This window comes from Silurus aristotelis, assembly GCF_946808225.1.
Source record: "Silurus aristotelis genome assembly, chromosome: 19".
NCBI classification, from domain to species: domain Eukaryota; kingdom Metazoa; phylum Chordata; class Actinopteri; order Siluriformes; family Siluridae; genus Silurus; species Silurus aristotelis.
The window spans coordinates 13,664,536-13,952,893 of record NC_139592.1 but is presented as its reverse complement, the minus strand read 5'-3'; the positions used below and the strand labels follow the sequence as shown (position 1 = coordinate 13,952,893).

Below are 288,358 nucleotides of genomic sequence, written 5' to 3'. Positions count from 1 at the left end.
GGTATGTTAATTATTAAGCACCTGATACATGCAATCTCTCCTGCAATTTTCATTTCTGACTGCTTCTGTCCGCATGTGCTGAAAACAGGGGAGGATGATGAATCATGTAAAGTGGCTTGGAAATATTTCTTTAATCATATATAGTTCGATATTTTATTTTAAAAAAATAAGTGTGCGTGAACAATTCAGAAACGTCTTATTTCATGTAATGATTTCTATTAAAACTATATCAAGAACATGCAGAAATCTTTTACATCTTTAAAAGTGAACACGTAACATGATCTCTGCCAAAGATGTGAAATTTGATAATTAATTAAACAGCAATGAAAACCACTTGGGGAAAATTTGCAAACAGATCTTAGTATATCAACAGATAAATGTTATGGTCCAGGATACATATTCTCAGGAGAAAGGCATTTGTAAATTAGACATTCTTTGCTATTCAGCACGAAGGTTAACAGTCACTCCGGGGGGAAAAAAATAAAAAGTTGCGCCCTGCACCACATGGTGTGAACGATGAAAATGCTGAGACTAAGATCGTGTTTGGAAGTCTTTTAAATGTGAAGGAAGGAATGTGCTATGTTGCCTCAAGGTCTCTCTTTGTGAAGGTTGTGACGAGAGTTTTCCTCGCTGCGCTCCCGGCAATACTCTTCGTACACTCCGAAAACACGAGTGCAACGCTTTCATCTCAATCAACAAAGCCCCCGTGCAGTATATGAGAACACTGGCTTTTTGTTCTGTGCACCTGATTCTGTGTCAATCAGACACTCTTTTAGAACATGATTTAGTTCAGCCAGTATCTATGCATTTTGTTGCTATGCCTGCCTTAACTTATTGTAAAAGTAAGGTCTCCAGAAAGCATTTCGCTTTTACTGGTTGACATGACAAGATAACTAGTTCTATAAAAGCTAGTTTTAACAGCTCTTAGACTTAAAACATTTTGATACAGATCCTCCAGCCTCAGTCTAGATTTTTCAAAATAACAAGCCATGAAACAATAGCTTAACGATGCATGCCTGCTTCTCACACATGCTCTCTCTCTCTCCCTCTCTCTCTCTCTCACACACACACACACACACACACACACAAAGTTCTCTCTTACAATCTCCCTACAGTCTCTCACTCATAAACACACCCTTCAAACAGTCTCTCTCCCTCTTACATAATCTCTCACACAGTTTCTTCCCACAAGACTTCAGATTCCTCAATAAAATCTTGGAATGATACTCATGCGCACGCACACGCACCCCTTCATTGGCATTTTTTGTACAAATAATTGCTGCTAAATCAAATATCAAGCTCTGTGTAGTGGCCTGCACTGCATTGTTACGATCCTTGTGTTGTACTGAATGTTGTTTTTCTTGTGTATTGGTCTTTTTTTGTTTTTTTATCTAGGTTTATGTTTTATGTAGCACCTTGCTTCTACAGGAATGTTTTTCAGTTCACTGTACTATTTATGGGTGAAATGACTTGACCTACAGCCACTCACTTGTGCACAACCTTACACACGCATACACACACAAAGTCTTTCCTGCTCAAGTAAACGCGCTTTTTGTTACTTTTTTATATACACACACACACGCACATTCTTTCACACACACCCAAAGCATACTGCAATTCATACACCTATCTAGTAATGTGTTACACCTTCACTGGCCCTGAGAAAGGGTCGGATTCTCATGGGCATGAACCGTACAAGATGTGGAAATGACTGCATTCTGCAGTTGCTGAAAACTGGCTGGCTCTAAAGAGCCCCTTTCACCTTACCCCACAGATGCTCCGGTTTACATCCGAGGACTTGCAGGCAACTTGAAGCAATGAAACCTGGTAATGATGTGTGTCTTGTCAAAGGGTGCATTATCATGCTGGAAGTGTCCATTCAATTGCAGATTAACTACAGCCATAAAGGGGAAAGCCTGTTCTGCAGTGATGTTTAGATGCACAGTGCCACTCAGATGAGTGTCTCTGCCACTAAAGTGTACCAGGGAAGCATCGCTAACAATGGCGTAATGTATTCTCGACTGTAGAAACTGATACTGGTTTTCGAGTCTATATTTTTTTTAGGACGTTTTATTGTTCTTTCTTCAAAACAGCAGCACCCAGCAGAGACTTCACCTGCTGTAGGCTATTAAAAATAAAGGGACACACTTCGGATGTTGCGTGTCAAGATTTCGAACATGCATAAGGGTTTTTGGGTCTACAGAATTGCTAGCCACTGGTTGTTTTTAGCAGTGTGCACCATTCTGGGTCAACACAAACTTGCTGTGCATGAAATGTCAGGGACAACAGACTGAAGAAGCATCAACAAATCCACTGAGTTTCCCCAGTTCAATGCTTAACTTAATGGGTTTCATTTTAATGCCTGATTTACACCACACCTGACAGCAGACATACACTATTCAGACAAAACTATTGTGGACACCTGGCCATAAACCACCCCCTTTTTTTTTTTTTTTTTTTTTTTTTTAAAAACATCCTATTTCACATTAATCCCCACTTGCTATTAATAAAAAACTTGTTCTGGGAAGATGTTCCACTAGATTTTGGAGTGTGGTTGCAGATGTTTGTGCTCATTCAGCCACTAGGGTAAGTAATTTACTACTCAGGCAAGAAAGCCTAAGTGACGTTGTCAGTATTCTAATTCATCTCCAAGGTGTTCAATAAGGTTAAGGTCAGAGCTTTATAGCAGGCCACTCAAAATCTTCCACTTCCATGCATTTAAACCATATCTTCATGGAGCTTGCAGTGTAAACAAGGGCATTATCATGCTAGAACAGGTTTGAGCCTTCTAGCTTAAGTGAAGGGAAAAATTTCATTCTACTGCATCCAAAAACATCCTAACCTACTATTGTCCATATGGTGCAAGATATGTTGGAAGTTACAGTTTGTATAAAATATACTGTTTCCCCATTAGACAACCATGCTTCAATATTTTATATGAAAAGGAAAAACTGCAATTGCTCAGGTGAGCTGAGGATTATAAAAGGCATGCTAAACCTTTTTCAGCAGAAACACAAAATAAATCACTTCATATTTTGCATGCGTCAAACAGAACTGCGAGCAACAAGTGTCTGATTCAGATTCCAGCTGAGACAAGACAAACACTGCATTCTGTCTATTGTGTGAATCAAGCAGAGAGGTGTTCTTGCCTAAACTGTTTACATGTGAATGTTTTTGACACATGCGTCCCCCTCGCCATTTATGTTAAAATGTACACTCAAAACAGTATGAAAAAAAACATTGTCAGAAAATGAATGTAAAAAATTATTCTCCTGGTGTTTCTGCTATTGTGATGTCCAAACTGAGTCGGTGTGTACAAAAGGAATCTGACTAAAAAAAAAATAATAATTATAATAATTTAAACACTTTCTGTGAAAAAGAGGACTGAATTAATGGCTTTATTCATGTCATTGGAGTGGAGGATCGACCTTGCTTCTGCTGACCTCTGCCTCTTATGGCTGGTTGAGAGCGGGGAGAAAAAATATATATATCTGTCTCAGTGACCTCTGCTTACTCAGCTCTGTCCTGTCTGTCTGATCTCGTCATGCCAAAAAGCAGCTTTGATACATTTTCTTTGGTAAAAAGAGCGGTTCTCAAAAGCATATTTCTGAAAGTGCATTATATAATAAAAAAAAGAAAAACATTGTATTGAAACAAGTGTGTGTGTGTGTGTGTGTGTGTGTGTGTGTGTGTGTGTGTGTGTGTGTGTGTAAGCATGTGTGTTCATAAACAAACAGGGGCCTTTGCACCGTAGAAACAGATCTTGGATAAAACCTTATGAGCTCTGAGATTAATGCTGATCTGGTAATGATTCGGCAAATAAAGCACCGATTAAACCCGCGTGAGAAACCTGCTGTGGAGTCATGGGGATTTCGGTGCTCGGAATTGGCACAGAGAGCAGTCAGAAATAAATTAGAAGCTGCACATCCTCTCGTGTAACCTTGAGAAGGTCTATGTGGAGACTCGGTGTTCCGCTGCCTGAGCTTTACACACAATCCACCCCAGGCAGCACCAGTTGAGCACAGAGCAACCCAATAGAGCAGCAGAGCAACAGGGAGTCAAACCGTCACATCCCATATCCCCGTGCCGTCTGCCAGGGAAGAAACGAGCCATAAAAAGACATGAAATTACATGGTGGGGAATACTTTGCCTCTTTACAGAAGAGAGGTCCACTCATAAATTTGGCGCTCATACAGGCTGACAAGAACACGATACAGAAAGATGCTGACTTACTTCGTCATTAAAAAAAAAAGAAAAAAAGGGAGAAAAAAAAAAAAAAAAAAAGCCAACGGATGCTCAGGGAGTTCTGTTTGACAACTCTATCAAGACTGCAATGTTATTGCGATGCGGATAATGAAGGACTCTGAAGAAAAAGGGCGCTATTTTCAATTTAAACTCTGCCAAATCGTGATCGCACAAGGGAAAAAATTAAGTCTGCAAACATATTTTCAAATCTGATTATTAAGATGTGCTAGACCACTCAGAAAAGCTCTTAGTGCTCGGAGAAATCCCAAATGTGAGTGTGTGTGTGTGCAAGCCTCCGAATTTGATGCCAGGCTCCATAGTAATTGGTAGAGAAGAGCGTAGGGTGGTACAGGCCCTCTGAGAGGCAGAATAGAACATTCACTAGAATGCAGATGAACAAGACAAAGAACAATGAGTGAAGGGACAGACAGAGAGAGAGGGGAGAGAGAGGGTGGAGCAGGGAAGAGACTAAGAGAGAGGGGACAGTGTAAGAATGAGCAAAAAAAATAAGGCAGAGGAGAGAGAGAGAGAGAGAGAGAGAGAGAGAGAGAGTGTGTGTGTGTGTGTGTGTGTGTGTGTGTGTGTGTGTGTGTGTGTGTGTGTGTGTGTGTGTGTGTGAATGAATGAGTAATAGTAAAAGTAGGGAGGAGAAAGCGCTAGAGACTGAAAGAGGAACAGTGGCTTCAACACAGCTCGGGAAGGCATCTGACTTTAGAAAGTGTTGTTATTTTTGAATGCTTTGTCCTTGCAAAGCTCCGCCAGAATTCATCGTGCTATAACATTCCAATGCTTTTACCCTTTCAGCTAAAACGCTTAATGTAAAAGGATAAACGCCAGAGCAGTCCCTTTTTATATGTAACGCAATGGACAGGTCACATATACTGTATGCATTTTCTAAGAGATTACCCGATATCGGTTACACAATGCACACACAAAAAATTACAAGATTGCAATCTTCGACACATCTAATTCAATTAAACATAAAAAAAAATAAAACCAGTTTACAACGTACTAAAACATTTCAACTTAGAAATGCGGTATATTTAGGCTGAGTGCTGTATGCAAACCTGAGACAAAAAAAGAACAAATACAAACAAATACTTTATGCCTAGATTCTGGTAAAATCCGGGATTATGATCTCAAATGGGAGAGACGGTTGGATGAGAATATGAGGCTGAATTTGAATAGGAAGCTGACTACAGGAGAAGTTGCTGAACTTCTTGTAGGGGGAAGTTCAGAATCAACTCATAAGGGTTTGCAAACAACACTGCACAGCAGTTTTACCATTAATCCGTTAAAAAAATAAAATAAACCAGTAATATTAATAATAATAATAATAATAATAATAATAATAATATATATTTTTCTTTAAATGACAGTTCAACAAAAAATGTGCATAAACCATCTAAACAGTTTTTACTCCATCCAGGCACCAAGACAAAATATACTAAAAATGTAAATATTTATTTTTAAAAAAAAAACAAAAAAAAAAAACAAAGGAACTGTATAAAACGACGAAGACCAAGTCATCTTCAAAAAAAAAAAAAAAAAAAGAAAAAAAAAAAATCAATAAACGCCTACAGACGCCATGCATTTTAATGCGGACCCTCCATATACATTGGGAAAATGTCGGTCATGTACATGAGCATTTGTGCATAAAAAAAAGGGGGCACATCCCGCAGTTATCGTTCATTATTATCCTTCAAAAAAATTACCAAAAAACAATAAATACCGGCTACCACATGTATCATAAGGACACAATTCTCTCTAAAAAATAAAACGTGCATATTATCAATATTAGTGTCGGAGAATGATAATTGCTATGTTTGAATTCTTATAATTTTTACTAATCAGCGTGACTTTTTTTTATAATAACCGTACAGGATAAGCACGCTGAGCGAATGCCTCCAAATGCATGCATGTTTTACAGTTAGGCAGAACATCATAAAATAATAAGCTAATGCATAGAACAGAGTAAATTTCATCACTTACATGCCCTTCTGCTCGTTATATTATAAAATATATTCTTGGGACAGCTTTCGATTTGTTTGTCGGAGCCCCCTTTTCCCCCGTGCCTTTCGCCTGCGCTAATATTTCAATGAAATATCCGGCTGGAGCGCGCGAGAGCCGCCGCGGCACCGACACTCAGGCAGGCGCGCAGTCGGGCAGGCAGCGCGAGCGAGCGAGCGAGCGAGGGGGCGGGGCTACTGTCCAGCACGTCATGCATGCTATGGAGTTTTACAGTGTGATACAAACACCATGTTTTACATCCATTTTACCTACTTTTCATTCATGTGTGACTGCCACAGACAGGAAAACTATTCACTCCAACCTAACTATATTATTAACAATATAATAATAATGCGCCGTATTTTAGTTCACACTGCACAACTGTTTGCAGTAGGTTCCACATTAATGCTACAAGATGGGAACGGTTTTATTTACGGATTATTCAATACAATGCAATTCCCAAAACGAATATACTCATAGCATGATTGCGTTTCTGTCCTTAGAGCTTCGCAAAAGTACACAACTGGGCATACACAGTGATGAAGCAGGGAGCATCTCGGGTCCCAGATTGATCCTGAACTTTTGATCCTGGGATGAATCCCTGTGTGGATTTTCCCATGTTGTCTTTTTATGTCTGCGGTGCTTAACTTTGGTTTTTCCGGATTCTTCTCTCTGACTGAAACCGGATCAGTAGACCGACGACACTAAATTGCCCCCTTTTGTGAATAGTGCCCTGGCGTCTTATTCAGGGTCATGTATCCCTGCTTTATCTTCAACTATTTATTTTTTCCCCACAGGGATAGGCACTGCGTTTGGCACAACCCAGACCAAGAACAAATGATTACTAAAGACAAATGATGAACAAACTGAGCAGCTGAAAGATTTCATTAATCAAAATGAAAATCTTGACTCAATTTACAAATAAATAATCAGACATATAATAAAGCGCATACAGTAACAACTTAAATTATTGAGTGTTCTACAGAACAGTGTAAAAGTGTATAGCATTATCACTACAACTCTAATGCTATTCTTTGAATTACATCAAGACTAAAGAAATAATACCAGATACCTATTACACTTGACTCATGAGACTCAAGAATAATTTACACTTAATTCATGAGAGTAATCACTTGTAATTTTAATATTTTTTAATAAATTCTCAATCTGTAGTGTCAAACTAAGCTTTTAGACTGTCAAATTCATTACAGGAGCTATGGTCCCAATTCTGTTTCCTTGACTTAGACTCAACTTGAGTAGCTTCATAGAGAATTTGACTTCAGACTTTGCTCAGTTATGAGATGACTATGTATCTATTTGGACTTCTTCAAACCTGAGTCTACATTTAGACTTCATGATACCTCAATTGTCTACATACAACATTGCATGTGCGCACACACAGTTAAATACACAGACATACCCTTCATGTGTGTAGTTTGTGACCTGCACTGTAGGCGCGCGCACACACACACACACACACACACACACACACACACACACACACACACACACACACACACACACACACACACACACACACACACACACAGCAAGTAAAGAACTGCTTGTAAAACCTGCCACCTACAGGCAACTTGGAACAATGCAGCTTTCCAAGAATAATCCAATAGTGTAGAATATGCAAAAATCTACAAAGCTAATTATTAGACTAGATTTCTTTTTCAGTCTTTAAAGATTTTTTCATAAATTTGTCATGAAGCATCATAGATAGATAGAGAGAGCTTCAAAATGATTCTATAAAACAGTGAACTATGATAATGGCTTGACCATCATTCTGAAAGTAGCCACTGCTTCTTTAAAGACTATACTATATACCAGAAGTACAGACTGTCTAGAGTTACCAATGTACTTACTACTGCTGTCTTACTAGATTAATAATGACTTATGTAGGCTATCTCTAACAGCAACCATAAGTTGTAAATGTAATTACCTCCTATGCAGCTTTGCAACCCTGCAAACCTACAGGCTTCTTCTGGGAAACATTAAAAATTGGCAGGCTTCGTTAAAAAGAACATGCTTTTTCAATTCTGAATAAATGCCAACATACAGATTAAAATGTCAAATGTACACATGCAAGACTAAACTTGGAATAAAAAAAAAAGTTTTGAACATAAACTCCCCTGACAACTCAGATTGGAAAGTTAAAAATGAGTAGAAGTGATCAACTATAAACTTCATTTTTTAATAACCTCGGTTCCATCCCGCCTTTAGCTCATTCTTTACAAAACGAGACAGCATGACAAAGAAATCAGCCTCTTTTGCAGATGCATTAACTGGAAAGAGAAGCCAGAAATGAAAATGAACAACCCCCCTCCGTCTTTAATTCTCTGCATTCCCCACCCCCCCAAACTGGAGTCTGCAGGAAGGATGCTGCTCATTTCCTCCTTTATTGAATTGACACACACATCCTGCAATGCCAACCAGCCAGCCTTGATGAGTGCATCCTCCACTCCTTTATTCTTGCGTTTCCATATTTTCAGACATTTTTGCCAGTTTCCTTGCATGTTTGCATTTCGTTAACTTAGCTTGCTTTCTCTTCCACCCGATTTGCCCAACTGAGAATTCCCAGAACATCTAATATTATTTCAACACACATTTCTTTCTTGGATACTAACCTAATCACTCATTGTCATATATGGAAAACACAACTTAGATTGTCTTCTTAAATTCTGCATAATCAATATATTACATTTTTTCAGAAATACAAACAGAAACAGCTTTTGAAAGACGGGATTAAAATAAAATGATTTTATTTAAAAACTATTTTTTTATGTAATTTAAAAGAAAATTTTGTAGTATTAAAAAAAATTTGGAGCACTACAGATGTATGTGCATGAGTCAGATACAGAATTAAGCTGATATCATTGGCCCCTTGCTGGCTAACCAAACAACTGAAACTTCTTTGTCAGGTTTAAAATTTGGGCAACAATGGTATTCATGCATGAGGAGGTTTCCAGCTATGTTAAAATTCCTGGTACTCCTTGTTCCTAAAGGAACCTGTGCCTTCATGTACACAATTTGATAAACAATAGGAAAACGGGTCTTGAGATGAAGGGGAAGTGAAAGGATGCCTTTTCCCAGTAGACAAGTCAAACCATATCTACGAACAGATCCGAATTTCTTAATGGAAAGCCAAATAGCGCGGTTATAAACCACGTGCACACTTGCACAAATTGAATTGACAGTGTTTTAAAACCTGCAGAGTTCAAGACGGTTTAAACCAAGGACACATTTAAACTAAATAATATGCAAGCATTTTATTTTTTTTTATTCTGTGCATAATTTTAGATTGTTCTATGTGAAAATCACCAAAAACCAGCCGCTTCGGAAAGAACACAGCCAGGCACATTGCACAAATAACCATTCCACTGGCAAAGTTACTAAGAGACCCAGTTGCCCATTGTTACAATTAAGCATTAATGGAAGCACTTGAACTGCATCTGAATGGTTTTATGCACTGCTGTCTTATGATGGCTGATTGGTTTTCCAGTGGCTGATAAAATGAAATATATTGATTACCCACCCTATACCCAGTTTCAGTGTATGCTAGAGAATTCAGCAAATTATTAATAATGAAAAACGAATTCAAATAAATTAATTTACCACTGCCTAATACTATAATTTAAATCTTTAAATGAAGCTGGTTCAAACTCATGTATAGTGTTGGGTACTTGCAAAAATGCTTTGACATACTGCAATAAATTGACACTGCACCAGTATTCCCCGTACCTCAGCTAATTAGCCTGCTGCTCTGGGAGCTGGTTAATTAAAAAAGAGCTAACCCTAATTCTCTCTACTAAAGTATTTGCCTCCAAACACACACATTTCACCACCTACACTACACAGTTGATTGACAGATTTAGCAGATGTACACCAATAGGTGTTTGAAAATATGTTCCAACCAGAAGCAACTACACATAAATGCAGAGTCGAGAGCAGTAATTAAAGCTCTGCTGTGCAAAGCGTAAGCCTCAGCAGTGTCAAAGTGAGTCAGTTATATGTGCCCTTTTATAGACGGCCTAATGCAAGGCCAAAAGTGCAATCATTACAGGAAGCAAACTTAACAATGCAAAAATGATTTCAGACTCTTTCAGACTATAATTATTATAATTTTTTTTTTTTTTTAATGCTGAGGATGCTCTATCTAAAGACATCCATGGCTACACATTACTCCTCTGACTTTAACTGGCCTGGAAAATGTTAAAAGTATCATTCAATTGTATCCTGGTCTGCCTGGGTGTGACCAGTAAACATAAAACAATTTATAGTTCGTGTTGAGATCCGACATCTTGCATATGACCCGAATTTCTTTCTAAATGCTCATAATTTGTATTAGTGGCTGCTTCTTAACTTGGGAATAAATATACAGTGGGGAAAATAAGTATTTGAACACCCTGCTATTTTGCAAGTTCTCCCACTTAGAAATCATGGAGGGGTCTGAAATTGTCATCGTAGGTGCATGTCCGCTGTGAGAGACATAATCTAAAAAAAAAATCCAGAAATCACAATGTATGATTTTTAAACTATTTATTTGTATGATACAGCTGCAAATAAGTATTTGAACACCTGTCTATCAGCTAGAATTCCGTCCCCCTTAAAGATCTGTTAGTCTGCCTTTAAAATGTCCACCTCCACTACATTTACTATCCTAAATTAGATGCACCTGTTTGAGGTCGTTAGCTGCATAAAGACACCTGTCCACCCCATACAATCAGTAAGAATCCAACTACTAACATGGCCAAGACCAAAGAGCTGTCCAAAGACACTAGAGACAAAATTGTACACCTCCACAAGGCTGGAAAGGGCTACGGGGAAATTGCCAAGCAGCTTGGTGAAAAAAGGTCCACTGTTGGAGCAATCATTAGAAAATGGAAGAAGCTAAACATGACTGTCAATCGCCCTCGGACTGGGGCTCCATGCAAGATCTCACCTCGTGGGGTCTCAATGATCCTAAGGAAGGTGAGAAATCAGCCCAGAACTACACGGGAGGAGCTGGTCAATGACCTGAAAAGAGCTGGGACCACCATTTCCAAGGTTACTGTTGGTAATACACTAAGACGTTCCCCTGCTTAAACCAGCACATGTCCAGGCACGTCTTAAGTTTGCCAATGGCCATTTGGATGATCCAGAGGAGTCATGGGAGAAAGTCATGTGGTCAGATGAGACCAAAATAGAACTTTTGGGTCATAATTCCACTAAACGTGTTTGGACGAAGAAGAATGATGAATACCATCTCAAGAACACCATCCCTACTGTGAAGCATGGGGGTGGTAGCATCATGCTTTGGGGGGTGTTTTTCTGCACATGGGACAGGGCGACTGCACTGTATTAAGAAGAGGATGACCGGGGCCATGTATTGCGAGATTTTGGGGAACAACCTCCTTCCCTCAGTTAGAGCATTGAAGATGGGTCGTGGCTGGGTCTTCCAACATGACAAAGACCCGAAGCACACAGCAAGGATAACCAAGAAGTGGCTCTGTAAGAAGCATATCAAGGTTCTGGTGTGGCCTAGCCAGTCTCCAGACCTAAACCCAATAGAGAATCTTTGGAGGGAGCTCAAACTCTATGTTTCTCAGCGACAGGCCAGAAACCTGACTGATCTAGAGAAGATCTGTGTGGAGGAGTGGGCCAAAATCCCTCCTGCAGCTCAATTCACAAGCCATACCCTACTTTTTCATTTCCATTAACTTTTTCGACTTTTCTTAGGTTGCTATTTGACAGAAATAATCCAATGTTTCACTGATGTACTCCCTGTTCTAGAAGTTGCAAAGGGCAGAAGGCTCACTGCCCCACTTTGCTTCCATAGAGGCTCACTAAGAGAGACACATTGCAGTAAGATTCATGCTGCCTCTTGCATTATGTACATTTCAATTAGAGAAGAAAGAGTGGACAGGACAAAGTGGCAAATTGGACTAATCTTTAAAATACTACGCAGTTGCAAAGATCGTGTTTCATAGAAAGAAAGAAAGAAAAAAAAAAGAATATATATATATATATATATACACACACACATACATACACACACAATATATATGGTAATTAGATCAAAGACATTTTCAGAAAAAAGAAACTGTAAGTGCAGTTGATGCATAATGCATATATTTTGAAGAGATAAGGGGTGGGAAAGTAGGATTATAAATTAGATAATATGAAGTGTATGTATATTTTATATATTTATTTATATATATATATATATATATATATATATATATATATATATATATATATATATATATATATATATATGTGTGTGTGTGTGTGTGTGTGTGTGTGTTCGTTCGTTCAGTTTTAGGCCTTTTGTGCCTCCCCCCCCCCATCATATGTACAATGGTACAGTATTACAATAAGACTGGAAACAAACGGAAACTGAACAAAGGTAAGTGTGCTCATAACAAGCAACTGAACTGCACACTGGATGACCATTACCACTGACTCCCAACTGCTCATTACACTGTTACTCAACACATTAACTGGATAGTAGATTATATAGTGATGACAAGTGTGATACTTTTTCGACTTATGTCTAAGCAATTATTAAAACTGCCCTACTGTAATGCATGCAAAAGCTTAATGTCCCTTTTGCACTTACAGGACTGTATTAAAAATAAAAATTTCACAACATCTTTCACAACTTGTTCGCCTCTTACCATTAATACAGAATACAAAAATATCCCAAAATACATTCACAAAATCTAATGCAAGAAGAAATGTATGTAAGCGACTGGATTTCAGAGATGATTATATATGGCCATCTGACAAGAGGTTTCCTTCCTCAAAACAAAATAGCTTAGGTACTAAAGAAATTATTTTGCTTATGTCCAGTAGCACCATAAACACCTGACCTGCCCATGAACATCCACAGTAAATGCATCAGCCAGAGAAATCTCATGAGTGTGGAATAATGATCGGTGTATAATGTGTCCTGTACCTGCTCATTGTTGTTAATGCACTGCAGTTTCATCTGTTTCAGGTAGGTGGTGGTCAAAGGCATGTTGTAGTCGATGAGGTCTGGGACGAGAGAGGCAGGCCGGTCATTTTCTGAGGGGGGAGAAAAATAAAATACCAGCGTTGACTCTCAGTATGAACCAATAGAACAACACCGTGCTCCTAATTTTCAGGTACATTGACAAATCTCTGATTAAAGAATTAATGATGCCCTTTATCAACGTATACTGTCCAGGATCATGTTGTGTGACCACTAGAGGACACTAAACGAAGCCCTTCATGCAACGTTCATGCATACACATGGTCCAGTCTCTTTGTCCCTTTAACAAGGCTTCATTTGCAATGCCAAAATTATAATAATGCACACGCAACTGTATGCATATGCAAATTGAGCCCTGCCCCCCCATCACCAATTATCAGCAGCTTAAAAAAAAAAAACCCCGAATACAATAAGATCTGGACAATTTAGAAGGTGGTACCAGTAACAATGAAGACGGAACACACGTGTGTAGGCGTGTCTTTATTGAGGCAGAAAGTGTTACCATTTATGAAAGTGTGACATGGTCCTTGAGTAAAATTATGAGTGACCGCTGATTAAGCAGGATTGTGTATTAATACTAATTAGCAACTGAGAATTCCAAATATTTTTCACTAAAATTTTCTAAAAACGTCACATGATCATTAAAAAAAAAAACTAGAATTTAAACATTTAAATTTGAGTGAAATAAACCATCATTTACTAAAAATCACATATACAAGATACACACGAAAGTACAAACTCAAACACTTTAATAGTGTGTATATTCGCCAATACTGAGCCTCTTGCCTAACATTTTCATTGTATACAGATTTCCTTCTAGACACATTGTTCAGGTCAATGTTGCAGCATTTATTTTATGATATTAGTTATAATATCGACTTTGCAATATTAAAATATTTTTAATGACTGCGCTTTAAAAAGAGTTGAAAGAACTGACATCAACCGCAGCTTCTTAGTTGATTTTTTTTTTTTTTTTTTTTTTTTTAAAGCCTGTGTGCACAGTAATTAATCACATTTAATAATTTAGAGCTGAACTTTTGCGTGGGTAGCTGGAGCTGAATAGAGGGGGTGGAGAGGGGAGTAACAGATCCCCATGGGGTAGGAAGCCAATTAGCACTCGCTTTATGATCGACACCCAATGTTGTCCTCATGCTGCCACATGGGGCTGTGACAGATCAAGCCTGGAGGTGTTCCATGAGTGTGTGCGTGTGCGTGTGTGTGTGTGTGTGTGTGTGTATGTGTGTGTGTGTATCTCACACCCAGGAGTGGGTCTGGTGATGGTTGGGCTATAATGGTTCTTTTTTTCCTTTCAGTGTCCATGACAGGATCTCTCCATCCGGCTCCTCCCCCACTGGACTCCTTCATTCTTTGCTTTCCCCTTACCAAATCTTCCTGTTCCCCATTTTATCTCCTTCTAACAGAAATCTGCTGCCCTGGGAAGGTGATTTTTTAGTAAAAAGGACTATTATTGGGCTAATTGCGCATGCAGGGAGGACAAGACACTCCATTGATCAGAGCTTAATGAATGTCTTTTGCAAATGTGTGTGATGTGATGGAGGGGTCTAGCTGTTGGGAATGCGTTAAGTTCAGGAATTAAGGTGGGGGGTGGACAGTAAGCAAGTGCCAAAGGGGTGTGGGGTGGGAGGTTGGGGGTTTTCTCTGGGACTGCAATTCCCTTTACTGCCAGTCATCTCTGCAGAACCTGGACCTACAGTATGTGGATGTGTGGACATTATAGCACTGAGAGTTATAGTATATCGGGTTTTCAAATATGCTCAATGTTGTCATGAAGCCCGCATTTGCACCTGGTTGTTTCATACGTTTTATGTCTGGAAGATTTTAGTTTTAATCACATGAATTTACAGTACACTTGTCAAACACTTCTCCAGGATGCCAGATCCTCAGTCCTCTGTTAATCAAATCAGGGCTCTCCACTTAAACCCATATTTTGTTTGTTGTGCAGTTTTCTTTTTAGCTGTATGATTTTACATACCGTTTTTAATAATAAAAGGTGCCATCTTTTGAAAACTAAGATTTCGTTCACCCTGCATATATCATGTAACTATTATCCACCTCTGAAAATAGTTTGGATGTTTAAATAGATGTATTTGCACTTAATTTTCATAGTTGTACCTTTTACTTATATGTAAATAATTTCAATCCTGAAAGGCAAAACGCATAGTCAGAGATGTCAACCTTTGAGTCTGCTCTCACTAACTAAACAAAAAACAAAACAAATTTTGTTTTAAACAAAACAAAATTAGATTATTGTATCTAATTATCTAATAAAATACACCATCATATTAGGTGTATACATACCTTCCTTTGAACTAAAATCACTAAATAAAAAAATAAAAAACCCTAACATCTTTAAGATACTAAACTCTTAATTTGAAGCATTAAAATTAAGTTGAAAACATCTAAAATAGGATTGAAATCGCTGTCATTTTTCACATTCTCTGTATTTATGCCATAGTTTAATGTTAGTGTGAAGATTTTTAGTAACTATTGGGTGCCATACCCTTGCACTCGGCTCCACTTGGGCTGATGTGCATCCTCTTCTGACACTCTCCACAGCCCATCAGGAATCGGGTCACTGCTTCTCTAGGCAGAAACGCATACGTCTCTGCTATCTGAGATACACACAAACACAGAGATTATATTTATAACTGCATGCCAATTTTACACACATTTCATCATCACTGTACATTTGTGCTATGTTAATATCATGATGTTCGTTTCAAACGCTTCTGTTGAGGGAAGAGCCGAAACCTATAGAAAATGATCTTACCACATATACACAAGACCAGCAGCAAGCCGAGCCTCACACACTTCATGTGCCATTCTGCATCACTGTTAGTCATGTCTTATTCTAGTTGCTTATGCAGACCAACAGTGAGCACATGGCAACCAATAATCTATAGCGGCGTAGAAGAGTGTGGGGATTTTTAGGTGTGTGTGTTAAAAAGTGGAAGGTGCAACAGTGAAATGTCAGCTGCAGCCCTTGGTGACAGAGTCGCTGTCAATCAACGGCAAAATAGCAAGGTATCAGGGTGCGTGCACACACACACACACACACACACACACACACTCACACACACACACACACACACACACACCATGAACAAAGGTAGTTTATCAGTGGAGAGACAGCATCCAATCTAAATTTAAATTTCATTAATTCAGGGAAAAGGCAAATGAAGTGCTAATCAGGTTCCCAAATCAGTGAGCAGCAGTGACTGAGACTGTGCTGGAGGGGTCTGACTTGTATTAAAATGAAGAGACACCACTAACCCCCCTGAAAAGAAGGGGGGTATTTTTCCACTCCAAAGCAAGCTGAAATTTTATTTGTACTTAACCAAAGTAAAGTCTGCTATTCGCTCAGGTCCATAAGTATTAAGACAGCAACATACTTTTGCACACCAGCAAGATGCATTTGAAACAAAGCAATCGAGATATGAAAAGTGTAGACTTTCAATATAAAAATCAATGGAATTTGCAGTCATCTTTTAGGACAATTACAGTTCAAGTAATTTGACATCTGTGTTTCGTCCATGGTCATTTTTTTCAGCCACTGATTTCTTTCCAGCTTTCTCAAACCCAATTATTTCATCTCCTCCCTGCAGCCCCACAGAAAAAGAAAGAAAACAACGCCCACAATGAAATCCACATTCACCCACAAGCCTCAGAAAAACAAACATTGTGGCGACCGTGGCACTGCAGCAGCAGGCCAGTGTATATGTGCTACAAATGTGAGGGGCTGTTATATAAAATCCACAAAGCCCTGCATCTACACCCCAGAGTACTCTTCTGCGCTCCTGAATGGAGAGGAAAAAAAAAAAAAGTCCCTGCTGGATATTAGTCCCAGCAGCCGAACAGCAATTTCTCCTTCTAGTGTTACTCTGACACACTGCTCTATACAATAACAGAGAAAGTGGAATAATGCCGCAGAGATGGACTGCTCAGCAGGTAGGCTCGATGTCAAGAGCCCCAGGCCAGAACAGGCTCTGGATCGTTGCCATGCCATACAGCCAGCAGGCCTGAGTGGAACACAGCCAGCTGTTTGTGTAAGAGTTAAAAAAACACAGATCTCCATCAATTATACATTAGAGAAAACAAAAACAAACAAGACTATATTTGTACATCTGTTAGAACGCTGTTGATGCAGCGCACAAAGGTGTTGAAGAGGTGTTGATGAGGCCACTCCGTCACGGTTTACACGCAGCTCTTTATTTGTCCATTAGAGGGCAGTGTCACAGGAGGGTATAGAGGGATATGGGCGAAGCTCATCAACTTGAGTTGTGAGAAAAGTGAGAAAATCTTCTAATAAATGGTGTGATCTGTGAGTAAAGGTTACAATATAACCGAATAGAAACACTAATCACATGAAATAAGTTTTTGTAAAGCTTAGATTAAATATCCACTATACAACAGTGCAGCAGAAAGCATCAGCTATAAAACTGATGCTGGGTTTTTTTCCTTTTTCATTCAAAGAAATATCCATGACAAAGAAAAAGATTCTCTCAACAAGGGACAAAGGAGAAAAGGTGGCCAATCAAGAGAAGCAGATGTGGCTCTGGAGTTTAGGCATTCAATCAAGTTAGTCAAAAAAAGAATATGCAGAAGAATGAGATAATCCACAGGAAAGTAGCAATAAATAGGAATGGGGGGGGGGGGGGGGGTTATTTCTTAAGTAAAGTAAAAGAATAAATAATAATAAATAAAAAAAATAAAAAAAATAAAAACAAGAAAGAGAGAACGGGATATAGGCACAGACAGAGAGCAACAGAAAGAATGAAGGGTGTTTACCGCTTTGTAGGTTTTCTTCTGTCCAGCATGTTTGGGTGCTTTGGCTGGGTCAGAGCTGATCTCCACATGCATGGCGTAAATGATGTCGTAGAAATCCTCCACCACTGCAACTCTCTTTAAAGATGAGATCTCCTGTCCGGCAGCACTGTCCACACACTGCAACACAGTGAGAGATTAACTTAAACACTAACATTTACAGAAGGACATACAGACATTTAACAGCATTTCGCATTTAATAATTTCATTGTTGTCCAAAAGACATCAGTTTCAGTTTTCATCACTCTATCACAAGTCATGTACATGATCAAATACTGTAGGTTCAATGCGTAATTGTAAAACAATGCATTAAAGTTCCAGGATTCCAGGTTTAATCCTAAACTTGGGTTTTGCATTTTCTTTCTGTTTATACAGTATCATTGTAGTGCGTCTGTGTATGGTGCCCTGTCATGAACTGAGATACCATTCAGAGAGAATTGTGCCCCACTGAACCAAGTGTTGACTCATTTCCATTTCTGAATATGGGAGAATATGGGAGTTATTTTAGACAGCAACTTATCTTTTAAAAATCACATCAATCAAGTTACAAAAACAGCCTTCTTTCACCTTAGAAATATTTCTAAGCTAAGAAATATGTTATCTATATCTGATGCAGAGAAGCTCGTCCATGCGTTTATGACCTCTAGAATAGACTACTGTAATGCATTACTAGGTGGATGTCCTGCATCATTAATAAACAAGCTTCAGTTAGTTCAGAATGCAGCAGCAAGAGTTCTTACTAGGTCAAGAAAATACGATCATATAACCCCAATCTTATCGTCCCTACACTGGCTTCCTATTAAGTTTCGAATAGACTACAAACTACTGCTACTCACTTATAAAGCACTAAATGGTTTGGCTCCCATGTATCTATCCAGTCTCTTAACACGCTACAATCCGTCACGCTCCCTGAGATCTCAAAACTCTGGGCTTCTAGTAGTTCCTAGAATAGCAAAGTCCACTAAAGGCGGTAGAGCATTTTCACATTTAGCTCCTAAACTCTGGAATAGTCTTCCTGACAGTGTTCGGGGTTCAGATACACTCTCCCAGTTTAAGTGCAGATTAAAAACATATCTTTTTAGCAAAGCCTACACATAACACACATCACACACATCACATCACAACCTTGTGCTCCAGAATATATGATCACATGCACATTATCAACTTGTGCTGTTAATATCATGAACAGCAGCTACGCTAATTCCTCTCCACTGCTTCTCTTTCTCTCCCCATCCCGAGGCATCCTGAGGTTTGGCCAGCTCCAGTCACGTCCCACCTCGTGAAGATTATGGACCTATGGATGATCATGGAGAAGTAGATGCCGAGTGTTTAAAGGCCCTGGCATGGAGAAGCTGATGCTGGATCTATGATGATCACAAATTGTTCTGTATTGTTGAAAGATTTATGACCAAACTTTTGATGTCACCCATATGAGGATGGGTTCCCCTTTGAGTCTGGTTCCTCTCAAGGTTTCTTCCTCATATCATCTAAGGGAGTTTTTCCTTGCCACTGTCGCCACGGCTTGCTCATCAGGGACAAACGCACACCATTCACCTTCACTGTTGTTTTCTGTAAAGCTGCTTTGAGACAATGTCTGTTGTGAAAAGCGCTATACAAATAAACTTGACTTGACTTGACTTGAATATCATAATATTCTCCATATCTAGCCTGTATAAGCCTCTGATATTCCCTGATTCTCAGCTCTAATTAGGCCCTCTGTCTTTTAGTCACAATTGTCCTGATACAGAATTTCAATCAATTCTAACTTTTCCTGGATTGCTTCTACAATCTTCTTGGCATACAGGCAGGTATATACAGGCACCAAACATAATTACTGGACCCTATGGGAAAAGATGAGCAAATGATTCAGCTAACTCTGGCTGAAATCGAGAGAAATCTAAACATTACTGGATTTTAAATGTGTCACTTATTAGCACCCCTGCACTTAGTAATTTGTGCAACCTTAGTCAACACCATTTAAAAATTACCAGGTCTTTAGATTGTCTGTGTATTCTAACAGGTTCCTAATGAATTTGGAGCAGAAACCGAAACTTCTCAGATCCATAATCATACTTAACAGTAGAAAATATTATAATGCAAATATTGTACCATAAACCATTGAACGTAGTTCCAGACAAAAACAGAGTGAGGCATACATTTCCAGTCAGCGTTCCATTTATTCTTAAAAGTGTTCAATAGGGTTGAGGACATAGCTCTATAGAAAGCCACTCTCTATTTTCCACTGCAACCCAAGCAAACCATATCTTTATGGAACATGTTTAGTGCACAGGGAAATTATCATGCTACTCAGCTGAACTTCAAAAGTAAAAGTTGGTTACATTAGATAATCAGAATGTTTCCATCTGTACAGATTGAATTCAACGGTGGTATCGAGAAGTTGAGAGACTAGCGCTGTCCACAAGAAAAGTACCTCATTTATCTTTTATTTATCTGTTTACACAGTATCACCTTTAAAATAGTCCCCTTGAACAGCAGTACAGCGCTCTCAGCGTTCTCGCTGCTTCTGGAATGTGTCCTGAAAGTCTTGTTTTCAAAGCATGAAGCACCTTCTGCGTTTCGCGCTGGATCTCCGCAATGGTGCCAAAATGGCGACCTTTAAGTTGGATCTTCATCTTCGGTAAAAGGGGAAGGCCCCCAAAAGCCAAATCTGGTGAGTAGGATGGGTGCGGAAGTGAAATCTCGTGAATCTTCATGCACAAGTTGCCGAAGGGTTTCAACATCTTAGGGAGTTACGGTTGTTAAATATGTTCCTGATCTCATCAAATTCCAGTGATGTTTTTCCACTCTTGAAGCACGCGTGCCACTCAAAACAAATCATTGAACAAATCATTGCGGCATTGCTGTATGTCGAATGTCTCTGTGGCAGACGTGGTAACGCACGTGGTCAGAAAAAAAAACAGTTAGCCACATTAGTTTAGAAACATTTTGATACCACCTCGTATTTAATGTGACATTAATTAGCCATAGCCAAGTATTTTTCTATTACCGCATCAATGTTTACCAAGGGTGCCAAGAATTATGGAACAATGTTTTGTGTTCCGTTTCTACCAGATGTCATATAAGGACTTCAAATCAGGTCTAGAGTGTAAGACAGTTGTATTGTATTGTACAGTTTGTATTGGATGCTCCTGTGCAGCTGAGTGGTTAAGCTTTTCACACAGCAAGAAAGCGAGATGCATCTGACAGAGTTCCAAATGCCTGCAATTCATCAGGGAGAAAATAAAGTGGATCCTTCAACCCAACATCTTTATTCTAGGTGTTTAACAGATGCTTAAAATATTTCACATGATTAGTGATGTCCTTCATTATTAAATCATAATTACATCAAGCATCTAGTTAGCCATCATGCAGAGCTGCTTTGATCTGGTGGCTCTGCTGCACTCTCAATGACACACGCAGAAAGAAAAAAAATCTGTTAATATTTGTGGCATAGCAATTAGAGAAACCAATTAGACGTAATAATTAGGCATTCATGATATAGGTAGGTTTCGGTAGAATACACACTGTTATTGTCGCCAAGAAATGTCCCATTATGGATTTCCGTACTGCCAATGAACAAATTACATTATTTAACCTAGATAGCAAGTTAAAAAAAAAAATGAAAAATTAATTAGGGCTGAAACAATTCCTTGAGCAATTCGAATACAAAAAAAATCAGAGGCACACTGTTTACATCGATGCTTCGTTTAGTCAATTTAACTACACACGAAGCATTGTGTTTCCCCCTGGACCATTATTAGTGTCGCACCACCTGCTAAACTCGAGGGCTCTGTACAGGAACACAGGAGACTTTGCAGAATGAAAAATGGAGGAATGGGGAGAAAACAGCGAGGGAAGGGAAGAATCATATGGAAGCTTGTTTCCACCACTTAAAAAAAAATTAAATAAAGGTTTGCCCAATTCCGACTATATACCTCACAATTCAAACTTCATTCCTGACAATTTCAAGTTTGTTTGTTTTTTCCTCGCAGTTACAAGTTTTTTTTAGTTGTTGTTTGTTTTTTTGCCAATCGGCCAGCGTCGCCCCCTCTTCAGTGCCAGAAGGCTTTACACATTGAAAATTAAATAGGCTATAATCAATAGAATTGCATGGTATCAAAACAAGCCTCCGATCCCCGAAGAGAACTCTGTCTGTCCAGCAATCAGCTTTGGAGGAGACAGAATAAGACAGATGAAGCCTCAATCATGCACCAAAGCTTCAAACTTCAGGCCGACAACATGGTTACAGCGGCAAGTACCAGAATTATATTTGATGTTTAAAAAGTCGCAATTGTGAGAAATAAAGTGAGACTTAAGTTAAATAAACTCAGAGTTGCAAGAAAAAAACTTGGAATTACTTGAAAATAATTAGGAATTGGCCAAAATTTTTATTTTGTTTGGCAGAAACGGGCTTCCATTTAATTCAAGCCAAAGAAAACGACAAAGTTTCCAAAGTTTGGGATAATTTCAAATTAGGTTTTTTTTATTTATATATTTGTATTTTTATGTAATAAGGCAATTAAATTAAATGCACTAACTTTCCACAGATATTCTTGTATGCAATTTCAGCAATAAAATGTTAATTTTTCTTAAAACAAAACACTTTCATTTTAAGAGACCAGTCTTATTTTCTCTTGTATATTTAGTATTGCCATTTAATAAAGAAAAAGTAATTCTTATTCGATTACTTGACTAATCGTTGCAATAATCAGTGGAATACACGATTACTAAAATAACCGATAGCTACACAGAACCTACTATAGTATTCAATAAAATAAAACACATTTTAATAAAGATTTCTACTAAAACCAGAGCAGATGATGACTGAACACAAGGATGCAAGTATACAGTTATACAGAAGCTTCCATGCACTTCCATGCTTAATCCTGCTGACATCATGAGGCTAGTGACACACAAACACACAGCCAGTTCAGAGTGTCACCAGGCCACAAGCACACAGCCTTACTCTTATGCACACTCATTTATTTCCTCCTGTATCTTATCTACTCCACATGAGCAGTCCTATCACCCAACACCCCAGCGTCCTTCACACGTGCGCCCATCCCTGTTCCTTGCTTCTACTCCTCCCATCTCCCCTTTCTGACCTTTCTGACACCCTTTGCCTTTGTCCACTTATTCTGTGCCGAATGATACCAACATGATGGTGGATGGTGTTGACAATGATTTTGTTGTGTGTAATTACTACTTCATTGGTTTAAAGAATATGCATTTAGGCAAGCTGACAGCCAGAAGGCACATTTATTTCTGCAAGAAAGAAAGGCTACATGCTTTGTAATGTCAAGACAGACACAATTCAGATGCTTGGAGGTACAGAATCTTTGCTAGCTAGATTCAGTCTTCTGCAGAAAACCTCTTACCACAATGTAATGTCTTAAACCTATTAATACACAAGCCGTGGGAAGAAAATACCTCATATATTAGAGCTGCAGAACTCTGGCCGTGGATGGTCCAGTCTTTGCTGTTCTAAGCCAAGTGATTCACCAGATTACTTTACAGGTGTGTATGTAGGATAAACTTAATTGGAAAACTCGACCAAGCATGCTTACTACTGGCATCCAATGTGCGATATTACCTCTAGGAAATAGGGCATGGATGCCAGACACCGTGTGAGTGTGTGCGTGTGTGTTTTTTAGACGTATGCCACTGGAGCAAGATGCTGCCCTACCCCCTTTTCTCCTAATGGTTGCAGGGCACATCAGCAGTATGGGATGTTAGTGTGCATGACAGCAGTAGGGCTTCCACACAAACCAATGTGAGACAGGAGGAGGGGAGGTGTGGAAGAGTACTTTCCTGCTCAGCAGACCGACCACACACACACACACACACACACACACACACACACACACACACACGGGCTACACCTCAAGGCAGAGCAGATCGGACATTTGCCCCACACCCCTCCCGAAAATGCCAACATGGGGGTCAAAGTCAGTGCACCCAAGAGAAGGCAAAGCCAGGCTGTCCTGCCATGTGCCAGACACACCAACATACTCACTTCCAATTAGCATTTCTATTGTGCCACAAAATCATGGCAGTATGCGAATGGCATTCTGGCAAGGTTATGGCACTTGGTGTATGCATGAATAAAATATGGGCGACAATGCCACCCTTCAGAGTTGACCTTGCTCCTTTCCTCTTTTACACACAAACGCACACTTGGATTAGCAAATCTCACAAAAAGAAGAAAGCGTAGCTGCAAAATAATTTAAAGGATTGACAAAGCAAGAGGAACAGTAGTTTTCTGTTGAAAAAGACTGTTACAGTCCAGCGGAATTCATCTCCCTTTGCCGGCCAGTCATGCATTCATTGCTCCTCTTGTATCTAAATAACCCCTTTAGCTTGCCTTCTCTACCTCCCCCACTCTTTTCTCTTCCTCCCTCCAGTCCTGCTCTCCACCTCCAGGCCTCTGCTCTGTCCAATGGCACAGAATAATTGCAGCCTTTCCTTTCCTTTCATACTCTTCGTCTCGGTGCTCTCTCTCTCTCAGCTTCCACTCCTCTGTCCCGGACCAAACAGCCTTGTTGCTAGGAGACAGGTCAGGTTAGTGCAGTAGCAGCCTCACCTCTCTCTGAAAGAAGTGATGGAAACATGGCAGAGAAGTGGAGTGGGCCACAAAAGCCCTTCAAACATTCAAGACCATGACTGCTATGAGAAACGAACCAACCTACACACACTTGCAAATATGCGTTCGCTCATTGCAGACAGACAAACAATGGGAAACTCAAAACCAGGTCCTCAATCACATTAAAAGATCAGAATCCCAGAGATAAACAGAGGTTGGTCATTTAATTTCTTAGATTTCATTAAAAATCTTTTATATGAAAGATGTCTGTACTAAGCTGAACTAGAGATCTGCATCCTATATAAAGATGCAGAGAAAGATCTGCCCACATGCTCCCACAGGTCCTGAGAAAAAGTTGTTAATTGGTGACATACACATTATATATATGAAAATTGTAGAGTCACACTGAAGGCATCAAGGGCTATTTGACCAAGAAGGAGAGTGATGGGGTGCTGCGCCAGATGACCTGGCCTCCACAGTCCCCGGACCTGAACCCAATCGAGATGGTTTAGGGGTGAGCTGGACCGCAGAGTGAAGGCAAAAGGGCCAACAAGTGCCAAGCATCTCTCGGGGAACTCCTTCAAGACTGTTGGAAGACCATTTCAGGTGACTACCTCTTGAAGTTCATCAAGAGAATGCCAAGAGTGTGCAAAGCAGTAATCAAAGCAAAAGGTGGCTACTTTGAAGAACCTAGAATATGACATTTTTCAGTTGTTTCACACTTTTTTGTTATGTATATAATTCCATATATAATTCCACATGTGTTAATTCATAGTTTTGATGCCTTCAGTGTGAATCTACAATTTTCATAGTCATGAAAATAAAGAAAACTCTTTGAATGAGAAGGTGTGTCCAAACTTTTGGTCTGTACTGTATGTATGTATGTATGTATGTATGTATGTATGTATGTATATATATATATATATATATATATATATATATATATATATATATACAGTGAGGAAAATAAGTATTTGAACACCCTGCTATTTTGCAAGTTCTCCCACTTAGAAATCATGGAGGGGTCTGAAATTGTCATCGTAGGTGCATGTCCACTGTGAGAGACATAATCTAAAAAAAAAATCCAGAAATCACAATATATGATTTTTAAACTATTTATTTGTATGATACAGCTGCAAATAAGTATTTGAACACCTGTCTATCAGCTAGAATTCCGTCCCCCTTAAAGATCTGTTAGTCTGCCTTTAAAATGTCCACCTCCACTACATTTATTATCCTAAATTAGATGCACCTGTTTGAGGTCGTTAGCTGCATAAACCGCCACCCCATACAATCAGTATGAATCCAACTACTAACATGGCCAAGACCAAAGAGCTGTCCAAAGACACTAGAGACAAAATTGTAAACCTCCACAAGGCTGGAGAGGGCTACGGGAAATTGCCAAGCAGCTTGGTGAAAAAAGGTCCACTGTTGGAGCAATCATTAGAAAATGGAAGAAGCTAAACATGACTGTCAATCTCCCTCGGACTGGGGCTCCATGCAAGATCTCAACTCGTGGGGTCTCAATGATCCTAAGGAAGGTGAGAAATCAGCCCAGAACTACACGGGAGGAGCTGGTCAATGACCTGAAAAGAGCTGGGACCACCGTTTCCAAGGTTACTGTTGGTAATACACTAAGACGTCATGGTTTGAAATCATGCATGGCACGGAAGGTTCCCCTGCTTAAACCAGCACATGTCCAGGCACGTCTTAAGTTTGCCAATGACCATTTGGATGATCCAGAGGAGTCATGGGAGAAAGTCATGTGGTCAGATGAGACCAAAATGGAACTTTTGGGTCATAATTCCACTAAACGTGTTTGGAGGAAGAAGAATGATGAGTACCATCCCAAGAACACCATCCCTACTGTGAAGCATGGGGGTGGTAGCATCATGCTTTGGGGGTGTTTTTTTGCACATGGGACAGGGCAACTGCACTGTATTAAGGAGAGGATGACCGGGGCCATGTATTGCGAGATTTTGGGGAACAACCTCCTTCCCTCAGTTAGAGCATTGAAAATGTGTCGAGGCTGGGTCTTCCAACATGACAATGACCCGAAGCACACAGCCAGGATAACCAAGGAGTGGCTCTGTAAGAAGCATATCAAGGTTCTGGCGTGGCCTAGCCAGTCTCCAGACCTAAACCCAATAGAGAATCTTTGGAGGGAGCTCAAACTCCGTGTTTCTCAGCGACAGGCCAGAAACCTGACTGATCTAGAGAAGATCTGTGTGGAGGAGTGGGCCAAAATCCCTCCTGCAGTGTGTGCAAACCTGGTGAAAAACTACAGGAAACATTTGACCTCTGTAATTACAAACAAAGGCTACTGTACCAAATATTAACATTGACTTTCTCAGGTGTTCAAATACTTATTTGCAGCTGTATCATACAAATAAATAGTTAAAAAATCATACATTGTGATTTCTGGATTTTATTTTTTAGATTATGTCTCTCACAGTGGACATGCACCTACGATGACAATTTCAGACCCCTCCATGATTTCTAAGTGGAAGAACTTGCTGAATAGCAGGGTGTTCAAATACTTATTTTCCTCACAGTATATATCTCAACATAGAACCTTTAAGAGTTGCCCCAAAGAAGAAACAACCTGCAAATGGCACTTCTAATTCAGAATTTTTTTCCGCTAATAGTACATAGCTAAAAATCTATAGTTCTATACATTAAGATCAATGGCCTCTCTGAAACTCAGGCAGGCCATGACCACGACCGACAAGCTGCACACCCCTTTCAATATTGCAGACTTTTTTGACAGAAAAAAAATAGTTTTTATAACTCATGACTATCTTTTTCCCACCTTTAATATAATATGACCGCTAACAAAATTTGAGGGGGGGAAAAAAAAAATTAAAATTAAAATAATTCACCCACTGCTTAATACCACAGTTTTATATATATTTTTTTTGTTTACCTGTAATTAATTTGTGCAAAAATACATTTAATGCAAAAATAATAATAATAATAATAATAATAATAATAAAATAAAAACCTTTGATTCAATTTAGATTTGGGCTGCTACTGGGTGATTTCCAAACATTGATGATCTTCTGAGGCCATTTTCTGTTCCATTTGTGCCTTTGGTTGTTATTGTGTTAGGATTCTTTTAACATTTCAACTGTTTAATATAGGCCTGCAGCTTTCGTGCCAACAAAGATTATGCAGCTACCCATGATTCCCTCTAACAGTACCAGACTAGACCCCCATAGCATGATGCTGCCACTACCATGCTTCAGCCGGGATACAATGTTTTGTCAACGACAAGCAGTCTTGTTTTTAGGCCAAACATTTTCTAACGTGGCCCCATCAGACCATTAACCATTACAGCAAGATTTTGCATGCATGTTGTTTATCATAAGAAAGGGCTTCTATCTAGCCACCCAACCCCATTTCCCAGACACAGAAGAAGAATACAAGACATTGTTGTCATGTACATGGAGTGACCAACTGCATTAATGTTGCTGTAGATCTCTTGGCAACCTCACTGATAAGACTCATATTGGCCTTTTCAGGGACGTCCTGTTCTTGATAATGTCACTGTGGTACCCTGGGTTCCTTGTTGATGATGGCCTTAATGGTGTTTCATAGACCATCTAATGGACACAAAATGTTTTTGTAACCCTTTTCTAGCTGATTCTTTTTGATAATTAAGACACAGACAATTATGTTCTATGCTTTGTGTATCATGGCAAAAGCAATTGGATAAAACCAATGAACGGTCAAAAAAAATTCTATAAAAACAGCTGATCTTCAGTTGGGATTAATTAGAATCACTTTGTTAATATGTCAGGTGAATGATAATACTTTTAAACATGAATTAACATGCTCTACTAAATAAGGGCGTATTTTTCTTCATGTATGTAATATGAATTTTAACATGATTGCATAGACATTTTATATTCACTGTTTAACATACCTTAAATAATGGTAAATAAATAAATTAACAAATACAATTAAAACAAACGAATAAAAACTAATTTTTAAAAAAGTATTTCACATCTATAGACAAATAATATATCTCTGGAGATAGACAGGCCTTTTAGCACAGTTATTGGAAAGTGACAAAGAATAATGAAATAGCTAAAAGTAGTAAATATAAATATGGTGTAGTTTCCTTCCACCCTCATGATAATTACCCAGGGTTCTTAGTATCTCAACAGGGTTCTGAATAGTATTCAGAAAACCATATGACTTCAACTTACATGTGTCTTCTCCTATGCAATGAACATATTTGGTTCTAGCCTGATCAAATCAGCTCATCAATAACTTTTTGTCCAAATGATTTTTCCAAAATGCAATACATGTCTTCATATCACAAGCACTCCAAATAAAAAAATTATAATATCCGCTGTCAATTGTCAATAACTGCTAAGTAATAATAGGAAGGCGCTTTTCCACCTTCCCCTTGAGGATACACAACAGGTGCTAACTAGGGTTCAGGTTTGGAGAAATACTTGGTCACTCAATCACTTTCACCCTCATCAAGGTAGTCGTCATCTTGGTGGTGTGTTTGGGGTTATGTTGGAAAACTGACAAGTTTCTGAAGGGAGGACATCATGTTGTGCTTCAGAATGTCACAGTTCACATTGGTATCCATGTTTCCCTCAATGAATGAGCACTCATGCAGCACCAGACTATGATGCTACCAACACCACCACCATGCTTGACCGTAGGACGGACACAATTTTTTTGCTACTCCTCACCAGGGCATTGCCACATATGCTGGAGAGCATTAAAGCCAAACAAGTTTATCTTAGTCTCATTAGACCACAGGACATGGTTCCAGTAATTCATGCTCTTGGACAGCACTCATGCATCTGTTTTTTTGAAGCCAGCTTCTGCACCTGACAGACAGCAAGAGGACTCAACTTCTCTGATCGGATCTTAGGCCTGCTGTGAGTGAAACCAGTCTTGTAAAACCTCTGTATGATCATGGCCATTGTACTGTAACTAAGTTTTAGGGTGTTGCTGATCTTCGCTTAGGCCATCTTTGTGAAGAGCAACAATTCTAATTCTCTAATTCTCTGAGGTTCCATGTTAAACATCCAGTGGTCAATATGAGAGAATTGTACTCAAATCACCAAATTTAAACTGCTCTAATACAAGATACACAAAATTGTTTGGTCCTGTCAAGAAGACAAACACGTGAATATGATGAAAAGGACATGTGGCTTTGCATGGTTAATCAAACTACAGCTATCATCACTTAGGGTGTACCGTAATTTCCGGACTATAAAGTGCACCCATATATAAGCCGCACCCACTGAATTTTACAAATATTTTTATTTTTAACATAAATCAGCCGCACCTGTCTATAAGCCGCAGGTGTCTACACTAATGTACTTTACACAGGCTTTAACAAAAGACACGTTACACACGGTGTAACAGGTAAAATATGTTGCGCTTCCTTTAGGAGCATAGCGGTATTTTGGGAATAGCATGCCACTGCATTCTTCCGGTATTACTGCGTGTGTGTAAGACTGAGGAATATGTCCTTATTATTTTCTGGTGCTCATTTCTAAGTTTCTTTGACTAACCCTTAACGCTGTTGCCAAGAAAAATAAAAAAGCACGAGTTTTGGAAATGTCTGTGCTTATATGATTTCTGTTGCAACTGGAGTTAGTGAGCTCTCCCTTGACCCAGACTCAACGCGTTACAACGTCTTGTATCTAAACAGTAGCCCACCAAGAAAGTCATTGTTCACGGTCTTCCTCCTTCCTTTCACAACTATTTCTCTCGAGAGTTTATCTTTTGGCATCGTCGTGCGTTTAAAAATCAGTTTGTTTGTTTTTTAAGTTTTTTCTCCCGATGCCGTGCAGCTCAGAACACGTGAGGTGCGTTTTTTCGTTTCCGTTTGGTAATTTAATTGGTCTAATGTTATGGGGTTCAGTTTTTTGGCTTGAAGTTTGTGAAACCGGGAAAAACCCAGGAAAAATTAATAAATTAGCCACTTCGTTGTTTAAGCCGCGGGGTTCAAAACGTGGGAAAAAAGTAGCGGCTTATAGTTCGAAAAATACGGTACTTACTTTTGTTGACAGCTATTTTGAGGACACTAAATACTGCTATACAAGCTGCACATTGACTAATATATATCCAAGTTTCATTTCTATACTATTGTTCCTTGAAAAGATATACTAAAATAGTTGCTGAATGTGAGGGGTGTACTCACTTTTGTGAGATACTGTACCTGATTAGGTAAGATAAGAATGCTTAATCCGAAATCCAAATTCACCAACCTTTCCAATGGCCCACCAAAACCAGTAGAATATTAACTAGGTTTTGAGGAAACACTAAACAGTATTAAAACACTTAAAATATAAATACTGATCCACCTGCTTTAACTTCTGCATAAAAACCCTTAAAGAATAAAACCATTTAGTATACATTAAAGGAGTTTTCTTTTCAACTTTTTTGTCTTGTAATGTGCCAGCAGTTCAGTCTGAATGGCATCTAAATTCACATCTGAACACGTGCTGGCATTTTTGGAAAAAACAAACACACACAAATACACTTGCAGATGATATGAATTCATTAATCTCAAGGAAGCCAATCTGGAATGTCACCCCCACTGAGAGAGAATGTATAGATGAGTCAAGCTGAGCTCAGTGCTAAGATGTATTGAAACTATGAATCACTATAATAGCTATATATCTATAGCAGATATATAGAATATTTGGCAGATGAGTCCTACAGTCAGTCAATTAATATTTTGTAATGGCATGGTGCATGCAGTTGTAGTCTGTGTCTCTTTATGTGTAAAAGACTTCAAGCTGTAGCCTACTCCAAATCAAGAGTGTACACAAACTACAGCACCCTCCAAGTGATTGCTGTCCCACACACAGGAGCACTGCAGTGCATATGTGGAGAACAGGGAGTTACTGCGGCGTATGACAGGAAGATAACGCACACTGTGAGCCTTGAGCCAATTAAAGTACTGTTAATTTCTTCTCCAAAGGAGCAGCCGTGCCACAGACCCTGCTCACCATGGCAACCGTAGGAGTGAGGGGAAGACAGCGGCACCATCCGCTCTGCACACAGGCCAGCGAGCGTGGCCACGGTATAGCGGGGGTGTATGTGCAAGTCGGCAGGCTCAGGTTGGAACATGGGCAACATAAAGAGCAGAAAAAAAAAATTTAAAAAATGCACCGCAGAGCAAAAGTCTAAGGAGCCCATACGGTCAACTCTTAAAACAGGCCAGTTTTACAGACCAGAATACACAATTCACTTGCTTCGTTTAAGGATCACTCGTCAATACAGCGTATTAACCTTGCTTTTGCTACCAGATAGGCTGGTTTGAGTATTTCTAAATTTCATTTACAACAGTCCCCATAGTTTACGCAGAATGGTGCGAAAGAAACAGAATAAGCAATAATTCTGCAAGTGGAAATACCTTGTAGATAAAAGTGAAAATTTGGGTTGAGTTTGGTTTAAGATCAGCTTGATCTGCCAGGAAGGATACAACAATTCCATTCCAACTAAGCCCCACCAGACTCCACCTGTTTAGATCTTCATTTTTAATGGACCATCAGGTGTGGCCCTTGGTTGGAATGAAAACTTGTGGAAACCGTTGTTTGTGGAACACCAGCCTTTGTGAAAAAGACTGGACACCCCTGGGCTACGGCTATCAGGATCACTAAAACTGAAGACTATGTGATTAGAAAAAAGAAATCTGATCAGTTTTTATTTAATTTGGATGTGGAACCTGATGTGGCTCCCCTTTAACTGGCAGAAAAACCAAATTTGTGGTTTTTCTTATATATTTAAATCTAAGCACAAGTCACACACAAATTCCTTTTACTTTTAGCTGCTTAGTTGTGTTTCGTTTATGCTTAGAAAAATGCATTCATTTGCATATATTTTATACCTGTTTTAGAGTTGTTACATTTATGATTTTGCAGATGGCCTTATCCAGAGCGACTTACAATTATCATACAATCATACAATTATTCATATAACTAAGCAGTTGAGGGTTAATGGTCTTGCTCAAAGGCCCTGCAGCAGCAGCCTAGTGCTGGTGGAACTTGAAGTCACAACCTTTTGATCAGAAGTTTAACATCTTAACCACTGATCTTTCCCTTTCTTTTTACCTTTATAATAGTTAGAAAGAAAGAAAAATTATATATAATATTTATATTAATTCTATTTTTATATTTTTTATATATTTTAAAAATAAACCTCAAAAGAATATACAAACAGTGCCAAGGCAACCACTACAGAGCCTTTCTATCCCTCTGCATCAGACCAAATACCATTTTTACCATCATTATAGAATATCATGAGATTAAACAGGACAACTCTATCACAAAGCGTTCTGTATGATATATAATAATGGTGAAAAAAAAAACACTACATATAGCCAGACGTTGCAGTCCAGAGAAGATGGTAAAAAGAAATACTTTTTCAACAAAAACAAACAATTATTCTGCAATTATTATTATTGCATGCAATGATTCTTCTCTTACATCCCTGTTTATTAATATTCATCTTGCTTTAACATATTGGTCACATGGGAACAATAAAGTATGGCCATTTACTTTTCTTGATATATAAACACTAAAGAAACAAAATTTCAGATAGCACAAAGAACAGAAGAACACAAAAAGAAATAATGCATTGGGTTTCAAAGCAAAGTTGCATTGATGTCTCAATTCATTAGGAAGTTTTGTTGCAGTGATCCCTGTCTAGTGATTGCCATGAAACTAAAGCCATTTAATAGTGCAAAAGTGCAAATGTACTCATAGCCAAAACATTTTTATAATTAATAATAATAATGTGTCCTTGTATTATGTTGGGTCCTTAATGAGCCTTTATTTTCTCTCAGGAGGCTTTCACTGCTCAAATGAATCGCACACAAGACTAATAGAGCTCATCTGGTGCCAGGTTGGGGACCTTTTTATTTCTCTTCTCAAATGCTGACTAATGAAACAAATCCATTCTGGCCTGTCACCAAGTCTCTCTCGCGCTCTCTGTGTTGACAGTAAGTATCAAGGATGGTGGGATTACAGCGCCTCTAATTAGTACTGTATTACATTATTATTGAAAGCTCGGACACTCACCTGTTCCATAACATATACTCAATGGAGTCTACTAGTCAAAGGTTTTTTTTTTTTTTTGCATTCTGTTTTTAATATGATAAAAAAATGTTTATCATTATTAAAAAGGTATGTTATCAGCCAGTGCCTGAAGAAAAACTCGTATGTGCTTTTGAACATCCAAGTCCACATTAGTTCCTATCTGCTATTACAGTAACTGTCACTTTTCTGGGAAGAAATTCCACTGGACTTTGAAGTGAGCTTGTAAAGATACAAGATACAAGGGTGTTAGTAAAGTCTGATACTGATATTGAGTTCCAATTAATCTCAAAGTTGGTCAGCAGGGTTGAGGTAAGAGGTCTATAGCAGGTCACTTGAGAGCATTGACGCCAACATCTGTAAACCATGTCTTCATAGATCTGGCTTTGTGCACAGAGACATTGCCATGCTGGAACAAGTTTGAATAGCACAGGTCAAGTGATGGGTAAATTAAATGCTACCACATCCAAAGATATGATCAATAATAGTGTGCCTCCACATTTGTGGTAACAGTTTTGGGCAGAACCACATATTGCTGGAAAACTTAGGTGGATTCTTGTTTGAGACTGGTTCCTCCCAAAGTTGTTTCTTCTTTCTTCTCAGGGAGTTTTTCCTCACCACCATTTCCATTGGCTCGCTAAGTAAAGATAAACTAAGGTATTCGTTTATGAACTTATTTTCATAAACAATTTCTGTAAAGCTGCTTTGGGGCAATGTCTACTGTTAAGCATAAGAGAAGAAAATTTAATAGAATATTATAAATCTAACTAGCAAATGTGTCTGTATGTTGATTTACCTAAAGCTAATACATTTAAAAAGGAAAGAGAAACTACTTTTTTTGTGGTCATGTTTAAATTTGACTTTGCTTGTTTAGTTGTTTGAGTCCTTTAGTAGGATTTTTTTTTTCCTAGTTCCTAGAAGGTCAGAAATGACGTGTTACTATTTGATCGCAACCTAGAAAGTGTTCAATCTTGAATTGAGTAATTTAAGATTATATCTTGACCTCAATTCTTTGTTTTACAATACTCAAGAATCAAAAATGCATTTTAACCATAAAGAGGCCAATGAAGATCTGCGCCAAAGATTTTGACGGTCCACGACACAATTGCACTGTTTCCATGCATTCATTTGAAGAATTACAAAAAATATTATCTCTCAGTTAATCTCATGAATGAATCAGTCATTTTTTTTTAGCCATATCCTGTTTTCTTTTATCATTATGTTCTATGATGATGGTGTTCTCACTCTTTACCCAACCCCTCTCTAACTGAGGTGAAGAAACACACTTTCAACCGCTCTTCCCATATGATGGAAAATTGTCAGCTGTGGAATTGTCCGTGCTCTCCAAGCCCACCTTTGCATTAAAACAACCCTACTAATTGGATTTTTTTCTTTATTTAATGCTGTGTTACTGAATGTTACTGCTTGATGCTGAATAACACATTCTGCTTTTCCTCTTATTCTTATTGTACTTTTTGTTTTTCTCATTCTAGATCTCTTTCCCTCTCTCTCTCTGAAACACAGAAGTCCCAGTAACACATTTACTGCCAGTCCATCTAATCTACAGCTGCTCAACCAGCAGAGGGGCGCCAAAGCACGTGTGTGTGTGCGCGAGAGAGAGAGCGAGAGAGAGAGAGAGAGAGAAAGTAAGATGACAGTATACAGTAGTCCAGTCTAAATTTGTTCAAGTCCGAGAAATGAGGTGGCAGTATAAGGTGATTGTTCTGCAAAAGCAAAAAAATAAAAACAATTACAAAACAAAAATACTTTGGGTAGCCAATTGATTCTGATTGAACATCTGTACCAGTATGATCCTCCATGCCTACTTAGATCAAAAGGTGCAGGATATTTGTTGGTACCTCAAATAATGAAGACTACAGCAGGGGGCAGATCTTTCTCTTATAAAAGCCCCACAGTTATGAAACAGCCTTCCAACCAGTGTTCGGGACTCAGACACAGTCTCAGTGTTCAAGTCGAGGTTGAAAACATTTATATAGTCAAGCCTTTGATCAGTAGATTTTTTCTTAGGTAAAGGCACAGATCTGGAGGGATCATGGATATAGAGTGTTTGGTGAACTGGGATATTTGTATGCTGTCGTCCCCTCACTTTCACACGTTCACTCAGGTTTGTTGACAGTGGTGTAGTGGGTCGTCTCTTATCCCAGAGATCCCTCATGTCTGTGTTACCTTCTGGTTCTCCCTTTTAGCTATGCTGCCATAGCGAGTCTTGCCTAAGTCCAAACTGCACCATTACATTAACTTTCATACAACAATAAAGACACAATAATCCATATCCATATCTCTCTCTCTATAGTTAAACATGCTCCTGAGGTTCCAGTGACCACTGTTCCTGACTCTCCTCCCTCCGTGGATTCTCATCATCGCCTTGGGTGGTTCCATGAAATTCCAGAGTAAGAACGGCCGTTTTGAGGATGGATTGGACTGTAGGTAAAATCAACAGACTGCTTCATTGATTCAGGTCTACTTTTCGCTTCTGATCAACATCACTGTACCCCGCAACATCGTATATCTGCTATAAATAGACATTCGTGCAACCCAGATGAGAATGGGTTCCCTCTTGAGTCTGGTTCCTCTCAATGTTTCTCTTATGCCATCTCGGGGAGGTTTTTTCTTGCCACAGTTGCCACCGGCTCGCTCATCAGGGACAAACTTACTTATAAAGAACATTCACTTTTAATCACCACATTGCTCAAAGCTGCTTTGAGACAATGTTCATTGTTAAAAGAGCTATACAAATAAAAAATTAATTTACTTCTGTTATATACCATCAGAAACCAAAAATCTGACGTTTTATTATATGCTGCTAATGGTCTGACTAGATCATGCAAGCATTGCCATTATGTTTCATAGGTTTATTTAATATTTTATATATTTTTTCATGGTTTCATCTTTTTTTCATGATAAATGTTTTGCTCAACTAAAATAGAATACTAAGACGCATTCAGAAAATGCCTATTATTCCTGTATCGAAAATATATTGCATCATGACACTGCCATATCAAATTTAAATCTTGTGTGTTGCTACACCCCTGTAATCTTGCCAGAATTTTGGCTCATCGCTCATTTTTTATTCTCATTAACTTACCAAGACTGCCTTCCTGCAGCTTTGCTGTGTTGTTAAGACTACACCCTTTCCTCAACAGCAAAGACACAAACACTAATTCACGCCTTCACAAATTCCCATCTTGACTGCTAAACCATTTATTTATTTTCTCAATAAAAACCTTGATAAATTACAAACACACCCAGAATCCTTATTCATAGCAGTACAAATCAACTTAAATTACATCCGTTCTACATAAGCTGCACTCGTTTTCTGTCTTTGTATGTATTGAATACAAAATTCTTATAATTACCTTTAAGGTCATCCATAGTCTTGAGGCTTAGTGGACTGCTGACCTTCTTCAGAGCCTATATTCCTGCTTAAATGATTTTTGTGGAGGTCTTTTAGATTTGTATAAAGGAAGTGGTAGGGTGTTAAGCAGTTTACCACCTAAAAGCTGAAACTTCCTCAAAGTCTCAATGAAACACTAAGCTAAACTAAAAAATAAATGAATTAATAAAAAAAAAAAAAAAAAGCTTTTCATTCTTTACCTGTTCCTCTGTATTTACATTCTCATGCTGAAATGTATAGTACTTTACTGTGTGGTTTATTGCCTGCTTATTTACTATGTAATTTGATTTTGGTTTAGAATACCGTCCATCCTCCAGCATAGTGGTTATGGAATTTCTTTTGTTTGCCATTTTTTTTACCTCAGTATGTTACAGCTATTTATTCTGATTAATGTATGCTTTAGTGTCTCTGATTTTCACACTTCTGTCGGTCCTTAGCTTAATTTTCCTAATAACGTTTCTTTGTTTACTCAAATCTGCTAATAATAGAAGTCTAAGGTCAATGATGCTTGAATGATGAGTTAGTGACAGGTTACGCTTAATTTACAAAATTATACAGATTTGGAATATGTTAAAAAATGTACGATGATTTTAGAATTGATGAATTCAATACAATTATATTGACAAACATTTACTTCACAAACAGCTGCCCTTAGACTTCTGGTGTGGTGTGGGTGTGTGCGCGCGTGTGTGTGCGCGCGTGCGAGTTTGATATTCGAGCCTGCGTAACACCTTTGTGCAAACGACTTTGGGGGTGGGGGTATATGCAGGTAAACAGGTATTTCACCTTAAGTGAAAAAAGGGAAAAGAGAAAATGACATTTTAATGTCTTAATATGTCTTTCAGAATATCTTAAAATGTGGAACAATACTGTTGACAAAGTGTTGTTAAAAGTTAATGCTATCCAACAACACAACCAAATATACATGCAAAAATAAAAAATAAAATACATCCACCAACACAATAGACACAGGGAGCCTTAGACATGGGGGATAAAGACTTCTACTACAACCAGACCAGATGACCACCCCTCCCCCCAAAAAAACACACAAACACCACCTGACACTCTCACCAAGCATGTTATTTAAGGATCGTTTACCAGTTTACCGAATTGCGGTATTTTTTTGGTGTGTGAGGGGTTATTGAGGTACATTAGTTAGTAGGCTAGTTAAGCATTAGCATGAGTTAACAAATGTAAAAAGGTTCAGTTACATAAAATTACATATTTACAAAAAAGTTTTGAACAATACAAATTGCATTTTTTTTACTGACTGAATAACACTATTCATAAAGCCTAACGAGTAGTTTTTGATTACTTTGTTTTTTGTGTTGTGGTGCTTTCCATTACCACATTTTCAGAGCATTATGGACTTCGAAGTCTTGAGATTTGAGATGAGATTTAAGGCAGAATGATTAAGTGATATATGTTTGTCAGTGTTTCAAAATACTAGTTTTCTTATCAGACCAAAGAATTAAATAAAAAATAATAATAATAAAAAAAAGTTAAAAGGTATAAGAAAACTATTTCTAACCAGCCCTTCTGCTATTATCTGAACTGATGAGCTGCCTTTAGCTAAATAATTCACATGCATACATGTGAATGGATAAAATGCAATAGAGGATCTGTAACAGAAGCTGAGTGATGACGTTTTACATTATTTGGTTCTAGAACAACAATGTTCGACAACTATGCTACACTTTCAATCATTTGGTTTGCACTGCTGAAATACCGTGTTGGGTCTCCATGTGGCCTGAAGTCAGCTAGTTGATAACATTGTGTGTGTGTGTGTGTGTGTGTGTGTGTGTGTGTGTGTGGGTACAGTATATTCTAACACACACACACACGCACACACGCACACACGCACACAGTAAGCTCTTCTTTCCGTCCTGAATACAGTAGAATAAATGTATAGTATATTGCTTTTACCACCCATAAGGCTTAATATACTGAAGTCTCGTTTCTCTCTCTATTCTAAAGCCTCTAATGCATTTTCTTTCATATGCGTTTTATACATACAATATTAAGATTAATTTCACTAAACAACTCTAATAGAAAAATGTGTAGAGAGAGAGAGTAAATAAATAACTACATGGAGATACGTTATGAAGCTATTATTAGTATCCACAGAGTCACGGGTGTCAACTTCAACGTGACTGTTTCCTGCCTGGGCTGGGCTGGGCTTCTCTCGCTTTCAAAATTTCTTTTTTTTTTTTCCTTTGGTCATTTATTTCTCACTCGTTCACTTTCCCAGAGTCTACACACACACAGTCTTTAAAAATACGTTCAAATCTCCCTACATGTGAAACTGAGCTGTAGCCAATTGGCATCCCCAATTACACACACAAACAAAGAGCAGCCAACATCTCTGCACTGTGGTCTTGTGATGAAGGCCACTAAAGGACTGTCCATTGAAGCCTTCTTGGACCCACCTGTGTGCATAGCTCATATTTCAAACATGGTACTGACTTGGTGTTCACAGCTACTCTAGATGATTTGTCATCTATTAAAAAAAAGTCAGAAAAATATATGAAGAAATTATTATCAGGTGAAACACCAAACATCCCCATTATAATTACAGTATCACAAAGCTGAGAAACCGCTATGGACTTGTGAGATATAATGACACAGGTCGATCATTATTTCATTATTGTAGTCATCATCGTTGGGCGCTCACACCCATCTCTGTCTCTCTCGCTCAGCCTCTCTCTCACACATACAGACCCTTAACACAAAAAGAGATCTGCCAAGCCCTACTGTTTTAACCTTAAACTCCCAGCCCCTCAAAAAGTATTTTACAATTTTATTAACAGCTGCTATCTTCACTTTGGATTCTTGGTTTCCTAATTTTACATCCTTAAAACTTTTCAAAACACTCCAACTAAGAATTTGGGGGTGTTCTGCATTTGGACAAAGCCGTTTGAATTCAGTTGTACAAGTTTCCATACTTCTGCATACATTTAATGACTATTAAGACAAAGTAGAAAAAAAAAGAAAGAGACACACAATAAAACAAATGAATGAAAGAAAATAGAGAAAAACTGGACAACAGTACATATCTGCTGGAAAAAGAATGTGACCCTGAATTAGCACAAGTTAATTAAAGGGGTAACTGAAGTCAGGGTATTCAATCAAAGGGAATGGCAATCAGGCTTAAATTGATCGTTTCCCTCCAATGTTTCAAGAATCTTTCCTATCAAAGTCTGTTTTTATGGAAGTGTGCCATGCCTTAATCAAATGAGATTCTTGAGAACCTCAGGGAAAAAATCATCATTGCTCACTCGGCAGGAAAATTGTAGCTTGGCCTCCAACAATCCATTGTGATGCAAATTGAACTATTTTAGCACAGTACAGTTCAGTACTTGTGTTACTCACCCAGGGGGTAGTTGTCCAGCAAAAAATTAAAATAAATTTCACTCCAGGGCTGCACCAAATACGGAATCACACACAGCACCTCATGGTGTGTACCATCGAGTGTACCATCAGGCAAACTGAACAAATATAATGTACATGGCAGAAGAGCACAGAAGATGCCACTAATCTCCAAAAAGAACATTGCTGGCAATCTGAAGTTTGCTCAAGAGCACATGGATAAGCCAGAAGCCTACTTAAAATGTTCTGTTGACAGATAGAACTTTTTGGCTTAAGTAAAAATAACAAAAATTAAACGCTGCAGTCAAACCTAAAATCAACATCCCAACCATTAAGCATGGGAGTGGCAGCATCATGATTTAGGCTGCTTTCTGCCACAGGTTCATGTCTGCTTGCCATTCTTTACGACCATATAAATTTTGGATTGTACCAGCAAACTCTACAGAAGTATGCCAGCGTATCTGTTTATTAACTGGAACTATAAGAAGAGAGACAATTTGCCTAAGCACATTAGCAAGTCAGAAAAGCCTGTCGATTCCAGATCAGCTAATAGGAATTTTGTGAAACCTTGGAAAAAAAGCAAATTATACAAGGAATCCCACCAAGTTAAAAGGGGAAATCGTTTTTTTTTTTTTTAAGGTGAAATTGATCAAAACCGCTCCATCCAACAGGCAGGATTTTTCCCCAGTTACCCGAACATCAGCATTTGGTTAAAGTTATTGCTGATCAGTGAAAGTAAAATCAGTTACTTAAAGCAAAGTTTCATATAAATAAATAAATTATAAATTTAATGTTGGATACTTTGTTCAATATATCTTTTTTAAAACGGCAGCGTCTAGAAGTCATTTGTTTAACTGGGTTTTCTTTATCTACATACAACAATTAGATCTGACCACGTGTTAACAAAATTCTAAATACATTTGGTTCAACACACATTCAGGCAGCCTTGAATATTCACAATTAGAAATTCAAGGAGGTTCAATATAATGCCTGAATTATGCACACATCCAGTTCTATATAGTGGAAGAGCTAATGCCACAACACACAAAAATATAAGAAAATAAAAGTACATAATTTGGATTTTAAAATCAACAATTTTTTTCTAAGGCTCTTCTGGACCAGGGCAGTGATATTACACTATGTCCTAATTTCCATTTAGTATTAAAAAAAAAAAAAAAAAAAAAAAAAAAAGGGGGTTTTATTTTAGGTACTGCATGTATGCAAAAAAGTAGTAAAGTGTAAAGTTTAGGAAAATAAGTCCACAATAGATCAGTAGATGTTCTAGTTTTTGTAACTTAGTTGCTATTTTGCTGACAACTAGCCTTTTTTATGATTTGGACATGACATTTGACAGCTTAGCAGCACCTCTACTGAGGTCACTTGGATGCCCACGTAGGTAAGGGCATTTAGATCAATAAAAAGCATTATAACCTTACTATATACACAGCACCACACAATCCAAAATGACCCTGAACTGTCAATCAAGCAGCAAAGAGGTTTGCCTGCTGTATGTGTGTAACAGCAGTAACAAGCAGTGACAAGCCTGTCCCTTTGTGTGGTAGAATCTACCATTCATCAGCCCTACCATCAGACAAAAATAAAACCTTTCAGCTCTCTCCAAGGGGCCTAATTGAAGTCAATTGGAGAGTGAAGAAAGGAAGGGGTGAAAAGAGACAGAGAAAACCGGAGCATGTGAGAAAAGAGTGAATGGTTTCTGAATAAGATGGGTGAATCTGGGGCAGCCTTTTCATCATCTGGGGTACAGCGAGAGCAAAATAAAAATCTATATTTTGTGCTAAAGTAACAGTGATGAATCTCTGTTTGAACTGTCCATAGTTTCCCCTCTTGTGCTGGTCTGACCCTCTTACACACTTAGACTCACACACACCCCTGCATAATGGCTTGAAGAGAGGAGTCAAATATCTTCCCAGCAGGTGTGTTTGGGTTTTTTTTTTGTTTTTTTTTTGTCTGTGCCAAAACTTTGTTTATTAACCCAGTCATCATTTTGATTAGCCAACACCTTATTTTCTGAAACACTAAATATTTCTTAAGTGTATTATTTGGAAAAAAAATCATAAAGTCACCTTGCATTAGTATGAATATGACTACATACAATATACAGTATCAGAATGAGCTTTATGGACTATTCTCACCTGCAGAGTTTGGTCCCAACACGCATACACAGCATGCATTTGATGCAGTAAAGCAAGATCTTCGGAAAACCCTGATTAGTTGGAGCAGGTGGAAGAGATTAAGGCTGCTACTAAACTTTGCAAGAAGGTAGCGTTTGTGTGTGCGCGCGCGTGTGAGTGAGAGTGTTGAAACAGCACGGTAGATCAAGGTTAGTTGCACGCGCGCACTTTATTATTAGGATTGATAGAATTCCATAGTATAAAACATAAAATTAGAACGATAGATAATTTGTATACTGATTCGGATAAAGATTTTCAATAAAGCGGCAGTGAACTAAATACCTAAAGGGTATATAACAGTAGGTGGTCTATTTTATAGAAATGGCAATGCGCATCGATTATACTATTTATACATTTGCATTGTAGAAATCGGCATTGCCACGTGCTGGAATCCAACTCCAGGAGCCTTCCATTGTCCTGCACGTTGTAGGGTTGCCTGCACACCTGAACCCACCTAATCAGCCAATTAGCAGCATTTCCAGGGTGTGCACGAGCAGGAATGGCCCTAAAATGCAAAGCCCAAATGACCACGACCACGACCACAACCTGTACGATCGGAATGCATCATTCAGGATATGCGATTTTAATCTCAAAATGAGAAGAAGGTCTCGCTTTCTCTCAATGCAACTATGTGCAACGTGTATTTAATTTAAGTCTTCTCACTTGACGCATCACCGATTGCACAACACGGATTGTTTTGCTGACACTTGTATTTTTTTTAAACCGGTTCATCTTCTGAACCTGGTGGGTCAGGAGAAGATTAATTACTTAAGTGTGCATACACACACACAAAAAAAAGTCAGTCTGTGATTGTGATTACTGTCCAAAGGCGCGCGTGTGCCAATCAAACGTGTCTGCGCACGAACTACAACGACCAGATTTGCATAAGCAAATGCTCCAGGCTGTTACGCACACAGCCATAAGGCAAGATAAGAGAGAGGGGGAGAAATAGAGGAGAGGAAGAAAAAAAAGAAAGAAAGACATACTCGTAAACCACTAACCGTTGCCTTTATGGGGACGTAGAGCACGGGCCGGTCGGGTTTTCCATTTCGGTCTCTCTGGCTATCGCCGTTCTCGACTTGGAAGCCTTTGGTTTTAACCCAGAACTTAAATTTGGCGTTGATGTGGCTGCCATCCGCGTCCGAGTCCTCGGTCAGAGACAGCGCCTGGAGGATTCGGTCGTATTTGCGCCGGGTCACGGTCTTTGTCTTGGCCGAGTCACCGTAAGTGCGGAGGCACCAGTCCTGAAATTCTCCGAACATATCAGTTTCGGACGGTACCGGGCTCCTTTTCGATGAATTCGCGTTGTGCTTCCTGCCTGACATCCCTCCTGATGTGTGTGTGTGTGTGTGTGTGGGGGGGGGGGTCTCTCTCACGATCTGTCCAATACTCGTCTTCTTGCTCCCCCGGGTCGTTAGGATGGGACTTCGAAAATGAGCTGTGTCCAAATCTATATTACGCGCCTTAGTTTATCTGCCCGTGGGTGGAAAAACATCGAGGTAGTGCACTCGGACCTGCAGCGGATAGGTGTATCCCGTTTAAACAATGAACCGAGAGTGTGTGTGCGCGTGAGTGAGTGTAAGCGTGTGTGTCCGTCCTCGCACCTGTTTGCTGAGCCGTTTCTCCTCTTGTCCCACAGGGGGAAAAAAGGAACCAGATATCAGTGCTGGGTTCTCCTTGGAGGAGCAGAAAGAAGGGGGGGGCTGCTTTTCTACCGGTCCAACCCCCTAAAAAAAACCCACACCGTCTATAGGTATTACTGCACCCCCACTGTATTCTGTAGCCCAGATCCTGAGTAGATAATTACCTGGACGCTCGGATGGGTGCAACTGGGACAATCCGAGAATAAAAAAATGAACAAGATGTTAGCTGTCAAAGTCTTTGTACGGCAAAAACCGTTCGACGGTGAACTAACGCGAGTAGCATGGACACCCTCTTCCTCCTGAGCTGAGCTCCACCTGAAATCGCTCACCACCTGTTAGAATGAGCCGCAAACGTCCCGAATAAACGTAAGAACGAAACGCACGACGGAATCGGAAGCGCGCGCGTCCCCGATAATCGTGATTATCTAAAATAATGAGAGTAATAATTATAATAAATCACATGCACGCTGTTCAGTGCCAATGCAGTGAAATGAACCGCAGCGGAAAAAGGTCCCGGAGCGCGTCTGCCACTGACGGGACCTGGTGCGCGCGCCGAGGCGATTCTCCCAATCCAGGAAGTGCTCGAGACACCCCCCAAAACACGACACAAAGCAGATGCATGCACCCTCCCGCCTTTACACGTCGCCCTGTCGCCCTTTTTCACTTCTTACTTTTCAAATGTTCATCTCATTAGTCGGGTTTTTAAACCCGGACTCAGGCGTCGCTGGGGGTCTGGGAGGATGAGCTGGTGGGCCGGTGCTTATGGAAATGCAATACGAGATCGTGTTTGAAATGTCCACATCAAATGTATGTTTTCATCTGGTAAACTATGTTCTTAACATTAAGCTGCAAGTCGACATGCAGTGTGTAAGCCATTAAATGTGGAAAATAATAACAGGCCCTAATGGCACTCATTCACAAGAACAGTGCAGTCTCAATCCTTAATCTAATATATCAAAAAAGCCAGTAGATGCCATTTTTTCTTTTCGATTAGTTAAGGTATAAGAGCTAATTCACACATTCTTACCTGTTCCCCATGTCACGCATTCTTCTCTACACATATTCTTACCTGTTCCCCAAGTCACATGTTCTTCTCCACACACATTCATACCTCTTCCCCCAAGTCATATGTTCTTCTCTACACACATTCATACCTCTTCCCCAAGTCACATGTTCTTCTCCACACACATTCATACCTCTTCCCCAAGTCACATGTTCTTCTCCACACACATTCATACCTCTTTCCCAAGTCACATGTTCTTCTCCACACACATTCATACCTCTTCCCCAAGTCACATGTTCTTCTCCACACACATTCATACCTCTTCCCCAAGTCACATGTTCTTCTCCACACACATTCATACCTCTTCCCCAAGTCACATGTTCTCCACACACATTCATACCTCTTCCCCAAGTCATATGTTCTTCTCTACACACATTCATACCTCTTCCCCAAGTCACATGTTCTTCTCCACACACATTCATACCTCTTCCCCAAGTCACATGTTCTTCTCCACACACATTCATACCTCTTCCCCAAGTCATATGTTCTTCTCTACACACATTCACGTTTCCCAGATCAGGTCACAAAAGCAAAGCACATCCTATTGTTGATGACTGTTGGATGTTACATTTGGGTTTGCACTGTTCTTTTTTTTTATTCCTTAGCTAATCAGAAAACACAATTTTAAACTAAATGCTGAAGAAGAAGGAGTTGATTTTCCTTTGTTATAGCAGGTTCAAGCTAGAATGTGATGTTTTAATGAAGGGTGAATTTTAAAGGAAGAGCTTCGATTTCACATGTATTTCCAAAAACAAAAAAAGGATGAAGACCAGTGCAAATGACAATAACAGCATTGTTGTCATATGCATTGTTAAGATAATTAATGGACACTAGCTGTGTTGTACACTGCCCTGTAGAGAGTCTCTCGAATAAAACATTAAGAGCATATGCTAGGTGATCTAAAATGTGGTGGCCATATAAGATCCAATGTCTACTGGGATTCTTTTGCTATATGTGTATTGCTGGAGGAAGATCCCAGTCAGGCAGAACTGGCAAACACCTAGGAAACACCTAAAAACACATCAGGTTACATCATGTTTGCAAGAAATGTGAATTCAACATCGTTAGAGTAAAAGTAGGAAAGGATAAAAAGAAGAAATTCAGTGTTATTGTTGGTTGTAAAGAGTGAGGCCGGGGTAGATTTGTTTGGAAATGTAGTTTTCATGAAAATCTTGGCATTTCGGAAAAGCATGAATATCCCACCCATTCTCTGCATGTATACTATTGTAAATCTTAATTATTCAACTTCGCAATACTTGCACTGACTGCAGAATTTGCTGTCAAGTTTAAATTGTTTGTGTACAGCATGCAAAAAAACTCTTTTTTTAAAGGTCCCTTCAATCTGTATCAAAAACACATCCACATGTTAGTTCACTTGGTAAGATACTAAGATTACCATCATGAACATTTTGTGAAACCCAAAGGTTTTATATTAGTGGCATTCATTTGCAAAACAACAGTTTGCCATCAATTCATCTATTAATCTCTGACAAAAAAAGTGCAGACATATAAACATAGGACTTCCTGATTTGTCTGCTTTTAGCCATAAGCCATTGGACATAAATGAAGAAAATGTACTTATATATATATAATTTTACTATTTGCTTTACATCCGGCATGGAGTAGTAGTTTAAATATACAGGAGATAATCAGTGACTGTGGTTCATTGTTTACTACAGGATTTGCTCAACTAAGGACTTATTTATAATTACTATAGTTTTCATTGTTTTTTTTAATAATTTTTCTGGGACTGTTCTCAATTCACTGTCACGCAATGTTCTTGTCACCTCACTTCCTTTACCCTGTATTTTACTTTTCTGTAATTATTCTGTAGATTTTTACCTGATTTTAGTTGTTGGTAAATTACTGAATTACTTTATATTTACATAGAAGTGAGTCAAAATGACTTCTGCTTTTTTTGTGTTTCCTTTGTGTACCTGACCTTTTATGGAGTTTTGTTGGCATCACTAAACACTAATTAGCTGTGTTGCATAAACACAAATGTGAAAAAATATTAGCATTAAAAACTTTTGTAAACCAAATTGTAATTTGGAATACGCTAGAATTCCCACACAGGTTTTCTAAAAAGAAAGTTGAAAAATGAGTCCCATTATTGTGAGCAATGCTGTTAAAAGCAGACTGGCCTTATGTGGTCAAACTAAACAAATTAAACATTTTAATTTAGCTTTTTTCTTTTTTTCAGGACAAGACAACATTGTTCTATTTCTAAGCAAATCCTTTACTTAATATCATTCTGTTATGAACAGATATTTAGGAAACCATTTGCTGAAAAATCCCAAACAAAATAAACTATAAAGAATAGTACTGCAATGCATCTTTATCTGGTACTTTTTTCTATTTTTTTATCCAAAATGTCTTTCTTCCCTTTTCTCTAAATTTCACATATGTAGCAAAAAAGGAAACAGTATTTCTGTGGGACTGCAGTCTTACAAAATGAAAAGAAAAAAAAGTTGCAAAAATGTTTTTTTGTTGTTTTTTTGTGTGGTGTTTGAAGTATATATTTGGTGCAACTTGTATGCCTAGATATTTGTAACCTGGAGAAATGAACTAAAATACTTATAAATTAATACATATTCATAAGAATAATCCTGGATATATGGGGATTTATAGAGCATCAAATAAATCTGGGGATTTCAAGAGAATATTCCATTATGGGGAAAGTACTGTGTTTTGTCATGTTTTTTAAAATATTTTTTTATGACGTTAAAATTGATAGCGAACATGTACATTGTATAAGTGCCTTCCTAAGTCCTTTTCCTAAACCCCTGCCATTTATTTTAAATATATACTCCGCCTTTTTCTCAAAAGAGTTAACACTAGATTTTGAAAGCAGGACTGTGGTGATATGGGCTAGGCCCATTCGTTTCAATGTAGGAAACTAAAGAGACATCAAATACACACTTTCTGGCAACCATTTGGAGAAGGCCCAAATGTGGGTAGGATTATCAAGTGTCCACAAATGTTTGGCCATATATAGAGTATAAGACATTTTTCTAGACAAAAACTGCTCTACGATATAAAGCAAACAAAAGTGTTTTAAAAGTGGTGATAGCAGAATTCTATAAGCTTGAAGTAATAAGATGATCTGATTTCCCATTTGGGACAGTTCTAATAAACTTTCTTTGTGTCTTCTTTTCCTCCAAAATGTGTCATCCTTTTTCAACAAAACCGCCTGACTTTGGGACTGTATCAAAATAGCCTCTGACTTAAGGAAGTGAAAGTGGGTTTCAAAACTGCTGTTTCTCTCCCTACCTCTTTTTCCCCTTTTTGTGCTGCTGTCCCAATACACAATCGGTCAGTCATCTGCGGTTAGCACACTTATCCCTGTTCTCTAACATATATGTCACCCTGTCTGTTGAAATCACAACTGCCCATTTGGCTTGCACCCTTTCTGCAGGTTTTGGAAGCTAGGGTTATTTTCACAATTGAAAAACTCATTTTTTCCAAGTCCAAGTATGAGTTCTGATGTATGTACAAATATGTGATAAATGACATTACTAGGCCTTTACATTGTTTACATATATATAAACTGCAGACGTATGTTTTTTTTTTTTAAAGTTATGTTTAATGGCTATATTGTTTGTAATTGCTATATTGAAGGATTATACAACCCACAGCTTAAAAAGCTCTTAAAAATTCTTTGTAGTAGAAAATGAGTACTTTGTAAATCAAGCCAGCATATATAAGATTCAGCTCAGCAGATATGAAGCTTTAGATCCAACAATAAAACCAGAAAGACAGAGCCAGTAAGTGTCTTTATGTTCCTCTTCGAAAAAATAATAAAAATTGGTGTATGAGACTTTGGGTAGTTTTATCTATCTGTTGATCTGTTGAAATGTGCGATGACACTGTTTATGAGAGGTTGCTTGGGGGCGGTAGGTACGGAGTGCTCCTATGTGTGTGTGGGTAGGTAGGTAGTCTGTTCCTGTCTACTCCAATTACAAACCAGGGTGAAATTCCACAGACAGTTTAGCTTGGTCAGCAAACAAGTGGCTGTTTACTATTTGCATAAATCACCCAGCTTGTACGCTTACTAACAAACAGCATTTATGTGCATGCAAACAGGATGTAAGTGAAAGTCCCATTTTAACATCAAGTACTGCTAATGCCAAAACAGTAGACAGACTTGTGACGCCGAATACACAGCCTCAGTGTATGTCTGAAGTTCAGTCATCAGGCGGTAATGGGAAAAAATTGGATTTGCCCCTAATTATTTGTGTTTACACAAACTATCAGTCTGGAGTCACTGCTGAGATTAGATGATGAAACAGTTTAGATATACAGTAGTGTAATTATATGTTGTCATTGCAGTATCCACAGTATTGAACTTGCTATTTTATGTCATGTTGAGTCCCTGGGTTATGACAAATTGGCAATGACTATTCAGTTAAAAAAAGCTTGTGCAGAAACTTTATTTAATCATAATTTATAGTTGCTTATGAAACTAAATACAATTACTTGTTATAGACCACCTGATGTTTGTGACCAATGCGACCAATTTTCTAAACAAGCACATAAAACACAAAAAAGAAGGGGCAAAAAAAGAGCTTCAATTAATGATTTGGCTCAACATGATGGCAAAGTTTAATCCAATGGATATGCCATTAACTATATATTGTTGCATTATAGAAAGTGCAAATATAGGGCAGCTACAGACCTTTCAAACAATAAGCAGCCAAACACCCATCGATCCCTAACATTGCACCTCATTATTGTTCTGTCCTAAGACTCCACGCTGCTATAATAGCCATTTAATGATCCTCAATCCGTCTTCTACAATCAAGATGGCGCCCAGAGCCACCGAGGACCTGGAATGAATTGAAATGTATTAATTTATTTATTTATTATTGCATTGTATGGTGGAAACTACAGAACAAGAGCGTGATAACTGTGGCAGATTTGTAAGCTTGATTTCGACAATTTTTCTATTCTGTGGAATCATTCAATCATTGATGTTGTATGTTGAAAAAAAACTATCAACATTTACTACTATTTTAAAGGAAAATAAAAATAATTAGGTTTAATTAGTATTGTAATATACAGAGATGAGGAAGCTGGAATAAATACATATATACTATTAATATTATTTATTAGTAATTTTTGTTCTTTCACTTTTTATTTATCCTTGCAGTTTCATACTGTTTCAGTCTTCATCCTAACCTCAATACAAACTATAAGATCAAAGGTTTGTGGACACTTGACCCTCAGTTCCAAATTTGTGTTTTCCCCAACCTGTTGCTAACACTGCATTAAGCATGTATTTAGTAGCTTTGCATTATGCTTGAACTTAGAACTCTAGCCCAAACATGATCATCATGACAATGGCCCTGAGCACAAAACAGGATTCATTAAGGCATAATGTGTGTACTATGTTTTGGAAGATTTCACATGGACTACACAGAACCCAGAGGATGATAGTACAGCAGAATACTGCCTACAGTTTTCACCTTATAACACTAGGGTTTGGAACCAGGCTTGTTTTACCATCTATGAGGTTTCTATGTTCTTGCTGTTGTTGAACAGATTTTTGCAGACATTCCAGAACCATGCAGATAGCAGGAGTAGACATCTTTTAAAATAATTTCTGATTTCTTTGTGAATGAGTGTGTGAGCATGGCACTGTGATAAACTGGTATTCTATCAGCAGTCAGTTCTCCTGCCAAGTGTTGCCTGAACTAACACTAGATCCTTTGTAACCAGTGACCCTGAAATTACTGAAAATATATGAATAAATGATTGAATGAAAATTTGTCCACATGAAGGCAAGGACCCAGTATGTTAATGTGCTGGGCAATTTGTGCTATTTTTGTGTATTTTGTGTATATAATTTCTAATAATTTAATAGGCATTGTTAAGTTGGAGATTCTGACAGTTCACCAGCATTGAGTAGTTGGAATGTAATTAAGCAGTATGAGATTGACAGAATTCAATAAGCATTATGTAGTCTCAGTGATTGTAGCAGACCCTCAGCATTGTGAAGTCAGACATTCTGGGAGATAAACAGACATGAATGAGTCAGAAATTCTGGGAGATCATTAGCTTTGTGAAGTCTAAGATTCTGTGAGTTTATGAGCAGAGATTCTTGGCATTCAACAGACATTATGAACTAAGTGATTCCAGGAGTTCAGTAGATAACGTCGAACTCCAATTTCAAAAAGGTTGGGATAAAATGTGTTCGTTAGATTTGGTATTTATTCTCAATAGAACATAGAAAACATAACTGTTTAAACTGAGGAAATGAGCAGTTTAAGAACAAAAAAAGGTAATTTAGAATTTGATATCTGCAACACGTCTTAAAAAAGTTGGTGCGGGGCACAAAAGTCTGGAAAAACTAAGTGTTATTAAAATTAAACATTTGCAATAACGTTAAGGTTAACTAATATGGTTAATTGACATCAAGTCAGTAAGATGAATAAGTATAAATAGTGTCTTAGAGAGGCAGAGTTTAAAAGAAGTTTAAAAAAGATGGTCAAAGCTTCTGTAACGGTTTCCAGGTCAAGCAAATTAAGAATAATTTTTACTTAACATAAAATTGCAAAAGATTTGAATATCTCATTTACAATACATGATTTCAAAGTGACAATAAATTTGGAGAAATCTCTATGAACAAGGGACAAAATCAATATTGGATGCCCGTGATCTTGGGGCCCTCAGGTAGCACTGTATTTAAATCAGTCATTGATCACTGCATGGGCTCATTAACACCATATATATCCACATGACTGTGAAAATGCAGGTTAAATTTCTATCATGCAAAAAAAAAGGCATGCATGAATATGATCCAGAATTGCTGCCATACTCTCTGGGGGACAGCTTATTTAAAATGTACTGAGGCAAATTTGAAAACTGTACAGTGGTCAGACGAATTGAAATTGTAATATAATTTTGGAAACCATGGACACCATGTCCTTTGGATTAAAGAGGAGAGGGACCATCGACCATTATTATCAGCACTCAGTTCAAAAAGCAGCATCTCTGATGGTATGGGAGTGTATTGGTGCCTGTGGAATGGGCAGCTTGCACATTTGTAGGACATGACTTGACTTAATATGACTTTGTAATAGAAGAGTCCAGGTGCTGAACTGGCCTGCCTGCAATCTAGACCTTTCACTATTTAAAAACATTTTTCACACCATGAACCGAAAAATACAACAAAAGACACCCAGAACTGTTAAGCAGCTGGAATCCTGTACCAAACAACATTCCTCTCCCAAAACTTAAGCAACTGGACTCCTCAATTCCCAGATGTATATGAACAGAAGACGTGATGCTACACAGTGTCAACTTTTTTGAGACCTGTTGCAGCCAAAATCAAATAAAAAAGGACTAAATTCTTTCCTTAAAATTCTCAGTTTAAACATTTTATGTTTTATGTTCTACTGTGAATAGAGTATTGGTTTATGAGATTTGCAAATCATTGCATTCTATTTCTATTCACATTTTACACAGTGTCCCAACTTTTTTCGAATTGTGGTTGTACAATGAAATCTATTGAAATTTCAGTGGTCATAATGAAGTCAGAGATTTGGTACTTTTTTAAATTGCTTTTAATGTTTTGAAACAAAGCCAAATGAATTCATTTTGAAGAGAGTCCCACTGTCTTATTATAATCTCACAAGTCTGAATAACCATCCATAACAAAAACAAAGATAAATTAAAATAGTGTTATTAAATATTTTTGGCCACGTGTATATTAATATAAATACATTTTTATATAAACAGATCAGAATGGCTTGGTTTAAAATTTTTTTATCATTTTTCCTTCTGACATACTAATAATATTTAACTGAATAATTTTGCTTTTTGATGTGGCATGGTGGAGGTTGCAAATAAAATCCAATACCAGCTGTGCGTTGCACCTCTGTCCCTCTGAGAAATTAGAGATTCAGGAATTTCAATTGACATTATGAAGTCACAGATTCAGTGACTTCAGAGTCCAGAGACTTCAGAGTTCAGAGCTTCTCTATACATAAAGAGTTCGAAATACATAAAGAATCCATAGATTCTAAGAGTTCAAAGGCCATTAAAAAAAATATTTATATATATATATATATATATATATATATATATATATATATATATATATATATATATATATATATATATATAATTTAATTAGCATTGTGAAGTTAGATTCTGTTATTTTGCACCATTTTCCTGTGTTTTTATATATATATATATATATATATATATATATATATATATATATATATATATTATTTTACTTGCTTCTTTTGTACCCACATACTTTAAACTTATCCTTTATGTTCATATAAAAAAAAAAAATGAAATATAGGATATAAGCCTACCTATTACTTTATACAAGCCACTCTAGAGAAAAAAAACGATTTGGCTTAGACACCAGCTGAGACACAGACCAAAACAAAGAGAGTACCCTGGATGAGAGGAAACACAGAGGGAAACGCTCGGTTGTGTGAACACTCAGGTTAAGGAAGGACCAAAAAGACCACCTCTGCTTGCAAATATACAGTTAATTAAATACAAGCTAGATAACAGAGTGAGAGTTTAAAATGTTTCCAAAATAATATTAGACTGATTATACTAGCAGTCCTGCTAATACAACAGAAATATACCCATTTTTTGGAGAGGTTTAAATCTCAGAACAACTACTTCTTCTTTTGCCTGGTCCTATTAGGGGTCCCCACAGCAGATCCTTTGTCTCCATACTACTCTGTCCTTTACATCTGCTTTGTTCACACCAAAGGTTCAAGTCTCATAACATGACATGACAGGAATGTAGTAAACCCTGATAGAATGCTCTAAAGTTTTCTAAAAGCCTGTGATAACCAACTAGTCCTGTTGTTCACTACTAATTTAAACCTGTGCCTGGCACAAATTGTCCCTAAATGCTAATACATTTGACACTGTGACCTATAAGAGACATACACATTTCTTTAATCAATGGGTACCTGGAAAGCATAGTGAGCAGCTATCAAAATAAAATCACATTTTACACACCAGGTAGGACCTGTCATACTGTCAGGACCTGTTTCTGCAACCATTCTTCAGATTCTGCATCTGCTATCCAGAAGTCCTTCTTGACCACCACTACAGAGAGCATTCTCTCTGGAATAGGAACTATAGTGCTGAGGATTGGTTAGGGTGGTTAGGTCCACTAAACAGGTCACCAGCACAGCTCAGTCTGCAGGACATCTACACCAGGCAGTGCAGGACCAGAGCAGAAAAGATCTTGAAACGTCTCATGTTCTTTTACAATGTTCTGCCATGGTCAGAGGAACGCCTCCACAGCTACATAGCCAGGAATGAGAGGCTAAATTTTCCTCAAGCCATCAGAAGCTTGACCTAATGTCCACCAACTTCCTTCACCTCCTCTTCACATGACATTAATACATGCACAAACACACAGACAGAAAAAAGAAAGAGGAAAAGAGAGAGAAATTGATCATACATGTCTTTCTATATTGCCTGTATATTCTATTTACTCTTCTTGATATGCACAGTTTGCTTTTTCATGCAAAAGCACATGTGAAAAATAAGCCTTAAATCTAGATGTATGAGGTTTCATAATCTCCCTTTCACATTCTACTTTGACAACATGCAGCACAGTGTCTCCATTTTATTTACAGTAAATGGTGTTTTTAATTGTATTTTCCATAAAAAATATCACTTGTCAGTCACTGCTAATTAAAAATACGATGTTTTTGATACAGCCTCTTGACATGAACAAATATATTAAATCAACAAAGCAGACACAAGCACGCACGCAGGCACGCACGCACAATAGCAATGAAAATACATTGCGTTTTAACCTGCTAAATCCATCTGTCTTAGTGAATTATTGTTTGATTTAACCTTTCACCCTGAAGCCAACAAGTTATGGCCTGGGGTCAGTCTGGCATTTGCCATCCCTCTAGCTGCCAATAGAAATGTGTGTGTGTGTGTGTGTGTGTGTGTGTGTGTGTGTGTGTGTGTGTGTGTGTTGGGGGGTGTTGTTGGGGCTTTGAAACCTTTTCGAGTTATTATCAGCTCCCATTCAGACGGCCTTGTGAAGGAGATATGACACAATGGTGGCTCTAGAGAGGACCAGATTGGTCCAATAACACCCCCCACACACACCCAAATTGTGGAATTCATAAAAATAAAAAAAAAGCCTGGCAATTTTTGTCACCTCCTATCACGACTTAGAACACAAAAATGAAAACATAAGGTGTACTGAAATTGTTTCAGTTAAAGAACATTTACTGCATGCAACCAAATCTGACAGGAAAACACTTTGGGGTCTGTTCTAAATATTCTAAAATGCATAAACTAGCATTTCTTATTGTGTCCCAATAGTGGAGACAAAAAAAACGTTGTTTTTAAGAAAGGCAGCTTTAAAATCTAAGTGTAGAAAAGATGTTCTACCTAGCATCATTTATTAAATCTATTCCTCATTGCTTTAGCTGTTAGTGACCTGTTGTTTTGCACGTTATTATTCTTGTTGTCTCTAGGCAAATCCGGCCTTTCCAGCTACGATACGATCACTTCTGTTCACCAGTCAACCTAAATTTCCTCTAAAGCTGGTGAGCTCCTCTATAAATCTTTGTTTATTTTTTTTTTTAATTAATGTTACTAGCTTTCTCTATGTGCTATACAGTATATTAGCAAGAGTTCAGGATTGAAGCAGCAGTACAAATTATATTTTACTTTTCTTTACTTGTGTGATACTGTTACTGATACCGTCATGCATTCCTTGCAATTTAAAATGCAAATGTTTACATCAAAAGTGTACAAAATACTAATATATTTATAATATATAATAATATATTGTTTATATAATAAATGAACAACATAATTAAAATAGTTTAAATAATGACAGATTTCTGTTTTTGAAACTGTAGTATTTGTCAAATGGTTACAAAACAAAAATAAATAAATAAAGTATAAAGTAGCCTCTAAATTGTGGGTTAGCAGAACCTTTGTTTGTTTGTTTACTAATTTATATAGAAGAAATAAATGAAACTGGTTTTAAACTTTTTTTTATATGTTTAGAACATTTGCTACAATGTTAATAACACTGTACATCAACTAATTTTATAATCCTAATAGTGCTTTCTACTATTGTGATATACACCTATTATGCATAAGATTATGACCACCTGCCTAAAATTGTGTTGGTCCCCCAATCGCTGCCAAAACAGTCCTGACCTGTCGAGCATTATTAGCAGTAACTTCAGCAATTTGAGCTACAGCAATTTAACCTACCGTCTGTTGGATCGGACCACAAGGGCCAGCCTTCCCTCCCCACAAGCATCATTGAATATCATAGATATGGATAGATATTGACCACTGCAGACCCTAAAAGAGCTGCAGTTTTGAAGATGCTCTGACTCAGCTGTCTAGCGAACACAATTTGGGCCCTTGTCAAACTCACTCAAATCCTTACGCTTGCCCATTTTTTCTGCTTCTAACACATTAACTTTAAGGACAAAATGTTCACTTGCTTACTGTCACTCATGGAAATCTCTTATCAGATTCTGGAGGTAGTCAACTGGAATGGTTTTTAATTCACAGTTCTCCCTTGTCAATGGTTACTTTGGGACATTTCTGCCTTCCTAATGTGCTTTAGACTATCAGTTGTCTTGTGCAGAGGAAAGGTTGAGTACAAAGTCAATAGCCTTGGTAAAGGGAATCCAACTACTGTACAAAGCCATATTATGGCAAGAAACGCTTAGTTCATTACAGAGAAAATACAATCTATAATTACTTTAGAAATTCAGGTCGGTCAATCCGAAAAACCACAAGAACTTTAAATGTACACCGAAGTACATTTAACCATCAAATGCTATAAAAACTATTCCAGGTCCCTCCCACTACCACAATGCCAAGAGAACATCGGAAAACTATTATTATTATAGGTCACATTTGCTAACATATTTTTGCATGGTCTATCTAAAAAATCTCTCTTCCAAATTAAAAAATCATTAAAATACCATAGTGTGTTGTACCCATTAGTACCCAAATTAGTACCCAAATTCATATGTATTCAGTTTAAATGGCAAACCAATTTGCTCCAATCCTAATGGTTGTTTTAGATCATCTGCAGAGAGTGTGCTCTATTTCTCTGCCTGATCTTTGCAGCCTGCCCACCACATTTGTTCACTGGGCCTCTTAAAACGTTCTCTTCCTCTTTCACAATCCTTTACTTTCTCCACACTACAAAGAACATTTCTTCTATCCTGCTTTACTTTCCTGTGCTTTCTGTGTAACCCTTGTGCCCTTGATACATTATAACTCATTATCACTATCCCTCTAATACACCTGACTCAAGAACTTATTTCCAACTCCTACACCCTGACAAAACTGAGTGAGAAAATTACTTCATTACAATATTTTAAAGTACAATATACAGGAAGCATTAAAAAAACACGTAGTGTAGGGGATGTAGCGCACTATAAGGCAATTTCTGAATTGAGAGTAAGAAGCCTTTACAAGTCAGTTTAACATATACAGGTTGGATCGATCTATCTATCTATCTATCTATCTATCTATCTATCTATCTATCTATCTATCTATCTATCTATCTATCTATCTATCTATCTATCTATCTATCTATCTATCTATCTACTATCTATCTATCTAAACCACACTATACTATACTATACTATACTATACTATACTATACTATACTATACTATACTATACTATACTATACTAAATGGACTATTAGCATAAAGTTGGAGGCACACAATTTTACAGAATGTCTCCGGTTTAGCATTTAATTTTCCCCTCACTCAAACAAGGAGACCCAACCTGTTTCAGCATGCCAATGCCCCTATGCACAAAGTGAGTTCCATGAAGATATGGTTTACATGGGTTGGAGTGGAAGCTCTTGAGTGGTCTGCTATTGGAGCTCTGACCTCAACCCTACTGTATACCTTTGAGATTAATTAGAATGCTGACTGCACCCCAGGCCTCCTCACCCTACATCAGTACCTGACTTCACTGACACCCTTGTGGCTGAATGAACACAAATCTTCACAAGCACACTCCAAAATCTTGTGGAACATCTTCCCAAACAAAGTGAAGGTTGTTATAACAACAAATGGGGACTAAATGTTAAATGGGATGTTCAAGAACCATATAAAAACCTATTGTCAGGTGTCCACAAACTTGTTCAACGTGACCTTGTTGAATGCTAATGATGTGGTCGTTGCTGCCCCCTAGTGAGCACAATTCTCCATTACAGCTGGAAGTCTAAAAACTAAGGTGAGGTTATGATCTTTGTATTATGCACTGGGTGTCTTATTCCTGATTATACACCATGATCAGACTTCTAAAACGAAATAGTTTTGGAAGAGCCTAAGCATATACTGCACCTAGTAAAGAGATCACACTGAACTCATGACATCCAACACATTCTCTAAAGCCAAATAAAAGAATGTTGTTAAATTGTGCCACTCAGTGTCCAATACAGTACTATCAATAGCTGACTTAATGGAAGAGAGCAACAGAGAAAGGCAGAATGGTGAATGGGTGGATGACAGGAAGAGAGCAGGGGAAGGTCTGTTACACCAGCCCAGGAGAGCCATTGGGACAGACATAGTTGCTAGGGCAACATAAGAGGCTGGTGCTTCTTTGGTAAGTGGTAGCTAAGTAACAGGAAAAAACAACAGATGAGGAGTAGTGCGGTATCAGCATACCAGCAAAATATTATGGGGTTAAGAAAGATACATGCGAAATGCCTTTAGACAGAGACAGAGATGCACCTTAAAGCAATCTGTACTTAGATGTAGAGTCAGACAAATCAAGAAAGCATGAAAAATTTAAAAGTATAATATTGGTGTGCATGAAGATAAAAGATCTGAAATAGCTATGTTAGTAATTGCGTTTAATATGACCAATTGTTGGCTAACAATTTCATGTTAAATACCATGACCCTGGTTGTCCATTTTGCGATTTTTTTTACAGCAATCTTAAGTTTTCCTTTTTTGGAAAAAAACCTTGACAATCCTACTGTATATAAAACTTTTCTGAAAAGTTTTCTTTTTAGAAATTGTTCTACATCCAGCTCAAGTCAAGTGAGTCACTACATCAAATGCAAATGCACAGCTTTTGCACAGCTGTGTGAGATGACGGCAGGACAATAAATTCACAGAACAATGAATAAACAGGACCCTCAAATACAGAACATGAGCTGTAAACTGTAGGCCATCTGATAGTGCAGCAACAACGCATACAGCATTTTATACTGTCTGATGCAGCTTTGGTGTGCAGAAAATCTCTAATTATATTTGTGCTATATACATTCCCAGCAAAACAAGTGAGCTTTGCTTTATCCTTGGTGAACTGTAATTGTTCCAAGCAGAGCCCCATAACACCATAACACCAACTCTGTGAGGTTTGGCAAACAATTGTAAGAACAGCCTGCATTAGTAGGGTTCATACGTTTCTGGGCACTCGGTTAGGAAAACCTGCACATCTACTTATTCATCCAATTGTGTGGCAGTAGTGTATTACATAGAACATTATGCAGATACCGATCAGCAGGCCCTGGGAATATTTACATCAACTATAAGAATGGGCAATGTGAATTCAGTAATTTTGACTGTGGCATGATTTTTGGTGCATGCCAGGTTGGGTTGAGTATTTCTACTGCTGATTTTCCATTTTCATGTCTCCAGAGTTGTCAGCATAACTGCTGCGTTTTAAGCTGCGATAAAAAAAAAAAAACAGCGAGTAGCAGATCTGTAGACAGAAATGCAGATTTGAGGAATAAAGAATTTTGATAATTAACATGAATGGGCCACAACAGCAGAAAACCACGACGGATTCCACCTTTGTCAGCCAAGAACAGAAAGCTGATGCTGCAGTGAGTACTGGCTCACCAAAAGACCAAAACTGGCCAGTTTACTGGAAAACTGCAGTTCGGTCTGTTAAATTTCCAGTTCTGATGAAGCACACAGATGGTACGTTCAGAATTTGCCAGCATGAATCAATCATGCCTATTTGTCTTGTGTCAACAGTCCAAGCCGGTGGAGGTGGTGTAATGGTGTGGGAAATGTTTTTTGGCACACAATGGGGTGAACTCAATAGAACATCTATGGGATATATCGAACCCAGCCATTAGGGTTGCACAAACCAGTGCACTCTTAGTGCCGGTCCCAAGCCCAGATAAATAGGGAGGGTTGTGTTAGGAAGGGAATCCAGTATAAAATCAAATATGTGGATCACGAACTGGATTTTTATACCAGATTGGATTGCCACAGGTATTGTTAGCCAAAAGGGTGCCAGTGGAAATTGGGCTACTGTTGGCCAAAGGAGGAGAAGGAGAGGAGGAAGATTTCTACAGAGACAGCAGGGAAAGGAGAAGTGTAGGTGAGTGGAGGTTGGGGTTGGTACTTTAAATGTTGTTACTATAACTGGTAAAGGGAGAGAGGTGGCTGATATGATGGAGCAGAGAAAGGTAGATACAGCAGGGTAAATAAGTATTTGACACATCAGCATTATTATCAGTAAGGGGATTTCTAAGTGGGCTATTGACACAAAATTGCCACCAGATGTAGCCACCAGATGTAGCATTTTGATGGGAATGGTTAGGGGCACATTTCCAGAATGCTGGATGTTCCTGTGAGCACTGTGGGGGCCATTATCCGGAAATGGAAAGAGCATCAGTTCACCATAAACCGGCCACGATCAGGTGCTCCACGTAAGATCCCTGTCTGAGGAGTCCAAAGAATAATCAGGAGAGTTCGCCAAGAACCACTCGGGCAGAACTTCAGGAAGACCTTGCATCAGCAGGTACTAAGAAAACTGATATTCCTGGTGTACCTAGGAATAAAAGATTGGTGACTGGGGCAGATTTAAATGGCCATGTAGGTAAAGGGAACAGAGGTGATGAGAAGGTGATGGGTAGGTATGGCCTTAAGGAGAGGAATGTGAAAGGGCAGATGGTGGTAGATTTTGCTAAAAGGATGGAAATGGCAATGGTGAACATTTATTTTAAGAAGAAGGAGGATCATAGGGTGACCTAGAAGATTGGAGGAATGTGCACACAGGTGAACTATGTTCTATGTAGGAGATGCACCCTGTGAGACTGTAGGGTATTGGCAGGGGATAGTGTAGATAGACAGCATCAGACGGTGGTCTGTAGGATGGTTTTAGAGGTGAAGAAAAAGCGGAGTGAAGACTGAAAGAAGAATAAGATGGTGAAAACTGAAAGAGGAAGACTGTAGTGTGAGATTCAGGGAAGAGGTCAGACAGGGGCTCGGTGGTAGTAAAGAGGTGCTGGATGATTGGGCAACTACTGCAGAAGTGATAAGGGAGACAGCTAGAAAAGAACTTGTGACATCTGGAAATAGAAAGGAAGACAAAGAGACCTGGTGGTGGAATGAGGAAGTGCAGGAAAGCATAAGGAGAAAGAGGTTGGCAAAACAGAATTGGGATCGACAGAGTGATGAGAAAAGTAGGCAGGAGTACAAGAAGCAGGTGAAGAGGGATGTGGCGAAAGGCATATGCACTGTATGTGAAGTTGGAAGTAATTGTACCGATTGGCCAGGCAGCATGCTACAGTAACTTCTAGTCTAACTTTAAGGAAATGAGTAAGCACTTGGCCTCACTACAGAAAATATTTATTGGCACTGTGCTAAACAAAATTTGGAATGTGAAGCAGTTCTGCTCCACTTCACTGGATTCCAATAGAATGAATTCCATACTTACGTAACTGAATACGAGATTGTGGAGTTTTCTTTTTTTTTTCTCTTTACAAATGTCGTCATGTTTTAAATCATTACTGTACTTGAGATTTTCCCCTATAGGGAATTTTTATATAAGTCACTAGGGGTGTAAAGTTACACAAAATTCACGGTTCGGTACGTACCTCGGTTTTTAAGTCACGGTTCAGTTCAAGTTCATTACGGTTTGAGGGGAAAAAGGTAAAACATCAAATTGCTTGTCGGTTTTTTATTAATGCAGTTTATTATTATTAATAAGCAAGATATAAAATAATATTCTATAATATATATAAAAAAAGAATAAATCAGATTAATGTAATACACTTTTTTATTGATTTAATTGAGTAAGTGTGTGTGTGTGTGTGTGTGTGTGTGTGTGTGTGTGTGTGTGTTTACATTGAATATATAATTTTAACTGTTCTATTTATTTCAGCATACTTTAACACATATTTTCATTACTTCCACTCTTTATTCATTCACTGTGTGGAATATGTGGATATGTGAAATTGTCTGGATTTTATTTTCCTTAAAAATAGATTATTGAAGCTGGACATACAACTCTAAAGAATCCATCGTGCTAACCAGGAAGTGGTTAACCAGGAAGTGATTAGTGGCACAGGTAGCTAGCACTATGGATTCTTTAACGTTTTCATGCATGGACAAAACAAATCTTATTTCCGGTACAAATTGAGTAGCCACAGTGATTACTTTAGTTTCTTTTTTTATACCTCTGGCATTGTTGTGTATGTTTTTAAGTTTATTAATAATTTAAGAGTGCACTCAAAGTGCATGTTCCACATGTAAAAAGGATTGCAAAAAAAGCCTGTACAGAAAGATTTTGGTACAAATACGTGTACACCCCTAGTAGTCACCAAAAAAAAGGATATACAGTGTATTTCGATACATATCTACACCTACAATGTACATGTAGATGTACACCTACAGACATGCTATTAAGTAATTAATAAATGTAGAATTAAATTGCATGTGAGAGACACATAAATAAAAAAGGAATGCTTTTAAATAATTAGAATAAGATCCGCAACTTTTCTCCCATCTCAGTTTTTCTCCTATCTTAACATCAGTTACATACAACTGATTCTCTCCTACAATACACTTGTTCTGCACTCAAGTACCTCTTTTATGTACATGTTTTGGAAACCCCACATGCCCTGCTTCTGTCAGAACTGTGAACAGTGGCCCTTTTTTTTTCTCCAAAAACACCTCACTCTCTGTGCCTGTGCTGTTGAGATTAGGGCCGATCTGACTGGAGTGAAATACCACAGGAAGTGGCTTTATTCACTTCCAACATCATGAATGTGGTCTGACACTGGAGGAAACACAAGCAAGAAGCCATCAATTATCCCTCTGCGAATGAGATGATTGGCTTTGTATGTGTTTGGAATTAGAAAACTGAGTGGTTGATAGATAAGGCACATACCTTCAGGTGAGAAATGCAAGAGGGAAAGAAAAAGTGGTAGAAGCTAGCAGAGAGATAAATAGTTAGGAGAGAGGCATTTTAAAATGAGCAGCACAGACATATAAGCAAAAGAGAAAGGCTGAACTCTTATCCTGCTTCTGCTTCCTGTTTAAAACTACACACTTGAGACAGAAGGAAGGCAGAAATTATGTGGGTGCATATGTGTGTGTGTTGGGGAGGACTTTTCTACAAGCTGGGCCCCTATCATCCTACACAACAGAGAACCTGATGAACTCTGCAGAGGCCTTTTTTTTGTCTGAAAACACTTTTGTCACTTTTCCCCAGCATAATAACAAGGTCGATAGCTATGGCTTACCAAGCCAAAATGATTTTATTATCAATCGCAAATATGGCAGTATTATTTACTAACAGCATGGCCTGTTGTGCGCTCCAACATCATTATCGTAAATCTGTCTCTGCAAAAAAAAAAAGAACAAGAACATATCAGTCATTACCCTGTGAAAGAGCAATTGCAGAAGTGATGATAACACAATGCCTAAAGGTTTACCTGTAACATTTATGGGATCCTGTTAAAAAATAAATAAAAAGAATAATACATTTAATATATATATATATATATATATATATATATATATATATATATATATATATATATATATATATATATATATATATATATACAGTGAGGAAAATAAGTATTTGAACACCCTGCTATTTTGCAAGTTCTCCCATGGGGGGTCTGAAATTGTCATCGTAGGTGCATGTCCACTGTGTGAGACATAATCTAAAAAAAAAAAAATCCAGAAATCACAATGTATGATTTTTGTATCTATTTATTTGTATGATACAGCTGCAAATAAGTATTTGAACACCTGAGAAAGTCAATGTTAATATTTGGGACAGTAGCCTTTGTTTCCAATTACAGAGGTTAAACGTTTCCTGTAGTTTTTCACCAGGTTTGCACACACTGCAGGAGGGATTTTGGCCCACTCCTCCACACAGATCTTCTCTAGATCAGTCAGGTTTCTGACTGAGTTTGAGCTCCCTCCAAAGAGTCTCTATTGAGTTTAGGTCTGGAGACTGGCTAGGCCACACCAGAATCTTGATATGCTTCTTACAGAGCCACTCCTTGGTTATCCTGGCTGTGTGCTTCGGGTCATTGTCATGTTGGAAGACCCAGCCTCGTACTATCTTCAATGCTCTAACTGAGGGAAGGAGGTTGTTCCCCAAAATCTCGCAATACATGGCCCCGGTCATCCTCTCCTTAATACAGTGCAGTCGCCCTGTCCCATGTGCAGAAAAACACCCCCAAAGCATGATGCTACCACCCCCATGCTTCACAGTAGAGATGGTGCTCTTGGGATGGTACTCATCATTCTTCTTCCTCCAAACACGTTTAGTGGAATTATGACCCAAAAGTTCTATTTTGGTTTCTTCTGACCACAAGACTTTCTCCCATGACTCCTCTGGATCATCCAAATGGTCATTGGCAAACTTAAGACGTGCCTGGACATGTGCTGGTTTAAGCAGGGGAACCTTCCGTGCCATGCATGATTTCAAACCATGATGTCTTAGTGTATTACCAACAGTAACCTTGGAAACGGTGGTCCCAGCTCTTTTCAGGTCATTGACCAGCTCCTCCCGTGCAGTTCTGGGCTGATTTCTCACCTTCCTTAGGATCAGTGAGACCCCACAAGGTGAGATCTTGCATGGAGCCCCAGTCCGAGGGAGATTGACAGTCATGTTTAGCTTCTTCCATTTTCTAATGATTGCTCCAACAGTGGACCTTTTTTCACCAAGCTGCTTGGCAATTTCCCTGTAGCCCTTTCCAGCCTTGTGAAGGTGTACAATTTTGTCTCTAGTGTCTTTGGACAGCTCTTTGGTCTTGGCCATGTTAGTAGTTGGATTCTTACTGATTGTATGGGGTGGACAGGTGTCTTTATGCTGCTAACGACCTCAAACAGGTGCATCTAATTTAGGATAATAAATGTAGTGGAGGTGGACATTTTAAAGGCAGACTAACAGGTCTTTGAGGGTCAGAATTCTAGCTGATAGACAGGTGTTCAAATACTTATTTGCAGCTGTATCATACAAATAAATAGTTAAAAAATCATATATTGTGATTTCTGGATTTTTTTTTTAAGATTGTCTCTCACAGTGGACATGCACCTACGATGACAATTTCAGACCCCTCCATGATTTCTAAGTGGGAGAACTTGCAAAATAGCAGGGTGTTCAAATACTTATTTTCCTCACTGTGTGTATTATATATATATATATATATATATATATATATATATATATATATATATATATATATATATATATATATATATACAGTGGGTACGGAAAGTATTCAGACCCCCTTAAATTTTTCACTCTTTGTTATATTGCAGCCCTTTGCTAAAATTATTTAGGTTCATTCTTCTTCCTTATGAATGTACACATAGCACCCCATACTGACAGAAAAACACAGAATTGTTGACATTGTTGCAGATTTATTAAAAAAGAAAAACTGAAATATAACATGGTCCTAAGTATTCAGACCCTTTGCTCAGTATTTAGTAGAAGCCCCCTTTTGATCTAATACAGCCAGGAGTCTTTTTGGGAAAGTTGCAACAAGTCTTTTACACCTGGCTTTGGGGATCCTCTGCCATTCCTCTGCAGATCCTCTCCAGTTCTGTCAGGTTGGATAGTAAACGTTGGTGGACAGCCATTTTTAGGTCTCTCCAGAGATGCTCAATTGGGTTTAAGTCAGGGCTCTGGCTGGGCCATTCAAGAACAGTCACGGAGTTGTTGTGAAGCCACTCCTTCATTATTTTAGCTGTGTGCTTAGGGTCATTGTCTTGTTGGAAGGTAAACCTTCGGCCCAGTCTGAGGTCCAGAGCACTCTGGAGAAGGTTTTTGTCCAGGATATCCCTGTACTTGGCCGCATTCATCTTTCCCTCGATTGCAACCAGTCGTCCTGTTCCTGCAGCTGAAAAACACCCCCACAGCATGATGCTGCCACCACGATGCTTAACTGTTTGGACTGTATTGGACAGGTGATGAGCAGTGCCTGGTTTTCTCCACACATACCGCTTAGAATTAAGGCCAAAAAGTTATATTTTGGTCTCATTAGACCAGAGAATCTTATTTCTCACCATCTTGGAGTCCTTCAGGTGTTTTTTAGCAAACTCCATGCGGGCTTTCATGTGTCTTACACTGAGGAGAGGCTTCCGTCGGGCCACTCTGCCATAAAGCCCCGACTGGTGGAGGGCTGCAGTGATGGTTGACTTTCTACAACTTTCTCCCATCTCCTGACTGCATCTCTGGAGATCAGCCACAGTGATCTTTGGGTTCTTCTTTACCTCTCTCATCAAGGCTCTTCTCCCCCGATAGCTCAGTTTGGCCGGACGGCCAGCTCTAGGAAGGGTTCTGGTCATCCCAAACGTCTTCCATTTGAGGATTATGGAGGCCAGAGTGCTCTTAGGAACCTTAAGTGCAGCAGAAATCTTTTTGTAACCTTGGCCAGATCTGTGCCTTGCCATAATTCTGTCTCTGAGCTCTTCAGGCAGTTCCTTTGACCTCATGATCCTCATTTGCTCTGACATGCATTGTGATCTGGAAGGTCTTATATAGACAGGTGTGTGGCTTTCCTAATCAAGTCCAATCAGTATAATCAAACACAGCTGGACTCAAATGAAGGTGTAGAACCATCTCAAGAATGATCAGAAGAAATGGAAAGCACCTGAGTTAAATATATGAGTGTCACAGCAAAGGGTCTGAATACTTAGGACCATATGATATTTCAGTTTTTCTTTTTTAATAAATCTGCAACAATGTCAACAATTCTGTGTTTTTCTGTCAACATGGGGAGCTGTGTGTACATTCATGAGGAAGAAGAATGAACTTAAATGATTTTAGCAAATGGCTGCAATATAACAAAGAGTGAAAAATTTAAGGGGGTCTGAATACTTTCCGTACCCACTGTATATATATATATATATATATATATATATATATATATATATATATATATATATATATATATATATATATATATATATAAATAAATACATTATATAAATATATTGAGTTTTTTTGCTTGAGTTAAACTTCACAATCTGGTACACCCAGTTGTCCAAAATTGGATCTTCAGACCATGTGTATGGAATATCGACTTGGTTCAGCTCAATTCAATCACAAAGCCACAGAGCAGAACATATATATATATTTTACTTTAATTTTAGACATGTGCTCCCTAATAAAGATACTGCTTTTACTATAATATTTAGTTAAAAGATACTACAAGCTCATTACTCGTAGGTATAGGATTATGGTCATTTGCTTTTTAGTAGTTTCAATGACATTCTCTGCCTGTCTCTATTTTATCCATACACCAACTAAAGCATGAAAGGTCAGCCAAAGAGCGCTAGGTGTGGCTCTAATACAGTGTCGTAAATCTTCAAACCTAATCCCTCTTATATTGGGTAAAATTATATCAATCAGTATTAGCTTAACTCATATGAAAAAAGGCTTGAGTGCACAAGTATTCTATAAACTCTTCAGCTTAAGGAAAGACAATTTAAATGTATAATGTTTCTTTTTGAAATTGTGTATAAACTTGCAATAAACTTGCAGTTCAGCACATTTTGCTATTACTGATGTCTGACTTCAAGTCAGTTCACCTAAATCGAACTTTGCACGGATTTTTGGATTCGAATAAAATTTTTTCTGCAAAGCAACACCATGTGTAGCCTATTTTGCATTCACTAAGACTGTGGACCTAATGGCCTGGCTTCATTTTGGAGTTATCTGCATGCCGATCTGCTCTGTGTCTTTGTGATTGAATTGAGCTGAACCAAGTCGATATTCCATACACATGGTCTGAAGATCCAATTTTGGACAACTGGGTGTACCAGATTGTCAAGTTTAACTCAAGCAAAAAAACTCAACAGTCAATCCCATAAACCACTGTGACATCAAGATAGTACAAGGATGATTACAACAATAATCAACAATAATCAGCTGAAGGTACAGCCTTTCAGTTTTAGTTCTGAAGATATATGCATCCAAGAAAAACAGAAATTTATTTTAGATTTTTAGGAAACCAAAGGCAACTGGCTGCTCAGACAGAATATATATATATATATCTTTTTTTTTATATATATATATATATATATATCTTTATTAATTTGTGCTCCACTATAATATTTGCGCTCCAGTATAAAAATAACTGTACATGACTAAACATGGTTTTATACTGCAGTCTTCAACAAAGCAAAAACTTGGTGGGTCGAAACTTGAATCCAATTTATAACCGCAGAGTTCAGAATAACTACATAAACTGAATCAAGCTTGCCATAATTGGCAGCTTCTCGAAAATCACTTCGTTAACACAGTGAAATTAGGAGATTTAATTTAATTAATAAAGACATAAATCAGTGTTCCTTGAGTCGAGATTCGACTTGCATCGGCTCAATTATCGGACTACAGTGTCAAGAGTATCACTCGTAAACATACCCATATAGATGTTTTTCGTGCTTTAATACAAATGATACCACTAATCCTTTTAATAAAAACCCTCCCAGATTCGACACAGGCATGTTAGAGCAGAGAGAAATAATATGGAAGAAACCATTGCACTATTTGATCCCCTTAATATCTGTGATTAATCTATTCATGTTTCTGTCTGCTAACTGATTTGTCTTGTGCTTTAAATCAGTAAAATTACCTTCAGGGTCAGAAGAGTTAAAGGAGACGCCTCACACCTCATCAGTCTCTGCTGTCTCTTAGTGTGAGTTCAGTAGGCAGAGGAACTTGAGTCTGATTGAAGACTTCTCGATGCCTTTCCTTGACAAACTGCAGGCCTGCACCTGCTGCTCTCCAGCCCAGTCACAACCTCAGAGACGAAACAATAGACAACTGTCTTGCTTCATGTGTTACTACATACATGAAGAACAGGTCAGGCTTATAATCTGATAAAAAAAAATATATATATATGTTAGCCATCTTGTTCCAGGATATTTTATTTCATAAAATAATTAATTCAATAATGGTTTAAACTGAAAAGGGGGAAAAAAAAGTAATTGTTATGAATAGCTTTCTAAGTACATCAAAAAAGGTCCTGTTGGGTCAATTGGAGCAGTTAAAAAGAATTACGTGTGACCCAAACAGTGAGGACAATGGTGATAGGAAGCACCAAGAGCCATAAACACCACTGACATCTTTGACACAGAATATAAAGTGTATAAAAAGAAAAGCCTCAAAACCTTATAGAAAATGGTGGTTCAGGTAAAGAGGGATGGCATCATTAATTCTGCTACAATACCAGAATATATTTTTGCGTATATTTTTCGCCTCTGCCGAAAGTTTGACATAAGATAAATAACAGAATTACACTTTACATACATATAATCATACAGATATTGAAATAAAAATATTTGGAAAAATCGATTTTTTTGTAGATTGTCTGAATTTGGGATGCCATTCTCTCCAGAGGTAGCATAATACAAATAAATACCATGTGCCTATATATTAAACTGAATAAAATCACTTGTTGCATAGGGCCAAAAATTAGATTGACCTACACGTGCACTGTGTACGCATACAGCTGCAATTTTACACATTTATCCGGGGACTCCCCAGATGCATGTGACAGAATTCTTAGTAATCGATGTGTATGTGTGTGTGGTCTCTACTCAAATCCCGTGGAAATTATACTTCCCCTTTTTACTCTCTAATGTAACGGTAAATTCTTTCTCTGTTTTCAACTATTTCCTTTTCATACAGTATGCAGGCAACCATGCATGCACACATACCACATACTACTTTATGTTACGGGGAGCTTATTACCTCGCCTGACAATTAAATTGCCTTCGGGTAGACAACAAAACATGTGATGAAGCCATCCAATAAAAGTCCTCAAAAACAGATTGCAGACAAATCACAAGTCCTACTGGGAAAAGGGTGGATTAAAGAAACATGGGACAAAAGGAAAAAAGGGCACAGCGCCTTCTTTTCTTGCTGTCACTGGCTCCTGATCTCTCACATGTGATCCTGCAATTTGTTCAGTAGAACAAGCCGTGACATGCAGAGTAAGAGACGGGGGAGAGAGAGAGAGAGATAGAGGGAAAGAAAAGGTGATGAGAGACTCGAGAGCTCAAGACAAGTGATGCAAGTTTAAAATGTCAGCAAAGAAAGACAAATTGATATTATTTATACTTTTTTTTTTTACTACGGAAACAAGTAGCATTATCGATAAGCTGAAAGCACTCAACACTGCTGAAACACTGGTACCTGTGGGGATATTTCAGGTTAAAGAGCCTGGCCGAAGCCGCTTTTAGCACAAAAATAAACACATATAATCTTTTTTTTTTTTTACATTTTGTTAAAATATTCCTAGATATTCACTTTAAAAAAATAAACGTACCAAAATGCACTTTTCCTCTGTCCTGGAGTGTTTTGTTTACCCAGCAAAGTGCATATGGTGTAACTTTTCATTAGCTGTTACTGTAATGGTCTAAAATTTTGCCTTCAATTAACTTTCCAGGTCAAATATACAAAACATGTCCCCATGATATTACCACTAAGTGACAGAGAAAAAAAAAACCCAGTTGTCTTTTATTTCTGAGAGCTTTGTTTATATGGGTTGAAAAAAGGACTAAAGATATATTGGTCCACAACTTGTTTTATTCCATAAGTAGATTGCATGGTATAAAAGACAACAAACAAGTGAATCAAACAGATCAAAGTGCATCTAAAGTTTACCTCTGCATAGAAACATCAGTCATACAATAATCTCACACACACACACACACACACACACACACACACACACACACACACACACACACACACTCATGCCTTTACACACATTAAATCATTTTCTATGATTCGCCAAACACTGTATCATGTCATCATTAGTGTAGTCACGTGTGAACGAATACTGATCCTCAGCTGAAGCAGTCCATATTGGCTTTAGCTCTTTCCATTTCGTGAAGGAAGTTGTAGAACTGGGGTAGAGTGAGTTCTGAAAGAGCAAAGCAAAAAAAAGTATAAAATTGTCCAGATCTGGCAATAAAAATAAAAATAATACATTTATAGTAATAATTATATTAATAATAATAAAGATTTAACTTGATTAAAACAACCAGGATCATAAGCAGTCATGAAACTGAATGCTGGACGTTATTTTATATTTGCTACATACATGGTAACACTAAATCTAGTTAAGAAAAAAATCAGATCAATAAGATCAATATGATGATTTCAAAAAAATGAATAAAAAAAATCTTACCTATATAGACATTTTCTGTTGTGTTGCCCTTCCGGAGCACCAGCTTCAGCTGCAGAGATTTACAAAAGTGACAAAGTGTTACTCGGGGGAAACAGGTTTAATAAAGTCTGCTTGCAAGTGAATGCACTGACACAGATAAATCTGTTAGCAAGCTGAAATTATGCTCATCAACGGTCTCAGGCTTTGTGGTATTAAAGCGAAGTGTTAAAAAGCAAGCCCTTCGGCTATCATTCGTGTGCGTGTCAGCTTTGTGTGGGGGTGCAGGGATATTTATGTGGGCAGGCTGAAGAGTGACTTACAGGTGAAAGACTGTAATGAAGTCAAGAGCAACAACAAAGCAGCCTGTGCTGTGATCAATCACATAAAAACCATTTGTAATATGTGCGTGTCTTCAGGGCTGGGAGAGATAGAAGGCCATTCGAATAGGGGTGGCAATAATAGCTAGAACTCTTTTTTTTTTTTTTTTTTTTTTTTGTCCTTTACGCTGCGCAAACCCTTTTCTTCTTCTGCCATTGATACGGGAGAAAGGCCTAATTTTTCTTTAACCCATTAATGACCCTATATTTAAGTGGTCAGCAGAGAATTACTTACAGCGAAAACTTTTCGATGCGTTGGATTTTGAATAAAGTTTGATTAATTACCTGCAGGAAAATGTGTCCAGCCTTCTGTAGTTCACTCGTTCCAACGGTAACTACAAACAGAGGTATAGGTTTTATAATTGCTGTCATGAACCACATAAACAGCTCAGTATTTGTACAAACCCATTTCCAAAAAATTGGGACATTGTGTAAAATGTAAATAAAAAAGAGAATGCGAGAAATTTTTTATTAAGGAAAAGTAGCATTTCAAGGAAAAAAGAAGGTAATTTTTTATTCGATGGCTGCAACACATAAAAAAAAAATAATAATAACAATAATAATAATAAAAAGTTTGGACAGGGCAACAAAAGTCAGGTCTTATTGAGACAGAGTCTCTCAGAAGTGAAGATAGCTTCACCAATCTTCACAAAGACTGTATCTAAAAATTATAGACCAATTTCTGAATAATGTTCAACATAAATTTGCAAAAGTTGAGTATCTTAGCATGTACAGTACATAATATCATCAAAATTTCCAAAGAATCTGGCGAAAGCTCTGTGCACAAGGGAGAAAATCAATATTAGGTGCTGAACTGGCCTGTCTGCAGTCTAGACATTTCACCATTTAAAAACATTTGGCATATCATGAAGCGAAAAAAGCAACAAAGAATACCCAGAACCGTTAAGCAGCTAGAATCCTGTGTCAGACACATACGAGACAATATTTCTCTACCAAAAATTTTGCAACAGGTCTCCTCAGTTCCCAGGTGCATACAGGCAGAAGAAACATGGCCCTGTCCCAACTTTTTTGAGACCTGTTGCAACCTTTAAATTTAAAATGACCTTATTTTTTTCCCTTAAAATAGTATTTATTCTCAGTTTAAACATTCAGTGGGTTTTTTTGTTTTGTTGTTAATAGAATATGGATTTATGATATTTGCAAAACACTGCATTCATTATTTAGAGTTTACAACTTTTTTGAAATTGGAAAAAATGTCGGCGTATAGAGAAATGAATAAATGCAAAGATTCCGAATTGAAATTCTTGCATTTGATCCCGGAATCTATAATTACTCACCGCCAAATTTCCATTCCATATCCACCAGCTGGTTGACCATCAGTGTCTGTGCAACAGCGAGTCTGGACAACATTGGGTAGTGAATTCTCCACTAAAGAAATGAGACATGCATAACACTAAAATTGCACTTTATACTTGGCTTTAAAGAATAGTAATTGTACAGTAATAGAAATATAATAGTAGTAGTAGTTTATCAATATATGCCATATACTGGGAAAGCAAAAAAAATAATTTCTTAGTGGTGCCATTTATAGATGCAATCTATATGCAATGTTTCTTTGTAAATGAATTACCTGTTCTGAGAAGTGACTGGCCTTGTCTTCGGTCAACCCTAAACAGTGACATGAATCAGAGATTAGAACGATTTTGTCTGCTGTGCTTTGTATAACCAACCAGGAATTAAAATGGACCCAAATTTCCCATTTGGTTTACTGAAGGTACAAAGGGGTACAAACAACCACCTGCAATTATAGCTGCAAGGTTTCTGGAAAAGGTCTCTAGCAGATGTCACACATCTGGATCCTAAGGAGACTTCTGGTCATTAGTAATTGTTAGTTATTTGAGTGTGGTCTCAGCTTTATTAGTTTATTATTAGTATTCTTAGGGTTGTCTTGTTGGAAGGTGAAGCTCCACATTCCGTTCACAGGTGAAAGAAATTTTACTGTAAGGTTGCCATGTTTTTGGCTCCATTCTTCTTGCTCTCAGCTCCACAACATGCTTTACTTCAGAGTGCTGGTGTTACATCAAAACATTGCCAGAGGTCCAAGGTAAATTCTGTTCAGAGGAGATGCTACACATCTGTCAGGTTTTAATGCTTCAAAATGTGTGAAAAGTTCAAAGGGAGCGAATTCTCATGTAAAGCATGTTTTATGTGAACTAAAAACCACAGATGAATGTGGGGTTTTTTACGTTAGGAATGTTTCTCTTTTAAACTGTTTCTCATAGCGTAGAGAGTCAAGAGTGAATTGCGTTAGCGCTTAATGAGTCAGGCGACAGTTCTTGACTGCTAAATTTGTGAAAGTTTAACACAGTCACTCATTGTTTTATAACTCCATCAATGAATTAAAATAAGAAAATATGTCGACCATTTTTTTTTTTTATAACCAGATTAAGTCATAAGGTCACAGATTACTAAATTTTACTGAGTTAAAAATGTGTATTAACTACTGATAAAAAAAAAAAAAAAAAGTCATACCGAGTGAAAGCAGGTCCTCGTTTACCTGCTCAGCTGTCAGGTTGTTCTTCATGGCACCTGAGAGAAACACAGATTTTGATCATTTATTTGGCAGACACCAGAGAAAACCCCTTAAACAGAATATCAGCTGATCATGCAAAGCTACTTTACGATTTTAATCTCCTCTAAGATCCAAAGTAGACAAATATAATTACAAAAGGCATTTGGATCTTTTACTGAATATGGACCAATACAGAATTCTTACAGCATCCTAGTCCCAGTAAAGACTTTTTTTTATGTAATTAGTAAACACTGACTGGTTCCTGCCTATGACGTTGAGTCCAGATTATATACCGAAGCAACCCATTTAAGAAACCAGGTAACGGTGGGAGGTTTTTCCGGCAGGCTATGAATGAAAAACCAATTAAAAAAACAGCTTCAATTTCTAAATCTGGTTTTTACCGCAGCAGTGAAAAACTACAAAGGCGATGGCGATTTATTTGTCTTATACGTCTTTGCTGTAATGACATCTTCCAAAGCTGCGGCACATACGGTTGTGATTTCCAAACTCATTACCTCAGTACTCAAACCCTGTTTTATATTCGTTTTTTATTTGTATTACTTTGGTCCATTTCACAGTTTTCTACAGGTTTGTTTTGTTTTCCTGAGGCGAATCACAGATCTTTGCTTCGGCACCGAGTGTCGAGTAAAACATTGTATTTATCTAATCAAGGCAGTTAAACTGTACAATACAGGTATTACTCTGCATTCCATCTGGTCCCTATCAACAGAAACGGTTTCAATAAAATATTGAAATGACACTGTACTATGGGGTAATATATTACAGGTATGACAATACAAGGTGGTACAAAAATGTGCCAACTGTTGCTATTCTGACCACATGTGTTTCCACGTCTGTGATTTCATTATGGACAGCAAGTTAGAACAAAGTGCATACGTGAAATTCTGCTTAAAGCTGGGCAAATCCGGACGAGAGACGTATGACATGACGTACGTTTGACTAACAGCGATTCTCCACAGATAATTCAGGGCAGCAGTCCCCAATGTTTTGCACAGCATTTTCACGGAACGGCATTCAAGGTGTGGCGGATAAATACAACAAAATAAAATGATACGACAGGTATTTTCTAAATATAATAAACGTGAATCCACTGTGTTGATTTTTGTTCATTTTGCTAGCTTGGGGGTTTCAATTTAGCGGTAATGTATTATGTGTTAGCGGCTGGAGCAGCTCCTTTAAGAAGGTAGTGGATGGGGGTAAGACATGTGACTGAAGCATCATGACAAGCATCACGAGTGAGTGATAGACAGATGTGATGGAGAGAATCCGGTCATTTTTTCAAAATAATTGATTCCTGTTCACAGAATCAGATAATAAATAAAAACGGAAATAATGTAAGTTATGTATTCATTCTGTGCGGCCCGGTACCAATTCACCCACGGACCGGTGCTGATCCACTGATTCAGCTCAACACCCTGAAAATTTTGAGACCATTCGGCAACTTGTGCATGCTGATCGTTCAAAAACAATCCACATGATATCACCCACCCTACTCGTCAGATTTGGCCCCTACAGACACCCTGTTCCTGAATGATGAAGATCTGGCTTAACGTCAGTGCGGAGATCCAGCGCGAATCGCAGAAGGAGCTTGACACACTTCAGTAGTGTCCAGAATTTTGGGAGAGCTGTATTACTGGGCAGGTGGATTATTTTAAAGGTTTTAGTGTGTAAATGTAGATAAATAAAGTCCTTTCTTGTAAACAGAGCTAGTCTCAAAACCTTTGGATACCACCTCATGCTACCAAATATCTCTCTCCAAAAGTATGCACCAAACATCACAACCATCACACACACACCAACCAGGCATAAAATTAGGACCTTATAAGATTATGACCGTGAGTAAATAATGCTGATTATCTCTTTATCATGGCACCTGTTAGTGGGAGGGCTATATTAGGCAACAAGTGAGCATTTTTATCCTTCAAGTCGACGTGTTATAAGCAGGAAAAAGTGTGATGGCTAGATGACTGGGTCAGAGCATCTCCATAAGCGCAGCTTTAGTGGGCTGTTCCTGGTGTGGTCAAAGGAAGGAACAGCGGTGCACCAGCGAGGAGGTGATGAGCAGAGATAAGAAGTAATGAAGTACAAATACTTTGTTACTGTGCTTAAGTAGATGTTTCTGGTATCAGTCCTTTATTTGACCATTTCTTTTTTTTACTTTCGATCATTAAATTTTCTACACAAATATCTTTACTTTCAACTTCTTTTTAGTGCTTTTTCCCAGTGAGAACAATATAAACAATACAATACAATGCGTCTGTGGACGGTTACATGATTATAAATGTGTTACTGTCGATACAATCAAATAAAAACGCTTACTGAGCGCAAAGCCGATTTCCATATGTCTCGTTTAAAAGTTTTTTTTTTAACGCGGCTTTAATTTAAAACGCTTCAGTGAGCTTTTAATCCCACCGGAGTTCACCACACCATTACCCCACATTTAAACACATGAAGATGTGGGAAATCAGACAGACGGTGCAATACAGAACAGCCAGAAGCTTGCTAAAGTTCTGTTACATAGAAGACGCAAGCACGGCAAGCTTTATGAAATCGTGATCAGCTCTGGGGAATAAATGGATGCTTTCATTTTGTCTGTTTAACCAATCAAATTGAGCACAGTTTTATACAGCTTCTATCAGCAAATAAAAAACACACTGACCACTTTTCTGGTAGTGGCAGTGCCTGATCATACCAATCTATAGCTATGTGTAGTCCGGATAATTCATCTATTTTGTCTGGCAAATCAAAGAAATTGATTGAATTAGATTTGAAAATGCCAGGTTCATGGTTTTCAACATGCAACATATTTGTATTTATGATGCAGATCATACCGGCCAAGAAGTGCAAAACACATTAACAAATCAGAAAACAAATGAACAAATTAGAAAACACTAAGAAATCCGAAAACAAAATAACGAATGCAAAAACACAACAAATGCAAAAAAAAATAAAAAATGACAAATCCGAAAACAAAATAAATGCAAAAACAAATAAACAAATGCAAAAACAAAATAAAAAATCTGAAAACACAACGTCATTTCAGACAAACCGGAAAAGGTTTGATTAATATATTTAAAATGTTATAACTTTGTTTCTTGTACATCTGTAAAGTTCTCAGTTTAATTTAAACTTTTTTTTGAATTTCGATTTGTGCACCTTTAAATATAAGAAAATAACAGAAGTAAACATAAGCAAGCAGGGAGAAAATGGAATTAATTCAAAGCTACTTTGAGGAAGGACATTCATATGCAGTGATTTTGGAGATGCTGCAGTATATCCTGACATAAACATTAGTTTGTACACTTTTACACATACGTTCCAACTTTCTCCTGCCACAGACTGTTGTACTTCCTGTATATCTTGAATGACAGGTGTCTTGTCCAAAGATCGGTAAGTGTTCCATCCGCAAACTATACCAACCTTTTCCGGTTTGTCTGAATTGTCGTTGTGTTTCCGGATTTGTTATTGTGTATTCTAATTGGTTAATGTGTCTTGCACTTCTCGCCCACCCTGAGATCATGTGACCCACTCAACTCTAAACTAAAAAGTTAATAGTCTTGCGTTGTCTGCAGCAACAACCTCAACTCTTCATCTGTCCATCAATAAAACTATGCTTTGCTGAAAGAGCGCAAAGTAAACAAAACATAAAGAAACACCTGCAGAAATACCTCGAGCTTCTTACTTTTCTGTGTGTGCAGATTTTCGAGATGATGAGTTTCGAGATGTAATGACGATGCTTTCAGACATTTCAATATGGATGAATGAATTTTGGAAATAATTGAAAGTGTAATTTTCAGATCACACTGGATTCATGTGGACAGAACCTGGCACAGAAGTAGAATGCAGATAAAGTTCATTTGTCAGGAAACAAGTCGGGAGTGCGTATTGGGATTACCATGTGGAAGCAGCAGAATGCTCTTCATTAGGGCTCTGAGTGGACCTGCACCCATTCCATTCTCGCCTGCAAATTCACTCAGCTGGGCCAGAAACCGCTCCCCCTGAAGCGCGCACACGCACACGCACACAACAACACAACCATCTGCATTTAATCTCACACGATGCAGAAACTCCACAATGCACTGAAATCTATTGTGTACAGGAAAGGGTTTCCTCACCTCTTTAGGCTCCAACAGAAACTGGTACAATAAATCAGTCAGGCTCAGAAATTGCTGTAGACAGCAGAAAACAAAGTAATTAATTGGGACCCAATGTGACTTACACACACACACACACACACACACACACACACACATATTACAAATTCAAATGTATCTTTAACTAACAAAATACATTTTCCTAAATCCTGCAGTGTCTTAAAGGTTTTAAAACAAACGTTAGAAGTAGGAATCTGTAGGCACTGTGACAAAACAATAAGATGATGTGCATGAGAGGCTGAAAACTGATTATGCTAATTATAAAGTATAAAAAGTTAATAATAATAATTACAAATAATATGTACTTTTTCTGTTTTCTCTGAATGCATGTGATTTTTCCCGACAGACACTGAAACACAATTTATACCAGGTTGCTCTTAGAACAGCGCAGGGCAGAAGCAGGGTCGACTTTTTTTGTTTATATTTGGAACAAAACTCCTTCCAATGACCCATGAATATGATTAAGCAATAATGCATGAGTGTGAGTGTGGTTTAAGCAAAGGCCGTTAACGATGCCATTAAAGCCACAGTTACACTACACTCAGTGCCCAAACCTATAAAAGGCTAATCTAATTTGATTCGTGGGTTGAAAATAAATGAGAAAAAAAAAAAGTACACGGAAGTAAATGTTCTCACTGCCATAATAATAAAAAGCTGCAGAATGCTTTCTTTCATAAATTAAAAAAATTATATTCTATGCAAAACAGCAATTTCCTTATCTTTGTGTCACTGCCTCGATGTACCTGCATTTACATTAAATAATTTTTTTTTTTAAGTCAAATTATTTTACATTCTCTACATTTATATTCACTATATTTCATTTCTATTTACATTTGTGCATCTTAAAAAAAATGCTATTTATTAATGTAGAAACAAAGAGATGTATCAATGGCATTTCTCCAAGTTCGGTGAACTCTGACCTGCGTTTCAAGAGAAAAATGATATACGTTACGGCGTGACCTCTCAGGAAATAAAAGATGACAGCAACACACTAACATGTTTGGTGGCTGTTTAACATATCTATTAATTGTGTTGTGCATTCATTGCTTGTAAATGAAGTAAAAACTAAAAATGTTTGTTGTAAAAATAAACTGAAGTGCTTTGGGACCTTGGTGAAAATGATTCTCCTTGAACAACAAAAAGCATTGGGTTTTATTCTTCCCATTGAGTTATGATGATGATTTTGGTGTAAATGGTGGGAAGGAGAGATGATCTGTGATCAGCACAATGCAGCAGAATTGGGGTTACTGGTTGGTTTGAATGAATGGGCAGTGTTAGTTATAAATATGGTTCTGATGTGAACTGACCAGAACATTTTAATTTCATATACTAGAATCTCTGCTGTGTCCTGCATGTATTCTTGCAAGAGGAATTCCATACAGCATATACAGTATGTCTTGAATAACAAACAATTCAGTGCTGCTCGGCTATTTACTAAAGTCGTCGTGGTGTGTTTTGGTGAATAAACACGTTGGATAGACAATATACAACAGGCTGCCTCGATATTATTAAAATAAATCGAATTAATAATTTATATATTCCGCAATGAAGGCAATCATGGGAACGTATACAACAGTACAGCCGAATGCTACCAGCTTAGCCTGCAGCTAAACATATCCGGCCAAAATGATACTTCCGTTTCATGTGTTAGATTCCTCATCCTTACCTGCTCACTGAATTTATTCAAGGTCTGAAAATCACTGCTCACACTGTCAGGCACGGAGTCTTTCGTAAAATGCAACTGCACCATGATCTCTGTCGAGCTCCAACCGAGTCTCCTGTCAATTAGCTTCACGTCTACTTCCGCATTTCAGCTTACACACTAGCGTCAGGTTCGCTTCAGCACTTTCGACCCTGCTGCACGTGTGCAGCGGCAAAAAAAAAGAACGATTAAGAAATATAACTTTATCCCAATACGGTCCAAGTTATGCAAAAAAAAAAATACACGTTATTAAATAATTAATTTCGATGTTAATAACTTCAAACGTTGCCGTTTATTTTTTTTTCCATTAGAATAGAAACTATGCAAAACACTTATCTAAAAAAATTAGATATGGTTTGATGGGGATTAATGTGTAGGTAAGAGATTGTATCTTTGTGTAGTGGGAATATTTTGTGAACTCGAGCCATATTTGTGCTTCCAGGGGGGAAAAAAAGTTTCTGTGTATATGTTATAGAGTGCTGATTCAGCCATAAAATAGCGCTGTGTGGTGTATTGGTTGAATATTATCATGTTATTAATAATATAAGAGAAGAGCTACTGAGAAGTTAAAAGAAATAGAAGATATGCAAATGTGTAAAAGGTTATTTGGGTGTCGAGAGCTACAGAAAGTTTAAGAACATCCCCTGATCCGGACAGGTGCGCTTTTACAGGAAAAGAAAGAGCCGCTTGGAAAGGGCTTCAATCCTATAAGGTAAATGAAGTTTTCGTTTCGCGTCGGTGTGATTCGGGGGGAAAAGGTCACGCCTGAGCAGTTCGGCCGCCAGCGAGCAAGAGACGAGAACAGATTTACATATACGCCCCAAGGGTTTAAATGCGTGGATGAGCTCGAGGTGAAGTGTGACTCGCTGCTACGGCTTTGGCAAAACCTCGGGAGAAAAGGGATCTCGCCAGTATCGTGTTTGTCCCGCGCCTGGAACACGAGCACTCCTGCAACAGGTAAGTTTAATTCCTCTTCTGCATCGAGCTGCTCGGAGCGCGCGCTCGTTCGCCGAGTTCAACGGCACGCGCTCAGACCTCACACTTCCACAAGGTACCTTCTTAACTGCATGTTACAACAACAAAAAAAGTTTTATATTAATATGATAAGCATGCACCAGACATTTCCTAAGAACGATTATGTAAGTGGCATGCATGGAAACTGGAATTTACTACCAGGGTTTTTTTTTTTTTTTTTCCTCTCCAGATTTTGAGTGCAATTTGTTCATCCGTCTTAACAACACCTTTGTAAAGTTTTCGGGCAAAAAAAAAAAGTTTTTTCTCAATTTCTTGATGTTTCTTTTTAATGTCACGTGTATATCTATATATGCGTGCATGCCGATCACACACGACAAACACGTTTTTGTCCAAGTTAATCATGTCGGTAACCGGTTGGGTCAAATTTAAAAAAGTTTAAGGATAGATTTAGGTTTTTTTGTTAGATAAACAGTGCAATCATTATTGCATAGAATTTTTTTCCTCTGGAGCACGCACCAAGCGCGTGCTGTAGGGTTGCAGATATAAATACGCGTTTTGTTGCTTTCGAGTTGCGTATGGATTTTTTTGTTCTTTTTTTTTTGGTGGATAAGTTTGCACTGGGTTTATGTGTGCGATTCGGTTACGAGCAAAGTACAAGCAAGGCACTTGTTTAAACAGATCAAACAAATAAGTAATCAGATATTGTAATCAGAATAGATAGATAGATAGATAGATAGATAGATAGATAGATAGATAGAAAGAAAGAAAGAAAGAAAGAAAGAAAGAAAGAAAGAAACTGATGAATGCTCAGGGCAGACGAATGTTCTGCCCTGAGCATTCATCAGTTTCTATCTATCTCGCGTTGCACGGAGAGTGGCTCGCGCTAATTGGCGTTCTCGGCGACGGCGCGCGCGGAATTCCCACAGGCCCTCGAGCACGAGTGACCCTTCCGACTGACTTTACTGGTTTCTCTGGTGCATACATGCATGCAAATGTATTTCCAAATCGAGCAGATCGTCAGGTCCTACCCGTTTGAATCAGTCCGTGATAACAGCCAGAGATTTGATCCTATGTTATAAGTATGTTATTATAATATATATATATTTTTTCGCACATTGTTTATTCATACAAACCGTGACGTCTGTATGCTAATTTCGACTTCGCACGTCCTCAGCGCTGGACCACCGAGCCCTTCTCCAGGGGAAAGTTGCTACAGCATGATTGGAAAAGTCGCCCGCGAGATGACCATGGCCATGCTGTGATTTGCATATTCAATGGACTGTCGTGGTGCATTTGCATATAAGATTTTAGAATAGATAAAAAAAAAATATATATATTTTTAATGCGAATGAAGCAGTGGTAAGGAGTTTGCAAAGGTAACGTTTTGGGATAAAAATATATTATATAAAAAAAGAACAGAATTATAATATAATAATTATAAAGTCCAATGGTGGGACAAAGATTAGTGATCTGTGATTGGTTACTGGGAACAATGGACATGGTCATTTAGAAATAAATAAGTCATTAATTAGTCATTGGAAAGACATTAGAATTTAGGAATAACTGTGGTCAGTGATTGGTCATTTAGGAGCAATGGTGAGCAGTGATTGGTTATTGAGGAATAAGAAGGTCAGTGATTGGTCATTTGGGATTGATAGTGTTCATGATTCGTCCTTTAGGAATAATGTCAGTGATTGGTCATCTAACATCACTAACGTAACGTTAAATTAAATACATATTTAATAATGTTTATATTGTGCAGAATGAGAATTCTACAGACTACTAGAACCTAGAGTGCTACACGTTCTTCATCATGTTCTCCATCCTGTTCTCATTCTAGATGTGATTAAAAAACATTAGTTTATATAATCAAATACATGAGTAAATTGAAAACATGATGTTTTGTACTTGACTTTCAGTAGTTCCTTTGGGCAGGCAGGGACTGGATTAAATATCATGTAATTGAGAAGAAATTACGGAATGTACTTTTGAAGCATGTTCGGTATCTTCCTGCTTTTCAAAGGTTTCAGCTCTAACGAGGTGTTACAGCTGATTTTAAACAGTTTTATGTCTACAAAGACGATTTTTGTATACGTTCAGAAGCTTTACTTGAGATTATGTGGTACGCAACGAATGAAATGTAATAATGGCGTACTTAAAGTGAACGATGAAGGAATGTGATTGTTCTGATCCGCAACAGAATATGAACTGTCATATGGAAAACATTGGATCTTTCCTTTTAATTTTCTATTACTTATATATTTCTCTCGTTTTCTCTCTCTATGCTTCTTTCTCATGTTTCGTGCGCTTGCGCACACACACACACACACACACACACACACACACACACACACACACACACACACACACACACACACACACTGCGTTTACAGAACCCCTGCCCTCCCAATAGGTTTAGTCCATAATCTCCTTGCTCAGGCTTTTACCTTTGATGTAGCCTTTTTTTTGTATTCTCACATTCAATCTGATTCATTCATTTATTCACCTTTACAGACACTCCCTTGGTGTGGCCTGCAGTATATATATATATATGTGTGTGTGTGTGTGTGTGTGTGTGTGTGTGTGTGTGTGTGTGTGTGTGGGTGGGTGGGTGGGTGGGTGGTTGTCTGTAGCCTGTAGTGCATGTGTGTGTGTTTATGGAGCCACATAAAGAAGTCTTAAACATCATAATTTAGGATTTAGAGGAATGTAATGAGGTACATCTGCTCAAGCTGTGTGTATATGTGTGTGTGTGTGATTGTGTTTAAATGAACACAAATGATTAGTGTGTACATTGCTTTTCTATACAGGATGCACCTGGACACCATGGATTGAAAGTTGCAATTGCGTATAGGGGTTTTGTCCTCCTCATCAACATTATTATTAATAATACAGTATTTACAGCGAATAAATCATTCACCAAGACAAGTATGCAGTTACCAGAACGGGGAATGTGTGTCTCAAGCTGCCAATAAGAGTTGTTAGTGTGTTTGCGTTTGAACGAAAAGGCATTTTAAAAGAATGTATGATGACAAGAGAAACGCGAGTTTAAGTTTCATACACTGATGTATGACTTTTTTTTTTTTTTAGCAAATTTTTGTCTAGCATCTTCGCATCATCTTTACCATTAAAGATCGTTTTTTTCCCCCCTGACAATTTCAACACGGGAGCTACTTATGCTGTCAGAATAGCTGAAGTTTTCAACCACAAGCCAATCTTTTTGTCCTATTGTACTAACCTGAGACATGAACCTACAGTTCTGTCACATACCTGATGTTATGCCATACCGGGGTGGTGGAGCCATCATTCCATTTGTTTGGATGGGATTGCAGGCTTTGTTTTCTTTCCAAAGTGGTTTGATTGTTATTCAGTAACACCACCCAAACTCATTTGTGAGGCTGAAATGTTTGTCTAAACAACTGTTCATGCTGTCAATTGTTATTCATGTCCTTGGTTGGTAGAAACGTCTGTCTGCAAGCTAACCTGCATGAATGATGCATGTTTTAAGATGGTATCTTTATGTAGTGTTTGTCTTATTTATAAATAAGTCACAGTAAACTAAGGATAGCCTCACCTAGGCAAATTATTACCATTAACATTCCTAGAGGAGACATGCATCATTAAGGGTCAATGAGCTAAGTGACCTCTACATACCTGTGGAAAATCCTGAGGTTACTCAGTTATGGGCTTGGTGCTTCTCTATAATTAGTCTTTTTTAATACGCGATTGCAGACGTGTTTTGTACATTGGTGTCAAATGAAATTCCCTTTTTTATTTCTCACGTGTAAGTGGGGTTAAGTCAATGGGGTTTGTGACTCTCGCTCTCTCGTGCGTTTGTCAATTGAAATTCTTCCTCTTTTCTTTTTTGAGCCCCTGTTGTACTTTGTAGTCACAAATCTGATATGAAGTTTCATGCTACAAATTCTTCTCTTGTTATATTATTATTTTATTGACACGTACTTGTTTTTTTATTAAAGCTCAGCACACAAGAAAACTACAAAACGACCCAAACAGCGATGCCGTCCAACAAGTATTCCTCAGCTATCATGGCGGAAAGTGACAAGATGACAGCCACGGTAAGAGTTTGTGACCCTCAGCTGTAGCACATAACTAAATCACATGCGAACATACACACGCTATTTTGCATGCTGACAGTAATTTCGAGTTTCTGTTGCATGTCTGTGCAGCAATGACAGTATGAGGTAAAGTTATATATTCAGTGGCATTAAGCCATTATATCAACCTGAGACAGTCAGTCAGACAGACAGACAGACAGACAGACAGGGCAACGGAGGTTAACTACGAGGCACTTTACTATAATACTATGCTCTTGGAGAAGCGAATGTGTGGTATCAGCACAAAAAAATCCCCTGTAGGTATTTGGTATTCAGGAGCACTCAATCACACACACACACTCCTAATTTCTGACATCCAGCACCATTCTTAATGTGTTGAAAAGCTGATGGGTAAGGAAGAGGGACAGAGAGACGCTTTGCATGTGTGTGTTTTTGTGTGTGTGAGGTTCTGGCACAGCAGAGAAGCTTTAATTTGGAGATTTAAGGTTTATAAGACAAGTGCTACCAGTACTGCTAGTTTATACCAACTGACTTGACACGAGTGTTCAGGAATAACAGACTGAGCCAAACCAAACACAAGGGATTATGGTGCTACAAGCGCTAGTCACGATGAAACCGCTCAATCTATGGATATAAGTGGTGAAACGGTACACGTATTTGTACCGAAATTTTTCAGTTCAGGGCTTTCGGTCCGATACACATGAGGTACACAATCCATTTTTACGAGCGGAACATAGTTACAATTCGAGTTCCCTAAGGAACGTATTAAGTGTATTAATTTATTTAGTCTTCGCCTCTCACTTTCAGTGCATTATTTTATTAATAAACCTAAAAACATACACAACAATGCCAGGGGTATAAAAAAGAAATTAGAGGTGGACCAGTGTCATTTTGGCTACTCACTCTGTCCTGGAAATAAGATTTATTTTGCGCATGCATGAGAATGCCGAAGATTTAATAGTGCTAGCGTTAGTCGCTAACCAGGAAGTGGCTAGCGGCTAATGCTATCGTTATGGATTCTTTATGTCCAGCTTTAAGATTTTCTTTTAAAAGGAGAAAATCCTGACAATTCCACATATCGAGGGAATGAATGAATGAAGGATGGATGGAATCAAGACATTTGTTAAAGTCTGCTGAAATAAATAAACATATCTTTAAAAAATTAACTATTAGATGTAAAACACACCCACATACACTTACATACACATCTGTATTACCCAAATGGGTAGAAATGTAAACTAATTAATTGAAATCTTTTAATGTATTAAATTTGATTAAATCAATAAAATGTGTGGTAATTTATTTAATTAACTGTGTTAATAAAAAAAAAACACGACAAAATTGACCATTTTGCATTTCTTTCCCCTAACCGTACCGAAATTAAACCAAACCATAACTTAAAAACCAAGGCACATACCTAACTGTGAATTTTGCCTACTGCCTAATGGATAAGGTTATATCGAGTGGTCTTAAATAGGGTACTAAAATGTTATGCTATTAAACATTTTCCATGTTAAGTCAAATAGGGTAGCTAATATAATTTGCACAAGAAAAAATAAGAATAATGTAATTCAGAATATTAGTGAAGATGTTTTTCTTACAATATGAGATGTTCCGTGGGCTTCATAACATTTAGTGGATTTGCCTTTTTTTTTTTTTTACTGGACTTTACGTAGTGTCTCCATCAAATAATTCTACCACCTTCGTGCTTCACAGTTGGGATTGTGTTCCTTGGTTTAAACCTTTTTTTTATTCACATCATATAGTACTCATCATTAAGGGCATTATTTAATTATGACTATGGTCATATACATATTATTATTATTATTATTATAAGGCTAGGTCTGTTTCCTAGTGCAAACTTTTGTCATTCCATTGTTGGTGTACAGGCTTCTTCTCCCCTACTCTGTAACACTCACTAATGGTGGATAGACATATTTGTCACATGATGCCTCCAACTCTTTCACCAGTTCTTTGTCTTAGGGTTCGTTTGACTCTTTCAGACTAAAATACATCCCTGTGAGTTCATTTAAAAGTTGTTGTATCTTCATTTGAAATATGGATGAATTGTGAAAAAAAAAATCTGAATATGTTTAACCTAGGTGTTTGCAAACATTTGGCCTCAAATATACATTCACTACTTCCTGCTGTGGAGATGTTGACTAGTCGGGACTGTGGAAAAATATTTAATACCGAATGAAATCTATTTTTCACTTAACTGCACAAGAAAATTGGAATAGTCTTTAGGTTTGTTATGCCTTAATGAATCAGTAACAATATGATAGCACTGTGCCTGAAATAAACATTTTGTGTAATCTTTGCTCTGTGGTATTATGGGTTCCACCTAAACATTGTATTTGGGGCAAATTCAGATCAGCACTTAGATTTTCAGACACTACCGAGGCCAGAATCTAACAAGGTGGAAAACAACTCCCACACCATTGTAGACACTTTATCCTCTATCCATCATTAAAATATAAGGAGTATGCATGTAATAAGATATGCAGAAGTAGTGTTTTCCCCCCATTTTAATATACAAATCTATTTGCTTTTATTCACACAGTAGCTTGAAAAAAAGCTATAGCTTACATTTTAATTTTTCTTAACTGAAACATGATTTTAAGTATTTTTTGCTGGTCAAATATAGGCGTATAAAGTCCCACTTTTTTAAATATTTTTATTAATGGTTTACTATTAAACGTTTGTAGTTTTACTGAACCTCCTTTAAAATGGATAGAGCCTACTGTTCTTTAACTCTCATACTGCTATAGCTAATCATTAGACTGATTAATTCTCCCAACCATAATGCTTGGATTTTACCATATTGATGTAGACAACAGACATGAACAGCATTTTGAGGTCGAAGTTTCACACTTTGAAGCAGACGCTTACTGGTCCAATCTATGTGGTCTTCAGGGTTGTTGGTTTATTCTTACTATTGGGAGTTTAAACTCCAGCATATTCCTTCTGTGCATCGAAGGGAAGCTAGGCTCTTTGTGCATATTAATGAATGCTCATTACATTCAGGTCAGTGAGTGGTCCAACCATGCATGGCCGTTTGAGTGTAGCTGTGGGCAACAGACACACTTCGAATGAATGGAACAGCTGTGAATGTATAAGACGCTAGGATCCAAACCTTTTGCGTCCACCAGCATGAACTGTTTTCATTTAATAAATGACCAAAAAAATGCCACCGAAGAAGAACTTTATTCTTAGAGTGTGGAGAATATAATTCCCGATGTTACCCAATTGGCTGTGCTCTCTCAGAATTCTGTCAACAGCACTGATACTAGCCAGTATGTGGAAGGGGGCACGTAGTCTTTTTCTTTAAGTGTGTTTTGTTGCCATTTGAAGAAGAGTAATCAGCATTTTGCAAAGATGTAGTTTGCTGGCTGCTCATTTCTGGAGCAACTGAATTTTAGCCTTCAACCCTAAACCCCCCCCCCACACACACACACACATAAATACAGTAAAATTATTAAAAAAAAAAAGTTTTAGACCAGATTGTATCAATCTTTATTAATACAGTAAATTGCGAAATTATCGGCACATTTTCTGACCATAATAAGAAATCATCATATATCCAATCTAAAATAATCAATATTCTTTTACTAAAATAGCGTATTTTTTCCCACGTTTTGAACCCCGCGGCTTAAACAATGAAGCGGCTTATTTATGAATTTTTCCTGGGTTTTTCCCGGTTTCACAAACTTCAAGCCAAAAAACTGAGCGACATAACATTAGACCAATGAAATTTCCGAACGGAAACGAAAAAAAACGCACCTCTCTGTGTTCTGAGCTGCACGGCATCGGGAGAAAACACGTTTTTTTTTAAACGCACGACGATGCCAAAAGACAAACTCCAGAAAGAAATAGTTGTAAAAGGAAGGAGGAAGACAGTGAACAATGACTTTCTTGGTAGGCTACTGTTTAGATACAAGCTGTTGTAGCGCGTTGAGTCTGGGTCAATGGAGAGCTCACTAACTCCAGTTGCAACAGAAATCATATAAGCACAGACAGGTTTCCAAAACTCGTGCGTTTTTTTTTTTTTTACTTGGCAACAGCGTTACCGGTTAGTCAAAGAAACTTAGAAATGAGCATCAGAAAATAATAAGGACATATTCCTCGGTCTTGCACACATGCAGTAATAGCGGAAAAATGCGGCGGCAGGCTATTCCCAAAATGCTGCTCTGCTCTTAAAGGAGGCACAACATATTTCACCCGTTACACCGTGTAACAGACACTGTCTTTCATTAAAGCCTGTGTAAAGTTCATTAGTTTCAGTGTAGACACCTGCGGCTTATAGACATGTGCGGCGTATTTATGTTTAAAATAAAAATCTTTGTCAAATTCAGTGGGTGCGGCTTATATTTGGGTGCGCTTAATAGTCCGGAAATTACGGTATATGATTTTGCTGTGCACAATGTTTTTTAAACCAGACTTACTATACAGTATTATACATTATACAGTATATACTGTTAGTTCTCACTTAGTTACTAAATAATATGTGGTAATTACTGAATAATATAACAAGGTAAATTTACATTATGTTATATGTAACAAGTTTGGATATACTTTGATAGAATTATGTATGGTCTTATAATAGAGCATTATTTATATTTTTGCAACATATATAGTGCCATTAAAGAGGCCTAAGTGGTCACTAGTGCAGACAAGCTTGCTACAGGTTTTTCTTTCCCCCTGTAGCTTGTGTTTTTTTTTTCTCATCACACATATGCACTATACAATTGACCCCTATCAAATGTATTACTCTATAATGAAAAGATAAATGGTGTGTATGTATATTTCTGTGGCAGGGGGGCTGCAAACAATCAAGGAATGCTGTGAATTGTAAGGGAGTGTCACTTGGTTTCAAGTTGATGCCCTGTAGCGCTCTTTCTTTCTCTCTTACTCTTTCTCTCTCTCTTTCCTTCTGGCCTTTTTTTTTTTTTTTGTTTTGTTTTTTGTTTTTTTTTGTTTTTTTACCCTAAGGGGCCCAGTCCAGTCACAGAGGAAGAAAGTGTATGAAGACCTCCTAAAGACCTCTTTAAGCCTGTTAACCCCACCTTCACAACCTCCCCTTCAAACAGGCCTAAATCTTCAGTCACACAGATTTTGGAAAGAACTCCTAACTGCTACACACAAACACCTGCACATGTTAAATTGATTTTGCTCGTCTGCTAGTTCACTTCCAGACCTCATGTGCATCAACAATTCGATTTTTTTAATCACAGTGTAAACTATGTGTTATATTTGTGGAACTGCAACTAAACAATAATCTTTAATCCACAATTCATGGGACTGTTGTAGGAGGTTTATACACATGTACAGCTAACTAATTACTTCCTTTTGAACTTCTGCTCATGTTGCCTCACGAATCAGTGTGACACTCAGAGGAAAGCGTCATCTTCCCCTTTTCTGCATACTTAAGCAAACTGACACGCGTGATTAGTTAAAATAGCAATTAAAAGGTAGTGAGAGTGTGCAGTTGCTCACACACAGACTGTAACCATACGCTTACACTTGTGTCCTCACAGGAACTTGTGCTTTACTGGTGTAGCTCGATATGATGTTTTTCTTTTGTGATTTTTACAAGCAAATAATCGGAAAAAAAAAAGTGTGGTTCAACACCAAAGTACAATGCAGTTGGTTCATTTTTGTACAGAAAATATGAAAGAATATAAATAATACTTTTTTTGTCTACTTGTAAACATAAACATTGTACAAGTTAGATATACAAGTTATAAAACATTCAACAGCTCTTAGTTTAGAAAGTGTTTTCCAATTATACAATATGAGATTATTTACAGTCGGCTCTCTTCTGCCTTTGAGTTTTTGTTTTAGGACCTCAATCTGTCCACATGGCATGAGGAGCCATCAGTCTGTCTGAATTGTGTGATCCAGTGGCATGTGGATTTAGGGAGTGGACTTTGTTGCTGGGTGTGTGTGTGTGTGTGTGTGTGTGTGGTTACAGGGTTAACGGGTGCATAGTGGGGAGAGAGGGGGCATTTACCCACACAGCAGAGCTTTCATGTAGAGTGAGGGAGAGCAGTGGGAGTAAGAAAGGAGGGGCTTTCTTTTTAAGTCTCTTCTTTCATTAATTGCTCTAATGGGAAATATCCAACTGTACCCTCTCTCTGGCTTCCTTGCTGACTTACTCACCCCAACACACTCACCGTCCATCTGTTGCTTTCTCCCTGCCTGCCTCTCTGTCTGGTTTGTGTTTGTGTGACTTGAAATATGAGTCATCATACAGTTCACCATGGATGTGTATTTTGTGTTGAAACTATTTTTATGATGCTTATGATACTATATTTATGATTTAGCCAAGAAAAAAAAAAAAGAAAGAAAATGTTTTACAGTGGTAACAAAATAGATTATTCTAGTAATCAAGCTTTTTTTTAAAAAAAATTTCTGAATATAAAATTAGTTTTATTTAAAACTCTCATTTAGATTTTTTTATTTATCGTTTTATTCAAGAGATATGTTGCAAGACTTATCAGCGTAGCAGATTTTAATTGTGCAGCTGAATACTGCAAAAGAGTGCACACACAAAACAGCACACGGCTTTTTGCTCCCGCTTCTGCTTTTTTTCTTCTTCAAAACTTTAAGGGGGTGCCATAATACTCATTTAATGACATTTTTTTAAATTCTAAATTTAAAAAAGGGCTGCAACTAATGATTATTTTGATAATCGATTAATCAAATTTTTTAATACTTTTTTTTTTCAGTTAATCGGTTAAAAAAATTAAACAATTTTTTTCAATTATATGTTTTGCTTATTATAATTATAGAAAACCCTAAATTGGTATTTATGTATAAAATGTGTATTATTATGTTTTCACATTTTAAAGCTTATAGTGGCTGCTTGGCTGCTTGAGGAGTGCATGGGGGATTTCTTCTTTAAACAAATTCACTCATGTTGGGTTGTTTCTTTCTTAAAAAAAAGAAAAAAAGCATTTGAATATGCAAGGTGTAGTTTAAATCAACAAAAATAGTTTTTAATAATATTTGCAGATGGCAGCCATGCTTAAAAAAATTATATAAAATATAACATTTTGTTCAGTTGTGAAGATATAAGCATTAAGAATAAATAATTAATAAAATTGTGTATAATAATTAAAGTACATCATACTAATATTATATATATATATATATATATATATATATATATATATATATATATATATATATATATATATATATATATATATATATATATATATATACACACAGTAGATACAATATAGAACACAGTTAACTGGTGTAGACAAATGCTATAAAAAGAGAATGGAACAGAGAAGCACAGCAAGCTAACAAGCTTGATTTTGAAAAAAAGGAAAAAATATATATTGGTGTACAAATACATAATCATTCGCTAAAAAACCACAACAGTGACTAAAAATGTAATCGTTTACTGCTGCTGTTATTTGCTGCTTTTAGATTTAGTGTTTGTTCGCACCGTTTCAATAGAATCCATCCCTATGTTGCGAGGGAGCTGATTGTGCAACCTGATGCAAGTCACACAAAAACAGATCCAGTGCGACTGTCCCGAAGTTACGAATAAACAGTTTACACAATAGCACTTCATTAAACTGTACCATTTTCACATGATTAGGATTATACAGTTTTTGCTTACCGTGCTGATGTTTCGCCTTCATCCATGACACCAGCGTGTTTTCTCGTGCATCACTGTGATCCTTCCATGCCACACAAGCTTTGCATAACTTGCAGGTTACAGTCTTCTTTGTTGCGTTAAATATAAAATACCCTGGATGACATGGAACTGGATGACTTTTTTGCCGTTTGACCTGTACTCTCCGCCATTTCAAAAGCAGACGTGTTATATTGCCGTCATGCTAACACATAACTTGAGCAGCCCAACTAACCGATAAGGGCATTCGTTGACAACAAATTTCATTATCGTTTACTTTTCGATATTTTGTTGTTTAGTTATTTAGTTAGTTATTTAGCGGAAAATAAATCAGCCATTTAACAAATTTGAAAGAACAGAGTTTATATACATTTATACCGTATATATATATATATATATATATATATATATATATATATATATATATATATATATATATTTATATATATATATATATATATAAAGTGGTGTGAAAAAGTGTTAAGATGCTGTTGCATGACCTTAAAAAGGCGGTTCATGCTCGAAAACCCTCCAATGTGGCTGAATTTCAATGATTCTGCATAGATGAGTGACCAAAATTCCTCCACAGTGCTGTAACAGACGCATTGCAAGTTATAGCAAACGCTTCATTGCAGTTGTTTCTGCTAAGGGTGGCCCGACCAGTTTTTAGGTTTAGGGGGCAAACACTTTTTCACACAGGGCCATGTAGTTTTAGATTTTGTTTTCCCTCAATAATAAAACCCTTGATTTAAAAACTGCATGTAGTGTTCCCTTGTGTAATCTTTTACTAATATTTAAATTAGTTTGATGATCTGAAACATCAAAAGTGTGACAAACATGCAAAAAAATAAGAAACCAGGAACACTTTTTCACAACACTGCATGTATAAAAATATATATAGTAAAGCTTTAGAGGTTAATATGTGCATTCTTCTGCATTGGAAATCCAGAGGACAGAATGCCATAGTATTTTCTCAAGTTGTTTATACAGTCTAGACTGTCTGATTTCATTTACATTCCAAGAGAGTAATTAGGCATTCCTGCTCATTCTACCATTACCAGCATGATATCATATACACAGTGCTTGTAAGTTTTCTGGCACTGCAACCAATGAATGAACATGGACAGTCTGTCTTAGCACAGTTATGTGTTGAAAAGCTCACTTTCAGAACGTGTGTGTACGTGCATGGGAATTGGCAGGATGTGTAAACCCATGTGGCACAGCTGTTGTGTGAATGATGTCTGTCATTCCTGTAGAAGAACTTTACAGAAACGCAGCAGCAGCCCGTCAGTTATTTAGGAATAGGGCTATCCTTTCCTAAAGGGGACATTTGCATAAACACACACGAGTGACAGCACTTAATACTTCCCTTCAATGAGTCTCTACTATTGTTTTATGTGATGCCAGTGCGCTTTGCTTGATGTATCTGTTTGCCAAAATGAAACTTTCATAACCATGCTCAAGTACTCCCCCCACCCGAGAACAAGAGTATTGGAACAAAAGCTGAAGTTCTGATCTGTCGTCTCATTAATTAACTCAAAACCAAATATCTTCAGCTTATTTCAAAAAGCTAAATACATGGTGTTGCTGTTCTAAAATCTTGGAGGATACTGTAGATATTAATGCACATTAATGCGTTCAGGCTACCTTCTCAGATCTGTGGAAACAGCATGCACTTAAGATATGTTTGCACACACAGCCACTAATGCACAAAGATAGACAACCTTTAATCTCTTTCCACATCGCCTGATCCACACTCATTCTAGTTCTTAATGACTTTTCATCGAGTCTTAACACAGCCAGTGCTGGCAGCTCTTCTCACCTTAAAAAATTCCTTTTGAGCATCTTCTGTTTTCTTTTACTTATAGTATTCTATAGGTGAAACAGGTCCAGCTAGATAGTTATACTATGTTTCTTATCACATTCTCCAACCCTTTGCTAAAGCAACATAATTATTTTGATTAATAGCTGCAGTCCAACGAAAATGTCTTGCATACTTATTTTCATTTTTTCTTTTGTCAATTTATTTAGACTTTATTAGAATTCCCCTGTTATTAAACAATGGGCTTGTCTCTGTTGATGGATGAATGGAGTACTGTGGTAACAGATCCCAGAGGCCATAAAAATGAGTCTAATGTAATTTAGAAAAATCTTGTTCATATATTAATATACATTATTTTGATAAAATGATTTAAACATCTGACTTTTTCACATCTGGTTAACAGGAAATGGGGACTAAATATGGAATCCGATATTCAACAAGACATACAAGTCTTTGTGATCAGGTTTCCAGAAATGTGTGTTATTTTAGTATATTCCATGTTGTTTATAACCAGAGACTAGCATTTCCACTAGCATCCTGAACATTGATTTTTAACATGCTGAATTAACTGTGATTCTCCAGTAAAATCAGTACCTGAGATTGTTCTAGAAAAAAAGGCTTATGTATCGTGCTGACTGAAAGCACTTGGAGCACTGTGTGTGGATGCAGTGGGCAGATATCATGCCTAGCTTATACAAACAGCATGTATTTTAAATAGCCTGTGTGAATAAAATCTATCGACAGCATCGTTTGGGATGCCTCAGCTGCAAACAACTCCAATTCTTCTTGTTACTATTTTGTTTGTCTTAAATACCCTTAAAATCGAGTTCAAACATGAAGGAAAATATAGAAGACAATTTGTTTCAAAGAGTTGACCTTGCTGTGACCTTGGATCAATTTTTTGGGGGGGATCCGAACAGTTTATCTACTGGTTACAATGGTAATTCCATACAAATCCTGTAAACATTTTACCTTCTCTTGAAGTATCAGGCTAAAAAGTGATGGACTGCAATAAAGTATTTGTACGTGGTTAATGTACTTAAGTACATTTTTTTTAAGTATCAAACGTTTTAATGTTGAATATTCACATTTAACAGCAGGAATCCTGGTTCTTATACAAGAAGTAAAATCTGCTGACAGAAGCAAATCTCCTAATATACCACTAACTATTTCAGTTTTATGTATTTAGCTTTAGACAATAATAGCGAGCTAACAAAAGACTTAGTTAGAAAGTCTTAGGCACCTGAAAGATCATTAAAGGTTTTTACCACATTTCGCTGTCAACAAGGAATTGCTATAAATTTGAATGACGTTTATGTGCTGGCCCTATCTTACTGCTTGACAATGTGCTGAGTGACTTGATTAAAGTGTTTTATTACAGGTAGGTGAATGGAGAACTGGGCATGCCATGCCACTGAAATACTGTTTTATTAGGAACTTTACTGTATTCTAAGAAACACTGTTTTTGTTGTTAATGAAAGATCAGTTTGTATAATGACAAAGCCCAAATAATAGACAGATTATATCATTCACTTGCATGAGCTGACTGCTAATACTTTTCTGATCATTATTTTCTTCACAAGTGAAACTTATTGGCTTGAAACTCATAAAGCTTATAATGTAATTAACATTGCGCATTAGTGGAAAAGGAAAATATTTTACCAGCTCCATCTGTTTTTTTCTTTCTTTTGCACTCCACCCCTGTCTCCTGACTGTCCCAACTCCGCTAACCCTTTTCCGTGTTCATGGAATAAAGGTGCATTGTTTTTTTTTCTGAATAGGTGAATATATAAAATACATTTTTAAAATCAAACACAATATACTTTGTCAGCATTATGGTTTCAACACACTTCAAAATTCGTTGTGTAAAAGAAGAGAAAGTCTAAATCCAAAATCCTGGTGATTGCTAAAGTTGAATGTTGCTAGTCATTGTGAAAAGGGGTGTAACAGCTTCCCTTGATTTGCAAAATAGCACGACTTCTGGGATAAAGAAAAGAAAGATATGGAAGATGATGGAAGTTTGACATGTGTGGGGTTAAGTGTATATTATACTTGAGCAGCACATGATCTGGCAGCACATCAATAAAAACAGACCCAATTGAAGTACACTGTTTTGTGTCATTGCCTCATGAAAAACACTTCCTGTACAGTAAAACCCCGTTGGACGAGCATAATTTGTTCTTTAAAATTGCTCGTAGGTCCATTTGCTCGTACGTTCGAACAAATTTTCCGCATAGGAATTAATGTAAAAGCGATTTAATCTGTCCATTCAATCGCTTATTTCTGCACTTAAAAAGTATTTGTAGCCTATTTTAACATACAAACACACCGCAAATTACCGTAATGTAAACATAATATAACACTGACCTATGTGATTGTGTGGTTGATTGCGAGTGTGAGATGCGCACCACGCTCATAACCTTCTTGGTTTCAGTGGTAATTCTATTTACTTTCGTTTTCACATCACCATCACTGATTTGCTTGAGAGACATTTTTCAAGATTTCTACTGAAATAAAAATATAACACTCAAAAAAGTTACGTTTTTGTCGCACTGAACAACGAGAGCATCATTAACTAAGCAACCGATGCTTCCCTCCGCCGAAAACGGGGAACCGGCAGCATGGGTTTGCTCGTGCTTTCGAAATTTGCTCGTGAAATATGGTACAATTTTACGAGCAAGGTTGCTCGTATCTCCGTTTTCTCGTACTATTAGTCGCTCGTACAACAGGGTTTTACTGTATAAGAAATAGGAGCGTTTTCCCACAGCAGCTGAAATCTAGATAACCAAAAGAAAGGTTGTTTGTCCATGTATTTGTTTAGTATTTTTCTGGATTTAAAATAAAGACTGAACTTTATTTGTGGATTTAAATGACCTGATTAGAACCTGATTCGTATTTGAAGGATGGGCTCTAATATTGAATGGTGACGTGTAGAGAGAGAGCTTAATCCACTGCTTACACAAGGTTTTTAATGCTTCTTTATATTCTTAGGATTGTCCATGTCCCCAAATCAGATTATACGACCACAGGATTTTAATGTGGTTCAAATACAGAGATTGCTATGGTCATTGTCAAAGTGTGTTTCCTCACAAGTGCAATCAAACATAACCAGAAATCCCTTATTATATTATAAATCCCTTTAGTTATAGAATTATCTTTTATTCTATTATCACATTGAATGTTTGGTGCCTAGTTGACTTGTTTTTTTGTATTATAGAGAACTTAGATATTTTAAAAAGTAAATCCATTGCTAGTTAACAGATAGTAAAAATAAAAATGTAACTTGCAGCTTATTAAGGTACATTTGACATCTGCACTAAGAGAATATTCTTCTCCCATGGCAAATGAAACTCTGAATTTATGTTCTGACCATCTGCACGCCTCACAGTCGCTGCTATGTTTGCACGCGCATGCCTACATCCCATTCTTCCATTGCAGCAGGTTAGCTGGTTTCCTGGTTGCCAGGAGCCTTCCTTCTGTCTTTTTTTAAATCCCAGCATAACAAATCCATTCTCCCAATTTCATTTAGAGGAGTCTGTCATATTCTGAAGTTGTCTGTCATATTCAGTTGTTGATGTTCAGACCTGCCCTTGCTTTTATCTTGTCTGAATGAGGCTGAATGCTGGTGCAGTGTTGCAAGACCACACACTTGCTGAAACGTAGTTTAACTGCATATTCATGCAGACTGTTTAAGCCCATTTACACCTGGCAATGTCATGTATCTTATATTTCAATTATATGTTGGTAAGATTTTACCCACTTGCATAAAATGTTAAATGAAATTGTTCAAATTATATATATATATATCAGTACTTTCACACTTGATTCTTAAGTACATTCGAAAGTGAGTACTTACGTACTTTTACTCAAGCAAAAATGGTAAAGGATTGCTTTTATTTTAAATAATTATAGTAAATATAATAATATACATTTTATTCAAGCACAGGAATGGTATACTTCATCCACCAGAGGGAATATGATTACATGTGCATTATATTGATAACACCCCGCTTGCACTTGGTCATTTTATACTTGCTGGGTATCAGGATTATATCTGGAGGAGATACCACTCCACATCTTGTACACCCAAAGAGCTGGTTTATGTGACAGATATCAGACTGAAAGAAGTCAAATATATTCCACAGCTTGGTGGTTGCTGCCTTCTATTTACCTGGTTTCATCCTGAAATTGTTTTCTTTTCCATATGTTTTTTCTGTGTAGCATACATATAGGTGGATGGTAGGTCCCCTGGTGGTCTAGTGGTTAAGATGCAGCGCTCCCACCGCTGCGACCCGGGTTCGATTCCCGGTCAGGGAACCATCCCCAGCCACTCTTAGTGCCGGTCCCAAGCCCGGATAAATTGGGGAGGGTTGCGTTAGGAAGGGCATCCAGCGTAAAACATGTGCCAAATCAAACGTGCGGAGGATCAGCTGTGGCGACCCCTAACGGGAGAAGCCGAAAAGAAAGTTTTATACATATAGGTGGATTGTTTGTTCTTAGGTGTGAATAGGTGTTGAAATGTGTGTGTGTGTGTGTGGTGCCATGTAATTGGCTGGCATTCAATCAAGGGTGTATTTCCGCCTCACACCCAGTGTTTTCCCGGGTTCATGCTCAGTCATCTGTTGCTTAAAAATATAGGTTTACTGTAGGCATGTGCTAGTGAGTACATGATATACGTGTATATTACAGTCCATGCAGGAGCATGTAAAATATGCAATATAAAGAATTCCCAAGCATATTTCTTTAAGCAGATGCCATAACTCTGCACAAGAAATGAAAAATAATCACAGACTTGGTGGACAGAACTGGAATGTTTGGTTTCGATGCCGGTGGCATACAGTAAAGTGAAATTGAGTAACGGTTGCTATATGTGATTAGTCCTGATTGGGAAACAGTCCTGATAGAAGGTGTTCCCTATTTGTGTGTACGTACAGGTATTTAAAAACAGTCTAAAAATCTAAAAATTTGTCTTTTATTTGACCTAAACACAGTTTTAAAATGAACCTTCCAAGATGTTCTTTCAAGAGCCAGTGACTTGCAGGTGAGGTAAACATAAGGTAGAGTGAGTCATTTTAACCCAAACTCTCTCGGTTTCTCTCTGAATTCTTTTTTTTTCAGGCTGCTGTAAATGGTGACATGTCCACAGTTGAGGGTTTGTCAGAGAATGACAGCGGACTGGAGATGACTAATGAGAACAGCCCCTTAACTGGGGCGGAACCACCCTCACCGTTTAGCCCCAAACAGAATGGGGGTGCAGCATCACCTGCAGGTAAATGCACAGATACCAAATCACTCCTAGTTATGTATAAGGAAATGCGTATTGCATAACACAGACACAAACATGCATACCTCTGATTACACACCTGATTGACACACATCTTTAGGCAATAACATGCATTGGTCTGTCTAGTTTCCAAAACCCACCGAGAAGAAAAAGTATAACAAATACAACACTGCTTTTATTTGTTAGAATACATTTTATCATTTTTTTTATTGTCATCTCTCTCTCGCTTTCTCTTTCTCTCTCTCTCTCTCTCTCTCTCTCTCTCTCTCTCTCTCTCTCTCTCTCTCTCTCTTCTGTCTCTTTTTCTTTCTTTCTTTCTTTCTTTCTTTCTTTTCTTTCTCACTCAGATGAGAGTGTGAACAGCCTGACGAGGAAGAGATCTCGGAAGCGTTCTGAAACAGATTACGAGAGTGCCTGGGACTCATGCAGTGAGGTCTGTGCTCATTTCACCACTCTGAGAATTTCAGAAACATAGAGATTCACTGCGATGTGTTGGTTTTGTGTGCGTTTGTGTTTGTGTTTTCTCTTCATTAATACATTAAGCAGAAGGAACACATAATGGACATCTAATTACAATCCAAATTAACGGAACTCATGTATACTTGTTTATTGCTATGGGTTTAAATGGTTTTCTGATTTCTTTCTTTCTTTCTTTCTTTCTTTTTTTTTTTGGCATTTATGTTATAATAATAATTCGGCTGCCAAACTGATTGTTGGGAACCCTGGTAGGAGAAGGAATGTAAAAAATGCGCTTGGGGAACAAACGTTAGCTCTTATGCAATGCACTGGATGGCTATGTGTTGCTGTTCCGCTATCCCTGTCTGTTTTCCGCTACCCCTGTCAGTGTGTATGCTGCAGATACTGAACAAGAAAGATAGAGTAGCCAAACAGGTTCCCACTGCAGATTGGTCATGGGTAGGAAATTGTTTCCTTAAAAAAAAAAGAAAAAAAAGAAAAAGTCAGTTAATCAGATAAAGTCAGCACTGTGAGATGGCATGTATGGGCATGTTAGTGTTCTGGTAAAAAATTGTATAGTAGCAATGAATTATGTCATTGCAGGAAAAGGCTGATCTGGGTTCAGGCTGTGGTTCTGGTCTTAGACAGAGGCCTCGTCCCAGGACCATCTTCCAGGCTGGACTTACAGCTCAGGCGAAACCCCACAACAGAGAGAGGGGCCGCGTCAAGCAGGAGCCAAGCATTCTGGTAATGTGAGCACACAGACAAACGCAAAATTTCACACGCAGTATCTACATCGTATCATCACAGATATATACAGTAGGACAAGATGTTGTGCAGGACAGTGGAACAAAAAGTTGCTGAATGTGAATATGTGAAAAGTTCACGCCACAAATGCGGTGTACAAACACACAGGCCCAGCAAAAGTACATGATGATAAACAGAAAAGTATAAATATCGACACACGCTACACTACACATTTAATAGAAAGAACATAAGAGCTATCTGTGAGTATGAGAAACAGCTGAGTCCTTTGTTAAAAGTCAGTAGGTGTTTTACCTTTTACCAGTATTTGTTTTCTGATTTTGTATCAGAAGCTGGTGAGGTATACAACTATTGAAAGCTGCTGTACACAAGCGATCCCAGGAACGTGTCTCATGGACATTCCACAACATTAATATGTAACCGCAAGTGGTTATAAAGTTACATTTTGTTTAATGTTTTAATTCAATTATAACTGTCAGGTACTTCTTTCATACTGCTATGCTTAGCCTCTATGAAACCCATTGTTATAGGGTTCTGCATCAAACTTTTAAGGGGTTTCATTTGAAGAGACATGTCGAAGAGCCCCTTAGAATTACACGCTAGAGTTTCTGAAAAGTCGGGAAGCAATAGAGTAAAAATATATGACTGTGGTCAATGTAAATTCAACTCACTGAAATGAATGACTTCTGCAGATTTCATTGCCAAAGTGAATTCAGAGTTGGTACATTGGCTTTGCCTGGTCTGGAAAATATCACCGTAATCATTGAGTAGATAAAGAAGGCACATGTTCTCTATCAGAAGATCACTGCAAAAGAAAAAGGCTCTCCAGTTTGCTACAGTCTTCCTGTCAGCTTTTTTTTTTAAACATCTCTCATTAGATCTAATAGGGCCTTTGCCACGTTGTTTTGAGCCAGTCTTTTCTTTGCTAGCTTTCATACAATTTTCCATGTCAGCTTCTAAGCATCATCTTTCTAGAAAACCTATAAGAAAGACTGATCTCGGTTGCTGAATGTTAGAGCCTTTCGGTTGTACCCTTCTTTTTTACCTCATGTTCAATCAACTGTTTCTAAAAGCAACAATAGCAGGTTAAAAAGCAAATATTACCAAAGCCATGCGAGCTGGCACTGGCTGAGGCACTATTATGACAAACCACACTCGACACAGCACTGAACATCTCAAATTCTCTTTTAAAGCCCTTTCTCTGATGCTTTGTGGTGTTGTTTATGCTGAATCCCAGACCGAGCTGTGTTGTAAATCACACTTGACTTGGTCACACAAAGTGTGAGCAGTGAACAAGTGCTCGGATTTGGAGCAGTTTAGTCACATGTGTAGAGAAAATACTTTAATTAAAGTGGGTAAATAAAATCTAGTGTATAATTTATTTATTTATTTTTTTTAATTATCAAGACATGCATTTATATTTGATTTCTGCTCGGATCTTTTATGTTTTAGTTTTTTTTTTTTATTTTATTCATGACATACATAATTCTTTTGTAGATATTCGTACTGAATAACAGTGGACTCTATAATAACACATTTTTACTTTAACTTAATTTAATTCGAAGTATTTTAAGTATCTTTCTTTACTACATTTCAGAAAACAAACACACCGGCCCTCATTACTGAACACGTCAATTAGCCACACTCATAAGCACACAGGTCTTGTGAGAGATTGTGCATAGTAATGGTACTCTTACTGCATGATGAACTGGAGAATGGAACAAACAGTAGCATAAATTATTAAAATATAGTTGTAGTATACAAATATGGAGTACAAATATATGTGTACTTTTACCTAAATAAAAACGTATAACCAGGGTACTGTTGAAATGTTGGAGTACTTTTACATCTTCTACAAAAGGAAAGTCTGGTTCTGGCACCTGCACTTCCTAGTGCAGGTGCTTGTTTATTGCAGTATGAAGCCTAACCTGTGTTTGACTCTGAAACAGGAAGAAATGTCACTATGATGATGAAAAATAGTTATTCATAATGGCAGCTTACTTTTGAACAAAGATCTTTGGGTGCCCCTTAAGTAGCCTTCATGTTTTTGGAATGCTCCATTTTAAATCTCCATTTCCGTTACACTAGTTCGGTCCCACATCTATGATTTTTTTTATCTGCTACCCATCCATTTTCATGTTTGCTTTTTACTGCTTTAAGCCATTTGCCCACATAGGGGTTCTCCAGGCTCCTTTCCTTTCACCTGCAGACATGTTAGTATTGACCCCTATCTGCTATGAGGATATTTTAAAGAAACACTGCACAGCATTTTACAACCCAATTCCTATCTAATAGTGTATGCACAATTTCCCCAGGCAATAAAATGGATACTGGATTTAAAAACAAAAAACTAGACCTAGTATCCATAAATGTACAAACTATTTTGCAAGTGTTATCAAATAATAGGTTAAGTTTATTATGTTTTGTTTGTGCTTTAAACTGTCATGTCATACCTGGCAACAAATTCCTTGTATGCTAACTTACACTTAAAATGATTCTGATTCTGCAGAATGTACTGTAGGTCTGGGAGCAGATGCTGATATTTTTTATAAACTCAAAAAGAACTGAGCACATTAAACTAGAGGTCGACTGGTAGTGGATTTTACCGTTACCAATAGCTAGGTTGGATTGTACTTGCCGACAACCGAGTGTTTTTTAAATGGATACTGGATTTTAAATATATAAATATATATAAAACACTCCATGTAAAATAGTACTGAACTTTATTAGAAAAATTAAATAAAATAGAAATTATTTCATGAAAATGTGGTAATTATATATTTAATCAATTATATATATATATATATATATATATATATATATATATATATATATATATATATATATATATATATATATAATATTGCCCTCTCTATGAACTGTGAGCTTTTTGTGGAGCATGCAGTATCAAGTAAAAACAAACAGCACGATTCACCTCTAGAGGCCGCTCTTGTAATGACAGCAGACCTTCTCAGCCATTACCGCAAAGGACGGGAGCCGGAAAAACTATTGGTATGGATATTTGCCGATAGCCAAAGTTCCAGCAATCAATTATCGGTGCCGATTGATTAACAAAACTGATGAATCGGTCGACCTCTACAATAAACACATATTTACACATTAAACTAAACACAGTGTAAAAATAACACTGTTAGTATAGTTATACTATGGTGACTATTATATATATATATATATATATATATATATATATATATATATATATATATATATATATATATATATATATAAGTGTCTATTAAACGTAAGTGTTTTTCAAACTAACTAAATAACTCTCGCTACTTGTCTTGTGTGTGTAGGTTCCTAGTCTTTCTGAAGGCCCCCAGCTAGAGCTGATGGAGCAGGACTCTAAAGACTCAGCTCAAAGCAGTGCTACATCCACCTCCACTACTGACACCGGCAGCCAGCCTGAATACAATGTACACACTTCCACACCCACACGCAAGCAGCCATGCGCATGTCTTCTTGTCCTGTCTTGTCCCTCTTTCTTCCTTTTACACAAGTGATGTTTGTCCACCTGCTTTTTAAAAGTAACAACAGACCAGCTTATAGAATAGCCCTCTATTTAAGTACAGTCAGACGCCTTTGTCTCATGGTCTAACCTGAGGGTTCAACTTTACAAAGCCCATTAGCTACATCTTTATAGAGCTTATTGACAGCACACTCAAAGAGACCGTTAGCTCTTGAATTCTGCCATTATGAGCCAGAGATATTTTAACAGAGTCTTTATTGACTGTAGCTGTATGTGCAGATGAACATTATAACACACACACAGAACTAACAAAAACTTAAGAGGGCACAGTCACTAAATTGATAATGTATGGCATGCTCAGACAAGTTGTAGATGCTGTCTTCTTATCTGTCATGCTAACAAGGCTGACCTTATTACATCTTCCAATAGATTTGCTTTCATGCTTATAAGATAAGATATACCTTTATTTGGAGAATGCAACAAATGGCATTTTTTTATATAGAATGGGAAATTGTTTGTATGTCACATAAATTAAATTAAAGTGAAACTGCTAGTTCATTATAGGCAAATGTCTAAAATGGTGGTCCTTAGTGTAGTTTTACGTAAAAGTCTAGATTAACAGGACTGCTATAAGCTAGATACGTTTGTTTGTTGTCCTGTTTTCTAACAGCATTGACACGTGTGTGTTTGTAGCAAGCCCTTATACATTTCTCGAACTGGTACATATGCACATAAACATATAACTAAAGCTTATAACATGACTAATAAGTGTTATAAAAATGATCAAATATTTGTAAAAGGTAACTTATGGCACTTATGGTACTTTGTTAGTCTGGGACAGTTGTGCAAGTTCTTATGTAATCATCCCCCCTCGTAGGACAATAAGGGCTTTGGAATTGGAGAGCTGGTATGGGGCAAAATTAAAGGTTTCTCCTGGTGGCCTGGTATGGTGGTGACCTGGCGAGCGACTGGGAAGAGACAGGCATCGCATGGCATGCGCTGGTTACAGTGGTTTGGTGATGGCAAATTCTCTGAGGTGAGTAACTCTGGAAAAGACATTATGAACCATTACAGCAAAGTTGAACATCTTCACTTAACAGCGAAGGACTTTTTTTTATTAGGTTGATGAGTGATATTTTTATGGGGGAATGATGTGTGGGGTATGTGTGTGTGTGTGTGTGTGTGTTTGTGTGTGTGTGTGTGTGTGTTTTGCTTGTAGGTGTCTGCTGACAAACTGGATTCCATCACAGCCTTTTCCAAGTTTTTTAATTTGTCCTCTTACACCAAGCTGGCTTCCTACCGCAGAGCTATATTCCAAGCCCTCGAGGTAAGACGGGATTCGGTGGATAAATGCTGACGATCATTTTGAGAAACGCATGGCGCACAAAGGTTTCTGTAATGTAGCCTTGTTAATAAATTAATGAACCAGCGCATGCTGTGTTCATTTTAAGAAAGGTCAGAGATACAACATCTGCATTCGGTTTGTCCAGCTGATTATGTGTGTAGATTTAAAGGACCGAAAGATAAGAGTCCAAGTAAGCATTTGTCTGAAAGCTTTGTGGAATTCCCCGACAGCTCCCTTAATTACCTTCCTCTAGTGAATAAGATGTTCTACCAAACAACACAAAGGTCAGCAAGTCCAGGCACGTTTGAGAACCAGAACTCGGCATGTCTGCACTCCCTTGCTTGTTCTTTCTACAGATTACCACCTTTTCTGTGATGTACTATAGATAATTTGTCTCCGTTTTGTCAACCATAAAGTTTGACAAATGTTTAAAGCTTTTTAAAAACACTCTCAGCTATTTAATCGCAGTTTATTAGCTTTAAAATAGTGTCTTTGAGTAACCCTGTTAATCCACTTTCTCAATTTAAACAGAAAATGTTATTTACTATTAGAACTATTTCTTCTGTGCCAAACCTATTAAGTTTTTAATGAATGCAGTGGTGAAGATTTGATAATGCAGTAAGTCAGGCTGACATGGCTTATTGTTTTGTTAGCAGAAAAAATAACATTATTTCCACAAAAGTACCGCGTAAAGAAATGCACAAAAACCATTCACGTTTGAAGTCTTACAGGTAAAACAGGCTTTCAGAATTGGCAGGCGCAATGATTCACATGCAAGTTAAGATTCTTAAGGTTCACCTGCCAAAATAAAAAAAAGAACTACAAATGATAATATTAAAAAAATACTAACTTGAGAAACAAATATAACTATATATATATTCTAATGACTAGTTATATGATTATATATATAACTAACTGGATAAGGACATCAAACCAGTTGCGGATAAAACAAAGATAGTTAACTATCTATGATAAATAGTAGGACAATATATATATATATTTTTTTTTTGCTCTGGTTGCCAGAGAAATATTTCCAACGAGATTTATATGACTAATTGCTCACTTTTTTCTTATGATGAATTAATACTTAAGGGTTCACTGAATAGTTGAAGTACCAATATGTCATCAGTATATTATATGCTTTGCTAGTTATTTTTAGGACAAATGTTGCTCAACACTTGACACAACATATACCGCAATTTATCGCGGAATTGCATTTGCCACATAACTAATTCTTTTATCTGGTATACCGAAAAACTTATTGGGAATTGTTTGTATGGAGTTTTATGTTGAAACAAGAAAGTATGATAAAAATATAATTATTAATTATAAAATGAAGTAAAATGTTAATACAGTACAGTACTGTATTTATAAAATAGCATTTTGGGGTGGCGTCCATTTATTACTGTTTTTTGTTTATCGGGGTGGTTACGTTCCAAAACCACCACGATAAATGGGGGATTACTGTAGTATGTTTGTAGCAATGTAGTTAATGCTCTGTGATGAGTGCCAACAAGAAAAAAGAAAAAGCATCATTGCATTTTTTTGGTTTTGACATACTGCCTACATATGAATGACACTGCATCATTAAGCTGGATCAGGCTGTTTAAATAGCAATTTTAGCATCACTATGTCTATGTCTTATTTTAACATGTATCTGGCTTCACTGTTCTACATTCCTTATTTGACCTTCTTGTTTGAACCTAAAGAGTGAACTATCGATAAACATAATTTCGTCAAAACTCTCATTCTTTCTTCTCTATACACATTCTGTATAGATGGCTAGCATCCGTGCTGAGAAGACGTTTCCTCTGTGTGAATCGGATAATCCAGAGGACCAGGTGAAACCCATGCTGGACTGGGCTCACAGCGGCTTCCTGCCCAAAGGAAAGGAGGGCCTCAAACCCAAAGAAAACTCCCGTGAGTATGAGTTAACTGGAACGCACTTAGTGGGTCATTAAACTCACAGGCTGTCAAGCCACCAAAAGTTCTTCATAATTAATAATTCACCAACTTAGAGCTGATAAAGTCCTCTAGTTAATCTCTTCATCTTTCTTGTGAAGTTATAGAGTTCACAGCCAACCACACACATACTCACACACAGATATAGAGTTTTTTCTACTTTGCGCCAGCAGCTGTGCAAATCCTTATGAATGTGAAGAAGGAAACTCAAACAAGAGCAAAAATCACGTGTTTATTTAGTGCTTTTAACACAGATGACTCACAGCTGAAATATGACATTCCTCACATTCAAAGTCTGCAGGCTTTCTCTGTGTTATGAATTACCTTAAATGCACTTGTGGTTTGTTTAGCGCACTTGCTAATTGCGATTCAGGGCAAAAACGTGGAATAGTGCTCACTCGAATACCCACCCGCATTCTCTTAATTATTTCACTCTCTTGAGGAAATTCTCTTTGTGAGAGAGTTTACATTCTGATAAAGAATGAGTTTACATTCTGAGAGAATTTCCAATTTCATTCATAACTTGAATGACATCACTGACATTTTACTAGTAGAGACAAAATGAGTTCCTCTGAGGTACCAAAACACCCACAAAAAAAGAGTTTGACATTTCAGTGCGGTCTTTAGCCTCGGAGGCAGGTTACGTTAGAGGCTGTGCTTAATTTGCTAAATCCCACACTGGAAAATTCGAAAGTATGGCTTTCGACAGCTTACATCTACAGAGTACCCCATTTGATTCTATGATGATGATGCTGATGTGACATAGTGGCGTTGCACTCAGGCATGTGTCCCACCACATACCTGGTTTTCCCAGTATAGGCTTGAGATCTGTGATCCTGACCAGTTTAAAGAGGTTACTAAAGATGAACAAACAGTTAATTAAAATGAGTATGATTAGATCTTCAGTTAGACTCCACCCTCGTGCTAAAAAGCTATTTGGAAGGTATCAAAGCACAAAGATAAGCACTTGAAACATAATAGATGCTATTGAAACTAAAACCAGGTTCTATATTTGGAAGACTATCAAGCCCTGGGAACCTTTTTAGGATATGACATCATGGACTGTATGGAATCTACAGTTGTATTGTGGTTGACTTTGATGAAATCCTAAACTCCTGCATCACCACCACAGACCAGTGCAGTAACTGTGATAGTCCTGCTGCTGAACTATTCATTTTGTTATTTAATTTTTTTTCTTCCTCACGTGTAAATATGATTCAGCCTCCATCTCTCTGCTCAGCTGAGGAGAGCACGCCCACTCTTTTTCATCATCAAACCATGCCTCCAAACAGAAATGTCAGTGATCCAAACAAAGCTGTTACCTCTGGCTGTTACAAGGCTGTTCCATTTTGTCAAAGATTGCGGAAAACTAAACTAGTCTGTTTAGTCTGTATTCACAATTGCAGTTTCTAGAAAGCTGAAGAAACTTCAGTGAGGCAACCACTGTGAATGCTCTAGCCTGCCTGTACTCTTTCTATGCAATATATATGTTTATTTGTTTGTTTTTTCTTCTTGGAAATTAGTTTTGTTATAAACAGCTTATTTCTAGCAACTCATGAGGCACATGTAGATATAATGTAGATATATATTATATATATATGGCTCGAAAAAGTTGAAGGGTTATTAATGTTTTCATAATTTTCTGAGTTTGCCTCCCAGATTATTGAAAATCTGCCCCTTTAGAGTGAAGGTGAAGTGTGTTATTGTGACGTGAAACATCTCTTACAAGTTTCATGAGGTTTTGAGTGTCTGCCATGTGTGTGTGTGTGTGTGTGTGTGTGTGTGTGTGTGAGAGAGAGAGAGAGAGAGAGAGAGAGAGAGAGAGAGAGAGAGAGAGAGAGAGAGAGAGAGAGAGTGTGTGTTTGTTGAATAACATGGTGGTTTGTCTTTCACAGCTGAGTGCTGTTTGTTCCCAGCAGCTCCAGAGAGCACAACGCTGCAGGCCAAACTTCTGGAGTCCAATCCGCCAGAGCTTGCTCCGTCTGCTAAGAGGGCCAGACTCAGCATGTGCAAGGCCAAATCAGCCAGTGAGGACATCTACAGCAGAGGTCAGAGGTCCTATGTAGCATGGTAGTCAGTAACCTTAAATATATGCTGTTTAGTAGACTTTTATTTATTCTTTTTATATGCTGTGTATCTCTAATTAGAAAAAAAAAATCATTTTTAACATTTGTGTTTGTTCTGGTCATTTTCCCACAGTAAAATGGATTTCATTGATGTGAAACTAACAGGATCCTTATGTGGATCGTTTGTCAGTGTATTTGATCTAGTGCTTCTTTCCCATTTCAGAACAAATGGTTCATGAAGTCTTGAAAAATCACAGAAGTATAGAAGGTATGATTTTGTCAACTGTCCATTTTCCTTCTTACTTCACCACATGCTGATCTTGATTTTTAGATCATGTTTTCCCCCCTTACCATTTCTGTCTCTCTCACATACACACAGAGTTCTGCCTGTCTTGTGGCAAGACAAGAGCAGCAACCTTCCACCCACTGTTTGAAGGAGGCCTGTGTCAAGCATGCAAGGTAAAATTCCATCAGACTTATTTGCACATCCTCACATTTACATTAAGTGACAGCACTATATCTAGGCATGAACAAATGAAAGGGATTGTAATTACTGCCACTTGTTATAACAAAGAAACGGCTATAAAATTGAGTCAGAGCATTAGGATATATTACACAGTTATTTACAGTCATTGTGTGCTAATTAATCGGCATCATCCTCGTCTCATTTATGACCCTTTGCAAGTCGTACATACTGGTTGTCATCATTTTAATACATGTTTGATTGTTTTGGTTTGTTTTTTTGCATGTGTTTTAGGATGTATATTTAGAGATCTCCTACATGTATGATGACGATGGCTATCAGTCGTACTGTACGGTATGCTGTGGAGGCCGGGAAGTGCTACTTTGTGGGAACGCCAACTGCTGCAGGTTCAGCATTTTACACTTTCACACATACACGAATATACACACACACACACACATATTTAAATACCATATGTAACACTCATGAGAGTCAGAATGTTACACGGGAGTAAATGTTAATACATACAGGCGAAAGTTGGACTTTCAGAGTCAGAAATTAACCACGACTTATTGATATAGATGTCAACATATTTTTCTTTTTTTTTTTTGGCTCTTGCATAGCCTCTTGCTTACAAAAACATAATAAATGTTCATTCTTTTCTTTCAAGCACTTATTTCACTGGTTCTATTTAGCATGAGGACTGGCAGAATAATGAGAAAAGTTGACAGAACTCTAATTTACAACAGAGTAATTTAAAAAATTAACTACCAGCTCTTGTTAGTTGCACGGATGGCATGGAAGTTATAGATTTATAGCCCTACTATGCACATGTACTTATTATCCTTCTCCATCCACCCTTCATTCTCATTAATAACTTGAGTATATGTCTATTTTGACTTTCTTCAATGTTTTTGTGTATACACATCTCATTTCCTTTTTTTTCATACAGCTACAGATATTAGGCTTTTTGTGTGCCTTGCTCAGTGTCTTACTCTAATATCCTGTTTTTTATTATTCTCACCTTTCTTTCCCTCCCTCCTTCTTTCTCCTCAGGTGTTTCTGTGTGGACTGTTTGGACCTGCTGGTTGGTGCAGGAGCATCAAACAGTGCACGTGATTTAGACCCGTGGCTGTGTTATATGTGTCAGCCGTTGCAGCCGTATGGCGTGCTGAAGAGACGCCATGACTGGAGCCTTAAACTGCAGGAGTTCTTTGTAAATGACAAAGGACAGGAGTTTGTGAGTTTCTGGTTCATTAAAAAATAATAATTTATATACAGTATATTTCCAAAAGTATTGGGTCACCTGACTTTTCTAGCTATATGTGGTTCTTTTCCGAACTGTTACCACAAAGCTGGAGGCGCCTCAATTGTATCGGACGTATTTAGATGCGCTTTAATAAAATGTAGCATTCAATTGAACTTGGAATCCCAAATCCCTGTTTCAGCATGGCAATGCCCCTGTGCACAAAGTGAGCTCCATGAAGATCTGGTTTACAGGCTTTGGAGAGGAAGATTTCGAGTGGCCTGCTATAGAGCTCTGATCTCATCCCTACTGAACACCTTTGGGATGAATCGGAACGCTGACTGCACCCCAGCTCTCCTCACCCTACATCAGACCTGCCTTTCGTAACACTCTTGTAGCTGATGAACACAAATATCCATAAGCACACTCCAAAATCTAGTTGAACAGCTTCCCAGAAGAGTGGAGGGAATTTTAAGAGCAAATTGGGACTAAATGTGCAATGCAATTCACAAAAATCACATACCGTGCTTATGACCAGGTGACCCAATACTTTTGGAAATGTAGTGTATACACAATATATAGCACTCTCTATATGTTAGCAACTTTTTCAACTTAAAGGCCTTAAAAGGTTTATTTTTTATTTTTTTGTTATTTTGTCCCTTAAGGAAAGCCCAAAAATTTACCCAGCAGTTCCAGCAGAGCAAAGGCGTCCAATTCGAGTTCTGTCACTGTTTGATGGCATTGCTACAGGTAAGTGACCTAAACATATCTGATTTTAATTTGTTGTAAAGGAATCCTTCAGGTTCCTTAACCTGATGTCTACACACTGTGCCTGTAACATAAGTACAATTACATCAAACAATACAATTTCTTAATACATTTCTTTCTATATACTGACACTCAATTAAAGAAACTACACAAATATGTGTTTTACATAAATGTTTTAACATACAACTTAGCTGTCAAGGAAAAACACTATGCTGCATCTGAAACCACTCCCGATCTCCTACTGTATATAGAGCACTATATCAAGTGGCAGTAATTTTAAGAGAGGGGTCTGAATTCTGAGTGAACATCTTAATTTTCGACATTGCTCAATGCTCACTTGTTTGTATCCACAGCGCACTCTGATTTTATCAGATACATCCCTAATAAAATATTTCTTATACTGCAGTGCAAAATTGCACAAAAGCAAAATCTTCTTTTCAGAAAAACCAAAATTAACCAATAGCAAGACAGAGTATATTTTATTGTGTTGTGTACAGTTGCATTCAGCTAAGAGGAAAACCTGTTCAAATGTTCTGCATATAATGTATGTCCCTTTAGATGTTTATTCTTGTCGATTTTTATTTAGTTTTTAAATAAATATGACCAACAGGGTTTTTTTATATACAGTAAAACCTTGTTGTACGAGCAACCTGTAGTACGAGCAAACGGAGATACGAGCGACCTTGCTCGCAAAATTTTACCATATTTCACGAACAAATTTCGAAGGCACGAGCAAACCCACGCTGCCGGTTCCCCGTTTTCGGCGTAGGGTCGCATCAGTCGCTTAGATGATGACGTATCACTCGGTCGCTCTCGTTGTTCAGTGTAGCAAAAACTTTACTTTTTTTAGTTTTATATTTTTATTTCACTAGAAATCTTTGTTTGTTAAAATAGGCTACAAACACATTTTTAAGTGCAGAAATAAGCGATCGGATGAGATCTCGGAACGGATGAAATCACTTTTACATTCATTCTAATGGGAAAAATCAGTTCGAACGTACGAGCAAATGGACCTACGAGCAATTTTCAAGAACGAGTTATGCTCGTCCAACGGGGTTTTACTGTATATATTTTTTTTTTACAAATATTGAATGTGTTTTTACATCATAAACCTAATAATAAATCAATATGACAAAAATAAACTACAATACACTCGAGGTGTTATTACAGCATAAGTGTTTTATGGAGTAATTGTCCGTGACAGCCGTTCCTCTTTGATGCTGGATGTTTACTTTAGTGTCACTCACTCATTTTTCTTCCCTTCTTCCCATATTGCAAACTCAGCTGCCATGCACTATATAGGGATTAGTGAATGAGCGAAGGAGTGATCAGTTTCAGAAGCAGCATCGTTTTCATAGGAAAACTGTTAGTAATTACAGCTTTGATAAGACATTCTTTAATTTCTGTCTCATCTTAAACCTTCAGTGTTAGAGCAAAGTGGTTGTTGCTTTCCCTAAAAACTCTTTCAAATATTTTTTTGGTTTTTTTTGGCAAAGATATGGTAAAAAAAATTTTATAAGATGAAGGATTCTTTAAAAAATTTGCTTCGGTCAGATTACAGATCATTTCATTTCAGGAAATGGTATAAAGCAGTATTTGTTTCTTGGCCTGTGGCTTGTAGGCTATCTGGTGCTGAAGGATTTGGGCTTTAAGATTGATGCATACATTGCCTCAGAGGTGTGCGAGGACTCCATATCCGTGGGAGTCGTCCGACATGAAGGAAAAATCCAATATGTGAACGATGTTCGAAATATCACCCGGAAAAATGTAAGTTGAGAACTCAAGATCCCTTTGGCAATGTTCTCAAGTCAGTCTCACAGACACCTCTAGTTTAGAATGTTAACTGCAGTCATGCTGTCTCTTTGTCTCTCGTACACACACACACACACACACACACACACACACACACACACACACACACACACACACACACACACACCTGGTCTAAACCTGTTATTTGCTTTGTTGTGAGTTGCATGTCCCAACAGCTTTTGATAACAGCAATCAGTCCACCGGAGAGGAGTCTGGCTTTTGTAGTCCCTCCTCCCCTTCACTTCCTGCTTGTTTGGCTTTCAGTTTCTGCCTCCTCCTTTCTCTTGTCCACTATCACAGACATATACACACACACACACACACACACACACACACACACACACTCACACTGCTCGCTGGAGCCCAAAGCATTCCCAAATCCCTCCTTTACACATTCACTCATTCACTCTACCATCCACCCTTTCATCCATTCATTGATCCCTCGCTCAGTCACCAATTCACCCCATTGTCATTCCGCTGAGCCTCAATTGAGGTGGGAGGGAACAGAGGGAGGAATAAAAAGGATAGCAAAGAGAAAGGGAAGGCAGGAGCCTGGAGCTGGATGGGGGGAGGCATGAAAAGAGGCTGAATAGAATCCAGCTGCAAATGCTCACACACACACACACACACACACACACACACACACACACACACACACACACACACACACACACACACACACACAGAAACACACACAGATTTGATATAAGAGATCTCTTACAGACAGTGTGGTTTGTATCTGCCTGTGTGTTTCCTAATCTCTGTTTATCCACACGCTCAGGATTCATCTGTGTCTTTCATGCCACAGTGACCTCTAATCAGTCAATCAGTTACTCATTTGTTTTATGTTGCTTGTCAGTGCAAGACTCAATGTTTAAAATGCTAAGATTTGTGAATGATACAGCTTTTAATACACAATGGGTTTGAATGGCTATTGTGGTTAGGCTTTGCTTTTTTATGTTGAATTCATAACTTTTTATACCGAAAACCAGGTAGAACATCAGCATTTCCCCCCCACAGAAGAAACTGAGAGTTGACACACACACACACACACACACACACACACACACACACACACACACACACACACACACACACACACACAGAAACACACACAGATGAGATATAAGAGATCTCTTACAGACAGTGTTTACGTGCTGTTTTTGCACATCGTTTTGACTGCTGCTATTGCTGTTTTGCACAAACCCTTTTGTTTACATTTTGTTTAATGACAAGGTAAACTGTACTCAGTTCTCTTTTACACACTGCACTGTTTAATATACAGTAGGTTTACTGGCACCGCTATTTTGTTTTGTGTATTTGTCCTACACTGCTTGTGTTGTCTTGCACTGTCTTGTGTTGTCTTTGCACCAGGTTGCACACGATGCACTTTATGTGGCGAGGACACTTACTAGTCCTTAGCTCTGTGTTTTCTGTTATGTAGCTTTATGTTGTTTAATGTAGTGCCTGGAGGAACGCTGTTTCATTTCACTGTGTACTGCGTCAGCTCTATATGGTTGAAATGACAATGAAAGCTTCTTGACTTAACTTGAACATTGTGGTGCTGTTTTTCACACAGATGGCAGAATGGGGACCGTTCGACTTGGTGATTGGTGGAAGCCCGTGTAATGACCTGTCGATTGTCAATCCAGCTAGAAAGGGGCTTTATGGTGAGACATCTAGCTAACCAGCTGTCTGTCTGTCAAACAAAGAAAAAAGTATCTAAGAAGTAACCTAAGTGGTAAAAACTATCAAATGTATAGCAGATGTTATAAAGTCTTTTAGCACATTCATTATCTATTTATTGATCGTTTGATCAATCTGTCTGCATGTTTGTCTGTTTACCTATCTATCTGTCGCTGTCAGTCTGTCTATTTATAGGTCAATATGTCTAACTATTTGCCTGCCTGTTAGATCTTTCAAGCATATTATTTGCATCCTTGGTCATAAAGCTCAGGTTAGACATAGCAAGAAAACCTTATGTTTCTGACATATCATTTTTAAAGTCTTCACTTTGTCCTGTTCGACAGAAGGGACTGGCCGTCTGTTCTTCGAGTTTTATCGTCTGCTGAGTGAAGCAAAGCCAAAAGAGGGAGAAGACCGACCCTTCTTCTGGATGTTTGAGAACGTAGTCGCGATGGGTGTCAACGACAAACGAGACATTTCGCGCTTCCTCGAGGTTTTTTGCTTTCTCCTAAATGTTTTTACGAAATGATTTTTTAAAGTCAAAAGGATCTTTTATAATACACCTTTTCATTTGGCACATTTCTAAACTATTGATTCAGAAGGGAATGTTAATGTTTACATTCAGGGTCTGTCGTTTTATCTATGCATTTGTGTATTTGACATGATGTATGTTCTTTCTTTTATGTCCATTAATCCAGTGTAATCCAGTAATGATCGATGCTATTGAAGTGTCAGCTGCTCACCGAGCTCGATATTTCTGGGGCAACCTGCCAGGAATGAATAGGTAATATTCATTTGTGATTTTTTTTTACTTATTTACCTGAAGCACTTAATGACTGTTAAAGATAAGATGAGATGCACCTTTATTCGTCCCACAGTGGAGAAATTCCTGTTACAGCAGCAAAGAAAAATGTGCAAATATAAAGCAGAGTACAACAACATAGTACAAATATATACAATACAGTGTATAAATACAAATGAAAAGAAACAAACAATATAGTAATTAAACTTTCAAACAAATTGCACCAGGTAATATTGCACAGTTTAAAATAATGTTATTGCAAAGTTGTTATTGGAAAAAATACAAGTGATTGTTATTGCACAGTTTAAAAAACAATATAAACAGTGTGCATTATGGTGACTGGTTCACTGGGAGCAGCTCTGATTGTACAGTCTAATAGCAGCAGGGTGAAAAGACCTTTGGTATTGCTCCTTCAGACACTTGGGATGTAACAGTCTGTTACTGAAGGAGTGAACAGGGAGTGAGAGTCGTTCTCCAGCAATGATTATAGCTTAGCTACCATCGTCCTTTCTCTCACTTCCTGTACAGTGTAGAGGGGAATCTCCAGGACTGAGCTGGCCTTTCTGATCTGCTTGTCCAGTCTTTTCCTAACTGTAATAAAGATGCTGCTCCACCCGCAGACCACTCCATAGAAGATGGCTGAGGCCAAGTTTAAAAAGGTCTGCACTCCGAAAGACCTTAGCCTCCTCAGCAAAAAAGAGTCTGCTCTGTCCTTTCTTGTAAAGCATTCTTAGGAACCGGACATAATTTCACATATTCACTACTGATTTCTGATTTTCGTCTACTGTATTTAGGGATACACTTGTTCAAAACTCTTGAAAAAAGTTAATTAGCAGCATACCAGAATAGACCATGTCTTGCAGTTAAATATTACAGATCTGATCTAACTGCAATACATGGTCTATTCTGGTATTCTGAAAATTCACTTTTTGTTAATAAAAGAAAATAAAATAAAATTAAGGTTACGCATGTAACTACAAGTCTACAAAAAAGAAAAAGGCCTGCCAGGGTGGTATTGTATTGCCTTATTCTTATTTTAATTTCAGACCACCAGAGCAGTTTCCTCCGGCATTAGTTGAGTCAAACAAATCATGCAACTGCCTTACATAACTGATATTAGGAATTACTCAAATAAGTTTCTTTTCGGCTTCTCCCGTTAGGGGTCGCCACAGCGGATCCTCCGCACGTTTGATTTGGCACATGTTTTACGCTGGATGCCCTTCCTAACGCAACCCTCCCCAATTTATCCGGGCTTGGGACCGGCACTAAGAGTGGCTGGGGATGGTACCCTGACCGGGAATCGAACCCGGGTCGCAGCGGTGGGAGCGCTGCATCTTAACCACTAGACCACCAGGGGACCTATTAGGAATTAGGAATTAGGGATTAGGAATTACTCAAATATTATCATCAATTCTTTTTGAAGACAAAAATAAGTCAGGGTGTTGCTATCTTAGGAGTAATAATCAATGCAAGTCTTGATCCTCTTTTGCGTTAAGGTTGAGTATCTTTCAAAATTACCACAAAGCACATGGGTTGCAATAAAGAAACATTTAGTCTGTAAAATCTGTCAAGGTTAGAAGAAGATAAACTCAATGCCACCACATTACAAATGTCTACAAATGACACATGCAACCCAAGATTTCCCATAGAGCATCAAATGCCATTATGAAGTATGCTTGTGCAGTCACATCCTTTAATGAATGAACTCCTTTATGCTGCTCCCCAAGGCACATTTACAGCTGGCTAGTGCGCTGCCAGTTGGCAGTTACTTCCACACATTGCTGGACACGAAGCGTCCTGGGCACATTTTCCTCTAAAACATCTGATAAGTTTAGTGATATTTTGTGGCATCCTTATCTGTGGTAGAAATCCTGGGTTTGGCAACAGAATGACAGTTTCCTTGTCTGCCTTTAGTGATCGTAAATGAAAATATCTGCAGTTTCCATTAGTTTATATGCCAATTTGTAGATCCTGTAGATAAGGACTTATTTAGAAAATTTTAAATTAGGTGTCCACTTCTAGTGATAAGCTCATATGCAAATACTGGCATAGACACGTTTAGTGTAGACCCAGAACCATAAACTCACATATAGTGTGAGATAAAGGTATATAACCATTGTTTCTACCTCCCAGGAAAATGTTAAACTTGCCTGCATATAACTGGCATACTTACCTGCTGATGATTTTCCAATATGTTGTGGTTTTCAAAGGCCATACATATAATTTTAAAACAGGTGGTTTGATAAGTGATCTGTTTATCTGGGAGACTGGTGTCTGGTTTAAGTGCCTTCTAACATCAAGTCGAGCCATGGTCTTGGTTATAGATTTAGAAGTTAAACAGCCCTATACTTAGATTATGTGTCTATCATCCTGGCCATAAAGCCTCTCTCTTTGCCCTGTCAAAGGAATCACAATGGGCAGGTGTTCAATGAAATTGTTAATTCCCACATATAGGCTTGCTACAAGACAACACATCTGCTGTCTGATTGAGTTAGTTTAGAAGTTACACATCTGACTCTCACAGTATTATGAGTTAAAATTAAATAATGAATATGACAAAAAAAAAAACTGGCCGGATATGTGCACCATTGCATGTTTTTGTTCTGGGGAATAGGGATATAAGTCTCTGATCAGTTACCACAGTTGATAGCGATATTGCTCTACTTAAGAATGAGAACCGCCAGTAATGAAGGAGAAGAATCATTGCGGTTTTTAGTGCTTGATTTGAGACTCGGCGCATCAGTAAAACAAATGTTTAGTGATTACAAATTATTTTGGATTGTTTTTTGTTTTTTTTAACATCTGAGTAAAGAAAGGACATCGTGAATAAATGTGTGTTGCATTGAAGTTTTTAATTTCAACTTATATTAATTATTCATTATTATTAATTATAATATTATTATTATTTTTTTTGTAAAAATGGTCACTGCTCACTGCGTTAATAAAATTCAAAATTCTGTTTTGCGTTAATTAATTCGGTAATTGTGACAGCCCTAGTACATCCACATTGGGACAAAAAGTAAGAGCTATTGGCTGCTCAGCTGTTCTGTGGAAAGGTGTGCGTTATTTCCTCTTTATTCTATTTACAAGTACACATATGCAATGTCTAGTGTTGATTTTAAGTGTGGGATTTGCATTTGGAATCTATTGCTGTTAACTGTTAATATAAAGTCCAAGAAGCTGTCACTGCCAGTGATGCAAACCCTACATTAGGTTGAAAAAATAAAAACCTATTACCGCAAAGAGAAATCGCATGCATCATGACACTTCAAAAGCTTGCTCACTAACCTCATCACTTGCAATCTTAAAATTCTGTCAGTCATCAACTTTATTGGAACTTAGCAGAACAAAGAACTTGCACTCAAACACCCAAGAGGTTGGAAAAACTTGCTCTAAATTTGTGTAGTTGGTATGATTTTAAGTTTGCATACTTGTCCATGCTGATACAAAGGGAAGGTCAGTGATTAAGACTTCTGATCGTATAGTTGGGAATTCAAATCCCAGTACCATCATTGCTGGGCCCAAGACCCTGGCACTCAACTGGTTCGTTGTATGAATCAAGATAATTGTAAGTGGCTCAGGATAAGGGCATCTGCCACATGTAAATGTATGAAGTAACTAATCATCCCCAGATACCATCAGTTATGGCAAAAATGTATAAGGCAAGATATAAGTGTTGCCATCCCCTGCAGTGCACTTCAATACATTCATTAACAGTTCAGATTTTAACAGTAACAAGATTAAAAAAGATAAAAAAAAAGGAGGAGGAGGAGGATGAGATTGATTAAGCAGTGACCTTTTTTTAGCATGGGGTCTTGAGTTTGATATTAGTCCTAGGCAGGGAAAAACTAAAGTAAGTATACGGAAAACACAAATTCAGTGTTCAATCTTGAACAAAAGAAGGAGAATATTTATAGAAATAGGCACACAGAGCCTTTTTACACTGTTGTAGATGCTGCTAAAGACACAGGCCTGCTTAAAACAAAAACATTTTTAACACTAAAACATCTTTTTCCACAGACAGCATAGATAAAGTGGCATTGTACTGTAAAGCTTACTGTAAGAAACTCCTCTGTTGTAGGCCTCTGTGTGCCTCTGGCATGGATAAGCTAGAACTACAGGACTGCCTGGAGCATGGCCGCCTTGCTAAGGTAACCTCCTCCATTTATTACAGCCAGAGACCCACACTGGCTTCTATTATGATTTGCTGCACTATTCACCAGCCTAGAAACTAGTACATTGATGTGTAACTTAATGAGCTTTGGTATTTTGTAAAACCGTGATGTAACACTCTTATCACCTCGTGTCTCAAGTTTGGAAAGGTGCGGACCATCACAACACGCTCCAACTCCATCAAGCAGGGTAAAGACCAGCATTTTCCTGTCATCATGAATGGTAAAGAAGACATTCTGTGGTGCACAGAGCTTGAGAGGTGAGCACCATTTTAGATAGCGCTTTATATTACATATTATATCACAAGGTTTATATTATTTATATTAAATATAAAGTATTTTGCTTTTCTAATTCATTATTTAGTATAGATAATACTTGACTGATATTTTAAATAATTGATACTTGTTCACAGGCTACAGTTATGCATGATTCCTTGTGAGCACTCTTTTTCCTGCTTAGCACAAGCCTAATTGTTATATAAAATGACATCTTGCACTTAGCAGACGAGTTTGTGTAAGAAGTTTTAGAAACAGGAGAGTTTTAAGGGCAAAAAACAGACAGTTTTCTTGAAATACCTTATCTGAACCATGTCTTGAGGTGAATTAACTGTTGTATAAGTGGAATAAGTGACTCCAGTTTGTCGAATTATTACAAAAAGAATGCAAACCCGGTATGTAACCACTAGGCTTTACCACCTCGGGTGTGCATGATATTTCTAATAATTCAATGGACTGGATTCAATTATTTCCTAGTTTACAAACTCAAACATACAAAATCACGCAATGATACAAAGGTTTGAGAAGTTGTGAATTTACCTTTAATAATAATTTATGTAATATAGAAAATGAAATAGTATTTTCTTCTTTAGGATTTTCGGCTTTCCTGTCCACTACACAGACGTGTCCAACATGGGGCGGGGAGCCAGACAGAAACTGCTGGGTCGCTCATGGAGTGTTCCAGTCATCCGCCATCTATTTGCACCTCTGAAGGATTACTTTGCCTGTGAATAACAGCCAAAGGGTCCATTTCAATCAGGCCAAGTTACACAGGCATAATACCTGCAGCAACAAAGCACCAAAAGTCTTTACAAGACACAGGGGAACATGTGAGGTTTAGTTTGTTTTTGCCTCATTTGAGACCTGGGCATGGTTTTGTCCAGCAGATGATGCTGTTGCTTTTAGCCAACAAGTCTAATGTTAGGTTTTTATGGGCCTACAGTACTTATAGTAGGCATTAACTGAGGGTTACACATCTTCAAACGCATAACATTTCACACAAAAATACTTGATTTTCAGAGATCTTGTTTCACTTAATGATGTTTTCACTACCTTGATAGCCAGAAATGGTTGAAAGATTTATCTTGATAGACAAAGCTGACATTCTGGTGAAGATTTAACATTATATCCCACTAAAACACACACTAAAAACCCGTGTTTTCTGTCAGGTATGTGGCATTAAAATCTCTATTACAATAGTTTACTTAAAAAAGAGTTGTCAGGGAAGTCTTTTAGCAGTTTAATCTTTAGTTTCTAGTGGAACTTTGTAGTAAGATTTAACATCCCTTAACTTTTTGTTGCTTCTCAGTGAATTGTAAATGTGATTATTTGCCAGAATGTCAGAGTTGTTTACAGGTTATTTTAGAGTGTGAGGTATTTAAGCATAAAAAAAGGTCAGTCATGCCAAAGATCAAAACACACAGACTGAGTCTTAATTTCAAGTCACAGCATGATTCCTTACAGTTTGAATTCCCCAAAAGGGAAAGTTGTTGTTTTTTTAGAATATTTTGTTCATTGTTGTTGTTTGTGTAGTGACTGTGGATTGTTTGACCTTTGTCGAACATTTCTAATGCATTCCTTGTTCTATAAGTCTTTTTACACAAAGAAATACTTGAAACGAGTGCATTGGTGCAAATTCTAAGCTGTGAGCCCACACAATTTATATTTGCAAACATTTTTCTACAAAGAACTGCAGATCATAAGAGCTTTCAATACAATTAATCTGGGAAAAAAATCTTTAGAAGGTAAAGCATTGTAAAACAAGCCAAATGTACAATTTCTATGTAGACAGTTTATTTGATATGTTAGATTTTTAAATATATTACCAGTAATAAAAAAAGAAAACAGATTCAGGGCTTCACATTCAGGGCTTTTAAAAAAAAAAATGCATCAAAATACAGTAATTACTAATAACACACAGGGTACTGTTCTTATATGTTTACATTCCTAACTGTTTTTTAGGGTCTTCACATAGACCTTCACTGGAACTGTATTATGAAAGCGCCTCCCTGAAAGATGAGGACTGATTTTAGTACCTGAGGTTCTTTACTGCTGTTTCTTGTTGTTGGGTGCTCTATCATAAAAGGTTGCATTTTTGTACTCCTTCCTTTATACATTCCTTTTTTTTATTATTATAATAATTTTCAAATATATTTTTTTAAACTTATGGTGCCTTTTGAAGTACAATTCATCTTGGAGCCTTTTTGATTACTTTGAAACAGAAAGTGATACAATATTAGATATGCCTGCTTCAGAACGACTACTGTCCACAATTTAAGCTAGACATTATTGTTAACCTTTTCAAGACAGTATGCAGAAATATCTTTGTTTTAGTATATCATGTAAAATAGAAGTTTTCTATCACTTTCATTTGCATTATAAAATGACAACTACAAACTTCTATTAGCCCAAAATGTAGGTCTTTGTAAAAACAAAATAGCACAAAGTACTGCCTATTTTTCACATTGTTTAGACTTTATATTGTAGTGTTTTAATATTTGTTTAAAAACCTAACATTTTATATAGTAGTTCTTTTAAACGTGTTGCATAAATGTTTGTCATTTACTTGCTGTTTGGTAAAATGAAAACATATTAGCACTGAAAACTTATACATTAACAGTACATTTTATACAAAGTCCATTTTGGAGAATTTTTGATAAGTACTCCATGACTTTATTTTTATACTTTTGTACTCATTTGTATGCTTTTGTATACTTTTTTTTTTATTATTCATAACTATGTAACAAAGTGTTGTTAGTGAAATTGACACCAATAAAGAAGATGACCTTTACTGTACTACACAAAATGTGCTGAATGTTTACACTGACATTTCTTTATTTGGTGAAGGTGGTGCCGAAACCCATCTACGCATGGAACTGTTAAAGGAGCCGAGTTCTGAACGGCTACATCGACTAAACAAATTATGACAAAGAGAATGTTTTTAGATATGCCTACATATTATGCTTGGATGAAGAAAGGTGAGGTCTGCAGCACAAAACTGCATTGGATAGGTAATTCTGTGGACAATGTAGGCAAAGTTCAGATTAAAATCATATGCAGTGTAAAGGTTTCACCAGGTCCAGATCATTTACAAAGGATAGTAATATAGGTGGAATGTTGGCTCATGTTACATAATACCTCATAGAGTCAATACCCCAAATGTAAAACTGATTTTCACCATATCCGTAGGCTAGAAATGTGTTTGACATGCCACAGTAGAAACCCCTGTTAATATGTGACCTCTTTATAGGTGTGTATTGTTGTTACACTTTAAATCAGAAAGACACAACATGTCTACACATGTTTCACTGCCATAGCCTTTTTATTGATTTGCTCTATATATACTTACATATTTATCTGCACTTGTCAATTTGCCCAATTGTTACTATTTGCAAATCTGGGTGCGAGCTTCAATTAAAGTTCCGAACAAAACAAAATGGCAAAATAGTGATCTCTGTGATCTGACCTGATATGCTTTTCTGCTGTTGCAGAACATCCACCTTAGGTTTAATGTATTCTAAGATGCTTTTCTGCTCTCCATAGTTGTGAAGTTTGCTTACTATAGATGTCCTGTTAGGTTAGACCAGTATGTTCATGTGTGTAGTTTCTAATAAATTGGACAAACCATGAACAAATTTAAGAGTATTAAATATGTATTATTGTCATGTGATTGTTCCATGCGTATATCTGTGAGCAGATTAGCACAAGTGTTTGAGTATTAAATTCTAGTTTCATATGTATTCATATATAACATGTATAATAATAATAACTAAATAAAAATGCTCTCGTATTATAGCTAGTCATGAATTAGCAAATCATAAAGGTTTAAATCAGGTGCCCAGACTTTTCCCTAAAAAGGGCCAACTTGATTGAGGGTCATGGGCTGAAAGTAATTTTGCATTATCTAAAGCTGTATTATATAATGAAAGCTGCCATGGTTTCTCTTATGATCCCTCTTAATGTTTTTACAATAATATTCGAAATAAATAAAATTTGAAATTGTACTTATAGTTAAATTTTTAGTTCAACAAAACGTACAATATCAACATAGAAACAATGCGATTTATAGTTGAAAAGACTTTAAATGCCTAATACAGTTTTACAAATTGAGCTCAAATTCACTTCTCTTAATTTTTTACTCTATTATACTCTACTTTTCATTTCAACTTACATTTTTTTTGCAGTTTAAAAATAAAACAATGTTATTTCAAATTGTAAATTCTAAATAGAGACCATTATTCGTTTTCCCCTTTACATATACAGCATGGTGGCAAGTCACCAAGTGGTCTACCTTTGGGCCCTAGTTGGGCCCTAGTTTGAGCATCTGACTTTTCATAATAAAAAGTACCCTGTCTTTACTCAGTGTTTACTAGTTAATTGTAGTTCTCCATTATTATTCAGCATAGTCTACTAAACTAGAATTTAGATAAGGAACCAATCATTGGGTTTCACGTATACTGATGCCTTTGGTTTCTTTAAGATGTTTAATGGATTTACGATGTGGTTCTAAACTCTTACGTGAAAATTACATTAAAAAGTAAATTTTGTGCAAAAATAGAAAAGCACACACTTTGTTGGTTTTTGTCATGGCCTGGCCTAACCTAACTTATACGTATTACAAGTCTGCATGAAATATAATGCAATTATATTATTACGATGTAATGATTAGAACTGGCTGCAAACGTCTATAATTGTCTAAAACTTTTATCGGTTCCGTTTTGGTGCAGTGTGCACGCCATTGTACGATTCGGCTTGTTTTAACGTAGCCTTTCGTTCAACGCTAGTTTTCCTATTCGCGTTGAATACTGACCAATCGAATTCCGCGCGCGCCCTGGGGGGAGGAGCCACGCTGAATCGTAACAATTAACGAAGTTCTCGAGGGGGCGCGTGCGGGTGAGTTGTGAAAACTTTCTTTTAAAATATATCTATATATATAAAAAAAATTAAATAAAAAACATTTCGGTTATTTGCATGCAGTCGGTTCTTATATTTACTTGTTCCGGACAACTAGAGGCATTGCAACTTCGCAACTGAGTAACTTCGTGTTGAGTTTTTCGAGTAAAACCCAATTCTACACAATTTCTGGTAGCTAAACCGGGAGGACATTTTAGAACTCGTTTGGTTGTGATCTGTTTGTTAGCATCAAATGAACCCTTACAAACAAACAGGACTTATTTAGCACACAGTTATAATCAGTTTTCCCTCCATTTGTTCCGGAAGAATTTATGACCAAATGATTTTGTTTTAGTTTCTTTGCCTGCTATTGTTTATAAGCATTCGAATGGCCTCATTTTGACTAGAATAACAACGGCGTAAATCAGTGTTTGTCTGTATTAGTTTTGCTTACCTACAGTTTTGATGGTTTAAATTTGATATTTTGTCTAGTCCTGCACCATTAGGATTATTTCCGAGCCAATTCGGGTTAAGTTTTAATCCTAGTAATACTGCAGTGAACCTGATTGGGGGGAAAAACTAGTCCATTTTGGAACCGAAGAAAGAGAGAATTCATGGAAAGACACGCACACAAGGCATGTTAAACAAATGTTACTCCGTATTAAGAAATGTTTAAAGCCGAATCATATGGCAGCAGTAGGGTTTTATCACCATATCCGATACATTGCAAAACAATCAGTTTGGTTATATTTATGCACTGTACATATGCTTACATATATATCACATGCTGTTAATATGCTACATATTTATCTGCACTATTTGCACGATTGCTACTTTTTGCACTTCTGGTAGATGCCAAACTGCATTTCGTTGCTGCGTACGTGTACAATGCAATGACAATAAAGTTGTATTTATCTATCTTATGTGGGGGGAAAAGTGAATGCATATTTTGTAAACTGGTGAACATGCCAGAATAGAACACCAGTGTTATGTCAGGGCACCATCCATAAACACATTGGCAATTTTAACAAACTCGTTCTCATCTGTTTTAAAAATGAACCCTGAGCAAAACCATGCATATACAACGGAAGAACACCTACACCTTGCACTGCGAAACTTAATTTTCATGTCTATGAGGATATATTAAACATTCAATACATATGACTGAAATTACCATCGCTTCGCGTTTTTTCTTTATTTTTTGTATTTTTTTAATATTGTTACTGTACTGCAAATATGTTGTCCTTTCACTCGGATTTAAGCCGGAGTTCATAAAAATAACATTCACCATTTAACATTTTGCAGATTACATTATAATAAAAAAAAAACCTTTTACAGTTTGTTACATTGTCAGTGTCCTTGTTTTCTTTTTTGCTTAATGAGTAGTTTTTGTTCGAAGCCCACCTTAATATATTAACAATACCTAATGCATTATGTCTGTTATAGGAAGTCACCTGGAATTTCCCTCAGGTTATGAAAAGATGGTGACGAGTGTGCCGTTCGATTCGGATGCCAAATCCAGTGAATCTGAGCTGCTGGCTTGGCTCAATCACACTTTGCAGTCTGGATTTAACACTGTGGAGCAAACATGCTCAGGTATTTAGCTTAAGGTTTCCACATACCCACACCATGTAATGCATATTACTTAGAGACAAGTTAGGGATTTTGAAAAAAAAAATTTAACAACGTAATTTAATAGTCAGTGATGTTCAGTTTTGGTTTGGTTGAATGTGGAACAAAACAAAAAAATACTGTATATGTGAAACAATATTTATTAAAAATTTTTTTGCACATTACACTTTTGCTAAAATGGTCGGATCCTTGGGATTCTCAAAAGCATTGGAGTTGGTTGATGTTTTTGAAATTCTAATATTAGCAAAAATCTATGGCAGAATAACGTATAATAATCATTATAATTATACTATCTTACAGTGGACTTAATCTAAATACAATACATAGCTGAAAAGTTACCTGACCATCATATATGTGCTTGTTGAACATCCTGTTATAGTCTCATTTATGTTGTAATTATAACCTCGAATCATCTGGGAAGGTATACTACAGTTTGGCTGTGTGTACTTATTTACGCACAAGAGGATTTGTGTAGTCAGGTGCTCATATTGGAACAGAAGCCCTTGGGTGGAATCTGAAAGGTGTTTTGTGGGGTTGAGGTCAGAGATCTGTTCAGGCACCTTTAATGTTTCTGTATAAAACTTGGCAAACTAAATCTTAATGAACTTTGTCATGCTGAAACAGGTTTGGGCATATGGGATTGATGGTCACACGTTTCCAAACATTTGACATTATAGTGTATAAAAGTGCTAAGCCAATAACTGCTCATTATTTTACAGAATATGCAATAGAGATGACAAGATTTAAAGCACAGACACATGGTGGATCTGAATTGTCTTTTATAATTACTCCACACTTTCAATGTGGTATTTGTGGTAAACCTGCTGTCTGGTCATATGAGGTTATCTTTTTTTCTTTTGTTTTAATGATAGTCTTGTTCTTTGACTGAGATTTGCGTGTTTGTGTCCAGGTGCTGCCTATTGTCAGTTAATGGACCTGCTGTACCCTGGCTCCATTGACTTACAAAATGTAAAGTTTAAAGTAGAGGATGAAATGGATATGACTAACAACTACAAGCTGCTTGAACGTGCCTTCTCTAAGAGTTCTTTGACTAAAGTAAGTTTCAGTAACATTTGATATCATATCATCATGCAGTACCTGTCCCACGTGAAAAGACAGGACAAATGCAGGCTGTGTTTACAGAGAGGGTGTAACTGTACCTAATATATTTTGGATCTCTTGCTATGATATTGGGGACTAAAATTTGGCTGTAAATGCAGGACAGGAAAGAAGCATTTGTTTCAAGTAGTGGTCAGTTTTACTTTTTGACAACTTTATGTAAGTGAATTCTAACTGGTGAATTTGTACGCCAAACCTATAGCAAAAAAAATAATTTTACACGTTGCTTTATACAAATGATAACAAAAAAAAAAAGTTGCCATTCCATTGCTTTTTTTTCCCCTCCATGTAGGCCTTAATGATGTTATCTTTATTGTACATACATTCATAAGTTTTGGAACACCTACATTTTTCCAGTTTATACTAAAACGTATGCAGTTAAAGGTCTGTATTCTCTGAAATGGAAATTAACGCAAAGAACAAATAAGCAACTGGCGATAGAAAAAATATTATGGAAAAATGTTAACATAATTGAAGCCACTTTTTGCGGATAACAGCCAGACACCCTCGTGGGAAAGTTCTTTCCAACACTGCTGTAGATGTTCTTTCCAAATCAGCTCAGTTTAAGGGTGGAGACTTCGCTGGCCATTCCAGTGGTAGTATTTTAGGGTAAGGGTGCCACTCACTCTGTGCTATTTGAAAATTCTGGATCCAGCATTAGCGACATTTTTAAGCCCCAGACCATCGCGATTCTTCCGGTGTCTCACAACGAGGATACATTCTTTCACCTATTCAGTGGCATACAGAAACCCTGCATGATAACCCAAATATTTAAAATTTTCATTCATTGGTTTATAACTAATTCTACCAGTAGTCCGTAATCTGCTGGCAGCGCTTCATGGCCTAGCAAACCTCATTTTTTTATTTTTCCATGTAAAATCACTTTTTTACTGCTGCTTGATGTCTTAAACCTGCAGCTTGAAGTCTTCTCTTCACAGTTCAGAACTGAGACTTGCTTGTTTTAATCAGTGATAAGCTGTGCTTGAATCTTGCTTGTCAACAGTAATTGTTAATCTCTGTCAATGAGGTGGAAAGTGTTTTTTATTTACATTTGTTTTATTTATTAAATTTATTTATTTATTTTTGCACAGCAATGATTTAACAAAACTGCTGTGATCCCATTGTGTATGTAAGGAAATCATGTTTGTATGCAATGCTCATCGATATTACAGTAAAAGAAAGAATAAAATGTTATATATAAATCCAAACCTTTATTCAGATCACAGTTTATCACCAGTTTAGTCAATACATTTTTTTTTATTATTTTTGCTGTTATCATCAGGCTGGATTTTCCAGTGAAGTGTTTTTTGGTCATCATCCTTTTTATTTGCAGTATTTTTCTGTGTTTATTTCATAGAAACTGGTTCATTTTCATACTGTCATATAAAAAGCCATTTTTCCTCTCTGCACAGTTTTAATCACATGCCAAATCCATTTTTCCTATAGACACTGGATATTGAAAAGTTGGTCAATGATGTTAAATCAGAGGTGCTGAATCTACTGAGGTGGTTCAAAGTGTTTTTTGAGCACAATTTTGCGGGATATACCTACAACCCTGTAAAGGCTCGAGGTGGACGGATTCTGGAACCCTATCTTCCGAAGAAACCAAGGGCTCTAGTGCGGCTGGATTTTTGTGAGATTGTGCATTTTCTATCTATTTTCCATTGGCATTATACAAGATCTCAGATTACATAAAACATCTGTTCATTTCTCATGCTTATTTTTTTTTTTATTGCAGCAACGGTTCCTAAAAGGATTAGTGAAAATGCTGACACAAAAGTGAAGGGAAGAGATTCAGAGTCTTTTGACTTCAGCCAGGCTGTGCTTTTTTTTATCAGGAAATACTGTCCCTCTGTCTCAGCCAGCATGGACTCGTCTATCGGTTGTAGCAAAGCCAAACATGTCCTGGGACAGAAATACAGAAAAAACATTGCAGCATTCTGTAACCAGACCCCTTACTGCCTGTATATGTTCCATGAAGGAGAGAACGTCTATGTGGTCTTGATTGGCTATTTTGACCAGACTGTTGGAGAAGCCAAAGTGAGGTTGCTTGATTTTATTCAGGAGACACATGCAAACTTATTAAACAGTGCTGTGAAGACTCTTCAAACGTTGAATATTCCTCTGGCTAACCTTACAGCATTCTATTCTAATGCACCCAATCTTGCAGAGCTGATTTCAGGTCTGAAAGCTTTCAATCCTGGCACTGTTTCTCTTTGTAGCCTTACTGGAATGGCTGAGCAAGCATGTCACAGTGGCATTATGGCAATGGAGCAGTCATCACAGATCCAAGAACTGATCACAGAAGTCCACCAGCACTTCCTGTCTCTACCTGACTTTTTGAAGGAACAGCTTAATAATATGGGAGACTTCCGGTTTACTCCTTATTTGACATCTGATTGTCTCATGCTCAGAACAACACTTTACAAAATGGCCATAGCATGGTCAGACTTAGTGCATTACTTTAATTCTGAAAGTGACAGCAGCAGTTTAAATGGGCAAATGTGTTGCCTCCTCAATAATAAAACGTTAAGACTGACTTTCCATTTTCTGAGCCATGCCCTGAAGCCTCTTTGCAAATTTCAGGAGAGCTTGGACTCTGGTAAAGATGTGAGAACATTGTTCCAAGATGCCTTTAGTTTAATTTATGATTACATATCCAGCTTCCTCACTCCTAAAGCTGTGGAACGCTACTTAAGGAAAGGTAACTTGGGCTCACCAATGAAGAACATGGTGGAACATCTACCAAGAGACAAGCTGGATGTTGGTGAAGAGGTAGTGGAATATCTTCGTCAAAATGATTCAGAATTAACTGGCTCAGTAGATCTCTTTTACAAGAGTGTCCTTTCGTTCTACATGGCAGTCAGTTCCAGTATTGTTGAGAGTTTACCTATTCCTGATAATGCTCTGAGAAATATTGCTGCCCTCTTAAGCCCAGAAGGCAAGATGGAAATCACTGGAAAGGCCGTAACCGATTTGGGTGTCCAATTTGGTATTTGTTCGTTTGGAGAAGGCACCAGCTTGTTAACCGATGATTTTCTTGAATATCAGTTTGCTGAGCAGGAAGATGAACTTGTCGGTCCTGCTGTTCAGTCACTGGAACAGTACTGGATGACAGAGCTGAGGATTTTGGGAAAGACATCTCTCTTTCGAAAGCTGATCCTTAGCTTGTTGGCCTTGCCCAAGACCCTGAGAATGGAAGACATTTTTGCACAAGTGAGTAACTAGTGAAAAACAAAAGCATTACTTCATCTTAGTTCATTCTGTTGCTATCAATATTTGAAAGAAAGGCATGAAACCATAGTACCAAATTCAAACTAGATACATATGCTCTGTTTTGTTATTTCATTTATTAATTGCTGAATGCTTAAATTCAGGTTCCATTGTCAGTAGATTTGTGCACCTATCATTTCAAATTCGGTAAGGTACACTATATGGACAAAATTATTGCGACACCTGACTTCCCAGCTGTATGTGGTTCTTTCCCAAATTTTTACCGCAAAGCTGAAGGCATGCAATTGTCTTTGGATGAAGCAGCATGAAATTTTCTCGTAACTTGACCTAGGAGACCAAAAACTGTTCCAACATGATAATGCCCCTGTGCACAAAGCAAACTCGATGAAGAGATGCATTGCATGGGTTTGAGAGAAAGATCGCTTACTATAGAGCTCTGACCTCAACCCTATTGAACACCTTTGGACTAAACTGGAACACTGACTGCACCCCAATCCTTTTTACCTCACCTACATTAGTACCTGACTATACTAACACCCCTGTGTCTGAATGAGCACAAATCTCCACAAGCACACTCCAGAATTTAGTGGAACATCTTCCAGGACAGTGGAGGAAATTTTAAGAGCAAATTGGGACTAAATGTAGAATTTGATGCTCAAAAAGCAAATACCATACTTATAACCAGGTGTCCACAAACCTTTGCCAGTACAGTGTGTATCTGGTTTTCAAAACTAAAGGGTATTACCTGTGTCTGTATGTTTTTGCTGATTTCAGGTGTTTGAGAGTGTTGATCACTGCATTAATGGCAGCGTGGAAGAGAGAATAATGGAAATCTCTTTCGGCAAAGACATGGTGCGCGACGAAGATGATTATGATGATGATGTCACAGACAACAGTTCCTACATAAGTGCCCCATCACAACCCCTCAGTCCAGAGACTCTGAGTAGTTCAACATCGGGTAATTATTGCTTCCTTAAATGAATGGCTGGGGGTCGTGTGATAATGGCTTAGACCAGGATTAAGCAGTTACTGAAGATAAATGACTGAAACGCACACCTGCATCATTTCAGCATAACGCTTTTGTGCCACTTTCATCAAAAACTGAAAAAATATAAAAAAATATAAATATTTTTATATATTTTTATATATATATATTTTTTTATTAAAAAAAAAAAAAAAACATTAGCTTAATTTCTTTGTACCGATCACCTGAAACCCATTTTGATTCTCAGATGTCATTGATCTGACTGAAGAGGAAGAGATATTTATGGAGACAAATGCCAGTGCCTCTGCTCCAGACAAGAAGAGAATGGAAATCCCAGGTTAATAAACGGATTATTTTCAGAATAATTTCTCAGTGATGCATATGCATGTTATGTTATATGCAGGTGGTAACACATTTTGTTTTAATTTTTCCGAATCAACAGTTGTAGATGAGGACACAGATGATGATGATATATGGAGTGATGTGTTATATCCAGAGGTAACAATTTTTATACTCTTCTCTACAATGTTAAATACACTGTTGAATACATAGTGTTAACTGTGCATATTAATGTCATGCAAATTCATATTTCTAGATTTATTTTTTCTTCCCAGAAAATAAAAGACCATGTTTCCTCAACACCTTATAAAGAAAGAGAGTATGCATGCCAGGTAAACTCCTAAAATCTAATTATTGTCAGCCATTGCTTTAGGTTGTGAAGTCTGAAACGTTGAAATTACTTAAGAAATGTAATCTACTTATTTCAAGTCACTGTATTAATTGCAATTTAATGTAATTTTACAAACCACAAACAAATGAAGCACAAAAACCCAGGTATATGTTTAGTGGAAATAAGCTTAAAATCTCTACAGGCATACAGATGGTCCCCGGGTTACGATGGTTCGACTTACGATTTTTCGATCTTACGATGACTAGAGTGATACTGTAAAAATCAATTGAATTGCTTCCTTGATAAAAGGCAGATGACAATTAGGATAACTGTATGATTTCTCTTGGTCTCAGTAGTTGGTTTTAAAAGCCTGCAATTTTGACAGTATTAGCATCTATTTATATACACTGTATACCTTCACAACTCCTCCAAAGAGGGTTGTGTGTAGAATATGAGTGCTCTTTTACTACCAAGCAGACCATTGAAGTACTCTGTTTAAAAAATAAATTTAGTGGTAAAAATGGTGCCAAACAGTACCTTTTCCTGGCCCTGGTTGGAAAGATACTATTGTCTTATGTACCCAAAAGGTGCATGCAAGTTTGCCACCTAACCAGTTGCTGGTACCATTTTTGATCACGTCTACAATACTATATAAAACACTTTTATTAAAGGGTTCCTCAAGGCTTTATTTGGTACTTAAACCTCGAGGGGACATTCTTTTTTTGTATGGTTGTACAAAGACTAAGGTCTAAGGTAGCCTTAAAGGAACAAACCCAAGATTGTTCTCCTTAAAACTTTGTGCTGTTATGTCTTTGCCTTTGTCTGCCCCATAGGATGGAAAGCCTTTTGCAGCAGGAGAGATGGTATGGGGACGGGTGTGGGGTTCTGCACTGTCTCCTGGCCTGGTGCTCAGATGGACTGATAGGAAACCCAGAAATTACCGTAGAAAGGTGGTGTGGTTTGGTGACGGCATGGTCACTAAGGTAAAATTGCAAATAGTCCAACTAACTCTATGTTAAGTGTTTATGCCTTTCAGGAATTACACTCTTTCCTTTCCATGACTACAGGTTAATTTAGATGGTCTACAGCCGTACACTGCATTTGCACAGTGTTTCTGCTCTAATTCCTTTGCCACGGTGACAACATACAAGGATGCCATCTTTCATTCTTTGCAGGTCAGTTTCAACAATGGTCTATATGCAGCACACACCATTTTTAAATATATACAGTAAGGAAAATAAGTATTTGAACACCCTGCTATTTTGCAAGTTCTTCCACTTAGAAATCATGGAGGGGTCTGAAATTGTCATCGTAGGTGCATGTTCACTGTGAGAGACATAATCTAAAAAAATAAATAAATCCAGAAATCAAAATGTATAATTTTTTTAACTGTTTATTTGTATGATACAGCTGCAAATAAGTATTTGAACACCTGAGAAAGTCAATGTTAATATTTGGTACAGTAGCCTTTGTTTGCAATTACAGAGGTCAAACGTTTCCTGTAGTTTTTCACCAGGTTTGCACACACTGCAGGAGGGATTTTGGCCCACTCCTCCACACAGATCTTCTCTAGATCAGTCAGGTTTCTGGCCTGTTGCTGAGAAACACGGAGTTTGAGCTCCCTCCAAAGATTCTCTATTGGGTTTAGGTCTGGAGACTGGCTAGGCCACGCCAGAACCTTGATATGCTTCTTACAGAGCCACTTCTTGGTTATTCTGGCTGTGAAGCTTCATGTCATTGTCATGTTAGAAGACCCATCTTCAATGCTCTAACTGGGGGAAGGAGGTTGTTCCCCAAAATCTTGCAATACATGGCCCCAGTCATCCTCTCCTTAATACAGTGCAGTCGCCCTGTCCCACGTGCAGAAAAACACCCCCAAAGCATTATGCTACCACCCCCATGCTTCACAGTAGGGATGGTGTTCTTGGGATGGTACTCATCATTCTTCTTCCTCCAAACACGTTTAGTGGAATTATTACCCAAAAGTTTTATTTTGGTCTCATCTGACCACATGACTTTCTTACATGACTCCTCTGGATCATCCAAATGGTCATTGGCAAACTTAAGACGTGCCTGGACATGTGCTGGTTTAAGCAGGGGAACCTTCCGTGCCATGCATGATTTCAAACCATGACGTCTTAGTGTATTACCAACAGTAACCTTGGAAACGGTGGTCCTAGCTTTTTTCAGGTCATTGACCAGCTCCTCCTGTGTAGTTCTGGGCTGATTTCTTACCTTCCTTAGGATCATTGAGACCCCACGAGGTGAGATCTTGCATGAAACCCCAGTCCGAGGGCGATTGACAGTCATGTTTAGCTTCTTCCATTTTCTAATGATTGCTCCAACAGTGGACCTTTTTTCGCCAAGCTGCTTAGCAATTTCCCCGTAGCCCTTTCCAGCCTTGTGGAGGTGTACAATTTTGTCTCTAGTGTCTTTGGACAGCTCTTTGGTCTTGGCCATGTTAGTAGTTGGATTCTTACTGATTGTATGGGGTGGACAGGTGTCTTTATGCAGCTAACGACCTCAAACAGGTGCATCTAATTTAGGATAATAAATGTAGTGGAGGTGGACATTTTAAAGGCAGACTAACAGGTCTTTGAGGGTCAAAATTCTAGCTGATAGACAGGTGTTCAAATACTTATTTGCAGCTGTATCATGCAAATAAATAGTTTAAAAATCATATATTGTGATTTCTGGATTGTTTTTTTTAGATTATGTCTCTCACAGTGGACATGCACCTACAATGACAATTTCAGACCCCTCCATGATTTCTAAGTGGGAGAATTTGCAAAATAGCAGGGTGTTCAAATACTTATTTTCCTCACTGTATATATGCTCATGTTGATGAGTAGGCACTTTAGTGGGCCTAGAGCAGCACACTCTCAGGCTCAAGAGCTACAGGAGAGCACTTTCACTAGTATGTGAAACCAAGAAGCACAGTGAGGCACAACAGAAGTGTCACTCTATACTTTTGGTAGTTATGTTGGCTATAGTTGATCGTTAAATTAAATGTTGAGAGAAAGAATGTAATTTCTTCTTGTGTGGTTCATCTTGTTCTCGTGTGCCTGCAGACTGCTGCTGAGCGTGCTGAAAAAGTATTTTCTATAAACTCTGACTCTAAGGATGACCTGCTTAGGCAAATGTTGGACTGGGCCTTCGGAGGCTTTACACCATCTGGACCAAATGGACTCAGACCACGATCAAAAGAAGATGGTATATACGTTCGTTTAAAACCGACTTCCTGAAGTTGCATTATGGAAGACCATCAAGATGGTTAAAGGATGGTCACAAACTGATCTGTTGTATCCATTGTGCTTATTTTCAGAATTCCCTAAAAAGTTCAACTGGAGGTTCCCAAATAGGAATCAACTGATTGTCAGTGAGAGGCAAAAAGATCAAGAAAAACGTAATATATACAACTTAAAAGAAGTGTCTGTGTGCTTGAAGAGACTCTCTCTGGACCTGCATAATGGCCGATTTCACCTAAAAGATGGAAACTTGAATGACCAGCTTTTATGTCCAAAACCAAAACAGTCCTCCTTACAGAATGAAAAGAGCTTCTCTTTTTCGACTAGACGACCCACTCCAAAAAAACAGAAATGCTTTTCCAAAAATAAAGATCAAAACAACGATTGTAGCTCAGTTGTTCATGGAAAGCAAGACAACAACAGGTGTATGTATACCTTTCCTTTTGTGTACAAATTTTCACCAGGTGATTGTCATTTAAGTTTGTAAAAATGACCTTTTACTCTTTCTTCTTTTTTTTTTTTTTTTTTTTTAGATCAAATGGTACATGACGTTTTGGTCAAAGGGAAGAATATTGAAGGTGGGAAATAATTGTTAAAAAATGATTCTCGTATGATTATTTTAATCATGGTTTGATATTGTAACTTAATTCTTTTTTTGCAATTTTAAGATTTCTGCTTATCGTGTGGAAATTCATGCATCGAGATCTTCCATCCACTGTTTGAGGGGAGTCTATGCTTGAAATGCAAGGTAGTGTTGTAAACTGTTATTAGCAGATCTTACTTATACAAACAACCAGCCTCAGATGAGGCAACAGAATAGGCAACAAATTTTACTACTGACCATGTGCTATTTCTTCTTCTTCTTCTTCTTCTTCTTCTTCTTCTTCTTCTTCTTCTTTCGACTTCTCCCATTAGGGGTCGCCACAGCGGATCATCTGTCTCCATACCCCCCCTGTCCTCTACATCTGCCTCTTTCAACCCAACTTACCTGCATGTCTTCCCTCACCACATCCATAAACCTCCTCCTTGGCCTTCCTCTTTTCCTCCTTCCTGGTGGCTCCATCCTCAGCATTCTCTTACCGATATACCCCATGTCCCTCCTCTGCACATGTCCAAACCATCTCAATCTCGCCATCCTCACCGTGTCTCCAAAACGTCCTACATGCGCTGTCCCTCTAATCAACTCATTTCTAATCCTGTCCATCCTCGTCACTCCCAACGAGAACCTTAACATATTCAGCTCTGCTTCCTCCAGCTCCACCTCCTGTCTTTTACTCAATGCCACTGTCTCTAATCCATACAACATTGCAGGTCTCACCACAGTCCTATAAACTTTTCCTTTCACTCTTGCAGATATTCTTCTATCACAAATCATTCCTGTCACTCTTCTCCACCCTGCCTGCACTCTTTTCTTCACTTCTCTAACACACTCTCCATTGCTTTCACTGTTGATCCCAGGTACCTAAACTCATCCAGCTTCTCCACCCCTTCTCCCTGTAACCGCACCACTCCACTGCCCTCCCTCCCATTTACACACATGCACTCTTAGCATGTCTTAGTCCTACAGACTTTCATTCCCCTTCTCTCTAGCACATATCTCCACTTCTTTTGACTCTTCTCAAACAGCTCTCTTCTCTCACCACAAATAACAATATCGTCCACAAACATCATAGTCCAGGGAGACTCCTGTCTGACCTCGTCCATCAACCTGTCAATCACCACTGCAAACAGAAAAGGGCTCAGAGCCTATCCTTGATGTGGTCCAATCTTCACCTTAAACTAGTCTGTCATTAATACTGCACACTTCACTGCTGTCACACTGTCCTCATATATGTCCGGCACCACCCTCACATACACCTGACTTCCTCGTACAATACCACAACTTCTTTCTTGGCACTCTGTCGTACGCTTTCTTTAAATCCACAAACACACAATGCAACTACTTCTGACCTTTTCTATACTTCTCCATAAACATTCTCAAAGCAAATAATGCGTCTGTGGTGCTCTTCCTCGGACATGTGCTATTTAATCTTTGGTAAATAAAACCATACAACTGAAGTGTCTATATTGACCGTAGGGTTACATATTTTTATTGATTTTTGTATCCTTCTTGTAATTTACATTTACACATATTTACACCTGTGTGTTGTGTAGGATAATTTAACAGAGACTTTGTATCGGTATGATGATGATGGATATCAGTCATACTGCACTGTCTGCTGTGCTGGTCTGGAAGTAATTCTGTGTGGACATGACAGCTGCTGTCGGTAAGTAAGTAAAGGTTGAAAAATTAGGTCAATAATGAAGCAGCATCATCATGGTTGCAGCAAAAGAGTTTATGCAATAACTGCCCAGTCCTTCCTGATTCAACTATTACCAAGGTGCTGCATCAGACCTGGGCAAACTACGGCCTGCGGGCCACATCCGGCCCTTTGTATGTCCTTGTCCGGCCCGCGTGAGGCCAATCATAAATTACAGGGATGCACCGAAGATTTTCGGCCGAAATACCTAAATCACCGAAACAACACGGCAGAAACACAATTGTAATGACGCAATAAAAAGCGCAGCAGCACACGGTTATCTGGATAAGAGCAACATGTCTGCGGTGTGCGGATAGCGATTTGCAAAACATGCAATGCTGAAATTTCAAGAGGGGGTGTATCTGCAAAGAGTTTCTCCACATCGGGGTTTAATTTATCACCTGAAATCCAAACATCCCGATTGCCATTCTAAATATGAGAAGAACGCGGCGCAGAAAAGTAAAGTCAATCCGAGCATGCGCACTCCGTCTGTAGAGGACGTTTTTGAAAAGGCAGGAAAGTTTTCCAGTGATGGTGCCAAGGCAAAAGGCATAACACAAAAAAATGATGGATTTCATTGACTTTTGAATTGATTTTTTATTTCGGTGCATTCCTAAAATATTATCGTTGGTGTGGCCCTCTGACACAATTCAGGTTTCCCATGTGGCCCCTTGTAAAAATTAATTGCCCACCCCAGTGCTGCATGAAACATTGTGTTGTTATGCATCTGTTTACGGTGACGTAGACTAAAGCCTGAATTATATGTAGCTTTAAAGGTGTAGGAGATGGAATTTTCACTGTATACCTTGCACACTCCTGAAATGTACAGCGTTGGTCATGCAATAATTCTGTTTAGCCGGTCACATGGCAACAGTGAAAAAAATCGTGCAGATACATTACCCTCACATGAGTTCTTCGAGAAAGAACAGAAAAACAGAAAAAGTTTTGCCCCGTTATTGGAAGTTTGCAACTTATACCCTGATGAATACACTGCTACATTTGGCTGGAGCTATGGGAGCATAATAACTGTAGAATGCTTAGAAGTTCTTAGAAGTTTTAATTGTCAATTCTTTTATTTAGGTTATTTTATTTTATTTGTACTTGTTTTGTCTTGTCTCCTGTGTGCAGGTCTTTTTGTAAGGACTGTTTGGAGATCCTGATTGGTAAAGGCACATTTAATCAACTAAAAGACTTGGACCCATGGATCTGCTACTTATGCGCACCAGAGAAAAGCTCCGGGGCTTTGAGACCCAGACATGACTGGAGTATTCGTGTCCAGGAATTCTTCGTGAATAACAGTGCCATGGAATTTGTACGTGCTTTCTTATTGTTTTCCAGATCATTTTTATAATGGAAGTTTATCAGCAGTACTGCTTCGATTATATAAAAGAAGATTCATATAATCATATAAAACAAATTCACAAGAAGCAATGTCATACGTTTGTCATAGATTGTAGTTTTAAAAATGTTGTTTTACCCGCACTCATAAAAATAAAAGATACACAGAAGTCTTTTGTATTTAGCTTGTTTTTCACTCAGGAACCATTTACACAATCTGGCAGAATCCAGATTCGTGTCCTAGTCACTGCCTAGGGTATAATAAATACATGGCTATTCTGTGACCTAAGAACATCAGGCTCAATACTTTGTTTTATGATGGACCAATAAATACAAACTATTTCAGGTATAGAAATAAAAGGATAACGAAATCCATAAAGCAAAGAGTTATATCTGCATTGTGGTATTCTAAAGCTTTGTGAATTTTAGGGGAAAAAATGGTTCTCTTGCCGTGGTGTTAATTTTCCGCCATTCACAGTGAAGTATTGGGTATCGCAGGTTTCTAGAGAAGTGTTGACCCTGTTGAACTTTGAAAGAAAAACCACCTTCTTAAAACCATTGATTCTGTCCTTACTCCCAGGAGCCGCATCGTGTATACCCATCGATCCCTGCCAACCTGCGACGTCCAATCAGAGTCCTTTCCTTATTTGATGGAATAGGTACAGGTAAGTCGCAGAAGGTGTTTTTAGATTAGAAGCATGTATGTTCATTCATAGATTTTTCCACCAGAGGGAGCTGTAGGCACTAAAGTAAGGAGTATTTTCACACTGGGAATGTCTGTCTGCATTACATTTGGGAATTTTTACGTGTATTAGGACCAGCACCATGTAGGTTTAGTAATGCTTATTGTCTTCAACTGTGTGTCCTCCATACGTGACGCGTTAAATTTGTGTGTGTACATTTTAGGATACCTGGTACTGAAGGATCTGGGCTTTAAAGTGGAAAAATATGTTGCATCAGAAATCGATGATGAGTCCATCACGGTATCAACAGTGAACCACAATGGAAAAATCATCCAAGTGGACGATGTCCGTGTAATTACTAAGGCTCATGTATGTATACACATTTTTATTTTCCACTGTTTTCAATCAGTCCGTTTCGGTATCAGGAAAACAACCCCAATAGTCTATTTCAGACTGTCACTCTTTTATATTGTGTATTTCAGATTGAGAAATGGGGTCCATTTGACCTTCTTATTGGTGGCAGCCCATGCAACGACTTGTCGATAGTAAATCCTGCCAGGAAAGGCTTGTTTGGTATGGCATTCTGCTTCGTTACTCTGATTATATCTACTTCAGCATTAATGTATTCATTTAAATGTACAGTGGAACCTCGATACTCGCGACCTTAACACTCATGACCTCGATAGTCTGCGACTTTTCATTCAGAACCGGACTAAAGAGTAACTCGCGAAAAATCTGATAGTTCGCGAGAAGCCGCGAGTGACTTTCAAAACAGTTTCTACTAATAAATTACAAATTGTTTGAAAAACTATTATTGTATTATTCATTTAAAGTAGTAAATAAAACATTTATGAAAAGTAATTCACAATTTTTGAGTTTACAGTACAATTCCACTTGAAAAAGGAACCATCAAAAGGACAAATAAAAAAAAAGGAGTCTCACCATTTTTTGTTACGCGTGAGGGATCATAGAACGTAAATCCTCCACACCACCACGCGAGTATCGAGGTTGCACTGTATTGTTAAAAAAAAAAAAAAGGTTATTTCAGAAAACTCTTGCAGAAGGCTTTTTTAAATGTATTTATTTATTTTTTAAATGAGCTTCATAATCTTTTCTCTAATCTCAAATCTCTCCTGATTGCAGAGGGCACAGGACGACTCTTCTTTGAATACTACCGGCTGCTGAACATTATGAAGCCCAAGGATGAAGACCCTCGACCATTCTTCTGGCTTTTTGAAAACGTTGTATTCATGAACACCAAGGACAAAGTTAATATCTGTCGTTTCCTTGAAGTAAGAATTTGCCGAATGATATGCTATTGCAATGTGTTTAGTGTTGCCCTGCGTATTACTGCCACGTTCAGATTGATGCTAAAAGTTCTTTTTTAAATCCCTTCCCAAACCTGCCGACTTACTTTTACTAAGGAACCAGAAGCCAGAGTGGTATGGTTTAATTCTGCTGGTGTAAATGTTTCATGAATGCATATTAACCTATTTGGCTGATTTGTTCCACTCCACATGGAAAACACACGGTTAGTTCATGGTTACTTTTCACAAGTGTTTCCTACATAAAAACAGTGCATATTATAGCAGTTTATTTACTGTGCTCTTATTTAACTGACTGTACCTGAGAGCAACCACGACTTTGAACTTCTGAAGTAAACCACTTCTACTTTATATATTTTGAGCAATGTGGCAAGAGTGCATTAGGAGTTCATTTAGTCAAGTCAAGTCAAGTCAAGTTTATTTGTATAGCGCTTTTCACAACAGACATTGTCTCAAAGCAGCTTTACAGAAAACAACAGTGAAGGTGAATGGTGTGCGTTTGTCCCTGATGAGCAGCCGTGGCGACAGTGGCAAGGAAAAACTCCCTTAGATGATATGAGGAAGAAACCTTGAGAGGAACCAGACTCAAAGGGGAACCCATCCTCATATGGGTGACATCAAAAGTTTGGTCATAAATCTTTCAACAATACAGAACAATTTGTGATCATCATAGATCCAGCATCAGCTTCTCCATGCCAGGGCCTTTAAACACTCGGCATCTACTTCTCCATGATCATCCATAGGTCCATAATCTTCACGAGGTGGGACGTGACTGGAGCTGGCCAAACCTCAGGAAGCCTCGGGATGGGGAGAGAAAGAGAAGCAGTGGAGAGGAATTAGCGTAGCTGCTGTTCATGATATTAACAGCACAAGTTGATAATGTGCATGTGATCAGATGTTCTGGAGCACAAGGTTGTGATGTGATGTGTGTGATGTGTGTTATGTGTAGGCTTTGCTAAAAAGATATGTTTTTAATCTGCACTTAAACTGGGAGAGTGTATCTGAACCCCGAACACTGTCAGGAAGACTATTCCAGAGTTTAGGAGCTAAATGTGAAAATGCTCTACCGCCTTTAGTGGACTTTGCTATTCTAGGAACTACTAGAAGCCCAGAGTTTTGAGATCTCAGGGAGCGTGACGGATTGTAGCGTGTTAAGAGACTGGATAGATACATGGGAGCCAAACCATTTAGTGCTTTATAAGTGAGTAGCAGTAGTTTGTAGTCTATTCGAAACTTAATAGGAAGCCAATGTAGGGACGATAAGATTGGGGTTATATGATCGTATTTTCTTGACCTAGTAAGAACTCTTGCTGCTGCATTCTGAACTAACTGAAGCTTGTTTATTAATGATGCAGGACATCCACCTAGTAATGCATTACAGTAGTCTATTCTAGAGGTCATAAACGCATGGACGAGCTTCTCTGCATCAGATATAGATAACATATTTCTTAGCTTAGAAATATTTCTAAGGTGAAAGAAGGCTGTTTTTGTAACTTGATTGATGTAATTTTTAAAAGATAAGTTGCTGTCTAAAATAACTCCCAGGTCTTTTACCGTTGAACTAGTAGTTACAGAACAACCGTCTAAATGCAGGCTGAGATGCTGGAGCTTCTGTGTACTATTTTTTGGGCCGATGAGCAAAATCTCCGTTTTATCAGGATTTAATAGCAGAAAGTTATGGGTCATCCAATCTCTTATTTCTTCAACACACTCAGTTATGCGAGCTAATTGAGCTGTATCGCCTGGTTTGGATGAAATATATAGCTGGGTATCATCAGCATAACAATGGAAGCTAATTCCATGCCTTCTAATAATATTTCCTAATGGAAGCATGTATATTGTAAAAAGCAGGGGTCCCAGAACTGACCCTTGTGGCACGCCATAATTTACTAGCATTATCCTGGATAGCTCTCCATTTAAATCTACGAAATGGTAACGATTGGACAGGTAGGATTTAAACCAGCTTAATGCCTGTCCCTGAATACCGATGTAATTCTGTAAGCGATCGAGGAGAAGATCATGATCTATAGTGTCGAACGCAGCACTAAGATCTAGTAAAACTAATAGGGAGATGTAGCCTTGGTCTGAAGCTAAAAACAGGTCGTTAGTGATTTTAACTAGAGCAGTTTCTGTGCTATGATGGGGCCTAAAACCTGACTGAAACTCTTCAAAGATATTGTTCTCCTGCAAGTGGTTACATAGCTGTGCAGCGACAATCTTTTCTAAAATCTTAGACATAAATGGGAGATTTGAAATTGGTCTGTAATTCGATAGCGTGTTTGGATCCAGATTAGGTTTTTTAATGAGGGGCTTAATAACTGCTAACTTGAGGGATTTAGGGACATGACCTAACGATAGTGAGGAGTTAATAATATTTAAAAGAGGCTCACCAGCTGTATATAACACTTCCTTCAGTAGTTTAGTGGGAATTGGATCTAACTGACATGTTGTTGATTTAGCTTTCATAATAGCATCATACAGCTCTTCCTGTCCTGTACATGTAAAACAGTGTAGTTGTGGGGTTGTAAGTACGATTGTGTCGGGAGATGCTGTCAGAGGTTGAACTGCCACAATTGTTTTTCGAATGTTATCTATTTTTTCAGTGAAGAAATTCATAAAGTCTTCACTACTAAACTGTGATGGAACACATTTTTCAGATCCCTGATTTGTTGTTAATTTAGCGACTGTACTGAAAAGGAACCTGGGATTGTTTTTGTTATTTTCTATGAGTTTGCTCAGGTGTTTAGCTCTAGCAGCTTTTAGCGCCTGTCTGTAGCTAAGCATACTGTCTTTATACGCAATTCTAAATACCTCCAATTTAGTTTTCCTCCATTTTCTCTCCAGATTACGTGTTGTTCTCTTTAGGGCATGCGTATGACTATTATACCAAGGTGCAGGTGCTTGTTCTCGAACCTTTTTTAACCGGATGGGGGCAACAGTGTCTAAAGTGCTAGTGAGGATAAGGTCTATGTTGTTCGCCATCTCATCAAGATGATCAGCATTTATGGGTTTAATGTGAAACTGAGATAAATCAGGCAGGTTATTTATGAATCTGTCCTTAGTGGTTGGAATAATAGTCCTACCAAGTCGATACCGTGGTGAAACACGGTTAATCTGCTCTACCGGTAGTGTGTACAGTAGGAGATAATGGTCTGTGATGTCATCACTCTGGGGTAAAATATCTATATCAGTGACGTCTGCTCCGTAGGATATTATTAAGTCTAGTGTGTGGTTAAAACGGTGGGTTGGTCTGGTGACGTTTTGTTTAACTCCAAAAGAGTTTAGTAAATCGACAAATGATAATCCTAGGGCATCGTTTTCATCATCTACATGAATATTAAAATCTCCAACAAGCAGCACTTTATCAAAGCTGATCAGGAGGTCTGAGAGAAAACAAGCAAACTCATGAAGAAAATCAGCGTAGGGTCCTGGGGGTCTGTACACGGTGACCAGAGCGAGTTTTCTATGCATCTCTGAAAGTGCAATTTTAAGAACGAGCACTTCAAATGATTTAAAGCTGAATCCTAATTTCTGACTAACATTAAGAGAAGCACTATAAATGGTTCCTACACCCCCCCCACGACCAGTCTGACGGGGCTCATGCTTATAAACATATCCTGACGGTGTCGACTCGTTTAGACCCATATAATCACCTGGTTTAATCCAGGTCTCAGTGAGACAGAGTGCATCGAGATTATTATCTGTGATCATCTCATTTACAATCAGTGCTTTGGGTGCAAGTGATCTAATGTTTAAAAGACCGAACTTTAGAACTTTGTTGTGTTTGTTTATCTGGCATTTTTCAGTTTTAACTGCAATAAGATTATTTCTGGATCTTGTGTATGTAATTCTTGGTTTTACTACACGAGGAATAGATACGGTTTCTATAAACTGGGCTGTGTGTGAACTTGTAACTATTTGGTCTGTAGTATGCGTGTTCTTATAGTTGAAGATTTCTTGATGTCTTACCAGTCAGATGGTGTGTAGTATCCTAGAGATGTTATCTGATAGCACTGCTGCTCCAACTCTGCTGGGGTGCAGGCCATCAGGGCGGAAGAACCTAGGACGCTCCCAGAAACAGTTCCAGTTATTAACAAAGAGAAGTTTATGTTCTCGACACCATGACTGTAACCATTCATTTAGAGCTAAAAGTCTACTAAACTTCTCAGCCCCTCGCTGGTAAGTGGGAAGAGGTCCTGACACAATGATCCTCGTTGTGGGTGATGTGCTGCGTACCGTCTCCACCAGGATCCTGAAGTCCCTCTTTAAGATCTCCGTTTGCCGCAGAATGGTGTCGTTTGATCCGGCATGGAGAACAACCGCTCCGAAGTTCTCGTTCAGGATCGCGGGTACCTGCGCAGCGACATCCAGAACACGAGCACCAGGAAAACAGCGAGTGTGCACCTTACCTTTAGCTCGGGTAGCGCGGACATGCCGGACGATGGAATCTCCGAGAATAACAGTGTCGCGTTCCGTCTCGCGGAGGGGGACGAAGCGGTTCTCGGTCGAGATCTCGAAGGCCGGTGGTGGAGGTGGAGACGTCCTCGATCGGGGCTTGGCTTGTCTCTTCCGCCGCGGTCGCATCCAGGGTCCATGTTGCACCGGTGCCGGAGTTGTAGGTGCGCTGGGCCTGGGCATAGAAGCACGCGGAGTTGATGTGCTGGGAGCGTTAGGTTCAACCTGGGAGTTTACCTGGGATGAGTGCGCGTCCGCCCGGGATGTTTCCAGCGCCGCTTTCCGCTCTCGCAGCCGGTCATGCTTTACATGCAGCTCGCGAATCTGTTTCTCCAATGCCTCCATCTCCAACGCCACCGTTTGCAACTCGAACGAGTCCTCACCTGTGCTCGAATGCAGACAAACAACCGGCATAGTGCTTATCGTCACGAACAGATTTATTATAGAGATGTGAGTGAGAGAAAATAAATATAAACAACACTAGTTATAGTCGAGTTAACTAACTACAGGCACAAGTCAGGAAGACAAAAACAATTAAGGATTATTAAAAGAGGAAAAACGGATAGATAGATAGCAAAGTTTGTTTGAAAGACGCCGAGAGATACAAACACGTAACTCGCGGCAAACAAGTCAAACACCATTTAGCCATAAGACATTGGTAGTTTTAGCTATGAGGCAATTAGAAGAGTTTGTAGGGGTCTTATTTTAATTTTTTTTTGTTCTGCTCACATTTCTCAGTAATCTAAAATCAAGGGTACTACCTAGGATCACCTAGGTTCTGGTCTACTTTGTGGCTACTGCTGAAAATGTTTGTGCATTATTTGCCCCCATTATTCTCTTTTGTACCTTGCATTTAATGTCATTGAGGAAATTTCTTTAAATGTTTTGTTTTGTGATTTTGTTTGTGTGTGGTTCTCTTCACAGTGTAACCCAGTCCTTGTGGATGCTGTTAAAGTGAGCCCAGCCCACAGAGCACGCTATTTCTGGGGGAATCTCCCGGGCATGAACAGGTATACATTTTTTTCACTACACAACTGGTTTGCAAACTTTATAGAGACAGCGGTTTAGAGCTGCTGGTATCTTTATTATTTTAGTAATCGAGTACTCTACTGATTATTCCATTGATTGATCGAGTAATCGATTAGAAGTACTTTTTCTTTATTAAAGAGCAATACTCTTTTTAAAAAAAAAAGGGGGGGGGGGAGGACGGGTCTCTTAAAACGAACGTCATTTGTTTTTATTTTTTCAGAAAAAGACATTTTTATTGCTGAAATTGCATACATGAATATCAGTGTAAACTAAACCTAATCAGTGCATTTAATTGCCTTATAAATAATAATAATAATTTAATAATAATAAAAAATTTCTAATATTTAAAAAAAAAAAAAAAAAAAAAAAACCACTATATCAGAAAAAGTAGAGAATTAAGTAATAGAATGGTGTTCAGGACCCAGACACCTTTATAGCATTATGATATTTATAAGCATGTTATGGAAACACTCTAGATGTTTTAAAACTAGACATTATTCATTGTATCTGTAGCATAATAGAGAGAACCACGAGTCAGAAATCTCGAACGCTTCCCTATACTAAAAAAAGAACAGAAATCCCACATACATAAATAGCAACATACAATAGCTGGCCTTTTAACTTTTATTTTATTTTATTTTTGTGTGTGTGTGTGTGTGTGTGTGTGTGTGTGTGTGTGTGTGTGTGTGTGTGTACAGATAAATGTTAATGGCAGTTACACACAGCACAATAGTGCAGATGGATCTTCAAACACTGGTATATTCCTTTAACTCAGTAAAAGAAGTATGTTTTGTTAACTGTTGTCCTATTCTTATCCAGACCAATCGTAGCATCACAGAAGGACAAACTGAGCCTCCAGGAATGCCTCGAAACTGGCCGCACTGCTAAGGTTCACTTTTTTTGTATTTTAGTACATAGCATTAAAAAATCAATCTGAGAATGTAACACAATGTAGCGTGGTAAATAAACGGTTAGAAGTGGAGCTAAGAGTTAGTGTAAACTCATTCTGTTAGATTCTCTAAGCAATTTTTAAATATTAAAGTTTAATATAATATAGTATGACTTTTTTATTTTTTATTTTATTTAAGTATGACGTTTTTGGGTTAATTGAGCAAAAAGCGGATGTGTGATATCTCTAATGTTGCTTGCTAAAGCTCGACTAACTTCCATGTGTGCAATTATTTGTAGTACGTCAAAGTGAGGACCATCACCACACGCTCAAACTCCACCAAGCAGGGAAACAATGACCAGCATTTCCCTGTCTCCATGAACGGAAAGGATGATGGTTTATGGATCACAGAACTAGAAAAGTTTGTCGCTTTTTGTATTCCAACGTATGTTGTACTATATGTAATTCTTAATATTAAACCCATCTCTTCTCCTCCTTCTTGTATTCGTCAGGATTTTTGGATTTCCAAAGCATTACACAGATGTGAAGAACATGGGTCGCCTGCAGAGACAGAAGGTGTTGGGTAAATCTTGGAGCGTCCCTGTGATCAGGCATCTCTTTGCTCCACTGAAGGATTACTTTGCCTGTGACCCCCTAAAATGAGGATTATTTTTAAATGACCTTTTTCTACCTCTTAAAACTTATCCTCACAACTCTTTCAATTAACGTTGCTTGGTTTATTGCTTTAAGTTTTCTTTTAATACTTTCATTGTGCTGACTTGTATGGTAAATTAATGCTTGTTATATACATTTCAGTTGTATCTGCTGTAACAGTTAATAAAATATTTACTATATTCTCATTGCCAGACCGGCTTTGATTTCTATATTCATATACACACTCGGTCATGAGATGTTTTTATTATATTACAGTTGGGTATTTGCACTTATTATAGGTACATGATCGCACAATAGAGTGAAATGATGCAAAACTCCTGGGTCATTAAATTGTTCCCAATGGGATTTAAGCTGTTTTACCTTAAGCACAGCAAGATGCCTCTGTAGGCCTTCATCACTTATCATTGATCAGTAAACACTAGTAAGCTGTGTTTTTTTTCCTTTCTCCCATTCCATAGCAAACTTATGAAACATACTTTAGTGATACTTTCAATCTTCGACACAAGTAAAACTGGTGGTTAAACCAATAACATGCATGACGTCCAAAGTGATGTGCTTGTTCAACATACGCATTTAGTTCCCCCTTTTTCTTGTATAACAACCTTTGCTTTTCTGGGAAAGCTTTCCACAAGATTTCCTTTTGTGTATGTGATTATGGGGTTTCGTTCATTCAACTACAGTCAGCGATTTGCACTTCTTTCACTCCTTTCAGATAAATGATCTCCAGACTCCTCTGTTCAATCATGAGCTCAGTTTTCTGTTTTCACATACAGGGGTTCTCCATGTTTTAATCCTCCAGGTTCTCAGGTAGAACCCTGGACCTCTACTGTGTCCCCTGGACCAGGATTAAATCATTCGTAAATGTTGAATGGAAAGATGAACATCTGGAATTAATACACTTTTATTTTGCCCTCAATACACCAACAGGTCACAGCAATTGACCCCCTCTTACAGCATTACAACCGATGACCCCAGACTCAGTAGTTCAAGTCATGGCTTTTCTTTTTTTTTTGTTAGTTATTATTGCCATATACGATGCTCCTCTGCTTCTTCTTCTGTGTCTAGAGCAGACTTTTATTGTGTATAAAGGAAGCTGAGGGTTTGGGCGGCCACCGTAAAAGAAAAAAAAAATTCCTGTCCCCTAGTTGCTCTTTTCCTCTCTGTATCTCGCAACTCGCGCCACCTTCATCTAAACGTATTTGGTAAGAGACTTATTTATTTATTGAAATACTTCATTAATGTCACCGTATAAACCTTCAGAATCGGAGACTTGTCAGTATTTTGCTAATGGCGTTAAGCTAGCCTTTTTAGCCAAGAAATACCCGTGAGCACAATTACACACATTAGTAGTGAAAATGTGTGTAGAGGTGAAATATATTTAGTTTAAAAACAAACCGGTGTAACCGTGTAAAATAATGTGGTTTATTATTTGCATTAGCTGACCCCTTTTTGTTAGCTGGTTTAGCAATGTTGGCCTGTATCCTGTCTCAGCAAAATGTCCTCCATTACTGCGCATTTATATAAAATACCTACACATTTAGATTTTATTTCGTCTCATCTGTTACTGTATTCATAACGAAAATGTAGTGAAGTAGAAGTAATCTATTTGGATAGTATAAATCGGCTTGTTAGACATTTCTCCCAGCATCTTATATTTATAAATGCCCATTGCGTTTTGTGTGTATGTGTGTGTGTATGTATGTATATATATATATATATATATATATATATATATATATATATATATATATATATATATATATAATTATAACATTACACACACACCTTTTTCTCAATCATGAATTTGTGGGTGTGTAAGAGTGAAGTAAGCTTTCGCAGGAAGTGACGTAATTTTTTGACCAGTCCTGATTTTATAGCACTTAGGGATTTTAGATAAGAATCTAAACTTTTCACGTCTAACATAATTAATAACAATATAATCTAGTTTTTACACTACAGTGGTTTCCTGACTTAACTTTTTACACTATATACACACAGTGTCCTGTATAATCTGACAGGCCCCGGATGGGGGGTCTATAGGAGCAGGCAGAATGAACGGGCCTTGTTGAGTCATTAAAGGTTAAACAGTCGATTTATGTATTTCTACATATATAGATATATAAATATATGTATTATTTTACAGATTACCTCAAAGAAATACGGGTAAAAAAAAAATACAAAAGTTATTGGCTGATTGAACCCGTGTGGAAAAGTGTTTTCCGGTTTAGAATGCTTGCTCGTGTTTGGATGCGCGTCCTGTCAATCAATTATACAGGCTTTTTACAGGCCAGTGTGGCTCCTGGGGGCGGAGCTTCACCAACACGCTGAAGTTAGGTTTTTAGACCTGGTCTTTAAACATAAACACATAAATCAAATACATAAATAAAAATTAAATTAAAAAAAATGCAACAATTGAGAGTTGAGGAAATGTGTGTGTGGTGAATTAAAAAAAAAATTATGATTTAAAGCATGAGTATCACTAATCATAGAAAAAGTAAATCAAGACTAGACTGGTGCTGTTGAATTGCAAAATCGGATTCATTTGAAGGTGTTGATTTGTTTTCTATAATTGCAGCTCTGTCTTATTGTTTTCTATGAATAAAAAGTTTTCACAGGTTTATATGCATGCACTGGTTCTAATACTTAGTTTTTTGAGCTTCAATCTCACTCTGATGCTTTGATGATTCAACACAGGGTTGAACTTTGGCTAGTTTAGAGGCATTCATTGGAATCCTGTTCTTGTTTACAGGAAGAAAACCTATGAATCACCTATTCTTGTTGTATTAACAATGTCCTCCTGGTCAATTCAGTCAACCTAGCAGCTAACGTGTTTACTGCTCATTCCGCAGTAGTTTTTCCGATCTACTTGAATAGGCAGAGACCCATAGGCCTGAAACAGATCAGAGGAGAAAATCTGAACCAGAGGAGAAAATCTGAAAACCCCCCAAGTCTCCCACATCACTCCTTCATTCATACTTACAAAGATGACATGTACCTTGTGTACAAACGGTCCTCAGGAAAAATGTGAAGAGGAGGAGTTGAACTGCATCTTACTGCCATAGAGATAACCTTATAAAACATTATCACATCTGGACAATATCTTTAATAGAGTATAATATTACTGACAAGTATCAAAAACGTACTCAGACTCGACTGGAAATACTGGTATCTATGCATTTCTTGTAACTGTGGTAGCAGTGATGGTCCAGCCAGACATGGTTTGCTAATCGTTAAGTCAAGTGGCTTTTTTTTTTTTTGTTTAATCGTCATTCTTCTGTAAAATGACAATTTTTCGAGGACCCTGGCGCAACGTTAGAGCTGGTAAAGTGGTACAGTACATAAGATTACATACAGAGCAATTGCTTAACAAGGTACGATGAGTGCAGGACATATATGCACTACAATAAATACACAAAACAGTAGGCGGTTGGTTGCGAAAGCTGTTGCATAGTGGACGGCGAAATGACGATTAGACGATTGATGAGCCTGTGAGAGGAGTGGTGGTGGTGGTGCCCTGGATGCTTTGGTACCTTCTGTCAGATATCAATATAGTGAAGGGTTCATGAATGGAGTAAAAGATAAGATATACCTTTATTCATCCCACAGTGGGGACATTTCTGTGTTACAGCAGCAAAGCCAAAAAGAAAAGTAGAAACATCATACAGTAAATAGTATATACACAACACAATGTATAAATACAAAAGAAGAAGAAAAAGAGACCACAAGTAAACATATTGCACATAGGTAATATTGGTTTGAAATTGTTACTGCACATGTTGCAAAAGAGTTTGTCTGCAATGCTGTTGAGTTTGTGAATGCAGGGCTTAGTATATGAGGTGGTTGGTTCTCACAATTTATTGTAGAGTCTTGCGGTGAGACTCTGTGCATTTCCTGTACTACACAGTGATCGAGCTGGCCAGGATGTCGTTGTGACTCTGTAGAAGGTGGTGTGGATGGGAGGGGGAAGATTGGCTTTCTTTAGTCAAAAACATTTTGTAATATGGCTGAGATGGTGGCCTCTATCTGCACAGTTGCTATTTTTAGCAGACTATGACTTTAGTAATGCTGGGACTTGGCATACAGCCACCATATTAAATGTATTGCACTGCTTGATTTGAAGCAGTTTTCTGCCTCTTCTATAATCCAACTCTCTTGAAATTCTGAGTTTGCAGTTCAGTTGATGTTTCTATATATGACAGAACCCATGAAAGGCTGCATTGTAGGTTAGTGGTTGGGGTGCATTTTTCCAAAAGAGTATCACATTAAACACAATTATTCAGCTTGTTCAAATAATCACTTTCAGTTGGTGCTGCACAATTATCTGTACGCCTGCTTGTGCGATTACATGACAGCAAACGTTGCGATTTAATGATGTGTGGACACGTACTGTCTGAGAACAGTTTGCGGATTTTCAGTGGCGCTAACAAAAATAAAACGTCCAGATGTGTGCAGCGCAGAGGCCAGGTGAAGCAGACAGACACTGAACTGGTAGACAAAAAAATTATAATACGCTACCTCCGTTATATGCCGATGTTTTAGCTTTAAGATGACCAAACCTGAGCAAAGAGAGAAACTGTGCTGGAACCGTGCAGATCTGGAAGAAAGAGACGACAGCGCGATGGGTCGACAGACAGAGCTTTTGCCCCACTGCTTTTTTTTTCCTCGTATATTTACTGTATAACCTGAAAAATGCTTTTCACCCCACAAGTTTTCAATCGGATTATGGTCCGGGGAATTGGGCATAACGTTAATCTTGTTCGTCTGGAATCAAGATGCTGCTCATTTATTGGTGTGTTTGGGGTCGTTGTCTTGTTAAAACACACATTTCAAGGGCATTTCCTCCTCGGTATAAGGCAACAAGACCTCTTTAAGCATTTAAATGTACTTAAACTGATCCACGATCCCTGGAAAGCGATAAATAGGTCAAAACACTGTAGTATGACAATTGGGGGTCGTCTAACAAACTGTCTGTGGCCCCTAGCCCCAAAAAAACAATCTTGCTTTCATCAGTCCACAAAATATTGCGCCATTTTCTCTCATTTTCCCCATTTCTTGCCGATAGCTTGGCTTTACAGGTAACTTCCGTCGATTAACCTGGAGCTGATCAATGGCTGAGTCTTTGCCATTTTGGCAATTCGAACGGTAGTTTTCCGTGTCCTTCCACGGCTTTCTGGTTTTGGTTGCCATTTTAAAGCATTTAATATCATTCGAGCTGAGCAGGCTTTCATTTTCTGGACTTCGTTATATGTTTTCCCCTCTCAGATCAACTTTATAATCAGAGTACGACCCATTTTCCTCCGATTCTCAGAGAGAAATGTGCAGTACAACATTCCAAACTTCATCTTTCAACAAGGGGACACTGGTTTGACACCAGTTTCTTCACAGAATAATTGACCTCTCTAATTAAACTCCACACTGCTTTTATTTTGAACACGTTTGATGATTCATTTACACACAGTCAGCCACATGCATGTAATTACTGTTGGGTCTGTGGGTTTTCTATTACTCTACTACACCTACTAGTAAAATATTTACCATGTAGAAATATCATTTCTACCAAAAACAGTGATCTGAATGTGATGTTGGACTGCTATTAATTTGCAAACAAACCATATTTATGCGGGACACACACCCACTTGCGGCTATTTTGAAAACCTTTCTAGTTTTACAAATACACATTTCAGCATTATTACTAATCTGTGTGCAATCTGGCTTTTAGATGACTTGAGTTCTTGCTACAGATCTCATAATGTATCAACTGATCATTTTGCTCAGGCTAGAGACTTGGTTTATTCACATAAATTGTATTTATTTATTTTTTTTTTTTTAACTATAAGTCACCTGTAGTGTGAAATATTAAGCCTCAGTTTGTAGCCATTTTTGTTTGTTTTTACACAGACAATGAATATGATTCAGAAACAAGGAGTATTTTAACTTAATATTTTCTTTCCGCTTTGATCATAAAACCAGTAGAATGAATCAGAATTGTGCCCAGCAGGATCTTTTACACCCATCATTTTTTGTCTTTGTGCAGTTATAGAAAATCAATTAATATCTGACCAATTAGATTTGAACATTTAAATTCAGTGTTGTTCATGTCTATTCTTTATTATCGTTGCTGCTCCCCCCAATAATTATTATTATACATTTTTTTTTAGATATCCGAGTGCAACAATGCAGACAATTAAATGTGTAGTAGTTGGTGATGGTGCTGTGGGTAAAACCTGCCTCTTGATTTCATACACCACAAACAAGTTCCCTTCGGAGTACGTACCAACAGTAAGTATATGAACTTTTTACCTCTTTGAATATTATTATTAGAAAGTATTGTTATTGCCCATGGTTAATAATCTCAGAATGCTACAGAAATCGGCTGTTTGCTTTGTTTTTATTTCCAGGTGTTTGATAACTATGCTGTGACCGTAATGATTGGCGGTGAACCGTACACTCTCGGATTATTTGACACTGCAGGTATGGTGTTTCTACGGACCTTCGTCCACACACTTCTGCTTTTCAGAGGAGGGAGGGGGTGGTACTGAGATGCTCCTTAGAGATGCACAGCTACCAAAAAGCTCAGCTTCCTGCACCAGTCGATTAAGGGCAACACTTTACATAAAAATAGCGCACATAAGAAATAATGAAACTCCATGTTCACAGGAATAAAAAGGTGGAAACTGGACATAGGCTAATGTGCGCATGTCACAACGTCATTAACATGTAAACACCATATCGGATCAGATAACGTCTCATGTAAACAGTCCATCGAATCTTATAAATGGATAAACACACACACACATATATATATATATATGGTCAGCACACCCACTTGCACATTTTTTCTGCTTCTAACACATCAACTTTGAGGAAAACAAAATGTTCACTTGCTGCATAATATAGCCCACCCACTAACAGGTGCCATGATGAAGAGATAATCAGTGTTTTTCACTTCATAATGTTAAAATGCCATAATGCCTGTTCAGTGTAGTGATCACATTATTTATATCTTTCATGAAAGTGATAGTAAAGGTTAAAAGCAGAATGTTACGGTTGTACGGAGCAAAATAAATAGTAAATTTGTACCTCTAAATCGAGCTGTTCTCTCCGTCCAGGTCAGGAAGATTACGATCGGTTGCGACCCCTGAGCTACCCCCAAACTGATGTCTTCTTAGTTTGTTTCTCTGTGGTTTCACCATCATCCTTTGAAAATGTCAAGGAAAAGGTATGTTCCCCTACAGCAACAAAATACAAGCCTAATATTTTAAATGTATATATTTTGCTTTTAATAATAGTTGAACCTGAAGTGTTTGCTTTTCCTTGTTTTGCATGAAGTGGGTGCCTGAGATTACCCATCACTGTCCAAAGACCCCGTTCCTGTTGGTCGGGACACAGATTGACTTACGAGACGATCCCTCAACCACCGAGAAGCTTGCCAAGAACAAGCAGAAGCCCATCACTCCAGAGACAGCGGAGAAACTCGCCAGAGATTTAAAAGCGGTGAAATACGTGGAATGTTCTGCTCTAACACAAGTGAGTCTGCTAAACACACAGTTCTAACAGGTGCAGCACACGCAGTGTAGGAAGAGGACACTGGTGGCAAGGAAACAGCTTTGTGCACAAACCGATCTTTCAGGGTTTGGCATTCAGCCTGGTAAAGCAGCGCTTGTGACGAAAAACAGAAACAAGCAAATCTAATAGAAGCGAATCAAAGCAAAAATCAACAGGGCACACAGCAGTTCAGCTTTGGTTCCTCCGCTGTAGTGACACAGGGCTGAGCCTCAGATGATGTCACTGCTTTTATGTTTTGAATTACAAACAACACAAAATTGGGCATGAGAAACATTGACGTGTTAATGCTCAACAAAAATTGTATTTGAGAGAAAATTCTTCTGCATGCTGAAAATTAGGTTCCTCAAAGAACCTTTAAATTTTTTTTTTCCTAATTAATGAATACGTCAAAGTGTCCCTATAGATGCTGCTTTTGTGCTTTTAAATGCATCTTTATGGATGCTTGGGGCGGAAGATTTCACTAAAGTCACAATTCTCAAAAGGCATTAGGTTATATATTTTTTACTTACTTTTTTTTTTTTATAAAATAAAAGTTTAATATTGCATCAGCAGTTTCATAAAAAATATATACAGATTTTATTTGAGAGAAAAAAGTCACATTATTGTCATTTATCCGGAGATACACTCTCAGAAAAGCCTTATGATGATACTTTGTGCTACAACAAAATCCTATAACTGTACTGCAAGCTTTATTCAGATCTTTCTCAGTTCAGGTTTGCTTACACAAGTCATTTCCTCGTCTCTCTTTGTAGAAAGGGCTAAAGAACGTATTCGACGAGGCCATACTCGCTGCACTGGAGCCTCCAGAGCCCAAGAAGAAGCCTAAATGTGTTCTTTTATGAGCTCAACTTCACCTTAGGTCCTTTCAGCCAGAAACCATCCATGACAACGGATCCATCTACAACTGAATCCGCTTCACGTTCAGGAAAGGACTTAACTTATAGCAACTATTATGCTTGTGTTTTGGTTTTTTCCTTATTTTGCCTTGAATCGTTCTGCCATCCGAATTAAGCGAATAGAATAAGCGTACGGTAAGAGTAAGGAAATGTCAGCAAGGTTATCATAATTTGTATTATATTTTATTAGTTTTTTTTTTTCCAGATAGGATTAAAAAGTCACTGCTAAGGCTAAAGAAGACGTTTTAAATTCAGTTTATTTATTCATTCTTAATATTGACAACATTAACCTGTTTAGTTCGATAAAATAGATAAAACACACAAATCGTAATAGAAAAGAATGAATTTCAGCTGTTAAAGTGGTGTTATTTTGTACAAATTAACTAGTCATTTATCTGTAAAATAATAGATTTTCTTAGGACTCCAGGAAGCCTGGACAGTGTTACTGTATACGATTACATAGAGGTTGAGCTGATCTATAGGAGCATCCTGAACTATTGGCTCGAACTCCCTCAAGTTCAAGGAAGGAAAAATAAATAAATAAATAAAATAAAATAAAATAAAAAAGGTGAACCAAAGCAGGGTTTGTTCAACCGCTAAATATCAAGCTCAATATTATAAGCCACTGGGACAGATTTTCCCCACAGTCTTGTTAAAATTCAGCTTTCAGCTGAAAAAAATATATAACAATTTGATGCAACTCTTCATTCCAATTTTCTATGTCCAAAAAAAATAAAATGAATAAAACTTTACACATCAGGATGAATGATGTTGCCAGATTATACATGAGCGCTTTGCTGAGTAGGTTGTACTTTTTCATCTTTTATATTTATTTTAAACAGTCCTGAATTTAATATGATATAACAAGCACCAGTAATTGTCCCAAATATCCGACTTCGACGTGTTTTCCGTGCTCGGGTGCGATAAAATAGTTTATCATAATTGTGTGTGAAGTTGGTCTTTTGCCATTCAGATTCAGCCTCGGTTGATGATTTTTGTTTTTGTTTTATATTTTTATATGGAATGTTTCGTTAAAGAAAATGATCACGTGAATATTACCTCAAAATAAACATTTCCAATGTTTAACAAATGCCTGAAGGAAGTGATTCTTACTGTGCTAAATGTACCACCATCAATTCACATTTATTAACATTCTTGTATTTCTGTACAAGTAATAATTGTAAAATTTATTTTAAGATTTTATTAACACTAAAATAAAAAAATTTTTAAACACAAAACATACATAAACACAAATAGGGACTAGGACAACTCATACTATGTACACAGTCTTTTTGCAGGTTCCAGGTTCTCTTGTGCTGGACATGTGTCTCTCTTTAGTGCAGTTTTATTGCTCCTATCTTCAAGAATGTTCTTTTCTGTTTCCACACAACCCTACAAACAGTACAGAAGTCAATTCACAGGTAATATTCTGGTTGTATAGCAGTGTTCTGGGTGCACACAGTGTAGAAATGTAATGTAGTAAGTCTATATAATTGAATATGAATCTTAACTGTGAATCAGACTTTCAGCAACAGATGCTCTCTAGGTGGATTATAAGGACTAAAAAAAAATCTGCCTTTGTAAGAACACTAGTATAGGACTAGAATAGTTTAGCACAAAAAGACAAAAAAAAAAAAAAAAGATTGTTTCTCCTGATACGCCAGTGTGTTTCAGTCAGATGAGTGGATGTAAAGTACACCAAACCTGTTCCAGCATGCTAATGAGTCTATGCATGAAGCGAGCACCATTAAATTATGCTTTACATGGATTGGAGAGGAAGATTACCACAACCACACTCCGATATCTAGTGGAACATCTTCCCAGAACAGTGAAGCTTATAAATCAGTCAGGTATCAAAGTAAATGAATACATTTCTGCAGGCCTTTCTAGTGTTATATAAACCCGCAAATGTCTTAAAAACAATAACTACTAACCTTGTTCTTTTGCACTGCATGTTTCGCGGTCCATCTTTGTGCTTTCTCCAAATATGCGGCTTTGTTGTATTTCAATTCTGAGGACTGAAAGAAATACTTTTGAAAACAACAACAAAAAAAAAAAGTACAAGGAGGGAAACCAGTGAGTGGGGATCAGAATGTCAGAATGACTCACGATATCTGCCATTAACGGGTCGTCTGGGTTCGGTTCCGCCATCAGAAGCTGTACTGAGCTCAGCACTGTGGAGATGTTCAGTGAGGGCCTCCATGCTCCCTATGAAAGTGGTTTCAGCACAATATAACTGTATACCCCAGTTTTTAAATACATATACAGTGGGTACGGAAAGTATTCAAGACCCCCTTAAATTTTTCACTAATATTGCAGCCATTTTCTAAAATCATTTAAGTTCATTTCTTTTCCTCATTAATGTACACATAGCACCCCACAGAATTGTTGACATTTTTGGAGATTTATTAAAAAAGAAAAACAAATATCACATGGTCCTAAGTATTCAGACCCTTTGCTGTGACACTCATTTAACTCAGGTGCTATCCATTTCTTCTGATTAGAATTGTGGCAAGGCACAGATCTGGCCAAGGTTACAAAAATAATTTCTGCTGCACTTAACGTTCCTAAAAGAGCACAGTGGCCTCCATAATATTCAAATGGAAGACGTTTGGGACGAACAGAACCCTTCCTAGAGCTGGCCGTCCGGCCAAACTGAGCTATTAGGGGAGAAGAGCCTTGGTGACAGAGGTAAAGAAGAACCCAAAGATCACTGTGGCTGAGCTCCAGAGATGCAGTCAGGAGATGGGAGAAAGTTGTAGAAAGTCAACCATCACTGCAGCCCGCCACCAGTCGGGGCTTTATAGCAGAGTGGCCCGACGGAAGCCTCTCCTCAGAGCAAGACACATGAAAGCCCGCATGGAATTTGCTAAAAAACACCTGAAGGACTCCAAGATGGTGAGAAATAAGATTCTCTGGTCTGATGAGACCAAGATAGAACTTTTTGGCCTTAATTCTAAGCGGTATGTGTGGAGAAAACCAGGCACTGCTCATCACCTGTCCAATACAGTCCCAACAGTGAAGCATGGTGGTGGCAGCATCATGCTGTGATGGTGTTTATCAGCTGCAGGGACAGGACGACTGGTTGCAATCGAGGGAAAGATGAATGTGGCCACGTACAGGGATATCCTGGACAAAAACCTTCTCCAGAGTGCTCTGGACCTCAGACTGAGCCGAAGGTTTACCTTTCAACAAGACAATGACCCTAAGCACACAGCTAAAATAACGAAGGAGTGGCTTCACAACAACTCCATGACTGTTCTTGAATGGCCCAGCCAGAGCCCTGACTTAAACCCAATTGAGCATCTCTGGAGAGACCTAAAAATGGCTGTCCACCAACGTTTACTATCCAACCTGACAGAACTGGAGAGGATCCCCAAATCCAGCTGTGAAAAACTTGTTGCATCTTTCCCAAAAAGACTCCTGGCTGTATCAGATCAAAAGGGGGCTTCTACTAAATACTGAGCAAAGGGTCTGAATACTTAGGACTATGTGATATCAGTTTTTCTTTTTTAATAAATCTGCAACAATGTCAACAATTCTGTGTTTTTCTGTCAATAAGGGGTGCTTTGTGTACATTATTAAGGAAGAAAAATAAACTTAAATTATTTTAGCAAATGGCTGCAATATAACAAAGAGTGAAAAATTTAAGGGTGTCTGAATACTTTCCGTACCCACTTTACTTCTATTATTACTCTCTTCCCTGATTTCAAGTCATTTTAGCAGGCATCACATTGCACCAATCTTCCCCCTTTTAACACTTCAACAAAAACACGAGGTAGTGTTTATATTCGATGTTTGTAATACTACTGTGCACGTAAAACATCAAACTAAATTTTAAAAAAGGTGCATCCTACAAGCAGAGGGTGTGGCTTGTAAGGAAATCTCTCCGAAAGTAATGACTAGCACAACTAAGATCATTTGTAAGAAAATCATCAGATGTCATGATTCATCATAGGACTCACAAAATTTTCTTCATGTATTTTATGTATTTTTTTTAACTGCTTACCTTCGGTGGCATTTTCAATACATCAAGACAAATCCGGCCTGCGTTATCAATGTTGGGATGGTAGATGGGAGTCAGGAAGCGCATTTTGGGAGGTTCAAATGGATACCTTGAAACAATAAGGTAGAAAACTGTGAATAAGCAATACATTGAAATATACACTAAACGAGTATTTGGACACCTGACTTTCCATTCATGTGGTTCTTCCCCAAACTATTACCACACAGTATAAAAATGTCTTTGGATATATCATGAAATATATTTCCCACATTTGAACTAGGAGACATAATCCTGTTCCAGCATGATGATGTCTCTGGGCACAAAGATTTTGGTTACATGGGATGGAGTGAAAGATCTTGAGTAGCCTGTTATAGAGCTCTGACCTTAACCCTGTTAAATCTACCACCTTTGGGATGAATTGAAATGCTGGCTGCACCCCAGGCCTCATCAGCCTACATCGCTACCTCACTTTTACGAACACACCTGTGGTTGAATGAGCACATGTTTCCACAAGAACACTCCAAAATGTAGTGGAACATCTTTCCAGAAGAGTGGAAGTTATTGAAACAGCAAATGGGACTAATTGTGGAATGGTGTGTTTAAAAAAAAATTATCATAGGAGCATGCATCAACAAACTTTCACAAACAAAACATCACCTGTCAGGAATCTTTATTTCCAGTGTAAACAGGCCACCATCATATGGAGTATTGACACCACCAACAATTTCTGCACAACAGAGAGGATTTGGTGAAATCAGCCACAGATGCACTGCGTAGTTATAGAATCATTTTTAAAGCAATTCATAAATACAAGAGTTACTGTGTGTCTGCAGTGCTCCAATCTGTCCTGTGTTTATTTTTGTTTTTCAGCACTTGAATAGATGAAGGAAAACTGAAGCGTATTTCAGTAATCAAAGTTGCAGTGTTTAATTTTCCATCCTCTAAACCTACACTCAACAACGGAGAGGATTCTGTGACAGCTTTTGCCACCTGTTTGTGTTTTTAGTCAAATCATTTAACCTGATTACAGTTTGACAGTAATTCTGAAAAGGCCTGATTAATGGTTGAACATCATAGAGATTAAGAAACTTCAAAAACCCATAAAGGCTGTATTTTATATCTGTTGACAGCAGCATGTCCTATAAAAATTGCACTTCCAGGACCTTTTCTAATTACAATCATGCTCACAAATGCTGGCTTTGGGGTATGACTGACTGGTCAAACTAGAGACGAGCTGTAGAGAAAACAGACGGACTAGAGACGAGCTGTAGAGCAGTAAACAAACTAGAGACAAGCTGTAGAGCAGTAAACAAACTAGAGACAAGCTGTAGAGCAGTAAATGGACTAGAGACAAACAGTAAACGGACTTGAGACGAGCTGTAGAGCAGTAAACAAACTAGAGACAAGCTGTAGAGCAGTAAATGGACTAGAGACAAACAGTAAACGGACTTGAGACGAGCTGTAGAGCAGTAAACGGACTAGAGACGAGCTGTAGAGCAGCAAACGGACTAGAGACAAACAGTAAACGGACTAGAGACGAGCTGTAGAGCAGTAAACGGACTAGAGACGAGCTGTAGAGCAGCAAACGGACTAGAGACAAGCAGTAAATGGACTAGAGACGAGCTGTAGAGCAGCAAACGGACTAGAGACAAGCAGTAAACGGACTAGAGACGAGCTGTAGAGCAGTAAACGGACTAGAGACGAGCTGTAGAGCAGCAAACGGACTAGAGACAAGCAGTAAACGGACTAGAGACGAGCTGTAGAGCAGCAAACGGACTAGAGACAAGCAGTAAATGGACTAGAGACGAGCTGTAGAGCAGCAAATGGACTAGAGACGAGCTGTAGAGCAGCAGGTAAAATACAGGCACTACTTGTGAGGTCAGTGAGATGTGCTGAGTACTGACGGGCCTGCAGCTCCTCCACTCTCTCGTCCACTTGCCAGCAGGAAACTCCAGGCGGTGGCTCGGTACTGAGCATCTGCAGCTCACGTTTCAGGCGACTGTTCCTCTGCATTTCGGCTTACTCCACAAATGTCTGCGTGTTCAGAAAATAATGCAACAGAACGCAACAACTGTATTTATCGTAATCGTTAACTTTAGCTTTATGGAGTTTAGGACGACACTGGGGTGTAACTGTTGAGGTCTCCAAACTTAGCAAACATTCATGACAGCCACCGTGTCCAATACTAGCTCTATATCTTTCTTTATTAAAAAAAAAATTCATTATTTACAGCATACTATATAAATCGAGTACCTCCCAAACTAAAATAAATATGTATATATAAACCCACTGTAACTTACCGGAATCAATGAACTGTTTTGCTTTTCGTTACTTTGATTCTCCCGGCTGAAATTTAATACGTCACGCGCATGCGCACCCGCGTTCCCGCGCCCAATGCAGGAGCTCATGGGAATTGTAGTACATTACCGCCTCGCCCTCTGAAGAAATGAAGCATACGCACACTGCTTCAAAGTGGGAAAAATAAAACTTAAGGGCATAGTTTTTTTTCTTCAAATATGCAAATACAAAAGGAATTGCGATTTTATTTGAGTTTTGGCAGGCTACACACACGATGTGAAAAAAGTGAAAAAGCAGTTTGCAATTTAAACTTGACATAGTCAAAACGTTTAAGACAAAGTAAACACAGTTTCAAATGAACTTTGCTTTTCCATTTGAAATTTGCCAGTCACTGTGTGTTTGAAAAGCGAAACATGTAAATGGTAATGCAAGATTTGCAATTGCGTTTGGATTATGCCACGATTGATGTGTCCTCTTATGGAATACGCAGCTGCAAATACGATTTACAATTTATTTTGTCCCAAATATACTTCCATACTGCATAGCGGAGATGAGAAATCAAATCCTTCTGAATCACTCAGTGAAAGGATCTGAATCTAAGGCACTTGAGTCAGTAGGGATGCTGCCTGCTTTTGCCATGGAAGTTCATTAGAGGTCAATCAACGGCTCCTTAGAATTCACAGAATCCACAGAATTTTCGCGCATGACGTGAAATGAAACAACGTTCCTCCAGAACCCTGGTGCTACATAGACAACATAAAGCTACATTACAGAAAACACAGTGCTAAGGACTAGTAAGTGTCCTCGCCACATATAGTGCATCATGTGCAACCTGGTACAAAGACAACACAAGACAGTGTTGTTCTTAGCTGTTGTTATGATAAAAATAAAATTAAAGACATTGTTGCAACAAATTTGCAGGGGAAAAAAATATAAATGACTGGAATGATCAATGCCAGATGTTTATTTTAATGGCAAATACATATACACAACACCTCGCCAGCACTTCCGGATGGTAAGAGGAGTGTTGGCTAATATAAGAGGCAAATGATTATTAAAAGTCTATTATTTACATTTGCAATCCCTGGAACTGCATATCATACAGACATGAACATCCCAACTTCATCACTGTTCTATAGCATGGTAAATTTATTGAAAGTTGTCACCACTAACAATCAACATAGTAAATATTCTCCATAGACTGAACATGCAGTTACTGAAATGGACGCGCACAAAGTCAACTGCAATAATGTTATTTATTATTTGCATGCGACTTAACATAACAGTGACGAATATTTTTGGTGTAATGTTCAATAAAGCAGATTACAGGACACTACACCCAGTCTTGTACAAGTAAAACAGCTGCAGTTTGTGTCATAGTGATAGGGATTCATATTCATAGGATAGGCTGTCATTGTGATAGTCTTTCCACTAGAGGGGGGCTGTCTGAATCCTTTGAACCCACCGAATCCTTGGACACATGGATCTCATACACACACACACACACACACACACACACACACACACACACACAAACACACACACAAACACACACACACACACACACACACACACACACTGGCAATAAAGTGAGACTTTATTGAACTAGCGGGGTCGCCACAGCGGATCATCTGCCTCCATACCCCCCTGTCCTCTACATTTGCCACTTTCAAACCAACTACCTGCCTGTTTTCCCTCACCACCTCCATAAACCTCCTCCTTGGCCTTCCTCTTCCTCTCTTCCTGGCAGCTCCATCCTCTGCATGTGACCAAACCATCTCAATTGCACCCATCTGACCTTGTGTCTAAGAAGTCCTACATGCGCAGCCCCTCAAATAAACTAATTTCTAATCCTGTCCATCCTCATCACTCCCAATAAAAATCTCAACATCTTCAACTCTGAATATGAGAAAAGTAGACAACTTTTTAAAAACGCCCGAATGGAGCTAAAGCATGTTGATTTAGGGCTGAAAAACTATTTTGTGCAGCAGGGGAAGGGCTTTGGCTAGGAGAGGGGCTTTGGGGTAGGACTGTTACAGACTGATCATTGTTCAATGGTTGTAGGCTGCCACCCAATCAGAATGTAGAAACCATGCTGGGATTGTTTTGTGTTATTTTCCCCTCGGTTAGAACGATTAAATTAAACACTGATTGGTTGCGCAAGGCACACATTTGGGTGGACTAAGCCCACCCCTGCCCACTGCTGCTGCCAGCCCTGCTGGAAAGTCTGCAAGAATTTTAATGTGTAAAGATGTGTAATGATTTTGTGAAGTCATTCTTGAGTGGTCAACCTGAGGTTATTGTGAGTTCAGAGATTCATGTTTAGTTCTAGTTTATTAGCATTGTTACATTAGAGAACCTCGGAGTCCAATCTTCATGGTAAGGTAAAAGGTCAGAGATTACAGGTATTATGATGAAAGAATATCTGTGTTTTTAGAGAATCTGAGACTTCAGTGTGTATTAAATAGTGAGGGGATTCTGAGAGCCAAACATACTGGAAGTTGATTAGGCATTGGGAGAGAGTGTGTTAAAAGTTTATAAACGATGTAAAGTCAGACAATTTGGGAAGTTAAAGACTATAGATTGAATGTATATACTCTATACTCTCCTATACTCTAAATGTCACAGGAGCAGAGTGAGAGAAAGGATGTGATTTATTCACTGAGGAAATCCTGTGCTGTAGGAGGTAAACCATTTGAGAGACACTCCCAGTCTTCTAGTCAAACAACAAGCAAATAGTGAGCCACAGTGTCAGAAGTATCATCTAGTAAAATGAGTCTCATGCTTTCAATCAAGTAAACAAAGCTTTGGCTATGACAAGCCATATATGTTCATTTTTTATAATTAATTAGTTATACTGATTGGCTGTTTTGGCTCTACAGAAATATCCAATATGCTTTTTGCTTAGGAGAAATTGTATTGCTGGAATTTAGAGTCCTGGAACGAAAAATAAACTTTCGTATGAGTCCTCGGTCATTCACACGTTTGTGTGGACTGGTAAAGGGATTTATGGCCTCAGAAGAAGAGACCGTCAAAAATTCAATTCCCCCTTATTACGCGCAACGCAGTTGTTTCATACAAACTCGGAAGATGTGCGGAATACCGTGTTGTGGCAAATCAAGTAATTGGTTAAAAGCGTTTACATAGAGGAATTTTTATTTTGTTCAGTTTACAGAAAGGTTTATTAAACCCCTCTCGAAACGATTACAATTTCATTTGTTTTAGGCGTTTTTATTCCGAAATAAGGTGTGCAGTCAGATAGAGCTGTTTCTGATTTATTTTGCAGCGGTGCCATAAATTGCTTGAAATGCTATGAACTTGTCTGTTCTTTCCTCCATTCTGACATCTGCAAAACCACAGGACTGCAGCGCTTCCATGTAGGCTTCGGGTCGCCAGTTCTCATCAGGAAACACTTTCTTAGACGCAAATCTAGCAATACGATCCAGTCTGAGGGTCGCCACCATGAGCCCACCTGATGGAGTCAAAACAATGAAATATTAATGTTCTCACAATGACAAACACCCAAAAAAGAAAGAATTCATCCTTATTCCAGTATATCGTAAATAACCTGGTTTCATCGCTCGATGTATCTCCGAGGCAGCTGCCTTCAGGTCAGGCCAGAAGTAGTAGCAATTGCAGTGGAACACTTTGTCCACACTGCTGTCTTCTAAAGGCATTGCTGCAACATCACAGCAGTACAGAGTCACTTTCCCCCTGGCTATGTGCTCCTGTATCCTCTCTGTGGCCATGTTGTGCATGTACTTGGAGTAATCCACCCCAAGCAGCTTTCCCTCAGGTCCTGTGAGAAGCTGGACTGCTACCTGCAAACCCAGGCCTGGCCCATGCCCAAGCTCCAACACGGTCTCATTAGGCTGGATGTCACACAACTTCACTGCATTCTCCTCCAGGATCTGGTTATGCTTCTTAAGGAACTTGCTAATTAGCCACCCAGAGATGGACTGAGTGGGTCGGCCCAGCTGTTGGCCCAGTTTTCTGGATAGCATTCTTCAAACTGCATTGTCAGGGAATAAAGTGTTATGCTCAAGTTGCAGAATTTTCCAAAAGCTTATTTATAAACTATCCATAGAAAATATTGGAGGTTTGGATTTAATTAAATCAGCTTTTCTGTGTTTTTTAAGTTAAGGCTAGAAAACAATCATCTTCTCCATACATGGTTCTTGTTCAGACTGTAATCTCTCTGCTGCTCAAATAAGTGAATGTGCAAATGTTCAAAGTGCTTTGCTTGCACAGTGGATGGACAGTTTTGCCATGCTGATTTTTTTTTTGTAAACTACTGCAGGACATTGCAGCTACTCATTCTTTTCCAGAGCATGTCTCAAAAGACCAAACACATCACCATTCAACTAAAGACAATGTGTGTTGACACTTAAGGGAGGGTTTATGAACTGGAATATGTTGAAATTTCAGACAAATCCAGCTTGTTTACAGACATTTGACACAACTTTTACTAATCTCAAGCACACAGCTACACAATCTAAAAAATACATAGTGCTTTGATTAGTTTATATTTGATTAAAATATATATATATATATCTCAAAAATTACATTTTATATAATTTATTAATTATATTTATATAGTTATATACTTATTTTTTACTACTTATTGTTTACTAACTTCTACATATACTCATATTCTCTTAAAAGGAGAAATTCCTGACAATTTCATATATTGAGGGAGTGAATGAATTAAGGATGGAAGTAATAGACATTTGTTAAAGTCTGCTGAAATAAATAGAACAGTTAAGCAGAACATATCTTTAGAAAATTACATATTCAATGTAAAACACACACACACACACACACACACACACACACACACACACACACACACACACACACACACACACACACACACACACACACACACACACACACACACACACATACACACACACATTTACATATACATCTGTATTACCCAAATGGGGTCTAACAAATATAAACTATTAAATAGATTTTTTCCATTTCTTTATTTTTATTTAATCAATTAGTGCCAATTTAATTGATTACTCTATTTATCCAATATAATAAGTGTATTGCATGAATTTAACTTACTGTATTTTTCGGACTATAAGCCGCTACTTTTTCCCCCACGTTTTGAAACCCACGGCTTAAACAACGAAGCGGCTAATTTAAGAATTTTTCCTGGGTTTTTCCCGGTTTCACAAACTTCAAGCCAAAAACTGAGCGACAACATTAGACCAATGAAATTCCCGAAAGGAAACGAAAAAACGCACCTCACCTTTTTTCTGAGCTGCACGGCATCGGGAGAAAAAACTTCCATCGGGAAGTTACACCATGTGTAACGTGTCTTTCCTTAAAGCCTGTGTAAAGTACATTAGTGTAGACGGCTTATAGACAGGTGCAGCTTATTTATGTTAAAAATAAAAATATTTGTAAAATTCAGTGGGTGCGGCTTATAGTCCAAAAATTACGGTATTCTATTTTATTTTTTATGAAATATTATAAAATAGTATTTGATGTATTATTTAACCAGGCAGGTTTTTATATAAAAAGTTTTTCAAAATGTAAACTGTTGATGTTCTCAAGTGTTAATAATAATAAACTGCGTTAATAAAAATACAAGCAATACAAGCAACATTATGCATATATATATATATATATATATATATATATATATATATATATATATATATATATATATATATATATATATATATATATATATATATAAAGGCTTCCTTAATTAGCTTCATTGGTTTGAGCGTACCAGGTTTTGACTTCTTGATTCTGATTTTTTTTTTTTTTTTATAAATGAGATTCTTATTCTAATATGATGTTTATTTAATAACAATTTACACTTGTTTGGCGAACATTCCACTTTAAAAAAAATTGTTTATGTAACAATGTTTTTTTTTTAAGTCTCTCTCTCTCTCTCTCTCTCTCTCTCTCTCTCTCTCTCTCTCTCTCTCTCTATATATATATATATATATAGAGAGAGAGAGAGAGAGAGAGAGAGAGAGAGAGAGAGAGAGAGAGAGAGATATGGATATTAATCTTTGTTTTGGAGACAATGTGAGGAAGGCGAGATTGAGATGGTTTGTACATGTGCAGAGGAGGGACATGGGGTATATCGGTAGGAGAATGCTGAGGATGGAGACACCAGGAAGGAGGAAAAGAGGAAGACCAAGGAGGAGGTTTATGGATGTGGTGAGGGAAGTCATGCAGGTAGATGGGTTAAAAGAGGCAGATGTAGAGGACAGGGGGGTATGGAGACACATGATCTGCTGAGGTGACCCCTAATGGGAGCAGCCGACAAATGAAGAAGTCGAAGAAGAAGCTTTTGATTTTTTTTTTATGTTAAAACAATCCCTGTTTTTTTGTCCTTTGCTGTAATTTTCTTCTCATCTGTCAGTTATATTTTGATCTTCCATAGAAGTTTGTCTTACTTGTTCATATGCACAAATAAAGGTGAACACTGTGTCAACCGAATACCTACTTTTCCAACCTGACAACATGCGTCATTACAAGGATTTCGTCCCAGGAGTGTGTATACGCTTTTATGTAATAACAAGAGTAAACGGGTTGAAGTGAGGAAGTGCATTACAGAAGCTCCAGCACGCGCTCGTTTTGAACTTCACTGCTGAACCGCGTGTATATTTTCCGCGCAATACTCGACAATATACTTTACCAAGTCACGCCAAATGTTTTGTCATTTCCATGTGCTTTTAGTAAATGAAAGGCTATCCACACACACGAAAAGTGCACTGCAGGACTCACGTTTCTTAAGGAAGGTTTTTTGCATTCTTCGGACACGAATATGGTCCATGCGCCGACCGCGGGGTGAAAGTTCACTGCCCGTGGAGTGTGTGAAGGGAGAGGGTTTGTGACTGAGGGCTTCCACCGACGACGGAAAGGAAGTGACGGTAGATCCGATATCTGTGATACAGAGAAATCTGTGACTAAAGGTCGCGATGTGATAAATTTCCTCACGGGAACGCGCAGGTTTTTCAGAGAACCGGCGAGAACGCGGAGAAACATGATTCGATACTCAGATATTAAGGATGATGCTACTTGGTGTATTAGTTCATATTTTAATCTTTTGTCATTTTTTGCAACTATTGTGGTTGTATATATTTATATATTGAATGTATTGTTAAAATACAGTGGCTGGCTGTGCATTTCACACCCAGGCCTTCAGTGGTGTCCTAACTGAATCAATCCACCTCTTAATACAATCATTATGATTATACCATCAATATTATACAGAAACACATTATAACAGAGAGCTGATATCCCAAAAAAGTACGTCTTGAAGTGAATCTGCAAACGGATCAATTTTCTCTGTCAGTGATCAAAAAACAGCTATTAAATCGACACAAGAATATTGGAGTTGAAGTTTACTACAGGTGCAGTTCATGAGCTCTGACTAGTACTCTCTCTCTCTGACCATCCAATCAAAGGATGTAAAAATTAAAACATGGTTGGACGCCTTCTAGAGGGCCTCAGAGTGGCCAACTTGCAATCTGATTGGTTAAAGCAACAGCATGGAGTTTATGCTTAAAGAAGCCCTGTGTAGGATTACATCAGATACCTTTGACCCCGGCAAACACGTGATGTGATGGCTGAAATCTGATTGCAGCAGCAGACTCTAAAGAAATGCCACGAAATGAACAGAATAGATAATTTAATACATAATAAATACTTTTATACATATTCATGAACAAAATATATTAAAACGTAATTCGGCGATTCTAATTATCTATATTAAAATGCAATTCAGCGATTTTGAGTTTAGGCTAGTAGAGAAGGCTTTGCTGGCCCTGACTGCCCACCACTGCTCTTTTTATACACAATCATGTTACTGACCTGGTGCCAAATAACCTAATTAGTTGCAAAATGTTCTTCCAGCTTTTTTGTTTTGTTTTTAAATAACAAATTTCAAGCCTTTTGTTGCCCCTTTCCAACTTTTCTGAGAAATGTTGCAGCTATTAAATTCAAAATTACCTTATTTTTCTTTAAAAATGGTACATTTCCTCAATTTAAAAATCGTATATGTACTTTATGTTCATTTGTGAATAAAATATGGACAATGTCCCATTTTTTTTATTGGGCTGTATCACCACATATAAAACATCATATTAAAAGAGTTAAAACACAAGCGTAAGAATATGCTGTGAAGGCTTCAGGTCCTCTCCATTAGAAGACTTTAGTTATCAACTATATACTAGACTTGAAAACCCACTCAAAGATTTGTTAAAGTACCTTTAGAAGTTTCCAGAGGCAACTCTATGATTTTAGGAGTTTTAATGTTTAGGTATGGTGCATAAAAATCAAACATTTTTGAATGTCAATAAAGATGGACCCTTTGCTTCTTTCACACTAAAAGCAAAACATTAATAATTGGTTTTGATTCACCAAAGCAAATTACAGATTTAAGTACAAAATATAAGGCAAATGAAATAATTATTCTCCTTTTTGGTAACATCTCAGGCAATATTCTCAGTCTTGTTTCCTTTCCATAATATTTCACATTTTTAATTTACACACCAGGACAAATACAGATAATTTATAAATTAGTAAACAAGATAAGCGTGATACATAAATATTCATCATTACATCATAATCATACGACCTGAACATTTTTCATAAATTCTCAATTTGAACTATATCAGCTATTTTGTACATTATGCTTCAGCTGAGGGAAAGATTTCCACGCTACTCTTTGTAACCCGTATTCCATAATGTCCAGCCCAGTACTGTGTGTCTCTCCCTCCATGTTTAAAACAGATGAATCGAACACCAGGTCCGTAGTCCTTAAATGCATGAGTCATCTAAACAACAAAAAGCAAACAAAAAACAATAATATAATTATTATATAATACAAAAGTTTACAGGTTAGATAAAAAGGCACAATGACAAAAAATTAAGTCTTAAATGTCTTTTTAAGAACTAATGTAGACCTTTACACCTTTGCAAGTAGTTGACTTTAATTCTTATTCCAAACTTGTTCAGGGACCCTGTTCACTGATACTTACTCAGTGTCTTTATTTGTAAGGTCAGAAAACATAGATTTTAAAAGTTTAATGTTATTGCAGCTGTCTGGAAACATTTTTCCTTTCCCCTTTTAACAAAGGATCAAGAAGAACTGTATAGCAATAATGCATGCATCAGTAAACCATTTTAAGAACCAATGCGGGACTGAGTTAGCATTACTGCTACATTCTACTGACAATTAATGCCTGCCGCCAAGATTATGAACACTGTCAGGGAAGAAGATGCTTAAAGAAGAGCAAATCATTTGACAGATAAGCTCACAGGCATGCCTACGAGGTTAGTATCACTCTGTTTAAATAGTGAGAAAGAAAAGTCTTATATTTTGTAGTTAAACCTGTGATATATCATTTCTAATTTGACATGACATTAATTTTATTATACATACACTATATGATCAACAATATGCACATACATGACCATCAAACTAATATGTACATCCAACTTTACTGCAGCTAGTTTGGAGCCAAGTATTGTATTTTGTATCAGAATGTCTGACATACATTTTCATATATTTTTGTCCATGACTATGTATACATTTATTCCCAATAGTCCATTCTCTTCATTTCACATTGTTTTTCTTGAGCAGAGTTTCTATCCAATTAGATTAGATTAGTCACATTGCTGTCAAGCCTGTGGAAATGAACAACACAGTCACTTGGTAGCTTTCAATCCATGTGGCTTGTAGCTGTTGCTTGTAACAATCAAGATCGCAACTTTCTTGCTCCAAAGCCCCTTAGCTGGGGTCCAGTCACGTTTGGCATTTGATTGGATGGTCCAAGAGTGCACTAATCAGATCATGCAAACCACATCTGTAGCAAACTGCACAAGCTCAAAAATATTAATGTGGATTTAATAGCTGTTTTGTTCAGCCACAACGGCTGGCAGAGGAGAAGAAATTGATTTGGTCGCAAATATACTTACAAGGAAATTTGCAAGACAAATTTTTTATCATGTTTTCAATTCTAGATGAAAACCTGGGGTCATTTTATGAGGTTAATATCCCACTGCTTGGGATGATGTATGCGGAAAGTGCAGCTGGGGTTGCAGTGACAGGACACTTGTTGAATTGTGTTAATTGGGTTTCTTGCTTTAGAGATGGCAAGCATTCTCGCTGCAGGAGACACCTGTCTGTGATGCAGCGCTCCGAAGTGGATTATCTCAGGTAGGACACCACTAAAGTCCTAGGTTTGAAATGCATTGCCCACTTCTCTGGTCATATAGTGTAGATTTATTTAAATACATTTTACTTGTTTTTTTTTTGTTTACTTTTGTTACTCATAGAAAATAACAAAAACAACCCCAGGTTCCTTTTCAGTACTGTAGCTAAACTAACTACAAATCAGGGCTCTGAAAATTGTGTTCCATCACAGTTTAGTAGTGAAGACTTTATGAATTTCTTCACTGAAAAAATAGATAACATTAGAAAAACAGTTGTGGCAGTTCAACCTCTGACACCATCTACTGAGACAGTGTTACCTTCAACTCCACAAATCCACTGTTTTACATGTATAGGACAGGAAGAGCTGTATAATGTTATTGCCAAAGCTAAATCGACAACATGTCAGTTAGATCCAATTCCTACTAAATTACTGAAGGAAGTGTTATATACAACTGGTGAACCTCTTCTGAATATTATTAACTCTTCACTATCGTTAGGACATGTCCCTAAATCCCTCAAGTTAGCAGTTATTAAGCCCCTCATTAAAAAAAACCTAATCTGGATCCAAACACGCTATCGAATTACAGACCAATTTCAAATCTCCCATTTATGTCTAAGATTTTAGAAAAGATTGTCGCTGCCCAGTTATGTTCCTACCTGCAAGAGAACAATATCTTTGAAGAATTTCAGTCAGGTTTTAGGCCCCATCATAGCACAGAAACTGCCCTAGTTAAAATCACTAATGACCTGTTTTTAGCTTCAGACCAAGGCTTCATCTCGTTGTTGGTTCTACTAGATCTTAGTGCTGCATTCGACACTATAGACCATGATCTCCTCCTAGATCGCTTACAAAATTACATCGGCATTCAGGGACAGGCATTAAGCTGGTTTAAATCCTACCTGTCCGATCTAAATGGAGAGCTATCCAGGCTAATGCAAGTAAATTATGGCGTGCCGCAAGGTTCAGTTCTAGGACCCCTGCTCTTCACAATATACATGCTTCCGTTAGGAAATATTATTAGAAGGCATGGAATTAGCTTCCATTGTTATGCTGATGATACTCAGCTATATATCTCATCTAAACCAGGCGATACAGCTCAATTAACTCGCATAACTGAGTGTGTTAAGGAAATAAGAGATTGGATGACCCATAACTTTCTACTTTTAAATTCTGATAAGACTGAGATTTTGCTCATCTGCCCAAAAACTAGTATACAGAAGCTCCAGCATCTCAACCTGCATTTAGACGGATGTTCTGTAACCACTAGTTCAACGGTAAAAGACCTGGGAGTTATTTTAGACAGCAACTTGTCTTTCAAATATCATAACAACCAAGTTACAAAAACAGCCTTTTTTCACCTTAGAAATATTTCTAAGTTTAGAAACATGTTGCCTATATCCGATGCAGAGAAGCTCGTCCATGCGTTTATGACCTCCAGAATAGACTACTGTAATGCATTACTAGGTGGATGTCCTGCATCATTAATAAACAAGCTTTTGTTAGTCCAGAATGCAGCAGCCAGAGTTCTCACAAGGTCAAGAAAATATGATCACATAACCCCAATCCTATCGTCCCTACATTGGCTTCCTGTTAAGTTTTGAATCGACTACAAACTATTACTTCTCACTTATAAAGCACTAAATGGTTTGGCTCCTATGTATCTATCCAGTCTTTTAACACGCTACAATCCGCCATGCTCCCTGAGATCTCAAAACTCTGGGCTTCTAGTAGTTCCTAGAATAGCAAAGTCCACTAAAGGTGGTAGAGCATTTTCACATTTAGCTCCTAAACTCTGGAATAGTCTTCCTGACAGTGTTCGGGGCTCAGACACACTCACCCAGTTTAAGTGCAGATTAAAAACATATCTTTTTAGCAAAGCCTACACATAACACACATCACATATCATAACCTTGTGCTCCAGAACATCTGATCACATGCACATTATCAACTTGTGCTGTTAATATCATGAACAGCAGCTATGCTAATTCCTCTCCACTGCTTCTCTTTCTCTCCCCATCCCGAGACACCCTGAGGTTTGGCCAGCTCCAGTCACCTCCCACCTCGTGATGATTACGGACCTTTGAAGAAGTAGATGCTGAACTCGCAAACATCCCGAACCATCTAGAGACGTACCAGTGCCATTTGGATCCCGCTACATGTGTGGAGTTTGACATTGGACCTCCTGGAGTGTTTAAAGGCTCTGGCATGGAGAAGCTGATGCTGGATCTGTGATGATCACAAATGCTGAGCTTATAAAACTAGAAGCTACTAACCATATAGACTGTATAAGACTGCAGAAAGAACATCACTTATAATCTTCAGTAATCATGTTAGTTCTCACTCTCCAGTGTTCTGTATTGTTGAAAGATTTATGATCAAACTCTTGATGTCACCCAAATAAAGATGGGTTCCCCTTTTGAGTCTGGTTCCTCTCAAGGTTTCTTCCTCATAACATCTAAGGGGGTTTTTCCTTGCCACAGTCGCCACGGCTGCTCATCAGGGACAAATTCACACCATTCACCTTAACTGTTGATTTGTGTAAAGCTGCTTTGAGACAATGTCTGTTGTGAAAAGCGCTATACAAATAAACTTGACTTGACTTTTGAAGTACATAAAGCCTAACTGAAACTTCTACAACCATACGTTAAAATCATATTCTTTAGCAGTTTTAAGTAGTTACGAAATCAAAATCAAATCCTGTTTTCAAGTCCTATCAGTCTGAATCCAATAGCCAAATGTTCTTTTGTCAATGTAGACTGAATTTACAACTTTCCACTTTCAACAACTTGTGTTCATGCCACAAAGACTCATGCTGTTCAGAAAGGGGAATACAAGAAAGTTTTTGCTATAAATGTGTTTTTGGTAACTGTATGTTGACACTTTACCTGTATCACCTGTAACATACAGAAATACACAATAAAGAATGAAGTCTGTAATAAGGTATAATTAGATTAATAAAGAGTTTTCAATAAGCCAGGCATACTGATGCATCATCAAAGCTGTCAGCAGCTATGTAGTCCCTAAGAGATTAGGCTATATAGTCCTAGAATCTTTGATCAAATTAGACATAAATATTTTCAGTTGAAATTTTTGTTCTTTCACATTAGACATTTTCAAAATTTACTCACCTTCTCCCACTTCTGATCATTCCATTGTGGAAAAGTCACTCGTTCCGGTTGAAATAACTGGATTATCTGCTTCTTGTGATCAAGTAACTCAACATGAATTTCATACAAACTGCCACAGTCCCATCGTGGCGCATACCTGGGCAAAAACAACAACAACAACAAAAAAAGGATTTATAAAAATAGAAGTACAGTAAGAGTAGTTTCACACACTACTTAGCACAGAAAGCAGAGAGGAACGATGATCATTCACTCACCAGTCTGTAATTACAATATCCGGCTGAATTTCATCCATAAACGCAGGACTGTATCCTTCTTTCTCAAGGTCTATCAGCTGGCTTTTTATGCATCGCCTGATAAATAAATCATAGCTGATTACTGTTCATAGATTGCAGATCTCTACTGCATAATGGCTGCTCGTTTCTTTCATTTTCAGCAAGAATCTAGAATATAAATGCGATTGGAATTTTACCTATAAGAAGTAACAAAGCATTTTGTTACAGTTTCATCCGGATGAGGCGAGTACAAACGGTCTACCGTCCACCGATCGCCTCCATCTTCCAAGATGGTCCAGCCAGAAAAATTATCTAGATGAAAGAACATTTCTGACATTACTAGTAGTAAAGTTATCATAACTGACCAACTCACAACAGAATACTGCAAACTACATGTGCCTTTGCCTGTACCTAGACACCGTGTGATACCTTGAAAAATAAAGTACCCCATGTGTCACATGCTTTTGTGTTAAAGCAGAATGATTCTGCTGTTCACCAATTCTTCGGAATGCAGATCACTATGTACTATATAAATGTTACATACTGTATGTACTTTTTGTCTGTATTTGGATTTCAATATCTGAGCAAATGTAACTCTATAAAATGTTTATTTAGTAGTAGACTTTTAGTAACATTCCATTTCGTATAAAGAATATATCGATTTATTTTTTTCCCCAAACCCCAACCTTTTTAAATTAACAAATGTATATAACATTAATTAGCACATCGTTTTCAACAATACAAGACATATCCGATCTGTTCAAAAACCAACTGTCTAATCATTTTCTCACCATCTGCATTGGGGTTTTTCAGCAGATTCTGACGCTTCTTGCATAGAATATAGAAGGCTTGCCAATCTCTTGGGATTCTTTGCATATTAAGAGGTTTGAATCCTTCCCTACGGCATCGCTCTTTCCACAACGCAGTGCTGTCCACCACTGACTTCCACTCGTTACACACCAGACGACACACACAAATCACCTGCTGGGCCGGGAGGTTCAGGAGAATTTCCTCAATAATATTAAGAGGAAGATCTGGGCACTGTGGTCAACAAGGGACATAAGATTACATTTCAGATGAACAGAGCCCAGCCATACTGTTCCTCCAGAAAATATTCACTCACCCATGATTCTCATTTGATTCTGAAAATGATAGATCAAATTAGTCCTGCAGTCATGAGGACAAAGGTACAAAGAAGGGTTAAAATGTTTAGAGAGATCTGAAACTAGTATAACTGGAAACTAGTTCACAGCGTTTTCAGCAAGAGGAACTGGAACTCTTGTTGTCATCGAGACCAACATGGATGGATCCAAACACAGCATGAAAATGAAAATTTTGGAACAATGAAATGGCAGCCCTGGGCGAATGTTTGGAACCAAGGGAATTTCGGCATCATCACCATTTACCATGGACGTCATTATTGTCTGACAACTATGAGGAAACGGGTGCGCCCTAAAAAAGAAGTCTCCAGGTGGTGTTCAAACTGCCCGCACACTAGAGAATATCGAGGGTGTTCGAGCTGCCATCGTGAGGAGTGCCATTCGACAGCAAGCCTCATCGCTGTGTAATTCGCTTTGCACATCGCTTACACTATCACTATTCTTAAAGCTTTTATAGCGAATGCTCATTGCGCACTACTTGTTTATAAATAATGGCAAGCGGTTCTAAAAGAGGTCTCGCATTGCCGACGCCCCAGGTCACCAACTCCTAGTTTAAAAATTTCCAAATACCCCACGCCACTCAGCAAACGTTTAAAGAGAACCGGTTGCAGTCAGTCAGATAAGCCTGCGTGCAAAATTTCCCTACATGGACATAAGCCAAAGCACTGGCTTAATACAATACAATACTATGAGTAATTATACTACAGTGGAACCCGGTTATGTCGCCGACAGTAGCGAAGCAGTAATATCCAGTGGTGCACTCCGGGAGTGCAGTCCACGAAGTTCTGTGAAAGCAGTGACAGTTCATGTACAGAATCCACGGATCTGCGCTATGGAAAGCGCAGCGCTGGGCAGCAACGAATAAACGTGGTGCAGACAGCGTGAACACGAAAAACAGCAGGATCGGGGTAATCCGGGGGGCCGTTGAGAGAATGCGGAGTCCGAGAAGAAGGGTACGTAGCGGGATACGTATACGCGATTACACAGACCACCATGAACCAAAACATACGATCATGCACAAAAAATAACGGACCGCGAGTGTGTGGATGTGAGGGGCTTTAATAGGAGATGGGATGAGTGAGTGAATGAGAGTCAGGTGTGTGTGATCAGCATGACTGCGAGGAGCGCATGGGAGAAGAAGCAGGGTGCTTCGTGGAATGCCGCCGCCGAAGGGGGCGTGGCAGGGGCATTCCTGACATAACTGACGTTAAGTGGCAAATTTGTCCCCCCTTGTGCTCGAGATATTAGGGTCCGGCGACATGAAAAAATAAAATAATTAAAAATAAATAAAAAAAAATAAAAAATCTACATAACCGATTAAAAAATGCTAAGACAAAGCGAGAATTTGCCGGTTCCACTTCAAAAACGTTGACTTAATAGGGTTGGCGAGTTAACCGAGGTCGAGATAAGTGGGTTCCACTGTATTATACTTCTTTGAAGCACTTTGTGTTTTGGAATGGCTGAGCCAAACCCCAGAATTTATCTGACTGCAAATTCTAAAAAAATGCTGTTCACCAACATTCTCACCAACAAAGACACATGAAAGAAAAATCACATCTGTTGAACTTTACTCTCAGTATTGACTTGGGGAGAAATAAGTAAAGACTTCTGAAACCTTCAAATAATCCTGAGAACATCTTAATATTTTTCCCTAGTTAGTTTGTTTTATTTCTGCAAAGGAACCCGTTTCAATCCTGTTTCCGATCATCTTACAGCACAGTAAAATTGACAAAAACATTCTGGATGATACTTTTCTGATGACAGTCATAACCTAGTCATAATCAGATAAAGGTCATAATCCAATGTGGAAAAAAATACTTAACAACTTACTACTAGAGGGCATGAATAAGGAGCCTCTATTCTCTGTAGTGACGCCTGAGACTTCATCTTGAGGTCCTGGTCTTGTGCTTATAGTCCTGGGTCGCAATGTTACAGCACAACTTCTGACTTATAGCCGAGTCTGATCCTGCAAGTAGACTTATAATAAAAGGCACAGATTTGGACTTTAAATACATTTTCTAAAACACTTTGTTATGACCCAGTCTAGGTTTGGGTTGCACAGAGTGATTAAAAACACAGGGTGGTGGATGTAAGATGAATATCTTAAATATATGGTATTCTGATAGGTAAAGAAATGGAGCAAAAAATAAAATAATTTACAAATAGGGAGAGCATAAAACAGGAGTTATATAATTGAAATATGGGGGAAAAAACCCACACCAACACAAATGTCAGCCACCAGCCTGCTACTGGTGAACAGAATACTAATATATACATATTTTTCAAGAGCAGTGAGTAATAGTCAGTCAAATGTATTACCACAAAATCCGAGTTTAAAAAAATGGCCATAAGTCAAAACCAGTATCACAATGACAAAACAATGCAACGGAGTTACGTCGCGAAATTGTAAATCGTATTGCGACTACAGATCCGACCGATTTTACACGATCGCTTAATTGTGACGTCATCGATCAGAGATGGGCGGGGCTTCAGCACTCTAGTCTGAAGGAAGACATGAACAAGAAAATAGAATGACACCGGAACGGACATAAAGACCTACAAATAACACATACAATCCAAAACAAACGGATTATAAGACCTTTCCTTGCAAAACTGAAAGGCATTGGTTAGCAACGCCACACTTTTATATATTGCAGGACTTATTAAAAAAAAAAAATAATTCGATATTAAAGCAAAATGTATATATCAGAAGAAAAAACTTTTTTTTTTTTTGTAATAACACTTTGGAGGGACGAAGAATTTGGAATTAGTTAAAATGGTTATTTATAACAATTGTGCAAGGGGTACACGGGATGTCCATAAAATATATGGACACACCATCCTAATTATTGAGCTCAGGTTTCAGACCTGGAGTATAAACCAAAACACACACATATGCACACAGATATATTATCTTCATAAACAAACATTAGCAGTATAATGGGTTGTAATTACAAGAGCTCTACATATATAGCACTGTCATAGGATGTCACTTTTTGCTCATATCGAGACTGGTTTTTATTACTGTGGGAGAAAGCATTAAGGAAGCAGCTCTACACAAACAATAAGAGTCACCGAGTGCTAATGCACGCCATTGCACTGCTCTCAACAAAGAATATATATATTTTTTTTATTACATATACGTAAAGTACCCAATAGCACTCACATTCTCTTACTGAAGGCTTTCGCACTCTTCAGACTTTAAAAACTTACACGTAAATTACCCCGATAATGAACTGCACCAAACTGCTTTACTGAAGTGCCTCCGGTCCGCGTCACAGAGGAGGCGGGGCTTGTAGACAGCACACGCTGCATTTTTATTAGTAGTGCTGCTGTAGAAGTGTGTTTATACTTCATTATAATAATACAATAAAATAAAATATATGTTCAAATCTGAGTCGGATTATTGTTTTTAAGTCATGCTTAACAGTCTAAACTTCGAACTATTTTTTTTTTTGTCAAATGTTGATTCAAATATGCTGCTTGGTTTGGCCACACACACACACACACACACACACACACACACACACACACACACAATATATATATATATATATATATATATATATATATATATATATATATATATATATATATATATATATATATATATATATATATATATATATATATATATATATATATATATATATATATATATATGCATACAGTGTTGTGCTCGTTACTAAAAAATAGTAACTAGTTACAGTTACTCGTTACTTCATTCAAAAAGTAACTCCGTTACTTTGTTGATTACTTACACCAAAAAGTAATGCGTTACTGTTAAAAGTAACTTTTTAGTTACTTTTTTAAAGAACGTTCTTTGATGTTGCCATTAATGCCCTTTTATGTGTTATGATCTATACAAACACAAAACTGACTTAAACACAAAGTAATTTTGAAACACTATTTTATTAAAGTCAGACCAAAACAAACTGAATATATCACAAGGATTTCTGAAATAAACAACAAAACAAGCTGAATAATATATTCACAATCAAACACTAAAGTGGCTTCTGCTGTTGTGTTGAGCTCTTAAACATGTTCCTTTTACAGCTGAAGTATGAAAACAGAACACTGGGTTAGTTTCTAGCTTCTAGCTCCGTCGAGGCATGGAATTTCTGATTTGCCCACAGTGCGTCTTCTTCGTGTATACAGAGAAAAGTTTTAAAAGTTTAAAAAGTTTTAAAAGTTACTGCCCAACACTGTATATATATATATATATATATATATATATATATATATATATATATATATATATATATATATATATATATATATATATATATACAGTGTTGGGCAGTAACGCGTTAATAGTTACCGGTAACGCGTTTCCTTTTTCAGTAACTACTACTGTAACGCGTTACTTTTAAAAATAAAGCATATATATATATATATATATATATATATATATATATATATATATATATATATATATATATATATATAAATCACAAAATATCACAATATCACAAAAGAGTTTTTTTCACATTTCAACAACCATTTTAGTAATTCTTCTCAATTGACAATTCTATAGGAATAACATTTATATATATTACAGTTATATAGATATATTTTACAGTAGTCAGTGTGCAGCAGTACAGATTTACTGTCCTCTGAAAATAACTCAACATACAGCCATTATTGTCAAAATTATGCAACAAAAGTAAATACACCCTAATTGAACCTGTCAAAAATGGTCCAAAGTGTCAATATTTTGTGTAAGCACCACTGTTATTTAGCACTGCCTTTATCCTCCTGGGCATGGAATTCACCAGAGCTGCACAGGTTGTTGCTGGGATCCTCTTCCACTCCTCCATAATGACATCACAGAGCTGCTGGATGTAGCTAAGATACAAATTTATTGATACTCCTCACCAGGATGTCGCCACAAATGCTGAACACCATCTGAGCCGAACAATTTTATTTTAGTCTCATGATACCCCAGGACATGGTTCCAGTAATTTATGCTCTAAAACAGGTTGTCTTCAGCAAACTGTTTGTTGGCTTTCTTGTAAACCAGCTTTAGAAGAAGCTTCCTTCTGGGACGACGGCCATGCAAACAGACTTCTTGCAGTGTGCACTGACAAGCAGACCTTCTGCTTCTGCAACCTCTAAAGCAATGCTGCAGCACTCATGCGGCTGTTTTTGTAAAGCAGCTTCTGCACCTGACACGCAGCACAAGGCCTTACATTTTTGATCCACCATTGTGAGACCTGCTCCGAGTGAAACCCGACTTGGAAAACCTTTGTATCGCCACTGTACAGTAACTCAGTTTCAGGATGTTACTAATCTTCTTAGAGCCTTAGCCATCTTTGTGGAGAGCAACAATTCTAATTCTGAAATCCTCAGAGAGTTCTTTGCCATTAGGTGCCATGTTGCCAACATCCAGTGGTCAGTATGAGAGAATTGTACTGCAAGCACCCAAATCCACCAAAGATACACACATTTGTATGGTCCTGTCAGGTAGACAAAAACATGAACATGATGAATAGGACATGTGGCTTTGCATGGTTAAGCAAAGTACAGCTGTTATTACTTACTTTTGTTGCCAGCTATTTTAACAATAGAGCAGAGTAAATCTGCACATTGACTACAAAATATCCAAGTTTCATTTCTACATTAATTTCTATATTATTGTCCCTTAAGATTTTGCACTCGTTTGCACTATTGCAAGGTCACTTTATTGCATTGCAATAATAAAGTAATGTAGTATTGCGTTATTTATTTGCATTATTGCAATGTCACTTTAACTCTGGACAGGCACAGCAAAGTGTCACTTTAATACCAGCACATGGACACGTTAATGACAATTACACTGGGACATTCTCTCATCAGACTCAGAAGGTAGGCACCTGGAATAGTTTTCACTTTACAGTTCTGCTTTGTCAGGTGTTCATCTTTGACAATTCTTGCCTTCTTAATGTGCTCTAGACTATCAGTTTTCTTGTGCAGAGAAGAGTGTGAGTACAGAGTTAATATAATTATTAATGCTACTACAACTACTTTACAAATTCATATTATGGCAAGGAACACTTAGTTAAATAAAAAAGAAAAGATAGATAAATCCACCATAACATAAAGAACAAAGGTCCAAACAAAGTACAGTTGCCAAGACCACCACACGGCATGATAAAACAGGACCGCCAAGATGATCCAGCAGCAACTCTGTGATGTCATTATGGAGGAGTGGAAAAGGATCCCAGCAACAACCTGTGCAGCTCTGGTGAATTCCATGCCCAGAAGGATTAAGGCAGTGCTGGATAACAGTGGTGCTCAAACAAAATATTGACACTTTGGACACAGTTTTCACATGTTCATGTAGAGTGTAAGAAAAAGATGTACTCACTTTGTTGGCAGCTATTTTGACAATAAAGGCTGTATGTTGAAGGATTTTCAACGGACAACAAATCTGTACTATACAAGCTGTACATTGACTACTCTAAAGTATATCCAAGTTTAATTTGTATTGTATTGTCCCTTTAGAAGATATGCTAAAATGGTTGCTGGAATGTGAGATACTGTATCTTATAATTATTACATACGATCTGAAATTATTACCTTCAATTACACATATGTACTTTTTATACACTATCCTTAAGCTGAAGGACAAATTTCCACACTACTGTTTGTAACCCGTATTCCATAATGTCCAGCCCAGAACTGTGTGTCTCTCCCTCCATGTTTAAAACGAATGAATCGAACACCAGGTCCATAGTCCATAAATGTATTAGTCATCTAAAAAAAACAAAAAGTAATAGAAAGTGATATTGGACAACAGTTAAATAAAATAGTTTCAATTAAAATAAAACAACCAATAAGAGTGAATAAGTGTGAAGCTACCGTAATTTCTGGACTATTAAAATTCACCCACTGAATTTTACAAATATTTTTATTTTGAACATAAATACGCCGCACCTGTCTATAAGCTGCAGGTGTCTACACTGAAACTAATGAACTTTACACAGGCTTTAACGAAAGATAATGTCTGTTACACGGTGTAACGGGTGAAATATGTTGTGGCTCCTTTAAGAGCAGAGCGCCATTTTGGGAATAGCCTGCCGCTGCATTTATCAAATACCAAGATATAAAAAAAATATAAAAAGATAAAAAAAATCAAAAAGGACGAGTTTTGGAAACCTGTCTGTGCTTATATGATTTCTGTTGCAACTGGAGTTAGCGAGCTCTCCCATGACCCAGACTCAACGCGTTACAACGGCTTGTAACTATATCTAAACAATAGCCTACTAAGAAAGTCATTGTTTACTGTCTTTCTCCTTCCTTTCACAACTATTTCTCTCGAGAGTTTATCTTTTAGCATCGTCATGCATTTAAAAATCACCTGAAGCCGTGCAGCTCAGAACACAGGTGAGGTGCGTTTTTTCGTTTCCGTTTGGAAATTTCATTGGTCTAATGTTTTGGTGCTCAGTTTTTTGGCTTGAAAATTCATAAATTAGTCGCTTCGTTGTTTAAGCCGCGGGGTTCAAAGTGTGGGAAAAATACAGTATATACAATCAGATAGAATCAATAAAAGTACTTAACAGCTTGTTCAAAAATAAGACAGAAATAAATAAAAAAAAAATAGTTTTTTGAAGCATTGTTGAATATGATATGATCAGGGATGGACAGTATTTATGATCCATGCATTTCAAATACATATCTCAAATATAAAATAGGATTTTGTCATTTGTATTTGATAGGGTTGATATAAATGGCTTCATATTTTCTATCAAGATACTTTAGTTTAGTATTTTTGGAATTTAAAAATAATGCCATCATAAAAATGCAGCCTCTGATTGGTGCCCACTCAGTATTTTGCCCAGACTTGTTGAGATCAGAACAGAAAATTTATCCATATGGAAGAAAGTGGTCAAGGTAAGAAATATGCAGGCTGGCAGTTTTCAAATAGGTTTTAAATGATTAATAAATAAATATTTGATTGCCAAGTATTGTACCCTGATTGAAGTCGCTGTTTAGTAGGGTCATGATTTTGCATACAATTGCATGAATGACTGCCTCACGAATAATATCATATATTTATGATTAATGCCATCTAGAAACTAGTTGCTATGAATACAAGTGCCATCAGTTGCCTTTTTATAAATGACTTGTATGTCATTGAGTCAGTGTTGCTGATGTAAAGTAGCCCTTTCCAAACACTAAGTAACTAAATAAGGACTCAATTATGAGTCGTTCGCAAACTGTTAACCATTAAACTGTTGGCTAATTTAAAACTAACCTTCATTTGGGAGATCACAGGGAATATGCATGTGAATATTTGATCTATTAACTGGTTGCATATGTAAGACTCTAAAAAAAGACAAAAAAAACCTGTTGCTATCAAACATTGTTTACATAATCAACTGAGTCAGTGTAATAGTGAAGGAACTGATTAAATAGGTCAATTGGTGGAAGGTTTGCCAAAAGATTTAATGCTTCCTTGCTAAAGTATTTAGTAATATTTTTTTAAATACAGCAGTTTATTCTAATACACTTAAATTTAAAGTATTTTATTTTAAAATATGATGATTTAAGTAAATGTCTATAGACCTTTTCAATATACCAGACACACTGACGTATCATCAGCATCTAATCACTATGAGATTAGCGCAAATCTTCAATAAATATAAATGTGACTAACATTCATCCATTTCTGATCATTCCATTGTGGAAATGTCACTTGGTCGGGACAAAAGAACTGGACTGTCTTCTTCTTTTGAGTGAGCAACTCAACATGAATTTCATACAAACTGCCACAGTCCCAGCGTGGAGCATACCTGGGTACATAAGGCACAATAAAGATTTTGACAAAAACAGTTAAAAGAATCAGAAGGTGTTTTTAAACACTATTTATGACAGAAATAACAAAGGAAACTGAACAAGTACTTACCAGTCTGATATTACAATATTGGGCTGTATTTCATCCATAAACGCAGGACTGTAACCTTCCTTCTTAAGGTCTATCAGCTGGCTCTTTATGCATTTGCTGAAAATTAATCATACTGTAGCATTTACTGAATTATGAATCGATTATTATTGCTCACAGATAGCAGGATTCTACGTGTTAATGGTTGCACAGCCCATGCATTTTTATTTAAAACTGTCATAGTTAGTTTTGGGCCACCTATTATTTTTGCATATCAACAGTTTAAAATGATAAGATACAAAGGGGGCTAGACATGCAGTAAGGATGTTCAGTGTGAAAATGTTTGATTGCAAAATGAATTTTACCTGTAAGATGTAACGAAGCATTTTGTTACAGTTTCATCTGGATGAGGTGTGAATATTCGATCTACCTTCCATCGATCACCTCCATTATGTAAGATGTTCCAGCCAGTGAATTCCTCTAGAGGAAAGAACATTTCTGACATTACTTATAATAGTTATCATAACAAACCTACTAACTAAAGCAGACTGACTCTGATCTGTTAACTGAACAATGTATAATGACCGTCATTTAGCCCAGTTTAATTGTTTTTGTTTTTTGCTCACCATCTGCATTGGGATTTTTCAACAGATTCCGGCGCATCTTACATAAAAAATAGAACATTTGCCAATTTCTTGGGACACTGTTGTTATTGAGAGGCTTCAATCCTTTCCTACGGCATCGCTCCCTCCAAAACGCAGTGCTGTCCACCACTGACTTCCACTCGTTACACACCAGACGACACACACAAATCACCTGTTGGGCCGGGAGGTTTAGGAGAATTTCCTCAATAGCATTAAGAGGAAGATGCGGGCACTGTGTTTAAACAAAGAACAGAACATTACATTTCAGAGAAACAAAGATCAGCCATACAGCTCATCCAGAAAATATTTACTACCCATTTTGCTGTGACTGTAAAGCTTTAAATTGGTTTTCAAAAAGAGGAACTGGAAATCTTGATGCCATCATGGCCAACATGTAAGCATGCAAAAAATGTTCCTACATGGCCATGAGCTAAAGCACAGAGCAAAAATAGACGTATAAAAAAGGTTTTCCGAAAGCCCAGACTTAAATCCAGCTGAAAATTTCTGTACTTAGCCGAAACTAGCCGTAAACAAAATTCTCCATCTAATTTGGAAAACTGTGCTGAGAAATGGGAGGAAATGCAAAAATCAAAAGAGAGATATGTGAGATAAAAAAAAAAAACACCTGCTGCTGTAAAAACAATTATGGGTACAACTTCCTTCTGAGGTAGTAGCAGCACTGACTGACTTGCGCCGACAGCAATATGTGTGCCGTTGTTTTTTTTTTAGGTGGGAATATGTTAAAGTGACATTAAAAAGCTCAGGAAACATGTGCTGTTAGCGGTTGCACTTATAACCAGACGAAGCTTAACTAGTGGCTTAAAGCATAGCACTTTATACACAAACCTAAAGTTAGCATGGATTGTCAGAGTGCTTAACATGTCTGTCTTGCTCTGCCTGACTGCATTATAGAAGAAATAATAGTTTTTTTGACTATTTATTTTCTTGCCTCCCTAGGATTGTAGCTTTTAGATGTAAAACACTAGTTAGCGCTCAGATTACGCTTCTACTACTAGCCTAATACTAATAGAAATACTAATTATATAATACAGTCATCTTTAAAAAATACGGGGTCCGGCCGGGCTCAGCCCGAAGGAGCGACGTGGGGCTGCCTTCCCGTGGGCTCACCACCTGCAGGAGGGACCGTAAGGGGCCGGTGCGAAGAGGATCGGGCAGCAGTCGAAGGCGGGGGCCTCGACAACCCGATCCCTGGACACGGAAGCTAGCTCTAGGGACGTGGAATGTCACCTCACTGGCGGGGAAGGAGTCTGAGATTGTGCGTGAGGTTGAAAGGTTCCGACTAGAGATAGTCGGGATCACCTCTACGCATGGCTTGGGCTTTGGAACCACACTCCTCGAGAGAGGATGGACTCTTCACCACTCTGGAGTTGCCCATGGTGAAAGGCGGCGGGCTGGTGTGGGTTTGCTTATAGCCCCCCAGCTCAGCCGCCATGTGTTGGAGTTTACCGCAGTTAATGAGAGGGTCGTTTCCCTGCGCCTACGGGTCGGGGATAGGTCTCTCACTGTCGTGTGTGCCTACGGGCCAAACGGCAGTGTAGAGTACCCAGCCTTCTTGGGGTCTCTGGGAGGGGTGCTGGAAAGTGCTCCGACTCCGTCGTTCTACTGGGAGACTTCAATGCCCACGTGGGCAGCGACAGTGACACCTGGAGGGGCGTGATTGGGAGGAACGGCCCCCCTGATCTGAACCCGAGCGGTGTTCAGTTATTGGACTTCTGTGCTAGTTACAGTTTGTCCATAACGAACACCATGTTCAAGCATAAGGGTGTCCATCAGTACACGTGGCACCAGGACAACCTAGGCCGTAGGTCGATGATCGACTTTGTGGTCGTTTTATCTGACCTGCGGCCGTATGTCTTGGACACTCGGGTAAAGAGAGGGGCGGAGCTGTCAACTGATCACCACCTGGTGGTGAGTTGGATCCGATGGCGGGGGAGGAAGCTGGACAGACTTGGCAGACCCAAGCGTACTGTGAGGGTCTGCTGGGAACGTTTGGCCGAGTCTCCTGTCAGAGAGATCTTCAACCGGATCCCGAGGGAGGCTGGAGATATTGAGTCCGAGTGGACCATGTTCTTCACCTCCATTGTCGAAGCGGCCGCTCGGAGCTGTGGCTGTAAGGTCTCCGGTGCCTGTCGATCCCCGAACCCGGTGGTGGACACCGGAAGTAAGGGGTGCCGTCAAGCTGAAGAAGGAGTCCTATCGGGCCTGGTTGGCTTGTGGGACTCCTGAGGCAGCCGACGGGTACCGGCAGGCCAAGCGAACTGCAGCCCGGGTGATTGTGGAGGCAAAAACTCGGGCCCGGGAGGAGTTCGGTGAGGCCATGGAGAAGGACTATCGGCTGGCCTCGAAGAGATTCTGGCAAACTGTCCAGCGCCTCAGGAGAAGGGAGCAGTGCCCTACCAATGCTGTTTACAGTAGAGGTGGGGAGCTGTTGACCTCACCTGGGGAGGTCATTGGACGGTGGAAGGAATACTTCGAGGATCTCCTCAATTCCGCCGTCACGTCTTCCTTCGAGGAAGCAGAGGCTAAGGGCTCAGAGGTGGACTCGTCCATCACCCAAGCTGAAGTCACCGAGGTAGTCAAGAAACTCCTTGGTGGCAAGGCACCGGGGGTGGATAAGATCCGCCCTGAGTACCTCAAGTCTCTGGATGTTGTGGGGCTGTCTTGGCTGACACGCCTCTGCAGCATCGTGTGGCGGTCGGGGACAGTGCCTCTGGGATGGCAGACCGGGGTGGTGGTCCCTCTTTTTAAGAAGGGGGACCGGAGGGTGTGTTCCAACTATAGGGGGATCACACTTCTCAGCCTCCCTGGAAAAGTCTATGCCAGGGTACTGGAGAGGAGAATACGGCCGATAGTAGAACCTCGGATTCAGGAGGAACAGTGTGGTTTTCGTCCAGGCCGTGGAACACTGGACCAGCTCTATACCCTCTACAGGGTGCTGGAGGGTTCATGGGAGTTTGCCCAACCAGTCCACATGTGTTTTGTGGATTTGGAAAAGGCATTCGACTGTGTCCCTCGCGGCGGCCTGTGGAGGGTGCGCCGGGAGTATGGGGTCCGGGGTCCTTTACTAAGGGCTGTCCGGTCCCTGTACGACCGAAGCAGGAGCTTGGTTCGCATTGCCGGCAGTAAGTCAGACTTGTTCCCGGTGCATGTTGGACTCCGGCAGGGCTGCCCTTTGTCACCGGTTCTGTTCATAATTTTTATGGACAGAATTTTTAGGTGCAGCCAGGGGCCGGAGGGTGTCCGGTTTGGTGACAACGCGATTTCGTCTCTGCTCTTTGCAGATGATGTTGTCGTGTTGGCTTCATCAAACCAAGACCTTCTGCAGTCACTGGGACGGTTTGCAGCCGAGTGTGAAGCGGCTGGGATGAGAATCAGCACCTCCAAATCCGAGGCCATGGTCCTCAGTCGGAAAAGGGTGGCTTGCCCACTTCAGGTTGGTGGAGAGTTCCTGCCTCAAGTGGAGGAGTTTAAGTATCTTGGAGTTTTGTTCACAAGTGAGGGAAGGATGGAACGGGAGTTTGACAGACGGATCGGTGCAGCTTCTGCAGTAATGCGGTCGATGTACCGGTCTGTCGTGGTAAAGAAAGAGCTGAGCCGCAAGGCGAAACTCTCGATTTACAGGTCAATCTACGTTCCTACTCTCACCTATGGTCATGACCGAAAGGACAAGATCCCGGATACAGGCGGCCGAAATTAGCTTTCTCCGCAGGGTGGCTGGGCGATTCCTTAGAGATAGGGTGAGAAGCTCGGTCACTCAGGAGGAGCTCAGAGTAGAGCCGCTGCTCCTCCACATCGAGAGGGGTCAGCTGAGGTGGCTCGGGCATCTGTTCCGGATGCCTCCTGGACGCCTTCCTGGGAAGGTGTTCCGGGCACGTCCCACTGGGAGGAGACCCCGGGGAAGACCTAGGACACGCTGGAGAGACTATGTCTCCCGGCTGGCCTGGGAACGCCGCGGTGTCCCCCCGGAAGAGCTGGAAGAAGTGTCTAGGGAGAGGGAAGTCTGGGCATCTCTGCTTAGACTACTGCCCCCGCGACCCGGCCCCGGATAAGCGGGAGAAGATAAAAAATAATAAAAAATGACCAAGTTAGGTACAATGAGACTAATTGTGTTTATGTACTGCAATACACTTGATGGCACTGAGGTGTGATACGGATAAGGCTGGCACAAGGTTTCAAGGGGTTAGGGGTAGCAGTGTCATTTTAGATGTTATAACATGCAGGTAAATACAAGCACAATGTAAATACTTATTTACACGATGCACAGTGCATTGCATTTAAGGATTAGTTGAAATGTTAAAACATAGTTGTTAAACACACTTTATTTAAAGTGGGTCATCATCATTTTTACTTAATTTGCTGCTCTTCCACATGATTGCAGCTGCGTGACTACATGTGCGCCCTGGACCTGTGATACACACTGACATTGACACTTAAACCATTTATGGTGTGACACATTCAGGGTTTCTACATCCGCTTTTAACTACATTATTGAACAGCACATGACCAACTCTATTGCTAGGTATTGGTAAGCCTCTGAGCTTTTCACATTGCTCATTGCTTTACTGTTACAAGCAACTCAATCAACAAAGTAGCTGAAAATGCTACTGTACATTATTTTCCTAAATCGTCCTCCCATTCCTCTATTTACTATGAATAAAGCAGCCCTTCATTTTTTGTACTTTTTAAATCATTCTAAGGACATCTATATAATATAGTTTGCTTTAGTTCACATTATGTACTTGTATGGACTTTGATATGTAACAAAGAAAAAGAGAAATAATCACTATGGGGTAAACAGCACTGAAAGCACTGGATCAGTGATCACTATCATAATTTAGTCACAATGAAAAAATAATAGCCTAATGTGAAAAAAGGTCATAACTCACAACTCGCTTGCATGCTGAAGAAGCCATTCTTCTTTGTTTTGGCACCTTAGAAGTCATCTTGAGGTGTTTGTCCTGGATCTCAATGTTATACAGTAGCAAGTCTGCATATAAATGTATATATGCTATATGTAACGAATACAGAGTAGATCAATTGGAGAATTAGGAAAAACAGTTCCTTAGCAATTAGTAAAGTTAATCAGTTTAATTTATTTTAAACTAAAACATAAAGTTAATAGCTTTTGACATAACATTATTTTTTATGGTTAAGTAGTCAGTGTCATTATTTCCAGGCTTGCTTTGACAAATCGGAACTGTCAGAAATCCATGTCCTAATTTCCATTGGGTTTTTCCCAGTCAGTAAAAGGGTGGAGAACGGTTTAATTCAAATATATATATATATATATATATATATATATATATATATATATATATATATATATATATATATATATATATATATACACAGTACAGACCAAAAGTTTATATATATTATATATACAGTACAGACCAAAAGTTTGGACACACCTGCTCATTCAAAGAGTTCTCTTTATTTTCATGACTATGAAAATTGTAGATTCACACTGAAGGCATCAAAACTATGAATTAACACATGTGGAATTATATACATAACAAAAAAGTGAACTGAAAATATGTCATATTGTAGGTTCTTCAAAGTAGGCATCAAGAGAATGCCAAGAGTGTGCAAAGCAGTAATCTAAGCAAAAGGTGGCTACTTTTGCTTAGATTACTATGTATATGTATATATACTATATATACATATACAATAGATATAATATATATATATATATATATATATATATATATATATATATATATATATATATATATATATATATATATATATATATATATATATAAAAAACCATTTTTTAAAAATCTCTACAATTTAATCTGGTTTTCAGCGTTGGAGCCTGTATGTGTAAGCTGTAAGCTTAAACTCAGTAACATTCATGTGGCATGCTATTATACTCATGTCTGTCATGCACTATTCATTTTACAATTTAGATTTGAAAGCTAGATTTTAAAAAAACATGCAAAGGTAATTACATAGCAGGTGTAAAAGATAAAATGGAAAAAACCTTTTCTGACCCAATTTTCAGAGATAGTCAAAGAAATAGAATCAATGTTTAAATTATTGAACTCTTGTCTAATTTTGGACTAAAAATGGCAAAAACCCAGCAAACACAGTACGTTTCTCCTAACATTAGCATATAGTTTCCATTATTTTTTATTTGTTTGTTTGTTAAAAGTGGTATAAAGTATATGAGTATATTTCCATCATTACTGTACATATGTCATTTTTTGTCTACTTTCTAGTTTTACTGTGTAGAAAAGATTTACTCTCTACTCAACTTCATTTATGATTCAATATATGTACTTTTTATGCCAATATATTTGAATTATGATGATGTCATTACGGCTCAACAGTCCTCTACCCACATCTGCTACCAGTGAGCGACCTTTTAGCACCTCGTTTACAGTCCAAAAAGAGCTAGAATACGTTCCAAAAAATGTAAGAACCCTCTTTTAAGAGTGAGAGGTGCATTAAATTACAGTCATACGGTGGCCGAGAAGTGCAAAACACTTTAACAAATCCGAAAACAAATTAACAAATCCAAAAACAAATTACCAAATCCAAAAACAAAACAACAAATCCAAAAACAAATTACCAAATCCAAAAACAAATTACCAAATCCAAAAACAAATTAACAAACCCAAAAAAAAATTAACAAACCCAAAAACAAATTAACAAATCCATAAACAAATTAACAAATCCAAAAACAAAACAACAAATCCGAAAACAAATTAACAAATTAAAAAACAAAACAACAAATCCAAAAACACACTAACAAATCCGAAAAAAAAATTAACAAATTAGAAAACACTAACAAATCCAAAAACAAAATAACAAATCCGAAAACAAATTAACAAATTCAAAAACAAATTAACAAATCCGAAAACAAATTAACAAATTCAAAAACACATTAACAAATCCGAAAAACACAACAAGCCAGACAAACCGGAAAAGGTAGGTATAGTTTGCGAATGGAAACTTACAGATCATTGGACAAGACACCTGTCAGTCAAGATATACAGGTGAGTGACAGGTATCTCGTCCAATGAGCTGTAAGTTTCCATTCGCAAACTATACCTACCTTTTCCGGTTTGTCTGGCTTGTCGTTGTGTTTTTTGGATTTGTTAATGTGTTTTTGAATTTGTTAATTTGTTTTCGGATTTGTTCATTTGTTTTTGGATTTGTTATTTTGTTTTTGGATTTGTTAGTGTTTTCTAATTTGTTAATTTGTTTTCGGATTTGTTAATGTGTTTTTGGATTTGTTGTTTTGTTTTTGAATTTGTTAATTTGTTTTCGGATTTGTTGATTTGTTTTTGAATTTGTTAATTTGTTTTTGGATTTGTTAATTTGTTTTTGGATTTGTTAATGTGTTTTGAACTTCTCGGCCACCGTACAGTCAGCTTCAAATATTTGTTTTTACTTTATCTAAAATGATTTACTTTCATTTTATTTGTCCATTGAACACTGATGATACTTTCATTTGTTAATTTTATATGTTAATTAAAGATACCTTTTTTGAAAGATTGCTTTACTACATTTGTTTGTTTGTTTTTCATCTGTTTTTTTTTTCATTCTTTCATGTTGAAAAGGCTGTTGTGTTGATCAGGGTTTAAGCAGTGTTGAAGTGTACAATTTGATTTGAATTTTAGTATAATAAACCTGTTTTTGGCTTTTCACTAACATGTGTATTGGTGTTGAGGACTAGTGCATCTTTGAGCCTATGCTCAATGAGTAAACGTACTCAAGCACTGTTAAAGTCCATTTTTAATAAAGTCCAAAGTTCCATTTTGGAATTGGTGACTTTTAATGAAGTAAGTTTTGCAGTAAGGCCAAGTATATAGACAAAAGTATTGTGACACCTGACCCTTCCTGCCATATGTGGTTCTTTTCCAAACTGTTACCATAAAGCTGAAGGCACACAATTATTTAGGACGCATGTCTTTGGATGCTTTAGCATTAAATTTTGCATTCACTTGAACTAATAGACCCAAAACTGTTCCAGCATGACGATATCCCTGTGTACAAAGTGAGCTCCATGAAGATCTGGTTTGCATAGTTTGGAGAGGAAGATCTCGAGTGGCCTGCTATAGAGCTCTGATCTCAACACTAGTGAACACGTTTGGGATGAATTGGAACGCTGACTGCACCAGAGTAGTAGAGAGTGGAGCAAATTGGGACTAATGTGGAATGCGGTGCTCAAAAAACCCATACTACATATTATGACCAAATAATAACGTTCTACGATTGTTCATTTTTATAACCAAAAACTACCCTTCTCGATACAAAAACGCCACGTGTTTTACTTATAGGTGAGTCACATAGTCGGTTAAGTCGCCTTTATGAAAATAGCCGATAATTTGGGGGAATACCTTTTTTTTTATCCTTCTCTATTAGCTTTGTGAATAGTTTGTCCTGGTTGCCAAGTTTTGATAAATGTGACGGTTTATCTAAATAAATAAACAAGGAAATCAGCTGTATATGCTAGCAGTGATAGTAATACTGTATATAGCCTACAGTACACTCCAGCATAAAATTGTCTTTACTGCCATGAAGCGTTTTGGTTATATAAACATAGCTAAAAGTGCAACACCACAGAAGTAATGAAATCATGAATAAAGTAATAAAACTGGCAGGTACTTACATGGGTGCAGTAAGGTCCAAATATGGTGAAAAACAACTGATGAGAAAGTGAATGTATGAAAGATAAATCCACAAGGTGGCGCTCGTGTCAAAGCCCCAGCGAAAGACACAAACACACACACACACACACACACACACACACACACACACACACACCAGAAACACACAGATATATACATTATATATATATATATATATATATATATATATATATATATATATATATATATATATATATATATATATATATATATATATATATACAGTGGGTATGGAAAGTATTCAGACCCCCTTAAATTTTTCACTTTTTGTTATATTGCAGCCATTTGCTAAAATAATTTAAGTTCATTTATTTTCCTCATGAATGTACACATAGCACCCCATACTGACAGAAAAACACAGAATTGTTGACCTTTTTGCAGATTTATTAAAAAAGAAAAACTGAAATATCACATGGTCCTAAGTATTCAGACCCTTTGCTGTGACACTCATATATTTAACTCAGGTGCTCTCCATTTCTTCAGATCATCCTTGAGATGGTTCTACACCTTCATTTGAGTCCAGAAATTTTTGATTATACTGATTGGACTTGATTAGGAAAGCCACACACCTGTTTATATAAGACCTTACAGATCACAATGCATGTCAGAGCAAATGAGAATCATTAAGGTCAAAGGAACTGCCTGAAGAGCTCAGAGACAGAATTGTGGCAAGGCACAGATCTGGCCAAGGTTCCAAAAAATTTTTTGCTGCACTTAAGGTTCCTAAGAGCACAGTGGCCTCCATAATCCTCAAATGGAAGACGTTTGGGACGACCAGAACCATTCCTAGAGCTGGCCGACCGGCCAAACTGAGCTATCGGGGGAGAAGAGCCTTGGTGAGAGAGGTAAAGAAGAACCCAAAGATCACTGTGGCTGAGCTCCAGAGATGCAGTCGGGAGATGGGAGAAAGTTGTAGAAAGTCAACCATCACTGCAGCCCTTCACCAGTGGGGCTTTATAGCAGAGTGGCCCGACGGAAGCCTCTCCTCAGTGCAGGACACATAAAAACCCGCATGGAGTTCTCCAAGATGGTGAGAAATAAGATTCTCTGGTCTGATGAGACCAAGATAGAACTTTTTGGCCTTAATTCTAAGCGGTATGTGTGGAGAAAACCAGGCACTGCTCATCACCTGTCCAGTACAGTCTCAACAATGAAGCATGGTGGTGGCAGCATCATGCTGTGGGGGTGTTTTTCAGCTGCAGGGACAGGACGACTGGTTGCAATCAAGGGAAAGATGAATGCGGCCAAGCACAGGGATATCCTGGACGAAAACCTTCTCCAGAGTGCTTTGGACCTCAGACTGGGCTGAAGGTTTACCTTCCAACAAGACAATGACCCTAAGCACACAGCTAAAATAACGATGGAGTGGCTTCACAACAACTCTGTGACTGTGTGAAAAATTTAAGGGGGTCTGAATACTTTCCGTACCCAATGTATATATATAAAACAGCGAAATCACAGTGAAATCTATTTCTTCAAATATCCCCACAATGTTAGGAAGCTCATGGTCAGCCATGATACAGAGGGTTAAGAACCTTGTTTAATCCAGTTTTAACCCAGAGCCTTAACCACTGCACATTTACATTTAGACATAAATTATTACATGTAAAAATTTAAAAATTATTTCTATGTAGTTTAGCCTAGGTTTGAAAGAGGCAGATGTAGAGGAAAGAGTGATATGGAGATGGATGATCCGCAGTGGCGACTCTTAACAGGAGCATCCAAAAGAAGATTATACATGTAATTTTCCCTGTCATCAATTACATTTTCAACACTATATATTAGTGAAAATTGAGAAAATTGGTGAAAATAAATTAACATTTATTGTGCATAATATTTATAACATATTCTCTGAGGTATTTCATAAATATTCACTATTTAAGACACTTAAAAGAACTTTCATTGCAACTGCACTGTGTGTCTGCTAAAACATGTACAAAAAAAAAAAAAAAGTAATGAAACCTAATCAAATTAAATGAAGTAACTACTTAGTTTTAGTGCAACTTATACTTGCGTCTACTAAAACAACTACATGAATATATATATATTAAAACTACAAAATGTAAAAAAACGAGTTAACACTTCAGTGAACATGTTTAAACTGTTACACCTCTCATTTTCATTACATCACTGCTGGTACTGCACTCTGTGTTCCCTGGTGTTGGCTCTGTAAAGCATTCCCATTGGGGATTTGTTTCCCGTCCAGCTGTTTTTCAGAATGATAAACAACTGGTATGTTAATTCGATTTTTCAGTCACATACATACAGTGGAACCTCAATACTCGTGACCTCGACATGTGTGACCTCAATGGTTGGTGACTTTTCATTTGGACCCAGACTAAATATTAACCCGTGAAAAATCTGATAGTTCGCCAGAACTATTTTATTATTGTATTATTCATTTAAAGTAGTAAATAAAACATTTATGACAAATAATTCACAATTTTTGTTGAGTTTACAGTACAGTACATGTACATTTCCCTTTGAAAAAGAAACAATCAAAAGGATTTTTGCCATTTTTTGTTACTTTTGTTTCTTGTTTTTTTCCGGCCGCTCCTGTTAGGGGTCGCCACAGCGGATCATTCGTCTCCATACCACTCTGTCCTCTTTTACACCAACTACCTGCATGTCTGCCCTCACCACATCCATAAACCTCCTCCTTGGCCTTTCTTACTTTAAAATATTGAAGCTCTCAACAAACCATGAAGCCATAGTTGCCCCTTCTACAATCATCTTCCAACATTGCAGGAGGGCCCGGGTCTGATATTAAGTCACAAGACTCACAATGGTGCACACAACAAGCACATTAGTGAAATATTTATCTTGTATTAATATAATATGAAGTATAAAAAAACAGTTTGTTGAATATCACACACATAAATTTTTATGTTTTATGAGTTTTATGAGTTGGAATTGGTTTTGACTGAACACAAAAAATAAACCTACTGTATGTACTAAATTTGTAATTTATTTATTAGCAATTTGCCCTTTCATCAATTACAATTTACACACCATAAATGTCCCGAAGTATGTGGACACCTAATATAATAAAGAAGTATTTCCACACTACTGTTTGTAACCCCGTATTCCATCCGTATATGTCCAGCCCAAAACTGTGTGTCTCTCCCTCAATGTTTAAAAAGAATTAATCGATCACCAGGTCCGTAGTCCTTAAAGGTATGAGTCATCTAAAAAAGAATTATTTATATGCAGGTTAAACAAAAAAACATGAAGCATGTACACCTATACACCTATGACAACATTTATTCCTTTCTTGTTCAGAAACCTTTGATAATAGTACTGTCTCCCTGTCATTGATTTGTAAGGTTGGTTAACTAGGGCTGAAACAGGCAAAAAATAGTGTTATTTCTACAACAATACCCATCAGAATTATTGCAGAAGGTGTTAGGTCTGTACAACACAAGACAATGTCAAAAGACCACACAATGTTGGTCCAAGGTGCATAACAAGCAAAATAGGTGAGTCACATTGAATTATTAAAATGTTGATCTCATAAATATGAATAGAATTAATTATTGATCAACTGGTTAAAGGAATAATTGACAATTTGTAAGCCTTAGTTTACAATGATGTTTGTTTACACATTTATGTTCTAAATTTCTGCTGCAATATCCAGAATTTGGTGTCAATATAATAAACACTTCTATACCCATCTTATACTGAATATTACCAGCCTGATACAGCACCATGTCACCAACTTGTCTTAAACTGGTTAGATGAACATGACAATGATTTAAATGTACTTCAGTGTCCTCCCTAGGTACCTGATGCAATCTGGTAGCTATGTAAACACTGTGACATTTAAACATTCAGTTTTATTCTATTTCACTTTTTACAGCATGCATTATGTTCAGTAATATCCTCCCTTTACACCCCACCCCAAGCATGCATGCTGTGTTATAAACTCTAATTTGGGATCATATACATGTTACTAACCTGATTCCACTTCTGATCATTACATTGTGGAAAAGTCACTCGCTCAGGTTTAAAGATCTGGATTGTCTGCTTCTTGTGATCAAGTAACTCAACACATATTTTATACAAACTGCCACAGTCCCATCGTGGTGCATACCTGGACAAATAAGCAAGAATTAAGGATTTGACAAGTAGAGGTACAATTGAAGTATTTTTACACACCACTCAGGAGAGAAATGACAAATGAATGCTGAACACACTCACCAGTCTGATATTACAATATCAGGCTGTATTTCATCCATGAATGTTGGACTGTAATCTTCTATCTCAAGGTCTATCAGCTGGCTCTTTATGCATTGCCTGATGAATAAATCATAGCTTATTTTACAAGTATATATAATACCCTTATTGTATAGCCAGACATGAGGCATAGATTAAATGCATGTTGTATAAATGTAATTAGAAGCTTACTCATAAGAAGTAACAAAGCATTTTTTACACTGTCATCTGGATGAGGTAAGAACAAACCCTCAACAACCCACTGATCACCTCCATTTTCTATGATGTTCCAGCCAGAAAAATTCTCTAGATGAAAGAATATTTTTGACATTACTATCTGTAAGTTTATAATAATGAATCAACTAAAACAGACTGATTTCGGTTCTACTACAATGTACATTTTATGTATAATTTCTTAAAGGATTTTACATGTCGATATATACATATTGATATACTATAAACTCAAAATAGCAAAATAACACTAAACACTAAAATGTAAAAATGATGGAGTCACATGACTTTTTCAGCCAAATCTGATTATTCACCACAAAGCTGGGGGCACACAATTGCATAGGATGACTTTGAATGTGGTAGCATGACATTTTTCTTCACTTCACTTAACTAGGAGAGTCAAACCTGTGACAATGATCAACATGCCAATGCCCCAGTGCACAAAGTGAGCTCCATTAAGATCTGGTTTGACTGGCTTGGAGTGGAAGATCTTGAATGGCCTACTATAGAGCTCTGACCTCAACCCTACTGAACACCTTTGGGATGAACTGGAACACAGACGACACCCTAGGCCTCCTCACCCTACATCAGCACTTGACTATACTAATGCTCTTGTGGCTAAATGAGCACAAATGTCCAATGCCACGCTCCAAAATTTTGGAAGATCTTCCCAGAGGTTTGGTGATGAATATAACAGCAAATGAGGACTAAATGTGGAAAAGGAATGTTCAAAAAGCAAATAATAATCTTATGGTCAGGTGTCCACAAACATTTGTCCATATAGTATATTTTATAAGCATGCCAAAAGACATGAAATACAGTTTTAGAAAGACTAATGTCATCTTACATGCAGAATTATAGAAATTTTTTCTTCAAATTCCAACCTTTTTAACTGAACACTGTATATATAACATCGTTTAAGACATTTGTTTGCCATACCATATTACAGTGACCTCCGATTTGTTGAAAAAACAACTGTCTAATCATTTTCTTTTGCTCACCATCTGCTTTGGGGTTTTTCAGCAGATTCTGACGCTTCTTGCATAGAATATAGAAGGTTTGCCAATCTCTTGGGATTTTTTGCATATTGAGAGGCTTGAATCCTTTCCTACGGCATCGCTCTTTCCAAAACGCAGTGCTGTACTCGTTACACACCAGACGACACACACAAATCACCTGCTGGGCCGGTAGGTTCAGGAGAATTTCCTCAATAATATTAAGAGGAAGATCTGGGCACTGTGGTCAACAATGAACATAAGATGACATTTCAGATGAACAGAAATCAGCCATACAGAAATTATTCACTTCCCCCCGTGATCATTGTTTATTTTTCTCTATTTGCTAAAATATACCATTAGATTAGTTCTGCAGAACTTATCTCATCAGATGCCACTGCTGGGCCCTTAAGCAGGTTTTATAATTGTAAGTCATTCTGGATAAACGCATATTGTGTTTTCGAAAGGCTAAGCCAAATCCTATACTTAAATCCCACTAAAAATCTTTAAACTTAAAAATTGCAGTTGATCGTCAAATTGTGAGATGTGGCAGAAAATTTGCATTGACGAAGAGGTGAAAATGCCTAATAGAGACACACGTGAAACCAATCAAATCCTTAACTGTTGCCAAAGGACAATATACTGTAAGTATTGACTTGGGGGACTTGATTGACTTTAGATAATTTTAATTCTGTAAAAAAATCTAATTTAAATGTTCTTTAATTTGACCTTAACGCAGAAAAATTGAAATAACCACTGTGGGGAGAATAATTAGGGCACTGTATCAGTGATCACTATTAGAACCTATTCAAAATCTGTAAAAAAAAAAAAAAAAAAGGAATATACAAACATAATAAAAACAAATACATAAACAAACAAACAAACAAATAAACAAGCAAACAACTCACCACTGGACTGCATGATGAAGGGGCCATTCTTTGATCTGACATGTGAGAACCAGTCTCTTCTGTCATGTACCTTATAGTCCTTATAGTCCTAGGTCTGACTGTTATAGCACAACTTCTGTCTTAAATCTTAATCTCACACTGCCAGTGCTGACAAACAAAAAGTAATAACACAGTAATAACTCTTCATGAACCTTTCACATATATATATATATATATTTTAATAGTATATTTTTATCAATATAAAAATTGCAAAGTGAGAGATCAGAAGAAAAAACTAAATCAAAACAATATTTGGTGTGACCACCGTCTAGCTTTTAATTCTAACTTTTGCACACTTTGTGCAAATGTACAAAGTGTCCAAAGGTAAGACTTGAAAGGTAAAGAGAATTTAGATAGTTTGGAACAACCTGCCAGCTGAGTTTTACATTTATGTCATTTGACAGACACCCTTATCCAGAGAAACTAATATCTGAGCAGGGGAGGTTTAGGGGCCTTGTTAAAGGGCCCAGCAGTGGCGGCTTAGTGGTGGTGAGATTTTAACTTTTTAAGTCCAAAAAATGTGTGCAAGTGTACCTAGAAGAATTGAAGCTGCATTGCAGACAATGGGCGGTCACACCAAATATTGATTAACACTGCTATTTTTAAAAGCATTCTTATTTTCATCATTTTATATATATATATATATATATATATATATATATATATATATATATATATATATATATATATATATATATATATATATATATATATACAGTGAGGAAAATAAGTATTTAAACACCCTGCTATTTTGCAAGTTCTCCCACTTAGGAATCATGGAGGGGTCTGAAATTGTCATCGTAGGTGCATGTCCACTGTGAGAGACATAATCTAAAAAAAATAATCCAGAAATCACAATATATGATTTTTAAACTATTTATTTGCATGATACAGCTGCAAATAAGTATTTGAACACCTGTCTATCAGCTAGAATTCTGACCCTCAAAGACCTGTTAGTCTGCCTTTAAAATGTCCACCTCCACTACATTTATTATCCTAAATTACATGCACCTGTTTGAGGTCGTTAGCTGCATAAAGACACCTGTCCACCCCATACAATCAGTAAGAATCCAACTACTAACATGGCCAAGACCAAAGACCTGTCCAAAGACACTAGAGACAAAATTGTACACCTCCACAAGTCTGGAAAGGGCTACGGGGAAATTGCCAAGCAGCTTGGCGAAAAAAGGTCCACTGTTGGAGCAATCATTAGAAAATGGAAGAAGCTAAACATGACTGTCAATCTCCCTCGGACTGGGGCTCCATGCAAGATCTCACCTCGTGGGGTCTCAATGATCCTAAGGAAGGTAAGAAATCAGCCCAGAACTACACGGGAGGAGCTGGTCAATGACCTAAAAAGAGCTGGGACCACCGTTTCCAAGGTTACTGTTGATAATACACTAAGACGTCATGGTTTGAAATCATGCATGGCACGGAAGGTTCCCCTGCTTAAACCAGCACATGTCCAGGCAAGTCTTAAGTTTGCCAATGACCATTTGGATGATCCAGAGGAGTCATGGGAGAAAGTCATGTGGTCAGATGAGACCAAAATAGAACTTTTGGGTCATAATTCCACTAAAAGTGTTTGGAGGAAGAAGAATGATGAGTACCATCCCAAGAACACCATCCCTACTGTGAAGCATGGGGGTGGTAGCATTATGCTTTTGGGGTGTTTTTCTGCACATGGGACAGGGTGACTGCACTGTATTAAGGAGAGGATGACCGGGGCCATGTATTGCGAGATTTTGGGGAACAACCTCCTTCCCTCAGTTAGAGCATTGAAGATGGGTCTAGGCTGGGTCTTTCAACATGACAATGACCCGAAGCACACAGCCAGGATAACCAAGGAGTGGCTCTGTAAGAAGCATATCAAGGTTCTGGTGTGGCCTAGCCAGTCTCCAGACCTAAACCCAATAGAGAATCTTTGGAGGGAGCTCAAACTCCGTGTTTCTCAGGGACAGGCCAGAAACCTGACTGATCTAGAGAAGATCTGTGTGGATGAGTGGGCCAAAATCCCTCCTGCAGTGTGTGCAAACCTGGTGAAAAACGTTTGACCTCTGTAATTGCAAACAAAGGCTACTGTACCAAATATTAACATTGACTTTCTCAGGTGTTCAAATACTTATTTGCAGCTGTATCATACAAATAAATAGTTAAAAAATTATACATTGTGATTTCTGGATTTTTTTTAGATTATGTCTCTCACAGTGGACATGCACCTACGATGACAATTTTAGACCTCTCCATGATTTCTAAGTGTGAGAACTTGCAAAATAGCAGGGTCTTCAAATACTTATTTTCCTCACGGTATATCACATGTTGAAATCTACTGGACACCAGCAGCTATCATTGAAACTTGTTAACATCAACATCCAGATTCCAATGAGTTTCTCACTAACAAAAATTCAGTTTGCGAGAAAACAGTATTGACAAAAGCAACCCCTGTATTTTTTTTTATCAAGCTTTAATTTAATTTCCTCATCCGACTCAGCTATATAGTTATGCCACATGTTTCACTCAAAACATCCAAGAACAGCAATCTGAGGCTATCATGGGCGGATACTCAAACAAAACCTGAACAGATAAAGACTGGTAAAACGTCAGATGATCGACCATTTTGCCAACCATTTTGTGCCCATGATAGTTTCAGCTTTCTGTTCATGACATGAGTGGAACTTGATGTGGCCATATAAGTTACAGATGGATCATTTGCAAAGACTAATTATATTTCTATATCCTTTCTGGCAGATCAAACCAATCTGGGCATTTTCCTCTGATCTGTCTTATTAACAATGTATTTCCACCTGCAGAACTGTTTTTTTTTTTTTTTTTTTTGCACAATTCTGTGCAAACTCCCGAATCGTTGTGTGCGAAAGAGCTCAGCAGGTTAAGAAATACTCAAACAGGGCCATTTGATACCAACATTTATGCTAAAATCACAGAGATAACACTTTTTCACCCCTATTCGGATCTTGGATATAAAAATGTACTGAAGCCCTTGACTTGCACCTAAGAAATGTTTATACTGTACTCCTGACACATAATAGGCTGATTAGATTAGCCCTTTTAACCACATGGGCATTGTGAGATTGGACAGTGGGAACTTCTATTGGACAAGAATGCATTATTTGATGCACTTTTCATGTGTAAGTTAGGATCCTGATTTACTATGTTGGGTTCAGGTTAATGAACTTTAATTGGAAAATGTGCACCAGTTGAATGGCTTTGTGGATTTAAAAACCAGGGATAATCCCGTTATTCTTGTAAATGGGGTAGAATAAGAGGGCGTAGACTAAGTAGGACAGAAACAATGACTTCAGGGTGCATTTCCTCACTTCGTGGAGAATCAACCCTTGCTTTGCTTTAGGGTTTCAGTTTGCATACACACCGGTAGTGTGCAAATAAGTCAAACCCATCGAGTGTTTATTTTCCCTTTCGCGTTTTTTTTTTTTTTGAGCTGGGTGTTTTACCAAAGAAGCCATTATAACGTGATTCAGTGGCACAGGATTAACCGTCCAAAGGAGCAGCTTCTTTCCCTGCAAATTGCAAAGGGTTTGCAAGTGACATCTGTTCCAAAGGCTCGCAAAGATGACAATGGACTCTCACACACAGCGCGCAGCAATCGCTTGTGCTGATGAACCAAACTACATCCAACAGGTAACTTCATTCATCATTCTTAACCTCATACTGATTCAAAAACACTTTGCACAGCTGACCAGCTGACATTTGACCAAAACATACTCTGGAAAAATTGTGTATGCTTTATTTGGTGTCCTTATTATGGTTTAAAATTTTAGATACTACACAAAAAAACTTAAATAACCCATAAACGCAATTTTGTAAAAAAAAAAAAAATTATGTATGGTTGGAATTACCATATAATCAATAAACACCCACCAATATATTAAAATTCAAAATAAAATGCCTCTATAAATCTAACATCTGGTAACATCTGGTTGGACCACCTCAATGACTGCAGTCAGAGGCTTATATGTGTAAATCTTTCTTGAGAATTCTTGGCCCATTCAGGCAATTCTTTTGGGTTCGAGTCATGACATTAACTCCTAAACATTTTAGCTTCATCTTGCTTTACACCAGGCATAGGGAGATGTGCACTATTTTATTCTTGAATCATTTGTCAATAAAATGTTTCCTGAAAAGCTTTTTAGAAAATGCGAGATGAGTTTTGCTGTTTTCCCTGTTGAGCAGTGGGTTCTGTTTAGTGTCTTTCATATTGTTAAATCATGATCACTCTCCTTCTATCTCAGCAAGTTTTTTTTCCCTAGTAGCTAAGGATTTTCTGTTGTATTCAATTGTGGCATTGTGTATCCATAGGAATGTGAAGTATTTTGTTTAGTACATCTCTCCGATTGTAAGGTGCAGTATACCTGCCATTTACACTACAGGGTTGGTTGAAATCAACCACACAAATCTAATTTACAACTAAAATGGTTTTGAGATTTTGCTTTCAACTTTCTTTCAACTAATTACTTTTTCACAAGAGTAAAGTAATTACCTGGAGTGCATGACAAGAATTTCCTAGAATAAAACAACAAAAAATTTGAATTCCCTAAGAATAAATCGATAAACAGATAATTGAAATAGTATTTTGAAGTGATTTTTGATATCATTTGAAATGTATCACGTCATATGCTCCTATTTGAAACCATTCTATGCTCTGTATAACTTTTTGTCTTTCTGTGTTATGATTGAATGATACTACAGTAAATGTCATTACTACCACTACTACACCATGTATTTGTAAACAGCACTGAAATAAATCCAGATTTGACATGCTGCTCCGATTTTGTTTCTTTGCAGAAAGAGCCAGACATTCCACTTAGTAGGAAACTGTGCTATGCCATTGGAGGCATGCCCTATCAAATGACAATTAATGCCAAAGGTTTTTTCATGCAGATCTTCCTGCTGGATATTGTGCAGGTCAGATCTTTATATGTCACTTTTTAATACAGACACTGTATCAAAACTCCTGTCTGAATATAACACTTGTCTATGAAATCTGTTGTTCGGTGAATGTGGTGTAAAGACTGCCAAATGTGACTCACAATGCAAATGATGCAATATTTTATCACTTGGCCTGGCATACTTCCTGCTCACTTCTAGCTTTCACACTAACAAAAATTCTCAGACCTCAAATTTCCCAGAAGCTGCTCACGGAAACATTGATCAGCCGAAAGGTGAAACGGTATTACCTCGTATTTTGAATATGGTAAACACTATAACTTGAATGGGCAGCACAAATAATGTATAAAAACCTTCGAGCAAAAATTTTAATCCAGTAGGCATTCACTGAATCTGTTATATCAAACACTATAATTATAAGAAAACAGTGTAATTGTTGTTACATTTCTAAGCTGATCACTGATCTAGATGTGTCATAGATAGCAATCGCTTCCTGCCACTGTAGATGCTTTAGAAAGGTGCAATCTGTCACATACCAAGAAACCGAGCAAATTTGCAGCATTATTAGTTCTAGCTAGGTTTTCATTTTATCATTTTATCAATTATCATTTCAGCTAGGTATTTGGCACTAGATATTTAGCATTTGGCATCCTGTTAAGATCAGTTTTTTTTTTTTCCTGTGGGAATTAGTAGTCCAGAGAGCTCGTTAACACAGGCCAATCCATTTTAAAAGAATTTTTGGTAAACAAAAATAATTACTCAAGATTCAAGCTTTTAACCAAATATTTTTACATTATTAAAGATTACTGCAACAGTCCGCCAATCTGGGCTTTGCGGCAGACTGGCCCGACACATGAATACCCAGGATATATTAAAGGGTGCGTTAAAGTGGGCTAAACTATAGTGACTCTCAGGTTTTTGGTTGCCTCACTAATTAATGCCCTTCTTTGCTCACTTTGACTCTCATAAATGTTCTTGCTGTTCCAAATTTCTTTATTTAAGAATTACAATATGGGATGACTGTGCTCATGTCTTACTCTTTATTAATTACAGAATATATATTTCCAACAGAAAAAGCTTTAAAACATATAAAATGAAGTTTGCATTATGATATACTATGACTTTATGCTGCCATTTTTCTCAAACTCAGCATCATTTATATTCTATATTTCAGATGACGCCTTTCTATGTGTCTGTAAATCTTTTCCTTTGTCAAGCCTGGGATGCGATTACAGACCCTTTAGTGGGCTACATGGTCAGCAAGAGTGGACAAACTCGCTTAGGAAAGCTTATTCCCTGGTAAGGTATAAGATAGGATGAAGCACATAAGCAAGACTTAACTGAAATGTTTATCTCTGTTTCCTTCGATTTACATTACTCTATAGCAGAGGTACCCAAACCTTTGTCTATAAAAAGGCAAAGATTAAAATTGACTGAAGGGCATAGGCCGAAAATAAATGTGGCATTATATCAAACATATTAAAATTAATGTTGCCATATTTTTTTTTCTATTTAAGATCAGCAAATGTAAAATGCAGAAAGCTATCGATGATGTAATTCTTTATTGAGCATACAATTTTTAAGATTTTTTAGATTGAAATAAGTGTTTATTACATAAAATAGCACACACCCTGATATTTTATGTAATTAGCACATTATGCATGTACAACCCATTATAGGTTTATGCTTCACTGGGTTTAGTTAACTCAACATATGTAAAACCAAGAGGTTAAATTGAGTACTTTTAGTAATAATAATCACGATACATAACAGGATAATTAATTTTTATTTTAATAAAAATTTTTGAAACTTTGTTTCAAAATATACAATATGTATTGCTAAAGACTCTGCAAAAGGAACTTTGTACTGACTGAGTATTGATGACAAAGACTTAATTGTACTCCCAATTTTCCCCTTTAAGCATTCATTATATTTCTAATCCTAATACTTTAGTGTTGTCTCTTGTAAACCTTCTTGCGTGCATTGTTTTGCTGTACATTTTCTCTTCTACTAGGATTGTGTACTCCATGCCAATGGGAGTGATCTCTTACATCATGCAGTGGTACACCCCCCAAGAAAACATGTCTCCTGCCTTCAGCTTTTGCTGGTATTTAGGCTGGTGCTGTCTCTTTGACACATTAATGAGTGTAAGACCATTATTATAAGCATGCTTGTTATTGATCCTCTTGCTATACTTTCTACAGAGCTTCCTCAGAGATTTCTACTTTCTACTGATGTCTATGGCTGTGGATGTATCTATTTTTTGGTCACGTCTTTTAAATAAACATTGTTAAAACATTGTTAAAAAAAAGACATTATTGGTGAAGCCCCTTGTTGCTTCCACATTGCCACCACTATTAAAAGTAATTGTCTGCTAGAATATAATTTCTGCTAGTAAAAGTGAAATTTAGTTTGTTTCCAAAGACATTTAAAAAAAATTGTTTAATGCACATGGTCTGCATGCTTGTTTAAATTACTGCATAAGTTACTGCATTTCATTGGCTCTGTACATGTACCCTGCACAATGACAATAAAGTTTAATCTAATCTAATCTAATCTAATCTAATCGAAATAACAAGAGCAGCAGGAATTGCTGCACATTGCTTTCATGATTTACGTAAACTGTTTTGATTTTTTTCTCTCTCAGTGTTACCATGTGCCCTACACTTCTCTAAACATGTTTTTGGGTGGTGACCAAAAAGACAGAGACTCTGCAACTGGCTACAGTAAGACGCATCCTCAATCATTTTTCAAGTGCAATTGAAATTAGATGTATGGCAAAAAAGTGCATTTAATTCATTAACAGAACATGACTTTACATGTGCTTGCCTCAATCTTCCTTGTTGTTGGGTGTCATACAATAAATGAGGGCTTGATGGTGAGGGAGAATTGACAACCAGGTGAAGAAATGGGGTTAAATCACACTCAGGATAATGTAGAATCGCATATCCACATACTGCTATGTTAATGGAACCTACAAGGCATTTCCATGGAGTACATGTGAAAATCTACACTGATAGCTACTTTGTGTCTACAACAAGCTACAACTTTAATGTGTCATTCTAAAAATAGGTAAAGCAATATTTCAAATAGAAGTGGGATTCTTCAGTGTAAATGACTTAGAGGTAAATAAATGGGCAGGTTTCTATGAAACACCAGTTAATGTACAAGATATTTCCTGTTTCCTGTGATGAGGAGGGAATGTTCTGCTCAGCTGATTTGCATAGTTCTAGAGATATGCCACTCTGCTCCATCGAAACTATATATAATAATATTTGTTTATATTTATTTTGGATATATGGTTACTCATGATTGCCAGAAAATTTATATTTGTAAAGATCAAATTAGCTTACATTAGCAAAAAAATGTTAATCTGTATTTTTGTTGTCCTACCTTTTTATCTCTTCTTTCCTTCACACTGTTCATCCTGTAGGGATGGGAATGGAAATGTTTGCCACATTGGCAGGAGCCACCATTCAGGGACAAATTGTGGGGGTGTATCATGCTAAAAAAGCACACGCATGCAGTGAGCTGAATGAAAGCAATGCATTCAATGGAAACTACTCATCTGCACTGTACCAGAACTCTACCTCTCCTTTTACGAACACACTGCAGGATACAGTGAGAAATGCACATAGTACATATTTTACATAAGGTACTGTTCCTAAAACAGAAAGAAGAACTTTTCTTCAGCTACAACTGAAAAATTAAGTTTGTATACACTGCCACCAGATTTCAATAGCATCAGCACAAGGTGCTTTTTTATGTTATTTACATATACAACATTTGTTGAGTGAGGTGGGTGCTAATCTTTTATTTAACGAACCAGAAACAAATAATTGCAATATGAAAAAAAAAACAACATAAACAATACAGAAACACACTGCCACGGGGCAGCACATCTTTTTTTACCCACCAAAATCAATTTAAGAACAGTTTTTTTTATATTTATCAGCATGTGAAAAGTACAGTGTGAACATATATTACCTGTAAAAGAAATAAAAAAAAATCTGCAATGCATATTATGAATTATGGTTGTTTCATAAATATTCATTCTTTAAATGGACTTAATTGACTTTCATAGACATTCATGTATCAATGCAAAATACAAAACAATGTGGAAGTAAGTGGAAATGACATAGTTTAAAAAATGATTTATGAATGAAACAAACAGAAATCAATTTTGTTTTATTTAGAAAAAAAAAACAGGTTCATGTTTTGTTTTAAACAGAGACAAGCTTTTTTTCAGTGGTTTCAATTTAATCATGATCCTCAAGATCATTTTAATTTAGAACAAATGATACCATTATTAGGTTAGTTTAAGATGTATGGTTCACACATGTAAGTTAGATTCTATAAATTAGTATTTTTAGTGTCTTCTTTCAAAAATAATTAAAATTAAAATAAATTTATATTTGGGTCATTTATACAAAAGTCTTAGACTTAAAGAGTGGCGGTGTGTGTTGTAATCCTACAGAAAAGAGCTTATTTGATTGCTGCATTGGTGTTAGGTGCGCTCTACTTCCTGTGCTGCTGTGTGCTGTTCCTGGGTGTGAAGGAGCAATTGGGTAAGTAAAGGTATACATTTTTTTTAATGTATCAATCAGTCAATTGTGTTTGCTGTGCTAAACATCTCTCATAGTTTGTATTCATCTTGTCTTATGGGAAATTATATATATATATATATATATATATATATATATATATATATATATATATATATATATATATATATATATATATAATGATGTGCATCTGTTTCTTTATCAGCACCATTGAGTAGGCTGGACCGAATACAAGTGTCATACCTAACCAGTATGAAAATGATTGTGAGACATAATCCATATGTGCGACTTGTGCTTGGATTTCTCTTTTCTTCAGTCGCTTTTCAGGTTAGAAGCATTTGTAAAACATGTGCAGTACTGTAATGTTATATTATATTGTACATATTATAGCATAATATATTAAACGTTTATTTACTCTTTCAGTTGACACAGGGTGCAACTAAACAGAAGATCTTGCTTAAATTCTAATAAAGTTTGGTTGATGATTTGAACAGACTACCACTCTTATTGCTGAATGGAAACCATAAGCACTGAGCCACCACAAGTAGCTTTTGTTGATTCAATGCAGTCTTTGGTGAAATAAATTGAGTGGTAGAAATATTTGCATCAGTGCAAGCTAGTAGTGGTATTGTTGTGGTGATGTAGTAGTTAATCCCAGCACTATCATGTTTGGACAAGATACTTAATCTTAGCCTCAGTTATATCCTGCATCAGCCAAATGAGCAGGCATACTGTATTATGCTCCTTTCAATACAATGTTGAGATATTAAAGTAATTTACTGTAAATATATATTATATGGTTGTTTACTATAAATTGTATGCTATTATAATGATAATCCAAGTTGCTAGCACATATCTCTCATATTTGTTTGTTTGTTTGTTTTAGATGGGCCAAGGAAACTTCGCTCTCTTCTGTACATATGCAGCTGGAATGGGAACTTACTTCCAGCACCTTGTACTTATATTACTGGTAAATGCTCTGCCTCTGTAGTAATTTTACCAGGCTTACATTTACATTTGTAGAGAGGAGGCATTTTACTCAGAGTTAGCACGGATACAATGAATTATACACAAAATGTGAGAATCATTACACACGATAATGCAAATCTAAATCCAAACGCAATACGAATTACACACGAAATCAAGTGAAGGAAATTCATATTGTCTTTATTTCACCTTTTGATCTCAAAGCCAGGTGTTCCACATGTGTTGATAAATGTTAAGCCTTTGGTTGAACTTTTTAAACCCTTAAGGTAAAGTGTCCTATAGCCTAGACATATTTATTCTGGTGTGTGTGTGCGTGTGTGTGTGTGTGTGTGTGTGTGTGTGTGTGTGTGTGTGTGTGTGTGTGTGTATGTGTGTGAAATAGACAGGTTTAGTATGTTTTGAAAGGCAGAAATAACGTGATATTTAGAGAGGGACTAGTATGCAGTTCCTTTGCTTTGAGTTTGATATGGTTTTACCCAATGTCACGTGTTCTAGACGTAATAGCAGGCCTGCATGTTCACCCTTCTCTGTTTTTGTCTACACATTCAGGACTTGGGCCTGAGCATTTTGCATTGCTTGTGTTATGGTTTAGGTCTGTGGTGTTGAGGTATTGTAGGGCCAAGCCTATATAAAATAATCATAAGCCAAAAATAGAAGGTGGTAATATTAGGTCAGTTGTTACTTATTCCACAGAGAGAACTTACATTATTTACCCTTGGAATATTTTATTATTTTATCCATCCTATAGTCAAGCATGGAGGTAGTGCTTTTGCTAAAAAAAAAAAAATATATATATATATATATATAAACTTTTCTAAGTGATTATGTGTGCAGCTTATCAGACCAAAATACTACATAAATATCCAGTGTGTTGTTCTTAATCAATAATTCCACATTATTAATTAAAACTAAATCTATTATGTTGTGAATAGGCAGCAGCCACTTTGTCCATTCCATTATGGCAGATACTGTTGGTCCGGCTGGGCAAGAAGACCACCATCTTCATTGGACTAACAGTGAGATTGTCTTCTATTCTATGCCCAAGTGTACATAACAAAGTCGATATTACACAGTACCTTATTTGAAAAATATTTCAAAAATAAGGTTAATCGTAAAATGGTTCATAAGGGCCATACACTTAAACCTACCAAAAACACAGAAGAAATATAACTGTGAATTTAGAGACACAACTACTATTGTGTTTGTTGTTCTTAAAATTGCGACTGTACTTTTGGATATGCTATTGTGCTTATGATTTGTTTGATTCTAATATTTGCATTTTCTACTTTTCTGTGTTAGTTTTTTTTAATGTTTTGTACATATGGGTAAACTTACATCACATTTTAACACATTATAAACTAAATCACCTTTTTGTTTTCTTATTTCTGTTTAGATGTATATTCCTGTTCTCATCATGATATCTATCATAAAGACAAATTTTCTCATCTTTGTCATCTTGTCCATTTTGGCTGGTGCCAGTCTCGGATCCCTTTATTTACTGCCCTGGTGAGTTCACTCTGGGATTTATATAAACTTTCATATTCTCACAGGAAGCCCAATAATCTAAAAACAAAATGAAAAGAAAACATATTGGTAAAATAATAGTGTTCCATTTTGTAGTTCTTTGCTAAAATAAATGACATTATAGTAAATACCTTATCATTATTGTGTGTTTTCATGCCTGCCATTTGCCATCTGTGAAAATTACTTGATATCTGATAATGGTAAAGAAAAATCGCAGTACTGGTTCTTTTATTATTTTATAGTATTATCTTGTTTATTTGCAGGTCAATGCTACCAGATGTGGTGGATGACTTTAAGGTGAAGAACCCATCATACACTGATCTGGAGCCCATGTTTTACGCTTGCTATGTATTTTTTAACAAGCTTGGTGGAGGTGTGTCACACGGTGTTTCTACACTTGCACTTCAGTAAGGATTCATTTTATTCATTACAAGGCTTTAATTACTATTTCATGGTGGCTCACACGGAAGCTTGTATATATACACAGACCAGTGAGGTCAAGGCTCAGTGATGCATGTGGGGAGTGAAGGCTGGCTTGTGTGGTCCTGTAGCACAATAATAACGGCATAAGGTTATCCCTGGTCGGTGTGTGTATATATAATACTTAGTTGAAATACCTTTGGCAGGAATTGACAGCCTCAAGTCTTTTTTGTATGATGCAACAAGCTTTAGCAAACATATGTCAGCCCGCTTGAGCACTGAAGGCATCACCGCCTCAATCACCGAGGAAACGCCCCCTCCCAACCAGCTGCACGGATATGGCGTCTAATTTTCTGGCACTTATAAGGACGCCTGAATCCTCCAGACAGTGCCAGATTGTCTTTAGGCTTGCCCTGATCACTCTCCAGCGTAGTCTCTGTTTCGTTTGTTCTTTTGTTTCTGACCTGACCATTCTGTCCTCCGGTTTCCGGCTCGGCTCGGCTCTGCGGTTGTTGTTCTTAATCGGTTTCCGTTTGCGCTGAACGCGCCCCAACTTCCGGCTCGGCATCCTCACCCTCCGCGCACATCGGCTCCCTGAATCGGCTCTGCACAGCTTTTCTCCCCTGCTCTTTTTGCATCTGCCTTGGATCCTATAACCTAAACTATCTGACAACATAGGCTTATGTATATTTTGCTATAGCACTTAACTATCCAGCAACTTCACCAAAGCTGCCAATTAGATGATTTAATGTTTTTTGTAGCCTTTTTATTTCATTTATTAGCTACTCGGGTAGAAATTCTGTTTTTAATTGTTTAACTACTGTAGATCTGCCATAAATGCTATAAAGCTAACCAGTGAGGTCATTGTTATTCTTAATTAATCATTATAGAATTTAGACAACAGCTGGAAGATAGTAGGGAAGGAGAAAATCACTGTTTGAAAGCACATGAAATACATAACCTACACATCACCTTCTCAGCTTTGCAGGGTACCAGCCAGGTGCTTGTAGGCATGACTCAAGAGTGATCACTACATTGCACATGCTGTTTGCCCCGGTGCCCATCTGTCTGCTACTAGTAGGAATGGCGTTCTTCTACTTTTACCCCATAAATGATCAGCGACGCTGGCAGATCCAGGCTACGCTTCAACAAGCAGCGTAAGTTAATTATATATAAGGGCAAATTATATTCTGTTCTGACTGCTTTATCTCATTGTTTTATAACTCTAGAGTTTGGAATGAACATTATTTAAAGTCTAATTTAATCAAATGCAACTCTTCTGATCTATTTTACTTGAGATATTGAAGAAAGCATCAACTGCTGCTTATCACATTGACCAATTATGTTGTTAAGAATGCTAGGGTAAAGGAATTAAGTATGGCAAAGCACTTTACCAAAATCAAATTAAATACCAATCCAGAGACTTAGGCCAGCATCAGTCCCAATATGGATACTATGTACCAATCAATACATACTTAGTTTAATTGAAAATGGCTGACACTACAAATGGCTGTTGTCTATTCTTCTGTTTATACAGTGCAGAAAACAGGGAAGAGACATGAGAGGTGACGCTTTTTAAAAGAATTCATCAGCTGGATCTCGTCACGTTGTTAATTTCGAATGATTTTTCTTTTTTCATGTAGCTCTTGCAATTGTAATGGATGTACTGTTTGACTGTATAGGATATGCGCAGCTTTTCTTGTTTTAAAGAGAAATATGTGAAACTGTTTTGGTAAAGATAAATGACCTTTGTTAAGCAATAGTCTATGCAGTTTTGTAAACATTTGCTTGTGTGACTAAGTGTGTGTAAGAGAGACAAAAATAAAGATGTTTGTAATAAATTATTGCGTTTGTTTAATGTATGATTTATCAATAATGTTATATTTTGTAATAGAATATTCAGAGTGCTAATGTTGTGTCTAGCTCAGATTGTCACCTATCTGCAGAAGTTGCAAAATTTGACATACACCTTTTTATTGCAGAGGTGCATTGGTAATCTTTCTAAAAAATAAATTAACAATTTAGAATTGGCAATTAATTTAATTAGAATCAATGAAATTATAAAAAAGACTTGCATATCAAGGACTTTCAGTAAATGCTGATACATATTCTTACTGTGTATGTAATATTATGCAATTATAACAGAATACATTTTGAGAAATTTTATCATTAGTGTGTTTTCAGAATATATGTTTATTATTTAGAATGAATGTTTATAAATGTTTTCCTAAAGGTTTATGAATTCTGGTCCAGAGTTTAGTTAATTTATAAGTAATAGTGTTAAAAAAAAAAAAAAAAAACATTTCTCTTCGACAACACATTCTAAATGCAGATGCAACACTTGAAACCGAAATATAGATCTTTTATCTCATTAGTGTAATAATAAGGGAATAATACAGCTAATAATACCAGCTGAGCAGCCATGACTATAACAATGTATATCATTTTTGGAATTGCAGTGATTTCGTACTTACACCTGTAATATGTTATACCTTGATGTTTACTTTTTTGCTTAAAACTGCCATTCCAGTCTGTCAGAGGACTGGAAATCCTTTTTGACTTTTTTAGAACCGTTTATTAACAACTGTGGCAAGGAAAAACTCCCTTAGATGAAATTGGGAGGAAACCCTGAGAGGAACCAGACTCAAAAGGGGAACCCATCCTCATTTGGGTGTCTTATAGAGTCTTTTTGGTTATAAAACTAGGAGCTACTGAGCTCTACATTTGTGATCATCACAGATCCAGCTTCAGCTTTTCCATGCCAAAGCCTTTAAACACTCCAGGAGGTCCAATGTAAAAACTCCACACACGAAGTAGGATCCAATTGGCACTGGAACGTCTCTAGATGGTTTGGGATGTTTGCGAGTTTGGCATCTACTTCTTCAAAGGTCCATAATCTTCATGAGGTGGGACGTGACTGGAGCTGGCCAACCTCAGGATGCCTCGGGATGGGGAGAGAAAAAGAAGCAGTGGAGAGAAATTAGCGTAGCTGCTGTTCATGATATTAACAGCACAAGTTGATAATGTGCATGTGATCAGATGTTCTGGAGCACAAGGTTATGATGTGAGGCATGTTATGTGTAGGCTTTGCTAATAAGATATGTTTTTAATCTACACTTAAACTGGGTGAGTGTGTCTGAGCCCCGAAAACTGTCAGGAAGACTATTCCAGAGTTTAGGAGCTAAATGTGAGAATGCTTTACCACCTTTAGTGGACTTTGCTATTCTAGGAACTACTAGAAGTACGAAGTTTTGAGATCGCAGGGAGTGTGATGGATTGTAGCGTGTTAAAAGACTGGAGAGATACATGAGAGATAAACCATTTAGTGCTTTATAAGTAAGAAGCAGAAGTTTGAAGTCTATTTGAAACTTAACAGGAAGCCAGTGCAGGGATGATAAGATTGGGGTTATATGGTCATATTTTCATGACCTTGTAAGAACTCTGGCTGCTGCATTCTGAACTAACTGAAGCTTGTTTATTAATGATGCAGGACATCCACCTAGTAATGCATTACAATAGTCTATTCTGGAGGTTATGAACGCATGGACGAGCTTCTCTGCATCGGATATAGATAACATGTTTCTAAACTTAGAAATATTTCTAAGGTGAAAGAAGGCTGTTTTTGTAACTTGGTTGATATGATTATTAAAAGACAAGTTGCTGTCCGAAATAACTCCCAGGTCTTTTACTGTTGAACTAGTGGTTACAGAACATCCGTCTACACTCAGTTATGCGAGTTAATTGAGCTGTATCACCTGGTTTTGTTGAGATATATAGCTGGGTATCATCAGCATAACAATGGAAGCTAATTCCATGCCTTCTAATAATATTTCTTAAGGGAAGCATGTATATTGTGTAAAGCAGGGGTCCTAGAACTGAACCTTGTGGCACACCATAATTTACTAGCATTAGCCTGGATAACTCTCCATTTAAGTCTACGAAATAGTAACGATTGGACAGGTAGGATTTAAACCAGCTTAATGCCTGTCCCGGAATGCCGATGTAATTCTGTAAGCGATCTAGGAGGAGATCATGGTCTATAGTGTCGAATGCAGCACTAAGATCTAGTAAAACCAACAGCGAGATGAAGCCTTGGTCTGGACCAAGGCTGATACAAGTCGTGTAACAGACACTAGTTTTAGTCAAAGTTTTAGTGTAGACACTGCGGCTTATAGACAGGTGCGGCGTATTTATGTTCAAAATAAACATCTTTGTAAAATTCAGTGGGTGCGGCTTATATTTGGGTGCGCTTAATAGTCTGGAAATTACGGTACTTGAGTGAAAATAAATGATGATATACCATTCTCACACAGGGACGAAAAGCTCCTTGTCCAAACTCTTCACACGAACCCCAGTTCAGGATCATTGACATCTTTGCATTTGGCAAAACACTCTTATCCAGAGCGAGTGAACAGTTGAGGGAATAGGGCCTTGCTCAAGGGCCCAGCAGTTGCAGCATGGTACTGCTGGAATTTGAACTCACAACCTTTTGATTGTTCAAAATCGAAAGCACTGAGCTAGAACTTCCTCAAAACTGTTTCAAAATTCCTTTCCATTGCAACTTAACAAAAGTTTGAAAATATATATTTGTATATGTTTGTTGACCTTCTTTGCTTTTCACAAACAAACAAATCAATACTACCTGGAATATCCTTGTTTGTATATTTGGCAGACACGGCAGACACGTCACACAGCGGCAGACACGTCACACAGGCGAGCAGGAAGTTAATGGTGGAGTTTCCATTCCTCCGCCAAACGCAAATAGCGAGCAGTGAAAACGGCTTTGTCTGCGTTTATCTCTTCTCCTACCCGAACTTTTCGCTGTTTCATCCGGAATCGACAAATCAGGACCTTAAATGTAAGATATTCACATTTATTCACTCTCGTTCAGATCATTGACTTAACGACGTAACGTTAATATGCTAACCTTGTGACCTGGTGTTAACTAAGCAGCTAGTTAGCTAGTAAACACAGCTAGCGGAGCAGCAACTCGAAACCGAGCTTTATTTAGCAAGTAAACCACTTAGGAAGAACAAACAGGTTAATATATATAAACATATAATAAAATATATAATATAATATATTCCTGGATTTTTAGTATAGCCAGCTAACCAGAATTAAGAAATGATCAGTGCTTTAGTGGGTAACTGGTTAATTTACATAACCGTGAAGTATAACTGTTTTGACGACACCCAGGAATAAATAATATAAAAAAAGTAAATGAAGGGATGAAATTAGGTGTTTTGTACAACAGTTCACTAAGTAACTAAGCTCTTCAGCTAATAGTAAAAACAAGCTGCATTAGTAATACGTACTGGGTGTGTGGGAAGGTATGAAGAAAAAAAAAAGTTTCCTGTACTTGCCATGTTTGTCATGTGGAAATCGGGAAAGGGTTGTGGCCCAGACTGAAACAGAAATGTATGCGGAATGATTGCAGTCAGGTGTTTGGTTTGAAGGAGTCTGCTGTAGATTTTGCTTCCAGGGTTGAGATGATTTTGGACATACAGGACATTTTGGAAGGGACTTTTCCCTCTGGTGACATCATGAAATCCGGTCATGCTGAGAGTCTTGATTACTTCATAATAAGTTTAGGAAAAGACACGAAACCAGTTCTGGCCGTTGCTTAATCTTGGTCCTGTGCCATGGGAAAACCATTTGTCATGAAAGACTCTCATTCAGCCTTCTTGAAATAGGTATTCGGGTGCGTTGTTGTTTTTTATTATTTTTTAACTATATACTAATACTGCAGAAGATTAGTAGTTACATATAAATCTTTTGAAATGTTTTATTGCTTTGCTGTGACTTTCCTGGAATACATAATCCTCCATGACGTAGTAACAGTTGATTAATTCTTTGTGTATGCGCTGTGATGGAAACTGGTTAAAATAAACCCCCCAAATATTTTACTGCCTAGGATTCAGACTTGATTAAGCAAATACGTGACGTCAGGAAGCTATTTTTACACGATTCCTAAAGCTTGCTTACTAGCTTTAGCCAAATGAGAAATGTGTCGCTTGCTAGCATGTGTCATGTGATTTCAATAATTGCAAAATAATCTATTTCCAACACTGGCTGCCATTGCTTATTTTTATCTCCAACTGAGGATTCCTTCCATACGTGCATTACAGTTAAGCAAACCTAATCTTAGCTGTATTGATGGCATTGCAGACATGAGTGAGGCCTAAGTCCACAGTATATGCCAACAAGAAATTTCTTTATTATATATTTGAAAATAAGAGCTTCATAGGGACTCTGTATCCCAATCCAAAAATACATCTCTATCACTGAACCTTGTCATTTGTTGGTGATGGTAGCAGGCAGTGGTCTTAGATGATGGTCATTAACTATGACTTTCTTGATGAGTTTCCTGTTTTTCCTCCCAAGCACTTCCTGAATCAGTTTCTAGGCGAAATAGGCACACTGTTAACTCAGGTTTTGCTGATAATGCACTTCTTGAGCAGCATACCAATGAGTCTATAAAATGGCAGCATACATCTTAGGCAGCATTGTGCTGAATCATTGCAGTGCTAAGAGACTTGAGGATAATGCACTTAGGACAACCAGTACAAAAGGTTTCTTGTTGTAAAGAGTTGATAGGTCTTATTTTATATGGAGAGTTCAAATTGTGATGAGGTGGAGTCGCCCACTCTTTAGCTCACATTTCTGATACCCGCAAGTGCGTCGAATCTGAGTGGGGATGAAATTGAAAATGGAAATATCAAAGCCGTTTTTGGCTGCTGATCCGTCACATCTAACTTCGCTTAGGCCTCACACTTTTGAAAAGATTATATTGGACAAATATTTAGTCTTCTATTTAGCCTGTTTCTATTAAGTAATCAAAAGTCGTGGAATGTAATTGTTTATGTAAATAAAAAAGCTTTGTGCAAAACCGGTATGGTTTTAGATTAAGAATGTTTTTCCACATCTAACACTATTCTTCTCAGTTACACAAAGGAGGAAAGAGATGATAAAGTGTGTGATTACCTTTCCCAATCCCTGGTATATACCTATACTGTGTCAGGAAAAAAAATAAAACTCAGAAATGCTCAAGAATGCAATAAGCCAGTAAGCTTTTTCACATGCATAACCTCAGTGCACGTTGCATAGGGATAAAACTAATAAGTAGGCTCCTGTAAAGCCTTTTATCGTACACTTAAAGTACACAGGAAGCAGTAAAGCTATACTGTGTATGATTTGTCTGTTTATTCCTGGTCTTTCGTCTTCTGTAATTGCTTTGTCTTGTGAGGGGTTACGGTGGAGCTGAAGCCTATTTCAGGATCAAACCATAAATATATGACCATTATATTTATATATATATATATATATATATATATATATATATATATATATATATATATATATATATATATATATATTCTACTGATGAACACACAAGTTGTTTGTTTGTTGGAAAGTAAGCAAATAATTTAGCTAGTTCATACCTTGACCCAGTTGTGATGTTGTTGGTCTAGCTGTAGGTCTTATGACAGCCAGTGTGAGTCATCAGCTGACATAAGTATGGATATTTATTGCTCTTTAAGTTAGCTAGCATGCTAAACTGTTGGTGTAATGTTTAACAGGCTGAAGAACAACATATACAGATTAGGTTATAGTTTATAGCTATTAGATTACCTAATAAAAATATTCCCATGAGACTGTTTTTGTTCTTTCTGGATTAGTTGGCTAATGCTACCGGAAATTCCGATTTTCTTTCAGCCAGCTGCCTGCTCATTTTAATGTCTGTTTTTCTTTACTTAAAATGAGACAAATATTTGGTCTAGAGCATGAGCTCATTGCTGGTTTAGTTTAATTTTAATTTCCTCAGTGTTCTTATTTATCTTGATTCTGTGCTTGTCAGTTTTGGCATGGGTTAAGTGTAATGTAATGCTGTCATGTAACATTTACATTTGCAGCATTTAGCAGACGCCCTTATCCAGAGCGACGCACAAAAGTGCTTTGAGTCTCTAGCAATAAATAAATCTACACTGGTACGCAAGATTACAAACTTAATATACCTATATATGTAACCTTTTGGAGTTTCACTATAGGTCACTTTAAATGCTGATCCTAAAATGTTTGCTATTGCTCCAAATGATGTGATATCTTGACTACCCATATGAACTTTCATGTCTTTGTTTATGATGCTTTGTCTTTTCCTTCCTGACGGATGATGCTGTGTATGATTCACTATTTTCTGCCGAGAAGTTTTTATTCACTGTACCACAGATTAGATAAAAATCGTCAACTGTATAGAAGACATTCAACAAAAAAGAAGCTATTTCCCTTCACACGAACAATTTAATCATTGAGTATTTTGTACAAAAAACAAATAGAGTATCATGTATTTCCTCTATTTTAGATTGAAGAAAAGTACACTAGGGTGTAATGTTTTTAGCTGTGCAGCAAGGAACTGTGGCAATTGTAAAAAGTCAGCAATGTGGTGTTCAGTTTGACATGTAGGCTCATTATTAATATATCATTAGATTTTTTTTCTCTCTCTCTTTCTCTCTCTCTCAAAGATTTGTAGAGACTAGGGCTGCGGCTATCACTTATGAGTCTATCGATTAATCGGATAATAACTAAGAGAAAATAAGACGGTCTCTCAAAAGGAACAAGTAATTTGTTTCCTTAACCTTTTTTTTTTTTACTTTTTTTTTTTATTTTTACTGCTGAAATTGCAATCTGTGAAAACTAAACCAATTTAGTGCATTTAATTGCCATATTACATCAAAATACAAATACAATCAACCCCCGTGTCCGTGTCCGCGCGAGTGTCTGAGTGTCCGCGCGAGTGTCTGAGTGTCCGCGCGAGTGTCTGAGTGTCCGCGCGAGTGTCTGAGTGTCCGCGCGAGTGTCTGAGTGTCCGCGCGATTGTCTGAGTGTCCGCGCGAGTGTCTGAGTGTCCGCGCGAGTGTCTGAGTGTCCGCGCGAGTGTCTGAGTGTCCGTCCGCGCGAGTGTCTGAGTGTCCGTCCGCGCGAGTGTCTGAGTGTCCGTCCGCGCGAGTGTCTGAGTGTCCGTCCGCGCGAGTGTCTGAGTGTCCGTCCGCGCGAGTGTCTGAGTGTCCGTCCGCGCGAGTGTCTGAGTGTCCGTCCGCGCGAGTGTCTGAGTGTCCGTCCGCGCGAGTGTCTGAGTGTCCGTCCGCGCGAGTGTCTGAGTGTCCGTCCGCGCGAGTGTCTGAGTGTCCGTCCGCGCGAGTGTCTGAGTGTCCGTCCGCGCGAGTGTCTGAGTGTCCGTCCGCGCGAGTGTCTGAGTGTCCGTCCGCGCGAGTGTCTGAGTGTCCGTCCGCGCGAGTGTCTGAGTGTCCGTCCGCGCGAGTGTCTGAGTGTCCGTCCGCGCGAGTGTCTGAGTGTCCGTCCGCGCGAGTGTCTGAGTGTCCGTCCGCGCGAGTGTCTGAGTGTCCGTCCGCGCGAGTGTCTGAGTGTCCGTCCGCGCGAGTGTCTGAGTGTCCGTCCGCGCGAGTGTCTGAGTGTCCGTCCGCGCGAGTGTCTGAGTGTCCGTCCGCGCGAGTGTCTGAGTGTCCGTCCGCGCGAGTGTCTGAGTGTCCGTCCGCGCGAGTGTCTGAGTGTCCGTCCGCGCGAGTGTCTGAGTGTCCGTCCGCGCGAGTGTCTGAGTGTCCGTCCGCGCGCGCGAGTGTCCGTCCGCGCGCGCGAGTGTCCGTCCGCGCGCGCGAGTGTCCGTCCGCGCGCGCGAGTGTCCGTCCGCGCGCGCGAGTGTCCGTCCGCGCGCGCGAGTGTCCGTCCGCGCGCGCGAGTGTCCGTCCGCCCGCGCGAGTGTCCGTCCGCCCGCGCGAGTGTCCGTCCGCCCGCGCGAGTGTCCGTCCGCCCGCGCGAGTGTCCGTCCGCCCGCGCGAGTGTCCGTCCGCCCGCGCGAGTGTCCGTCCGTCCGCCCGCGCGAGTGTCCGTCCGTCCGCCCGCGCGAGTGTCCGTCCGTCCGCCCGCGCGAGTGTCCGTCCGTCCGCCCGCGCGAGTGTCCGTCCGTCCGCCCGCGCGAGTGTCCGTCCGTCCGCCCGCGCGAGTGTCCGAGTGTCCGCCCGCGCGAGTGTCCGAGTGTCCGCCCGCGCGAGTGTCCGAGTGTCCGCCCGCGCGAGTGTCCGAGTGTCCGCCCGCGCGAGTGTCCGAGTGTCCGCCCGCGCGAGTGTCCGAGTGTCCGCCCGCGCGAGTGTCCGAGTGTCCGCCCGCGCGAGTGTCCGAGTGTCCGCCCGCGCGAGTGTCCGAGTGTCCGCCCGCGCGAGTGTCCGAGTGTCCGCCCGCGCGAGTGTCCGAGTGTCCGCCCGCGCGAGTGTCCGAGTGTCCGCCCGCGCGAGTGTCCGAGTGTCCGCCCGCGCGAGTGTCCGAGTGTCCGCCCGCGCGAGTGTCCGAGTGTCCGCCCGCGCGAGTGTCCGAGTGTCCGCCCGCGCGAGTGTCCGAGTGTCCGCCCGCGCGAGTGTCCGAGTGTCCGCCCGCGCGAGTGTCCGAGTGTCCGCCCGCGCGAGTGTCCGAGTGTCCGCCCGCGCGAGTGTCCGCCCGCGCGAGTGTCCGCCCGCGCGAGTGTCCGCCCGCGCGAGTGTCCGCCCGCGCGAGTGTCCGCCCGCGCGAGTGTCCGCCCGCGCGAGTGTCCGAGTGTCCGTCCGCGCGAGTGTCCGAGTGTCCGTCCGCGCGAGTGTCCGAGTGTCCGTCCGCGCGAGTGTCCGAGTGTCCGTCCGCGCGAGTGTCTGCCTGGAAAATTTGCAGGTCCTTATCTGAAACCTAACTAACAGCAAGTTGTAGATTATCTTAAAATTCGCGGGAATCCACAGCGGGACCAAATGTTCAGGAACGTTTGGAATAACGATGTAAACTGTTTTTGATAAAAATGTCATGTCTAGATGAATTCACTAAGGTACCATAGGGGCTGCGGGTGTGCGTCCAAAATTCGCAGATTTTCGAAATCCCTAACCCCCGCGAGTTCCAGGGAGACCACTGTATATAAATAAAAAATCATAAACAAAAAAAAATAAATCAATTTCAAACTTACTTCTAAACTTTTGAAATTTTTGTGTGCACGCTATGTTTTCAAATGAGATCCCAGAGCAGTCCAGGCTTTAGCAGGTGGTGCGTTAGTATTAATGGTATGTGGGGAAACACAGTGCTCCGCTGTGTGAGTGTGTGAGAGAGAGAGAGAGAGCTGATGGCATGTATGGAAAAGCGGAGGATGGCAGGTAAAGGTGTGCGAATCTGCGAGTCTGCTTTACTAAAAGATGTGTCCCGGCATGAGTACAAGGAAAGCGCATTGCAAAATTAAATAAAAAATAAAAGAACGCTCCGTCTGCTGAACCGTCGCCTGTTGACTCCTTCTTCCAACCCGGAACCAATGAGATCTGTAACAGATTTGTCATATTGCCATGTAATGTAGCAACAAATCGTGTACAGTTCCTCTCTCTGCTCAGTGTTGGTAAAGCTAATTGTTAGTGTTATAATATCAGCAAATTGTTCTCTGAAAGTGTTTCCTCACATGCACTTATTTATTTCATTAAATCTAGTAGAGATCTAGTATCCCTGGTAGAGACCAAAATAATAATAAAAAAAATGATTACTATCATGGCAGTTTCTAAAGAGAACAAAAATGTACCGTTTACTGTGTATGTGCAGAAGAGATCAGTGGATTCTCATCGGTTAGAGAAGTGAAAACCACAATACTATGTAACTGGTGGTAAATAAATGTGGCAGTTTACTGATAGCAGGTTGTGTATATCACATTTACAAATAATTACTTACAGTAAATAGTTATTTGGAGGTAAAGGCTGCATTTTTATATTAAACATCTTGAATGTTGCATTAGACTTAAAATGTGTTTGTGTGTGGAGCTGCATGAAGAAGGAGAAAACAGGAAGTGTGTGGCTTATCATTGTGTAAGTGTAGTGGGTCGTTTGTGCTGTGATCTGTGTCAAGGGCTGTATAACATGTGGACAATATTTTGGTGAAGCATTGAGCCAAACTAAAAAAAATGTCCCCTGCATTGGATTATATTTTAGTTTTCCCCCATACGGAATTATACCTGCATCCAGATTTCATGTCAAGTGCATTCAAAAACCACTATGTCTGACTATTACATCCCATCAATAACTCTCTCTTTTCTTTTTTTTTTTTGTTTTTTTTTGTCTTTTTGCAGCATGTCACTCTATCCATCTCTTGAGGACCTGAAGGTGGACAAGGTCATGAGGGTAATAAAAATACTAGACTTGACCTCTCAAGCGTTGTAATGCTGGCTTACTGTGGAATCATCTAGCATTGTGGTGTTCCTGGACTTTATTACTTCAGAATGACAAATGTTTTATTAAGAAGATAAGGATTGAAGACCAGGCTTTCTCTGTGCTGTGTTTCAATTATTCTCTATGTAAATGTATATTTTCTCTGACAGGCACAGGCCCAGTTTGCCCAGTCCACTTCCTCTGCTCCAGCTGTCACTGAGGGTGCCTACCAGCCTGCCATACAAGGTATGCCAAGCTCAAGTAAGTCAGTAGCTTCCTCCTTTATTTATTTATTTTTCTTCTTTCTTTCTTTCTTTTTTTTTTCCCTCTCAGATGAATGCATGCATACCTTTTTTTTTTTTTTTTTTTTTTTTTTGGTCCTGCCTCCTCCTCCTTTTTTTCTTTTGCCTGAAATCATGTCATGGACTAAATTAGGGACTAAAATGAAGGTCATTATGGAATAATGGACTAAAAATCCCCCAGAGACAATAATAGCATGACACATTCTACATTTTTTTATTTATTTATTTTTTTTTTTTTATGAGGTTCTTGTTTTTCCACTTCCTCTTTCTTCTAGTGCTAAGTGTGCCACTAGAGTCTATTTACATCCAGGTGCAAGAAACTCTTAGAGAGTGAAAACTGGGGAATGTGTGAATATGAGGGGGGGTTTTGTATTTCTTTTTTTATTTCTCTCTCACACACACACACACACACACACACACACACACACACACACAAACACACACACACACACACACACACACGGTTGCCATCAGGGACTATGGGGCCTTTGTTTACTCTAAGCTGAACTAACTTTATGTAGTCATGGAGACTTCATTGGAAGCTCTGTGTATGGTGTTTTTCTTTGGCAGCTTTGTATATGAAGGGGAGAGTTTTTATTTTATTTGAAAGATTAGCGTTGGTGCTGTTGTCTAGGAAGAAGGGGGATGCTTAGAAGTCATTTTCTTTATTTCACTTATTCCCTTTATTTTATTGAGCTGTCTCACTTAGTTTCAGCACCCATAATAACACTGTGTACTTCCCTCATCAGTTCCTTTCACATGACCCAACATGTTAATTATTCATTTACCGCTAATAACGTTTTAGTCTGATTCTTTTATATAAATCCAACAAAAGTTCGCCGTGTAATGTCAGTCTGCTACACTGTTAGAATTGGAACGGGATCATGTGGGAATGCTGGACAAGAGGAAGAATGTATACACTGTAGAAATCCAGGATTACTTTAGAGCAAAAAAGGAACAAGGCTCGTTTTCTTTTCCGTTCCTGAGCTGGGTTGAAGGATTCAGCTAAGAAATGTAGACAATGCTCTTACTCGTAGATAATAAAAAAAAAATAAAATTATGTAGCTTGTTGTGTTTTTTTTTTTTTTTTTTTTTTTTTTTTTTTAGCACAGCTAAATGCACATAGCTGTTATGTGTGGTAGACTCAGTAAGGTTGTAAAACATCAGTAATGACACATGTCATTTTAGGTAACAACAAGGAAGGAAAACACGTCATCCTAAAGCAATGTTGCCATAATTAGCGCTGTGTAAATTAGATATTGCAGTTTGAGAAACAATTTAAGCGAATGATTTATGAACCGTAGTTCATTATTGTTACTTGTGTATGAGAATGGGTGTTTTTTGAGTGCTATTTTTTTATTAAAAAAACAAAACATTTTTTTTCATATTTGTTTGCCTAAAATATTGGAAACTTTTGCTCTACTTTGTCTTTACTTCTCTGATTCTTTAAGGTCTTTACCCAAGCCTGGAGGAACTAGGAGAGTACATGGGACTCAAACTCACTAGTGATGAGGTGCAGAAGAACTTGGCTCTTATCCCAGCTGCAGATAATGTGAGTGCCTCTGTGTGAGTGAGTGCCTCTGTGTGAGTGAGTGCCTCTGTGTGAGTGAGTGCCTCTGTGTGAGTGAGTGCCTCTGTGTGAGTGAGTGCCTCTGTGTGAGTGAGTGCCTCTGTGTGAGTGAGTGCCTCTGTGTGAGTGAGTGCCTCTGTGTGAGTGAGTGCCTCTGTGCGAGTGTCTGAGTGCCTCTGTGCGAGTGTCTGAGTGTCCGTGCGAGTGTCTGAGTGTCCGTGCGAGTGTCTGAGTGTCCGTGCGAGTGTCTGAGTGTCCGTGCGAGTGTCTGAGTGTCCGTGCGAGTGTCTGAGTGTCCGTGCGAGTGTCTGAGTGTCCGTGCGAGTGTCTGAGTGTCCGTGCGAGTGTCTGAGTGTCCGTGCGAGTGTCTGAGTGTCCGTGCGAGTGTCTGAGTGTCCGTGCGAGTGTCAGTGTCCGTGCGAGTGTCTGAGTGTCCGTGCGAGTGTCTGAGTGTCCGTGCGAGTGTCTGAGTGTCCGTGCGAGTGTCTGAGTGTCCGTGCGAGTGTCTGAGTGTCCGTGCGAGTGTCTGAGTGTCCGTGCGAGTGTCTGAGTGTCCGTGCGAGTGTCTGAGTGTCCGTGCGAGTGTCTGAGTGTCCGTGCGAGTGTCTGAGTGTCCGTGCGAGTGTCTGAGTGTCCGTGCGAGTGTCTGAGTGTCCGTGCGAGTGTCTGAGTGTCCGTGCGAGTGTGTGCCTCTGTATGTTTGTCTGGGTGTGTGCGTGTGTGGCATCTGTGTGTGTCTTTGTATCAGTGTCTGTGCTTGTTTGCAGTGACTCAGTACTGTATTATAGAGCCTGTGGTTATCCTTAGCATTTAAAGGAAGTAGATGTGTACAACGTGACTCTACCAGGCTTTATTATACAGCCTGTGGTTATCCTTAGCATTTAAAGGAAGTAGATGTGTACAATGTGACTCTACCAGGCCAGCTCCTTATCCCATGTTTTGCAATACTGTGGTTTTGTAAATAGAGAACTAAACTTAGTGCTTAGACCCTTTATCAAGAGTACTGTTGTGGAAAAGTACACAAGCAACGCAAAGTAGGTCAACGTTATTAAAAGGAGAAACACATCGTCTTTCAGTGAGGGCATATAATGAAAAGCCAAACTTCAAAAGCCACAGAAAATTCCCTGGCAAAGTTTTGTTTTCTCATGTAAATTGCTTTTGAAAATATTTAGTGATAAATAGAATTGTGTGAAATGTTTAGTGAGCTGATATATTTTGGTCATATCACCCAATCTTAGATTGACTCATAAACCTAAAAACATGTGAGATCAGCGAAGATGGGTGTTTATGCCCATATGAACACACTCCGTTTATGTTTAGTTCCACTTTGTACATCTCCACTGATGGACCAGCTGCATTGCAGCTTATATCTGTATACATGCACCAAATATCTGTTTACTTTAATTTGCTCTTGCTAGTATCATCATCTCTTCCCTGATCTTGGTGTTGTATTTTGTTTCTCGTGGTTACTTTCATCAGCTTAGATCTTCTCAAGATCTAAGCTATGTTTAGAGATGTTATCACCAAGAAAGAGACATACAAACAAAAGTATTGGGACACAAACTTTTCCACTTATTTGTGGTTCCTCCATAAACTCGTTTATTTTCTCTCTGCAGCAAGTTGCAGTGCCATCAGAAATCGGGGGCATGGTACGCCCAGTGACGGGCAATGATGTGGGCATCAGGAGAGCTGAAATTCGCTCAGGCCTGAGGGAAGTCATCCTCTGCAAAGACCAGGATAGAAAGGTTGGCCTGCGGCTGAAAGAAATTGACAATGTGAGTAAATCTTATTAGCATGCAGTGACACGGTGGTTTGTGGGCTGCACATCAATTGAGATTCTAATGTAAACCATGGTGCTGTGGGAAGATAAGATTCTTCACTAACGACTCAGAGGTTGTGGCTTCAAATCCAGACCTGACAGACTGTGAGCATTGGGCACTTGCGCAAATGTTACTTACTCCAGGCAAAAAATCATGCGTGCATTCAGATTATTTTGTAGTAAAAATTTCAAATTTTCCCTGTGTGACAGGGCTTTGGCTATACAAATCTAAATAAAACCCAGCAAAATTCTAGTTCTGTAACTACCCATCTTTTTCCTTCTAGGGTGTGTTCATTCAATTGGTGCAGGCGAATTCACCTGCATCTCTGGCTGGACTGCGTTTTGGAGACCAGGTGCTGCAGATCAACGGCCAGAACTGTGCTGGCTGGAGCACAGACAAAGCGCACAAGGCGCTGAAGGTAGCAGCTGAACAGCGCATTGAGCTCGTGGTCCGTGATAGGTCAGTCCAGTCACTACACTTTACACTCTGTAAATGTTAGTCAGATAAGCTGGGTTTTTTTTTTTTCTATAATAAACATGAGAATCCTATATTTTGTCCATATATAATAATTTTTAATTAACAAAATTAAATCTAGATCCGTCTTGAGTGTGTGTTGTTGATGCCATAGATTTGTACACTTACTATTCATCTAAATAACCTCTCAAAGGTTAACCATGCTCCTCTAGTACTCCGTGTCCTGTACTATGTTAGTGTTTTTCTTTGCTTTAACACAACATACAAAAGGTCTGTCAGGTGACCAGCTTATAGGGTAATAATGCCAGCACCTTTTATGGTTAAGTAAATATAAGCTTTTATGGAGTGCAAACAATGAGATCTTGCTGGTATTAATCCATTCAGTTACACACACAATGGGCTATTGAAAGTCAGTGGTGTCCACATGGTCTCCAGGTAAATTAATTTAAACATATCTCACAAAACAAGGATTATTATGTCATTTGCCTTATAACTTGCTGCATGTGTGGGTCTGGCTCCACCCTATGGACATTAAACATGCCTGGTAATGTGATAATTATAATGATGTTTCTGAATCTTAACTCTGTGTTTTGTTTAAAAGGGAAGGTACTTTAATGCAACTGTAGTACAATATCATTCTTATCGTTGACACATGCATCTACCACGTCTTACAGTATTAACTTCTTGGCTGACACTTTTTTGTTGTTGACCACAGGCCCTTCCAGCGCACAATCACCATGCATAAGGACAGCACTGGCCATGTTGGTTTTATATTTAAGTCTGGCCGTATCAATTCTCTGGTGAAGGATGGTTCTGCTGCCCGCAATGGACTTCTCACTGATCATTACATTTGTGAGATAAATGGCCAGAATGTCATTGGACTCAAGGTAACATAAAAAAAAAAAAAAAGTTTAAAGGCCATCAGAATTGAAATAAACTTAAATATTAATATAGTTCATATTATTATTAAAAAAAAATATTCGTCTAACTTTATTGTGCATTTCTCCAAGACATTGATTCTTGCAGTAATGTATTTAATTGCTCATGTTGCGTTTTCTCACAGGATCCTCAGATTAAAGATATCCTGAACACATCTCCCACCGCTATGACCATCACTATGATGCCTAAGGTTATCTACGAGCATATGATTAAGAGGTTAGTGCACTAATACAAATATTACTTTTAGCTTTGTTAGTGCAGTTGTATTGAGGTTATATTGAACATATAGCAGTTACATTATAAATAGAAAAATAAATAAAAAGCTTCCCCTTATGAACTTTAGCATGAAACTTTGAAGAGTAAATAGCAGTATAAGTACAGAGAAAGCGATTGTATAGAATATCCAGTATTTTCTATATACTGTTCAAACTTATATAGAAAATGCTAATATCATATTTACAGACTATAGAAACATAAAAGCTTATTTTCTTTTAACCACCCAAATTCCAAGAAGGTTGGGACGCTGTGTAAACAATTGTAAACTTTGCAACAACAACAAAAACAAAGACAGACCCAGGACTGTTGAGCATCTAGAATTATGTATCAGATACGAATGGGAAAACATTCTTTTTCCAAAAGTCCAGCAATTGGTCACCTCATTTCCCAAATGTATATACGCTTTTAACAGAAGATGGGACCCTGCACAGTGGTAAACATTTGGGCATTGTCCCAAATTTTCTGAGCTGTGTTACAGCCATCAAATTCAAAACTTCCTTAAATTTTCCTTAAAATGCTATGTTATCAATTTATACATTTGATATGTTATTATATATATTATTTATAAAAAAATTTTGTTGACATTTTACACTGCATCCCAACATTTTTGGAATTAGGGTTGTATAAAATGTGCTGGTTTGTTGTGTTCATATTAACTTGTAAAACTCATAGTGCTAAATAGTAACCCGCTTTTGCTTTTACAGGATGTCAAGTGGCCTGCTGAGGTCTTCAATGGATCATTCAGTGCCTGAGGTTTAATTCTTTCAAAACCCCTTCTAGAACATCTGCAATCTCCATCAGGCCCTTTTAGCACATGGCTGGTCTCTGTTAGAATTAATCCTTTCTTCAATCTTGTTCATGTATAACATCAGAAATTTGTCTTTTTCTACTTTAGCTGTTCTTGTATATCTATTTTTTTCTATCTTCCTTGTTACAGTTGCATTGTCTAATTGTATTTTATATGTAACAATAATAATCCCTGAGCATTAATGACTTTGAGATTCATCTTTTATCTTTTTTTTATTTTTATTTTTATTTTTTATTTTTTTTATTTTATTTTTTTTATTTTTTTATACTTGCACCTTTCGATTAGTTTGTAGGCAATGAAAAATAAGGACTAGGTTTGTACTTGGGCTTCCGAAGACAAATAAGTATTGCGGGCATTGAGTTCTAAAATATAAAAAGTCACCCACTATGCACAGGTTTAATCAGTCCCCCTGGTTGAGAAATTCAAATTCACACCTATGTGCCAAGAAGGACTTTCACTGCCACACTGTAAACAAGGTTCATTTGATAAGTCTTTGTTTTAAGAAATATATATTCATTTTAGTTGTCTTTTTAAAATGTATAAATCATTGATTACACTTTCTGCAGTTATGTAAATTCTATGACAATGTATTCAAATATAGCCTCAACATACTTGTAATAAAAGTATATAAATGATCATTGTGGTATAACATGGTGTTATATTGTTAGCCCCAAAACTCAACTCCCAAAGGTACATGTGTTTGGGAAACTGTTCACTTCAGTGCAACGATTGCAGATAAATGTGACAGGATAAGGTAAAAAAAAAAAAAAAAAAAAACTGTACTCGGCAGAATAGTGAAATATATGTTTAAATACCTAAAAGTCCAATCATTTAAAAGCAGAAAGAAAGGATTATATACACCATGCTTTTTAATAGTCTTTTTTTAATACAGTATAGTGAATGAAAATGAAATGACAGCTGTGCACAAGGATTCCTGTACACTCTATTATTACTATTAAAAAAGCTGTTTTACAGTAGGGAACATACTTATTTACATATATTTGTTGGCCAAACCAATTGACATAAAATTTAAACATTGCAAGAAACAATTTTATTGTTTCACTTTTAAAGTAAATTTTTGCACATTGCTTGGAAGTGTAAGATACATTCACACGTATCACAATGCTGGCATATGACATTCTATTTTATTGTACGCAGAGACAAATACCAAACCTAGGAGTTAAAGCTTAGCTTTAATTTATTAATGGAATACCTCTTATGCTAGTCCCAAATGCAAAGATTCTAATGTATTTTCAGCAATGCTGGCCGTCACGTTCTAAAAGCCTTGTGCATCGGTATAAGGTAAAGAGAGTGCTGTTTAATACTTAGTCTTCCATACAATGCAAATATTGTGATCCTGTGAAGGTTTGTAAAAGATCTGGGTTCAAAGTTGCTAATGCATTTATTTTCAAATTGTAAGTGTTTGTGTGTGGTTAATTAGAATGGAATTATACTAGCAGATTTGGAGTAAGACATTTAGATGAAAAATATTGCAACAAAATCAAAAATAACCATCAAGCACCATTTTAAGCACACACAACTGAAGTCCCCTTGCTTACATACAACATACAATCCTTCAGTAGAATATGGCTTTACAGCAAACTTTCAAGGCCTTATTAGTCACTTCAATGCAAACCTCTTGCTTTCATCTTGCTAGTAACAGCATTGAAGAACATTTAAATGGCTCTTTACTGGCTCATAAATTAGAGGTAATTGATTGATGTCAAGTTTGGACCATCCCTTGTGTATCCAATATCCTTTGACCATTTTGAAGACAAATACTACACAAAAGCCACACAATCATTGTGAAATTCGAAATTCTAAACATGATAAAAAAAAAAAATCCAGTTTACCTCATATGTTCAGTGTCATACAATCACATACATGTGCTAAAACAGCCAGAGTGATGCTAGCATATTTACTTAAAACTGCACACCACAGATTGGTGAAAGTTCTCAAAACACACTGCACAACACAAATAATTGTCATGTGGTTTCAGGAGAAAGCAGCAAAAAAACAAAAACATAAAAAAAAAATCGTAAAATCATCTAATACATTGACATCTAATACATTAACTGACAGCACAAACAGTGACTCCACACAGAGGGGAGTGTAGAGGAAAAGGCAACTAATGAAGGTTGTAATCATAGATATACAGTAGAGAGATGTTCACAAGAATAAAACAGTAATTTATGATTTTAGCAACTGATTTGCACTTATGGTTATTATTTGTTCTTTATTGAGAACATGTACATCTACATAGATGTACATGATTGAGTCAGTTAAAACTGTGTTCTCTGTGAATATCTGCCCTACAAATATTAAACATTGCATACACACTAAACTTCAAGTAACTAGGTGATAAAGTGAATTTTAGTGCAAGTGATATCAGTAAAGTCACACCACATAGCGCTGATTCGGATAAAAGTAACATTTCCTGGGGGGGCTCGGTCACTTTGGTAACACAAAACAAAAAAACACCTGTATAATTACAGTACAGGGACTATTAACATTAACAAATGATTGAAGTGCAAAAGAAACATTAAGTGTTCTACAGATGTCTCATATAGACCTGTTCTGATAATCATAATTAAGCATCATTATTATTACTAGAAACATAACATGATTGCTTGTTCTCCATGCATCCTTCAACTCTTTAAACCTAGCCTATCTAGTGGCTCCTATGCCCTTTGATAGCAATATTCTTTGTCTTTCACTCACTCATTTTGGTTCAGAATAACACAATAAAGCTAATATTTTCCATGTACTTTTTGCCTATTGATTACGCTTTAGCAGGAGAAGCCACCTTGAACTATGTAAAGTTTATAAATCGATTATCAGTACTATAATGAGAGAACTAACCATGCACCTACAACTGCTGCAGCAATGATCATCTCCAGTTGTTCAGGTGCTTCAGCTACACTGCACGATAACACCACACAAATACAAACACACACATATCAACACACATATAGGTTTTTTTTTTTTTGTTCCTTTAAACCCCTATCTTATAAGATTGGACCAAAATAGTACACCATAGGATCAGGAGACAGGAAGACAGAGAATTAGACATTTTGTTATTTTCCTTACTCCTGAAACTACCAAAATATTGTTAATGTCTGTCAGAATCATTAGCTGTTTCTTGTCCTGCCAACTAATCAAGAATAATTGGGTTAGAGCTCAGGTTTTGAAAGTAAAAGGTACCATTGTATAAACCCAGAAAGTACTGACATAATTTCAGTAAACATTTTTCGGTAAAACACTTCTCATTTCCTTCTGCCCTATATCAGGACTATGTAGTATATCAAGATTAGAGCTGTGATGGTTACGATTTAACTAATGACGAAGCAACAGTGCTAATCTTGCCTCCTAGCCTGGCTGTTCATTAACACCCCACGGTCTCTGCCAGTCTGATCTGCAAACAGCACTTTGAGTAGCTTGATGATCCTCTCTCGGATACTCAAGGTTTGATTTCATATATTTATTCCTCCTGGCCCGCCTCCTCCTGCAGGGTAATGGCGCAGACCTCCCCCTCGGCGCAGGGAGCGCAGGGCTACGGTACAGCAACCGCGCAGCAATGACCCAATGTGGTACATGGGATGGCCTCCACGCTGTGGGCCTTGACAAAGCCATGCTACTGTGGGTACCACTGGCACTGCCACAGCTAAGAGATCCACTAAAAAATGACGGCTCCAATAGCTCTTAACAGGCATGTCACAGTCAGAGTTGTTTGCGCTCACTGATTCATTGTTTTGGTCTTCTTCATTATCAGCATCCACTTCTACAACAGTGACCCCATTGATGCTGCCTTGTGAGGCTAAACTCTGTGGCTGGGTGGTTTGTGGGATGGTCTCTTCATTCTCCTTCACTAATGGCACAGGGAAGGAGGTTGTATCAGAACATGAGGGTGGATCTTGAGTAGTAGGCTTTAGTGCAGCATCTGTGTCTGGCATTATTGATGCAGCAGGCAATATAGCAAAAGAATCATCAACAACAGCCTTTGTCACAGCAGACTGAGTGCCACCTACTGCCAGAGCTGACGCAGTGGAGATAGTGTCTGTAAAAATGTCTTTCCCTGCAGCTGTGGCTGTGATGACAGATTCAGTGGTGACTGAGTCTAGATCGTCAACCTCATCTGACAGCCAGGTAGAGGTAGGGCTGCAGGCCTGAGAGCGGAAAGTGCGAACCTCAGCAATAGTGTCCAAGTCCGAGCCAAATGCAGCTCCATGGGCTGGGGCTGAGGCTGGTCCACAGTCATATTCTGTCTGAATTGCCTGTTCTCTTAGGTGGTGCAGGTACAGGTGGTGATGTGACAGGCAGGGGTGGCTAAAGCTCATGGCACCCTCACCTCCAGCTGTTCTACCCAGGCTGCAGCGAAATGGCAGCATCCGTGTCTCTCCACAGCACAGTGCATCGCAAGTAGCTGAGTGAGGCAGGTGTGAGCATGCGTTTAGCAGCGATGCCGTTTCCTCTGATAGGCAAGCAGCCTCCAGGAGCAGCTCAGCCCTGGTGACTCCACCCCCTGCCATTTCCCCACAGCACACAAAACCACTGTCCTGAGTACCCTCGGCTGACAAGCAACATGCCACATCTGAGCCACTGCCACTTTCATTGCGTTCGGGTGGTGCAACCTCGCCCAGTTTAGTGTAGGTAGAGCTGCGGGTTAGTGAGCGGGCGGGTGAGCCTTCACCAGAGCCCACTGACCCCTCACCAACCCACGACCCTGCCCCCACCGCCCCACCCCCAACTGGGGCCTCTGTAACTTTTGCCACTCCGGTTTGTGCCAGCTCCATGCTCTGCAGCAGGGATTCCAACTTATGGTTCTGGACATTGATGTCTTGGAAACACTTCTGCACACCCGAGTCTGCCTCACCCAGGCTGGAGCGAACAACATCGACGACCTGCTTCAGCTGCTGGATTTCCCGACGTGCCTCCTTCAAAGCAAGTTGGGCCTCCACGCGATGGCACTCCTCCTCAATCCAGTCCTCCTGCATTCGGGACAACTGAGTTCGCAAATCATCTATTTCTGTGTCTCTGAATGGAGAGCAGGAGAGAGGTAAGACAAGTTTTTTTTAATTGTTTTTTTTTGTAATTCAACTTGCTTACAGTGATTAATATGTTATAAAGAAAAATTAACAGTAAAAAAAAAGAAAGGTGACAAAATATGTTAAATTGAAAAATAATAAAGTGGTAAAAACATCTCAAACAGAGATAAAATGTATAAAATAAATGAATTTAGTTAGGGATAGCTAGAGGAGGTGCAGGTTATCTAGCTTAATAGTTGAAAAATGAAATAATGGTTGAAACTTTTTTCCAACCTTTTGTGAATGCATTTGCTTTGGTAATTGAATATTTCACATTTTACCTTTCCTGCAGTCGTTCAACGGTTTCTTTGAGTCGTGCCCTCAGATGTCTGATGCACACCTCTTTCTGCTGCAGAGGGGTCAGGTACTGCTCAGGAGGAGGCGGCTTAATACCATGGTTATCTGTGCAGGATGTGTACTTCATATGGTGCCTTGGGAGAAAGAAGTACATTTAGATAGAGTTTAAGCAATTCTCTTTCTATGTAAGGTTTTGAGCACAATCTATAAAAGCAGGCTATTGGGTTGTACAATGTTCATGCTATGAACCTTTCATAAAACTCCACCTTTAATCTGAATGCATTAATTTAATTACTTATGTGCATCAAACCTGGGGGTGGGGCTGCAGTCACTGCCCTTGCATGAGCCTGAGTTGCTGCTGCTGCTGAGAGAGGCATTGCCATAAGGATCACGGTTACTGATCGGTGCTGGACTCCGCCTACAGCACAGGGGGAAACACTGTTAAAGTAGCTTCTTCATAAAGAAGATATACAACACAGTCCAATGGTTAAGAGGAATTTGTGATGATTATAGGCACTAATTATACACAAAAAATCAGCCATAAACCACAGCTTAGCGGAGCATAACAACAAAACATGGCCATTTACATTAATAGGACTAACATGCCACAACTTGACGGGGACCACTATCTCCTAGGAAATAAGATAACATAAACACACAATATTAATAATAATAATAATAATAATAATAATAATTATATATATATATATATATATATATATATATATATATATATATATATATATATATATATATATATATATATATATATATATATATATAAAAATAATCCTCATAAAAGTAAGTAAACCCTTCACATTTCTGCAACCATTTTAGTAAATCCTCCGATGGGACAATACTATAGACATGAAACTAGGATATATTTTAGAGTATTCAATGTGCAGCTTGTACAATACAGATTTACTGTTCTCTCAAAATAACTCAACATACAGCCATTATTATAAAAATAACTACTAACAAAAGTACGTACACCGTAAGTGATAAGGTTTTATGTTTTATTAGAGCAGTTAAAATGTGGTGGTTTGAGTACTATTCTCTCATACTGACCACTAGATGTTCAACATGGCACTTCATGGCAAAGAAACTCTCTGAGGATTTGAGAACTAAAATTGTTGCTCTCCACAAAGATGGTCTAAGCTATAAGACGATCGGTAACACCCTGAAACTGAGTTACAGTACAGTGGCCAGTGTCATACAGAGGTTTCCCAAGATGGGTTTCACTCAGAAAAGGCCTCGCAAGGGTCGATCAAAGAAGTTGTGTCCTCATGCTGTGCATCAAGTGCAGAAGCTGGCTTCAAAAAACAGACTTTGTGTGCTGCCAGTATTGCTTTAGAGGTTGAAGCGGTCATCGTTTAGATCATATGCCGCACAGTGCAAGAAGTTGGTTTGCTTGGCCGTCAGACTAGAAGAAAGAAAGCCTCTTCTGAATCTGGCTCACAAGAAAGCCCACAGTTTGCTGAAGACGATCTCTCCAAGAGAATGAATTAATGGAATCATGCTGTGGCGATGCCCTGGTGAGAAGTTCCAAGAAAATTGTGTCTGGCATGGTGCATGGTGGTGGTAGCATAATGGTCTGGGGCTGCATGAGTGCTGCTGGAACTGGGGAGCTGCTGTTTATTGAGGGAACCATGGATTACAACATGTGCTGTGACATTCTGAAACAGAACATAATGCCCTCTAAAGGTAAAGGTGATGGAGTGACCAAGTATGCCTCCAGACCTGAACCCTATTTAGCACCTGTAGCGAAAGGTGCAAAGGTGCCTTGTGTCTAATATCCAGCAGCTCTGTGATGTTATTATGGAGGAGTGGAATAGGATCCCAACAACAACCTGTTGAGCTTTGGTCAATTCCACTGGATTAGGGCAGTGCTGAATACCAATGATGTTTACACAAAATATTGGCACTTTAAACTTGTTTGTGTACTTACTTTTGTTGGCAGTTATTTTAGCAGTAATAGCTGTATGTTAAGTTATTTTTAGAGGACAATAAATCCAAACTGCTATAAAAGCTGCACATTGAATAAAATATATCCAAGTTTCATTTCTATAGTGTTGTACCTATAGAAATGCCAAAATGGTTACTGAAATGTGAGGGGTGTACTCACTTTTGTGAGATACTATATATATATATATATATATATATATATATATATATATATATATACAGTGAGGAAAATAAGTATTTGAACACCCTGCTATTTTGCAAGTTTTCCCACTTAGAAATCATGGAGGGGTCTGAAATTGTCATCGTAGGTGCATGTCCACTGTGAGAGACATAATCTAAAAAAAAAAAATCCAGCAATAACAATGTATGATTTTTTAACTATTTATTTGTATGATACAGCTGCAAATAAGTATTTGAACACCTGAGAAAGTCAATGTTAATATTTGGTACAGGAGCCTTTGTTTGCAATTACAGAGGTCAAATGTTTTCTGTAGTTTTTCACCAGGTTTGCACACACTGCAGGAGGGATTTTGGCCCACTCCTCCACACAGATCTTCTCTAGATCAGTCAGGTTTCTGGCCTGTCACTGAGAAACTAGTTGCTTAGGTCTGGAGACTGGCTAGGCCACGCCAGAACCTTGATATGCTTCTTACAGAGCCACTCCTTGGTTATCCTGGTTGTGTGCTTCAGGTCATTGTCATGTTGGAAGACCCAGCCTCGACCCATCTTCAATGCTCTAACTGAGGGAAGGAGGTTGTTCCCCAAAATCTCGCAATACATGGCCCCGGTCATCCTCTCCTTAATACAGTGCAGTTGCCTGTCCCATGTGCAGAAAAACACCCCCAAAGCATGATGCTACCACCCCCATGCTTCACAGTAGGGATGGTGTTCTTGGGATGGTACTCATCATTCTTCTTCCTCCAAACACGTTTAGTGGAATTATGACCCAAAAGTTCTATTTTGGTCTCATCTGACCACATGACTTTCTCCAATGACTCCTCTGGATCATCCAAATGGTCATTGGCAAACTTAAGACGTGCCTGGACATGTGCTGGTTTAAGCAGGGGAACCTTCCGTGCCATGCATGATTTCAAACCATGATGTCTTAGTGTATTACCAACTGTAACCTTGGAAACGGTGGTCCCAGCTCTTTTCAGGTCATTGACCAGCTTCTCCCGTGTAGTTCTGGGCTGATTTCTCACCTTCCTTAGGATCATTGAGACCCCACGAGGTGAGATCTTGCATGGAGCCCCAGTCTGAGGGAGATTGACAGTCATGTTTAGCTTCTTCCATTTTCTAATGATTGCTCCAACAGTGGACCTTTTTTCACCAAGCTGCTTGGCAATTTCCCTGTAGCCCTTTCCAGCCTTGTGGAGGTGTACAATTTTGTCTCTAGTGTCTTTGGACAGCTCTATGGTCTTGGCCATGTTAGTAGTTGGATTCTTACTGATTGTATGGGGTGGACAGGTGTCTTTATGCAGCTAACGACCTCAAACAGGTGCATGTAATTTAGGATAATAAATGTAGTGGAGGTGGACATTTTAAAGGCAGACTAACAGGTCTTTGAGGGTCAGAATTCTAGCTGATAGACAGGTGTTCAAATACTTATTTGCAGCTGTATTATACAAATAAATAGTTTAAAAATCATATATTGTGATTTCTGGATTTTTTTTTTTAGATTATGTCTCTCACAGTGGACATGCACCTACGAGGACAATTTCAGACCCCTCCATGATTTCTAAGTGGGAGAACTTGCAAAATAGCAGGGTGTTCAAATACTTATTTTCCTCACTGTATATATATAGTGAGGAAAATCAGTATTTGAACACCCTGCTATTTTGCAAGTTCTCCCACTTAGAAATCATGGAGGGGTCTGAAATTGTCATCGTAGGTGCATGTCCACTGTGAGAGACATAATCTAATCTATGTATGATTTAACTATTTATTTGTATGATACAGGTGCAAATAAGTATTTGAACATCTGAGAAAGTGAATGTTAATATTTGGTACAGTAGCCTTTGTTTGCAATTACAGATGTCAAACGTTTCCTGTAGTTTTTCACCAGGTTTGCACACACTGCAGGAGGGATTTTGGCCCACTCCTCCACACAGATCTTCTCTAGATCAGTCAGGTTTCTGGCCTGTCGCTGAGAAACACGGAGTTTGAGCTCCCTCCAAAGATTCTCTATTGGGTTTAGGTCTGGAGACTGGCTAGGACACGCCAAAACCTTGATATGCTTCTTATAGAGCCACTCCTTGGTTATCCTTGCTGTGTGCTTCGGGTCATTGTCATGTTGGAAGACCCAGCCTTGACCCATCTTCAATGCTCCAACTGAGGGAAGGAGGTTGTTCCCCAAAATCTCGCAATACATGGCCCCGGTCATCTTCTCCTTAATACAGTGTCCCATGTGCAGACAAACACCCCCAAAGCATGATGCTACCACCCCCATGCTTCACAGTAGGGATGGTGTACTTGGGATGGTACTCATCATTCTTCTTCCTCCAAACACGTTTAGTGGAATTATGACCCAAAAGTTCTATTTTGGTCTCATCTGACCACATGACTTTCTCCCATGACTCCTCTGGATCATCCAAATGGTCATTGGCAAACTTAAGACGTGCCTGGACATGTGCTGGTTTAAGCAGGGGAACCTTCCTTGCCATGCATGATTTCAAACCATGACGTCTTAGTGTATTACCAACAGTAACCTTGGAAACGGTGGTCCCAGCTCTTTTCAGGCCATTGACCAGCTCCTCCCGTGTAGTTCTGGGCTGATTTCTCACCTTCCTTAGGATCATTGAGACCCCACGAGGTGAGATCTTGCATGTAGCCCCAGTCCGAGGGAGATTGACAGTAATGTTTAGCTTCTTCCATTTTCTAATGACTGCTCCAACAGTGGACCTTTTTTCACCAAGCTGCCGGGCAATTTCCCCGTAGCCCTTCCCAGCCTTGTGGAGGTGTACAATTTTGTCTTTAGTGTCTTTGGACAGCTCTTTGGTCTTGGCCATGTTAGTAGTTGATAATAAATGTAGTGGAGGTGGACATTTTAAAGGCAGACTAACAGGACTTTGAGGGTCAGAATTCTAGCTGATAGACAGGTGTTCAAATACTTATTTGCAGCTGTATCATACAAATAAATAGTTTAAAAATCAAATATTGTGATTTCTGGATTTATTTTTTTTTCTTAGATTATGTCTCTCACAGTGGACATGCACCTACGATGACAATTTCAGACCCCTCCATGATTTCTAAGTGGGAGAACTTGCAAAATAGCAGGGTGTTTAAATACTTATTTTCCTCACTGTATATAGTTCAGTCAAAGTCAAAAACGGTGAAATGAGGAGAAAATTCATGCCAGTGCAATGCGAGAGAGAATCAAAAAACAAAAACACTGGAAAAAGCACAAGGAAAATAGGTTAAGACCATAAAAATGGGGAATCGATGGATGATGCTCTGACCGACAGTGGCGCTCCGGAGACTTTGGTGTCAAATATCCTCGGCTCTGCCTCATAGAGACCATAATGCCTGCCTCCATGGGGGTGTAGTCTAGTTCTATAAACCTGCAATAATCAAAACTGACCCACATACAAGAACACACTATTACTCACAGGACTCCTCATAACTGAATAAACCTAAACGCCTGTAAAGTATTAGGATGCTTGTCTTAATCTAAACAATCTTGTTATATAGATTTATTCATTTAACCAGACACCTATCTTGATTCAAGCTTCAGGCAAAGTATTAATGGTAAGAAAAAAGGGTTAAAAAAACATTTTGTGACCCTGATCACCTGAAGCAAAAAAAACTCTTTAGTAAGTACCTATTAAACCACATTAAACAACCAAATATATAACACGCATTTAAACCATATTTTGCATGCTAACAGAAGATGTAGTTTTACTTCTACATTTAGTTGCAATGTGTTCCTGAAATATCAGTGCTGATATTTTGTTATATTATGACCTTTTTACAGAGACCAAAAAAATTCTCACTGTAAGATCTTCTCTGAAAATAGGTCATATGCTTTATGCAGCAATAAGCTGCAGTTAACAAAAAAGTAATAAGAAGAGAGAGGAAAGAACATACTGACGCTGTAGCCATATACAAATTTTATAATTATAGGTATTTAACATAATAATAGCTATATTACAAAGATAGTAATATAGATGGCATTATTATTAGCCATCCACTAAGTGAGCTGCATTAAATTGATTTTCCATTTTATTTGAACATGTGGAGACTTTAACCCAAACTGCTATTGAGCAGACACAGTCAATTTAAACAAAAATAGATCATGGCTTGTGTTGTGACTGTTATATTGTGTTATACTGGATTAAGCGAGATTTGAAGAAAATGGCCAGACTGGTTGAAATTGACAAGAAGTCTATGGTTAATTCAGATTATCAAACTGAAGAGTATAATTGAATGTTTGTGGCTTACTGCTGATGCTACATGATTTACTAATTGGATAATTAAATAAATGAACAGGTGTTCTAATAAAGTGTCCAACAAGTGTATATTTTAAAGTAAGAATTCCTCATTATTATTCCTTATTATTATTAGATTAGTTCTTATGAACATTGTCCGTTAGACAGGAATGAATGTTCCTGCCTTTTCTGTGATTAATGACATCGTAGGTATAGCCTTAAGCTAAATCTTTGCGCTTCAATCAGACTCCTCACCTTAAGTGTCTGTCGCAGAAGCAGAAAATATTAAACAAAGCAATAGGCAAAGCACTAGACACATACTACAAACTATTTTTTTTAAGGGAAGATTAAGGAACAAATCCATTTTAATTTTCGCCTCAGTGAGGAATAAAATCCCTTGGAATAAATTGAATGGAAGCAATGTTCATTTATAGGTTGAGAGACTAGGAACTGTGGTCATGCTACAGAGTGGCTCATACTGTCAAGTCTAATGAAATAATAATGCAGAGTCCCAATGCAGGCTGCAAGATCATTTGTATATACACCAAGCAGAACCAACAGTTATCAATGTGTGTCAAGCATCAAAAGTGTTTTTTTTTGCAGCAAGAAACTTAATGAGCCACAGAGTAGCTTCATCTCCCAACCCAGAATGATTAACCCATAGCAACAAACCATTTATAAGCAATGTTCTATTTAAAATGCATGCCTTTAACCAGCTTACTTTTCCCAGAGCTGTAGGAATATGTACAGGGGTAGATATTAATGTACAGCCAAAGATGCAAAAAGAAGTGACAAAGCTAAAGCAAAAGAAGGCAAACATAATAAATCTGGTATCATTACTGATAGCAGAGAAAGAGACAGCAGGGACAGTGGTCAGCATTAGTGTGTTTTATAAGATGGACTGGTTCAAGCCCAGTACTAATGATACTGTGTGGTCAAAGAGATGCTATATTTAGTTGTGCAGTAGTTGAGCGAATAATAATAAAAAATAGTTATAATGTTAATAAATTCTTTACTCTCTAAGTATTATATTAGACTTTTAGTATCTCTGTCACACAGATCTTAAGTAAGAGTTAAAGCAGCACCTACAGACAAAACAGCCACTAAGGGGTGCAATTTCCCATTATACAGATGGAAGCCATGTGTTGGCCCAACCCTTATCCAGTCCCTGACCACTGTATTTATTAAACTTTTTGGCTAAGAAAACCAGGAATCATGACTTTTTGTTTAACCGTTTAAACATAAGAAAATAAGAAAATGTTAATAATTAATAATAATAATAATAATAATAATAATAATAATAATAATAATAATAAAAACCCTTACATAACAATAGAGATTTATAGATTGTGCACATAGTAAACTGAACTGATAAAAATGTTATATCGTCCTGGAATCTTCTGTTCTTTAAAGCTGTTAGCTGAAAGCTTAAACATGCTCATGACCATACTTAATCAACATAAACCTGAGTAGCTCATGTGTTAAGTTATAATGTTTATTTGTGTTACATGGCCTATGCGATTGATATTTTCTTTAGATAATAGCATAAAAAAGACCATAAAGAATTTGCATGTATTACATATTTCTGACTTTTTTTTATTATCTTATCATTTAAAACTCCCCTTTATCTTTTAGATTCCTATCCATTGCTGTGTAACATTCTTATTTACCAATGTCATTGGTATTGTGGTACTATGTTGATAAGCTAATCATGTTTTAAGATGCACCTGCAATCAGGACAATCCTCACATTTAAAGACATTTGGATATATGTCGTATTAATATTGTTTATGGCACTAAAAATGTAGTTAAAAATTCTCTATATTCTTCTCAACTGGCTTACCAACTGGGATACCAATCGCTACTATCCAGGTAGGGAGAAGTCTAGCACATGCTTTCTTTAAGACACATAAAGTCTGCCAATATCATCTTTTTGGATTTCTGCTCATGATACGTGAGTGGGACACTGAGAGAGAAAAACTGGTCGCTTTTACATACATGAGCTCACAGATGCCCACAACTGAAAAGTGTTGCTATATATAGTTAATAGTTTTCAAAAGATAGATGCCCTGATTAAATGGAATATTGCTAAATAGTAACCAGAATTACAATCTGTACCTTGTCTAAACAATGCTTCTACATCCCTGGTGTGAGTTACAGTAGGGGGTGGTTTTAGATTGGACCTGGCTTCATGGGTAAATTGCAGTTTTCTATAACTACAGTAGTGCTCTCTACTATAACCATGCCCTGTGTAGGGTACTGAATCTGAGGCTCACGGAGGAGGTGCAGAAGAAGAGGACAGTATTTGCTGCAAGCGCCATTTGGGCTGCAGGGCCTTCAGAGGATTGAATCTGAGGAGAGAGACAAGACAGAGAGGCAGAGAGCTGGGCACTACCAGACGCAAAGCTGTGCTTCTAAAAATCCTTATTTTATTAAGTAATGCTGACTCTACTTTCACTACTACAAATACTTTAATACAAATATTTATATCTGCAAATATTTTACAATCACTATGCAGACACGTGCAATTATACCTTACAGATTTGAAGACAATCAAACCAAACAGCAACTCCAAAACAGAATGGATCATTAGCATGGTGTTATGTTTCAGTCCATTTCTGTTTTACTAATCTAATCAGTAATTACATTAAAGCATCTTATATGAGAAGCAATTTTGGTGATTGGTTCTAGGTACAGTTGGCCAGCTTTAAAGTCTTTTACTCAGCAACTTAAGGCAATCATCCATCTTCTTGGGGAAAAAGAGGCAAAGAGCAAAAAGTTAAAGAGCTGGAATAGCTGAGCAGAGAGAAGGTGAATGAAAGACTTGTTATCTTTAGTACAGCACAGAAAATAAGAGAAATACACCAACCAGGCATTATATTATGACTAAAAAACTTTCTTGGGGCTTCTCCCATTAGGGGTCGCCACAGCGGATCATCCGTATTTATGATACGCATGTTTGATTTGGCACATGTTTTTACGCTAGATGCCCTTCCTAACGCAACCCTCCCCATTTATCCGGGCTTGGGAACGGCACTAAGAGTGCACTGGCTTGTGCAACCCTAATGGCTGGGGTTGGTTCCCTGACCGGGGATCGAACCCGGGCTGCAGCGGTGAGAGCACCGCATCCTAACCACTAGACCACCAGGGAACCAGGCATTATATAATGACTACCGTTCAGGTATAACATTATAACCACCTGCCTAATATTGTGTTGGTCCCCCTTTTGCTGCGCAAACAATTCTGACTCATCAAGCATTAACAGCATTATCTTATTTAGCAATTTCAGCTACAGAAGCTCGTCTGTTGGATTGGACCACACAGGCCAAGCTTCGCTTCCCACATGCATCACTGAGCTTTGGCCACCAATGACCCTGTCACTGGTTCACCACTGTTGCTTCCTTGGACCACTTTTAATTGATACTGACCCCTGCAGACCGGGAACAGCCCACAAGAGCTGCAGTTTTGAAAATGCTCTAACCAAGTCATATAGCCATCACAATATGGCCATTGTCAAACTTGCTCAAATCCTTATGCTCGCCCATTATTCCTGCTTCTTACACAACATTTAGGAAAATATGTTCACTTGCTGCCTAATATATTCCATCCACTGACAGGTGTCATGATAGATAATCAGTTTCATTCACTTCACCGCTTTTAATATTATAAGGTCATAATGGTATGCCTGGTCTGTGTATAAAACTGAAAACCTAAATCTAAAACTAAAACTGCTAAATAAAATAAATCTTCAAGATACAATATACAGATATCTTGACCCAAAGTTTCGGTATCCAAATTCACAGTTTAGTGAAGAATATAGTCAAAAGGAACAGCATACAATAAGTCTTATTTTGCATGATCCAAATAAAAATGCTGAGCAATATAAAGCAAGAAAGACATGAATAATTTTTAGAATAAAGCAAAGAGTAAATAAAGGAAGGATAAAGAGTGCAGCCTCAGAAATGCAACAGGAAACAGATTACAGAGAATCAGAGCCAAAATAAAAGGTCAGCAGCCTACCTTCGGGTCCCAGAAGTAGATCTCTTATTGACAGGTGAAGACATCGAGGCAAGCTAGCACACTCTCTGCAGTTCTGTTTCACTCCTTTCCTCCCTCTGTTTCTCTCTCACTCAGCACAGCTTAATCACCTTAGCTCAAACCAGCCTATGAAAATAAAAAAAGTAACACACAATGCAGAATTTGCCACTGTAACCTTGAGCATAACTTAATGTAAGATGCAAATTTGATCACTGTGCTTTAGAGTTTAACATTAAACTTTTACACTGTACCAATCTGCAATATAATTACACATAATAGATTTTAAAAAAATAATTAATATTATCACTTAAGACTAACCAGAATGTGGGAAAGTAACAAAAAACAGAATCGAAGAGGCATTTGTTTGACACTGTTAATACAGGTTTCTGAACAACTTCTAAATGGGGGGTTGTGTAAGGAAGGGCATCCAGCGTAAAACACCCCAAATCAAATAAGCAGATCACAAACAGAAATTTCATACCGGATCGGTCGAGGCCCGGGTTACCAGAGAATGTTGATGGAGAAGTATATAGAAGGTCAGAAGGAGTTGCATTGTGATTTTTATAGATTTAGAGAAAACGTACGACAGGGTTTTGAAAGAGATGTGGTATTGTATGAGGAAGTCAGGTGTGGCAGAGACGTATGTGAGGGTGGTGCAGGACATGTATGAGGACAGTGTGACAGCAGTGAAGTGTGCAGTAGAAATGACAGACTGGTTCAAGGTAGAGGTCAGATTGCATCAAGGATCGGCTCTGAGCCCTTTCCTGTTTGCAGTGGTGATGGACAGGTTGACAGACGAGGTCAGACCGGAGTCTCCATGGACTATGATATTTCCATATGATATTGTGCTTTGTGGTGAGAGTAGGGAGCAGGTTGAGAAGAGCCTGGAGAGGTGGAGATACACTGTAAGACAGAATTCATGTGTGTAAATGAGAGAGAGGACAATGGATTGGTGCAGTTGCAGGGAGAAGAGGTGGAGAAGGTGGATGTTTTTAAGTACCTGGGGTCAACAGTGCAAAGTAATGGAGAGTGTGTTAGAAAAGTGAAGAAAAGAGTGAGGCAGGGTGGAGTGGGTGGAGAAACGTGGCAGGAGTGATTTGTGATAAAAAAAAAAAAAGCATATTTGCAAGAGTGAAAGGGAAAGTTTATAGGACTGTGGTGAGACGTGCGATGTTGTATGGTTTAGAGACAGTGGCATTGAGTAAAAGACAGGTGGAGCTGGAGGTAGCAGAGCTGAAGATGCTGAGATTTTTATTAGGAGTGACAACAATAGGACAGGATTAGAAATAAGTTTAGTAGAGGGACTGTGCATTTAGGTTGTTTTGGAGACAAGGTGAAGGAGGTAAGATTGAGATGGTTTGTTTATGTGAAGAAAAGGGACATGGGGTATAGGTAGAAGAATGCTGAGAATAGAGCCGCCAGGAAGGAAAAAAAGAGAAAGGCCAAGGAGGAGGTTTATGGATGTTGTGAGTGAAAACATGCAGGTGGTTAATATGAAAGTGGCAGATGTAGAGAATAGGGCAGTATGGAGACAGATTATCCGCTGGGAGCAGCCGAATGAAAAAGAAGTATATGGCAAAATGCTCAGTCATATTAAGATATCACAACGAAGAGGAAAGTGATAAGCAAATAATAAAAGAAAGGTAATTTCTTTAACTATTTTCTAATTAATTTTCAATAAAAAAACAGCTGTTCTTCAAACCCATGTAAACATTGGGAGAATGTGTAAAATTACATACAGTACTAGGAGCTCAGTCTGAGGTGGCAGCATTACTGCACCACCACTGCACTACTATGTTGGGCTCACAAAAGTGATATGTTACAAATTTCAGTCCTAATGTAATTTGTTTTGTAGTGTATGGATGAAAATACTCGCTTGAAAATACGTCCTAGGTTCTTGACACAGGAACAGGTGTACATATCTACCAATGTGTGTCCTCTGTGAAGTTCTGTTATATCAAGGCACCTTTATAGATGTAGAAATACACAGCACACCTTGCTGTATACAACTTTAAACACATCCTGCTAAATAAAGCTGATGGTGAAAAGGGGAAGCATGCATCAGTGAATTATACCTCTCTGTACTGTACTGTACACTGTAAATTTTCTGCAAGGGTTTACCTTAACTGTGCCAAAATGCTAAAACTGGTTTACTTGATGACTATGCATTCTCTCGGTTATCTACACCCCGGACAATTTTGCTACCCCAAAAGAACTCTGATGTTTGGCTCTTTGAACAAGTAATCCCTTGACAGTATATTTTCTTACTTTGTAGGGTATTTTTACAGATAGACTTCATCTGTGTTATAGGTATATACCGCTCAACAAAGTATACAAGTCTGCATTAAGCACTGCTGACGTTGCACAGCAGTTTCATAGAAAAGATTTACATTTAAGAATGTCTTAAAGAGCATCTAAATATGAAATGAGTTATGGTACCTGTCTCATAATAGGGTGCTAACTGCAATAATGCACCCTGGGACTCCCTCTAACATGACTCACTACCACGCTGAGAACAAGTGAGTCACTCCTTTTCACCATCCCCATACGTCCCACACCCCCCCTAACTGTGTGCACACACAAACACACAAAAACATACACACTGGTGCCTCTGACATAAAGGTTCATAAATATTCACAATAAAGGACATAGCTTTAAACAAAAAATCCAGACTCTAGCATTACCTCCCATGGTTATATTCATAATTTCACATCAAAATGTGCTGTATCATCCTCCTTTACAGTGACTCAGGTGACCTCAGTTTGGTCTGTAGGAGACAGGAATAGCAGCCCTGAACACAGTTTGCAGATGAAGTTAAGTGTCTGTCATTCACTATTTTACCTTTTCCCTCCGGGTTTCTATTACAGATAATAAACACACAATGAGGGTGAGGCTTTGGGACCCAGATAAAGCCAATACCATTTAATACAGGATAAAAGCCAGAGATAACCTGCCCTTAGTGGGGTGGCATACAGACCACAGTGAATTTGCTAGTGAGCATGCTTGTGTTTTAATGATTTATTACTTGCGGAAGGGATTATGCTGAAGCAATTATACTCATGCTGAACATTTAATAATGTCATCGATGTAAGCAACTGACTCAGTCTTTTAAATACTCACATGTAAACTAAGTAGATTAAAAAAAACTGTCTGGTTCAGCATAAATATTAGTCTATAATCATCTATGCCATCATATAAAAGCAAAAAAAAGAATGGCCTTCCAAATTTTTGTGGTCTTGTGCTGTTTTAGCCTATCTGCCCCAATGTTTCTAGGTGTTGTGTGATACAGATTCATGCCCATTCAGCTACAAGAGATTTCTTATTGATGTCAAGTGAGGGAGTCTGGGGTGCTTTGTGTCTTCATGGAGCTTCAGGAGCATTCCTAAAACATGTTTGGGTCCTTTAATTTCAGTGAAGGGAAATTGTATACAAAGACATTCTGTACAATTGTGTTCTTTCAAATTTGTGCACCATTATTGTGTAAAACAATAACAATAAAAACATTTAGATGATAAAATACTGCTAAAACTAGTCAAGGGAGTGGCACCTTCAACCTCATCCACTAATATAGTATTTAACCATAGCTTTAATCATGTTGTCATACAGGCTACTGGTTTAATAAAAACACACAAATGGGTTAATTAGAAACAGACATTATATAAAGCTAATGTACCTGTCCCATATCGCTAGTTATAAAGCTAATTAATATTTTAGGACCCAAGGACCAAAAATGAATCATGGTTTGGGTTCACATTTGTTGCTTTAGGGGCAATGATCACTACAAATCAAAACAAATATATTCTAACAGATCATCTTTATTCAGTCATGGATAAAGAGCACCATTCCTGTATTTAAGCACTACTCCAGTAAAAGTATGTGTTTTTTTTATTGTACTTTAGAAAAAGCTCAAAAGCAATTACTTTTAAATTGTCTTATGTATCAAAAATGAAATGACTGATCTGTGAACATTTTACTAATTTAAACGCAATGTATTGTTGCATTCTCCTTCAGATCATACAACTTTAGGAAAGAGTTTTCTATTTTTATAGGTACAGTGTGAGAGAACTTTTACTTATGACTGAGTTACTGGGATAAAGTTGTGGTCTTTAGACAGGTAATCATTAAACGTATGCTTTCACTTCAGCATAAAGACAGCATAATTTACTGAATATAGTGGAGTAAAAAGTAAGATAGTACATATTACACAAGTGTGGTGAAGTGAAAGTAAACATTACCCAAAATGGAAATGCATTGAAAAAGTACATATGCATGAGAATTGTCCTTTTTTGCAGCACTGAAGTAACAACACAAGGTATTTTTTGCAGAGACGTGCAGATTTGTGCAACTGAGCTCTGAAGCTCTTACCTGACTAAAACCATTTATTTTGTCAACCTTTTGTTTACAATGCAACCCAATGAATTAGACAGTCAATATCTTTGGATTTGGCTGCATATTCAAATGATGAACAATGGTGTCTCATGACAGCTATTAGTACAGATTTACCATTTCCCAACAAGACTTTCATATTATTGCCTGGCATGTGTTCAACTTTTTCAGTCTGCTACAAAAACTATAATCCGACTAGGTAAAAACATCTAACTAGTTTCTTAGATTTGATAGATTAAATTGCTATGCTATACTGCAGATTCCCAATCCTGGTCCTGGGGTACCCTATGTCCTGCAACCGTGCAAGTAATCAGGGAATGTCCAGTAAATGCAGTTGATGTTGTACTGTCCATGATTAGCCTGTGCTGTGAATATATCAAGTGCATCACATGATCGAAAACCTATTTTGATTTTATTTACACAATAAGCGTTTTTAGTAATGACAGTAGACTCTTAGACAAAGGGCCGACTTCCGAAATACACACAAAAACAGCTGGCCTTTAGCTTTGATTTAAACATACTCAGATTTTTATGCATAGTTCCCCTACTTGTAGAGGACCTTAAGTGTCTGGTTAACTAACTGTAATTATATGCAAATATGTATACATCACATAGTAATTACTAATCAGGTAGGTTGAGATATTAGAATGGATGCTAAAATGTAATATCTACTTGCCTACTGGGTCCATGCTCTCTCCCAAGGAAGAATCTATCACCACAAAAAATATTTACATGAATTACACCCATTATCATCTACACCTTCTGAATTGCTGCTGGTAATGTGTTATGGTTGTGTCATTGAAGATGGCTGAAAGTTCCTAGCTCCAATGCATAGAAATCAAGAGGGTATTTAATTCTGGGTGATCACTCTGACGTAACTGTCACTGATATGCTGCATGATTCTACAGTCTGGGCTACATATAAATCAACCCAGCTACATTTCCTCTTACCATAAACTTTGGGTTTTCCTAGGACAAAAGGTGGTCATCGAGAATCACAAATTTCCCTCGAGACGAAGATCGCTCTATCTATCTATCTATCTATCTATCTATCTATCTATCTATCTATCTATCTATCTATCTATCTATCTATCTATAAATACTTGGTTCCACATAAATCTGAAATGATCTGCATTAAGTTTTGACATATGCATATGCATATCATCTGCTGTGGGTGCCAATACAGATGCAGATGTAGGTTTATCTATGAAAGGGACTGCCCTTTACAGTGTAGCTCTATGGATAGACTGGTATTAGTAGTATTAAAGATACTACAAAAAATGGTGCTTTGCAGTGGATGGCAATGAATGCACTGAGGAAGGCATGCACAGAAAAACAAAACATATGAGGCTGCACACTGACAGGGCCGAAATACGTCTCCATGGAGACGGACACTATTCCAGAATGTGATAAGTGCAAAGTGTAATGATTGGGTCTGAACATGCTGTGTTAGTGGAGTGAGCCACAGCAGAGAACTGACCAAGAAACTAACAGGCCTTCAAAAAATTCAAATTTATTTTGTTACCAAAAACAAATAAAACTGGGTAAACTATAGAAATGTTTGCTGGGAGAAAGGAAATTGTTGCTAAAGTACTGCTATTAAAGCAGTGTTGCAGGCATGTTTTTTTAATGCAAGATAACAATAATAAGACATGTCAAGTACTAACAAAACCGCAAAATATCTTACCAGGTGGCAAAGATGTTTTACCATCTGGACTAGCTTTGGCCTGTGTGATGGCAGCTGGATTTTTCAGCAGGATAATTATTTTGTACATAAGAATGTTCTTATAGTAATGTAAGACAAAAATAACAAGCTCTTAATTGGGAGAAATGAGAAGAGACTAATCTTCCCATTGATTGTATAGGACAAACATCTGGATTGTGCATCTACACCTATATACAGTTTGAGTATTGTTTATAATTAAGGGCATTTCGTAATAATTCGCATATTTCCGACACAAGTAAAAAAATATGCAAGGTCACACCAGGCCCTATCACCCAAAGCATCCTGCACCTGTCACGACTCATGAGGCACAGAACCTGCACACGTCCAGGCGTCAGTAAAACCACCTTATTGGAGGACTTACAGGAAAACACATCCACGCAAACGCATTTAAGACACTTTCAGCAGCAGCAGCAGCAGGAAAAGAGCGCACCGACCCGCACTCTGCAGCCAAACATCTGTAGTGCGCATTCACAGCTGCATCCGATTAGACACTTCCAAACACAACACTGCAGCCCTGATGGCACCAAAAACCAAGCAATGCTTACGTGCATTATACAATTCTGTAAACACAAATCCCCTTTGCTGCATTTGTTGTGTCCTTTATGCAGTCCTTCGTTTGTCCTACAGGATCAGTATCACATCACATTGCAGCCTTTCCGACACATTCTGCATACAGTACCTGTTTACCGCCTTCCGCGTTTGGTGCAGGATTTTCCCCGTCTCATGTAAGAGCTGTGGTCGCGTTTCCCCCGCGCAGCTCGGGCGCAGATTGCACCGAAAGCGCGCAGAGGGAAGGCTGGCGGGACACGGCGCCTGTGCGTGAGATTTGTTTGCAAACGGTGCTGGGGGAAAAAAAAACCCATCACAGATGAGACGAAAGCAGACGCGCAATATTACGTCAGGTCTCCTTAAAGAGGAACGCAGCGCGATAAGGAAGTGAGAGTGCACCGGAGCTCGTGATGGAAACACGCTGTCCCCATGCACGTACATGCTGTCCCTTTGGTGTTTAGCTGGTGTTTAGGCCGGCCTTTGCAATGAGTAGATAACGCGTTTGTTTTTGCCCACCTTTGCGATTTTCTCGTTCTTGTCCTTAGGATCTCTCTTTGTTAGATGAAGTTTCTGAGATATTTTTGGTTGTGATGGTCATACTCATTTATTGCATTAGATTTATTGACCAACCCTTGCGAGATAACCCATGCAATCTCACATTTCTGCCCGTTTCCCACGTTTCCATCGTTGATTTGAATGGTTGAACTCTTGAACATTGAACAAAATCATGCCATTGGCCTGAGTTTGAGTCTTGGTGCTGACAGAAGCTGTCAGGATTTTGGACATATTGTTTTGTGTTTCCACCAGGCAAACTAAATTATACTAGGAATTAACGAATAGGGATCACTTTACAACAAATAGACTGAATTGAAAACACAAAGTCTTTGAAGTGTTTGTGGTTATTATTTTAATTTCGTTTTATTTATATAGCGCATTTAACAAAGGACATTGCCCCAGGTAACCTTACAGAGATGAAGAGGTTATAAAGACGGAATGTATGTTTAGTGCCTTATAAGCACCATAAGTGCTTTATTCGTTTATCCCTATTGAGCAAGTGGATGTTGACTGTGGCGAGGAAAAACTACTAAGATGCTTTGAGGAAGAAACTTTGAATAGAACCAGACTCAGAAGGAAATTATATAACTATATTATATTATAGTTATATGAATAGTTATATATTCTAACTATTATATAGCTATTCATTATAGTTCCATCATTGTTGAAATAAACTGTTGTGATGGACATGTACATTCATATGCAAATGCAGTAAATACTGTTGATATGAATTACTTTTTAAACCCATCCTCATAGTTCAAGGATCTTTAGACTGTTTATTTGAAACCATTCCCAGCTGCACAGAGTGGTTTCCAATTGAAGAGAACTCCATCCAGAGGTAAAGTGCCGTGATGAATCAGGCAGAGCCGAAGAAATGAAAGGGACAGGATCACTATTAACTGATACCTCAGGATCATGTTTAACTAAACAGAGAGAAAGAGAGAGAGAGAGAGAGAGAGAGAGAGAGAGAGAGAGAGAGAGAGAGAGAGTGTAGAGGGGTGACACAGAGATAAATTAGCATTATTAGGTATTTTTATTGTTACATAAATGATTAAGACACTCCACAATGTGACCAGGGTGCAAGTAGGGTCTCTGGCAAGACTAACTATAGCAGCATAACTAAAAGGGGAGCCAGAAAGTATCACAGACATAAGGGATTTCTGGGATAAGAGACAGCCCACCACACCACCATCAAAAAACCTGAGTGACCGTGTAGGAGTGGGGGAGGATGAGAGCATCCATATATTCCAGTTCACCAAAACACTCTATTTATTGAGAATTTATTGGGAGCCAATGCAGAATGCCTAAAACATTGGTGATGTCATATGTCCTGGTTCTGGTAAGGACTCTTGCTGCTAACTGCTGGACTAACTGAAGCTTACTAATGCACTTACTAGAACATTCAGACAGTGAGGCGTTACAGTAGTCCAATTTAGATAAAAAGCATGAACTAAACTCTTTTTTTTTAGCATCCTGTAACAACATCATATTTCTTATTTCATCAATATTTCTAAGATAAAAGAAGGTCCTGGTTATTTAAATGAGCCTTAAAGAAATGACTAGAGGCAATAATCAGACTAAAGTCTTTAACTCCTTTACGTGAAACAGAATGTCTACGTAAGATGTTGGATGCTAAATAATCCAAGCGTTAGATGCCATGCAATCCAAACATTTACTTCTAGCTGCATGTGGTACTAATAAAAATACTTCTGTCTTATCAGAATTAAGTTTCAAGTTCATTTCTATAGCACTTTTTTACAATGGATGAGCAAACCTGAGGTGACTGTGGCAAGGAAAAAACTTCCTTAGATGGTATGAGGAAAAAAGCCTTGAAAGGAACCAGACTCAAAAGGGGAACCCATCCTCATGTGGGTGATATCAAGAATGTGATTATGAATCTTAAAAAACAATACAAAACACCAGAGGGTGAGAACTAAGCAGAACGAAGTTAACAAGCATCCACTGTCCAATGTCCCTTACAGATTCCTCAACATTATTAAGATTATATATCCAATATGGCTTTACTGTAACATACAAATATGTATCTTTAGCATACCAGTGGAAGCTAATACTATGCTATTAATAATTTCAACCAGAAGTAGCATTTATAAAAAATAAGCAGTGGGCTTAAGACAGATCCTTGCAGAACACAAAACTGTACCTCAGTAAGTAGAAATCATTCTAGAAACATTCTTTTGTCTAGCAAGGAGAGCGTTATGATCAATGATGTCAAAAGATGCACTAACATACTAACATACAGGAGACACAAACCTAATCAGAGACCAGTAGCAGGTCATTTACCATGTTAACCAGCACTGTCTCTGTGCTATGATGAGGCCTAAATCCTGAATGATGCATTTTATGACTTTTATCCTATGTACGTATAGGAAAGGCAAAGTTTTATATTGGAATATAGTTGGACAGCTGACAGGGGACGAGGTCAGTTTTATAAAAGTAGGAGTTTGATAACTGTCAGCTTGAAGGATTCAAGTACATAATTAGTGCTGATGGAAGAATTTATTATTTTTAAAACAAGTTTAAATGCTTCTAAAATGATCTGTTTGAAGAAATATGTGGGAAAAAGATCTAGAACATAGAACAAAAGTTGATGATTTTGATGCAGAAATAATTAATACATTGATAAAACTTGCAGTAACTGCTGTGAATGTACGTTTAACGTACGTTTAGTGTACATATGCTAATCTATGCCATAAGTGTTTTTATTGATTTTTTTTACCAATAGTGAGTGAAATGGCATAACGTGTATTGCAGGAAAAATATAGTGACAAAATAATAAAAAAAATTATGGCAGAATTACACAGGTTGGTAGTCTAGTGGTTAGGATGCAGCGCTCTCACTGCTGCGGCCCGGGTTCGATCCCCGGTCAGGGAACCGACCCCAGCCATTAGGGTTGCACAAGCCTTAGTCCCAAGCCCAGATAAATGGGGAAGGTTGCGTTAGGAAGGGCATCCAGTGTAAAAACATGTGCCTAATCAAACATGCGGATGGTCCGCTGTGGCGACTCCTAATGAGAGAAGCCGAAAGAAAGATGATGATGATGGAAGAATTACACACAGTCACACATTCTTACATACAGAGGTTATTAAACCTAAGAAGCATTAGAGATACCCTAGGCCTTTATACATTACACTGTACTTAATACTAACAAAACAAGAAGACAGACAACTATGATGGAAACCATAATCTTTTAATAATATGTAAAAAAAAATTAAAATAAAAAAAAAATACTCTTTTAGAGTCAAGTATTAAATGATTATCTTGGATTCTTACCTTGCTTTCTTTTATGATCTGAACAATTACAATTCAGTATATTGACTTGTTTGTGACTGAATTTCTTTAATGAAAATATTTAACTGACATCTTAAATGTCTTATTTGGTGTGCATTCCAGCTGGTATCCATGCTAGCACTATTGATTCATAAGCGTTTTATGTACTGCTTCAAGAATTTCTCTTAAATTGATAAAATCCTAAATATTCCACATATCCAGGGAGTAAATGAATTTTTAAAGTCTGCTAAAATAAGTAGAACAGTTAAGTAGATCATATCTTTAGAAAATAAAAATTTCAGACTTCTGGGACCCGTTTAGGAAATGTTTGTTAATTATCTACCTGTTAGGTGGAAATAATAAATAATTTAGTATAATTCATTAACTAGGCAGAAGTCTGATAATCTATAAGTTTTAATATAATACTATAATACATGGATAGCAAAAAACACTCAAAATGTTAAATTTCATACAAGGTATACTTCAGTTCAAGGTATTGTGAGAAAATTATTGCATGTGCTAACAAAAAATTATCACCTACTCTAAGAACCAGACATATAGGATTCCATTCAGCAGTGCAAAATGATTCTAGTTATCTGCACAGTAGAAGGTAATTGGTGTATCAAATAACCGCGTCACTGCCAACATGATCAAATGCTCTAGCTTTATATCTGTAATGCAATATCCTATTCAGTGCTAGATCATATTAATTATGAATATATTGTTAGGCAATAAAGCTGATGCTATATTTGCCATAGATTATATAGATATTACAAAGCCACACAATTATGGAACAGCCTTCCAATTAGTGTTCGGGACTATTCGGGAAGTCTAAACTGAAAACACATTTATTCAGTCAAGCCGTTTGTCAGTAGGTGTTTCTGAGGTAAAGGAGCAGATCTCCAAGGATCATGGATATAGAGTGTTTGTTGTACTGGGATATTTGTATGCTGTCATCCCCCACTCTCACGCGTTCCCTCAGGTTTGTTGATAGTGGTGTGGTGAGACGTCCCTTAAAGATACTTAATAATCCATATAATTTAATAAAAGATACTTAATAATCCATATTTCTCTCTCCCTTTCACCCCTCTTCTCTCTCTCTCTCTCTCTCTCTCTCTCTCTCTCTCTCTCTCTCTCTCTCTCTCTCTCTCTCTCTCTCTCTCTCAAAAAAACAAAACAAAACAGGAAAGTGCTAGTTTAAGTGTTTTAAGAAGAGGTAGGTCTTCACCCGTTCCTTGAAGATAGAAAGTGACTCAGCTGTTCGGAAGCCTAGGGGAAGTTCATTCCATCACCTAGGTGCCAGAACAGGGAAGAGCATTGAAGTATTCTTACCTTTTACCTTAAGAGAAGGTAGGACCAGTCGAGCAGTGATAGATGATCTCAGGTTGCTTGGTGCATTGCAAGAAGTGATGTGGTCACTGAGGCAAGAAGGTACTGTTCCATTTTTGGCTTTGTAGGCAAGCATCAGTGTTTTGAATCTGATGTGTGCAGCTACCAGAAGCCAGTGGAGGAAGCGAAGCAGTGGGGTGGTGTGGGAGAACTTGGGCAGGTTGAACACAAGTTGTTTAATTAAATTAAACAAAAACAGACAACATTCTTATGTAAGATTTTAAGGCCAAAATTAAACGTCTTGAAATACAAATCCAACTTATCAAAGACATTTAGTATGTAGCTATGGTTCTGCTCACAGCTAACAGAATCTATTGCACATTATGAAATGTACAGAAAAAATCACTGGCTGCCAGGTGGCAGACCTGTAAAAACTAGAATGATCAAAAAATACATACAAGGATACTCTTTACCTCCTGAATCATTCTTACTTCCAGCAGTCCCCCATCAAAATAAGAGTGAGAGCTTTCAGACCTCACATGAACCAAGCCCTGCAAGCTCAGTATGTAAAGCTTTGGGTTGCTGACTTGAACATTATGAGTTTAAACCTCAGCAGCACCTAGTTGTCACTATCGGCCACTGGGCCAGCAACTTAGCTATCAACTGCTCAGTCATGTCCTGACTCATGTCCTGACTAAGTTGTAAGTTTGGGTACCTGTCCCATTATAACCTCCCATCCCATTATAACCTGTCTGACATCTGACACTTAACTGATAGTATAGAATATTTATAGATGTTTACAATAAATTATATTATGTTTACTGAAAATTATTGTATCATGTAAATTATTGCATAAAGTGTACATCATATCTTTTTTTGGCTCCAGCATTGGGCCTGGTATATTATATTTATTGTCTATATTATATATACTACAGTATATTTTCAGTGCAATATCCATAAGTGACAGGTTTTGCCAAGGTTGAAGTAGAAGAATTCAAATTGATTCCTGACCTCATCACTACTGATCATCTTTGAGATGAATTGGAATGCTGACTGCACAACAGGACTCATCCCCAGAGGAGTAGAAGTTATTATTACAGCGAATAAGGAATAAATACAAGTGTGCTAAAATAAATCCTAAAGCCAGTTCTTTAGTATTATTCTGTAACTGCCATATTTCACCAGTAGATGGCGGTAAAAGATAATGGTAGAAGAATAGTGTGTTTTTCTTTTTTAAACTGCAAAAACTAGGCAAAATAAGCAATACCTATTATTGTGAGTAGACTAAATGACTACTGTAGGATATAGTAGTATAATATAATAATATATAATAGTATAATATAATATTGTAATTTAATAATATAATATCCTGAATTTATCAGTAAGATGCAGCCAAAATTTGGAAAAACCTTTGAAAAATAAGGGCTAGCCTAACTGCTAACAAAAGAGGTCACTGCTGTTAGGCATATGGCTATGAATAGCTGTATTAGACTATAAATATTTTTCTGTTTTCATTGTGCTATTAGTTTTTTTTAACTAGTTTTTTTTTTTTTAACCAGAACTTCATTAGTTAAGCAGATTACAGGGTTCAATATTCATTTAAGTAATTAAATTAAATCATAAATTAGGGAAACCATAGCAAATTTAATTTGAGTATCAAATTCAGTATCAACAATAATTTTTTGGCCCATGTAATTTTGATGCTTCAACAGGATTTATTTTTTATATGTACTAATGTACTAATGCTACTAGAACTAAATAATGCTTCATGTTTGTATAATATATTACCTTGGCATAATGCAACTAAATGAATATTCCTCTCAGCTACCAATGACGCTTTAATATATACTCAGAGAAGTGCTTTCCTTTTTCTATTGATTTTTATGTGATGGCAACAAAATTACCTCAGATATCCTGTAATGTTTCTCTGGCAAAGATAACATTTAAACAAGCAATATGAACATATAAAAAGTCTGTGATTGTTTTTTTTACTGGGCTCGAAATTTCAGCAGCTGAGTTCCTATAGTGATTGGTGTCATGGAATATAAGGGAAGTGGATGCAAGTGCAAAACACATTTCATGAAATGCATACGTACAAACCAAACACAATTAAACTAAATACAAAATTAATTTATTAAAATTAATTATAACAGGCCAAAACGCATGGATAGACAAGCAAGAGATGCAGCAAATGGTGAGTTAATATGCAAGTGTTAAATAACAGACAATGAAATTCAGGTACGCAAACATGTATCATGAGGTGCAGTGGCTGATGAGAAATGTAGTTCATGATCATAGTCCTGACAATTAGCCTATTTAGCTTGTCAGCTGAATTAAATAGGCTCAATCATTCAATACATCAAAAATAAGCAGGCATAAGCAAGCAAGATCCCCATCCTTCTTGGAAACTATAGAGTACCGGCTGTAGAATCTGGACTGTCTGTCGAACAGAGATACCACCTCGAACCGGGACGAAAGAGACCTGAACTGAATCATATAGCCTCTTTTTACCAGGACCCACTGAGACACATCCGGCAGGCGTTTTCAGGCTGCCAAATAGTGTCTTAAGGGAATCAGTCTTTCGAGACTGACCTCTGGTGTGCCTAGAGCCGGGGCTATGGTCCAGGGCTAATTCTACTCATTCCATTTGCATCTCTCTTTACTCACCTGCTGTGACAGCTAGCTGCCATTAGCCATCACTGACCATAAATAATTTTTCACTTTATGGGTGTAAATTATGACTGCATTTACAATCACAAATCTGCATTTATATGATACAGTGCCTGGCACACTTATTCACTCACTTATATGTTTCCACATTTTGAAGTGTAACAACTAAAATTAACTCTGTTGTGGTCTACACAAAATAGTGTAAAATGATCGCAATCAGTTTTGCCTACCTGAAACCTGACATTTTTAAACATTATTCATGGAAAACTCAGACTAGATGGAGCCCACTGGTGAATATCAATTTTCATCTCTTGCTACAGATTCAGTAGCTTTAGTTAAATATTTCATGAGATATTTAAAAACATTAGGTAGTTTTAAGTATTAATAAGTATTATTTGCTAGTTAAAAGGTAAACCACTGGAATAGGTTTTCTATAATTGTGTTGTACTGTCCTACAATAAACAGTACTGTCCTACTGTTCTATAATTGATTAATTCACTTTTAGTCAGGGTGTTAGCTATGGCCTTCAGCAAGGACTGTACAACAGTAGATTCTTTGAATATAAAAACCTTTAAAAAAACCCAACAACAATCAAACATCAAAATTAGGAAAAAAAAACCCATAATTTGTTCTTTTTTTTGTCATGACAATTAGTGCCAGATGGCCTGCATTAGTGCAAAAAATATTTTGAGTGGAGGGTCTGCCAGATGAGGGACCTTGCTTATGAAAGAAAGAGATCAGAATAGAATGATCAGGCTGGTTTGAGCTGACAAGATGTCTGTAGTAATTCATAACCACCCTTTACAAATATGGTTAGAAGAAAAGCATCTTAGCATGAACATGTTGTCAACATTGTTGTCATTTGTGGTATTTTGGTACTATACATCATTATACTAAATACATTTAGCAATATATTCTTGTTTGGTGAGAAAAAATAATCATTAAATAATTAAAAGTGGTTGTATGGTTATGTTCTAGTCTAAACACACACACACACACACACACACACACACACACACACACACACACACACACACACACACACACACACACACACACACACACACACACACACATATACTAAATACAGAAAAACAGACTTATGTCTTTTATGCATGATGTCCTTGGTTTCCATAGAGATGCTTTAACTCTGTCTCTTTTATAACTCTCTCTTTTCACTTACAGTACTTTTTTAGCACTCACTTCTATGTCAAAAGATGTAGGATGATATTTCACACTGAACATTATATCTCCCTGAACAATATTTCTCAATGAAACACATGATTTGACACGAATCATAACAAACTAGTCATTTTTCACATTTACAATGGCTATAAACTTTTTATAACATAATCAGATTAAGTGTTTATATAGAAGATTTGTTTGATTGTATGATTCATGATTAAGAGGTTGTAAGAGCAGCGATACGTTTATCAGCAATTAACATAAACAACCATAACAAGAGCACAGCAATAAAATAATCAGATGTTGTGCAAACTGATATAAAACAAATTGATATTAGTAGAAGAGTAAGGCTTCTCCAAAGACATTACTGTAGATATATTTACTAGGCCAAATGTAATGAACAATTTTTTTTAGAAGATTTTCATTTAGAACCTCATGTTTTAAATGCATTATTAATAATTTAATGTGCTCTCTGATATGATCTGCAATTATTGCATCTTCTTTGGTGAAATAAGAATCAGATTAAGGGTACCAGTTTATAATATACTGTTTTGTACATCTTGTTTTGCATTTGAGGGCCACAAGGTAGCAAGAAAGAAAATCACTACATCTAGATTATTGTTCATAAATGTGAACTGGACCAGAGGTGGGAAGTAACGAAGTACAAATACTTTGTTACTGTACTTAAGTAGATTTTTTCGGTATCAGTACTTTACTCCACTATTTATTTTTCAGACAACTTTTTACTTTTACTCATTTTTACACAAATATCTGTACTTTTTACTTCTTACATTTTCAAAACAGACTCGTTACTTTAGTTTTAATTCATTGATTTGGTGAAATATAGTTCTTTTATTTTCACTGCGTGCCGATTTCAGCCGAACAACCGATTTCCAGTGGATCTTTTTCAATCCACTGGTGTATAAAGTACGGACTCTCACTTACCACAAATGTAGACTAGTTTACGAAGCTAAGAATCAGCAGGGCAGAAGGCAGTAAGAAGTTTGGGGTTAATGTGGATGAGACAGTGGGAGTCAGTGATGTAAACATGACTGAGAACAGACACATTCCTGATCATCATCATCTTTTCTCTGCTTGTGTTCTATATGTGGATCTTCAGCCTGGACACATTCATTAGGTAACAGAATTTTTAATTAGTTTTGTATTAATATTAATATTAATATTAATATTAATATATATATATATATATATATATATATATATATATATATATATATATATAATTATATATATATATAATATATATATATAAATTATTTTAAACGGCACAAAATTTTTTCCTTTCTTTACTTAGATATAAAATAAATAAATTAACTCCAGATAAAAATATTTTTACTTTTGTTTTATATCTGAGTCTTAAATCAAACACCAAAATCCGCCATGATTCACACAATTTACCCTCTGGGTGGCGTTTTGTGGGTTTTTCCTCATAATGGCGACAAAAACTTAAATTACTGTCTTTATTGATCGTACAGATAAAAACAATACATCATTCAAATCTGTAAAATGTCTATAATTTTATATATATAAAAGCTTCCTGACTTGACTTGAAGAGGTGCATTTTCTCCGGCATCACCTCATTAACTGTCCGTGTGGAAACATAGCAAAGGCTCTAAATAATGTCCACACGTCTCTGCACTGATATAGCCTTTATATTTAATCACTGTACATATGCTTACATATATATCACATGCTATAAATATGATACATGTTTAACACCTCCAAGCTGCCAGTTTTGGGCACCTGAGCAAGCCCTTAACTCACTACTGCTCATTTAGTAAATGAGATCATTAAGAGTCGCTCGGGATAAACACTTCCAACAGGAAGTGGCTATATCTCGCTTTGTCTCTCTATTTTCTCTATCTAATTGTCTCTGTGTCTCTTTTAGTAAATGTCTCTGTCTCACTGTATATGTCTCTCTCTTGCTGTCTCTATATTTGTTTCTCACTCTTTCTAAAGCTGTGTCTGTGTCTCTTTGTCTTTGTCTCTGTCTTTCCTGCTTATTTACATGTCTAACAAAGTTTTGAGTTTTGAAGTAATGCCATTAGTGATCTATGATGAAAGACTTCCCTGGTTCAATTCTTACCTCTAGTTTCATATTGAACATTATAAGAAGTTTTTAAAAACAGAACAATAAAAGATCATTAAAATTGGTTGCTGGCAAATCATGGTATATCAGTGGTGCAGGTGTTGGAGATGTGGTTCTTGTACCTGAGTCACTTCTTATAGACTTTGAGTTACTGAGAGAATGTACAGGAAGGAGAAGTTTTGACCCTCTACCATCATGATCTAAGAGAAAACACTGGTCTTCTAACTATAGAAAAGCCAAGAGTCCAATAAGCAAAGTCTTTTTTGCCCCTCCTGTGTTGGTGTAATGGTCAGTGAAGCGGTCGCTGCTATCTGACTCACCTGGTTCGATTCCACCCCTTAGCTTTCCTTTAAATTGTTTAAAAAGTTTTTAAAAAGAAGCAAAAAAGGTCCTAAAAATCAGGTTCTTGCAGGAGATCCTGTGGCTCAATTGGAAGAGCTTTACCTCTGGGTTAAGAGATTGCCGGTTCAAACCCTGGCCAGGGCTCAAAGTTAAGAGTGCGGAAGGTTCCAGTGGCCGTAGTAAGGAAGGTGTCAGAAATGCCTGCGTGGAAGGTTGGATGTGATTTCGGAGGGTGTATCCTGAAGCAGGGGGGCAATATCCGGGCATCTGCCCACCCCCCCCCCAGTGTCTAAGAAGCTAAAAACAGGTGGTTATGAAGCAAAAACTTTTAAAAAAGTATTGACTTTTTATCACCCTCACTTTTTTTTTTTGAAGCAGCAGGTCTTCACAGCCTTTTTTTACAGTCAACTACCTCATCATTCAAACCAGCAACCTCTGAGCTCAGAGGTAAGGCTTTTATCACAAAGCCATCAAGTCCCACAACTCACCTTCTTTTTTTGGGGGGTTTATTGTTTGTTTCATGCTTCAACGCAAGAAAAGCAGACCAGACAGAAACACAGAAAGCAGGACTCGAACCCTGAACCCCACCAACAGTGAAATACCAGCCTTAACCCACTGAACCATCGGGAAGGTCTGGCTGCGATGATTGTTTAGAGCAGGTCTATCTTTTCTTTCAAACCATCAACACAAGAATATAATGCTAAAGACAGACATAGGAAGCAAACCCATAACGTGACTAGCAGGGACAAAACAGGATTCAAACCCTGATTCACACCATTAGCAAAGCACCAGCATTAACCCACTGAACCATCAGGAAGGAAGCTGGGAAGCTTGTTTAGAGCAGGTCTATCTTTCTTTTTAACCCATCAAAACAAGAATATGAAGATGTAGGAATCAGGAATTTAACCTACCTCATGCCTAGCAGACAGAAAGCCAGGTTTGAACCCTGACCACCAACATTAGCAAAGTACCAGCCTTAACCCACTAAGCCATCAGAAAAAAAAAGGATGGGAAGCTTGATTAGAGCAGGTCTATCATTCTTTTCAAACAATCAACACAATAATTTAACGGCAAAGAAAGATGTAGAAGGCAAATATAGCTGTAAGTAGCACAAGTAAAAAACCCACATTGTAAATAACAGGAAGAAAGCAGGATTTGAACCATGATTCCCACCATCAGCGAGATACCAACCCTAACCCATTGAACTATTGGTGAGGACAGGCTAGGACGCTTATTTAGAGCAGGTCTATCTTTCTTTTCAACCCATTAAAACCAAAAATATATCGCTAAAGAAAGATGTAGGAAGTGAATCCTGATAGTGACTGGCAGACAGAAAGCAGGATTCGAACCCTGAACCCCACCAAAAGCAAGAAATCTGATTTAACCCACTGAACCATCAGGGAAAACAGGCCAGGAAGGTTGTTTAGAGCAGGTCTATCTACCTTTAAACCATCAACACAAGAATATAAAGCTAAAGAAAGATTTAGGAAGCAGGAACATAACCTATATCGCAACTAGCAGGATTCAAACCCTGATCCTCACCATCAGCGAGGCACCAACCTTAACCCACTGAACTATGGAACAGATCAGACTGGGAAGCATGTTTAGATGAGGCACAAGCCTTAAACCACTGAGCGACCACTGCTGAAAAGCATTTTATTTTTAAAGCAATTAATCCAACACAGAAAGGACAGAATTGAAGTGTTTTCAGAGGGGACAAGGTCCAGAAGTTTAAATTACCAACACAGCAACCAGCTCGACCAGAAATCAAGCTCTCAAACTCATCCTTGTGGGGATACTGACATTAACCCACTAGGCCAGGGGTGGGCAAACTTTTTGACTCAGATATATATATATATATACAGTGAGGAAAATAAGTATTTGAACACCCTGCTATTTTGCAAGTTCTCCCACTTAGAAATCATGGAGGGGTCTGAAATTGTCATCGTAGGTGCATGTCCACTGTGAGAGACATAATCTAAAAAAAAAAATCCAGAAATCACAATGTATGATTTTTTAGCTATTTATTTGTATGATACAGCTGCAAAAAAAGTATTTGAACACCTGAGAAAGTCAATGTTAATATTTGGTACAGTAGCCTTTGTTTGCAATTACAGAGGTCAAACGTTTCCTGTAGTTTTTCAGCAGGTTTGCACACACTGCAGGAGGGATTTTGGCCCACTCCTCCACACAGATCTTCTCTAGATCAGTCAGGTTTCTGACCTGTCGCTGAGAAACACGGAGTCTGAGCTGCCTCCAAAGATTCTCTATTGGGTTTAGGTCTGGAGACTGGCTAGGCCATGCCAGAACCTTGATATGCTTCTTACAGAGCCACTCCTTGGTTATCCTGGCTGTGTGCTTCGGGTCATTGTCATGTTGGAAGACACAGCCTCAACCCATCTTCAATGCTCTAACTAAGGGAAGGAGGTTGTTCCCCAAAATCTCGCAATACATGGCCCCGGTCATCCTCTCCTTAATACAGTGCAGTCGCCCTGTCCCATGTGCAGAAAAACACCCCCAAAGCATGATGCTACCACCCCCATGCTTCACAGTAGGGATGGTGTTCTTGGGATGGTACTCATCATTCTTCTTCCTCCAAACACGTTTAGTGGAATTATGACCCAAAAGTTCTATTTTGGTCTCATTTGACCACATGACTTTCTCCCATGACTTCTCTGGATCATCCAAATGGTCATTGGCAAACTTAAGATGTGCCTGGACATGTGCTGGTTTAAGCAGGGGAACCTTCCGTGCCATGCATGATTTCAAACCATGACGTCTTAGTGTATTACCAACAGTAACCTTGGAAACGGTGGTCCCAGCTCTTTTCAGGTCATTGACCAGCTCCTCCCGTGTAGTTCTGGGCTGATTTCTCACCTTCCTTAGGATCATTGAGACCCCACGAGGTGAGATCTTGCATGGAGCCCCAGTCCGAGAGAGATTGACAGTCATGTTTAGCTTCTTCCATTTTCCATGATTGCTCCAACAGTGGACCTTTTTTCACCAAGCTGCTTGGCAATTTCCCCGTAGCCCTTTCCAGCCTTGTGGAAGTGTACAATTTTGTCTCTAGTGTTTTTGGACAGCTCTTTGGTCTTGGCCATGTTAGTAGTTGGATTCTTACTGATTGTATGGGGTGGACAGGTGTCTTTATGCAGCGAACGACCTCAAACAGGTGCATCTAATTTTGGATAATAAATGTAGTGGAGGTGGACATTTTAAAGGCAGACTAACAGGTCTTTGAGGGTAAGAATTCTAGCTGATAAACAGGTGTTCAAATACTTATTTGCAGTTGTATCATACAAATAAATAGTTAATAAATCATACATTGTGATTTCTGGATTTTTATTTTTAGATTATGTCTCTCACAGTGGACATGCACCTACGATGACAATTTCAGACCCCTCCATGATTTCTAAGTGGGAGAACTTGCAAAATAGCAGGGTGTTCAAATACTTATTTTCCTCACTGTATATACAGTACAGACCAAAAGTTTGGACACACCTTCTCATTCAAAGAGTTTTCTTTATTTTCATGATATGAAAATTGTAGATTAACACTGAAGGCATCAAAACTATGAATTAACACATGTGGAATTATATATGGAATTATATACATAACAAAAAAGTTTAAAACAACTGAAAAATGTCATATTCTTGGTTCTTCAAAGTAGCCACCTTTTGCTTTGATTACTGCTTTGCACACTCTTGGCATTCTCTTGATGAGCTTCAAGAGGTAGTCACCTGAAATGTTCTTCCAACAGTCTTGAAGGAGTTCCCTGAGAGATGCTTGGTACTTGTTGGCCCTTTTGCCTTCACTCTGCGGTCCAGCTCACCCCTAAACCATCTCGATTGGGTTCAGGTCCGGTGACTGTGGAGGACAGGTCATCTGGCGCAGCACCTCATCACTCTCCTTCTTGGTCAAATAGCCCTTGATGCCTTCAGTGTGACTCCACAATTTTCATAGTCATGAAAATAAAGAAAACTCTTTGAATGAGAAGGTGTGTCCAAACTTTTGGTCTGTACTATATATATATATATATATATATATATATATATATATATATACATGTGTGTGTGTGTGTGTATATTACATTAGAGATTTGGCAAATTCAGTTTCATCAAGTGGCAAAAGATCAATTTGTTGATCTTTTTATTTGCCAGTGCATCAATAAACACAGCAGAAAAACTCAAGTTCAGTTTCAGTAGAAACAATGTTGTTGAACACCTTATTTTGCCAGTTCATCAAAGTCTGGATTAAGTTTTGTTGATCTATCTATCTATCTATCTATCTATCTATCTATCTATCTATCTATCTATCTATCTATCTATCTATCTATCTATCTATCTATCTATCTATCTATCTATCTATCTATCTATCTATCTATCTATCTATCTATCTATGATGTTAGGTCCAGTTAACAGCTAAAACAGGTAGCAGTAATAACTACTTTTTACTTAAGTACATGTCAAAGCCAAAACTTCTTTACTTTCACTTAAGTAAAAAAGTTAATCAGCACTTCAACTTTTACCCGAATATTTTAAAACATGAGTATTTGTACTTCTACTTAAGTAAAGGATGTGTGTACTTTTGCCACCTCTGAACTGGACATATAATCAGTGAAATTTTATCTAATGATTGTGAATGGGGTCTATCTATAAAGTTACCTGCCACTCTGCTGTCAATGAGTGCTGAGATTGCAAACTTGATATCTTGATAATTTAATTTGAACTGAAAAATAAATGTTTGAGTAGAAGGTTCTGATTTGTATGTGTTAGCGAAAGGTCTCTAATGGGCTATCCATCCAGTTACTAAGACACTGGTTGATGTGATGGGAATGCTTACATTAGAAGCATTACTGGTGCTCTAATTTGGCCAATGTAGTTTGCAAGTTGCATAGTTTTTTCAGATATTTGAGCAAAGATAAAAAAACATTTCTGCCAGACTGTGGCTATGTCAATTAGAAAGTCCAATAATGAATGGCTGTCTCTTTAAACCAACACAAGGATAACATCTTACTTAAATCCTTGACGGAATTAGACGGTGAGGCATGGTTCAGACGATCTACTGCCAGCAGCTAGATATTTCAATCCTAAGGCATTATCGGTTGCAGTCTGTTGTTTTGATATTAGATAACACTCAGTAGTTTATTGTGGGAGAGCGTGTGAATGCGGGAAGAAGGAATGGCACAACAGGTCAGGTGCAAAGGCTTTACAGCCACTTTTATTTGAGTTTCATCTCGTGTCTGTCTGCTTAGTGCCCTCACAGCACGTCTCTGGCACACGCGCACACACTTTCCTCCTTAAATGCACCCTCCGATTACTGGAAAAGCAAGAATACTCATTAGGTCACACTGACTTCAGGTGAGGCAATTCCCTGCCTATCTGCTCCCGGCCCCACCCTCCATTCACAAACCGACGCTCGGCCATGCCCCCGCTGCCACATACCCCCACCGCCCGACTCAGGCCGGGGAGCCGTCCGGCCCACAACCCGACTCCCCCCCTGGCGCGAGAGGAAGTCGGCCACGACCATCTGCGCCCCCCGTCTGTGGACCACCTCGAACTTGAATGGCTGAAGTGCCAGATACCACAGCGTAATCCGCGCGTTGGCATCCTTCATGCGATGGAGCCACTGGAGTGGGGCGTGGTCCGAACAGAGGGTGAAGGCCCGTCCCAACAGATAGTACCGGAGAGTGAGGACTGCCCATTTGCTGGCCAGGCACTCCCTTTCGATGGTACTGTACCAGCTTTCCCGCACTGACATCTTACGGCTGATGAACAGCACCGGCCGCTCCTCCCCCTTAACCCTGGGACAACACGGCCCCCACCTCTCTGTCCGACGCATCAGTCTGCAAAACAAAGAAGAGAGAGAAGTCAGGAGCATGTAAAAGCTGACCACCTCAAAGTGCAGCTTTGACACCCGTAAAAGACCACTGGACCGGATCTGCCGCTCCCTTTTTAGTGAGATCGGTCAGCGGACTGGCGACGTCCGAAAACATAGGGATGAACCTCCTATAATAGCCAGCCCCAGGAATCGTCTCACCTCCTTTTTGGTCTTGGGTCTCTGGCCTCCCACCTGTCCGTGACCTGAGTAGAAACCCAGATACTGTACTTCCACCCGCCCAAGTGAGTTTGCAGTGAGCCCCCCGTCTCAAGGTCCGCAGGACCGCCCTGAGATGCTGTAGATGTCGTTATGAGGGCAGAGAATCCGATCCATTAGACGTTGAAACGTCGCCGAGGCTCATAAGAAACCGAACGGAAGTGTGATGAATTGGTGTAAACCAAACGGAGTGGAAAAGGCAATTTTTTCCCGGGACATTGGCATCAAGCGTCAAGATCTGCCAATATCCCTTGGTTAAGTCCAGTGTTGAATAAAAGCGAGCCGCGCCTAACCGATCAAGGAGCTCGTCGATGCAAGGCATTGGATACGTGTCAAATTTAGACACCGCGTTGACCTTTTGGTAATCCACACAGAACCAGACCGACCCGTCGCTCTTGGGAACCAAGACCACCGGGCTGCTCCAGTCACTGTGGGACTCCTCGACCACCCCAATGTCAAGCTTTGCCTGAAGTTCCTCCCAAACCACATTCTTTTTGTGTTCGGGCAGCCGGTACAGGTGACTGTGCACCACGATACCGGGAGATGTCTCAATATGGTGCTCTATAAGGTTTGTCCGCCCGGGCAGGGGGGAGAACACATCCGCAAACTCCTGCTATAATTCCCTGACCATTTTGACGTGGTTTTAGGTCTTACTTCCGGTCCCAGCTCCTCCCTCTCTGGAATCACCGTCCCTAGAGACACAGGCACCACCTCGCTCCATAATTTTAGGAGATTCAGGTGATATACTTGAAGCGCCCCGCCCCTGTCCGTGCGCCGCACCTCATAGTCGACATCTTCCACCCGCCGTGTAACCTCGAAAGGCCCGCGATTGCTCGAGGGGGAAATCCCAGGGGGGAAATCCCCCGTAGGGCGGAGTCTGTCTAACGCGGAACTGACGTCCCCAGTGCCGCCTCCCCAGACAACATAGTGCACCTCCCCCCCGCTTCACCTTACCGCAGGACCCATCCACACACATTTCCCTAAGTAAGCGAGGAAAAGCGGCCCAATTCGTACCCAAGATTAGTGGATGGGTGAGGCGGGGACCAACCGCTGCCTCCACTCTATGATTTTTTCCCCTAAAATGAACCGAAATGGCCACCAGTGGATATTCATGAACATCCCCATGCACACATTTTACCCTCACCCGGCGTGCAGTATTCAAAACTTTGCATCGCACCAGGTTTTGATTTATGGCGGTTTGCTCGCAGCCCAAATCAACCAACGCCTGGTGTGTACCCCCGTGGATACTCACCGGTATACAGTACGTTCCTGCTTGATCGGGGGCAGCCTGTGGTGCGTCGGGAATCCGGACCATCACCCCCAACTCCATAACGGGACACTGATTCAGGAAATGCCCCGGCTCCCCGCAGCGCCAACAGACCGGCCCAGGCTTCCGCTCCGCACCTGCACGGGCTGTCTCACCCACCTGTGGAGTCAGAGGCAATGATCTCTGAGCGAGAGCAGAAGAAGAGGAAGCAGAAAAGGAAGAGGGAGGAGATCGCAGCTGAGCCACCGGCTTCGGGGAAATCGGGCACCGTTTCCGGGGTAAGGGAATGGGAGGAGAGGAAGAAGAACCAGGTGACAGGGAAGAAGGAGAGTCGGAAGCAGACCCAGGGGATCTGCCCGCCCCCGCATACGTCGCCAGGTGGTCCTCTGCCAGCTGTACCGCCTTCTCCATGGTTTCCGGTCGCTGGCACTGAACCCATTCCGCCGTCCGCGGTGGAAGACGGGCGATAAACTGCTCCAACACCATGCGATCCAGAACCTAGTCCGTGCTCCGGTCCTCTTCCCGCAGCCATCTTCGGCACGCATCGCGAAGCTGGTGGGCGAAGGTGAATGGTCGGTTGACCTCGCACAGCGTCAACGCACGAAACCGCTGTCAGTGCTGCAACGGTGTCCGCCCCATTTGCTGGAGGATCGCCTGCTTCAGATCATCATACTCCAGCATACGATTGGCCGGCAGCTGCTGAGCAGCGAGCTGGGCTTACCCGGAAAGCAGCGGCAGCAGTTGGAGAGCTCTTTCCATCCCGGTCCGTTCCCCGGCGACCACTACACGCTCGAACAGTTCCAGGAAAGCCTCCACATCGTCCTGCGTGCCCATTTTCGTCAGCAGGATGATAGGCGGCGGGCGAGGGGGGGGTTTACCGGAGCCTCTTTTGAGCTCAGAGCGCTCCGAAATGCCGCCCGGTCCTCCGCCTGTGCTCGGATAACTTCCTAGAACTGCTGTTCCTGCGTGGCACGCACCTGAAGGAGGGCCTGGTGCTGGGTCTGCTGGAGCTCAGTGATCGCCTTCACGACCAATGGTGAAGGTTCCATCATTTCCTGACCTGAGTCCCCCTTTCCTTTTTCCCCGGGTTTTGGCACCACTGTGGGAGAGCGTGTGAATGCGGAAAGAAGGAACACCACAACAGGTCAGGTGCAACGGCTTTACAGCCACTTTTATTTGAGTTTTATCTCGTGTCTGTCTGCTTAGTGCCCACGCAGCACGTCTCTGGCACACACGCACACACACCATCTATACACACACACTCTCCTCCTTAAATGCACCCTCCGATCACTGTAAAAGAAAGAATACTCATTAGGTCACATTGACTTTAGGTGAGGCATCCCCTGCCTATCTGCTCCCGGCCCCGCCCTCAATTCACAAACTGACGCTCGGCCACGCCCTCGCTGCCACATTTATATATTCTACAAACCTGTCAGATTGCACAATTAGTTCCATAACCCAGATGAAATAAAACCAAACATGTTGCCTGTGAGCAGGGAAATTAATTAAGCAAGGTTCGTTTTAAAATATTAAAACCTTGCTTGGTGCTAACGGGAATGTCATTTTTTGCCCAGTCTCTTGTCACCAAGTTATATCATTGTGCTAGAAATAATGTTTGATATCATTTCAAAATTAAATAAAAAATACATTGTTAATTGATATCTAATTCTGATGTATGTCATGATGCTGCTTTGTGAAGTACGATGAGCTGATCTGTATTAACATTAATAACAGATCTAACATATGCATATCTTGCATTACACCTGACCTGTTTTCTTCTAAACTATTAATTTAAACCCAATGGCTTAAATACAATGTCACTATTCACCAGGTATCACTTACAGTTGTCACAAAGACAACTAAACTTTATTCTGAGCTGATGTTATGCATTAACTATGCCCGGAAAAAAATAAATTGCTTTTCCTTAGTTGTCTGCATTAAACATATCCTCATGCTATGACTCATCCCCTTGCTTGGCTACAAACAGTCTAAAAACTCAGATTTAACATTTGTTAATACTGTCTGAACAAAATACACAAGACAAGGTACAATAACAATGTGCATAATGAAGGTGTTTAATCAATGTAAAGGTAATAAATGGGTACCAGATTAGAGAAGGGTTTTGCCGGTGAAGCCTGCATTAGTTGTTAAAATGTAGACCTATAAGAAAAACCAGAGAAAAGCAAGACATTGTAGCTTAAATAAAGGAAAAGTTAATCAGAGCCTGCTCTGGAAGACATCTGCTCTATTGCAGAAATATAGAGGCCATTCCACAAAATGCAAAAGGGTCCTCAGCAGTAAGAATCAGAATGCCATATTAAAATGAGCAAATAATTACAAACAGAAGCCCCAAACATTCTGCATCAAAGATTAACAATTAATAGAAAGGCAAAAGAATGGATTTGCTCCTGATCTTCAAGCTCATCTGTCAAGTCCATTGGAGTTAATGTCATGGCTTGAGCTTGCATGGCTGTTTCTGGGAGGGGCTCACTAATCTTTATTGATGCTGTAATTCATGATGGCAGTAGCAGGATCAATTCTAAAGTCTACCAAAAACTTCAAACCTGCCAATTCACAGAGAAATGCCTTCAAGCTTATCTAGAGGGGCTTTACCATACAGAAAGACAACGAAACAACAAAATAAAGGAATGTTTTATACTGGCTGTCAATTTCCAGACCTTAAACCAACTGAGCATGTATTTCAACTTATAAAGAGCAGAAGGTAAATGCATCACAAGAACATAACAGTTAGGTGAAGTCAGTGGATCACCATCTTGATGTATTGTAAGCAAGGGTTATGCAACCCAATATTAAGTACTGCTTACTTGAATTTGATGTAAGTATTTGTTCCACCAAAGGTGCAATGGGTTAAGTTGTTCAACAAATCAAATACAAATTATAGGAAACAGAAGCTAAAACTTTGGTGTTCTGTCTCATTCAGTGTTGAACAGTAATGAAGTAAATGTTATTCATTACTGTTCTTAAGTAGCTTTTTCGTATCCTTTTCTGAAGTGTTTTCATTTGGGAAAACTTTTACTTGAACTTTGCTACATTTCAAAGTCAAATATCTTACTTTTTACTCAACGACATTTTGTGAAATCAGTCGTTCGTTTTTGTTTGAGTGGATAAAAACTTCAATGGTCAAGCACGAATAGAGCGTAGCATGGGTAGAGCGCATGCTCTGTTTTGAACTTGTTTTGATTGTCGCTTTTAGTAGCAGTTCAACAGCAAGCATAACATTTTGAGAATAATAAATGATGAAAGGAACTTGACACTAACTTGCCACAACAGCATTTTTTAGTAGTAGTTGAACAAAAGGTTTAGGCTTATGATCATTTTAATCAATATAAATCAGTGTTTGACTAATTTATATCAATCTACTAATAGATTAGTGTGCTAAGAGAAAAATTTTTAGTCTTTTCACATAAACCGAGTTCAATAAAAAAGCGTCTTGTGACAAAAATGATAATAGAACATTATAGCCATAATAAATCATAGTACTGTAGATACTTAAGTACACTTGAAGGCAAATACTTTTTTGTTTTTACTTAAGTGGAAGGTTTAAGAAAGCACTTTTACTTTTACTGCAGTATCTCTACTTTCACTCCAGTACATGGTTTGTGTACTTCGTCCACCACTGGTCTCATTCAGCCTTTCATTTTAAACTCAAATGTCTTCAGTGTATAATCAAAAAATACAGAAGATGAAGACGAAGTGCCCTTGCTGTTCCTATACTTTAAACATATCTCTAGAGGAGTAAAAACAAAAGCACCATATAGCATCACTGTCTGAAAAGCAAATCCCACAGAAAAAAAAACCGAATAAAGATCTCCATATTATCTATGTAGTTTCGTCAATGAGATAAGCAAAAAGACAAGTCTGCCTTAGGCTGTCTCTCAAGATAATTTCCTAAGACAAAAGACACAAGCAATCTTATACAGGTTTCTAGGTTGACTACAAAGACACTAATATATAATTGCAAATATGTACTGTTAATTAGAATATTTTAGATATGCTAGTTTAAATGGTTTTAAAATATAATTTCATATTTTGGAAATAGAGTAACTTTATATGCTTTGTGCAAAATAATCCATATTTCAATTACTATTTTAGTATATATAGAAGTGGTAGGTCATCAGGGCCAAAAAGGCCTTTTCTGCTGGCCTTAACTCTATAAAAATCATTGACCTATATTTAAATATACTTTTGTCAATAAATATGTGTAAAAATATTTTGTATAGTCCATTCTCTTTATTTTATAGCAAGTGATAACTCAGTGGTTATGGATCGGAAGGTTGGGGGTTCAAATCCCAGTATTGCAAAGCTGCCACTCTTGCTCTTACCACAGATTCCTAACATTGTGGGAATATGCAAAGAAATAATTTTACTATGCTGTAAAGTACATGTGACAAGTGAAATGTTCTTTTGACCCCCTCACATTTCAGAGCATGTCTGTAGATGTCTATCAGATTTCAGTCATCACATTGTGTTGTCATAATGTCAAAGTAAACAGTGCATAAGTCTTGCTTATGAAGTTTCTTGAAGCTATTGCTGTAAAAAAATCAGACTGCAAACTGGCCACTCCAAGGCCCCTTTGCAGGCATCAGAATACGGCTGCATTTTCAGGTTCTTTGATTTGATGGTCTAATGCTGCAAACAACACAAGCACAAATATATTCCTGTGTATTTAATAGCTGTTTTTTTCATTTAACAATGGCTGACAGAGGAGAAGAAAATTATATGGTTGTAGATATATTTACAAGGACATTTACAAAACCGATAAAAAAAAAATTTACATCATGGGGAAAGGTCAGCCAAAACAGTTCAAAACAGATATTTTTTTTAGAGCCGTTTATACTTTTACATTTTCTTTCCTGTTGCGTATGCACAAAATCACACAATTTGCCTTCATTTTAAATCCCCAGGAAAATTTTAATGCAAAAAATAAAAAATAAAAATGGGGTCATTTTAAGAGGTTAATAAAGCCTCTCAGTGTGGCAGTCTCTCTCAGAAGTCAAGATGGGCAGATGATCACCAATTCCCCCAATGCTGCGGTGAAAAATAGTGAAGCACTATCAGAAAGGAGTTTCTCAGAGAAAAATTGCAAAGAGTTTGAAGTTATCATCATCTACAGTGCATAATATCATCCAAAGATTCAGAGAATCTGGAACAATCTCTGTGCATAAGGGTCAAGGCCGGAAAATCATACTGGATGCCTGTGATCTTCGGGCCCTTAGACGGCACTGCATCACATACAGAAATGCTACTGTAATGGAAATCACAACATGGGCTCAGGAATACTTTCAGAAAACATTGTCGGTGAACACAATCCACCGTGCCATTCGCCGTTGACGATTAAAACTCTATCGGTCAAAAAAGAAGCCATATCTAAACATGATCCAGAAGCGCAGGAGTTTTCTTTAAGCCAAGGCTCATTTAAAATGGACTGTGGCAAAGTGGAAAACTGTTCTGTGGTCAGACGAATCAAAATCTGAAGTTCTTTTTGAAAAACTGGGACGCCATGTCATCCGGATTAAAGAGGATAAGGATAACCCTTGGTGGATAAGGTGGCCTGGGCAGCTTACACATCTGGAAAGGCACCATCAATGTTGGTATATCCAAGTTCTAGAACAACATATGCTCCCATCCAGACGTCGTCTCTTTCAGGGAAGACCTTGCATTTTCCAACATGACAATGCCAGACCACATACTGCATCAATTACAACATGATGGCTGCGTAGAAGAAGGATCCGGGTACTGAAATGGCCAGCCTGTAGTCCAGATCTTTCACCCATAAAAAACATTTGGCACATAATAAAGAGGAAGATGCGACAAAGAAGACCTAAGACAGTTTAGCAACTAGAAGCCTTTATTAGAGAAGAATGCGACAACATTCCTATTCCTAAACTTGAGCAACTTGTCTCCTCAGTCCCCAGACATTTGCAGACTGTTATAAAAAGAAGAGGGGATGCCACACAGTGGTAAACATGGCCTTGTCCCAACTTTTTGGAGATGTGTTGATGCCATGAAATTTTAAATCAACTTATTTCCCCTAAAATGATAAATTTTCTCAGTTTAAACATTTGATATGTCATCTATGTTGTATTCTGAATTAAATATAAAAATTGGAAACTTGAGAACAACACCGTTGGCATGTAGTTTGCATGTATATAGAGATGTGTGTATGTGTGGGATTGAGTTAAGGTTTGTATGATTAGTAATCTGGTGAACATCAACAGTGAAGCTGTATGCTTGGTGATAATAATCCTAAAACTAAGCCATGCTTGTAAACCATAATGCAGTATACAAAAGTTTGTTGCTGATTCCAGCAGTTAAAATGACACATCAGCCATAACATTATGACATTATAACATTACAAGCGTAAGGATTTGAGCGAGTTTTACAAGGGCCAAATATAGTGACTAGACAACTGGATCAAAGCATCTCTAAAACTGCAGCTATTTTGTGAATATCACCTACAATTGGAATGTATGTCACACCATGGATATTTACCACCCAGATGAGGATATGTTCCTTTCTGAGTCTGATTCCTCTCGAGGCTTTTTTATACCATCTTTGTGAGTTTTTTCCTGCCACTGTGACCACCAGCTTGCTTATAGGTCATAAATATACAAGCACTAATGTTTATTTTTTATAACTAATTTATCTATGTACAGCAAAGCTGCTTTGCGACATTTTCCATTGTTAAAAAAGTTATACAAATAAAATTGAATTAAATTGGATTAAATGTGCATACAGTGCAATAATCTCTCCATGTAGAAAAACTGCCATCCTGCATGCACATTTTTAACATCAGGTAAAAACCTGCCATTACAGTACCCATTTTTTAACTGCTGATTTCTAGGATCAAGAGTTTTTCAATACTAAGAATTGTTCACAGTATGAGAACTAATAAAACCACATGTTGTTTTATTACAAAAACGAGCTTAAAAACACAGTTCTTCATTCTTTTGCAATAAAATTTATTTTTTCCCCCCAACTGCATATTGTTATATCCCACGGTACCCTTTCTTCTCTATATGCTGTAGAGAATCTGCCATGCTAATGAATCCTCCTTATTTCAAATGGGCAATGAGTAAGAATCTAGCAAATATGTGTATGAACTTTAATCAATACCTGCAGCTCTTTCACAGGAAGATAATTAGATTAAAAAGGTGACTTCACACAACTGGCCTATCTCCTTTACTTTTCCTTTCCCCTTAGCTCTCCAGTCACTCATTTCAACCACTTAATCCTCTGCCCATAATGACATAATTAGCCAGGATTGTCTGTAGAAGTGTGCGCAAATGTATGTGTGTGTAAAATGCCAGTCTTTTTGAGAGCCTCCAGCTGCACTAAAGGAAATATATTTCAATGAGATGAGAAGGACTGGAATGCATCATTAAACTTTATTGGTGCAGAGGGTTTTGGATATTTCACACAATGTGTAGTCCAGTTTCATGTCTTTTTGATGACCTTTTTTTTAAGAGACAAAATTCTATTTGGATTTAGATTATGTTTGATCACAGGTAAAGCCATTTATTGTGTAATGATACATACATTGCTTTCTGTCCTGAATGTTTTACATTTACTATATTTTCTATGCCCTAGGGTGTTTAAACAGTTATTATTTGGAATTATAAATATTTATACGTACCACTTGCATCTTCCACAATGTATACAATATTTAAATATTACTTAGGCAAACTGACAACTGACTGCTTGAACTGTAAGTAAAATTAAGATATTTGGAAGGAAGACTTTATTTTGTCATATACTTTACAGCATAAAAAAACTATTTTTTTTACATATTCCATCTGTTTAGGAAGCTGGTGTAAGTGCAGAGGTTCAGCCATGACAGCATCTCTAAAGCAGATAGAGTTAAGGACCCAATAAACACCGACCACTAGGCAGTGCAGCAACTTAAAATTTCTGATCAGCAACCTACAGTCTTAAATCATAGAGGTCGTGGGATTTATCTCTAAAATGTAAAAAAATCTCACATTCACTTCTGACAATCCAAAGTATTAGCTGAGTAAAATTTGACATTTCTGCTAATGCACAATGGCATTTCTTTTAATGTGTGACCTTAAAAAAAGCTCACCTGGAGTTCCATTCTCCTTCTTCAGTTAGCTATTTTTAGCTTTTTTTATCATCTGCTATCAAGATGTTTGAGGTGTTCACATCTGACCACTGAACTGTACAGGCACACGTTTACCACTTTATGAAATGAATGCTATGCAATTATGCTGCAGATCATGAGGTATCATATATGTAATTTGTTTGCCTACATCAGATGTACACATGTTTCCATGTATTTAATTGGTTGCTAGATTCACATGTTGCTACTTTGATACATCTTGTGCAGTTTGCAGTTTAGCAAATTTCTCTCAAGTTTATTGAGTATTACTCCTGTTTTATGGAGTCAGCATTTAAATTTTATTTTTATATGTTGTTGTTATAAAGGCTTGTTTTTGTCCTGTGTTGTCACCCTATCTTGCACAATATTTGTTCACCTGTAGTCTACATGGAAAGAGGATAAGGACTAATACTGTGTTGAATTAACATTAACCGAATTGAAATACTCCTGGGTGTAATATGTCTGTCTGTGTTTGTCAGTTGAACTCTACAGGATATAACCTTCCATTCATAGCCAAGAAACATTCCAAAAAATCTGAGAAGCTTTTGCAATTCACCAAATTTGCATGTTGCTCATGTAGAGATTGTTAGATGTCCACACCTAACATTCTATAACTTTTACACACATACAGTATTTTCTTTTGGATGAGATTAATTTATATTTGTGTGCCAATTTTAACAATAGACATTGCAAAAAAAAAAAAATCTGGTTGAAAATCTGAATACCTAAATTAAGAATAAGTCAAGACTCAAAAGGAAATTGATCCTTTTATGGCTCTATTATATTATGTGACTGCTGTATGCTATAATCTATTTAATCTTTGAATCTATTTTTCATTCTTAATACAATGAAACATAAATGTATCTAGATGTAATTGTAATCTATTTATTATTAATTTATGTATGATTAGATTATTATCTATGTATTACATCTGTAATAAATAGATGTTAATGTAATCTATTATTCATTTTTTTTTGTTGTTATGAGAAGCTGCAATTGAATACAGCAATTATTCAATTACAGTTCGCTTTAAATTAACTCATACCTTTCTATAAATGAAAAGCAATGTCCTCAAAGGTGCTGTATTCTTCAGTGTTCCTCCTCCAAAGCAATGTCTAGTTAAAAAAAGAGTTTTATAAGCAAGGACAAAGGTTTTGTCTACACAAAATAGGTTGGAAAACCAGTTAATAATAAAAGATTAAATGAAACAATGGAATGTTTTTATATAACAAATTATGATAATAATTTTATTATGACCTTAATTGTAGTGCAATTTTCTAATTTTCTAATTCTAATTAGATTAAATCTAATAATATAAAATAAAAAAATATATTAAATCAAATATAAAGTACCACACCCAGTGTATTTAGATAAATAGCTCTCCTTGAAAACTCTGACTTTATTCTGTTATTGTACAAAAACTGTTCTTTTAACCTGTTCTTTATGATGAGATCATAAATATTTTCTTTATTGAGATAAATTAAGGACCAAATAAATTAAGGACCAAACGTATTGGGACATCTAACTTTGTCCACCCATATGTGCTTCTTCCCCAAACTGTTTGCAAAAACTGGAGGAACACAATTGTATTAGTAGAAAAGTATTAATGCTTATAAATTAATTAATTCAATTTAATTTAAATGAATGCTTTAACTGCCATAGTTTTTTTTTAAACCTTTATACCAATCTGGCAGTTTAGAGAAAGCCAGATGGCTGTCTTATATCTTGTGCCTTTCTATAATTTTATAAAGCAACTATGCATCTAGATTTCCTTGTGGAGGATATGTAGTAATATGCAATAATAATATTGGAAAATGAGCAGAAAAAGATAAGATCTGGCTATGGTACCAGCTCACTATTATTGCACTCCATATTCAAACCCACAGGACTGGAGTATGCGAGAGATCAAATGAGAGATGAATGACATTATTTTTCTTGTGATCTCAAGGTTTCATACATTTTGGAGATTTCAGACATTTAAAATGGCTCCATAAACTTTGATGGAAAAAAGTTGCAGTAATCCAATATCAGTTTTCTATTTTCTCTAACTCTTTCTAACACATTTCTTTTTTGTTGCTCCATTCATGTTTATAATCTAGTAGGTTATTAATCTTTCATCAAAGTGGAAAAAAAATTATATCAAAATTATGCTTAGTTAAATATAAACATTATATTCAAATAATAAAACACAAATAATGTTGGACAGAAGGCTAAAACTTGCAGTTCATAATGAATTTGAGTAGTAAGCTACATTTTCTGGTTATTCACATTTTACTCCATGTAGTTTATTTATTTATTAATTTTTTGCTTTGATTTAAATATTGTCTAGTATTAAACAGTAATGTGAGGGTGTTGTTATGAAACTGTTCAGAGAAGAGACACGGGCACTAAGAAAAATCATTTGGCTTTATTGAAGCTTATTGTGCACTGCCATTTACCACTTTAGTTCCAACTCCGCTCTTTTTTTCTCTCTTGTCCTCTACATGCCTCAAGGTTATGTATAGTGTATGTGTTTTATTTAAAAAGTTTTAAATAAAAAACACCTCCCTAACAACACCTAGCAACAACACTATACTGGTTTATTTCAAGGTACAGACTTAGAACTTGAAGATTCTAGACCTTAAAAAAGTTTAATAATATTCTACACTATTATTTATTTTAGTTTCTGTTTTTTTTTTATTATCATAAAGAAGTCTTATTTAAAGGTCCGCATGCATCAGCTGTAACTTCTGTCAACCAAAATGGTGAAAAACTAGTGTCTGTTTCAAAGAAAGGTTGTCATCACTGTTACTGTGTTTTTTCTGACTAAAATATATGCTTAAAGACAGACATTTTGTATTAATGATAGTTAGAAATGCATAAAAGTGCCAGAGACTCTCAGGTAAATATAGAGCTCTCTGTTGCAGATGATGGAGAATGCTGAAATAAGAAACATGACACTTTTAAAACCATAGGTGTTTTTTAACACTGAGCATGTTTCCTGTGGTTCGAATATGAATGTCATTAGTCCCGGTGTTCTTCACACTGTTGCTCTGGTTTCAGATTTACTTGATTTGATTAAACCTAGGTGTATATGCAATTTATCTTACATCATCACAAATACACATGGAGAACACAACACGATAAACAATTTTTTTATTGTTTAGGTGTAAGTTATAATAACAAGGTAACATTATATTAATAAAATATTGATGATGTAAATTGGTTAAAACACATGAGCAGGTTACTTCCTGAACATGTGTAGAGTTGTTTTCACATTCATGATATTTGGAGCAGTGTTGAAGTGCTGCCAAACAAAGACTGCCTCTTTCTCAGGTGCACATCACAGTCCGCATGACAGCTTTCACATGAAGAATTGTTCATCTGAAACTGCCAGTGTGAATACCCCTTTAGTCTTGCCAGGTTGCTTGAGATGAGAGCTACTTCTCACATTGATCAAGATTCTCCCAAGCATGAATCTATTTGTTACAGGCCAAATCAAAAAGCAGTAAGAAAAAAAGCATCCAAAAATAAAGGCCACTATGCTTCCCCTTGAGCTACGTCAACAACCCTAACCCTAACCCTAACCCTAACCCTAACCACGTGTGTAATCAGTCCAATGGAAAATCGCAACATCACCGGCGGGGTGACACAATACCGAGTGAACAGTACAATAACGACTGTACAATACCGCCAGACTGAATACACACAGCCTATGTGCAGCTTGTCTGGGAGTGGAGCCTGCTTGGATAATTCG

General features: G+C 38.1%; 11 protein-coding genes, 2 long non-coding RNA genes and 1 pseudogene across 25 annotated transcripts in view; 6 read left to right on the top strand and 8 right to left on the bottom strand.

The window, feature by feature from the left end:
* Positions 1–953, bottom strand: part of LOC310741899 — a 4,071-nt gene extending 3,118 nt beyond the window's left edge. Inside the window, exon 1 of the long non-coding RNA XR_014538092.1 lies at positions 1–953. This exon is cut by the window's left edge and continues 1,688 nt beyond it. This is a non-coding gene — a long non-coding RNA (uncharacterized lncRNA).
* Positions 1–44,958, bottom strand: part of nol4lb (nucleolar protein 4-like b) — a 103,038-nt gene extending 58,080 nt beyond the window's left edge. Inside the window, exons 1-5 of one of the 4 annotated variants that reach the window (XM_083570161.1) lie at positions 44,350–44,928; positions 43,747–44,218; positions 18,068–18,223; positions 15,780–15,891; positions 13,202–13,311 (exon numbers count right to left, since the gene is read on the bottom strand). In XM_083570161.1, coding sequence (XP_083426287.1) covers positions 13,202–13,311; positions 15,780–15,891; positions 18,068–18,223; positions 43,747–44,070 — 702 coding nt within the window. In that variant the 5' untranslated portion in view covers positions 44,071–44,218; positions 44,350–44,928. Of the gene's footprint in view, positions 1–6,237; positions 6,407–13,201; positions 13,312–15,779; positions 15,892–18,067; positions 18,224–42,706; positions 42,930–43,746 lie in introns of those variants that run through there. The other 3 variants (XM_083570160.1, XM_083570162.1, XM_083570163.1) reach the window with 3 other exon arrangements.
* A 26,303-nt stretch (positions 44,959–71,261) lies between these two features.
* commd7 (COMM domain containing 7) lies at positions 71,262–80,785 on the bottom strand. The gene is made up of 9 exons (XM_083520736.1): positions 80,619–80,785; positions 78,914–78,967; positions 78,694–78,796; positions 74,738–74,794; positions 73,836–73,873; positions 73,543–73,633; positions 72,530–72,579; positions 71,889–71,937; positions 71,262–71,621 (listed from the first exon to the last, which is right to left on the bottom strand). Exons 1-9 carry the CDS (start codon positions 80,700–80,702, stop codon positions 71,545–71,547), a joined length of 603 nt encoding a protein of 200 aa, XP_083376862.1. The 5' UTR covers positions 80,703–80,785; the 3' UTR covers positions 71,262–71,544.
* Positions 80,786–81,386: 601 nt separating this feature from the next.
* On the top strand, positions 81,387–124,580 carry dnmt3bb.1 (DNA (cytosine-5-)-methyltransferase 3 beta, duplicate b.1). 3 transcript variants are annotated; one of them, XM_083570156.1, is made up of 22 exons: positions 81,387–81,611; positions 85,607–85,705; positions 100,300–100,450; positions 100,813–100,898; positions 101,525–101,668; positions 105,004–105,123; positions 106,054–106,212; positions 106,396–106,503; positions 108,300–108,441; positions 110,403–110,531; positions 110,773–110,817; positions 110,929–111,008; positions 111,307–111,419; positions 112,069–112,252; positions 112,924–113,008; positions 114,648–114,793; positions 116,418–116,508; positions 116,869–117,017; positions 117,223–117,308; positions 121,408–121,477; positions 121,640–121,758; positions 122,368–124,580. In XM_083570156.1, the coding sequence occupies exons 2-22, from the start codon at positions 85,646–85,648 to the stop codon at positions 122,507–122,509; spliced, it is 2,409 nt and encodes an 802-aa protein (XP_083426282.1). In that variant the 5' UTR covers positions 81,387–81,611; positions 85,607–85,645; the 3' UTR covers positions 122,510–124,580. The 3 variants fall into 3 exon arrangements, with proteins under 3 accessions (XP_083426282.1, XP_083426281.1, XP_083426280.1); XM_083570155.1 differs by having other exon boundaries at positions 110,400–110,531; XM_083570154.1 differs by having other exon boundaries at positions 110,379–110,531.
* Positions 124,581–126,555: 1,975 nt separating this feature from the next.
* LOC310741809 (uncharacterized protein) lies at positions 126,556–150,428 on the top strand. The gene is made up of 25 exons (XM_083570083.1): positions 126,556–126,667; positions 128,114–128,263; positions 129,210–129,355; positions 130,865–131,051; positions 131,157–132,634; positions 133,427–133,610; positions 133,885–133,974; positions 134,080–134,135; positions 134,252–134,308; positions 135,141–135,290; positions 135,375–135,482; positions 137,379–137,520; positions 137,633–137,980; positions 138,089–138,133; positions 138,224–138,303; positions 139,710–139,822; positions 140,984–141,167; positions 141,774–141,858; positions 142,100–142,245; positions 142,359–142,449; positions 143,020–143,168; positions 148,581–148,666; positions 149,505–149,574; positions 149,874–149,995; positions 150,087–150,428. The coding sequence occupies exons 2-25, from the start codon at positions 128,149–128,151 to the stop codon at positions 150,235–150,237; spliced, it is 4,383 nt and encodes a 1,460-aa protein (XP_083426209.1). The 5' UTR covers positions 126,556–126,667; positions 128,114–128,148; the 3' UTR covers positions 150,238–150,428.
* An 872-nt stretch (positions 150,429–151,300) lies between these two features.
* On the top strand, positions 151,301–159,801 carry cdc42l2 (cell division cycle 42 like 2). The gene is made up of 6 exons (XM_083570280.1): positions 151,301–151,451; positions 156,408–156,528; positions 156,648–156,720; positions 157,359–157,468; positions 157,579–157,776; positions 158,568–159,801. Exons 2-6 carry the CDS (start codon positions 156,424–156,426, stop codon positions 158,655–158,657), a joined length of 576 nt encoding a protein of 191 aa, XP_083426406.1. The 5' UTR covers positions 151,301–151,451; positions 156,408–156,423; the 3' UTR covers positions 158,658–159,801.
* A 23-nt stretch (positions 159,802–159,824) lies between these two features.
* ube2t (ubiquitin-conjugating enzyme E2T (putative)) lies at positions 159,825–165,136 on the bottom strand. 2 transcript variants are annotated; one of them, XM_083570278.1, is made up of 7 exons: positions 165,018–165,136; positions 164,622–164,751; positions 163,375–163,444; positions 162,721–162,826; positions 160,821–160,919; positions 160,646–160,729; positions 159,825–160,103 (listed from the first exon to the last, which is right to left on the bottom strand). In XM_083570278.1, exons 2-7 carry the CDS (start codon positions 164,728–164,730, stop codon positions 159,987–159,989), a joined length of 585 nt encoding a protein of 194 aa, XP_083426404.1. In that variant the 5' UTR covers positions 164,731–164,751; positions 165,018–165,136; the 3' UTR covers positions 159,825–159,986. The 2 variants fall into 2 exon arrangements, with proteins under 2 accessions (XP_083426404.1, XP_083426405.1); XM_083570279.1 differs by having other exon boundaries at positions 164,622–164,735; positions 165,018–165,114.
* Positions 165,137–166,577: 1,441 nt separating this feature from the next.
* On the top strand, positions 166,578–168,489 carry LOC310741895. Its single transcript, XR_014538088.1, has 2 exons — positions 166,578–167,949; positions 167,982–168,489. It is a non-coding gene; the product is annotated as an uncharacterized lncRNA (long non-coding RNA).
* On the bottom strand, positions 168,154–171,905 carry LOC310741877 (putative methyltransferase YdaC). The gene is made up of 3 exons (XM_083570276.1): positions 171,778–171,905; positions 168,584–169,027; positions 168,154–168,487 (listed from the first exon to the last, which is right to left on the bottom strand). Exons 2-3 carry the CDS (start codon positions 169,017–169,019, stop codon positions 168,291–168,293), a joined length of 633 nt encoding a protein of 210 aa, XP_083426402.1. The 5' UTR covers positions 169,020–169,027; positions 171,778–171,905; the 3' UTR covers positions 168,154–168,290.
* Positions 171,906–172,667: 762 nt separating this feature from the next.
* LOC310741867 (F-box only protein 6-like) lies at positions 172,668–183,170 on the bottom strand. 2 transcript variants are annotated; one of them, XM_083570246.1, is made up of 7 exons: positions 182,941–183,170; positions 181,605–181,740; positions 179,406–179,655; positions 178,812–178,926; positions 178,597–178,692; positions 178,343–178,478; positions 172,668–173,831 (listed from the first exon to the last, which is right to left on the bottom strand). In XM_083570246.1, exons 2-7 carry the CDS (start codon positions 181,659–181,661, stop codon positions 173,685–173,687), a joined length of 801 nt encoding a protein of 266 aa, XP_083426372.1. In that variant the 5' UTR covers positions 181,662–181,740; positions 182,941–183,170; the 3' UTR covers positions 172,668–173,684. The 2 variants fall into 2 exon arrangements, with proteins under 2 accessions (XP_083426372.1, XP_083426373.1); XM_083570247.1 differs by lacking the exon at positions 182,941–183,170 and adding an exon at positions 182,094–182,414.
* A 2,752-nt stretch (positions 183,171–185,922) lies between these two features.
* LOC310715025 (F-box only protein 17-like) lies at positions 185,923–204,372 on the bottom strand (annotated as a pseudogene). The gene is made up of 12 exons (XR_014538232.1): positions 204,318–204,372; positions 203,416–203,650; positions 202,376–202,489; positions 202,169–202,264; positions 201,926–202,061; positions 201,126–201,156; positions 194,192–194,292; positions 189,267–189,516; positions 189,006–189,120; positions 188,665–188,760; positions 188,416–188,551; positions 185,923–186,512 (listed from the first exon to the last, which is right to left on the bottom strand). The product of XR_014538232.1 is annotated as an F-box only protein 17-like (transcript).
* Positions 204,373–207,805: 3,433 nt separating this feature from the next.
* LOC310741837 (sodium-dependent lysophosphatidylcholine symporter 1-like) lies at positions 207,806–218,584 on the top strand. Of its 2 annotated transcripts, XM_083570196.1 has the most exons (14): positions 207,806–208,013; positions 209,178–209,297; positions 210,454–210,578; positions 211,294–211,426; positions 211,927–212,005; positions 212,713–212,900; positions 213,757–213,847; positions 214,050–214,171; positions 214,731–214,814; positions 215,764–215,847; positions 216,225–216,337; positions 216,619–216,762; positions 217,756–217,932; positions 218,313–218,584. In XM_083570196.1, the coding sequence occupies exons 1-14, from the start codon at positions 207,945–207,947 to the stop codon at positions 218,335–218,337; spliced, it is 1,554 nt and encodes a 517-aa protein (XP_083426322.1). In that variant the 5' UTR covers positions 207,806–207,944; the 3' UTR covers positions 218,338–218,584. The 2 variants fall into 2 exon arrangements, with proteins under 2 accessions (XP_083426322.1, XP_083426323.1); XM_083570197.1 differs by lacking the exons at positions 210,454–210,578; positions 211,294–211,426.
* A 2,889-nt stretch (positions 218,585–221,473) lies between these two features.
* Positions 221,474–235,806, top strand: sdcbp2 (syndecan binding protein (syntenin) 2). The gene is made up of 9 exons (XM_083570243.1): positions 221,474–221,633; positions 228,903–228,954; positions 229,152–229,242; positions 230,735–230,835; positions 232,470–232,628; positions 232,957–233,132; positions 233,863–234,034; positions 234,211–234,302; positions 235,067–235,806. The coding sequence occupies exons 2-9, from the start codon at positions 228,904–228,906 to the stop codon at positions 235,119–235,121; spliced, it is 897 nt and encodes a 298-aa protein (XP_083426369.1). The 5' UTR covers positions 221,474–221,633; position 228,903; the 3' UTR covers positions 235,122–235,806.
* snphb (syntaphilin b) lies at positions 235,261–258,060 on the bottom strand. 4 transcript variants are annotated; one of them, XM_083570167.1, is made up of 6 exons: positions 257,771–258,058; positions 250,963–251,106; positions 245,975–246,091; positions 240,862–240,969; positions 240,536–240,685; positions 235,261–240,204 (listed from the first exon to the last, which is right to left on the bottom strand). In XM_083570167.1, exons 2-6 carry the CDS (start codon positions 251,004–251,006, stop codon positions 238,644–238,646), a joined length of 1,980 nt encoding a protein of 659 aa, XP_083426293.1. In that variant the 5' UTR covers positions 251,007–251,106; positions 257,771–258,058; the 3' UTR covers positions 235,261–238,643. The 4 variants fall into 4 exon arrangements, with proteins under 4 accessions (XP_083426293.1, XP_083426294.1, XP_083426296.1 ...); XM_083570168.1 differs by lacking the exon at positions 257,771–258,058 and adding an exon at positions 253,665–254,052; XM_083570170.1 differs by lacking the exon at positions 257,771–258,058 and adding an exon at positions 249,219–249,293 and having other exon boundaries at positions 250,963–251,009.
* Between the last annotated feature and the right edge of the window lie 30,298 nt (positions 258,061–288,358).

What these genes read in the sequence shown, in the direction of transcription:
- commd7 (XM_083520736.1), bottom strand. Translation starts at nt 80,702, where the DNA reads ATGGTGCAGTTGCATTTTACGAAAGACTCCGTGCCTGACAGTGTGAGC. An exon ending in TTCTGTTGGAGCCTAAAGAG is followed by an intron (nt 78,797 to 78,913) that starts GTGAGGAAACCC and finishes TGCGCGCTTCAG; the next exon opens with GGGGAGCGGTTTCTGGCCCA. An exon ending in CGAGGACCTGCTTTCACTCG is followed by an intron (nt 73,874 to 74,737) that starts GTATGACTTTTT and finishes GTCACTGTTTAG; the next exon opens with GGTTGACCGAAGACAAGGCC.
- dnmt3bb.1 (XM_083570154.1), top strand. Translation starts at nt 85,646, where the DNA reads ATGCCGTCCAACAAGTATTCCTCAGCTATCATGGCGGAAAGTGACAAG. An exon ending in AGCAGGAGCCAAGCATTCTG is followed by an intron (nt 101,669 to 105,003) that starts GTAATGTGAGCA and finishes TTGTGTGTGTAG; the next exon opens with GTTCCTAGTCTTTCTGAAGG. An exon ending in GCCTGTGTCAAGCATGCAAG is followed by an intron (nt 111,009 to 111,306) that starts GTAAAATTCCAT and finishes CATGTGTTTTAG; the next exon opens with GATGTATATTTAGAGATCTC.
- LOC310741809 (XM_083570083.1), top strand. Translation starts at nt 128,149, where the DNA reads ATGGTGACGAGTGTGCCGTTCGATTCGGATGCCAAATCCAGTGAATCT. An exon ending in TGGAAGACATTTTTGCACAA is followed by an intron (nt 132,635 to 133,426) that starts GTGAGTAACTAG and finishes TGCTGATTTCAG; the next exon opens with GTGTTTGAGAGTGTTGATCA. An exon ending in GAAGAGAATGGAAATCCCAG is followed by an intron (nt 133,975 to 134,079) that starts GTTAATAAACGG and finishes CCGAATCAACAG; the next exon opens with TTGTAGATGAGGACACAGAT.
- cdc42l2 (XM_083570280.1), top strand. Translation starts at nt 156,424, where the DNA reads ATGCAGACAATTAAATGTGTAGTAGTTGGTGATGGTGCTGTGGGTAAA. An exon ending in CTTCGGAGTACGTACCAACA is followed by an intron (nt 156,529 to 156,647) that starts GTAAGTATATGA and finishes TTTTATTTCCAG; the next exon opens with GTGTTTGATAACTATGCTGT. An exon ending in CGGATTATTTGACACTGCAG is followed by an intron (nt 156,721 to 157,358) that starts GTATGGTGTTTC and finishes CTCTCCGTCCAG; the next exon opens with GTCAGGAAGATTACGATCGG.
- ube2t (XM_083570278.1), bottom strand. Translation starts at nt 164,730, where the DNA reads ATGCAGAGGAACAGTCGCCTGAAACGTGAGCTGCAGATGCTCAGTACC. An exon ending in AGTGGAGGAGCTGCAGGCCC is followed by an intron (nt 163,445 to 164,621) that starts GTCAGTACTCAG and finishes TCTGTTGTGCAG; the next exon opens with AAATTGTTGGTGGTGTCAAT. An exon ending in ACCCGTTAATGGCAGATATC is followed by an intron (nt 160,730 to 160,820) that starts GTGAGTCATTCT and finishes TATTTCTTTCAG; the next exon opens with TCCTCAGAATTGAAATACAA.
- LOC310741877 (XM_083570276.1), bottom strand. Translation starts at nt 169,019, where the DNA reads ATGCTATCCAGAAAACTGGGCCAACAGCTGGGCCGACCCACTCAGTCC. An exon ending in ACATCGAGCGATGAAACCAG is followed by an intron (nt 168,488 to 168,583) that starts GTTATTTACGAT and finishes TGACTCCATCAG; the next exon opens with GTGGGCTCATGGTGGCGACC.
- LOC310741867 (XM_083570246.1), bottom strand. Translation starts at nt 181,661, where the DNA reads ATGAAGTCTCAGGCGTCACTACAGAGAATAGAGGCTCCTTATTCATGC. An exon ending in GAAAAACCCCAATGCAGATG is followed by an intron (nt 178,927 to 179,405) that starts GTGAGAAAATGA and finishes TCTTTCATCTAG; the next exon opens with ATAATTTTTCTGGCTGGACC. An exon ending in ATGATCAGAAGTGGGAGAAG is followed by an intron (nt 173,832 to 178,342) that starts GTGAGTAAATTT and finishes TTTGTTGTTTAG; the next exon opens with ATGACTCATGCATTTAAGGA.
- LOC310741837 (XM_083570196.1), top strand. Translation starts at nt 207,945, where the DNA reads ATGACAATGGACTCTCACACACAGCGCGCAGCAATCGCTTGTGCTGAT. An exon ending in GGGTGTGAAGGAGCAATTGG is followed by an intron (nt 213,848 to 214,049) that starts GTAAGTAAAGGT and finishes TTTCTTTATCAG; the next exon opens with CACCATTGAGTAGGCTGGAC. An exon ending in GTTTCTACACTTGCACTTCA is followed by an intron (nt 216,763 to 217,755) that starts GTAAGGATTCAT and finishes TCACCTTCTCAG; the next exon opens with CTTTGCAGGGTACCAGCCAG.
- sdcbp2 (XM_083570243.1), top strand. Translation starts at nt 228,904, where the DNA reads ATGTCACTCTATCCATCTCTTGAGGACCTGAAGGTGGACAAGGTCATG. An exon ending in AGGTGGACAAGGTCATGAGG is followed by an intron (nt 228,955 to 229,151) that starts GTAATAAAAATA and finishes TTTCTCTGACAG; the next exon opens with GCACAGGCCCAGTTTGCCCA. An exon ending in ACAAGGTATGCCAAGCTCAA is followed by an intron (nt 229,243 to 230,734) that starts GTAAGTCAGTAG and finishes TGATTCTTTAAG; the next exon opens with GTCTTTACCCAAGCCTGGAG.
- snphb (XM_083570170.1), bottom strand. Translation starts at nt 251,006, where the DNA reads ATGTCTTCACCTGTCAATAAGAGATCTACTTCTGGGACCCGAAG. An exon ending in GACTGCAGCCCCACCCCCAG is followed by an intron (nt 240,686 to 240,861) that starts GTTTGATGCACA and finishes CTTTCTCCCAAG; the next exon opens with GCACCATATGAAGTACACAT. An exon ending in GTTGAACGACTGCAGGAAAG is followed by an intron (nt 240,205 to 240,535) that starts GTAAAATGTGAA and finishes CTCTCCATTCAG; the next exon opens with AGACACAGAAATAGATGATT.